This window comes from Zonotrichia leucophrys, chromosome 3 (assembly GCF_028769735.1).
Source record: "Zonotrichia leucophrys gambelii isolate GWCS_2022_RI chromosome 3, RI_Zleu_2.0, whole genome shotgun sequence".
NCBI classification, from domain to species: domain Eukaryota; kingdom Metazoa; phylum Chordata; class Aves; order Passeriformes; family Passerellidae; genus Zonotrichia; species Zonotrichia leucophrys.
The window spans coordinates 105,874,776-106,161,834 of NC_088172.1; the positions used below are offsets into that span (position 1 = coordinate 105,874,776).

General features: G+C 43.6%; 4 protein-coding genes and 1 long non-coding RNA gene across 20 annotated transcripts; 2 read left to right on the top strand and 3 right to left on the bottom strand.

The window, feature by feature from the left end:
• Positions 1 to 4,731: 4,731 nt before the first annotated feature.
• MKKS (MKKS centrosomal shuttling protein) lies at positions 4,732 to 9,602 on the bottom strand. Of its 2 annotated transcripts, XM_064709837.1 has the most exons (5): positions 8,612 to 9,602; positions 7,947 to 8,122; positions 7,206 to 7,316; positions 6,601 to 6,746; positions 4,732 to 5,377 (listed from the first exon to the last, which is right to left on the bottom strand). In XM_064709837.1, the coding sequence occupies exons 1-5, from the start codon at positions 9,600 to 9,602 to the stop codon at positions 5,281 to 5,283; spliced, it is 1,521 nt and encodes a 506-aa protein (XP_064565907.1). In that variant the 3' UTR covers positions 4,732 to 5,280. The 2 variants fall into 2 exon arrangements, with proteins under 2 accessions (XP_064565907.1, XP_064565906.1); XM_064709836.1 differs by having other exon boundaries at positions 4,732 to 6,746.
• On the bottom strand, positions 9,080 to 12,262 carry LOC135446199 (uncharacterized). Of its 7 annotated transcripts, none has more exons than XM_064709847.1 (3): positions 11,948 to 12,262; positions 10,961 to 11,190; positions 9,080 to 10,028 (listed from the first exon to the last, which is right to left on the bottom strand). In XM_064709847.1, exon 2 carries the CDS (start codon positions 11,171 to 11,173, stop codon positions 10,982 to 10,984), a length of 192 nt encoding a protein of 63 aa, XP_064565917.1. In that variant the 5' UTR covers positions 11,174 to 11,190; positions 11,948 to 12,262; the 3' UTR covers positions 9,080 to 10,028; positions 10,961 to 10,981. The 7 variants fall into 7 exon arrangements, with proteins under 7 accessions (XP_064565917.1, XP_064565911.1, XP_064565912.1 ...); XM_064709841.1 differs by having other exon boundaries at positions 9,598 to 10,028; positions 11,994 to 12,125; XM_064709842.1 differs by having other exon boundaries at positions 9,598 to 10,028; positions 10,961 to 11,186; positions 11,994 to 12,124.
• SLX4IP (SLX4 interacting protein) lies at positions 12,159 to 113,927 on the top strand. Of its 9 annotated transcripts, XR_010439695.1 has the most exons (14): positions 12,310 to 12,735; positions 13,499 to 13,633; positions 15,483 to 15,531; positions 46,082 to 46,171; positions 49,159 to 49,282; positions 63,834 to 63,911; positions 65,765 to 65,853; positions 78,274 to 78,383; positions 79,865 to 80,849; positions 82,521 to 82,659; positions 84,749 to 84,915; positions 86,181 to 86,447; positions 87,740 to 87,849; positions 96,140 to 96,548. XR_010439695.1 is itself a non-coding variant. In XM_064709840.1 (9 exons), exons 3-9 carry the CDS (start codon positions 15,505 to 15,507, stop codon positions 80,694 to 80,696), a joined length of 1,350 nt encoding a protein of 449 aa, XP_064565910.1. In that variant the 5' UTR covers positions 12,159 to 12,276; positions 13,499 to 13,633; positions 15,483 to 15,504; the 3' UTR covers positions 80,697 to 81,816. The 9 variants fall into 9 exon arrangements, 2 of the variants coding, with proteins under 2 accessions (XP_064565910.1, XP_064565909.1); XR_010439698.1 differs by lacking the exons at positions 86,181 to 86,447; positions 87,740 to 87,849; positions 96,140 to 96,548 and adding exons at positions 105,285 to 105,409; positions 112,892 to 113,927; XR_010439699.1 differs by lacking the exons at positions 87,740 to 87,849; positions 96,140 to 96,548 and having other exon boundaries at positions 12,310 to 12,556; positions 12,709 to 12,735; positions 86,181 to 87,396.
• JAG1 (jagged canonical Notch ligand 1) lies at positions 87,984 to 123,979 on the bottom strand. The gene is made up of 26 exons (XM_064709835.1): positions 123,403 to 123,979; positions 122,279 to 122,584; positions 111,608 to 111,659; positions 105,955 to 106,209; positions 104,879 to 104,939; positions 100,982 to 101,112; positions 100,577 to 100,696; positions 100,078 to 100,191; positions 99,412 to 99,525; positions 98,539 to 98,652; positions 98,095 to 98,141; positions 97,426 to 97,599; positions 96,784 to 96,934; positions 96,096 to 96,260; positions 95,477 to 95,590; positions 94,744 to 94,857; positions 94,525 to 94,638; positions 94,284 to 94,400; positions 93,746 to 93,773; positions 93,560 to 93,645; positions 92,649 to 92,762; positions 92,315 to 92,424; positions 91,999 to 92,235; positions 91,537 to 91,668; positions 90,945 to 91,095; positions 87,984 to 90,646 (listed from the first exon to the last, which is right to left on the bottom strand). Exons 1-26 carry the CDS (start codon positions 123,475 to 123,477, stop codon positions 90,189 to 90,191), a joined length of 3,654 nt encoding a protein of 1,217 aa, XP_064565905.1. The 5' UTR covers positions 123,478 to 123,979; the 3' UTR covers positions 87,984 to 90,188.
• Positions 123,980 to 216,220: 92,241 nt separating this feature from the next.
• On the top strand, positions 216,221 to 244,826 carry LOC135445061 (uncharacterized). The gene is made up of 3 exons (XR_010439454.1): positions 216,221 to 216,288; positions 243,279 to 243,430; positions 244,126 to 244,826. It is a non-coding gene; the product is annotated as an uncharacterized LOC135445061 (long non-coding RNA).
• Positions 244,827 to 287,059: the final 42,233 nt, after the last annotated feature.

The following is a 287,059-nucleotide window of genomic DNA, read 5'->3' on the forward strand; positions in this document are numbered from 1 at the left end:
CGATCCCCTTTCAGTGTGCAAACCCAACCAAAACCACATTTTTAAGATTGTGGATGTTCATGTTTCTTTTTGTGTTCAGGAAACCCATTCTACCACCCTGCCATGAGATTTTTGGCCTAACACATAGTACACATAAAAACTTAGATAGAGCATTTACAAAGTACACATAAAATATTATAGTACAGATAAAAACTTACATCGTACACTTTTGTAACACATAGTACATATAAAGTCATACAAGATGTGCCTGCTTCAATCAGCACTACTTCCAGAAACTCGAAACTTTCATTCTGGGCTCCTACATGAATTTTGGATAAATTTAGCAATTATTATGACCAAAGTATGAACACCGAAACAAAGTGCTCCTTCAGACTGTTTGCTGTAGTTTGCTTAAAATATATATAATTATAATACAATCTTAAAACTCTTAGATCAGTTCAGCCATGCAGCTGCACATTCCTCTCAGTTAACAGAGAACCCCACAGCCTTAAACACACACCATGCATAGGGTGTGTATTGATGCTCACTGCCCACAGCTCTTTACAAACTGGTTCCACCCCATGCCAACACACTCAGCTCCAAAAGGAGAGAGTCCAGAAACACAGCATTTCTCTGGTATTTACCCCAGCAATCATCAGTTAATCTCAGAAATTCTGTCATGTGTTCCATCTATTCCTCAACACATGACATTAAACCTAAGCAATAATGCCATGCATGAGTTATTCTTGCAGTGAAGCAAATCCTTCTCTGGGAGCCCAACTAAAAACTGGAGTGACATCTGCTGTTGTGCATGCAGTGGTAGAAAGATTTTTCATTTAGCAGCTATTTGGATTAAACAGACACAACAGATCTTCTTAACACCTAAAACCAGGACATGTGCACTCACAGTCCCCTCAGAATTCTGCTCTGGATTATTCAATATAGGGTTCAAGCATTCTACTTTTGTAGCATTTTGTGTTATATTCTTCTACCTAGATAATTTCAAAGGTAAGAAACAGCAAGAGCATCTTCAGCTGTCAGAGCTATTACCCAAATAACCTTGTTTCAGCTGAAAACAACTTTCAATTAGAAATGTTCCAGCTATAGAACATTAACACATCTGACTGGCCAGACCAAACAATTTACGGAACAAGACAGAATAATTTATGGACAAATTCACAATTACAAGTAAAGCATCATGACAGGACAGTTCAAAACCTGATTCAGCAAAGATATCTGGGTCAAACACAAACCATGGAAGTCAGTGCAATGCTGATCACAACTACATGACACTTCAGTGATGCAAGGACAGGCAGTTTCAGGACATGCTTCCCAGGATCACGATTTTAAATATCCAAAAAGAACTCAAGTAAAAACTGAAAATCTTTCTTTTCCTCACTTCTGCTGGCAATCCCAAAGAAGAAACACATACAGCATACCAGGGTTAAGGTATGCAAAAGCAAGTGAAGAATTTCTCCTACCTTCATTAGTTAGAGAAAAAAATATTTCCTTGCTTAAAAATGAAGCAATGGAAAGCAGAAAGAGAGGAAAAGGGCTGGCATCAACAGCCAGCCATGTCACACAACTACTTGCTTAGCAGGCACAGTGCTGGTGCAAAGAAAATGTAAATGTGAGTACATTAAAACTCACTTTTTGGAGTCACCCTGCAGACTGCAGCTCACATGATGATGGAGGGGCCGTGGGTCAATCCTGTCTCTCTCCCATGCTCGTGTCCTCAGGCACTCCTGAGGAGCCCTCATGGCTGTGGGTAGGTGCTCGTACGGTGGGAGCTCCCTCATGAAGCGCTGTTGGGCCTCTCCCCTTTTCAAAGCCACTGGGAAGCGATCTCGCCTTCCCAGAAAGTGCCCAAATCCCCAGAGCTCCCCAGTCCTTCAGCACACCATGCACCCTTGCTTCTCCACAGGTGGGATCTATCTCTGAGGGGAGCAGGGCAGTCTGTCACAGCTGCCCTGCATAACCGCCATCAGGAACCATCATCGGCTTCACACCACCCTTGGCAAAGGAGCCGGGATTTTCTTTGTCTGTACCTTTCCTGAGGTCAGCTCTCAAGGGTGCCTGTCCCTCCTGAAGCACTCACTGCACAGGGAAAAACCCCATTTTCCCAGCACCTTTCCCAGGACTGGGCTTTGTTGGCAGCCCTAGTGATTTCCAGGTTTCATTAAACGCAGCGATTTTCCGCACCCTCCAGCAGCCATCGTGAGGGCTCTCAGAATGGCGCCCGTGAGGCCCCTCAGGAGCCCTGTGGGGAGCAGGGGGCTCCAGCAGCCGCCCCGCGCCTGTGGCGGCTCTCCTCAAACACATCTAAAAAAGGGCAAAATGCCACTTGGCAGCGAGCAATTTAGGGGAAAAGAGTGGGAAACACAGCAGGAGAGCCTTATCTGGACCCAGGAGGCTTTTCATCTCATTTTCTCCCTCTGTTGAGCTGCGGCATGAGCAAGTGGCTGGGCAGGTGTGTGGCAGGTGCGTGGCAGGAGGAATATTAGTTACAAAGTAATAAATGAGGGTGAAATAGTTTTTCTTCTGGCTCTTAAATAAGTAATGAAGTCTTCCAAGAACTGAAGGTACCACAGTCGCTACAATTCCCTGAAAAAAACATTCAGCCATTGCCCCAGTGCACCATCCATCAGCAGGGCCCACACAGCCCACACGCAAATGGTGACTCAGGGTCCTTAGGAGTCATTGCCACAGATTAGGGAACTCAGTTTTCCCCACACCTCACAGTTTTTTTATCAGGGATAACATATTGTTCTACCAATGTCATAAAGCCTAGAAGAGACTAAATATAATGGTATATAAAAAGAGGGTTACCAATCAGGAATAGCTGTTGACATCGCAGTGCTGCCACACAAATGCTTAGCAGACATCATGTAATAATATTAGGAAAAAGAAAAAAAGAAAAAGGCAGCTAGTATTTAATGTGTATTTCATGTGTACCTGAAGAGAGCTGATGTTGTCCAGACAAAAAATAACAAGGACACTAGTAATCAGTTGCCAGAAGGCAGACACAAAGAGCTGGGGCCTTCGAGGCACATGATAAAAGCTTGAATAAAAGCTTTTCATGTGCAAGCAGATTTAAAAGCTCAAGTTTATAAAGATGTTTGCAGTAAGGTGTGAAAATAAAATGTGTTTAATGACTAGGTCAAGCAGCCCAATCCTGGAACCTGTTCTGCACTTAATTTTACTGGTGCCTGAAATAATGACATGGTGGCTGTACTTACAAACACTGTAACTACATTTCTGCTTCCAGCATAGAGAATAAATTTGTATATGCTTCTGAGCTTATGATGTGCAAGACTAATTTAAACCAGGCAATGCATACAGACAAAAAGCAAAGTTATTTCTTAACTGAGAATTTAAGATCACAGTGTTACTGGTCAAAAAGTTATTTATTAGTACTGTGCAACTTGTCCCTGCTGATAAACATAGAAATGACTTGTATTTACAATAATGGATAGAAGCTACTAATATTCTAGAACTACCCATTGTAATATGGCTTCTCAAAAAGTCTGGCTGACAGATTGTAAGCATGAGGGAGGCAGTCCCTTTGCAATAAAGTCAGACTGTTTCTGCATCTTCAGAACAGCAGTAAATGCAGATCCAGTTAAAGTTCTTCCTACAACATTGACTCAAAGACATTGATTTCTCTGAGATTGAAGAGTGTAATACTTACATGACTCAAATCTCATGGCACTGCTGAAAATGTGATAAATACCACATTTTGCTAACCAGCAGAGCAAAATAAGGGCAAAAGTAAAACTGAAGAGTACAGGCTTTGGGTAAGGTGTGAATTGTTTTGTAGGAGCTCTGCTGTGCCTGTGATAATCCAGGCATTATTTTCCTTACAAGCTTTGACAGCAATCAATACCCTCCTTACTGGGACAGATCTAACACTGTAGTGGCTGCTCAGCCTAAAAAGCCCCAAACACTTGAATTAAAAAAAAAAAAAAAAAAAAAAAATTAAACCAACAAACCAGTGTTATGCCACCAATATAGTAAGGTGAAGTTTCCCAAAGTCACAAACCTGTTTCTAGCCTGTCTTCAAGGATTAGCATCACACAAACATCCACTGAACAGCAGAGCACAGACTTTGAAGACATGATACAGTAAGGATTGCTGATATGTCTGACACAGCTGATCTCCAATTCCAACCAAATGCCAAGGGAATCAGGAATAAAACCAGAGTGGCTTCTCAGAGGCATTACAGCTGAGCATATTTCATTCTGTCAACTTTGAAACACACAGGGAAACCCAACAATTTTTGCACCCAAGTTTTATTAGAAAACATCAAGTTCAAAAAAGTTACCTTATGTTGCTGTTAGATTTGAGTCAAAATTCTTTTTACGTGGATTTTAAAAACTATCCAAAGCTGTACTCCTCCTATGTTACCCGTCAAAGAGGAGGCAACAATAAACACTAAAGGTTCAAGCCTACTGTAGTACAACTGAGAACTGAACCTATACTGTCCATAAACAGGAGAGCAAGCTGCTCATTCATCCTTTTTAGTTACAGTAGAAGGCAAAAATTCATTTTTATTAAAGTTATCTATATATGAAAAAATCTTTAGTTCACATATAAATGATTTTTAGCTACTTAACAAAAACTAAATTTATTTTTTTCAGTTTTTTAATCGGTGACTTTCTTTTGGGGGGAGAATAAAAACCATTGTCAGCTCTGGTTCAAGACCTGCGATTCGACCTTCAGATACCAAGACAAAAGAACACTCACAACTGCTTCTGCTTGAATATTGTTTTAATTTTCACTTCACAGCTGTAGTCACTAAACTGAACATTTTCCACACTGCATAACAAGCTGCTATTATAGGAAGTCAAATAGTATAATTCAGCACTCTGAGCTGGAGAGTCATAATTAGATGAAGTATTACCAAGATTCTTCTGTGCCTTTAGATGTGCACCATCATGTGGCTTCATTATTCCTGATGTTTTCAGATAGTTCATGGCATATGGGAGGATCAAGATATGAAAGCAGCCTTATTAGCTTTCAAACCAGCTTTCAGCAGCCTCCATTCTCAAACCTTGTAACATTCTTGCACAAGTCCCCAAAGTATGCCTTACAGCACTGAAGCAATCATTTCAGGTCATAAAAGGATAAAGAACTTTAAATAACTCTTCATTTTTTTTCCCAGGGAGAAAATGATTACTTATGTTCTCAAAATTAAAAGAACTTTGTACAGAAGGCCAGGAAAGATCAGGTTTTAATTATATATTTCAAAACTGAGTTATATATAACAATTCTACTGCTTATATGCAGTAAACAAATATATTAAAATCTTAAGAGAGCAGGAAAAAATAAGCAGACTAGACGATAACTGAGTCGGACGTTTTCTGGAAATGCACCATGCATGATTTGTCCCCTGTCACTGAAAACAAAGAGGAAGAAGAAAAGTGGCAAAGAAAATGAGCTTAAGTAAGAAAATGTAGCACCCTTTTTGATCTTGCATGCAAGCTGAGAATAAGAAAAAGTTTTGATCATTCTGTCTACAGTCTTATTTAAAGATCAAAACAAGTCTGAGCAGCTTAAAGCCTTACTTCATTAAAAGAAGCCATGCACAGTCAAAGAGTTAATTGAATGGTAAGTGGGACATTCTTGCAGCTTTGCTTGAATGATAGAAAATTCATTATAGACTGCCCTGTATTCCACAGAAGATAATCAAGGTCCACTTGACAAAAGTTTTTTCCACCCAGTCTGCCATTTATTTTCAAATCTTCTATTATCTACCTGCTACCTTAAGAGCTACAGGTTGAGTTTTTCTAACTTGCTAAATAAATTACATATATGAATTTAAATCTTTCACCATTTAGAAATAGAAACTGCATATGCATATAGTATACGGTGACAAAAACTTCAGGGCAAAATTAAAAACAAGTGGCTCAAGGTATCTGCTAAGCCTTTTTTACCTACAAAATTAAAAATACCAGTGATTCAATTCTGCTGTAATATAAAAGTCTCTTTAGATGTGTAAAGCTTTTGCTGAGACTGTATAAGTCCTAATACATAACATTTTCTCAGCAAGTGAATCCATTTTTCCCATTCCTTTGAAGATGCCACACAGCTAACCAACATCCAAAACTTTCCTTAATGCAGAGGGAACAGGTTGAACATTTGAAAATGCTTGAGAGCACAGCAGATTAACAATGAGAGGAGTATTCAATGGCCAGCTGTTGAATTTAAAATTTCTGTCTGCTGTCCACCCTCTAACCCATTCAAATATTTTAACACGTTATACATTAGCCTGCCTTCAATTCAGTGTTGTCTTGCTAAACAACACAAATCATGTTAGATCAGAGCTAATTTTGATCTTCAATTATGTACGAGAGATCCAAAATCAGGTTGGCTGTCTCCAGAGCTACTTGCAGGCCGCTGCACTTGGCAGCAAAGCAATCCAGAACGCGGAGGTCAGCAGCCTTCACTGGGGGCTCTTGAGGGCAGCCCTGTAAAACAGGAGAGCCAGACTGGCCCTGCACAAAGCTCCAGCCAAGCTCCTCTGTGCTACCACTCACCCCACAGCTGCATTTGGAAACTAAATCTGACCACCTGGAGACACAGGGAGAAGCAGGGGGAACAAACCAGCAGTGCCCATACACCGCATCTGTCAGGACTTCCTCTCCGTCGTGACTCAGAGCGCGAGCTACAGACTCGAGGGCGCGGCAAAACCCCTCAGCGACCAGGCGGTACTGTGTCTGAGAACAGCCCAGGTCTCTGAGGGTGCTGGCAGGCAGGCTGCAGCTCTGAAAAAGAAACCAGAGCCAGGAAAGCAAAGTTAGAACACTGTTTCACAGAAATAATTTTAAGCATGTATCATACTGCTGCTTTTTTCCCCCCCAAAACAGATGGTTCAGTTCTAACTAAAAAATGTTTCATTATTATCCCACGATAGGAAAGTCAAAGCAGAGTTCTGCATGATCATCTTTCAATATAAAAATTCTACATATTTTCAACACTTAAAAACATGCAGTTACTATAACAGATACTTAAAGAAAGATCAACAAGTACAAATATAGTGTTAATTTCAAAAGATATAATTAAAACTGAGTGCTTCAAATAGACCCCTTATTTTATATTAGTAGTTAGCAAAAATGCCACATTAATCTAGAAAAAGACAAGTGTTTTACTGTCACAGTAATTCTATGTAAATTCCTGTTTCTTAAATATATTAAGCATCTTTGAAACCCTTACATCTTACTTACCTTGTGTCTTAGGTATGAAGCCAGGTGAGTTTCTGTACAGCCCCCTCCTAATAATGCCAAAGGTTCCTTCACTGTTAACTGCAACACGTGTTCTGCAGTTTCACAGACACGCTGAAAATCACATTAAATTCTTGTTAAACATACCATGATTAATAGGATTTGTCCCCATTGAAAAAAACACCAGAATAAAATTTTCAGTAGTTTCTGCTACAGATTCCATAAAGTTGAATTACATGTGGATATAAAACTGCTGAGAGATTCCCAAGACCTTGTTCCCTTAATAAGAAATTGGCTTTATTTGTCCACACTATGGAAAAGCAGAAATAAAAAGCTGCATTTTAATCCTTCTTTTTTCAAAACAGGGCTATATATAAAAAGACAATCAGTATCAATGACATTTCCAGACCAAATGTTCAATGCAAAACAATGCTTGACTATCATTGTATGTGTTGCTGCTGGCTTTTCGCTAGGCAGTTTTGATTTTAATGTTCTCATAGATCAAGTAATGAAAATGAGAATGTTTATCCAGCACTGGCCTCAAGAACAGGTAAAGATGTACCTGTCCCTAAATAACTTCCTGTATTAAAACAGACGCATTAAATGAACATGAGCACTTCAAGGATTTTGAAATTTATGTACTGAAAAAACTATGCTTCTAAACTCAATGTATTTCATATTTCTCAGTATTTTTCTATTAAAAATATGACTTTCCCAGAAAATATTTGAAGAAAATTTACCTACCTTCAACTCATCCCATGCTGTTTCACTTCTGTTACAGAGTATCAGGCTGCAGATAACTGTGTCCCCAGGAATTAGATGTAGAAAATGCTTTGAAGCAAAACTCTCAACGCACAAATCTTTCAAGCTGCCATAACAGCCAGGAGGCAACGAATGTATGGAAGCTATAGGCTGTGAACCTGTCAATTAAAAAAGGAGAAAACAGTATGTGGCAGCATCAGAACAGCTAGCTGATGCATTTCATAAGGCATCACCTTTATTCCTCTTGGCTTTTTAAGTTATATACATTGTTCAATACCTGTCATTTCAATTCACACAGGAAATAACAGAAAGCAACACATTCAGAGTGCAACACTTGGTGGCAATTTGAGATTAAAAAAAGTAATTGTTTCATTTGCCTTGAATCAAGGTTTGAAAACAAACTGGAACTGGCTATCTCTCATTCCACAAGCAGTAATAACACCTGTGGTATGCCACCATCAGGGCCTGCACAGAAGACCCAGTCACCTTGGAAAATGGTTTTTGGACTAGAAAAGAGCAACTCTTGCTTGGTGGCTAAGGTAGAGGGAAATGAGAGACCTTCCTCTGCCATGACACCAGCGCAGGTGACGCTGCCCTCACAGAGACAGCTGCAGGACAATGGCTCAGGCAGAGAGCTGGCCTGTTACCTGTCACACGGCCCAGCGGCTCCATCAGGGACAGCCCGGCCCTGTCCACAGCCACCACACCCTGCTCCTCCAGGTACTGCTTCAAGGAGGGATGCATCACCTTCTGGCACACCACCAGGCCCACCTCATCCTTAACCAGCTGCCTCCCCACGTTCAGCAACTGATTCAGCTCCGACACCTGCAGAGAAACTCCGTGATGGACCGCTATAGTTCCTTCCTCAGGGCTGGAGCCGTCCCCTGACATGGACACACTGAAAAGGGCAATCTTGATCATGTTTGAACCAGTCCTTTTGACAGCAAGTGGTTTTCCCAGCTGGACTTCTGGTGCTTCTATCAGCAGTCCAGGAAGAACTGTAGAATCCACAACTCTTCCACCCTTCACAGGTATTACCACACACTTCCCTAAAACAGCATTAGTCCCAACGTGACATGGAACAGTAAATAGAAAAGCCCTTAAAACCAGTGAGGTGAGATGATCAACTTCAGTTTTATTAAGCATGCAAGCAGGTTTGCTTGTTAAAATGCTCCGAACCAAACAAACAAGGGTCTCAACACTGCTAAAATCCACAGACACCCGGCAACCACAGGCCTCAGATTTCAGGTGGTCCATGCACAGACTCAGAAGATGCTTGCTTATTTTAATGACAGTAAAAGGTGCAACATTCAGGCTCCTGAAATTTTCAATGAAGCCACAGCACAGGATGGCAGTGAACAAGCCACAGTCACTGAAACGTGACACGTGGTTCCGTACAGAGGCTGTCAGGACACGCAGCACGGGCTGGCTGAGGGAAAGGCGCCCCAGGAGGGCTGAGGACTGGGAAGTGGTACAAACACAGCCCCCCACACCATTGTGCAGCTGCTTGAGTCGACCAGCAGGACCGTAGGAAGATTTTAATATCCCACTCAGCAGAGACAGCGACTGACTCACTGCATCTCTAGTTAGTGGCTCGCTAATAAATAACGGAGGCTTTTTAGCTTCAAGGCGAGACATTCTGAAGGTAAGATTTTAATTCTAGCCAAAAACACATTGCATTTTTACTTGAATCTATAATTCATTGCACTTTTAAATTTTAGGAGTGGTACATTTTAATTCTTTGCAGGTAAGGATTATTTTCAGTGCGAAACAGTATAACATTCCTGAAACTACTCATCACAGCTCTCTTAAAACGAGCCTTAAATCATGTTGCAAAACAGAAAAATAGTGACAGCAGGAAGCTATTTCATTATGGACGATCTCTTCTGGCTTCTGAATGAGATAGAGCAGACTTTTTCGCAACAAAGTTTACAAGCACGCTTCCTATATGAACACCGATAAGTGACAGTCCTGCTACAAGCAGAAAGTTCTTTCTACTCCAGGAAGTTTTCTTCATCTTTTCTGGCAACAGGGACAGGTGAAAACCTTCAAGCTTAGTTATACCTACAATAAAAATCAGAAAGATATTAGAATAATTGTTGGAATATTAAGTCAGAGTTATAACAAATAATCTTACAAAAATATTGTATAGCTTGACCTATTTTAGTTTTCACCAGAAAAAGTCACAAAAGGACAAATACTGCATCAAAAAAATCACTTAGGTTGGAAAAAACCTTTGAAGTCTAGTCCTGCTGTAACCCCAGCAGTGCCAAGCCACCACTGAACCATGTCCCCAAATACCATATCTATGCATCCATTAAACACCTCCAGGAATGGTGACACGGCCACCTCCCTGGGCAGCCTGTGCCAGTGCTTGACAACCCTTCCTGTGAAGACAGTTTCCCTAATATCCAACCTAAACCTCCCCTGGTGCAACCTGAGGCCATTTCCTCTTGTCCTAGCACTTGTCACTCGGGAGCAGAGACTGACCCCCACCTGCCTGCAGCCTCCTTGCAGGTGTTGCAGGAAACAATAAGGCTGGTTTCTATGTGAATAAGGTTTCTATGTGAACTCTACAGTATTTACACTTGTACTTCATTTTGTTTCTCTGCTGTAATCACCATCCCTACTAACGCAAAACATGTTACTATGTACAGTCACAATTATTTCTGGCAGTTTTAAGCCTAAAAGGACACTGTTATAGATCCAGTCACATGAGCTTGATTGCTGTCCTGAAGTTACTGGAGCCTGTTTTAAAATATCTTTGAGACATATAATACCCTCACTTAATTGATCTCATGTGGGATTTAGCAGTAGTTTTTGAGACTTATGATGCACTTTTTGGGTCCACGTAGGTACAAAAAATTAACTCAGTTGCAAAGGAGGATAAAACTCCAAAATACTGAAGTTAGAGCACCAAGGCTGTATGCTTGAAAATGCCCAATTAATTCGTCTTCTCCCTCAAAGACACAGATACAACTAATTAGGCAACTTACCCAAAAATCAAAGTACTAATGCTATTTTTCTTTACTTTTGCGAGCAGTTTGCATCATGAATGCCAGAATCTCACGGTCTGGAGACAAATCCTCTGTCTTCACTTGGAAAATAGGACTGGACTTCAAGTAATACCAGCCCCAGTGCACTAGCCCCAGGCTAGCTCCCATAACAATCAGAACTTTGTTGTCCTTCCAGAAGGTTTTAAGACCCATTGCAAACTGGCATCTACCTAGGTAAAGATAATTTATTATTTTAAATATATTCTAGAAATCCTTTTTTTCTTACTCTACAGTAACAATACTGAACAGATGAAGCTGAATGTTATTACCTTTAATTGCAGTGCAGCAGATGACTAAAACACTAAACAAAAAGCCTTACTTTGTGAACCAAAAAAATAACCTCAATTCAGAAATTTTGAAATGTTAATTGCTGCCTTTGCTTCGAGCTTTGGCATGCTAAATCTTAAACACAACAAAGCTTTATCTAATTACAAGCACTACTGCCCAGATGGTAAGCATCAGAAGCCCAAAAGCAGGTTCAAAATACACCTTCCCCACTATAGTTAATAAAATTCAATGAGTAGCTGGGCTCCTACGGCAATGCAGAACTTTGAAACTGCAGGCAAAGCAAGGTCTGAAGCTTCTGACACCACTTTACCTTTGTGCAGCTTTGCCTGATCACCTTATAGTATTCAGAAGTGGTACCATTACAAAGAGAGCAATAAATGAATCCTTATGTAATGAGAAACTGGAAAAAAACTACTTTCCATGGGATTTCTCACGGACACTCGTGTTTCATACCAAAACATCTCACAGGTTTGAGCGGCTACAAAGGTGTAACTCGGAGAGGAAATGCTCCCACAGCCGGCCCAGCTCCGTGGCCCTGGCAGGTGTAACCCGCCCCACCAAGCACCCCTCCCTCCATCGCGCTACGGAGCCCCCACAGCCCACTCCTCCTCCTCCTCCTCCTTCCCCGGACGCAGCCACCTTGAGGCGCGAGCGGCTGAGGGTACAGACCGCGGGCACGGCGCACCTGAGGTGTCTCCCCGCCCCGGGAGCGAGCGAGCGAGGAAGGTACTACCGAGGATCCTTCCCGGGGAGGAGAGCACTCGCCCGGCCCCCACACGTTCAAACGCGCCCCGACAGGAAGGAGAAGCGCTGCGGGAAGCACGGCCCCGGACGTGCCGTGCCGCCCCTCGCGCCCGCCATTAGCCGCGCGCAGCGTCACTGGCGGCGCGGCCCACCTCAGCCGCCGGCGGCCATTTTGCGTGCGGGCAGCGCGGGGCGGGCGGCGGCGACGGGCGCGGCCATTTTGGGTAGGGCAGAGGAGCGGCGGGAGGCGGGCACGGCGTGGGGAGGGGTACGGCCACGGCCACGGCTACTTAATGCTGCCCGGCTCTTGTGGCTGTTCCTTGGGCTCTGGCTCTGCTCCTCTCCTCGGTTAAACCTCTGAGGGGAGGCTCGGGCACCCAGGACTCTAGCGGCGGTGCCGGCTGGCTCCCACCGAGCCTGTCTAAACTGCCGCCTCCGGCGTCGCCTCAGCCGCTCTGTCCCGTTCCTCACCCCCGCCCAGCCTGGCCAGGCAGAAAAATACGTGTATATATCTTTGATTTTTCTTCCTTGCATACCTGCTACTGTAGCCACTCCGCCTTACACCTTCGCCTAGCCGGCTTCCTGTGGGCGGGCAGAAGTGCCCCGGCCAAAACAAGTTCAAATAACTTTGTTCCCTGACCTCCGCTTTTCCTTAGCTCTTCTGCTTTTCTGTGTTCACTCTTGTAAGTACAAGAATTACTCCTGTGAATACAGTTATACTTCTCCTGTGTTCACTCTTCTCTCTACTCATGCAGTCAGTCAAGGATATCTCGTTTTATATTCATTTGTTAATGAATGGGTTTGTTTTCAATTTCGTTTATAGTTGCAGAGTTTTTGACTGTAGCCAAAAGACAAGTATTTAATGTCCGATCTTCACGCAGAAAGGAGTATAATTTTTTAATTCTGTAGTAATTTTTCAGTGTTAATTGCATTCAGCTGTTCCACAATAGTTAAAAAATATAATAGTGCCTGTTTGTGGCTCTCTGGTGCTCCTCAGAACCTCTCCTCCCTGTAGTTCTAGGCAGTTCTGTGGTGACTGGGTCATGTTTGGAAATTGACTTATTGAACCTTAAAGGTGAATGGGAGTTTGTGAATGAAGGCGTGGGAACAACAATGAGGAGAAAAGGCGCTGACTGGCTGGAAGAGTATTTTTCAAGGGCTAAGTGGAGTAATTGGCAGCAGTGGGCATAGAAATCCTGAATGGCAAATGGGAAGATTGTGGTGTGTCTTTTCAGCACTGGGGATGCTTTAGGGGATGTGTGAGTAGCTGAACATTGCACTGCTCACCCCAAGCTTGGGATCCACTCCTGGAAACTGACTAGCGCTGGACAGGAAAGGTTTTTTTATGTTGTGATAGTTCATTTCATACTACAAAAATAGTTAATATCAACTTACCCTACAGAGTTCCTTAGTGAGCGTTTGTTTGTTTGTTTCTGCCGTCCTCAGGTGCCCCCTCTCCCCAGCCGGGGATGGGCCATGGGTGAAGGTTGCTGCTGTATCTCCAAGTGTGTGCCGGGAGTTTTCAGTTCCTCCTCCCTCTGAGCTCAGCATTTGCTCACCACAGGAAGCTGCTTTGCCAAGGTAAGATGCTGTTCATCAGCTGGCAGAGGACACCTGAGCTTGCTCTCTGGGTCACTGTGTTTTCTGGCTTCTCCTGAGACCCCACTGCTCCATTTGACTCAAATTTAGGAAAGAAAGATATTCTGCCACATTATTTTTAAAGTGTGTCTCGCTCTAGCTACAGGCAACCTATGTGTTTCATTCTAAATCATGTCTTCATGCACCAGATGTATCAACATTTTAGGCCTTGGAGTACTACACAACCCACATCAGGACTTGTTTTTTGTACACATATATATATGTATATGTATATATAGTGTATATGTATATATAGTCTTGTGAGGAGTTTTTCTGCCATATTTGCTTAACTTCATATGTCCTTATGTGGCGCTTACTTTAGAGGTTTGCAACACAACAAGCATTCCATGAGGCAGAATCTTGCTGTCTAACAGTAGCAGTTGTAACAGATCTGTGTGTTTGGTGTTTTTTTTAAACACAGGAAATGGCAAAGTATTTTGGGACTAGTTGTTGTTTTTTTCTTGAACAATTGGTGAATGGTTTTCCTCATCTTCTGATGCCTTAGTATTGAGTATTTTTTCACCTGTGTCACTTCAGTGATTTCCCTGATGGTTCACACATAAAATATTTTCCTTTATGTGTTCTGTGGATTTGCTTACATTTTGTCTGTCTGCTCTATTTCCTTTGTCTTATCTGTGTGGTCAGTGCAAAGAATGGGGTAGTTGGCAAACTCCCAAAGTCAGCTTACTCCCAGGAAGAGCAAACTGAACCAAAGCTAACTTTTCTTGTGCGTCCTTTTCCTTTTTATGTTTTTCTTCTATTATTTTGTAAATTGTATTTGGAGGGGATTGCTGCCTGCCAGCAGTTCTCCCATGAGTAGTAGCAGACACGTTGCAACAGTATTATTCTGGAAAGTAAATTGCTACCAGAAAGAAATGGGTGATGCCAGGGGAAGTTCAGCTGAATTTACTACATGACTGAACTGAACTAGGATGTTTCAAGTGGTCCAGAGCTCTGTTCCTTCCACTGTGTTTCTCAAAATTGCCATCAGTAAAGTTGTCAGGATTTAATCTGATAAAATGGAGATGGTTCCAGGGTTGTTTGGTGCAAGGGAGAATGATTGCAGCATGGCACAAGGCATGATGGTATTCCAGCTTTTGTGTGCAGGACTGTTTAAGATTAAAATCACCTGTGCTACACCATGTAGTTTTAAAGTGGGTGTTTATCTTGTTTGGCACTTTTCTGAAGTCAAACAGTGATAACAACTGCATTTTGAAACATGTAAGTGTAGTGCCTGACAGAAACACATATTCCCAACCTGACTTGGGTCCTGAAATTTGATAGCTCTCTCACAGTACTTAATGATTTGAGGTATGCAATGAGAAATGTGTACACATTCCTCAGTTTTTAATGTTTTCACTTAGGATCCCAAATTAAGCGATTTAGGTCCTGTTTGGGATAAGCAAGGGAAGAGGAAGTCCAAAGTTCACTTTACTTTTGTGCAACCACCATGGGAATTGGGTTATGCTGCTTTATGTGTGTAATATAAAATTTTAAATATACATAATGTGTATGGATGGATACCAGGTGAGCCAAAAGCTATATTTTCTTACTTGAAAGAGTTCTAAGTTTGTGTTTTCTGTGTTGGATGCAAAGTGCCTCCAAAGTTACAAGGTTGAATTAAAGAAACCAACACACAGGTAGCTAAGTAATTCTTTAAACAAGAATTTTCCTTGTTTTTTTAAAATCAGAGTGTAGGGTTTGAAGAACAGTAGTCATGAAGGAATGGGCCACAGATGTGAAATTCAGTCTCAATTTCTGTAGAGATCACTTTTAATTGGTTTCTTTATAGGACCAGCTTCCACTGACCTATCATGGCATCCAACAAATTTGTCATTAAGGTAAGCAGAATGTCATAGCTTTAAAAAAAAATAATAAATCTGTAATACTGCTTAGAATGTGTCTGTTGATACTAAAAGTGCATCCTTCAGGTTTCTGGTCATGCTAGCATACCTTATATGAGCTTTTCTCTCCCTCTGGAAGCAAACTTGGCATTGCTGCTGTATCATGGCAGAGTGTGTCTGGGGTCAGCTGAGGGCTAAAAGGCTGTAACTAAAAGTGATTAGTTGTGCAGTGAGAATTGGAAACTGCATGAATTCTCAATAAAACACTATTTTGCTACCTGAAGTAAAATCTTGGGTGGATTCTTTTCTTACTGTAATCTTGTAATGCTATTTACTTCCCAGTTGTGAGGGTTCCTGGTTTAAGTTGTAGCAATGTTCCTAAAGTATTAATTTATTTGTTTCTTTTCTGCCTCTTTTTCCATTTTCAGGGATTGATTGTTTCATGTGCAATAAAATGCTATTGAAGTTCATTTTGCAAACAGTCCCAGACTTTTAGTTATGAACTGAACAGCAAAACTTTTCAAAACATTCTGTGATAAACATAACACTTCACAATTCTACTACTGTGACTATACTAGCTAATCAATAAATAAACCTAATTGTGATTAGCACAACATATTATTCTCTTGGAAGTGTTTTTCCAGGAGTTTTCAGAACACAACGGATTTTTCTTCTGTGGGTATGCTTGGAATTTTTTGGAGGGCAACTGCAAAATCCTTCCTGAGTGATCAGGCTGTGGAAGCTGTCAAAGCTTGGTTTTGTGGGTAACCAACCTGTTTAATGAGAAGACCAAGCACTTAATTTTTGTGTGCTGCATGTTCTTTTCCAAGGAAAACCACTGTCATTTAGTGGCATGTTTACTTTATATTTTTACTGTTTAACAGGACTGTAAACCTCCAGAAGGTTAACAGTATCATGTTATTCACTGCTGCTGAGTTGATAGAGGGACTTTGAGGAGAAATATATTTGATTTTGAGCAGATTTTAGCTGATACTCTGAGTCTGTGCACCACTGATGTGGATAACAGGAGCTGAGGGCTGAAGGCGTTGTTTGCTTTTCTCAGCTGAGAACTCTTGATATCATCAATATTCATGTAAGTGCCCGATAAAAAAAAGCGGTGTGAGTTGGCATGTCTTTACTCAATATAAAGGCTGCAGACTCTTGGTCTCTGATGTGCATCGTTACAGCTTCATTATTCAGCAAGGATGTGTAACTGGTATTCAGCATGGACCTTGAAGTCACTGAGTTTAGCATCCCTGACTGCCTGAGCAGGGCTAGGTTCTCATTGAGCATGTCTGTAGGTAGGAATATCACAGATAAAGCTTTGGAAAATGATAATGGAATGCAACTTTTTCTTTCTTACAGTAGGTGAGAAATGAGAGTAAGTTTTAAAGTTTTTGCATGTACCAAATGCTGAAATTTAACTTTGCCTTGACCTGATTGAAATTCACTTTGTGCACAGATTAACATTTTACTTATTAGGTCACAGGTTTTGTTTGTCAAGTTTTGCTTCTTTAAAGACATTGGATTTGTATTTCATGTGAATATTTTTTAAGACTTTTCAGCTTTCAGGTAAGTTTTGCACAGAAGATGCCCATGCAATAGATTCTCCATTAAACACTATTCCTACTTGTCACTGCAGGCAGAGTACAGAGAATACTCTAATCTTTATTTTAGATTCCCTGATGGGAGTATTTTACTGAGTCTGAAAATGTTCAGGACAGATGTGTTGGAGCAAGTCCAAGGAGGGACATGAAGAGGGAGCCCCTCTCCTGTGAGGAAAGGCTGAGAGAATTGGGGTTGTTCAGCCTGGAGAGGGCTTCAGGGTGACCTAATTGTGGCCTTCCAGTACCTGAAAGGAGCCTACAAGAAAGGTGTAAAGGGGCTATTTCCTAGAGCATGTAGTGACAGGGAAAAGGGGAATGGCTTTAAACTGAAGGAGACTGGGTTTAGATTAGATATTAGGAAGAAATTCTTCCTTGTGAGGGTGGTGACAACTGGAACAGGTAGCCCAGAGAAGTTGTGGATGCCCCATCCCTTGAAGTGTCCAAGGCCACTCAGAGCCCCATCCAGCCTGACCTGGTGTAGTGGAGGGTGTCCCTGGCCCTGGCAGGACGTTAGAACTGGAGAGGGGATGGTTTCTGAGGTCCCTTTCAACCCAAACCACCCCATTTTCCATGTTTCAGGTGCCCTACCTTGTCTTCTACATTCTCTACTTTTAATCTTTTAGATTTTGTGAACTTGTATATGTGAATCTTTCTGGTAAGAGAATGAAAAGTGCGGGTTATCAGTCTGTCAAATCTTAGCCGACTATCAAGTAATTGAGTGGAAACCCCCTCTAATTTGTTTAATTTAGCTTCTGATTGATGCGCGTTTTATCTGCGTATCTCGCACCCCGGTGCAATGGTCGGTGACTTCCAGAGGAGGGAGCAGTTGGCCTGTTTTTGAGAGGCGAGCCTAAGCTTGGCTTTACGGGGCGTTAAGAGAGATCGAAATAAACTAATTGATGCAGTAAAGTAGCTTTACACCTTAATACAGAAACTACATTAGGTCCTAAACACACATTCTTCACCCACCAAGCAGCTGGATGATATAGTCTTGTGATTTGCAATAGATAATATTTTATGCAAGTTAATTTGATCATCAGTTTTCTATTTTATATTGATATTTCATAAGCATTGAATGGTAAAATACCCCCACCATATGAATTTAATTAATCTTTCTCTGTGTGTTGCTAAAATATTTTATTGCTGTTCTGAGAAATAAATCTTAACTTTAACTGGTGAGGCTTAAAGCAAAATCTTGAACTCTATATGGATTTCAAAAATAATATCACTAGGGCCTTGTTTAAAACTTTGGACAAAGTAGAAAGAATTCCTCTTCCAGAATTGTGTAAATTGACTTTATTCATGCCAAGCTGCAGAGCTAAATATAGTAATTTTTATGGCTTCAATAGAAAAATTTCATTTACTGTTTTCTTGTTTTCTGCAATTTGTTCATTTGCCAAAGACAGAAGAGTAACTTGTTACTGCATTTCAATAGCTCAGCTCAAAGGAAAGCTTTTTTTTTTTTTTTTTTCTTTTCTTTGTTTCCTGCTTGGAGCACTGTTCTCCAAGCACTGTCTCCAATTTGTAGGCCTTAGATTAAGATCATTGTAGTTTTAGTGTTCCCTCTGGTCATCCAGCTCACTCGGCAATTGATTTTTCAGCATTGTTGCTCCTTGTTACCAATTTAAATTACTGCATGCTGGACATTTATGTGACTTTTTTGATCCTTCCTACTAATTTTTTGCTTGCTTTAAGTGGCAAGTTCATTTGAAACAGCAAGCACAGCTTTTTGTTTTATATTGGGAGTAAAGATGGAAATACTGGGTATGATTGGACAGGAAAATGACAGTGGGATCATAATGTGATCAGTTTGTATACTTTGTTTTTTTTACACTGATGTATCTTAATGTAATCATTAAGAAACTGACTTAAAACCTAAGGCATCCTAACATCTGTATTTTGAACTTAGGAGTACTCCATGAAAGAAAATGTGTGTAGCAAGAGAACACATTATAGGCTGGAAGAGCAGGTGGAAGGAAGTGGAAAGCCCTGTTCCTGTCAGACAGTGTCCCAGTATGGGCTGGCAGCCTTGGCTGGGCCATTCTGGGGTCTGCTCACACACCTGTGGCTTGGCTTGGGTGTGGAAAAACAAGATGAGACTTAATTATGATATTTGCAATGTTTTCTTTTTTAGCCACCAGCTGAAATGCAATACAGTGACAGTACATTGGCAAAGATTTCTCCACTAGTTGTGCCCATCTGGATGATTCTTGGTGACATCTCAGAGGGCTTGGCAGACTAAAGTGCACATTTCTGTGAAAATGTCCATCGAGTTAGCTGATCTATATTACCAGAAATATACCATTAAGCCAGAATATTTTTGTGAGAAATTGATGTGTTTTCTTCTTCTTGGGAGTTGTTTGGAGAGAAAACAACTCTGGAGATGAGTAGGTTTTCTTACCTGCTTTTTTATTTATCTTTTATCTGATCTAGTGAGTGATTAGGAATAACAGATATGTTTACTTCTATATTAAGTCCACAGACACATGAGTGCAGTGCTCTCAAGTGGAGAGCAAGGATAAGGAATGCTGTTTATATTTAAAGTAAATTTTTATATAATGTGACTGCTCAGAGTTATGAGACTGATTCTGCAGCTGCTTTTTTGTGTACATAGTTGTGAGCGTGTTAGCATTCTGAGTTTTGGTTTGAGAATTGGTCTTTTTTGAGAGAGTACTTAATTAAATTAACCAATAAATACAGTATCTGATGTTCATTTCTTTTCCCCTTCACTGCAAAATGAAGATATTTTTATGTGAAATTCCTGTGGTTGGAATACTCAAATGTTTCAATAGAAACATGCTAAGATTAGGTTTCTGTGATTTAAATAGAATTTTCTAAAATATTTTAAATCTAAAACTGAGGTGCTGGTGTTCTCCAAACAGATTAAGGGTTGTTGAGTTTTACAAGTATTGTGTGTTCTTATATTTGCTGTTTGGGTCTTTAAAAACTAAGAAATGGTTACGTTAACCATTAAATAATGGTTTTCTAGAGATGGAACTTTCCTGAAGTGGTATTGCTCAGAACAGCTGGAAATACAGGTGATTGAAATTGGTATTATCAAGTAGCATCACACTTCACTCACTGTCATATTTGTTTCTGTATAAACAGATAATATGGGACACTTGTCTAAAAGGGCTTAGAAGTCTTAAAGAAGATGATGAAAAAGGGGCAGGAGGGAATGTGACTTAAAATAGGAAGTGCAAACAATAATAATGGCTGGAGGGATATCTATTTAGTTCTCTTTCTTAATGCTCCAGTAAATTCCCAATTTTATGGGACCAGATATGGAACAGCTAAAGGGATGAGTAAATAAGTTCCATAAGAAACAAAAGAGGAAGTTGGGAGGTAGAAGGGGGAGGAAAATTAAGTGTACAATATAATTCTAAATCTCCTGGAGTCAATGGAAGTTTCCTCACTGACCTCAGAGGATTAATTTTCAAGCCTAGGGAAATGATGAGTGGATGAAGAGTTGAGAGATTAAAGTGTTAGCAGAAGGAGAAAGGAATAGGAAGCCAGAGGGATAAACAACAATAGTGGAAACACTGCTTTCATGGGGATCACTTCAAATAAGGAATAAAAGGATCATTCAACTTGCATTACTTCTTTTGGTAATTCAAATCTGATTAGTTTTTGAAGTACCACTTGTGCATGAAAATCAGGTTTTTTGCTAACTGTGAGCGCTGTACTGCTGGGGCAGTGATATGGGATTCTAAATACCCACCATACTAAGTAATGTGGGGTTTTTTTGTAAATCTAATTAATTCAAATATGTAAGTTCCATTATGCTTGCCATGTGCTTTATTTCTGACCAGCACTGCCACATTTTACACCTCCACTGTTGGCTTTGTGGAGATCCTGGTGGTGCTGCCTGCTTGACCCCAGAGTCCAGCCCTGAAGGAAGAAAGGATGGGAAACTTGGAAGGAGACTTGAATCTCCCTGAGTCCAGCAAAACATGAGGGCTTAGCAGCGATGCTGCGTGGGGTCACCGAGTGTCTTTAGGTCCTGGGAGAGGCTTCAGCTTACACTCTAGGTGACATTCTTCAATTCTTTCCACTGGGTTCAGATGGAGGTTAGTAGGCTGGGAGGTAGAGAGAGCCATGTTTCATGCACCACCTGGTACAAACAGTTTCGTGATGGGCAAATGCAGATTTTGTTCTTGATGGTATAATAATGAACATTTATTATAATATTTTTTGGTAATTTGTCATGTAGCCTCTCTTTCCTTTGGACAATGTAGATGGATTCTAGTATGTGGGAGCTATCTGAATATTTGGTGTAAGAGTGTATTCTGACAGGATTGTGGAGTAAATGGGAAAAGAGTGACTGACAATGCATCTTCATTCTTTCCTGATGGTTAATCTGTGTAGTTCACAACTTCCTTAAAAGGCATCTATTTTTAATAGCAAAATTATTTCTTCATTTCAATTCTCAAAGAAAAGCTTTGTTTCTGGACATTTTGTGTTCCAGTTTGGGGACGTTTTGTGCTCCCTGCAGAGCTTACTCAGCCGTGACTTTGCAGTATTTTTCTTGAGTCAGTAGCCAGACTTTTCCTTGAATAATGGTACCAGAGCACATGGCCCCTGTTTGATTGTTGTGCTGCAGTCATGGCTGCGCACGGGCACCTATGATGCTCAGCTCTTGTGAAAACCCTTTAAAGTGCTGATAAAACGGTGACTCATGGTCACCTGATGAAAACAGATTCATTACCATGACTCCAGAAAGTTCAGCTCCCATGAAGTGTTTCACTTCCCACACTAGTTCTTCCAAAAGAGATGATGCTGCAGTTATTTTCTAACAGTTGACAGCTGCCCAATTAAGTGCGACAGTGTGGTTGGAAAAAATTGGAATTCCAGACTTCTTTTAATAATAGTTTAAGAACTAAAATCTGTATGAGCTGTGAAGCAGTCACCAACATTCTTCACAGCGTTACTTGAAGTGATTTCTAATCAAATTATACATTTTGGATTTAATTTACCACTACCGAATTAAGTTCTTTTTGCAGTGGATCTGACCCAAACCTCACTGGAGTCAATGTGTTTTGGATCAGAGCCTGTAGAAGTATATTGGTAGCATGCTGTAGCTTAACTGAGGACATGCTAATTCATTCCATAAATGGTCTTTCTCAGTCCAGTTTATCTGTGTTTTTAATGTATTGTGTTTGTCTGTAATGTCAGTGTGTAAGGAAGTTAGGCTGGAAAAATATGGAAAAGGATTACAGCCAAATAATAAAATATAAATGGATTTTAATTCCAGTGTGAAACAAGGACAATTAAATCCTCTGCATTGCTGACTTGTGATTCCCCAGGGACTGTGAAAGGATGGGTGAATTAAGATAGAAATATGAAATAACCCTGTTGTATGTGGATGATTTTATAAGGCAGAAAAAGGTTCTCACCAAGGATTTGAATGTAGGGTAGTGTGGGATGTGTCACTGACTCTTAAACAATTGGGAGTTTGACTGGTGATTTTTGTCTTTACCTAGTTTCCGTCTTTTTTGACTGGAAATATTTCTGACACACAATGCTTAAGAAGGTCACCACATTAAATTATTCCTAACATGTATGATTGAAACTTGCTACAGTAATGACTAATATAAATAGATGTTGGCTAAATAATTCATGCTTTAAAATTTAACATGCAAACTCCTGTGTTTTTTTTTTTTTTCTTTATTACATCTTCACTTCTGCTTGGGCTTTTTTCCCATTTATTTTCCGACTGATTAATTTTATCTTAGATGATGAACATCATGAGTTTATTTTGTGTTAAAAACTTGCCTAGCTTGAAAAAGAATGGTCTCATTAGAATTGAAAATTAGCTTCAGATTTTTAAAAAAAGGTAGAAGTAAGATAGATTTCTTAGCTGTTTTAAAATCAGTCATACAAACTTTGTCAGCAAATTACATATGGGAAAGTCATGGCTTGTTTGCATGGTGGTGTTTGTTTTTCCCCTGCATACCTCTCCACCATTTTCATTACCACAAGCAGTGTTGTAATGGAAAGGCAGTTGCAGATCTAATAAAGAAATTAAGTAATAATGTTAAAAACCCCTTAGAAATTCAAGCCCAAAAATGCAGTGAAGAGGTCTCACAACTGACAGAGGAGAACTCTCACTGCAGAACACAATTCCTGCACAGCGTGTCCGCATCTGGGCCCTTCTGTTGTTGTGCGGTGTTGTTTTTTACAGAATCCATCTCCTGCCTTTGTGTGATGTTGCTTGGCCAAAGGACAGAAAGCATAAACACCTCTCTCAATAAGGCATGGGAGTCAGGTCAGCTGTGTGTGTTCATTTCCTCCGAGAGCGATGGCTGAGTGAAGGTGGCGCTTGCCAGGCCCTGGTGTCTGGCCCTTGCCATGTGGAGCTCCCCTGTTCTTTATTTCCCTGCTCCAGGGAGTGCAGGGCTTTGAATGAAGCCTACAGGAGAGGCAGCTCTGCCTTCTTAGTACACAGCAGTGTTTGCAACTAACTGAAAGCTTTCCATTGGGAAACTGGGAAAAAAAGAGTTTGTGATCTATATTGTGTGCTGACGTTTTGAACCAAAATCTTCACTACTGTGTTTTCCTCTTGGCTGTGTACGCTTTGCTAGGGAAGTAGGGTCCATTATGAAGCCTTAAGGGCAAGTGCCATTTTTCTTGGGTTTGTACTTTTTTGTGTTTGACCTTCACTGAGGGTTCTTTGCTGGTTTTGCTGTAGGTGTGTTTTACAGACAGATCGTCGTGCAGGAAATCCTGAATTTGGCAAAACTGAGATTTTATTCCTTTTTCTGTGTAACTTGCTGTGTAATATGAGATAGCGTTCAAGTGGAGAATCACGGTAAAACTGTTGCATCAAAACTGGTTGCAGAATAGTCAGTTGTTAGTCTCGAGGGAGAGTGGGAACAGAGATAAGGAAGAATGACACAGTGGTTTCCACCCAAGAAAATGCGTCATAGCCACAGAACATTTTCTCAGCATTTTCATATTGTTGATGACTGAGGTTTGTCAAAGTTACTTCAATAATTTTATCCTCATTTTACTCTAAAAAGTTATGTGGTAAGTAAGCCAAACAAAGCTCTGTTCTGTGTGCAAGGTCCTCTTTGCACATCCCTGCTTAGTTTCCAGGATTAGTGCAATGCCTGGCGTATCTGACACCACTCAGCTGGTGAAACAATAGTTTATGTAAGGTATAGTTAAATACAGCCTTTCAAGCTTGAGCCAGTGCTCTCCTGTTGTAAACTCTGACGAGTGTCTTTGTTCATTGAATAGCCCAGTGATTTAATAGCACTCATAATGGACCAAATATACAGGGCTGTGGTTTATCCTGCTTTGTATCATGCAGATAAAGTCTGAGAGAAGAGCAACCTATAGATCTGAACAGAAAATATTTGCTGAACTTAAGAGTTGGGAAACAGCTAACTCTTGGGCCATTAAAGAGGCTCTGTTCAATGCCAAAATCCTAGGATGTGACAGTTAGTAGGGTCATGCAGAATATAACTTTCCCTTCTTTATTTTGACATTCCTATTGCATAAAAATAGGAAGGAGAGTCATTGAGCTGGACCAGAGTGTGCTGCCCTGCCATAATAAGGTAATCTTCAGCAGTGGAAAACAAACCTACAAAGAGTTATTCATTCCCTCTGTGGTATTGTCTGCAGGTCTCTGGTTCTCATTTGCCTGGGTGTTAAACTGACACAGTCACAATCCATGGTTCAGGGAATTTACAAACAACTTGGATGATAGGATTAAGCCTGACACATCAAAAGTTGAAAATTAATCCCATAATTTAAAAAAGCAGTCAAACAACAACATATTCTCATCTCGAACAATGACTACAGAGAGTTTGAAGCATAACATAAAATAGCTGAATAGCAGAGAGCAGTGATTAAATCTTTGGCTACCATGTGTGGAATAAAAGAGCAACATTGGTTTATAGATGTCTTCAGGAAATTGATAGAATTTGTCACTAGTTTTAAATGCTTATATGTCAATTTATGTGTAGTTCGTTAAATTGAACTGAATATTTAATTTTGCTTTTATTGTTTGGTGGAAACGGGGTGGTGTGTAGAGATGACCTCAAAGGACAAAATAATGTTAAGGAAAATGTGTCTTTGTCTATATCCCTTCACCCTGATAATTGGCAGGAATTTTGATTTGTAGAATATTTGGAGGATACAACTAGGGGTAGTTTTTGATTATGAACTGGAAAGAGATTTAATTACAGATGCTCAGCATATTCTACATAGTTCAGAAAACTCTTCGCTAATTTGAAGCCATTTTCTGTAGGGTTATTAGAGATGGTTCATTTGTTGTTGCTATTTTGGAGAGGCCTACATTATTAAGCATGTAGGAACTGTTGGGGTTTAATCTGGTTTTATAAATTCCTATTTGAAATATGATATAGATTTTGGGAAGGAAAAATCCAGACATGAAGAATACAATAAAAAAATATTGTAAGTTTAGAAGTGAAATGATACTCAGGTATCATTAGAACCTGCTTTTCTTTATCTTAAGCAAGCATCAAGGAATCACAGTATTTCAAGCTGTACGCCTAGAAAGTCACTTAAAGCTCTCTTGTTGGTAGCTGTGCTGTGACAAGGGGAGGTAACTGTTTTTTTATCTATCATTATGAGGCAACATTCACACTCCAAGCAGAGAAAATGAAGCTGCCAAAAGATAATTTCCGGATTTGTAAGTAGGCTAGGGTATTTGAGCTGTTACAAAGTGGTAGGAGTACCAGTGATGATCACAGCCTCCTAAAACCTAATAGAGTACATGATGTTCACTGTGGGCTCCCGATAGAAAACTAGCTTAGAAGGAGAGAATACTTCAAGAATTTTATCCACAGAGATTCTGGTGACTTTAACTTGATGCAAGTGGTAGTTTCAGAAAAGGCAGGGTAATGGTACTTAAGAAGGTAAACTCATTCCCCAAGAGCATCTACTCTGTAGCAGTGCCCTAATCCAAATGATCTCTGCTGCTGCTGGCTGCCAACATACTGGTACTGGTTTTGAAATACCCCTTCTTTCTCTTTGGACTGCCACACAGATTTGGTGCTTAGGCCCTGATCAACAAGTGGCTTGCTCACTTCTCTCATTTGACCATCTGCAAGTCAGTTCAGTGACCCTCAAGGTGTTTGGATTAGTTCCCTTGTGTTCTCAGTAATGCTTTGGTTTTCCTCAAAGTCTCCATATGCTCCTTGTTCAAATGTTAAAGTAGTTAGACATTAGTCCAAATCTGTTAAAACAGAACTCAGTTTAAGTGCTGTGTTACCAATTACTTTACTAGTGGGGTGAAAACCAGCAAGGCTTTGTAGTTTTCTTGTGGGCTGTGTGATGGAGGTTCCTATGTGTTATGGGTGAGGATTCCGGGTTTTTCCACTAAGTGAAAACACTGTGAAAATTCCCTTCTGTGAGGGCTCATTCTCAGCAGCAAAAATCTCCCTTGTTGTTATTGTCATGTTTACAGCAGCACTGTAAAAGGGCTTAAAAATCAGGCAGACCTAGGGGAAGGTGTAAAGGGAAAAGTGGTAGGGTCATGGAACAGGCTGTGGAAGGTCTGTCCTATGGGCTGGGAGTAACTGTGGCATCAGCTGTCACCTGTGTGACTGATGGTGAATTGCAGGGGAGTCTGTATGACTTTTTAAATTACAGATAAATGCAGATCATAAGCATAAAAATGCAAAAAAATTGCCATTAAGTTCTTGAGGAACAGACTGCACATGAACAGGTGATGGGATTGGAATGAGCACTCCAGTACCTGAAGAAAAAGGCAGCCTGCCACAGAATGCTTGTGTGTTTTGGTTTCCCTCTGTGACTTCCACAGAAGATTTTGCAGTCTGGCATTGAACAAAATAAATTCTTAGGCCTTCCTTTGTTTGCAGCTGTCCTCAACCAATCTATTAATATCTGGACTAGAGCAAAAGCTGGACGTTTACAAATAATTCCACACTGAAGAAATGTGCAGCATAATGCTTTATTTACTCGAAAATACGGGTTCCAGCAGGCAGGCTCCAGGAGGCGGGCTGACAGCCCAGGAAATCCTGCAGTGCTGCTTGGCTCTCCCCCGGGACACTTGTGCCAAGGAGCCCCCTCTGAGGAGTGGCATGGGGATATGGGGAGAGTGCCCTGCCCTTCTGCCTGGTGTCAGAGCCACGCTGCTTCCTGCAGGAGGCTCAGAAGGACCCCTTGCAAGGGTCATTTACAGGTTGTGTTTGCAGGGAATTACCCTTCAGACATATTGCCTTTCTATTGGCTCCTCAATCACTTCTCTAACTGGGGAAGGGTACTTGGAAAGACTTTCGGTGACATGTTTGTTTTTCTTAAAAGCTTATGGAACAGAAACTCAGCCTCATGAGGGATGTGTGTCCCAAATGGAATTAGAATGATCCCACAGTGTTAATTCTGTTCATCAGTTATGCTCCTGATTTTTTTCTCTTCTAACATTAATCCTGAAACTGTTTTGAAGAACTTTGCTTTCTGTTCATGTATTAAATTATCAATAGGGTATGAACATGGGAAAACTTAGTAAGTTATTTCTCCTTCCCACATATGCAAATGAACAATAGGACCAGAAATCTGTCTCAGACCTTTGGACAAGTGCATTCTCAGTACAGCCGTACAACCTTGTACTTTCAATCCTTTTTTTTTTTTTTTTTTTTCCACTGAAATCTTAGGAATTTCAGCCATGGGTAGTGAGGTTCACAGATAGATGCTGGAAGGATGAGGGCCTCTGCTTTCTGTTGCTGGCTGTGGCAGGAAGTGTCAATTAGTGTGGAAAATACTGAGAGTTCTTGCATTGAGTGATTGAAGTAAATGTATTTTGTTTATTCTGCGTACTTGCCCTTTAAAGTTGCATGTGTGATTGCTAGACTTAGGGAGTGGGAAGGTGGGGCAGTTTGATGCCCTTTACCTATTAGCACTCCTTAGCTGTGTGTGAATAGTAAAGCTACTAATTGGTGTCCCTGTGGTACAGGGAGCATCTTAGTGATTTCACAGTGCTCTCTTTCCTCTGAAAGGCTTTGCTTTTTATCAAAAAGAAAAAAAAATTGTTGTAGGAGATTTTTCCAGTGATTCCTACATAAATTAGTAACAGCAATTTGTAGCAAAAATCAGCTAAGAATCAGCAGATTAGACATTTAAGACAATTAGGAACTAGAGCTGTGATATATGTATACTTGTGTACAAATTAGAGTAATTTAATACATTTCATGTGATAAAGGAATGCAAGTGAAATGACCGTAGTTTCAGAATCTCGGCTTTTAGCGAAGATGATGTTTGTTATTTTTAATTTCTTAATTTTATTTTCCTTTCTAAGCAGTGTAAAGAGAAGAAAACTTAATTTTTGTGAAATATGAGTCCTCTGTTTACTTTTAGAAAAGCTTTGTTTCTGTTTTTTTATTATATTGAAGAAGAGGAGGTAAAAACTTTGTATGTAGGTACATGTATGTTGTAATGCTCGTTTTCAGAAACTCAGATCTCAGTGCTTCTAATATTTGCAGTCTGGCATTGATTGTAAGTATAATAGGTTATTTCATGCTGTTTCTCTTTATGTTCATGGTTATGATACTGAAATGTTGAGACCACACACAGACAACAAGATCTCCAGCCACTTACGCATGTAAACAGTCTGGCTTTTTACAAAGTGGAAAAATATTTCTTGTGCAGTATTTTTAACATGATCAGCATGTTAAGGCTTAATCTGCAACTGTGTCAACATTTCTTTGGCTGTAACCATTAATTCTGTAGCCTCTTGATAATATGTAAAATGTGAGACTGGTTTGTTTACTACTGGGATTTGTCAGCAATTACTGTCTGCATTTAGCTTAGTGCTTTCAAATATATAATAGATCAAAGAGTTATTTTGCATCATCACTGTGGTTTTAGTAAAACAAAGGATGTTTTTCTCCCCAGCTGGCTTTGAGACCTTCAAAGAGCCATTGGAGCAATAATTTTCATAAATATTGTACTTATACCTGTTTGATATTGGTAGGCACAGGTGCAATACATTAATTAACCTTCTGTAGCTACTCTTTGACAGGAATTTAGCTATAGGGACAGGAATGTACATCTCTTTCAGCCTCAGTTATTGTGAGAACATGGCATGGATTCAACGTAGCTGGGAATTTTTGTTTTGCTTATTTTTGTGTAATTAATGCATGTTTTCAGCATTCTTCTTACCATCAGGAACTGCAAGTGCAGTGGTCATGTGCAGTATTATCTAAGTGCCAGATCATTTTCATCACAAAGAACTGAGCATTACACGTTCTGATAGAGAAGTTCTTCATATGGATATGTATGTGTGGAGTTAATTAAGAGTAAGATGGCATAAAAGCATTTTAATGGACAACATATCTGTTTCAAGTAACAAATATTTGGGTTTATATAGTGCCTTTATCTCTGTTCTCAGAGATAATTTATTAGCATGTTTATGAATTTAGTTTCAATGTATTTTTGTGGCTTTGCAAGTAACAAAAAGAACGATCTGCCAACCTTATCAGACAAATGTGAAGGACTTTGGTAAGAATTTTTTGTTTAGTTAGAAGTAGGCTGTGAAATCAGTTAGACTTACCACTGCTCCTCAGAAAATTGCCATTAATTAATTCTGTGATCTCAGGGGCACTTGGTTAAGATATTTCACCTCAGCTTTTTCTATGACCTTCTACAATTCTGAAGTGCTTGTTTTTCTATGAGTATTTTATTAAGAGATATAAATAATGGCACATCAATCCATAATACTGACTTTAATAAGTCTCAAAATGCAGGCACGGTAATATGGATAAGGGAAATTGTTGGGGGAGTTCAGTTTTAGGGGTAGTCACCTGACAGAATAAGATTTTATATGACACTCTTAAAAGGCAAACCTGCATTTTTAGTCACTATAATAAAGTATTTAATAAATGTGTCAATATTACTGCAGGAGATTAGGAAAGCTTTCAGTTTGTAGATCACTGTGTTTTTATTTTTAAGACTTAAACACTCTCTTAAATGCCTAAATTCTATTGCCCTTTCTCGGCACCGCTCAAACCAGATGTTTTGTTAAAATTTGAGTTAATCTTTTGCCCAGTAAACCCTAAGGTACTGTTTTCCTAAACAGCATATGAACAAAGAGAATCTGTGTCTCATCATTCTTCTGCTGTCTGGTCCAGTTTCATTTCCTTTGATGAAGAAATGATAAATAGATCTTACTAAGTGAGGCAGCAAAACTATCTCAATCAGTTAGATGCTAGTTTTGTTTTCCAAGATTTTAAGCATTTAGCTTAAATTATTAATTTCCTGCTAAGAATTTGTTTAGTAAAAAATTAGTTGAATTTTTGACTTATTTTTTCCCCTGCAAAGGTGTTATTTTGGACATATCTACCAGCTATGTATCCAAGTCTTTTGCATGGTAACAAATCCCAGGCTTTAAGAAGCAGCAGTAATTCTAAATGGAGTTTTGTGATGAGCCCTTTGCCCTTGGCTTGGATATCTCCCCACCAAGTTATACACCTCTGGGAAAATCAGTTTTTAGATTCACTTTTCATTTAGGAAAACCCTCAACTGACAGGGAATCTCCTGTGATCTTGGTGGCCCCTGCTGCACTGGTGATGAGAAGGGAGGAGATTGAGCCTGTTCAGTTGGGGAGAAAGGGTGGGATGATTTATTGAAACAAAATTAAAATTAGACAACAAAAAGCAAAAAACCTGCTGAGGATCTTTGTTATTTACGGAGCAGAGCCTGGGGGTAGGTGGCACGGGATGGGCTACAGGGATATTCAGCAGTTTGTGTGAGGAACTGGTGATAGGAGAGCAGTGGAGCAGGAGTGAGGGGAAAATGGAGGGTGGTGGTCAGTGCTGGAGCGGGGATGTGCAGGCAGGGCCAAGATGAGAACTGCACTAAAAGGTGCAGAGAAGGCTGAGAACAAGACAAGGCATGGAGCAGCAGGAGTAAAACAGGAATTCCTAGTGGCTTGATAATGAGATGAGGATTAGGAGCAGTAAAGGATACTCAAACTGGTGAAAAACCTCGGGTGGCGGGATGAAGTGGTTGAAAAGCTGTTTTCAGCCACTTGGAGCAGGGAGGAGAGCAGGAGTACCCAGATGTCGGAAGGTGTAAATTCTCAGGGATGATGGGCACAGCTGTCTGGTTTATGTTTTGTGTTCCCCTGTGCCCCCCAGAAGGAGAACTGAAGGCCCCTGAGGTGTCCCAGAGTGGCAGAATGTTTTATCCTTGCCCAGTACTAATCCAAAGGAAGGCTGATGGTTTACTGCACGGTAATTGTATTGATCCAGTCAGGGCAGATGTCTGTGGGCCTCCAGTCCTGCCCATTTCCCGGTGGGAGTCAGTGTGTCAGCAGATGGCAGATTTTCCTTAATCAGTTTTCTACCTGCCCTTCCCAAGGTTGTACTCAGAGACCGTTTAACTTCATAAATGTACTTGTAGTCATCAAGCAGCATGGGTGGTGTCCTTGGCCTTTGGCAAGTCATTCTGTAGGATATTGTCATTGTGTTCTATTATAGCACTGCTTCACTCTGCCCATTTTCATACAGTTATAGAAAATAGTTCATACAAAAAGGGTGAATTTCTCATGACACCTTTTAAACACTTGTACATTTACCTGAATTTTTGGACAAATACTTGGTTGATAAAATTGAAGTTTTGTTGTGGGTTGTTATTACTCTTCAGTATTTCTCTGAAAACCTAATGAAGGGAGGCTGAAGGGCATATTGAAAAACTTTAAAGCCAGCAAGATTTGGAGCATCTAGCACTCCTACCATGTTGTAATCATTAATAATAATGGATTTAAATGTTTACACACCCTGATCTCTATTGTTCTCTTTGATGTTAATTACATTACAGCAGATCACAAGTTCATTCTTCATATCAGGCAAATAAGGAAATATTTCCTCTTCATTTATCTGTGTCCCTTAGCAACACAGTGGGTCTTATGCATTGTTGAATAACGTGGTTTTGCTGCCTTTGCTATGTACAAATGCTTGTCTTTCCATCCTTTTAAAAAGCCCTGAGTGGAACTTGGTTACTAAATTCAAGCAAAAAATACAAAGATAAAGATATGGCCATAGGTGACTATAACAAAGCTTAATAGTGTTCTTGCACATGTTAAAGCTAAGTCTTTCTTTTTTCTTCTTTTTGTCTTGCTCTTATTAATGTGAATCAGATTAAATGGATGGTGTCATCACTTGTTCCTGTCTCTGTGGTTCCTGACATCCAGGAGCTGTAATCTGTCAGGTGCTGTCATCTCTGTTCTTTCATTCCTTTTACCAAAGACAGTTGTGCAGCTAGCATACTATCAATTTTTTAAATTAAAAAATGAGCTGTTGCTTTCCAAAGGGTAATCCCCTTTCAATCTGTGAAGTAGGTGTGTTTTTTTGGTTTGTTTTTTTTTCTCCTGTTGAAATTAATGGGAAAAAAAAATGTAGGTTTTTAAACCTAATTTATCCGGAGTACGCTTTTTTATGTGGCCCTTAAAAAGGATGCAGACTTGCAGGATGTGAAATTTCAGCCATATCTGTTCTAGCTCTGCAGATATTGTCAAAGTTCCTTAGTTGGCACAGTCCTGTCTTTGGTAGGTGATTTTTGTAGCATGTGAGGCTTCATCCTTTGGATTCGCCCTGTGGTTTTCACACTTAAAGTTGTATGACAGGGTTGGTTTTGTAACCAGTGAAATCAGATAATATTTGTAGCATCTGCTGTCATGTATTTTAGTGTGAAATTCCTGACTGCTGGTAGGCATTGCTTAGGTTCCATCAGCAGTGTAACTGCTGTGCACAAAGAGGCAGCCTGGCCTCTGGAACACAGTGCATTTCCAGTACAGGGGTACAGGTCAGCGTTGCACCAGGAAGGAAAGAAACTTTTTGTCCTGTAATATTATCTGTCAGTTGGAGAAATGCTTCACAGGTCTGTTCATCTGCTGCCTGCACAGGGCATATCCTAGTGCTGCACTGCCTTTAGAAGAGAGGGGAAGTCTATTTCCTACAAATCATCGTGAAATTCTTCATGAAATTCCTGTCTGAAATCAGCAAAATGCATGTGGAGTTTTGCTGTTGAAGCTGATTGCAAAGTTTTTAAATGTTGAGAGTTCCTCATTTTCCAGGATTATTGTAAATTTTGACTGTTTGAAAAATTTAATCAGGAATGTAAAATTCTACTGGACCTACAAGCCTAAAGATACTGAAGGATAAGTTTTGTCCACAAGTACAGCAATTGACGGTCTCTGTGTGTGTCTGTAAACTTGTTCTGCGTCTCTGCAGAGCTGTTACAATGGCAGAATCTGACCATGTCTTTTAAAAATCTGTTTTTTTCCATTGCTTCTGCTATTGGTGATATCCTTTGTTTTAGTGACATGGATTGGATCATTAATGACATTTTAAAAAATAGTTTTTCTTAAGCATCTATATCAGAAGTGCTTACAGAAATCTTTATTAACTTAAAAGGAATTCTGAAAACAAGGGAATTAAACATAATGCAGCATAATAAAGACCATAATCTTAAAATCTGCTTCTGTACTATGCCAAATGGATCTTTAGTTCTGCTGTTTCTATATGTGTGAAAGTGCTGTTGGCAGATAAGGTTTACAGCTATAGATTTATGGAGAATTTTCTTCTAAAATTCCAATTCTAACATTCTTTCTTGTAATATTGACCTGTACGGATATTTGAAGCAGTTACTACTTAATTTCCCATGCATATTGAGTGAGAGCACTGTTTGAAAAGCCCGGGAAAGCAGATCTAAATACAAATCTTGTGCCATCAAAATTTCAGTGGACTCTGGCAGGTTACATTTCTTTCATACTTCTGTGTTTCCTTTGAAAGAAAACCATTCCCAGATGGTCGTTGCAGGGTGCTGAATGAAGCCAGTAATTTTATGTAAGCATGTGAGTTCATAGCCCTGACAGAATTCCTTGTTTGGGTGCAGGATTCTTTGCCGAGGGGTTTTTTTCATTTTTATCTCTGCACTGTTAAATGAAGGCAAGTTGAGGGTAAAATTATCTGCAAGGTCACAGAGAAACTTAAGGGATGATGGGCAAAGGATCCTTACCGGGTTGGAACTAGAAATAAACACACAAAGGGAAGGATAGGGCCATACTGATAGTTATAAATTAAGTGTCAAGGTCTCAAATCTGGGAAGGGATCATCAGAATTTATAAAGTTCTATTTAAATAGTCCATTCTCCTCACTTCAGACATCTGTTACTGGTTATTGTTTGAGTGACCACCATGTACATTATACAAAAAGGAATGTGTTTTTTGTAAGATCTCTGCTAATGTGGCAGATAAAATCCCAGTGTTTGATAGCAGTGCCAAAGGGCAAAGAGGTGCTGAACAATATTCCTCATCTTTACCATAACTTTCCTTCCTGGAAAAACAGGCTTTGACAGTGGGAAAATGAAGACTGAGATAAGGAGAAGTGGAAAGAGGCTTGGGAACTGAGAGTGATATAGACCAGAACTTGAGCAAGCAGGGGAAGAAGTCTTCTCTTGGGCTGATGCACCAATTTTTTTTTTTTTTTTGGATTACAAATAGGAGTTATATCTCCATGCTATGGCAGTAAATTGAAAGGACTAGCAAGCTAAGAAGCTAAGGAACAGTTGTTTGTGTTGGCATGGAGTGTAATCTGGGCCTAGTTTTTACATCTCTAGCAACTGATTGTTGCACTGGTTTTATTAATGCAAATGCTGCATCAGTCTCAACATTTCATTTTTCAGAGGAGCAGTATTGGAACTGATGACAATGATTTGCTTACTCATGGAGGAGAGATGAAGCAGTTGACAGTGCTGGTTCTCTCATTTTTATTGATTATGGGCATTAAGTTTCAGTACAGAAAGCAGGCAAGTTTGTTGCCTTTAAACTCTATTTCTTTTACCCTTGGAGAGCTAAGCAGGTGGATACAGGTTATGGGAAATTAGGTGTGCTGCAGACATGTTAAGTGATTCAGTTTTAATTTTCCATTTTAACATCTTGCTGGGTAGACATAAACATTGCAATTAAGCAAGATTTAATTCAGCCAGTTGACATCTTAGATACCCGATAATAGATGACATAGCTGAATTTATTGAGCTGCTTTGTGCTGTCAGTTTTACTGTAGCCCTTGCCTGTTTAGAAGATGCATTAAGGAGGAATTTTGACCTTGGCAGGTGTGGAAAAAGTCAAATTTAAATTCAGGAAAATTTTCATGGAAGAATTAGGCAAACTATGAGAGTTTTGTGCAATAGGGTTACAGATGGAGCAGGGAGAAAAAGAACCTGACGAATGTACAAATATATGTAATTTTTGATAGAAAATGATAAAAATAAGAATTTTAAGGGACTGTTTTACAGAAAGTGGAATTTTTTCAGCAGTTTAGTTCATTATAGGAGGCATGTGGAAGACAAGTGAAGCCAAATTAGCCTCCTGAAGGAGAAGGCATTAGCTTAAGCATGATTCTCTGTATTTGCACACAACAGGACAGGATGCTAAGATGCATTTGTAGAATTTTGCTATTTACTTGTATGTTAAAAAGCTGACCTTTTTGAAACATATGTATTAACTTTGGAAACTAATTTTCCAGTATCATCATGTTCTCAGCTGCAAAAGAAACAACAGGTATTAATATAGTTTATAAATTTATTTAGTCTTAGTTAATTTGTACTCTGCACTGGAATAAGGACACAGAAAGCCACCTTTGAGAATACGTGTGAAGAATAAGCTTTGGCAGATATTGCTCCTGTTAAACTATCCTTGCTCCATGTATGTGAGAGTGCCTTGAGTGATAGGAATAGAAATTTGTCAGTTCAGTGTCTGACATCTGTGTTGGGCAAATTAGCACAAGCTCCAGGGGGCAGAATGAACGATATGGGAATCAGTGGAACCTGTTGGGAAAAAGTCAAAACACCCATTGTAACAGAAGCCATATGCATCACAGCTCTCTGGCATCTTTACAGGAGGGAGTGAGTGTAAGGAGAGGAAATCTGGCTGCCATAACCCTTTCAGATCCTCCAGAGGGGATGGACAAGGGCCTTCACCAAAGGCTGAGGGTGAGCTGAGGGACAAGGTCCATGCACAGACTCCCTGGCTGAAGGGTGGAGGCAGCACTGGGGCTGAGCAGGGAGCTCTGGGCAGATGCTGGGTTTGTGCTGGGGCTGAGCAGGGAGCTCTGGGCAGATGCTGGGTTTGTACCAGCCCTGAGCAGGGTGCTGAGGTATGGAAGGTTAGAATGCAGCTGTGCAGAAAGTCCCTAAGTGTTGAATGACATGATGATGATCTAGCACATGTGATTCCTAGTGCATTGTGATTGGATTTGCCACAGGATCTGAAATATTCAAGCAGCTTTATAAACCAAATCACAAATTCTGGGAGAAAACAATCACTGATGACTTCCAAATACAGATGCAGCCTATGAGATGTAAAACTCAGGCTCTCATGTTGACAAAAGTCTAATATATCTGCTGAGGAAAGTATCATTATTTGCTTATGTTTTTACCTCTTCCTGTAGGCTTCCTGTTGCTGTTAGAGCATACAAGTCAGTATGGACCCAATATAATATTTGATATATTTGTTGTCTACATTTTGTTGCATAAAATCAATGCTATTTATCATTTTCAGTGATTTTAATGTTTTCCACATGTATGAGGGTTGGTGCTAATTATCACTGGCATTTTTCTAAACATAATTGTGGGAAATATTTCCAATTACTAACGGAATCCACAGGAAACTTGGGAAAAAATAATGCAAAGACCTTGAAATGTAAAACTTAAACTTTTAAAAAAGGCATTCCCAAATAGCAGTTGAAATCCTAGGTACTGGTTGTCCTTTGTGACTGTATTAAAATTATGTCATTTTTTCTTTAAGGCAACAGCTTTTTTGATCCCAGTGAAGCAGAAAAATGGTTTTTTGAGAATAAATCAGTCCTTCTTGCCATTCCACTCCTCTCCCTCTGTAAAATGTTTCTCTGAAATCTTGGGAGCATGTTGTTTGTATTACTCTTCATACTAGGTGAAAATGAGCAATGTGTTACCCATGCTGTCTGTATACTGTGTTTCTCACAAGTGGTTTTCCTTGGGCTTTCATGATGTGATTGACCACATGTGAATATAATACCTACCTATCAGTACACTTAGTGTGAAAAAGAATTAAAGAAACCAGCAAAGCCAGTTAGAGATCACAGTCTGCTTATGTAAAGTACTGAATTTGTTTCTGTAAATGTTTGTTTTCATGTTAGAAACAATCACACTTTGTTTGGATCTTTCTTTCTGCTATTGGAATTGACTGGAGTCAATTAACTGATTTTAATAAATTTTTAGAAGAAAAATGGTCAGAACTTCCCAACCTCAGAAACTGAGTTTGTGGGAAGAGGAATATTTGCAGAAGGAGTCACTTTTATGAATTAGAAGTCTTTGTTGTGGCTGCTGGGGGCACATAAATAAATATTGATTAAGCTGTGCAATGTAGTGCTGTACTCACCTGCCCCCCTTAGAGGTCAGCGTGGGTTCCTGGGGCTCCTGAAGGGCCGTGCTTGGAGCAGAGTCAGGTGCATTTTTCAGCTGCATCTGATTAAGTGAAGGCCTTGTCATGCAGCACCTGCTTCTCATTGCCCTGCTCTCCTGGCAGGGATCACCAGTTCGGTTTGTCAGGAGAGGTATCTGAACAGGCACTCCGTGTTTATTGCTCTCACACTCGGTCGGTGCTGGGCTGCCTTTTCCAACCCGTGGTGAATCAAAACTTTGAGGCGGGGACACTTCCACTGCTCAGCTCTGGTTGGCGCTGCCCTGGGGGAGATGTGAGACCGGCAGGCAGGAGCAAGGACAGACACGTGGGGAAGGAGCTCCCTTGGCAGGTCACGTTCTAGTCCCAGGAGCCTTTCTGGTGACAAACACTCCAACAGCTACCTTCCACAGTCTATTCTTGCCTTGCACCAACTCCTCAGTGTTCAACTCTGTTCATATTTTACATATTTTTATTAATTGCTTGTTGCTCCTATTCTTTTTTTTCTTTTTATTTAAGCATAACATCTATTTATTATATACTCTGTTCAATGCCAGATTAAATGATTTTTTTTCTTGGACATTAAAAAAAATTATATCCCTTTGCTTGCCAGCTGGTAATTCCTTGAGGTTTTTGGTGATCTGTTTCCATTTTGAAATATGATGGATTCTCCATCATCTGATTCTGCTTTTTCAGCAATAAGATTTAGCACATCACTTGTTCTTTTGGAAGACTCATCTATTTCTTCCCTTGTACCTCTGTGGATAAAGCATCAAATATTTTGTTGAACTTTCCTCTTCTGCCCTGTGTTGACTTAATATGCTCCCACTTAATAGAAGGATTTTGTCCAAAGGGTGTCACTTGTGTAATATGCCTTTTTCAGCATGAGTCACTTTTTTCTTATGCTGTTTCTGAAAAAGCTTTCTTGCTGTTCTGAAACTTTCCTGGCTGGGTTTAGACAAATTAGTTAAAATAGAGAGTTAAAAGTACTTCTTTTACGTACTTGGAAAATGTAATATTTCAACCGTTTCAGTAAATTTAACAATATTAAGAAGTTTGGCTTGCTACACTTCTTTAGCAAATAAAAATACTTCTGCTTTATGTATTTGTCTTAAAATCTGATCATGTGCAATTAATTTATCTTGAATCTGTTAAATTATTTTGGCATGAAGATTGAGCATCTGCAGATATTTTAGCTTGAAGCATGGGCTGCAGATGTTGGGTTTGGTTTTGCTGCCTCCTGCTCCCCCGTTCAGTAGCTGCGTGCTGCGGTAGGTAAGGCTGTCACGAGAGGCAGCGAGGGAAGGCAATTCCAGAGCAGGTGAGGCCTCGTCTCTTAGAATAAAAAGGAATCTGAAATAATTGCAAAGTTGGACACGTGGAACAGTTTCCTGCCTGGGACCTGCCCTCACTTCCCCGTTCTGTTTTTGTGAGAGGGAAGTCAGCCCATCCCTGCAGCTGTTGGACAAATAACTCAGAAATGCATTCATGGGTGCATCATGTGCTGGAGAACTGCTGCTCCTTCACCCCAGCAATGGGCCCGTTACCTTGTGGAACAAACACTGTGGTTTGCCTCTGCTTCACCTTACAGGAAGCTTGTAAATTGTGTTTTCGTGCTATCTGACATCTGCTTTTATTTCCTCTGACAGTTTACATCAGAAGATACTGAGGGTGGTGTCTCCACCTAATTTTTATTGCACTTCATTTTCTGGTATGTGCAAAAAGTCATAAAATCAGGTGGTACATTGCTAATTTCCTCAGCCTCTTGTATGGTGGCTCTTTTCATGCTGAACAAATCCATCAGTAGCTTGCCAATACATACTTGGTGATCTTTTTTTGATGCTTTAAAGTCTGGCAGATTAATATTAAAATACAGCCTGTAAAGCATGTATGGGAAAACCTGTGAAAATCATTTAACAAGTTGAATGTCTGAAAAAGGCCCTTAAACCTTTTTATTACTGGCTCTAATTTCTTTAAAAAATAGGTATTATCATGTTACAGTTAGCCATCTTTAGGAGGTCTGGAAGCTTTAGTAGTCATTGCAGTTGTTTTGATATCTATTGCTGTAGGGCCTGATAATTACAAACCGAATAATTCAGCCACGCAGAGTGTTTTGTACAAGTTCCTTGTTCTTTCCACCTGGGGAAGAAACAAAATCCCAGCACTGGCTTTGTAGAACCTGAAAGAATGTCCCCAGCTCCAGTTTAGTACAGCAATGACAAAGCAATTCTTCTCATGGATTACCAAATCCATAAGAGCAAGTTTTTGCCATTATTATTATTGATAGCTCAGGGTAAGAGCTCGGTAAGGTAATAATATTTGTCTGCACCCACTTACCTATCATCAAGGAATACACAAGAATATGGTATCCTGTGGCACTCTGTTGGTGTGGCCAAGCCCTAGGACGTGTCTTTAAAACTTTACAATTAAGAATTAATTGTATTTGGGTAGATTGTGAACATTTTCACCTCCTCAGTTAATATGGCCACTCACCTTTCGCAGCTTGCAGTGGGATGAAAGCAGGTTGTTGCAGACATGGGTATTTCATCATCGCTTGCTCACAATGATTCAAAAAATACCATCGTTTTTAGAATAATACTTCACAACAAGAGGATGAAAGCAGCTTGTTGGAATCTCAAATTATCTTTTTATTATCTTGAGCAAATAGTGTGCTGCTATTTCTGTTTTTCTGGATCAGTCCTGACACAGGCAGGGACATGGTATATCCTTTCAAAACGATGGTGAGATTGCACTGTTACTTGGAGACTTAGCCCCAAGGAAAAACTTGCTTTTTGCAATTGTTTGAGCTCCAACTATATGACTCTGTTCAATATGTGGGCTACAAAACCTCCTACGGAATTGGGATCAGGCAGCACAGATTGACAACGTAAATTAAGCTTAATTCTCTCATGCAATTTAGGCCTTTTTCAACCTGATAGAGCAGTTCTCCAGGACCAGTTCAGATGTTTAGATTAAGTAATTACTGCTTAGCCTGGCTGTGGGTGATGAACTGGAGGCTCTGTTTGCACTGCAGCATTCTTACCTTGCTAGAAACATGCAGCTCCTTTCCCTCAGCAGGTATTGGGTTTTCTGAAGGAGTTGTCTTCATTAACTTATTTGAATCTGTGTATTTGGGTGGATTGCTCACTGTTATGTGCTTTAACAGCAGTGTGTTAGTTGTCAGTTTGAAAGTCTCCAGTATCACACACAGCTCCATCAGATCTGAAGTTCCTTAGTGTTTTTTATGTTTTCCTAAGGGTTGAATCACTCACAAGTATTTCTTGTTTTCTTTTCCCCGTCATTTCTGAAGTTTAATATCCTGTCCATCTGCATCTGTTAAGAGTCTAATGCTGCCTTGATGTTGCATCCTAGTCTCATGAGTTGTCAGGCCACATTTATGAGAGGATCGTTCTAAAGGCTTGTTCTCTGCTTACACCTCTTTGCTTGGCATGGAAACCTCTCAATGGGATATTAATGTGCCTATAGCTTATTGATTGAATTTTCAGATAACTGCTTCTTCTCTTCCACTAAAACACCAGAAAATTAAACACTCCTCCTTTCAGGAATTCCTCATACATAAACTATTCTTCTAAAAAAAGCAAGCCAACCGCTTGTGAGAGATTACTTAGATATAATTTGTATGCAGGTTGTAAAAGGGGAATTTCCTCCCTGCATTTTAGATTGTCCAATTCCTGCTGAATCTGTGTATAATTTAGTGCAGCTATCTTTGAGGATAGATCTTCTATTTAGAACCATTATAGCATTGCCCTTGATCTGCTGCTCCCTTTTTACTGTTGCAGTGACCCCATAGATCTTTGAAAGCAGGGAATTGAAAAGATATAGGTGATGTTAGCTGATGGCTATAATCCTTCTTTAATAAGAAGCATTTATTTGTTGAAACTGTTCTACAACTTCAGGATATAAATTTTTGACAAAGTACAAGCTTTGTACAATTTCCAGAACCAAGCAGCTCTTATCCAGAAAAAAGGTCAGAAGTGGAATATACCCCTTTTCCTCTCTGACATTTGCATCATATTACTTGAGCATTTTGAAGAGTGGACTTGTTACATGATTTCCTAGAGGGATTCTGCTTTTGGCTCCTTCTGGAGGCTTCTCTTCTCTCATCTGTTCTGCTCTGCTATTGTATCAGCTGTAATTGTCTGTAATTTCTGTAATTGTCAATTGCTCTTGTTAGGTGAGTTCCTGATTAACCTGGTGACAGCAAAACTATTCACTGGTGACCTGTTAGTGCCTAAATCCTCCTCCCTCTGAAACAGTTCGAGAAATATCTTGCTTTGAGCATTAACCAGGGAAACACTATTTTCATGCAACCTTCCTGCCTGGTGGGGAAAAAAAAAGGTAATATTTTTTCCCCCTTCTTCTCCCTCTGATTTGCCTTTTTTTTACCCTAGAAGTATGACACCACACCCCCTCCCCCAAAAAAATACAACAACAAAAAACCCCTTGAGATTCTCGAGAAAAATATGTGGAAAAGTCATACACATATCAAATTGTAACTTTATCTACTTAAAAGAATGAGAAATGTACAGTGTTAGCTGTCACCAAAATTCCTTTATCATCTCATAGCCATCAGCAGTGGTGGTGGCATAAATCCATATCCTAACTCCTGTATTTATACGGGTTGAGGCATTTAAGTGTTGGAACAGTGTCCCTGTGGTTTGAGAAACTGTGTATAACCTCAAATCTTGTAAATGAAAGTTAAATTAATGCTGTGTAATGACAAATATGTCTTTTGTGCTGTTTGCTCACTATGCTGCCTCTTGCTATTGCTGTGTAAGAGGAAAAAGTCAAAATATTGCAAATCCTTGGTGCTAATAGTATAAACAATAGGAAAACACTTAATTTTCTTTGGGATCACAAAGATAAAGGAGGAGAATAAACTTCTAATAAGCCTGGAAAATGTAAGTTTTTTTATAATACAGTTGGCACAGTATAGACCAATGATTAATTGGTCATAATTATACTCTATGTTGTAAATATTAGAACTCACTTGACTCAGTGCAGAACACTTAGTGATTTTCAGAAAGAATTTAGGATGGAAAATATTCAAATTTTCCTATTTATTTTAAGACAAGATATTTCGCATAAGCTTATGTGTGGTTTATTTTATTTTTTCCCCACAAAATCTCTTGGCCCTGCTTTTGCATTCTGGAGAGAGATGATATGTTCTATCAATTTTGTCACAGTGCCAGAAAGGGCTTCCAGTGACATTTTTGGAGTGGTCATTGGGATCAAGTCTATCTTTTTTTTTTTTTTAAACTGTAGATATCATCTAAGACTGGAGTAAATTTCTCTCTGTAACAACAGAGTAGCACAGTGCTCAGGGAAGAGGGAAGAGTAGAAATAAACAGTTCCTGTATGTTCATCATGGAGCAGCTTTGGAGTTTTGAGTGTGTGAGGGTTGCGGCCGAGCTCCTTCCTGCCCATGGCAAAGCGCAGCCAAACTCTGAGATGTTTCTGTTCAACTGAGCTCCAGTGAGTTCTGACCCTCCAGTCCGCATCCACCATCCCAGCAGTGGGGAGCCCTGAAATGTGTCTTGGGAGGCTGGCTCTGCACTCGGAGTGCTGGAACTGAGGACAAGCCTCACCGTGCTCATCCCCAGCATCCCAAGGACTCCCTGCTCATAAGGACTGCTTTGATGCTGCTCGTGTGATGCACTTTATAGAAACAGCAGCATCCATGTTGAAGCCCACTGATTGTAAAAATGGCTATAGCAATAAAAAGTATTGAGTTGGGTTTATTTACTCATTCTGGGTTTTGCAACAATAGTTCACCATCTAGCATGTGCTGCTTTCAAGGTTTCAGCAGGTTATGGGCAGATGACTTTGCTTGAATGACCACTTTGTGTTGGGTTTTGTTCTGTTTACGTTACATGTCTGGTTATATTTTCAATTTGTAGAGTCTATGAAGTGTTTGATGTATTTGTATAAACAATTTCATTTCTGAAAAGATGTTCTGAATTAAATGCCGATGCTGTACAACAATACACTAACAACATTCTGAGATCATTTAAAGCCCTTTGTTTAGTAACACAATGAATGTCATTAGACTGTTACAGTAAGAATGTGAACATTAAAAACAGCTTGTAAAAATGAAGAGTTTTTGAAACCTAGAATTATGGGGGATATCAACATGGAGCATCTGCTTCTGTCTTTAATTTTTGAGTGAAACATTTTCCTATTGATTCTTGACAAATGTGTTTCCCATCAAATCAGGCATTCAAGTTTCAGGTTTTACTATAACACCTCAAAAAATAATTTTCAGTGCAAATTTTGAGATGGATGTTGAAAGCGTGAAATTAAAAGTTGCCGTTCATTTTGTTTGCCTCTCAGTTGTGGTACTTAGGAGCCACGAGTTGCATCTTGCAGCTATGCTGACTGGAAACACTTAATTTCCACTAAAATAAAAGTGAGCATTTTCATGGAATTGCATGTCATCAGAATAAAAATAAAACCAGAAACTTCTGTAAGAGCATCAGATCTTCTAATATAAACTGTGTACATTTTTCCTCCACTTGCCTCTGTTCCCTGCCATTGTTTGTATTGGTATTTATTGTGTACTTGTCCTTTGCTGCTGGAGCAGCCCAGGTTGTATGGAGCTGCTCAGAGCTGTAGCCTGTGAAGGCACAGGAAGCAGAAATGCAGGGGAGCCTGCCTGGGAGCTGTCACTCAGATCAGTCCAGCACTCACCAAAAACAGGAGCTGGAGAGGCTCGGGAGGGGCTGCGCTCGTGTTCTGACTCCCCCTTCTCCTCTTCGCCTGTGCCAGTGGTGCTTCCCTGCGTCCTGTCCCAGAGCTGCTCTGACTGTGGGGCAAAGCTGTTGGCTTGTGGCTACTGAAATATTTCCAGCTGTGCTGTGTGCAAAGAAGAGTGCTCCAAAGCTCAGAGGGATAGAAAGCGTCCTTCCATTGGGAAACCTTGACTATTACAAAGATTCATGTGCTATTTATATCTGGTTTTTCTTTAAAGCACAACAAATGTTTGGTGTGTTTGTAAAATTTTCAAGATAATTTTAACTGTTCCATTGTATAGTTTTGAATGTGGTTCATTATTTTCTCTTTTTCCAATCGTTTCAAGATTGGCAACTGAGACAAACAGTGCCACTCAGAAGAAAATAATTACAAACATTGTCTCCTTGAAAAACAGGTCTATACTTTGTATCTGTATCTGTGTATAAAGTTTTGTAGTCAATAGAAAATGATACCAGTTAACATGGAGCATTTGATAATTTGAATTTTCTTGATGTATCAATTACTTGTTTGTTGTTATTAGTGCTGAACCATGAATAATTTACTGGCTTTCACTTTATAATCTGCAGCGTCTGCCAACTTTGAAGTTCAGTAGTCAATTTAAAGTTTGCTGAAGCTGACTAATGATTCACCAGAGATTTTTGTGAGATATTTTGTCATCCATTTAAAGCCTGGAAAAGTCTGCTGTGGCAGCCATCTGGCAATTCTTGGTTCTCTGGAGGAAAGAGAAGCCTTTTGATACAATAGATCAAAGCATTCTGCTCTTTCAGTGACTGATACCTATAAGTAACTTAGAAGTTTCTCAAAGTTATTTCACAATGCCTGTCTCGTTTGCCTAACTTTTGTATTGTAGCTACAATACAATATTGGCCATGAATTACATTTTAATTATATTTGAATCATTATTTAGAAACTTCTGTTTGCAGTTGATTTACAGATCCGAGTGTTTATTAACCAAGAGATTTTAAATTTAACGAATATGCTGTTATGATCAGTAAAATTAATGCTAAATCTTTTTGCTCTTAGTGCTAATGGTATAGGTAAGGGTACTCTCAGCAACTGTACTTGTGCTACAGCATAAGCCTGGATACAGGTGCACGTATCAAGGAGTTTCAGAAATAGCTGATGTGTCTTGGCATGTAGCTGTATCATCCTAATAACTGTAATAGGTGAGCCTGATTATTGAACCATTCGAAGTGCAGGTGACAGATGTGTTAAGTGCCAGATATCCACTGACAAGTCCTTCAGACTTGCTCTTCTTTACATTAGATTGCTTGGAGAAAGGAAAAGACTTCTAAGACTTCTAAGATGCTGAATTTTTAGATAATAAATTTCAAGCACCAACCAGATAATTAATGTGGTGCCAAATTTTCAGAAGTAGAACTATGTGAGTTTGGTGAAGGAATAGCTAATTTTTCGCACATTAAAATTTGCTTGAACTCAGATTTAAAAGAGGCATTTAGGTAGCAGAAGTAAATTCCACATACTTGTGCTTGTCATATGAACACTTCAGTGAGCTATCCAGGATAGGTCTGGTGCTCTTGTTCCTTGTTAAGTCCAAAAACAATGATAAATCCGTAATTCCATACTTCATAAACTTCCATGATTTAATGTTCTGCCTGCTGTAACTCTGAATCAGATACATGTGCTTACCTGATTATTTCCCTGTCTGCTCGACATGTGCTTCCTAGCAGCTACAGTTCAACATGTTTTTTCTTTTTTTTTTTTTTTTTTTTTCCAGTGTGGGAACTTTGCTGTCTTGGTGGATGTTCATATTTTGCCTCAAGGCTCCAGTAAAGACACCAGCTGGTTTTCAGATCATGAGAAAGAGGTACAACAAATATCAATTCTACTTCAAAAGTGTATGGCTGCAGGGAAAAAGTTGGATTGCCTTGAACTGTTCAGGATTTTTCAATGTTAGGAGAATATTGTTAGTTATACCTAACCATCAGCTGTTGCCATGGGACCCCTAAGTCAGCCATATGTGCTATTTGGGTCACCAATGACCACTTTAAATTTGCTTTTTAAATTTTAAACTCTGTGTGTGCACATTCATGCATGCATGTGTGCTGTGTGTATTCTTGTGACTTAACTTTTAATTTAAAAATGTTTCTCATGAATGCTTGTAAATTATCCTGAGTAATACAAACCAGATTGTGGCAGGTATCATTTTGATGGTGAAATATCTTCCTAATAATTTTTTCCTCATTCTGAGAATTGTAAATGATGTTGCATTTAGAGAGTGCAAGAAAACATAAATATGCAAGATAAACCATAGTAGAACTGTTGCCTTGTATGAAAAGAAACTTCCATTATTTTTAAGTGTCACGTGTATATCTTGATGAAATAGTGGGAAATCGGTGAGCAGCAAAAGTGCCTGCAGCTTTGATCAGGCTGCAGGGAATCACAGAGGAGCTTGTGCTGTGTCTGGCAGGAGCTGTCTCTCCTGTGTGGGAACGTGAGAAGCTCCCTGCGCCGCTGGAAGGGAGGGCAGGACGTGTTTGGGATGCCTGCGCACTTTCCCGCAAGTCTCCCTTACGGCACTTTCAGCAGATAGCTTCCCCAATAATGCCATCAGTAACTTGTCACTGCACAGCCCCAGACATCCCAGAGTCATACATTTCAATGGAACTGAAAGAAACAATGCCTTCGCATCCTGAGGGAGCAACAGCACAGTGTTTAGCAGCATGTGGTCCATCTGATTTGTGCTTTATTAAGCACAGGAATAAGAAAATAGGGAAAATCGCTCGGATTTCTTTTTTATGGCTAAATGAATGCTCATTACCTTTTCTGTTTTAAAACAAGTTTTGCTCTCCTGGTTATCTGAGTTTTAAACGTTTTCAAAATGTATTTTGTAAGACTGCCAAAACAAAAGAGATGAATTTCAGGAAATTAGCTCATGATTGATTTAATAAAGAGGCATGACAGGACAGCATTCGGTGCATTTCTATGACTGCATGTTTCGAGAGAAGTACAAAGGTTGCATATTTTCAGCAACTGAGAAGTGTGAGTCAAATAGCTTTGCAGTTCACTTCCTGAAAGTCCTGTGCAGAATCTCTGTGTAAGTGAGGGGAGAAAAGGTCCTAAAGAAAGATTAGTCCAATGTAATTTTGTGCGAGAGCTTTTACATGTTCATCCCCAGCGGTTTTCTGCATTTTTGTTGTTTCCAAACTCTGAAAAATGCTCGTGGTGGTGCGGCCCTCTCTGGGTGTCTGTGGGAAATGTGGATGCCTCTGTAACAAACAATTCCCGCTGATCCCTGCCTACCCTGGCTGGAAGTCATCAGCTTGAGCTCCGGGACCCTGGTGCTGCTGCCGCCTCGGAGCACGGGCTGTGGAGGGCAGGGTGGAGCTACCCCAGTGCCCAAAGCACGGCGCTGGAGCGAGGGAATCCAGGCGGGTGTCGGAATGGGCGCCGTGGCACACGGCTGTGGCCGGCTGCGTGGGGAGGGCTCCTGGCACTGCTGGGACTGCTGCAGCTTTCCCTCTTTCTGCCCTCCAATTCCCCTGCCCTTTCTTCCAGGCCCCTTTTCCCCTGGAATGGCCGAGTCACGGTTTTATCTTTGCTCTCTGAGGTCTGTATGGTTCTTTGTGGGGAGCCATTTAAATAACATTTCCATAAGGCTAACAAGTGAAATATGTTCCATGCAAATGAAGGAAGTGCAAGGTAATGTTTATTGCTGTGGAAGGAACCAAAGACACACCATGTTTCTGCTGCTTCTGAGACCTTCTCGTTGTAACTCCATGAAGGAATGTGTAATGGGAGCACTTTAATGAGTTAAACAGAAGGACAAGCAAATACAGAAATTTATAATTGTGCTCTACAAGCAGAAAGGAAAGTGGATTTCTTACTGTAAAGGGAAAGTACTGGTTGTAATTGACTAATGTATATGCCCTGCTTTCATTTAGATTTTTATTAAAAATTTGTTGTTCTGAGTACTTTCTACATTAATCAAAAGGAAATTTCAAGGCAAGATAGTTTAGATACTACTTACATAATTTTATCTATTACCCTAACACATTTTAGAAGTAAAATTATATTTTTGTGTGCCACAAAGTATCATTCCTGTGAGCACATAGTTATGAACAATGGAAAATGAGAATACTGAGGGAAAAGTCTCAGATGTGTGTGTGTGTATTAAGCTTAAAACTTATTCTGGTATCCAAGAGATGAATTTTTGGTTTTTACTCCAAGTGGGATTTTTTCTTCTGGTTAATTCTGGCAGAAGGTTTTGCTCTTCCTGAGTTATCTGTGGTTTTATTGTGCTTTGTTGAAGAAAGTATGAAAGATATGAACAGTTATGTTTAGGAGCAGAAAAATCTAAATTAATTAGAGCAATTAAGTTGCTGTGACCTAATTTGCTCAGTCTTATCCACTCCCCCGCCCCCCCAAAATTACTCAGAATTGGAGCAAAATATCTGTTGTTGTTTATAAGGATTCTTAAACACAAATAGTGTGGTGACAATTCCTGAGAGGATTTTTACTAAAATTTTGCTTCAATACCTAATGTTGTGATACATTTTTAACATGTATTTTTTCCTACTTTGCATGCATATGAAACTAATTTCTGGTTTTAAAAAGTTAGTATTGTAATATAATGTATTTCATCTGCCAAGTAAGAATTTCATAATCTACTTCCTCTTTTGTTCTTTAGAAAAATTGTTTGATTCCCTTCCTTGTTCCCATCCATTTCCTAATTCATGTGCTTCTCCTCAATGTTTTTCCTTTTAATGGGAGAGGGGGTAATTTTGTATTGGTTTCTGCCTGAGGGCATTTCTGTAAATTTAGATCGAACCAGGCCAGTGGTTTCTCTTTCAGGAGGTCTGCAGGCTGCTGGAAGAAGTTGTTGCGTCAAGGGTCCAACACTACTTGGAGGCACGTAAACAGCGTGGCCAGTGCAAGCCCACGGAACAGGGATCATCTGGGCCTTTGTTTCTGACTGGTAACAGAAATTATTTCACTTAGTGTGCCATAAAGTGCCGTGGAAAATGCTGGTTTTATATTTTCTGTGAGAAATTTGCCATCAGCAAGGCCTGAAATAGTTGATGTTTTGGAATGGAATTACTTCAGCTATGTTAGTGAAAAAATTAAGTGGATTTTAATTTTCTGTGTTGCTTAAAAATGAACATAATGCTGGTACTATTAGTCCAAGAGCCTATCATTAGAACTAAAAAAATTACTTATACAACCCTTGGTTCTGCAAGATTGGTTGAAGTCTTGCTGGTTAGTTAAATCTCTTTTCCACTCACCCATTTAGTGTAGAATTTTTAAATACAGAAATAATATCTTCTCCTTTTACTTTTGGCAGTCTGTTCAGTCTTAAAAAGCTGGTGTGATGTGATAAGTGACATTTGTCATTTCACCAGTGCTACTGGCAGCAGTGCCCATGACCTTGGGAGTGCAGAGATTAAGAGCCTTCACCTATTTGGAACTCACTTTTTGTGTGTGTGAGGATGATGAGGCCAGCAGGTGCCATTTCAGTACCCCCTCATTTTAAACTAAAGATCATGATCAGTGCAGCTTGGGCCTTACTGCTAGATCAGCTTTGGGGCTGAATGGATGCCAGTTCCTGTTTAACACCATTTCATTGTTAGCATAATGTGGGGTTTGCAGTTGATAGGCTCATCTGTTGGTCTTATATCATACAGCAATTTATCTTTAAATAGTTCTTAGGCAAAAAATTACTGGTGTTAGTTACTAGCCTGGAGCAGTTATAAACGTGTCTCAGAAGAGCAGGGCTGCAGCAGTAAAGCTCTGTGCTGGCCATGCTTTGTCACATCTCCTTCAATGCAGGAGAGATCTCTGCTGGAGAATGGCTTCTGCAGTGCATGGCATTACATACTCGCATTATAGCATCACTAGGCTCGTAAATTTTACAATTCAACATGTAGTGGATGAACAGTTCCAATTGGGAACAAGTTCTTTGCCTCTTAAAATGCTTTCCATTGTTGAACAAGGTGTATTCCTATAGAATGCTGATTGGTGGTTGCAGCTTTGCATGCTGTTGTCAATAATAATGATAAAACACAAGTTATATACTGTATGATTGGCTTCATATTGCAACATTTTAGGCATATATGGGAGCCAGGTTCTTCTGGCATGACAGGGGCTTTTTCCCACCCCTCAGGAACACAATACCTCATATGCAAGAGGTGCTTCAGGCCACTGAAGGATTTCCAAACCCTTTTCTTCCTTGCAAGTTGAAACTACATTTTATCCCTTTAAAATATCATTATTGTTTGTCAAGCACATGAACTTTCAGACTCTGGTACTTTTCTGATTGTGAGTGAGCATTGCAGATGGTGGGATCTGAATTTCTAAGATCTGTTGAGGTTTTTATGTGTTTTCTTTTATGAAGGGATGTTTTTTATTATTTATTTTTTGAAGTTTCCTGCCGTAGTAAAAAGTAAGTTTTGAAAAAAATGATGATTTTATAAGGTAAAACTGCCAGACATAATGGTTGTTTTTTATATATGTGGGTAGATGCAACATTAATTTAAGTGTGTTTGTTAGAATTTAGGGTCTTCTATTTTCTTTCACATCATGAGCTTTTCAGTAAAAATACTGATGTGCTGTCCCAGGGTTGGGAGCTGTTCTTCTGCTTGACTCTTCCCCTTGTTTCCTGAAAATTAAAAACTTAGGGAAATGCATTTGAGAAGGTCATCAGTAATATCAGTGACAGTGTTAGATTAAACGATATTTACTTTGGATGAGGCAGAATGACTGTTCCATCAGTTTTCTGCAGTTAATCTCACCGTCATTAATTAACAATAAAGAACTAAAGGAAGAAAACAGGCTGTGATAACGAACACTCATGTTCAGCTTCACTTCCAAAGCCAACTCTTTCTTTTTCTCTCAGCCTGCTTTGCTCAAGGCTGTAATTTGTAAGAAAGGAGTGCTTTGTTCAAGCCCAAGAATCAAGTTTCTTCAAGTTCCCTTGGAGTCTGTTCTTACCTGGGAAGGAATAACAGAGTAGGTGGGTGTTCAGTGGGGCAAGGGGCCCTGCCTGTAAGGACTGCCCGGGGGGCTGCAGCAGTGCCTCTGGTGCTGTGCCTGCTCCTGGGAGCCCAGCAGGGCTCTGCCTGCGGCCTGCAGGGAGGAGGCTCTGCGTTGTCACACAGCTGAGGTGCACACTGCAGCACAGAGGTGGCTCTGTGTTGGCAGTGCCACCCAGGGCAGTGCTCCACGGGGGTGCTGCTGGGAAAAGGCTGCGGCTGCAGCTCCCATTGCCTCTGGAGCTCTGGAGGAGTTTCTGAGCTCTTCAAGCTCTGTGTGGTTTCTGCTGCTCCCAGTGATTCAAGTGTGCCTGGAGTTGCACTGCTGTGAGCCCCCTGCTCCTGTAAAGAGGTGTGTATCTATAGAGGGATCCTGCACATGGTTATTAACTGCTCGCTTACTCTTTCCAGTGTCCCACGTCAGCATTCCACCCCTGCCTGCAGATGCATCTTTTCAAGTCAATTTTAACTATTTGCTGTTCACACTGAAGGATGTATTCAACACTTCTTGAAAAGAGACTTATTAGACCTGTACTAATAAGATTTTAGACTACCTTTAATGGCAAGGCATGATGCATTAGGTTTCATTTCAGAACTAGAGGCCAAGCTACCTTAAGACTTGTTAAGTCCTCTACTTCCTCGCTACTATAACATTTTTGAAGAGAAAATTTTCACCTATCACAGCTTCTTTTTAGTATTAACATTATATTATGTTTAATATTAGTATTACTTGACACTACCTTTCAATTTTTGTAACACTTAATGTAAATATCCATGCGAGTTACTTGTTAATTTACATTTCATTTTCATTTGAGTTACACCCACACTGCAGTGTGTGGTGGGTCGCATACCAGCTCATTAGGAAATCTGTGGGTGTTACACACAGGAGAAGAAAGAAAGAAGGAAAGAATGGAAAATGAGAGAAAGTAGCCAAGACAAGCAAGTTCTTCCTATTCTTCCTTCTGTCTGAACAATTTCCACACCCTTCCCAAATGGCCAGTACAAACAATTTGCCAAAGAAAGCTTTAATTTAGTATTTGGACATAGGCTTCAGTATAAATTCTCTGATTCTTATGTTTAATTAATGTCCAAATGTGTTTGACTTTGGTTTATTTTATTTTTTTTAAAGAGAAATTTAAAATGGGGTGGATTTTCAAAGGTGAATTTTGCCTGCACGCAATCTGCATGGCCAAAATCATGCAAAAGGGCATCAGCCAGGTATGGCTTGTGATTGCATTATCTGAAGGTTCACATTCCACAGAAAGTGTCTGGTTTTGATCAAAAGCAGTGAGAATTAGGAGGAGACTACAGAGGTCTGAGTAGAGGAATTAAATACAGGAGAAATGGCAAAGGGAGAACTGAAAACAATAAGGAAGAAGGTGAGGTTTACATGGGCACAGAGGAAACAATAAGGAGAAGTGAAAAAAAATGTGGCTGATGAAAATGTCAGTGTTAGAAATGGAAGGAAGGAAGAAGGTATATTGTAAACTGACCTTCTTCCCCCTCTTGAGGGAGGAAAAAGTTAACTATGTTTTTCCTACAAGTAATATTCAGACCTACTCTCATTCCTTCCCTAGCATCCTTGCTGTTTTTCTTGGCTTGAGGGTGGGACATTTTTGCTCTGATTTCAGATCTTTTTATTGTACAGTCTCTTCTACAGTGAAAATAATTAGAGAGCATGCTGTCACATGGCACAGTGAGCTCCCAGCTTGATTTTATCTGCTTTCCCTGGGACTCTGTGTACTTTTTTATATATTTTTAACTTTCTTCTCTCATGAAATGGGGCTTGCTGTGATCATGTTTCCTGAGTCCATCTTTTGACCCAGTTGCTTTTTACAAATGTGACTGTACTTTATTAACAGGTAGACATCTCAGACTTGAAATTCTCAGACATTAAGTTGTGACAAGCTTACTAAAATGAGAAACTGGAAGAGGGACAATAGCTGTTATGAGTAGTTCAGCCTTACAAAGATCTGGAGTCAAAGTTCATGTCTTATTTAGTATAAAGAAAAACGCATAAGATGCAATTTCATAAGAAAATACATTTCTCTTGCTTATGAAACAATTTTTTTGGCTCCTGCAAGCACACAAAAAATATACAATAAATCATGATGGCAAATATTCCAAACTCTTTTGGCCTTGCATTTTAATTTGAACATTATGATGTTTTTAAGGGAAACACCCTTTTCAGACTGCCCCAGTTTGCTTTAGGAGTGTTCACTATTGCTGTAGGACATGAATTGTGGGAAATGCTCATAGGGTATGTCCCACGTTGTAATCCTGTAACAGCAAAACTGATTTATTCCCACTCTCCCAGCTGTTAACTCACACTCCTCTGCTGTGAAACTGTTTGGTTGGGTCTGAATTAAAATCTTTTCACTGGCCCTTGCTTGAACAGCAGCTTTACAGCATTTCGATGGGTGCTGCCATAGGGGTCTGGGGAGGAGTCTTTGCTATGAACTTTGAGATTTGGAGTTGCACATTGTAATATCTGTCTCTCAAAAGAATTACATTGCAGCTTCTCTGCAATGGACTCATTTATGATTTGTGGCCAAGTCCTGCAGATCTGTGTGAACTTTAAACTTACATTCATCTGTCTGTGACAACAGAGCTCCCTGAAGTATGCAGTAACTTATGCAATAACTTATGAAAAATGTTTTGATTAGTATCTTGTACCTAATATTTCCTGGTTTTGCTTTAGATTACTCCCTCACCCCCACCCCCCATTTTTTACAGCTAGATAATGGGGAATAAGGGTATCTGCTTTTCACTAAAGCATTCTTCTTCTAGAAGGTCAAAGTTATATATCTGAACTCTTGTTTTTTGTCATTTTGTCCTTTCCTCAGGGTAATGGGCATTTGACAAGAACTAAAGAAATGTCCATACTCACACGCTCTTTGAGTGTTTTCTTTTTTTGTGATTTTTTTTTCCTATCTTACCTTAGATTGTAGTAAAATTGGGAAAAATGCCAAGAAGGGCAACAGAGATGATTGAGGATGGGGAAATGCAATACAGGGAACAGTTACATGTGCCTGGACTCTTCAGCCTGGAAAATATATCAATTATGGGGAATACAACCAAAATTTATGAAATAATTTCTTGTCTCATTCCCTTCCAGTTTGAGAGCAAGGGCGTATCAAATGAATGGAAATGCTGTGGTAGTTAGGAGGGCTGGGGAGCTCTTTGCCAAAGGATAACAGATATGATAAAGGCTTGCACTGCATCCACAGCAACATGGGAGGGTGTTGCAGGGAGGGGATGGAATCTCCTGTGGTGCACTGAAGGCCTGAGCTCAGAGGCCTTGGAGCCTGGCAGGGTGTCAGGGAGGTGACCACGTGCACTTGGCCCCTGTGTTTTAGGGTCCCCTTGTAGGTGTTTGGCTGCAGTGGCCTTTGCTCTCCCCTGCGTGGCCTTCCTCGCCATTGTGCCCCTCTGCAGCTGAGCCCCACCCAGGCAGAGGCTGGAGGAGCGCCTGGACTCGGGCCTGTGCCTTTGGAAGGCTCTCCTGGGGTGACACTGAGACTGGCAGAGGCCTCAGCAGGGCCTGGCCCTGCTTCACGGGGGATATTTGCAGCCGCAGCACCAGCTGGCTTCAATGTGTTCTCCATATTTTGCTTCTTCCCCGGTGGCAGCTCCTCATGAAATGTCACACTTATTTAAAGATGTCCTTAATAAAGTGGTTTGTATCGGTAGTATTGGATTGAAAAAAGCAACAGGACACTTGTTTAATTCGGTGTATTCTTGTGAAAAAGAAGAATTTGGTGTTGGTTTTGAAAACAGTCTTGATCTCTAGCCTTAAAATACTCTCTGCCTTAATGCATTGTATCACTTTCTCTTGCTTTCATCTCATTTCCATTTGTCTCTTCTTCCCATATGATTTTTTTCATTTTATGAGAAGAAAAAATAGTATGAAAATAAGTCCTAGTTATGTGTGTGTGCAAAAAAAAAAAAAAACATGCACAAACAATTACTCTCTTACATATCTATATGAGCTATAAAGGTCTTCATCATCCAAATATTTCTGCAGAGGGATTTTGCTGCTAGGACTACAGTTTATGCAATGACACAGATATTTATGCAAATTTAAAGTTTATCTTTGGAGTTTTCTTTCTATAGTTAGGCAAAAAATCAGCATCCATTAATCATGTGCCTTTACAAAGTGGAGTGGTGTGTCTCAGTTTCTCAGAGTTGGCTGGAAGTTAATAGGTAATTTATCTCTATCAGTTAAAAATGAAGTTTAGGGTACTAGTTTGATGCAGGTGTTTCAAGTTAGGCAAGATGAACCCCACCTTTAATTTCTGATTTGATACTCACCTGAGAATATCAAAGTGACTCTCATCTAGGCCAGGGAACATACCCTTGGAAAGAGCCCTTGGCATGCTTGTTCCAAGTGGGAATTCAGCATTTTTGGAGGGCACATGAAGCCAATTTGAAAATGTGTCCCTGAGCACTGTTTGTGACTCGACTGCCTTACTCCTCTCTGCCACATGGCTCCCTCTCGGAGGTGCTCTTTGTGTGTGCTTTCTGCAGGGTCCAAGCTGCTCCCGTCCCTTGGCCTCAGGAATGCGCAGGGTGGATTCTCGGGGTGCAGCTCAGGGACCTGCTTTAGCACCAAGCACTAGCGCTACATAGGTCTGGGGTTTTTGGAGTGCTCGCTGTTTTGGTTGACATGTTGTGATTCTAAAAATTAACTAGGTTTAATAGTCTTTTGCCTTTAATTCAACTGTACATTAAATGAGGTGACAAGAAAGGGATTAATTCTTACCTTGAAATTAACTATTGGGTTCCTTTTGAAAAAAAGTGCTCTTTATTAAATGCTTCTAAAGAGAGCAATATTGTTTTGGTTAAAATGTAAGCAAGAAAGAATAGAGATTTGAAATAAAACCTGAAAGAAATGTGAATTCCCTAGAAACAGTCAGAGGAATTTACTTAATTGCAACCAGAAGTTTGACCTGGAAGTGTAATGCTTTGACCTTTTAGCTGTCTGGCTTCCTAAATGTGTTGTTTTGCTCTCTCTAAACTGTGAGAAAATCTCTTTTATACATCTTTAACCCTTACCCTACCTAAGAGTCTCATTGAAAGTCTGCAAGCAATCAACAGCACAAGAAAAATCATCATGATATTTTAAGAAAAAAAAATGGTTGCAGGCATGTATTGAGCATTGAAGTCCTTTTTATTTTCATTTTAACTGGAAGTAATCGGAGGTATAATTTCACTGTTAAATATGAGTAGGAATTTCTTTTAAACTTTCCATGCTACCATATTACACAATAATACTCTCCTTTGTTCTTAAGTTTCATTATCATATGACCAAGGTAGAAATTACAGCTTTTAAAATTGCAAACATTTTTGTGGGTTTATTCATATTTGGAAAATTTTTATAAGTCTTTAAGGGAATCTGTCCAGCTAGAGTTGGAGGGAAAAATCCTGAGAAAAATTATGGCTCTATTCTCTGTGTTAGTAGTTTGGTGAGAGCAATTCTGGGTGTTTGATTCACCACTGAGTACCAGGTATGTTGTGGTTACTAAACACAAAGTGTTTCTGTGGACTGCAAAGGCACAGTGGCAGACCATAAACAAAACTAACCCCACAAAGCTTTGCAGGGCCCATGCCTAATTTATTTAAAAAAGGAGATAGTTAAATAAAAATTTAGTAGTGGAGCAAATAATAAAGACTTCTCCTTGAAAATGTGAGGAAAAAAGTTCAATGTAATCGAGACTGGGTTGTGGGATTAGAACTTGGTGCATCCATCAGTTTCAGACAGATCAGAGATGATCTAATGCACGGCAAATTACACATATTCAGGGAGAAACATTCCATATTCACTGTACAAACTCATGTTTAAATGCCAAAAGTTACTTTACAGAGAATATTAGATGAAATTCTGTATTTGTTTATGGAGTATCTTTCTCTTATTCCTTTAATTAAGATACTTAGTTTTGTGGGGGTTTAATATGTGCACATATATGGGTCATAGGGTATGGGCAATGCCTGTCTTTTGTCTGCAGTTTTCTTGCCAATGCAAAAGAGAGGATTGTGGAGTTTGTCTTTTGCATAAAAGACCTTAAATTTGCTATTTAGTTTTGAGGAAGAGGATGCTCTGTGTACTTCTGTTCTTTGCGCCTGGCATCTGTTAAGGTGATGTCAGAAATGGAGGCTGCTGAGCTGTGCCATTCAGGTGGTCCCCTATAACACCATGCTCTTGGGTGAGCCAAAATGAGTGGTTTAGTACAAACCATTTGCAATCAGTCTCCAGCTCTCTCTCGCACCAGAACCAGAGCTGAGCTGATGGCAGCGGGCAGATGCTCCCAATCATGGCTGCTCTTGGTCTCTTTTAGTGGTATCCTCTTTGCATCAAAGCTTGTGAGAGCCAAAGGACATGCAGATTTTTTTGGAAATAGAGCCTTTCAGCAGCTGACTTAGTTAGGGTCTGTTTGCCAGCATTTAAAAAGACAAAATACAGAAGGCTCTATTGTGGTACTTTCACCTATTTGCTACGCCCCAGAATTTCCTTCTGTTCTGAGTCGTTGCAAATCTAACAAGAGTCTGTTGTGTGAAAAGACAAAAACCTGTGAACCTCTGGCACAGCTTGCTTTATTCAGACAACAGCATGAAACTGCAGGTTCAAGTCCACACATGTCTCTTAGAAGTCATGTTCTTTTGAAGTGTCCTCTAGATGTTAGGCTAGGAAAGGAGTTATGACCATCAACATCTACCTCTTAGCTCCACTGGGATATCCTAACAGGAATCCCAAAAATAAAAATAAAAAAGTGTAGCTATATATCAAGGCCTTTGAAGAAACAATGTTTTCATGTTTAAGCTACTGCTTTAAAGTTCTGCTGAATATACCTGCTCCAGGTTGGTCTTTCCCTCTCATTCTCTCCCATCGTGTCTCCGGTGGTGGTGTTGGGCTTTTTCACCAAGCCCAGAGGTGCTGTAGCCCTGTGATAGAATATACTCCTGACATTTCCAGTGACCCTTGCCTAGAGACCTTGTTATTGGTGGAAGATGAAAGTCTTGGCAGCTGTGGGAGCTTTAGGGTTAAAACCCTTTCCTCTTGGGGGTAAAAGTTTTGCAGAAGTTATTTCCTCTTGCCAGGGGAAAAAATGGTACCTGGAGACCTGTGAAAGGTTTGATTGACTGTATTTGAAAATCCTTCAGCATCCTAATATTGGTACCAGTGATTTTGCTTTTCTCATGACCACTAAGGGGAACCAGTCATGTCTGATAAATTCCAAGAGGCTCATTTCCACATTTTGGTTGAGTTTTTGTGCTTGAAAAGACCTTGTTTTGTAGAGATTCCTCACCCTTAAAATACAAAATCCTCCATTTCAAGTAGTTCATGGCATCAAAAAGCTTCCTGCAGCTCATGGATTTCTTCAAGGAAAAACCACAGAGCCAGGCTGAAAGGACATACTTTGTGCTGTATTATGCATTCCCTAGCGTGCTGTGAGTCAAACTGGGGTCCATCACAGTGTCTGTGTCTCATTTGAGCCAGAGCCTGCCTCCTTTTCTCACTGTGAGGAGTTCAGTGATGGGAGGGGTTGGGCCATTTGGGTAGAGCTGTGTCTGGCCAGTGTGTGGGACAGACTCCTCCTGATGTGCAGAGGTGGCACCAGCCCGTGGAACTGAACCCCATCGCAGTCCAGGCACTCGGAGGGGACTTGGGCTTCTCCTGGGCTGCGGACTGCTCAGACAGTGCTTACCACAGCTTTGTGTTCCAGCTCCCTCTGCCTTTTGGCTGGTAACAACAGATGCCTTTCTCAGCCTTTCTCTTGGTTGTTGTGCTCATTCCAGTGGTTAAAGAAGTCCAGGCACGTGGCTTTTTCTGGAATACAGTTTAGATGTTCAAAACAGCGAGCATTCCTAAATAGCTTTCAGTTTGTGCCCATCATGTGCAATTAATAATGTGGTTATTGAGTCTGAGATCAACAAAAGGGCTAAGTGAAATCTTGTGTCCTGTTAGAAAACGGTTGCTGTGGCAAAGGTGCACTGACCATTGAATCAATGGCTCTGCATCTCTCTGCTTGAATGCCTTGGCAGGTGCTGCTGGCTGTTACTGCTCATACATTATGGATGGCTATGGATTTTCCAGGAATGGATCAGCCTTCCTCTCCATCTCTAAGTATTAGTGAGGGGAAGATGGTCTTTTTCCTTCAGAGCTGGTGTGTTCCCAGGACCTCCATCAGAGGCATTACTCATCTTGCAGCCAGATGGTCTCAGATGTGCTTTTCCTTATTCTTTCCTCCAGAACTGCACTGACAGCCAGCCTGAGAAATGCCTTGTCCTGGATCCAGTTTGGCCAGGATAGTTCTGATTTTGCAGTGAATTCCACACCTCTCCTGCTAGAGGAGACCCCTACAACCCTGCTATAGGATTTCTCAAAACTACTCGGGCCGGTTTTGCAGTTTGTGGCTCATACTCTGAATGGTTTAGACAGTGGGTTGTGTCTAGGCTATCCAGGTTCTGATAGCAGGAAGGATTCTTCCATCTTCTTTGAGCAGGCTGTATGGAAAGAATGGATGTCATCCTGACATGTTTCAGTTGTTTTGAAGACTATTCTTTGCTGTATAAAACTTTGAACTTGGAGAAGATGCTACTTGTTTAAAGAATATCAAGTGGATTCCAGAAAAGGCTTTGGAAATCTCAGCAGCTTTTTGTATGTGATGTCATGCATCTGCTGCCCGTCTTAGACTTGCCTTTAAACTTCAATGCCAATATTTCATTTGAATCTCTGCTAAATTAGAAATGGCGGCCTACTCTGCAGCACATGGTATGGAGTTGGACATTTTTGGGAAGGAAAGCTTCTCAATTAACAGTAGGTTTAGAATGAAATGTTCCTTTTTTTGTTTTGTTTACAAACAATCAGGACTTTTGATTCTGTGGTGAATAATTTTAAGTGGAGAAATATGAGTGCTAAAAGGCAGTGTAATAATATGTCTGTAGAGCACTTTGAAGATGAAAAGCTCTATATACTGTAAACATCATTACTGGTATAGCCTAATCTGTGTGGAAAAATTAATCAAGCATCAATTGAATGTAGATTTTTTCTTTTAATGTGCAGTTAGTGTTTTAGAAAGTCTAATGCACCCATGTATTTGCTTTCACATTGTAACACTAGAAATTTATCCTTTTATATTTTTAATATGTGTGTTGTATGTTGTAATGATTTACTTTGTTGTTACTTTCCAAAGCAGAGTCAGTCCTAATCCACAACAACCTTTCAAAAATGGGAAGTGTCTAGGCTGGGAGAGAAAATAGGTATGATATAAAAATAGTGTGTGATGAGAAATGGGTGCGTGTCAGCCGGGGAAGCGTTTTGGGGCAGTTGGCCTTAGGCTTTGGCCAAGCCTGGAGTGGAGCAGGGAGCCAGACAGGTGCCAGGTGGTGCAGATAACTCCCAGCTCCGAGGCATTTTCCCAGGCTCCCTCCCAGGGAAGGTGCAGCAGAGCCTGGCAGGGCCTCCCAGCGCTGCACGGGCACACAGCCCTCGGGCAGCCTGCGGGGGCTCCCTGCAAAGCGGGCGCTGCGGGCACTCCTGGGCAGGGCTGGCTCTGGTGCTCCCTCGCTGCCGTGGCACTCTGCAGTACAGCACGCAGGGCAAAGTCCTGTGCCCTGCAAAGGCAGTGCTCACTGCTGCCTGTTTCAGCTGCAACCACTTCATGCAGTCTCCTTTTGTGGTTCAGGGTCTCTTTATTTCCTTGGGGTTGGTTTCTTTGGTTGGTTTTGTTTTTCTGTTTTGTTTTTGACCCTGGATCTGATGATTTAGAGTGCCCAGTTTTGAAACAAAAACAAAACTTTGAGACACTAAATACAATTCTATTCCTGCCTGTGTGCTGGTAATCCACAAAGGGAGCCTTGTGTTGAATGGTGAAGAGGAAATTGAAGATGGGATCAGCTAGGTGCAGTTGCTGAGCCCAGGATGTGTGAACTTTCTACATTACTGGAAGAAGAATTGTAGCTTGAGGTTCAGACTTGTGTGTTGTGCTCAAAAGAAGTTAGTGATGGAGCATTTGGTATGTATCAGTTGGTCTGTTCTTCCATGAGATTACAAACAGATGTAAACTCATGCTGGGTAACTGTGTAGAAACCTTGAAAAGCTGCGAGCCTATGGACTTCTTGGAGAAGAAGGTTTTCTTGTGGGTCTTAATTTTAAGTTTCTTTCTTCATGAAGCAGAATAGTTAATTGGATAGTATATTTCCCCAGAGGGAAGCTGAAAGAGGACATAACCATTTTTATAGTTCTGCAGTAACTCTGACAGCTTTAGGACTGGGGGAGTTTTCAAACTCCAGCTGACTACAGAGTAGATCATATGTCATGTGCAAGAGGGTTTCAGAACATTTAATGAGCGTAGCTGTGTGATACTTTCAAAGTGCTGGTATCTTAAATGTAGTGCATCTTAATATTTTCTCAGGCTTAGCAACAAGTAACAGCAAATATCTGTTCAGGCCTTTTCAGCAAAGTATTAAATAATCATGGAAACTAAAATGATTTTTTAGTGTTAGTCCCTCTGGGCTGAGCTTATCAGCTCAGGTGCAATTCCCTGTGAAGGCTTTATAAGACTTTCAGACTTGAGCTGATGCTGCAAAAATAGTTTGTAGAGGTGTCTTGATCTCTTACATAATTATTTATTTTGTCAGATCTGAGGTAGGTGTTCTCTTCCACATAACAGTAGCTGGCTGAATCAAGGACCTCTAAGGAGAACTTGAAACTTTGTTCAGTCAAGTACATGTGATTAAACACTTAGCCTCTCAGAGAATACCAGGACAGCAAGCAAAATAAACAGATATAGATGTCACTGATCTATAAAAGAATTTCAAGAAAGAAGCATCCAGCTTTTCCTGTGAAAAACAAAGATTCACACTTTTTTCACTTTAGATGCCTTTCACAAAAAACCCAAAACATGTGGATTATTGCCAACAAATGGAGGTGGAAAGAAAAACTTTTAATATTTACTGTCTGAAGATTTGTTTTCCAAGCTGTACTTTTAGGAATGCTACTTTCTCAGCTTTCCAAGGTCACAATGGCATATGTTGTTATCACACTAATAACTTATTTATATACAGGGCAGATTCTTTGATTTGACTAAGCCTACTAGCAGTGATAAAGAATTGTGGATGCCAAACTGGAGTAATTTTCCTTAATTGTTCTTTTAAGTAAACAGTTAATAAAGGTGGTGGATTGCATCCAAATTTTTCTCTGGTGCTCATCATTTTTAAGGGATGGTTCAACTTGTTGCATCTTGACTCGATCTCTAAAAGGAAGTCAAATTTTGGGTGTCTTCCTGAGGGGAGGGAAAAAAGATGGCTGATAAATTTCAAAGGGATTGATTGTGATTGATAACTGTAGTTGTTAATGAGAGCTGAGGCTCAAGGGCACTCCATGGTGAGCTCCAGAAGATCTTGTAGAAGAGAGGGGAGCCCTACAGGAGGGCGTGCATTTATACTTAGAAATAAGGCATGCCTTGGCACTTGCTCTGTAGGGATTGAGACTGGAACAAGCAAGCTTTCCTTCTTTTTAAATGGTTAGATTATAAAAACAGCAGTAGCACTTCAAATTCTAACTTATCTGTGCTAATTGCACCTAGGGTGCCTGACTGTCTTCAAAGCATCAATAATTTAAGTGTTGCAGACCCCATCCAAGTGAGGGGAAGTATCACCATCCCTCTTTCACGGTTTGATTTCAGTGAGGTGCACGGGGAGACTGGGGAGGATGAGTCACAGATGTCAGGTTTTGCACTTTCGGTGGGAGTCAGGCTGCTAAATACCTTCATGAATGAAGTGCTAACTGATTTACCAGGGTCATTTGGGAATTTAAGTAGAACAAAAGTAAAAGCTGATGTCCTAATAGTCTCTCAGCCATAGCAGAGTCTGTTCTGTCCATTTCCTACACCGCTGATGCACAAGGATTTCTGTCATTCTTGGGAGTAGAAAGTGAAAAAGCCTCGGGAGGTTACAGGTACGGCTGAGTCAGCCAGGCCAGCTCGGGCTGCTGTACGTACTGAAGAGTTCAAATGTGGCCATTTCTCACCTCATTCAGTGGAACTGTGGAATTGAGCCCTTTGATGCTTGGGTTTCTTTGTAGTTACCTTTTTTTATTTTCCCTACCTGGTCTGTCACCTTCCCCTAGACGGTGCTTAAGTGAATGGATATCTGCAGTGTTCCTGCAGAATGTAGCTGAAAGCATGACACCGCACTATTAAGTGACCATGACACCACACTATTAATCAAATGACACCTCTGATCAATTAATTAATTTCTGAGGTTGGGTTCCACTACTTGGTGGTTGTTAATTTGTCTAGATTTTTGCCCTGTTTCAGGCAATAATTTCTTGAGATTTCAGTATGGAGTTCAGCAGTTTATTTTGAAAAATATTCCATTAAAGTTACTTTTTCCTTTGTATCATTGAGCTGCTTTCTCTCAGATGTGCAACACTTTGAGACCAGAATGCCCGAGATACCCTTACACTTACTATTATCCCTTTGTTTTATGTTGCAGCCAACAGTTTGCACATTACTGCCTACTTTATGAAGAGATGGGTTAATCTCCGTTGTGCTCTAGGGAAACGTTATCGAGGTAAGAAATCAGTTTCTTACAGACTTACTTAGAGGAGAAAGAATGGAAGCATAACTAAGACACTGTCAGATTTTCATCTACTTAAATCAAAATTGTTTTCAGAGCTTGGGTTTTTTGGTGGGGTTTTTTTGGTGGGCATTTTAAAAAGATGATTTCCTGAAAACATGAAAAAAAATAAAAAGAGAAGTGTTTCTTGAGATAAGAGGTTTTTTTTTTTTAAACTTAATTTTAAATTTGTGCATGCCTTGCCCCAGGGTAATCAGCTAAGGCTCACCAAATTCTGTGAGTATGACGGGACTCAGCATTTTCCCGAGTCGGTGCAGGGTGAATCAAGCAGAGGCTGCAGCATGAATCACTCCGTTCTTGCTGGAGTGCCCTGTGACATCAGCAGGCAGTACAAGTGCATGCAGGAGCGGCTGGCCTTGCCCACGCACCCGGACAGCCCTGAGGAGCCTGAGCTCTGCGGGCTCTCTCCAGCCGGGATGCTCTGGGAGGGGGGAGATCAGTGCTCTCCTGCCAGCACCAACGCAGAGCAGCTGCAGTGATCACTGCCCTCTGCTCTGTCCTCTTGGCATTAAACAAAAACACCCAAGTCCTTAACAGTACTGAATAATTGAATGGATATTTGAAAATTGTTTATTGTTTTTATAGGGATTCATGGTATTCATAAATCTTTAAATCTGTCTTCAAATGCCAGCTGGTTATATTCTAAGTCTATATTGGCTGAAGAGATCACTGTTGACTTTAAATATTTCATCAAACTTGTCTTATTAGATTAGAATTTCAGAGTTTCTGCATTGGAATCTCAACATCGTTTGCTGTCTGTTAAATCTGAACTGTTCTAAAGCATCAATGAATACCTAAAGATACCTGCATTTTGCTAACCAGCAGATGAGATTGTTATAAAATGTAGCAATAAAAGCATTTTACTGGAAGCAACTTGGCCTACTCTTCAATTCTACAATTCTTCACATCTGTGAGATCAATCTCATAAGTTTATTTCTGCAAGCCTTGTCTCTTTCTTGTCCCACAAAAACAGAGTGTAATGGCTCCATTCTGAAATACAACAAACTTTAAAATATTTTAATTCTGTTTTTATAAAAACAAAACCTAGCAACCACAACAACAAAAAAAAAACTGAGCTGAAAATACGAGGATACTAATCTGGAAATAATTCCATATGTAAACAAGAAAATATCCAGCTGTGCTCTTCCCATAGCATTGCCAGGTACAGGAATAAAGCTTTGTCTCATCTGTTCTAATCTGAGAACCTTCAATTTTTAATCCTTTGTAAACAGAAACTTTGTTGTGTTCATAACAACCCATGTGATTGTGAGTAAAATGTGTAATTCAGTAGTAGTTAACCACCTTGTTTAATGACTTCAGAAATGCCTGTAGGCAGAGTGTGAAGCTCTGTGCCCTGGCCTTACGCTGAGGTTCGGTGCCAAGCCCTGGCTGAATGCTGTTGTGGGCTGCAAACCTAGTGTACAGCTTTTGTGATGGAAGACTCATCACAGAGCAGCACAGAAGGAATCCTTGTTAAGTGGTTTGTCTGTTGGGTCTGTCTGGGCTTCCTGTCCAGGGGTGCAGGTGACTGATGTGCAGCCGTGACCGTCCTCTTGAGAACTCCATGTATTCCACTTATTGATTTTTTGGAATGCTTTATAAAAACAAAGCAAAAGGAGGGGTGCCATGTAGAAGAGAGTAGGTGAGAAGCTAGAGAGGTGCATTGAATTAGTGTGCAATTAAAAAAGCAAGTAATTTTGTGTACTAGAAGAACATGTGTGTTGTTGCGAGTGGGTTTGAAAGTGGTTATGACTTTTGTAATCCTCTTTTCAATTATTTTTGTGTAGAGCTCCGTGTGTTTCCAGAGAAATTTATCGTTTGTGTCAGTAAACTTGACTTTGATCCAAGTGCTTGGACATGTGACAATGGTGGATTGGTAGGTACAAAACTGTTCTATAAATTTTGGGGTTTTTAACAGAAATTAAGCAAATATTTATATATATAGATAGATGTAGTTATGCAAGTATTTGTTACTATCATCTTGGCACTAGAAAGTCGCATGAACAGTTGAGCCAAAGTATTCAAAAGGGCATTCTGAAATGAGCCTAAATGCAGGCAAAAATGGAAATTTTGAAAGCTCAGCATTTTCTGAGCCTTATAAGTCTTGGAGACTATGTGTTTAGAAAGCTGGATATGATTTTAGCACCTTGATTTAAGGATCTTTTTCCCTTTATATTTTGTCCTTGTAACATTTTACTTTCCAAAATTCTGACGTAGCTGTTAGTAATGTCCACGGGTTCTTGTATGTTTTCTTAGCACTTGTTCTGCACAGCAACTCAAGCGGATCAGTGCTGGCCCTGCTGGGAAAAAAATCCCCAAACAGTTATGGAGGAAAAGGCACTGGTGTGTGGTTAAATACCATAAGCAATTCTCCTTAAATATTTCATCCTGAAGGCTTCATCAGGGTCAAAGGCTTCTGGATTTCATCCTGCAGTTAAGTGCTGCTGTCTCAGGAGTGCTCACACGGGCCCAGGTGCCGCTCTGTGCCCCTCGCTGAGGGTCACAGTTACACCCCAAGGTCTGGGTGGGTTTTAGGAGTTGATCTTACATGTATTAATGTGTATTTGACCCTTGGAAAAACGTGTTTTCTTTTACTCATTCAACTCATTTTTTTTTCCAATACCAGCCAGGGTGTTCATATTTGTAATGCTAAATGCAGATTTTCTTGTTTCGATTCCTAGCTTGGTACATAGCCTTAAGTGTCAAAGAATCAAGCAAATGTTTTTGGCACTCTCAGAAAAAAGATCTCCCTGCTCTAGAAGTACTTTGCTCTTTGGAAAATTATTACTTTTTCAGTATTGTCTTGAAAACTACTTAATGCTTGAAGTAGAAAATGCTATCTCTGCATTTTGACTGAGTAATAATTATGGGGTTTCTTATTGCTTAAGTAACTCTTACGAAATATCCAATTCCCTCATTTGGTATTTTTCATCTTTCCGTAAAATAAGAGTTGAGAAGTTTTCTTTAGTTTTTCAAGTGATTTTGTGTGGGAACGAGAAGGCAAATTTAAAAATTCAGTGTTATGGACTTGAGCTTTACTATTTCAAAATTGGATCTTGAACTGTGGAAACTGCTTTTTGTTTAAAAGGCAAGTTTAAACACTTTTATATTTTAAAAGAAAACAAATATCTCTTAGTGAGCTGATAGCCTAATCAACAATAAAGTCTTGGGAGTTTGCTTTGCTTACAGATGCAGTGCGTGTGCACAGCCCTGGCTGGGATGGGCAGTGCAGCGTGCTGGTAGGAGGGAGTAAAAGAAAGTTAGCCCTAAGCATCTTGCCTGGTTTGAAGAACTTGGCAAGATGGGAGCAGACCCTCAGCAAATATTTTGGAGCATCTGTTTAATTCTTACCACTCTCACTTAAAGGGTCCACTCCAGAGTGTTTTGTTGTTCCAGGGTTCCTAATGTACATTAGGACCAGATTTGTCATATACTCCAGCTGAGTACTTTGCCAAACTGGGGGAGTGTTTGATTGCCACTGAGAGTTTTTCAAGTTTTTGGCACTGCAAAAGAAAGGCAGAGAATCTGCACTTTGTGTGTGTCTGCTTTTCTCCATGCAGTTGAGCCATGAGTAGGCTGGAATTCTAAACTCTGCCCTACAAAAGACCACCCAGAAGACCTTTCTGTTGATACACTCTGCAGAGTCTGTCATGGGCTGAAAATGAGGCTGTGTTTTGTTTTCTTCTCCATGTTGTTTGGGTTTGAATAATGCCACAGTGTTGGATGCAAGTTCTTTTAAACCTTTAATCAGCTGGCACCCTTGGAATTGAGGGCCTGTTTGTGTTTTACAAATGCAGTTAAGTATACATTAATGGAGACTTTGACACTTTCCTTTGTTGCTGTGACTGTGATTGACCTAGTCAAGACTTAGTGATTATGTGGTTTTTTTAACTTTTTATGCTGGTTTATGGTCTGGGTCAAGCTTTCATTCCTGAGCTCTGTCAGGGCAAATCAGGCTAAGTGTTCCCCTTTCCCATTACTGGGCACCAGTTTTATGTCAGCCTGGTGCACGTTTCCTTCGCTGACCAGAGCTCTGCTCCTTCACCTGTCTTCAGCCCTTCATTCTTTGCCTCTTCCCTGCCTTTTAGGCTGTTCTGTGTACCTCCGAAATAGGCTGTGCTTAAACAACGAGTTTCAGGGGATGTAGCCAGCTGTGAAATGAAATCTTTGTCCTGAACCTCAGGAAAGATCATAATTAGATTGCTTTTGAGATATTCACAAGCACAAACCTCAGCATCAGTTGCTGGGAGAACCAATTTTAATCCTTCTGTGATGCCTCATGTAAGACTAAGGTTAGGGTGGATTAGACAGTCTCTGTCAAATTAGCTTTAAGCATAAACTAATAAAATATTTGAGAGCACCTCTAAGGAGCAGGGATGAAATAAAACAGAAGAAAATCTATCGATATGTAATTTTCTAGGGTGTATTTATAAACGGGTGTGTCTGTGGTTAAGTTTAAGACACAGGCTGCAGGCAGTAATAGCGTTTTGGAGGAAGGGAAATCTCTAGTAAAGAAACAATATAGCAAGTTATTGAAATTACATAAGCAAATTGGAAGTCTTGAGGAAAAGATGGAAGAATAGGCTGAGTGATTAATGCTAAGTTTAAACATAAAACCATTGTTTCCTGTTTTACCAAACTATGTTTGTTATCTTGAATAGTTTTATCTTGAAAAAGAAGACAGTTTTGGGAACATGGCAAAAGAGGAAACCCAAGGAAATATATAAGAGCTCTGGAGAGATTAGCCATCTTTGTCAGTGACGACATTTTCTTGATTATTATTATGTAGGGAGCTATAATGGAAAATTTGAAATGGGTTATCTGGGGAAACAGTGGGAATGGAAATGGGTGGAAGGCTTGTGGGCATTTGAAAATGTGCAAACAATGGAGTATTCATTGATAACCACATCGGCTTTATACCAGAATCTATGAGAGGAAGCACTTCTAGGGAAAGCATGAAGGAGGTTAAGCTAAAGATGGTATTAAAGTGGAAATTTGAAATTACTGTTTCAGTAAAATCAGAAAAGAAAGTGAGGAGTAGAAGATTGTCTTTATGAAAAAGGTCTCAGGTTTTCCACTGAGCTTGTTAAGTTACAGAGAATATTAGACAAAAATAACAATTCTATTCCAGCAGAATATTGCACTTTAAAAACCAAACTAGCCAAAAAAACCCCTTCACAGGTACACATGGAGAAAAAAGTGCTAAAGATGTGCCCAGTGCTTTTTTAAATCCCCAACAGGGAAAAAGCCTATTTCATCTTCTTCATGCATATATATATGACTTATAGATTGTGTCATTGTAATACTTTTCAGAAGCATTAGAGAATTCTCATTGTTAAAACTCCTGAGAGCCTTAGCCAAGGGTTTGCTTGGGTTTTGATTGTACTGGGAAGAGGCTTCTGGTTCTTTCATGCAAACATGAAACTTATGTGTAATTAACAGATCTGTCCCACTGGAGTGTATGCTGGAATAGTGTGTCTATTGGAATGCAGAATGAAAACTTCAGATAGCAGCAATTTGTAAAGATTAGTATAGGACTTTATGTGGAATTTAGTTATCTTTAAAGCATTTAAGATTTATTTTTAAGTGATATCAGATTGGGTAGGGGAAGAAGGAAATGCTGTGAAATAGAATTGCACAGTTCACACTGTAAGTATAAATCTTGGAGTGTGTGTGTATCTATATGTGTGTATAAAATATTACAGTGAAGCTGCTGTGCTGGTGGGCTGCTACTGAAAAGGTCACTCTACATCCCCTCTACATCCAGCCACATATTCCTTTCCTTTCTGGGTACAATGGACCGAGTGATTCTTCAGCTGAGAATGAATTAGTTCATTGACTTGACCTAGCAGAAAACGATTTATTTGTGAAGTTTCTCTGTTTTTTGTTGGAGGATTAGTTTTCCATCATGTCAGTTCATTGAACCAACTCATCCTGTACCCACACACTTGCCAATTGTGATGCAAAAAAATGTTGCAGGAGCATGCAGCCAGGATTTGGATGAATGGAGCTGAAGCCACCTTTAGGTAGCAGCTAGAGTTACCTGAGTTTGAAAGTAACATCCACAACATGTTAATGTTACATTTCTTGTAATATTTGTCTTGTTGCTGGCTTTTTAATGTCACTGTCCTTTTTGAAAATTAAAAAATCTAGTTTTCTGTGATTTTAGATAATGTGCTGAATCATTTTCAGTTACTATAGTAAACAGGAGAAAAACATTAAGCTGTAGTTGGTAAATATGAACAGGGTTCACTACTGCTTTCAAAAAGGTAGAGAGGGGAAACTGCAGACTAATGAACTTTAGCCAAATTCCATATTAGTAGAACAGGCAAAGAATTGCTTGGGTGAGTTTTCACTTTTGACACCTCAAGCTCCTGTCACTTTTTTTTTTACTCATCCTTCCTGTTCTGTGCTCCTCCTACCTTCGCTTCCCTGGGCATTCTTGTCTTCAGTGCTGAACAGTGCTGGGGTCATCCAGGGACCCCTCTGTAAACAAGGGGTGGTTTTGGTTTGGGTTTTTGTTGTTTGTGTGGTTCGCTTTCAATCAGATCCCTTGGGGGTTGATCCTTGGCAGGACCACGTGTTGGGTGAGGGTGAGACCTCCCTTTCACTGTTGGTGTAACTTCCAATTAGCTTCAGTCATTAGGCTGCTGTCCCTGAGAAAGTGCATCTCAGGAATGCTCCTGAAGTCTTTGACTCAGTCATAAAAAAGCTGCAGCAGCTTTCCAGTGTTCCCTTTTGTGCCGGCTGTCTGCCTCTTCTCCTTGCAGATGGCACTCCTGAGCAGCGCTGCCAGAGGGCTGCGTTCCTGCCCCTCACCTTCCTGGGCACCGCAGTCCCGGGGCTGGAGCAGCTGGGCTCCGTGTGTGTGTGTGTGTGTGTGTGTGTGTGTGTGTGTGTGCTCCCTGCTGCCAGCGCTGAGCGGGGCAGGAGCTCCTGCAGGAGGCCGGCGAGGAGACCTGAGAGCGCTGGTGCTGGGAATTGCCTCCGTGAGATTTGTCTGAACTTGTCGCAGTTTCTTCTCTTAGCTTCCAAACTGATTTATTTTCTGCATGGCGAACGTCTCGCAGCTGTCTGCTGCATTAACTATCCAGAGAAGTGGACAAATGATGAAATGAAAACTGACACAATTATTTCAATTAGTCAGGATCAGAGAAGGCTTTGGAGAATTTCAGAGAAACCTCCCAGAGCTGGATAGAGAGGCACTAGGGCTGCAAATGAAAATCATCTGTTGATAAATGCACAGTATTTTCACTGAAAAGAGCAATTGCTGTGCTCATGCAAACTGCTGAGTGCATTAACTGTGTGACGGCTGGAAAAAGGCCAAGATATTGCTGCAAGGAATTGATTGGAAAACTTTGTTCTGTGGCATTATTTATCTGAAAAGCAAACAGAATATTAGAGTATGTATGGAATGAAATAAAAAGTAATGTTTTTTGCCTTAGATCCAAAAAGTAAGTGGAATACATCCTCAATAAATCAGTACCTCATTATGCAAAATCAGGTGAAGCAGAGCAGGAATATGGATGGTCCTGTAGCAGCAGTATAAATGATTAAGGTTGTAAAAAATTATTTCCATATGAAGCAATCCTCAAAAAGTAGGGACAAATTGAGTAATCTTTTACTCATTTTGGTAGTTGCTTTTTATGAGTCCTCCAGTTGATTTAAATCTCACTACTTAGCAGCGTTCACAAGATCCCATTTGTCAAAGCCTTGTGGTTATTTAAGATATTATCATCTGTCATCATCCTTTCACCTCCCTCATTTTCCTCTCCCCTCTCACTGCTGCTGTCCCAGCTTATGCTGGTGCTTCAAGTGGATTTGACTTGATTCTCTGCTCCTTCCTCTCTGCAGGCTTGGAGAGGACGGGCCCCCCTGGCAGAGGGGCAGGGGAAGGCTGGCAGGACTCACCTTAAACTGCAGGGAGCTCAAGGTTTTATTTGTCTGTGGTACATCTGTGAGATTTTGGTGGCTCTAGGATTTGAAAAGGATTAACTTACTTAAGGTTTTGATAGTAATTCTTGATATTCCTGTTGGGCAAAAAATATTTTACAGGATTTTAAAAAATTGTTTCAAGGAGCAATCTGTTCCTCAGTCTTCAGCAGAAATCTCTTAGAACTAATAGGAAGTTCATAACTTGACTGAAGAGGGAAGTGAAATAGATGATGGTAAAGTTCATGGCAGGATTTTTGAACAATTTGTAGTTATTTGAAATTATTTGGAGGGACAGATCCCCAGTGTGGGCTCAGAAGTCTTGGGGGTTTTCGGGGTGGTGGTACTGGTGTTGGTTTTGGAAACCAATCTAAAACATTACACTGTTGAACAGTAATTATTTCCTGAGCTGTGCTATTCTTGTTTTACATATTTTGGGTTTGTGTAATCAGTGCAATCAAGAGTATTAGATATTCTTTACAACATCTCCTCTGGGTGTTACTGCATATTGTAATTGCATAAAAACAACAGAAGAGCATAAAATTGATGTATTTTTGTTTCCAGATTTTTTCCTGTAAGTATCCAGGTGTTGGGCATCTGAATCACACTGTACACATCATGTGCTCCAAGGAGTATTCTCTTATGTCATATAACCCATGCTATGCCTGGGCAGATGCACAGTTTGCTTCAGTGTTGCTGGTGGGTGATGCTGAGGGACATCTGCACTGGCTGACCCATACCCAGTGAGGTTTGGGTGGCACACAGAGGATCCTCATGCCAGCCTGTGAAAAGCTGCAGTACAGGATTACAGGAGGGCCTGCCTCAGGTATTCTCTCTTGATTTGTGAGCAGGAGAAAGGAGTCAAGCGCCACAGCAAATTGCTATTCCCTTATTTTATAAAAATCCCTTTCAAGTATGAAATGTGTGTCTCGCATGCATATCCTCTTTCATAATTACTGGAGTCAGGAACCTAAAAATTGATGGAAATGGCTGGCTGAAGATACATGATTATAAAACAGTGGTTTCCTTTAAAATTCATTGTCACTGTGCTTCAGATTTTTCTTTAGTGTCATTGAGAGAAGTTAATTGGGTTGAAAAGCTGTTGTCTATTCCTCCATTTCTTATCAGTGGACACTTTCTCTGAAGATAGAATCTGAGTCTTGTAGCATCAGTCTATAAAATCAGAATGATTAATAGCTCAATTACTTAACATTAATTTTAGCTGTTCTTGCCTTCAAGCAAATGCACACAGTCTGTGTCACGTGCTGCTCAGTATGTAAATAAATCAGTTATTTTGGGAGCACTTCTGTGCCTTTAGAAAGTGTGATGGGGTATTTGCTCTCTGTGTTACACATAGGTCTGATTTATAAAAAGGCCCCCCTGCAGCTCTAAGTTTTAGAAAGAATTACATTTCATTTGTTCTCTGCCATTTACAGCAGGAATTCTTCTATTTTCTCTTCTTTAGTGGGTGTTCAAATGCCAATTTAGAGAGCTCTGAATTTCCAACACTCAGAACAGTCTGGGATTCCTCCTATATGTGAAATACAGTTAAAATCTGGACGAAATACTTCAAAAGGAAGAGGGCATTTTCCTCATAGAAGTCATGTGCTTTAAACTAATCTGGTGATGCCTGGGGGACCTTTGGAATGTTTGCAATTGCCAGATTGAGTGAGAAACTTGGGTTCACACCTTGTGCTTTGAGAAAGGGGAATGTGTATCACAGGGGCTTGTAACAGACTGGGCCAATGCTTGGACTAAATAATGCAGACCATAGGGTCTCCTGAGCATCAGGACTGAAAATCTGTGGTGTCACGTTCAAGGGAATTTTGGTAGTAGATGATGAAGACTGTGCTGATCTAGGAGTTTGATTTTGTCTTCTTTGCTAGGTCGTGGGAAGGTTGAACAGTTCTGCTCCTCCTGGACAGATGCAGTTTGCTCTGGTTGTTACATTCTTTCAAGATTGAAATTGGAGTTTTTTGAAAACCTCCAGCATTCCTTAAAAATACTTATTTCAAAGGCAATACCAGTATTCCAGTGTAACCTTAATGGTTTTTACTGGAATTTACTGACTTTTACAGCAAGACAGTCTTTAAAATGTAGATCAATATTGTACAAATCTGATCAAGGAACTGTACTTCAGGTTGAGATTAATATCCATTTCTGTACTTGGAAAACTTCTACAAGTGTTTTATGATGTGGTTGGAGTTCATATGTAGAACTGCCAGGACTGATGCATCACTACATTGGAAATGCAAAAAAATTTGCATCTTGAAACTGTGGGAAGCTTTTCCTTCATGTGGGTTGGGAGAGGGCAGGAGGCGAGACCCAAAGTCCTGTCTCTGTCACTTTTTTATCAGTTAGATTGTAATGTCTGATCCATCCTTCCCTCAGAAGCCTCCTCACTTGCTTTAAGGAGCCCTTTTTGCTTATCAGATTGGAAGGAGTCCTGTCTGACCTCTCTGATCTGCCCATCATCTATCAGGACACCTCTGAAACCTAAAGGTTATCTTTGATGGTTGAGCTCATGATGCAGCTTAGAATGACGCTGAGAGAAATCATCCAATTGCCACCTTACTTAAAGGTCCTCTCAGTAAGGGTTTCTGTCTTATTCATTTCACTAATTTTTATTTTATTGTATGGACCTGGGATAATATGTTAGTTCATAGCTTTGCCTATTTTATTTTTATAGCCCCCTCCCATTTGCCACCATGATATAAAAATTGATTTCTTGAACCCACTGGTGTATTCTATTAAGTATTTTTGATGAGCCACATTGATAAATGCATTTTAAAAACTGTGTTTTGTATGATGGGGTTGGGAACCAGACATGAAATTTAATTATCTCTTAGTCTTACTTTATAAGCTTGTGACACTGAGAAGAGTGAGAGACAGCAAGCAAGCATGACACCAGAGAGGCAGGAAAGGGGGGCAGCAGTGTTCACTTTGAAGATTTTCTTTCAACCCAGTATTAGACTGGAAGAAAAAAAAAGAAAAGAGTATTTGTATGACTATATTGTCATGCTGGAAAGGCCAGAGCTTCCACTCTGCTTCAGGGTAATGAGTTCCTCTTCAGGGTAAGGGTCCCTCACAAGTGCCCATCCATGGGTAGCTCTTCAACAGATATCTAGTGCTGTACTGCTGAATTCAGGAGAGAGATGGAGACAGCAGTGAATGCCCCTTCTACACTTCTGAGGGTTTCTTTTTCAGCTTGAGTGTGTAGTAAGTGGAGTAAGATAGCTGAAAAAAAAGGGAATCTTCAATTTGATAAACCTTGCAGGAAGCATGTTCTGTACCTAGCAGTGTGCCTGATATTTCTCTGTAGGCTTTGATAGATATTTTTCTTCCCCCAAACATCTCTTTGGATAAGTGTTTAGGACCTTGAATTCAGGTTTGGGGAGGCCAGTGTCATGAGCAGGTAGGCTGGTAAGACTTTGCAAGCTTCACTTCTGCGGGCCCTTCTGTGCAGTTTTAGTGACAAAGAGGACTGAGCTTACCCTGGGATTTTAAGAGCACATATTTTTAATAGATCTTGGCAGTTCAAGGGCTAGAGAAGCATTTTAATCTTTTGTGCCCACCCAGTCTCTATACAAATGTAAATATGTCTGTCTTTAACAATTTGCCAAGAAATGTGGTTTTAATTTGTTAGCAGCGATCCCACTCCCTGCAGCTCTCAGAGTCGAATCGCAAGTCTGGCGGTGCTTTGACATTTTTCTCTGTCATGGTGTCATTGTTTATATGATGTCTGCTTCTGCTGTCCTCCCTTTTATGCCTGGAATATTTTTCTTTAATTATTTCATTGCCTAAAAGGAATCTGGGATTACTAGACAGGATGAGAGCAGATTAACTTTTTTTCTTTCTTTAGCAAGTCCTGAAGTTCCCATAGGAAATAAATAGTATTCTCAAAACAGACGGTGTGTTTTATTTTTTTTTTAATTAACTAAAATTATTAAGCCTAATAAAGAAAATAAAGGAAGTATCACCAATAATGGCTGTGTGTCTTAGTAGTATATGGAGTGCCCACTGTTGTTATTTATGACTCCCTCTGCCTTCTATTGTGGACTTATTCCAGCCTTAGGGAGTTTACATCACTAGTAATAGCAAAAGGCTCTCTGGTTCCCACAGTGTCTTTCAGAGCCTGACTCATATGCCTTATGTTAATTGTTCAGCTCTCAAAATACAGCACTTACAGGGTGTGGTTCCGAGGGGAAAATCTACTGTACTTAGAGGGCATGTTCAGAAGTGTTTCACATATAAATCATTTTGGTTTTTACTTTTTTGATGCCTTAACCCTTTCTGTCACTGCTTTATGTGATAAGTTATGTGAAAGCAAAACAAAAGGTCGATGACAGCGCAGTGAAGGGAATGTGTTAGCCCTGCAACTTGGGGCCATTAGCTCCAGCCTGACTCAACTCCAAAGTGCTGCGATTTTGATCCTGGCCTCTCTGCAGGGTCTGCTCCTCTCAGCCTGGCAGGACCATCCCAGTCCTGCAGGGTCCGGAGTCAGAGGCAGGTCAGTGCTGGGGCTTATTCCTTATCTGCAGTAGAGAGTATGTGGGGACAGGCGCTAACCCCAGGCCTCCCCTGGATCTTGTACTAAGGGCTCCTTTGCAGGCCTTGCTTGCCACAGTGCCAAGAGTTGCCTCTCAGAGTGGGCTGCTGATCCTGGCCTGGTCAGCACGCTGGGGGCTGGAGAACAGTTAACAGAATTAACCTGACCCGTTTCCACCCAGCAGGAGCTCAGATGGGCTCCGGCTCTCTGGCCAAGTATGAGTGCTCTCCAGCTGCTTTGATGCAGGGTGATTGTGCAAGACCCTTCAGCCTCCAAGTTGTGTGACTGTTACTGGAAATCAAAATTTGCAGTCTCTGCCTTCTCTTAAAATTAGCATAGGGCTCCAGTATCTTAGTAGTATTTCTTTCTTTAATAGCTTACAAAGTATGAAAATATATTTAGTCAAATTAGGGGAATCTACCTCCAGCAAGAATAGAAGCAGCAATTAATCCCTCAGATTAAACTAGTTAAGCTTGATTTCTGAGGCTGGGATCACATTGCATGTATGCTGTTTTCTGCCTGCTGTAAACACACTCGTTGCACCACGAGTGGACAGAACTTCATACGTGGCTCAATGTGCACATTTGTGTAACTTGTCTCTGAAAGGAAGGCTCAGAACAGCTGTAGCTTTTTTAAGTGCCACAATGGCTTTACTTCTTTGCCTGACTACCCTCCATCTGCTTGCAAAGTAGGAAGCTGTTTCCACTGGCTATTTCTTCTGGAAGGAGCATGGGGGTACCCCTGCCCTCTCCTCTAAAACAGATATGAAAATGGGCAGGGCTTGATCTCCCCTAAGTGACAGGTTCCCGAGGGGTGTTCCAGGCAGGGGTCATGCACAGGCTGTGGCCTTGTGCCTCTGCTGGCTGTCTCTGTGTCCCTCAGTTGTTCCGCACCGCCTGGCTCCAGTGCCTCACCAAGGAATGGGCTGGAGCTCCCCTGCGCTTGGGGAGCCCTGTCACACGCTGCATCGTGGGGGCTGAGGGAGAAAAGTGCTCTCAAAGACAAGGAGATGCACAAAGCCTCTTCTGCCCTTGACTTCACCACTTCTTTTTCCTCTCCGGCCTCAGAGATAATGCTGTTTTGGAGTGTGTGGTAGTTAATAGTGAAATCGGCAAACGGCCCTTCTCTGGTTGAGATTGTTTCATTGCGAAGGGAAGTGCTCACAGCTTGAAGAAAAAGAGCATTTTCCTTCCCTCCCGCTCGCCCCAACCTCATATTATATAAAAGGATGGTGCTGCTGTTAGCTGAGACCAGAAAGAATTCCCCTGGTGTCCTGTAGTAGCCAACCACTACAAGCTGCAAGCGTTTAAATGTTAGAATTAAAAGTTTTAACCCTTGCCTTGTTCAGTGAGCAAATAACGCTGTGTATGGTTTTTTGTAAGTGTGGAAAATGATGGGAATTCCTCTGAGAATAAGTGTATAGACCACTGCGCCAGTCAGTCTCTTCAGAAAAAACTGACAAGCGTGCTCCTGTCTGCAAGAGAGATTCCTGGTATTTGTCACAGTTTGAGCCACAAAGATGTCAAGTATTTGCCAACAGTTTCCTCAGATGGTTTGGAAAGCTACGTCCTTTACATTGCAGCCTTGTTTGTTTGCGGTGTATTTTAGCATACAAAATATGTTGCTTGAGAGTCAAGGGGAGGGAACTGACTAGACTCCTAAATATTAAAAGATTAAAATAATTGTTTCTTTTAGATTGCTTAGATCAAAATAATAAAGAACAGCTGTAAATCTTAGTATTAGAAATGGAGCTTTCTGTTGAATAATCACAGTTTGATGTGTCATGCTTTAAACCTGTATTTTTTTTTGGAGCAGAAAGAAGAACTTTCCAATGGGACGTCTAAATATTTTACTGAATCTGCTGAGAACAAGAAGCTTAAGATTAGTCTGAGTGAACAAATAAAGCAAGACATCCTGAGAAAAATGTATGCCACTATTCTTTATAAGCTTTTGAATTTATAATTGGTAAACTTTTATTTGGTAGAATCTAGCTCATGAAATAAAATTTTAAATAATACAAAATTTGAAATAATATAAACTACTTTACAAAAGATTGTTTTAAATTACTGAAAGATTACTGCTGTAGTGTGGATAAGCACATAAAATGATTGATGTTTTTTACAGCATGGAGAAAGCTATTACAACCCACACAGATGTAACACATAGCACTAGGCAGAGTCAAAACAGGCTGTTTTTCCTTGAATGAAGCTCTGAGCCAAAATAAATATGTGATGCTTGAATCGGGTGAAAAACACTTCACAAATGTTTTTTGTTGTTCATTTTGAGACTCTGGCTCAATAGTCACAATTAGAGAGTATCCCTGATTGAGTGGATGAGGAGGATGAGCTGATCAGCTGAACTTGTCAGTGCTCCATGTGGTAGCAGGACCCCATCCCAAGCTGTGGGAGATGCCAGCAGCCCCAAATCACCTGTGAAATCAGGGATTTGCTGTGAACCCTGGCAACTTTTCTTTTTACCACAGTTGTCTCATGTGTTGCCTTTAGCAATGAGATTAGCTTTGGAGGCATGCCAGTTCTACCTGGTTTGGGTGAGCCCTCTTTGAGGGGAGTTAGATGCTCTGTCCTGGGACCTGCTGGGCAGCAGAACATGGTCTCAGCGTGGGGCCGTCTCTAGCAGCTGTGTGTTTAGACTCCAAATGCAGCTTCAGGACTTGGGCATAAAGTTCATCTTAAGGGCTGTGAAATCCAGATCCATAGGTAGCGTGCTGCTGAGGAGTGTTTATGTACTGCTGCTCCGTCAGCTCCCTTGTGATCCCATTTTCCTGTGTAATTCCTTTCAGAATATCATCTACTTGCATTACCCAAGTCCTTGCCAGATGAATGGGCTTGATACTAGATGAGTAGTGGTTAACTTTGAAGCAATGCTTTGAAATGTCCTGGGAAAAATTCCAGAGGAACATTCTAAAATAGAGATTAGGAGCTCTCACACAGAGGCGCACTCACTGCCTCCCGCCTGCCCCCTCTGTCCCATAGATATGCATTATGCATGTGGGTATATGGGAATGGTTTGCAAGCATTTAGGCACTTAGGAAATGCTATTTTATCTAGCCAGTTCAGAAAGGAATTCAATATACTTCTGCTCTGTTGACCTTTAACATCGGTAATGAATTCAGTTCTGCCTCTTGGAAGAGAGTGTGAACTCACTCTTTCGGAGCTTAGTCATTAATAAATAGGGCTCTCCCCTACAACAGTGGAAAATCAGATGGATAATGCTTGATATTATCCACACTAGACAAACATTGCTGCTTGTCAAGATGATACACAGGGATTTTTTCCACGTTCAGAAAGAGGGTGGCCCAAGTGGTGTTTCAGAGTTGGAAAAACAGTAAATGGAGTCAGTAAAGATTCTTTTTTAATTTAAAAAACAAAATTCATTTTTATTGCAGTGTGAAGAGGACAAAACCAAGGAGAAGTAGTGCAAGCAAACCTCAAATCAGCAAGGACTCCAAGAAAGTGTATCTTGGCTGGGCAGACTCGCAGACAGAGAACAGAAACAGTGACTGTGAGGCTTCTCTGAGTGCTCGCTGTGCTGTGAAGCGCAGGAGCCCTGGCCTGCTGAAGGACTGCACAAACACAGCTGAGGGCAGCCTGGGCCTCCCTGAGCCAGAGCAGAGAAAGGATGTTCATCAGGGACAGCCAGAGGGGGTTCACAGCCAGCACAAACCTCGCTCTCTGCAGCGGCCAGAGGCGAGGCTGCTCGGTGAGAGCCCTCCGTGCAGCTCTGAGTCAGCGCCGCCGGCTCCTGAACAAAGCCAGAGAGTGACCAGAGCACAGGCTCAGCTCGAGACCTGTGGCTCACAGCGAAAGCTGGAGCACCTCACAAAAGTGTCCTCTGAAGGGACTCCTTTAACTGACATCAATACGGAAATGAGTGAGTGTGACGATAATTGTTTGGGTCCATTCCTGGAGGAGACAACACCTCTTCATTCCAAGTTGTTTTCAAAGCAAGATGTGACAGAGACTGTGGTTGACAAGGAGTCATTGACTTTGAGAAAAAACCCCTCCTGGTCTCTTTCTGTGAGCAGCAGTGGAGTGCAGAGCCAAAAGGAGCCAAGCACAGCCCCTGAAGAACTGCCTGCAGTGCCAACACCATGTCTAGAGCTGCGCCCCGTGTCTTCAGAGAAGCTTTCCCAAAAAAGAAAAAAAGATGTGGAAAATGGTCTCGGGAAGTTAAAACTGCGAAGGCTTAAGAAGTCAAAATCTGAAATACTGCCTTGATAGCATGGGTGGTCAGCCAAGGTTGTGCCTAAGCAAAGTGCAGGAAGCAGTTCAAAATGATGGAAAACAATAGAAATACAAAATCAAAATTAGAGAACACAATAAGAAAATTTAGTTAACTAAGGATCTTAGTCATTTGGCACTGTAATACAGGTAATCCTTTTAAGTCTTTAGGAATTAGTCATGATTATTACACAAGTCAGCATCAGATTTATAGAAAGAAAAATCTCTTATAAAATACTATTTACTAAGCACAATTTTAGATTTATACATATTTAGTGCTATTAAAAGGTCAAATCAGCTGCTGACAGCGAAAGTTAAAACTCCTTGTGTGATCTGTTAGCAGCTGCAGTTATTTGCTATCTTGCTTGTTTCTGAGCATGTAGTTTATTTTAGTAAAAAATTAACCCTTTCTCTATATTAGAAAGTTATCTTGAGATCACATGATCTTTACAGCAATAAAGCAAATTAAGTTTATTTTAGATAACTCTTTAACCAGGATTAATAGCTGATGATTTGAGGCCCACTTTTTCAGAGAAGTTTCAAAATAACTATACTTTCTGCTTGTGTAGTTTTGATATGAACATTTAATTCTAGCCCATGTGGATACAAGTCATCATGCATTCAGTCTTGGGGAAGAATGAAGATTTCTTTTATATATTTAGATTTATATGTTTACACCTGGATTGCAAACATTGTTCTTGGGTGAAGTTCATATATAAACATATAAGCATATCTTCATGGATACATGTTTCAAAATGAGGCCTTGCTTGTGTGCAAGGGCAACACACTGGTTTTCATGTGCAAGTAACACTAGAGTTAAATCTCATTTTAAGATAAATTTTAATTTCACAGTGCTTGTTCATACTGCTTCTTGAATTTAAATGCTAATGAGCTAAGGAAATGTACCTTTTTATTTCATGCTTATCTTTTAAAATGTGTAGAATAAATGTGTAAGCCATTTTCTTTGCTCATTCTCAAGCTCAGTGTGACACAGCCGCTGAGGCAGCAGGAGCGCAGCCGTGTCCGTGGCATGCAGCAGGCCCAGGAGGGACTGCCCACTCTGCCCTGGCCTCCAGGGCTGGGCACAGCTTGGGCACTGGAGCGTAACAAGGATAGAGAGGTGTTTGAGAGCTTCCAGAGGAGGGCATGAGCATGGGGGAGCCCTGTGAGGAGCAGCACTGGGTCTGCTCAGCCTGGAGGAGACTGAGGGGACGCCTCACTGCAGCCGCAGCCTCCTGGTGAGGGCAACAGGAGGGGCAGGCACTGATCTCCTCTGTGTGGGGACCGTGACAGCGCCTGGGAATGGCCTGAAGCTGTGTCAGGGCAGGTTTAGCGTGGATATCAGGAAGAGCTTTTCCACCCAGAACCTGGCTGGGCACTGAGCAGGCTCCCCAGAGAAGTGGTCACTGCACCAAGCCTGGCAGAGCTCAGGAAGCGTTTGAACAGTGCTCCCCTGCACGGGTGGGATTGTTGGGGTGTCCTGTGCAGGGCCAGGAGCTGGACTCTGATGGTCCTTGTGAGTCCCTTCCAGCTCAGCATATTCTGTGCTCTGCGATTTTGTGTGAAGTAATTTAGAAAAATCTCAGTGACATTTACTTACGACTGTGGATCTCCTCATTGAGGTTAAGGAGGTGATTCACATCCAGGAGCATTAGAGTTGGTGGTGTAACCCAGGTCCTGATGAGAGTTAGCTGCTCTGCAGCTGACAGCAGGACTCTGCTGATTGTGCAACTTCCTCCTGCTGCAAGTGATTTCTGCTCTTGCTGCAAATGAAGAAGATTCTGCATGTGTCTGGAAGACATGTTCTCTTTTTTCTTTCAGCTCTTTGGGTGATGTTTCTCAGTGCTTTGCAGTCAGGTTGCAAATCCTTACCCAGCTCCAGGCTCTGCTAAAAGCTCTTTCCCAGTACCAGCAAAACCAAGGCTGCAAAGAACCTGGTTTGGAGGAAGAAGAGCCTGAGGTATGTTTGCTGTTGGCTTTTTTATGCACTGGAGATACTGGGCCAGGAAGGGAATAAAAAGCACCTTTTTTGATGGACTTGAAAGAGGAACAGGGATAGTACATTAAGCATTTATCAGAAAAATGAGAGTAGTTAGAATAATTTGATAGTTTATATTAGTCTTAGCATAGACAATTCAAGTATCAGAAACCAGAGGGCAACCACATCTAGTTTTTATCACACCAGTTTTCATCATTTCATCACCACTGTTATTATGTGTGTGTGTGTGTATATATATATATATAAATATATACATATATATACATATATATGTATATATATGTGTTAACCTTATAATTAAAGTTTAGTTTTAATCTTGACTGAAGAACATACCTGCCTGCACCCTTTCAAATGAAGGTCGTGCTTTTAAAGGGGGCTTAGGTAGGTTAAACTGTTGTCTGTGTAGGTAAGAACACTTGATTTTTCCTTTAGGATATTTTGTTATGTTACTTAAAATGCTGGTTTTATCTCTTTTCTGCTGCCTGGGAACATCTCCCTTTCAAAGCAGTGGTCATGCAACAGTGAGAGATGAAAGGTGATGGAGGGTGTTAGAGGCTGGGGAGTCAGAACAAAGCTGGGCTTTCTCACAGGTCCACGGTGGTGTTATTCCATTTGTCCTTACTTGATAAGTTGTAGGCTCTGTGCAGCTGTGTATTTTTGAGCTTCATTGCTATCAAAAGTTGTGTCTTGGATCCTCCCAGAAATGCAGCTATTTAGGGAAAAGACTTTGAATTCACAGTCATTTCTGGGTTTCAGAAGGTGTTGCTGCTCAGACCTGTGCTTTCTTTTGTCTGTGCAGCAGGACTTTTATACCAGCTGGTCTTTTGCAAACCTGGTGGTGCTTTGGCGGTGCTGGGACACAGAGGCTGTGTCTGTGTCTCTCTCCTCTCTCTGCTTCAAGCCCAGGGTCATCTTCTTAGACTTTGCTTTTTTCTTCAACACCCATCCACCTGCACCCAGAGGACTGGCAAAGGTGTGGTCTGACATGCTCCAGAACCACAAATTTGATTTCCTAAATCAGGTTTAGAGGGAAAAAAGGGAACTGGAAACTGAGCTGGAGTAAAATTAGCAGTTTGCAAGTCTTGGCTTTCTATTATCAAATTGCTTCCGAGCAGCACTAGCATACCTTTCTCTAAAAGTAGGGAATACCGAATATCTGTTCTCTTCTGAAGCTGCCATTGAAGCACAGAAACAATATCTTTGGTTCTTTTTTTTATCCTAAACCAGCCAGCTTTGGTGGGTTATTATTTTTAATGAATCATCTGGTTCATTTGGTCTATGCTTTTGCTGATAATGAAACAGTTGTTTCCTAGTGAAACACTCTCTAATGTGTACAGATTGTTGTTTCCATTATTCTTTACATCAAAGCAGTTAAAAATATTTGTTTAGTGGACTTCTGTGGTTAAACACATATCAAAAGCTAGACCAGCCTTTTACATAGTCATTTATAAAGAGGAATCAGCTCATGTGAAATCTCCCTTGCCCAGTGCTGGTTGGTAGGAAGGTTTTAAGTATCCCAAGATCTTGTGGGTGCTAAGCTTTGTGCAGGTTCTGGTGTTACCTGCCAGGTAAGCACCCAGACCTCCCTTGCTACAGAAGGCTTTGACCAGGTGAGGTGTTAAGTAGCTTCTGAAGGCATTTCTTTGGTCAGTGTGAAATTCCTTCCCTCTCACTGCTCAGCATGTGGATTGCATTGGATGAGTTGTAATTGGCATTTACATCATCATCTCATTGGCTATTGACTAGAAAATGGTTTCTTCCTAAAGAAAAAAAAAGGAGGGAAATATTTTTCTGTTTGGAATAAGAAAGATGTGAAGTATAGACTCTCCCAGATTGCATGCTAGAAGTAGGTATCTCTGTGGCTTTATCAGTACCCAGGGAAAGGTTCTCTATTCAAACAGGCTGCATCAAACAGAGGTAATAACTCTGAGCCTTTTTGCCAGCAGTGGGAAGTGTGGGTTGGCCTCAGAAATTAGCTTTAATAAAGGGCACTCCTCACTTCTTTGCTTTGTGCTTTTTTCTCCTTTAATAAACATAAACTCGCTGGCAGTAACCTGGGTGCAGGAGAAGATGAGGGCTGAGGGAACGGCCGCGCACGGAGCCTTTCATCACAGGATATCAAAGCGCTCCACTGAACCTGGAGGGAGCTGGCGGTGCTGCTTCTGACGGCTGGGGCAGCACTGAGGGAAGAGCTGCTCCCAGGGGAAAGCAAACTGGGTAAGGAGCAGCAAATTCTTTCACCAACTCACACGAGTCCTTTCGTCCACCTGTTTCCCCCAGATAGTTAAAGTCGAGCCTGGTAGTGCATGACCTCATCCTTTACACAGTGGCAGTATGGTGACATTTTTAGGTAGGGACTTTTTGGTTCTTTAGTGTTGCCTTATGCTGGGAAACCCTAATAGTTGTGGAAGTGATGGAGTGTCACAAGGCATTTCAGCCATAACCTGGAATTTGTTCAGGAAATTAGCCACAACTCTCCTACCTTCTTTACTATCCATTTAAATTATTCCAGAGCTGGAAATCTGCTCCTGTGAGAGCTGACAGTGCATCTTTTGTAAAGGAAAATTTCAGTTTGCTCCCATTCTGTCCGAGTTAAATCTTTTAGTACAGCAGTAGGAATTGGTACTCTAGCTCCATAACTGCCTTATTTGCTGGCATAATAATTATCTTTTTTATTTATGCATCAGATCTTTAAAGAAGACTATCTGGAGCGCTAATTCTAGAGCTGGGCATGCCCCTTTTTAATATTAATATGATCTCATAGTGCTAGAATGAAAGGAATAGGGATTTATTTCTCCACCCTGTAGGGAAACTGGTTGAAACAATTTGCACATCACAGAAGGCGCTGGCTGGCAGATCTGGGCTGGGACTCCAGCCTGACGCCGTCGGATCCCGCGTGGCCCTGCTGCTGCCCCAGTGCCAGGGAAGCACTGCTGAGCCATCCAGAGCCTGCACCCCTCTCCTCCTCCTCTTCCTCTGCCCCAGAAACTGCAGTTCAGTTTGCACAGCTTTTTCACTGGGTCTTCCCTCTACTGGGAGAAATCAGCGATCTTGGCAAGCAAGCTCAGTGGGCACTGGCAAACAGTAACCACCACGGCCATTGCTGTCAATGCTTAAAAAAGAGGAAGCCAAAAAATTCTTAAATAGACTCAAATATTCTTGCTTCCGTTAGAGGGGGACGGGGAGGTTACGCAATCACTTCCATCTTCTGGGGAGGCAAAGGCTGAATTGGGTACTTCCCTTGTCAGAACTTCTCATCTTGGCAGGCGCTCCTAAAAACCATGAAAGCTCTGCCTTGTGACTCTGCAGATGGTAGGGCAGCACCCTGGACCTGGGATTGCTGGGAGGCAGGGCTGGATCCAGCCTGGGGCTGGCAGATAAGGAGCAGAAGCAGGCAGTCTTCAAGGAGCAGCAGGGAGCATAACCCAGTACATCTCAGCTTGGCAGGGAGCTGATTAATACCATTACCTCTTGCTGTGCAGGTGTCGGCTGGTGTGAGAACAGGAGGTGTGTCTGTGAAAGGCAGAACGGTTTCACAGGCACGGCTGGAGATGCAGTCCCACCTTTGGGCCCCAGCCTGGGTCACGTTCCCCTGGCCTGAGGGCCTTCGGGTCCCAGCGCTCCCAGCTGCCCTTGGCTCCTGCCGGCACTGCAGGGGGAGCCCTTCCCGAGGCTGGCATTCCCTTCCCGGTGCCATGAATGGATTTTGAGAAGGCTGATGTAACCTGCTCCCTCAGCACCTTTCCCAGGTACCTGTGCGCAAGATGGGCCCTTTCCATGCAGAGGTGCAGGGCTTTGATGTGGCCGTGTTCAGCCAGGCTCAACCAAACCCACATTCAGCAGGTTCATTTAGCTGTAGGTACAGCAAAGCTCAGAGTGCTAAGGGGAACCATTTCATTTCATTTCTATTTCATTTCATTTCTTGTATGCTTAAATGGCAGCTCAGGAAGCACACATTTTTCAGTGTTTAGATGAAGAAGGATCCAAAGAACAAACTTACACTACCAGTGGAAACTTCTCCTGACTAAACAGAATGTATCTTCCCTTAGTAGTAGAAGTGTGACCTGGCAAAGTATGATTTCCACAAAAATCAATGTGCCTTGGTATTCTAAGAGGGAAGCCCTAAAGTTCACGTTTCTATTTATTTTCATGGCAACGGAAACCACTTCATGGACCAGCCCCCAGCCTGGTGGTGGATCTGGGCTTTGGGGGCCTGTTCTTGTATTACAGTCACCAGTGTAAGTTGTGGAGCTACCACTGAGATAGGATGATTAATTAAATATACCATAATGGCAATTGTGTAGAATTTTCTGACTGCCCCCTGTTCAACTTGCATGATTCTAATTTTCCAACACCATGGGATAGTGATGAAGTGAGGAAAATCCATGGGGAAAAGCAGGGTGTGTCTGGAGGAGCTCTGCAGTAGCAAAACCTCTGCACGGAGCACAGGAAAGGCTGGAAGTAAATAAAGGAACCCTGATCTCAGGGCTTTGACATGTTTTGAAGCTTGAGGAACCCAGGTTTTGCTTTCACTGAATCTTCAGAGACCTAAACACTTTGTCACTACATGTACATATTGTTAAATGAGTAAGTCTGTAACTAGAAATGGCCTCAGTAGGTTTTCAAGAAGCCTGAAAACTATTGTTCTCAGAAATAGCAAATGCCCTATTTTAATTATTTTTTGGTTAATAGAAGGCAGACTCTTAGAAATCTCTATAAATTTAAGTATGTTTGAGCCCTTTGGAAGAGGGGCTCAGCTTCCTGTATCCTTGAATTTGAGACCCATGTGAACAGTAGACCGCAGGAAGATGGTTAATTCAACATTAAAAGTATGGGACAGCAGTCAGGGAATAGCCCAGCTTTGCCCTTTGGAGGCAGGTGGAAGATTCCATTATCTTTAAGTAGCTTTTTTGGACATGACGTGTTTGCTTTATTGCAGAGAAGTCAGGGAACAAAGGGAAGTAAAATACTCGTGGGATTTGTTTGATGAGGAATTATTGAAGTGGTCAGCTGAAGCTAATGGTGTTAAATTCTCCTCCAGGAGCCAGTAAACTAAACAGGCTCCAGTACCTGCCCTGTGAGGTGTGTGAGTGTGAAGAGTAAAAGCAGCACCCAGCCAAAGTAGAGTAGCCACGATGGAAATCTTCTAAAGTGAGTTCAAAATAAAAAGTAACACTAATTAGATTTTATCAATTTTTTTTTGACAGCTGTAAAAAAAGTACAGAAGAAAGTATTTCTCACTCTCAGGTTTTGTTAGCGTTCAGTGCATTCATATCGCAGCAATCTGTATATAAAATACCTGTTTATTATTACAAACAAATACAGATGCAAAGGCCTAGCCTTGCAGCAGGTTGGTTCAACTATTTTTCAATGAACTTGTTACACAGTTAATTGTTCCTTCAGCTTTGCAGTAGCCCCTTAGCAGAACAGTTTTGCAGCTTCATCAGAACATGGTAAAACCAGAGCAGACCCTGAGCCAGCCAGCCCCTGCCCAGAGGTGGGAGGGGCAGCATTAGTTCAGCATTCAAAGCCATCATGTTGAATACTTTCAGAGTTTATTTTATGCTTTACAAAGCACTTTTTGCCCATTAGAAATCAGCATCATCTATGGATCCCTTCCCATCCAGGTCAGCACTTTGGATCTTGCCTAGCTACTTAGATTTGGTTCCTATCTGGGGGCAGCTCATTGGCCCGTGCAGGGTAAACTCGTTGCACAGGTGCAGCCACAGCACCCTCGGCGCACCGAGGGCCATCGGCCAAGAGGCAGTGAGAACAAGGGACATGCTGCTTTCAGACCTCCTCGGTGCCACGGCAGCCAGAGGGGAACGTGGCATCAGCTACCAAAAACTGACTCCACCAAAGGCAGGGGCAGGGCCTGGAAAGCTCCAGCAGCACCTGCCCCTGCTTTTGCACAACTGACTGGCCGGGAGCGCCTCCAAGCTCAATAATCTCCACGCTCTTTTATGTTTTCATACAAAAAATTTAATAAATATTACTTTTCAAGATTTATTGCCAGGAACAACACATCAAAGATGCATTTTCATATAACACTAATATCACAATACAAGGTATCTTCATGATCTCAATGGTTAACCACTGAGATGACTATGTTTATAAGCCTTTTGATCTTAAACATCGTAATAGCACTTTGATTTCCTCACTTGTTAAGGCGGGCAGTGTAATCTATGGCAAACCTACACAGTGATCTTACTGGACATTCTACTGTTCAAGTATTCAACAACTAGCTTATTAGAATACTCCCTAAATGCAGTAGATTACAAAAAAAGTCAAATCTACAAGTGGTTCAGTATTACATATTCATGGTGAGAAAAAAATAATTAGAATTTACAAAATAAGATTGCTGTGTTTCCAACTTCACACGCTAATTTGATATTTTTAATTACATGCAACCACTCACATTTCATCTACATAAAGTAATAGCTCAGTTTTGTTCCCTTAAACTGCTTCTTAGCAGATTATCTGCCTGTCACTCGGTTTTCAAGTCTAAAGCAGCAAAAAAAATTTTCTAGTCTAATTCTCTAAACTGCCTCAGTCAGTACTTACAAATAGTCTTAAAGTGATACTATGGAAGGTGTTTCAAACGTTTGACATTGTACAAAAACCAGCATCAAGGCATGAAAGCCCATCCTATTAAAAATAAACTATTTTAGAACACCTTAGTTTTGGCATATAGGCAACATGTAACAAGAAAATAAATTCAAAATAGAGAAGCCACGAGCTTACAATGCTATCAAAAACCTTCAACTCTAAACACATACATATAAATAAAAAGGAATGATATTTTAAGGCTCTTGATTATTAAGTTAATAAATCAAATATACACAGTGATTAATAAAAAAAGAATTATTTACATATCTATACAAACTTCTATTTTTGACACATTTTCCTCTTTAAATTCTTCATTTACCAGCAACTGCTGACAAGTTCCCCCCACCCACCCCCAACAAAAATACAATAAAAAAATAAATAATAAACTTATTTTTGATAGTTGCTGTGGTTCCGAGCTGCAAAGGCACTTTCAAATACAGAACTAGTTGTACGTCACCATAAAACCAATATACAAAAAACTCAAATTCAATAAATATAAATAAAATGTATTATTCTAAAGAAACTGTATAAATTGGAACATCTGGCAGAAAAAAAAAAATGAACACTAAGGAAGAGTAATAAGGCTATGTAATAAAACCTTATGGAACGTTTCTGTGATGGATCAGCTGCAGCTGAATTTACAGGAGGGCACTTTTGACTAGTTTTGCATAGATGTGAAATGCAGCACTTGGTATTCCAGCCAACCACAGCAACTATCATTGCCAGTGTAAGCCAGCTTGTCCAAACTTAAATTAACACAGGGATTCTAAGTAAATAATAGCCTTAGACTCAAATATTACACAACAGTTTAAGAACTACAAGCTCTTGAGTGCCTTTCTATTGATACTCAAAGGCCCTGCATGGCAGCACCCCACCGTCTGCTATACGATGTACTCCATCCGATTTAGGCTTTGTGCACTTTCCAAGTCTCTGTTGTCCTGTTTATTTGTCCAGTTTGGGTGTTTTGTAGGGGTGCTGTTGGGGGGCTTTTCATCTCTGTCTACCAAAGTGTAGGCTGGCTGCTTGGCAAATCGGGCCTTCTGCTGGTGCTTGTCCATGTCATCCTCCTCCACCTCAGAGTTGTGTGTCCTTATTTTGGCGATTTTAGAGTTTTTGTTTTCGTAGTCTTTAATGGGGACAGTATTTGCTCCGTGTTTCTCAATGGGGTTTTTGATCTGGTTCAGCTGCTCCCTGACGTTGTTGGTGGTGTTGTCGTCAGAGGCCGTGTGGGTGTGGCTGCTCTGCTTCCGGCGCTTTCGGATGCACCAGTAAAACACGGTGACCAGGCAACAGATCCAGGCTACTGTCAGCACCGAGCTCAGCAAGGGCACCAGGAAATCTGCAAGAGACAGGAGACAGTTAGTCCTGCTGCAGACCACGGGGGACACTTGGGGATGTCTCACAGAAAACAAATCTCACTTCTTATGCCTTGTTACTTCCCGCATTTCTCCATGAGGAGCATGGAAGGGCAGCAGCCCTTTTGCCAGTTTTAGCAAACTTGTGGCAAGTTTCTTTAGGGTTTTTAGCAATGAATAGCCCTTGTGTGCAAAGCCTCCCCATTGTCCCTGATGATCAGGGAGTCGCTAGGAGTGTCCAAAGGGAGGACAGGCTCTGCCCTGGCCCGAGGAGCAGCTCACCTGTTCTGCTCTTGGCCGGCCGCCGCTGCACCCTGACCTCGGCGACGGCAGCGATCAGCGTGTTGTTCCCGTCGCGCTTACTGACCAGGTCAATGATCTTATCTGTGATGTCTTTGATGGGGTTTTCATCCTCCCCAATGTCCTCTGCAGACTGCAGGAGGAGGCACACAGTTAACACCACAGCAGATGCACAGGGGAACCTGCTATTTATAAACCTTCACAGGCAGTGAAGGCTCTTGCTACTGTTCATCTATAACAAACAGAATCAAAGCAAAATGGCCTGCTGTGGGCAGAAACTAACAACTCTGAATTCTTGTCCTCATCCTTAAGAAGACCAAAAACCCCCCGAAAGCAAGAGTATAACAGAGAAGTATTTTACTCCCCCTATTACGGTTGCTCCCAGACGGCAGCTTTCAGGTACACAGATGTACCCAGAATTCCTTTCCTGGTCTTAAAGGGCATCAGGATGGAAACTAAACCACAGGAAGTGCTAACGAAGCCAGGAATTAATATTTTTATGAAATCCACGTGTTGCACACATATCTGAGCAATTAACTACTAAGACATTTAAAAATATTCCAGTAATACTTACAATAGCAACATGGATTTCATTATTTGCCAAGTGGGAAGGCTCACAGGTAATATAGATGGAATATTCAACAGAAACATTCTTCAGAATATTCAGATTCCTCAATTCACTGCAAACATGCTCTGTGGTAAGGCCCTGGAGGATACAAAAAAGATGTTGGCTTTTTTAAATACATATGCACACGAACAGACAGATGTAAGATTTGTTTGACTTTTTTTTTTTTGCCCTGAAGTAAGAGTTCTCAGGGGAAAAGGAGGTGGAATTCCCTCCAACCTAGCTTTTTTTTCTTCTGTAGTCACAAAAGCATTTAGGCTGCAAGGCTATATTAATCCTTCTCCTCTTTTTGTTTTCTTTGCTAATGAGGCAGAGTCAGCTTTTGCAGCAGTTTTCCCCATGGAAAACATCTCTCCATGCTCTGGGAATGAGACTGTGTGTGCCACAGCCCAGCGAGCTGCTGTTACTCACCGGGGCCATCATTTCTTTGTTGAAGGTGAAGGTGATGTTGGCACAGTTGTCCTGGTAGTAGGAGTCGGAGTTGCACTTGGTCCTGACAGGCTGCTGGTTGGAGGGCCAGCACTCCCCCACGGCGGCACACGGGCGGGTGAAGCAGTGGTCGTCCCGCACAGGGACACAGGCGTGGCCGGATGGGCACTCGCCGGGGCCCTTGCCGTGCAGCACACAGGGCCGAGGGCCACACCAAACCTAGGCAGGATGAATACTGTGAGAATCCGCTGCCTAGGGCACAGAGGGTGCTGTAAGCCAAACCACAGCACAGCTGTACCTTAGAACAGGTGACCTTTCCATTCACACACTGACAGGTATTGCAGTCGTCATCCCACTTAGTCCCATCTGGCATGACTCGAGCACTGGTAATGCAAGGCCTTCCTGTAACTGAGGAGAGAGCGAACAGAATTATAAGCTAAAAACAGGAAACAAACACCTTTTCAAAGTTCATCTAAACTTCCCACTGAGTTTCTTCTTCAATAAGGATACTTGCTTTAAAAAACAACAGATAGTGTCCCCCAAAACCAACCCCATACAACCACAAACCCACCAATGTGCAATTATACAGCTTTTGCTACAAGTGCTAGGCTCAGCTCTGGCATCTGGAATACCTTCTTGGCATGCTGCACCACTGCGACCCGGGGGGCAAATGCAACGGTACCCGTTAATTTCATCCACACACGTGGCTCCAAAGGCACAGGGCGAGGACTGGCATTCGTTGATGTCTGTGATGGGAAGGAGAGGAAACAGAACAGTTACTCCACAGCATCCTTTTGTTTGTCAGGAAAAAAGCAAACATGGGATAGGAATTGCCTACTGAAGCTTTATGTTCATTTTCTAGTGTCTACTGGGACATGGATTCCTGCTTGCAGCACCAGTATAACCTCAGAAAAGTCCTTTGACGTTTCTGCTGTGTGGCACTAACAAAGATCAAAACCTGACCCCTGTGGCTACTCGAGCTTTCCAGGGCAAGGACATATTCCTTCCTACACAGACACACTTCCTCTCCTCTCCTCTGATGTGTTCCAATTTTGTCCCCCACTAGATTCTTCAACTGATGGCAATGTTAAACCCTTCCCGGCTCTATTGCTGCTGTGAGACTTCCATGGCTGTTATTAAAAAAAGTGTCCTCCTACCTGTAATTATTATTAAATTACAGGGAAGCGCATACATCACCTCAGGGCTTGGAGGTGGATTATTAATTGACAAGGTTTTTGGCTGGCACACTTTCATCTCAAGCAGAAGTCTGGGCCACACAAACACAAGGGAAGGCTGTCCCAAAGGGCATTTTGCCCACTCGGATGAACCAAAAGGTTTCAGCTGCAGCTGAAAGACTTTAAATTTCATTCATTTTCAGTGTGATTCCTGCCTTCTCCAAATCTGCTACAGATCCAGGTACAGATAGGGACGACACGACATCTATCACTCATCTGATCTACTACTTAACTCAATTAAGATGATTGTCTTGCAACAAGATTCAAGTGAGACAAGAAGTGAGGCAGAGAGCCATGGGAACACTCACTGATCCTGCAGTCAGGCCCGGCGAAGCCTGGAGCACACTCACAGCGGTACCAGTTCTCTCCATCCACGCAAGTGCCACTGTTGTAACTGTGGACAATTATCACAGACATTAAAAACTGCCACAGATAAAAGGGACCCAGAATTCTAAAGCAACAAAAAGAGCATAGGATAAACATAACAAACTTACCAAGGATGAGGACTGCAGTCGTTTGTGTCTGCAAAGCAAAGACAGACAGCATTAAACATGTAGACTTTGGCTAATACGGCTCTACTGGCAGTAAAGAATGATCAAACTTCCCCTAATGCCCAAGTTATACTTAGCTCAACTTTTACGAAAATATGCTGAAATTCTCTACTAAATTGATTCCAGGCTTGTACCACAAAATTTGTTAACTACATTGTGGAACACATGTATGCAGGAAGAGATCCTTGTAAAGAATCTAACAGGGGGGGAAAAAAGTGGAAGCAGAAAGAGCTGCTCGTAGAAAAAGAATGCAGGAGAAAACAAGACAACATCTGTCTCCACTTAGCTCATTTGCAACTTTCTCATGCCCAGGTCAGGGCTGTATCACATAAAGTCATTAAAAACAAAGATTCAGGTGATGCTAAAGCCTACATCAAACAAGCTTTCCCTTCTGGATTCAATCTTGACTCCAAGAGCGACAGGATGAGCTCATGTTCTCATCATGCAACACTCTGGAAGAGTTCAAGCAGAGCTGACTTACTCTGGGTGCACGTGGGTCCTTCCCAGCCCTCCTTGCAGACACAAGTGAAGGAGTCCCCGCTGACCACACAGGTACCACCGTTGTGACAGGGGTTTGGCAGGCAGCTGCTGTTCCTCGCTGTAACACAAACAACATTTGCCGCTCAGTTGTTAGAAAGCCCTCAAGCCTGAGCCAAGAGGAACAGCTGAGGTCAGAGCTGCAGCGCTGCATCTGCTTCCTGGCGATTGTGCAGGCTATTTACCTATGTTACAAGTGGCTCCTTCCCATCCTGCAGGACACATGCACTTGAAAGTGTCCCCCTCGTCGTAGCACGTCCCCCCGTTGTTGCACGTCGCCTCATCGCACTGGCTGTCACCTGTGGAAAACCCAAACTGTCCTTAATGCTGGTGCTCCCTTAGGGCAATGAGTTCATGCAGCCTATCAGAGCACGTCTGGTATGTTTTGGAAATGCTGAACTTACGGGAGTGGCAAGTTTTTCCTTTCCACCCATTTTTACATTCACAGAAGAAGTCGTTGACCAAGTCTCGGCAAGTTCCTCCATTGTGGCAAGGGTTTTTACTGCAGTCATTAATATCTGGATATGTTAAGGAGAGAAAACAGGCTCAGTAGTGTTTACAGAACTGACAAACACAATGCTTGAAAGGATCCTAACCCACCCCTAATTTTGGCCTGTGTTTCAATTGTGGATTAAATGCCTAAGTCAGTATTTTAAAGTTTTAAGCACTGTCACATAGATGAAGAGTGTTTCACCCCAGTCCTCCAGTTTGTTTTCATTTTGTTTGTAATCTTGTTTCAGTGAAAAGGTCTATTACATAAACTACCCTGTTAGTCAGGCAAAGGGAGCAGAGCGCTCAACTCCTCTCCTGTTCCTGAGACTGACAAAATGCAAGTATGATACGCAGACAGGCCATAAAGTGGCATCTACTAATGCAAAGGGTTTCTTCCTGGAAGTTATCCAAAGGACAGAGCAGGAAACTCAATAGTGAGAGAGCCAGGCCCTAATCCCAGTCCAGCTTTGTAACTTGGGCTTAGTTCCAATACAAAAGACTGGACTTGGTGGGAGGACCTAGTCCTCTGTGGCCTTTGAAGCAGAGTTTATTGACATAGGTCACTGTCATCTTGACAGTCCCAGCCATTCCTTCCCAATGTTTTCCCAAGAGATTCTTCTGTGTGCTGGAGCATGGATAACTTACTCGTTTCACAATATGTTCCTTCCCATCCATCGCTACAAATACATTTGTAGGAGTTGATGCCATCAATGCAAGTGCCACCATTTTTACAGGGGTTGCTTTCACAGTCATTGATATCTGCAACAATTGGGAAGAAAGAAGAGGATTAAAAAAAGAGGGGAAAAAAAGGTCAGACTAGAAGTACAGTTACTAGGAGTCATTATCTTACTGCAGACTGTTTGGTAGTACTTCCATTTCTCATAATACCCTTTGGAAAGGAAGGGTTATAAGCAAGATGACAAATGAGTAAAAAACTGCACAAGGTGATGAACCTGTCACTATTAAAAACAAAAAATTCAGGAGTCCTTAAGATCCACGTTAAACCCCACTACTAACTCCCTCAGATCTTGTATACATGAGGTTTTCAACAACATACAATTCAAGGCCAGAGGGGTCAGGGCTCTGAACCTTCCCCAAGGCCTAGCAAATTCCACTCTGCCTCGCCCAAGAGGGATATGAAAACTTACAGCAGTTCCAAGGTTCACTGAGTTACAATGAAGAAAAGGGGTCTGGGAGGGAAGGATGGAATCTTTGCCCAGTAAGAGTGGGGGACAGTAAAACAGATTCTCTATTTTGCTCTTACTCTCATGACAGTAGGTGCCGGTGAATCCTTTGTTGCATTCACAGGTGAATTTTCCACCCGCCTGGCTCTTGCACTTCCCGTGAGGACCACAAACGTTGGAAGAGATGTAGCGAACCCCTTCGGGTGTGCTGTTGGAAGCCACTGCCACAGTGCAGCTGTCAATTACTGCAGGAAAGCAGAGACCCACATGAGAATTACCCATGCAACCCAATTCCTCAAGAGCAACATTTTCACTTCCAGCCACGGACATTTAGAAGACACTTGTGCCATTGAGTCATTTAGGTTGGAAAAGACTTTTAAGATCATCGAGTGAAACCATAAACATATGACTACAAATATGTTTGCTGCTTTAAAATAACATTGGACTCTGCCAACCGTGCATAAAATAATCATAGCATCTTATTTGATGATTGCTGGAACACATCCACGGCCTGGAATAAATGCATCAGGCTATTTGCTACCTGTGCTTTCTGTCCACATGGACATAATGCTGTCTTTAATAGCTGATACTTACAAATATCACTTATCTTTTCACACAGGGAGAGGCCTAAGGCAGAGGGCAAAATTCAGCCTCCTTATAGCAGAGCTACTGCAGTGACTCCCCTGCTGGAGCTGAATTAGGGCCCCAGTGAGGGCAGGGTAGGAACCACTGGCAGCCACAGCCCTTCACCCCCAAAGCAACACGAACCTTCACACGGAGTGGTGCGGCAGTGATCCTTCAGGTGGGAGCAGTTCTTCCCTTCGTAATCCTCGGGGCAGTTACAGAAATAGTCCATGGCAAGATTGAAGCACTGGGCGCCGTTCTGGCACGGATTTGGCTCGCAATAGTCTATGTCCAGCTGTAAGCAGTGCACAGAGAGGGAAGGGAAATGGGAAGGGGGGGGGAAGGGAGCGAGGGAAAGCTGAGTGAAAGAGGTTTATCATGGCTTTCCCTCACCACGACAGGCTGACATTGTGGAATCTGACCTTTTTATCTGCGGCCTCAAAGAATCATTCATAGCACACAGAGTTCAGTCCCGCTCGCCACTATTGCGGCAGACAACTCTCGATATTAAACTGCCAAAGTTAATAGTGAGAGCTCCACAAAGCCTGACGTGCAAACTCTGTCGTCTGCTTAACAAAGAGAATCCTCCACAGCCTGTCAGGGGTTTGTTGGTTTCTTCCCCCGCCCCAATATATATTAATCAAGCAGTTTCTTGGCAGACTGACAGCGATATCAAGTACAACTTTATACTATGCTTCACTGGATGCAAGGCATTCCGTGCTCAGATCCGGAGCGTCGGAACAAACGGCACTGGCTGAGGGCCTGCCTTTCACCCGGCCTTCTTACCTGACAGAGGTTTCCTGAGAAACCAGCGGGACACAGACATTGGAATCCATTGATTTCATCCTGGCAGTGACCCCCATTCATGCAAGGGTTACTTGCACATTCATTGATGTCTTTCTCACAGTGATCTCCTGCATAGCCAGGTGAACAGATACACCGATAACCATTAACCAAGTCCTGGGAAAGAACATAAAAAAGTTTCAGAGTTAATGTTGTTCCTCCTTTGATATATTCTTATTAAGAAAAATAATTTTTTAAAAGTTTAAAAAAAAATCATCTCAATGTCCAAAATATTTAGAGGGGGAGAAAACCAAACACACACACAGACCACCCAGTCCCAGTTCACATTCTGAATTTCCAGGCAGAATACATTAATTGACAGGTTGAAGGGAAGCGCCTGCATTTCCAGCAGGTAGTTTGCACAACCACCAGCTCGTTCACTGGTGACATTGGCAGTGAAAATGAGTCATTTATTGAAGTTATATTTTTTTTCCCTTACTGTTCTACAGACATATCTCAACATGCTGTAGCATGACATAGGCCCTCCCCCAAGGGGACATGACCATTTGCACCAGCTATTTGCTATTTTCCAAACTTTTTGTGCTTAGGTTCAAATGTTTTAGTTACCGTTGCAAGCCTTGGAGAAACCAAGGTAAAACAAGAACAGCTTACCCGACAGGATCCTCCATTCTGACATTGTCCACGACAGTCGTTAATATCTGCAATAAAATTAGCACAGTTAGAAGGCAAAAATATATTTACGCTAGATAGAGAGTTCAGGTCTCTCTAAAACTGCAGCTAGATAAACTTTTTGTCAAGTTTCCTGCATGCCTTCCTTGAGATAAGGTTATTATAATGGGTGGGAAACCTTTCGCGATTCTTCTAGGAGAGGCAGTAAAACTTCACATCATTGTTTTAGTCCCTTTATCAGAATATAGCTATGGTACAGGCTAATGACTTTGATAAAATTGTGTATTTTCATTCGGCACCAACTACTCCCTTTCTAAAAACATCAACTGCTGGGGCTCTGCCCAGTGTTTAAATTGAGCTCAGAACTCAGGGGCACATATGCCCAAAGAGCTGGCTGTTGACAAACCCAAGGGTATGGACACTTACTTATATCACAGTTGTGGCCAGACCAGCCAGTAATGCAGTCACAGTAGTAGCTGCCAATCAGGTTCCTGCAGGAGTTGGCATTGACACAGGGCTTGCCCTCACATTCATTGGCATCTGGAAAACCAAGGGGAACGTTCAGGAGGGAAGGGAGAAGCCCACACCCCAGCAATAACCAGCAGTTCCTCCAGAGCTAAGAGGAACTTGCAGCATACAGCCGGGATTAGCGTGACTTGAAGGAACAAAAGTCAATCATCATCGGCCTCTGAAGGCTCTTTCAGTTTCTCTGCAATTAGAACATACAGGCTACGCTAATTATTTCACAATTACCCAGGCACTCATTAAGAGCAACTTGCCCCCACACACGCATCTCAGCTGAGCATTCTGAAGGAGGAATGCTGCAGCCTGGTCACTGGGATGAGTGTGTTGTGTAAAGAATGCAGCCAGCTCACTCTCCGTGAGATCATCCCCATTTTGGAACCCAGCTGGGAGCTCCTGGGTCTGGAGGAGTTGACATGGTTGAGGAGATACAGCAACTTTCTCACAGGGCTAAGGGAGAGAAGCACGTGTGGGGGCGGGACTGGGAGGCACAACATGCAGCCTCCCCACTTCAGGGCAGTTCTGGTTTGAAGGATGTCTCTGTTAACTATTTCCTTCAAGTGCCAGCATGCAGAAGCAAGGTGATGGAAGCCACACTGCTCTTGGACGCTGACCTAGACCTCAGTCCTGCAAACAGACACTGAAGGTCTTCAATGTGCCGAAATACATCCACAGGCTTCAGAAACATGACCATGAGTAATGCAGGACTACGATCCCTTTTGTATTTATCTTTTCCAGCTCTGGAACAACACTGGATGAAGAGAAAGCAGTTCTTACCTAGCTGGCATGTTTTGCCAGTCCACTGAGGTGGGCAGATACACTTAAATCCATCAACTAGATCTTGGCAAGTTCCTCCATGACCACAGGGATTTGGAGAACAATCATCAATATCTGTAATGCAGAATAAGGAGAGGCTTAGCTCCACTACCAGACTGACAATGGCAATAACTGACAAGTCTGACAAATGGTTGCTGCTACTCAGGTTTTCCCTGAGGAACAGAAGAACAACAGGACTTCTACTTGGAATTTACAGGTTATCTTTGATTTCAGCAAAAGCCTCACTTAAAGAGAGGAGTAATGTGAAAAGGGGATTCAATGCACAGGGGGAAAAGTTTACCCCTGTGGCCTTTTTGCAAACGGAAGTCCTATTTGGATCCAGCAAGATCCTCAGAGCAGCATTTTTAACAACCTGCTAGAATGCTACAAAAATCCAGCATTCCACTTCTTTCAGGAGGCTTTGGGCTATTCCTTCCCCAGTAAGCTGACAAAACCCCTGGCACAAGCAAGGGGGAAGAGAGTGCACAGGGGTGTAAATGGCTGCTGAAAGCAATGCCCAGGCTGGGAAAGGTTAAGTAGTCTGCCCTGTAAGGTGATGAGGGATTAGAAGGACTGATCAAAACCAGCAAACTGACACATTTTGGATTAACACTGCAAAGGACTCACTGTCAGTGCAGGTCGGTCCAGCCCAGCCAGGAGCACACACACATTCAAATCCCGTGGATGTCTCGAGGCAGCTTCCCCCGTTGTGACAAGGGTCGGAGAGGCAGGCGTGCTCCGCTGCACGGGGACACAAGGACATCAGGCAGAGGCCACAGCAGTGCCACCACAAGCCACCCCTGCTCCTGCAAGAGCCAGGAGTTTCCAGGCTGGCAGAAAGTCTCGCCCCAGCTAAGCTCACCAGCACACCGACTGGCACCTGCTGGGGCCACGGCCACACAGTGACTGCCCCAGTGAGCAGAAGGCTGATGTCCAGAGACACCACACAGTCATGACAGAGCATGAGAACAGGAAAGGCTGCATCTTTGTACCCAGCCCTGGCTGGGTATGCTACAAACTGAGTTTTTCTCCATCTCATACAGCGCATCCAAAACCAGGCACCAAAAGCTGGCAAGAATTAACTGTCAGGTGGTGCTTAATCTCAGCAGCTCCAGCCAACACTTACCAATTTCACAGTTCTGTCCTGAGTAGCCCTCAGGGCAGGAACATTGGTATTTGTCAGGGCCAGTGTTGCTGCAGGTACCACCGTTCAAGCAGGGCGGGTGGGTTCCACAGTAGTTCAGATCTGCAGGAGGGGAGGATGTTAAAGCCAGGCCGGAAGGTTGCAGGAATACCCCACATGCTTTGTTGTGCTTTCCCAGAGCCTTTACAGAATGCATGCCCACAGAGGAGCGGGACAGGACGGGGACATGCTAAGGACAGATGCTAACCATGCTGAAGAGCAGCGGGCCGAGGGCAGGAGCTGAGGGCCAGCGCGCTGCCAGCACGTTTCAGCAGCTCACTGAGCCCCACGAGCACAGTCTGCCAGCGCTGACACCCCGTGGGACACGGCCCTCTGGCGTTAGCATACCTTTGTCACAGAGCTGGCCACCCCAGTTGGTTTCACAGAGGCACTGCCATGGTTCAATGCAAGTGCCATGGACACATCCCGGGTGTGGAATGCACTTATCACAGTACTGGCCTTGCCATCCATACTGACACCTTCAGTAAAAGAGCAAAAAAAAGGGAAAAAAAAATCAGAACAGGGAAAGAAACCCAAACTCATCGTAACTGCTGTGTGTAGATGTGAGTGTGCAACTCCAAAGCTTGAAGAAAGGCTGGGAAGTGGGGGAAAAGGGCAGGATGAGGGGAGGGGAGTAGCTATTCAAGGATTGTTTGATGGTTTCTTGTAAACAAACATTTTGGTAGTTTTGCCAAGGTCTCTGTTGCCGGCCTCCTGACAAAAGAATAACTGTTCTGAGAAAACCAGCATGAGGCCATTCAGCACAATAACACTCTTTTGGGGCCTCATATAAATGTGGCAGAGAGGGTGGGTGTGCACTACAAATCAATCTCTGGACTTTGACAGGGTGCTTTATAAATTGAGGGGGGGAAGAAAAAGTCAGTGGAAACAATAGTTCTGCAGAGATCCTCATGAATACAAGGTTCCAGGCGATTCAGCCACGCTGGGTTTGCAGGAAGACAAACAAAACCATAAGCAGCAACTCTGAGCCCTTGGCAAGGCAGCAGCAAAACACGAGGAGTTCCCTGCTCTATCAGAAGGCAGCCTTATTCTGAATGCAGACACACACAGGGCCAGCATGGACCGGGCCACAGTCGGCGATGAAGAGAGCACGGCAGGGCTTTACACGTGCTCAGAGATCAGCTGTCAGTGTGCTTCTGGGTTTGATTTCTGCTAATAACCTCTTTGCTGGGAACAACTAAATCATGTCCAATTCTGAGAAACACTCACGTCTGGAGAATTTACTACTATTTGAATTCTTTACTGTCACCAGCAATGAGCTACCTGAATTCTCTACTTAAAAGGAAGATAGATGTTCTTTCGAAGTAAAGCCTCCTTCAGGGAAAGCTTATTTTTGCTTTCATTTAGTTCTCACTAGCAAGACCAAGGATCCATCATATTAAAGTGAATCTATAGATAGGAACAAGCAAAACAAGTTGAAAATGAAAAGCAAGGGCTTTTTGAGGTACTGTATTTCATTAACAGGTCCTGAGAGTAATTGATCAGCAGCAATTATGCACTAAGCTGTCACTAAATTATGAAAACAAACCTCAGCTCTACAGAAGTCAGCTAAGCTTTCTATTTGTAAAACCCCCCACCATTCTTCTGCTGGCAATTTCTTCTCATGGGAAAAAGCCAGAAGGATCTATCCAATGGATAATCACACACAGCCAGTGGTAAGTCTGACTTCCCTTCTAAAAATCTCAGGTGACAAACTGCATCCTAATTAACTTTTTTTCTTTAATAGCTATCACAATAGCAGCCTTTTCAAAGTCAAGGGGAAATTCTTATTAGCGTGTGTGTTAAAAAAAGCCAGTCAGTGCAAAGAACATGAAAAAACCCAGATAAGGCAAAACAGCCCCCCTCAAGTACCTCTTGGGAAATCCTTCTGTACAGGGCATGTACTGAGAATGCACAAAGATCAAAATTTAGGACCAGACCCTTTTAATTTGTGTTGCATACAAAGCAACTTGCCTGTGAGCTTGCACACAAGTTGAACTAAGGGACCTCACCTGCAAAAGCAGGTATCCAAATTGAGGATTGATTTTACCCCCATCAAATCAAAGTGGTAGTGGGTTTTGTTTTCTTTAGAACAAGTGTAAAAATAGCAAAATAATTTAAAATCCCCACACCACACAGGAAAAAAAAAATAATGAACTTTAGAGCCAAAGGTACTACTTCAAACATCAGCTTCAAAACATAACAAACAAAATTGGATAAGGCTATGGGCATGTAGGGGAAAAAAAAAGGGGCATATCAATTCCAGAAAAAGATTCACAGTACTAACTGAGGTTTAATAATATGTATGCAGCAGTTTCTCATGAGAAATTTAAAGTTAACTTTCCTTGTATAGTGATTCATGAGTAAAAAATGGTTTAGTTGGCCGGCCTGCATTGAAGAAAGTGACTGGCAGGGAAAGGGAAAAGGATATTTTAAGAACATTTGCAAGTTGTCTGTTGTACCAGAACACAGAGCAGTTTCTGCTCGGATGTTATTTTTAAACCCTGTTGCATTTGTAGCATACAGGCTATATGACTCATCAAAACTTAAAAGAAAATAAAATCTTGTTTCTGTGTTCACTTTAAAGATAGTGGTCTAACTTGGCAAGCAGAAGTTATCTGAAAGCACCAGAAGGACAGCATTGTTTCAAGACTATGCAAATCAAGTGTGGGAAAGTTGCACCTTAAGTAAATAAGAGCACTAGTGCATGTCTGGGCAGTGAGTGGGAGGCAACAGACTTAGAAAGAGAAAGGGAAGAAAAAAAAATCTGGAAACAAAGCCTGTTGTTCTGACTAGGAGACAGCAACCCCTACAAGGCATGTTTATTCTGATGACAGCAGCACAAATCACTGTTAGCCCTGACTGATATGCTCCTCTCACCATCTGCCCCCCCCCCCCACTTCCTACTACTTGTTAGGCTTTTTTTAATTAAAAAAGATTTAGATTTGGTGCTCTGGGGGTTAACCAGCTTATATCAGTGCTGCTGAACATTAAAATCACGGTTCAACTGACAACAGTTCATCCCCTGGCTGGACTTTCACTTTGCCACAGCTCTGTGAGGATGAGAGGTTACTTTCCACCTCACTTTCAGATGGTTCCCTGGTAATTTCTTTTTTGTTTTGTTTTGAAGCATGAATTACAGAAGCAGAGAAAATGAATGAGCCACTACAGCTGTTTAGGCTGAATTCTTATAGAATAATCTGCCAGACACTCCAGATCCAGTTCCTGTAGGAACTCTAGTCCACTTCATGCAAAGGTTTCCAGCAACACAGGATCCACCAATATGCCTGTTAGGCAGAAAAATTACTTTCTATTCCTTCAAACGTCTGAGTCTTATTTAGAAGTACCCAAACTTCATTTTTAACCCTTCCTACACAGGATCATTATGAATATTTTTGTAACCTCAGAAGCTCTCAGTTGTAAACAGAAATGATAAAGGGTTACATGCAGCAACTTGGAACCTGCCCGTTGATAAAGAATGCCCACATTTAATATTCACTGCCCCTCTAAGGGTAAGGGACAAGACTTCCCTGTGCTGTAAATATGTGCTGCATACTTTAAGGCATTCCAGTTATTTAATTGTTGGGTTATGGATAAAATCTGCTTTCCATTGTCTCCTTGCCAGGACAGAAGGGACTTCAAAGCACGGCAACAAAATTCGGCATTCATCAGAGCCCACTGACAAGATTTCATCCCAGCCATTAACCTCTCAGCACTCGGAGCCAGGCTCACAATGGGAAAGGAACCCAGAGATTTAACTAATCCCATTCTAAAGAATGCTTGACTTTTGCCTACTGATGGAAGAAACCAGGGGGTGGGAGGGAAGGAGGGGGAAACACTGAAAGGGAGATGAAGAGAGAAAAGCCACACTGTACTTCAGGCTTGGAATTGAAAAAAAACTATTAATCAGGCTGTTGGAAAAAACATAGCCACCAAACATTTGCACTATTTATGCAGAAACAATTAGTTAGTGCTCATTAGGCAGCATTCACACGATTTATCCCATAGCCCCCTCTCCCTCAGTGCCACCACTTCACAAACCAAAAGCTTCTTAAAATTATCAGTGCATTAAAAGCCTGCTCCCCCCCCCCCTTATTCTGGGCAAGTCAGCATGAATAATGTGTCTTGCTCAAAACCACAACTTCCAAAACGCCCTCCCTCCCCAGTCCTATTGTGCTTAGCATCACTTGTTTAATTAGTTGGGGAGGGGTGGGGGGAAAGCAAGGAGGGATAGGAAGCATTTACCTGCACTCTCCTGGAATTGTGCAAGAACCATGCTTGGGGCTACATCCCTGACGACAAATAGCTGTTAAAACAACAAAAAAGGAGAGTATCAGCACACTGCCCGCTTCCGGCGCCTCCACACTCGTGGGAAAGTTTTAATCTCTAGCAGCGCTGTAATCCTGCTGAATCCAAGCTTTTAACCAGTATCTCCTATCAAGTCTACCGGAAGGAAAACCAAGGAAGGTGTCTCCCTGGGATAGGAAATCCATCAGCTTTTCCTTTCTGTAGGAAATCTGTTCCTCTGACTTTGCAGAGGGATCACTCCTAGTACTGTTCAAAGAGCTGTTTTCACGTGGCAGAAACCATCATGCCTTGCAGAGCTCAGGTCACTTGGAGTCTACAGGTTTTTCTTCTCTCTCTTTTGCAGGTGATCTGGACCACTTTCCCTGGCTTTACACCTAATTCAAAGCAGCTTTTAACTACTCTGGATTTAGTTCTGGCTGTATCTCTGAACAGATGGGATAGCAAGATGAGCAGTAATTCAAATTGCAGGTAAACTCAGTCATTAAGAGAAGCTGATCGTCTGTTCCTAAGTCGTGCTTTCTCCTTCCCCAATTACCCAGGTAGCAGCCATTCCCTAGTAAACATGTTGAACATGATCTCAGGTGGAACAAACAAGCCTGAGACTTTTCAAACACCAAAGCTTTACACTTGCCAGGTCAGCTCTAAAACAAGTCTCTCCTTCCTGCTTGTCTTGAAGTTCTGCACCAAAGGGGAAATCCTTTTTGAAGTCAGCAGCAGAACTCCCATTGAAGTCAGTGGGCTGGGTTTTCTTCCCAAGGGCAAAGATGCGGATAATCAGAGAAAGAATACATCTGCTAAGTGCCCAGGCCTCTCTCCAAGACTTCTCTGAGACTTCAGGGCATGGCAGAAACTGCTCTTCTCCTGCCCCCAGCTCTCTGTGGAAAGAGCTGATCACTGTCCCATCAGTCCGTAGCCCCCTGTCTGCACAATCTACCACCCAATGCAACCTGGACAGGCCGCCCTCAAATCCCTCCCAGTGCCCCCGGTCTGCAGGCCGAGCATTTGTCACAAACCTTTGTTGCACTCAGGTCCCATCCAGCCTTCGAGGCAGGTCTTGTTGCCGTTCTGGTCACAGGTGTGGTGGGTGAAGAAGTCGTCCCTGGGCCGGCAGAACTTGTTGCAGCCGAAGCCGTAGTAGTGCTCGGCGCAGGTGACGCGGATCTGGTACTCGAAGTGCGCGGCGCCCGCGTTGTGCTTGAGCGTCTGCCACTGCCGGCTGGGGTTGATCATGCCCGAGTGCGACGCCTTCTCAATGATGCGGTCGGGGTCTGCGGGCACGGACACGGCAGCATTACCCTCCCTGCAGCTCTGCCCACTGACCCCACAGCACAGCTCTCCCGCTTTGCAGGGCGGCCAGCTGGTTTTATTAACTCTGCTTCAGACACTCAGATAAGGCTGCCCCGGAGCTACAGACCATTAACTGAAACACACATGCAGCATTATCAAACTGAGCCAAGCTCGAAATCAAAAGGCACTGTTCAGTTACTGCCAATCGCTTACCCCTTCTGCAGCGTAAGGGCATCCACTAAGAATTCATACAGTTCACGACTAAAGAAAATTCAGCTCCAACACACTGGTACAAAATGTGTTTTCCCCTGCTCCTCCATTAATGGCACTAGTTTTGTTTTCAACTGGAGCATTTACAAAAACAACATACTACAATAGCCTAACAAAGCCACATCCACAGGCTGAACACCGGCACTGCCAAAGGTTTGCAGCCTTTTCCTTATGTGCAAACACTGAATTGAAAACTATCAATTTCAGCATTCAGATGACATGGGCAATCTCACCAGATTTTGGCTGACAAATACCATGCTGTCTTCAGACAGCACCTGAGAGTACAAAGTCAAGATGACCAGAGCTCAAAGCAGAAGACTCAAACTACTGCATATATGTGCTATGGATCCCCTTCAAATCTACAGAGCATTTTACAGTTTAGATTTGCACTTGACATTTAGTTCTGGCAAAAGTCTTCTGGCTTTCAGAGCCATACAACTGTCTGAATTATGGCTTGAAATAACAATATTTCACATTTGCTTGGAACATTGTATATATCTGTGGTATTTCACTTTGTAGTCCAGGTCTTGTGACTTAAACGATCTGACGCTGCCTTGCGACCTGCTGCTACCCAGCACTTGACTGCTGAGTGAAAGTTTATCGTACAACAGCCAAAATATCCTCACAGACTGAGCTCAAAACCAACAGTGAGTACATGGGAGCATAATCCAGCGACAGGAGAATTTGAGGTAGGAAGGCAGTTTGCCAGTGATGTGTTAGCAGCGTGTGAAGTACTGGCACCTCTGAGTGTTAAGAATTCAAATGTACTGATGTGCTGCTTGTTGTTCCAACAACTACAAAGAACCTTCTGGGATTTTACATAAGGCAGAGCTGAAGACTAATGAAGTCTCTACTAAAGCCATAAGATGACACATGGGCAGTTTTTAATCTAAGATACTTTTAAATTTATTGCTAAGGACCTTTGATTTGCAGCTTTCAATAAAAAAAAGAACTTCCTGACAGACTTCTCAAGCCTCAGATACCATTATGGATCCACCACTGGGTCCTGCCTGCTTGCCTGCAGTCCTGCAGTTTGGAATGAAGTCAAAGCTCTTAACAAAAGAGTGTCAAGACTCAGATGTCGTGAGCATCTGCCTATTTTTGGGGGCATTTGTGACTTGAGACTACAGCATTCCTTAGGTGTTTACAGTGCGAAATTAAGGGCAACAACTTCTTGTTCACCTTCTGGTATTTCTGGTTCTATAATATTTTTCCATTTAAATCAGTTTTTATTATTCATTGGCACTAAGCCCCCAACTCCACAACTATGTGTCAGACTTTCAAATGCAGGCAGGCCTTTATTAATTTAAATCCCATTCACAGGTAATGTGGATGCCTGAGGACCTTTCCATACTGGTACATCCAGAGCAACATCACTGCTCTGTGCTGTGCAGGTGTAAGGCTCTTAGATCTCATCAGCAAGATTATTGACTAATTCTGAGAGGTACTTAAGCAGATGCATATCTGCTCGGCTTGAATGGGGCTAGTCTGGCAATTACAGTTCCACTCATGCGTGCTGGAGATGGCTCTGCTGCACTTGCCAAGATTACACTCCATGCACAGCACAGCTGGAAAGCAAAGGCACTTCCCCAAACACCGAGTGTGCATAAGACATCCTGCTCCTTGTGAGTAGAACAACTTTATCCTCTCCCGCAAGTGGCAGAAGAAAAGGAGAACGACACTCAATGTAGTTTTGCAAACCAGCCCCCCCACCTCCACCCCCACACTCATTCTTGCTTTTCCAGTCTTTTCCTGTTCCCCCTTGGGAACATACCACTAACAACTATTTCAGTCCTTGGCATCAGAAAGGGAGTTGCCTTGAAAAAGTGATCTTTCCTTCTGCCTCTGCTCTTCCATTCTTCTCCTATCTGCCAGCTCATCAGGAAGCCTGTCCTTGCTGTAGGTCTGTGACCTCTCACTCCAGCCATCAGCTCTTCAGAGACCTTAACCACAGCCTGAACTCAAATGGAAACACCCTTTTAAGCCCACTGGACTTTCATTTTTTTTTTTGCAGGTGCTCAGATGAAACCCAGCTGCAGGTTCCCTCTGGATTGGGGATAAAATGCCTCCCATTGGATACACGTTTTAAAGCTACCCCCATCCAGCTGAATTCAAACACAGCCTCACAGGTTTAAGCTCCCTTTCCATTAGCCAGCACCCACAGTTTTCACAATGAAGCACTGGCATGTTCCTTCTTGCACTGGAGCTCCTCCACCCTTGCCTATTCCCACCTGTCAGAGTGCACTTACACAAGGGTGCTGACCCAGACTCCAGGGGAGGCATTGCAACAACCCTGCCATTCCTAGCCTGCACCAGCCACACTTTCAGCTTCATAGGAAGCACTCCCAACACTGCAGAATGGTTAAGTAAATAAAAAGCAGCAGTCAGCCAGGCTTGAGACAAAGGGATCTTCTGAACTCCACTGCCTTCATCTGACTCAGAACCCCATGCTTTGATAGAAAGGTTAGAGGAAGCATTAACCCATTAGAAATTGATGAAGTGGAAGAGAGAGGCTTTCTGTACATCTCGGGCTTCCGCTCCACACTCCACTGTCAGAGACTCTGTTGGGTTTATTCACTTCTTGTGGCTGCACTTCAAAGCCATAAATCCCTCTTTTTATTCAGTGGGCAACTGTATCAAAGGTTTTAGACACAAGGAAATGAGCTATTTTGACTGCCCACCTTTGCCTTTCAGTGCTCCAATGTCTGGCAATTATAACTATGCAGCATCAGGAAGCAAAAAACAACAACAGAAAGAGCCCAGACTTCTCCGAGCAGTTTGGGTGGCCAAGGACAGCACAGTTATTTTTGAAAGTCTTTGTTTCAGACAACTTCCAGCCACGGCTTGGTTTACATTGTGAAGTCTCTTATGCCCGCCTGGAATTCACATGCAACTGATACCAGTAATTTACAATAGCTCTTTGACACAGTTTGAGATGCAATGTCAGCCCATTAGCTTTATGTATGAAGCAACAGTAGCAAGATGGCAACCAGACAAGAACCAGAGTAAGAAAACCATTTGAGTTGAATCTTGGCTCCAACAAAGCACAATTCTCATCAACTTCAACAGGGCCAGAATTTAACTGCAAGCCACTCTTGGAAGTGAGACAAGAGAGAGTATGTGGTAAAGGAACGTAGGAGGAGTGGAATGTAAGGGGGGAAGGAAGCATCCACTCGAGGATTTTCTAACAACTCCATTGATCAGAGGATGCTTTCAGAGCTAATGAAAAGTCACACAAGGCCTACTAAACCCACTTTTATTGTTGAGAGCTCTCATGGGGTCTTTACGATTCAGTGGCAATTAGGGCAAAAGAAAGTCCTGGACATCAAAAAACCCCACTCGTCTCATTATATGATGACAATTGTTTTGTTGTAATCGTTTTCTTCACTGGTTCTACAAGCCTTACTCCGCAGCTCTGGGAAAGCTGACTAAGTCAAGCCGTGCAGCACAAAGGAGAAGTTTTGTGCAGTGCAGTGACTGGAGTGACCTACAGATGGGTAAGTGACAGCAAAGCTGGAGCAGGAATGCAGATCAGGAACATATGCAAGAGCATGTCTGCACTTGGTCTAATGCACTGCTGAGAAATGAGGCAATTTTGTCTGAAGACAATTGTACTTCCAGAACATGAAAGCAAAGAAAGGGTTCATTGTGTAGCTTTGGAAATGAAGTTGTTTCATGAAAAAAGATGAGCTCTAATAATAGTAAAAGTGGCAGAGACCCAGTCTGAAACAACTCCCAGATCCTACTATAAACAAGACTTTCATTTTGAATTCAGGCATCTTCCATTTTTAATATTTCACTGCTGCTGCATCATCTACTTTCTTCTCCATATAACTCTATATCCAGGAAATCCCCCAGCCACTGCTCCATGGCTGTGCTGGGGTAGAGTCTGAAATCACAGGTATGGCAACAGTGCTGAATGGGGCTGGTTGTGGCTACCCCTGACAGGCCATGAGATTTGTCTCAAGCAACAACTGCTTTTCTGGAATTAAAAATTAGCAGGACACCCCATGTCCATCTAAAAAAATGTAAGGAGCACAGAGTAGTTCCCAAGCTATGCTCCCCTCACCAATTAAAACATAAAAGCACACCACTGCGCACACTTGTCCAAGGCCTCCCTCTCACAAGGCATGAAGCCCGTTTCATTCCCGCACGGCTGCCACCTCAGCACTCCAAAGCAGACTGCAGGAAGCTCTGTAGGATTTCTGGAAGATGGAGCACAGTGCTGCTGCCTGCCTGCTGAAGGAAAAGGCCTGTTGTGTCAACAAAAGCTTTATGAGTTGAGATTCACACTCTCTCCTGTGGCTTTTACCACACACACACTGTTAAAGCCCTAGGTTGAAATAGAGCTGATTTTGCCCACCTCCTTGAGTAACAGCAGGCAAAAAGCAGAACAGCTCATGTACCAAGAGACCCTGTGCAGCTTCCTCTAGCCACGGGAAAAGCTGAGCAGAACGGTTCTGAAACCAACCAGAGACATTCCAGGGGAAAGATCCCCACCCTTGATTTTCAGCCAGCCCTACCAGGTGGTATCTGGTAAATGTTTTTTCAGCCCCTGCATACAAACCCCCAGACATCCAACTCCCAACGAAGAGCTTGTAGTAACTCCTCTTTCTCATCCAGTCATTAGATGGATGTGGGTATCAAATCTTACACAGATTTTAAGTTGTTTTCTTTTTTTAAAGCAGTACATTCAGTTTTGAGATGTGCTTATAGAGTTTATAGAGAGGTCTCAGGCGAACAAGACTTAGGCTTCTGAATATTGGTCCTAATTAAAAAGAACAAAACAAGACCAAAGAACCAAACAAAGAAACCTGAAGAAATCCCTTGGCTTTTACTCTCCCAGAGGAGAAAGAAGGAATTAACAGCATCTATTTTTAGGCATCACCCTGCTGGTGCCTAGGTGAGCCAGCTACTCACCCTCTGCAGGCAGTGTGAGTGAGACAGGCTGCTGCAGAGCCTGAGGAACTGCTCCGAGCTCTTTGGGGGAGAGCTTTTCCCTCTCCTTGTGCTCTAGCTCACAGCAGCCTGGGGAGGCTCCCAGAGGCCTCCCAGTGCCCGGGACACACAGGTGTCAGAACTAAATAAGCCAGAGGAAGGAATACTTACTTGTGGAGTTATCATTGTAATCCCACGCCTCGACAAGCAGTGTATAGGATCTCTGCAAAAGAGAAATAAGAGTTAGTTTCAAAGCCACACATGACTAAGGGAAAGAAAAAAAACCTGTCAACAATTTTAATTAAAAAGAAAAATTCCGGTCTCTACCCCAAAGCAGATACTTGAACACAGAAATAGGTAAAAGATTATGCTTGAGACAAACATGATCTTCTTGAAACCCAGTAAGCTACCTTATCCAGTCTGACTTAGAAGACCTTTCACCTTGGATAGCTCATCTTTGTCATCATTAAAGCATCTTATGTACTTAACCAGGAAGCGCAGCCTTTGACACTGCACTGCAGCCAAAATACAGCATGTGGGACAACTGCACATGGAGGACAGGAAGCACCAGGATTGCACAGCAGCATCAAAACCCCCAAACCAAACCCCCACTCTCCAAAACTGCTTCAAAAGAATTCTAGTGACAGAAAAATAGTCTGGATGTCCCTTCCCCCAGCCATCCTGAAAGCAAGGAGTGTTGCTGAGATTACTGTGCCCTGCCTTGACAGCACAATCTCCAGGGACTTTGCTTTTCAGCACCCCCTTTGAAAGCTCTGTGTGCACGAGGGCCATCGCAGCTCCCACAAGTATCAGGTAACGAGGGAAGCACTGATGGACATGGAAGGGGGTGGGGTGAGAGAGAAGCACTGTAAAACAAAGGCTGAGAAAGCCTCCTCGGAGGAGCCGGGAAAGGGAAGCCCGCTCGCCACCCGTGTCCCTTCTACAGATGCTCCAAGCTGCCAATGAGCTCTGGAGCACTCCAGCAATAATAATCATAAGCACAAACTGACTGAAGTGACTCCATGGGCTGGAAAGATGCCAGCTATTACATCTAAGCCACCTTTATCTTCAATCCTAACTTGAGAACAAGACCCATTAAAACATCTCCTCCTCCAGCTCTACCCCGAGATATTATTATCCAGGCTGTATCTTTCAAAGTTGCCATTGAGCCAGCCAAACTTACACAATGATTAAAAACCAAAACAAAACACCTCCTCTCCAGAAAGAACGAGGTGGGGGGGGGGGGAGAGAGCTGAGGAAAAATAAGCAAAAAATATGACTTGAAAAGTAAAAAAAAAAAAAAAAACAAACTACAGATAAGGCAATAAATGTAACATCTTTCTGGAGAGCAGAACAATAACACTAGAAATAAAAATTCCGTGAAGAGTTCTGATGCTTTGCCATAGAAACTGTGCATTGCAAGGTTTATTTCTCCTTAACTGTGTCCATGTTCAGTCACAGGCTGTTCATCTGTGGTCTGCAGTGCCTCTCTGTAACAGAGACCAAAATACAGTTCCCAGAGTGAGATGCGACGAGGTGCACGGGGGGAAGGTAGAACTCAAGACTTCTGAAGAGGAGGGGAAACAAGAAAGGAGGGAAAAAAAGAAAAAAGAGAACAAGAGTTGGAGCAGACTGCTTTCTCACGACTGGACACAGCATGAGGCTCTGAATGAAAACCCAGTTTGTGATGGGCACCGGCTCGCTGTATAGCCTAAATATGTTTCATATTCAAACCAGGATTCCATTCCGTTCCTAATAACTGTGGGAAAATGCTTCCAAAAGTAAGCAAAGCTGGGCAAGCCAAGACATGCACCCAAACTTCTATGCAGAGGCTCCATTGGCCTGAACCATTTTTGGTTAATATTTCATGAAAAGTTATATGTTACTTGTTTCTATTCTAGACCAAGTCTGACAACCTGAGAGAAACTCTGAAAATCAAATAAATCAAAATGAAATGCAACTCGATCATCTAACACCACTTAAAACAGATTTAAGAAGTCCTTGCACAAGTCAGTGGTGAAAAAAAAAAGAAAGAACCAAAACAAACAAACAAAACCAGAATAGAACTCCCGAGCCATATTACAGATGCAGATTGCACTATCTTGGGTGCTTCCTCAGTGGTTTAATTACCAACATTAAGCAGCACAAGCTCAACATGTTACTGCAAGCTTGACAAAAAATATTATGATATAGAGAATGAATTATGACAACTAGCACTACTTCCAATAAAGTTAAGGATGTTTTCCTTTCGGCCTTGCATAATTGTTTTGGAAGATATTTTGTCTAAACTCATAGCAACAGTTCCCTGCTGGTTCTCAGGACTGTTTACCAACACACCTAGCCCTTAAGGAAAGGAAAGGCTGAATCCTAGCTGTGAGTGCTACTGTTGCTAGATACTTGTGTGACCACTTTCCACTACCACACAGGAGTTTGGTTAAAACAGAGGAGATGCTTCAGCTGACCTGGATGGAAACACAATGCAGGGGGAACAGACCTACCCTGGCAATTCCCTCGTTTCTAACTGCCCCCTCTCATTTTGTCTGAATGTATTAAATGAAGAGTGCCTGTCCTGAAAAGGGGTGATACAAAGAATGGCATTTGATCCCTTGGCTCTGTCCCTCTCAGCATGGGGAAAAGACCAAAAAAACCCAAGACTTTGTGTTCAGAATGGGACACTTTGAAACAAAAGCCACACTGACACCCAGAGCCTCACAGCAGTAGCAAACCCCCTTCAACGATCCAACTATCACATACCTCTAGCTAATTCCCTCAGCCCTCCCAGAAAAACAGCTCTGAGCAAAGCTGCACTGTTGAGATTTTTTAGAAGCGCATATCATCCCCACTCTATAGATCAAGGATTCAGATATCTCAGGAATGACTGCTTACAGTGTGGAGGTTTAAGTTTTCCCATGCCCATAGATGACCTCTGCCCATCTTTGAATAAATATATATATCCAGACACAAGAATTCCACATCATGCACCTTATTCCATCAAAGCTATGTCTAGGCAACAAGGCAGCAGTGAACTCTCCAGAGTCACACCCAATTAGCCACTGTAAACCTGAGCTTGACCAGAAGGCAGGGATTCTGGCTCGAGAGGAAAGGCAGCTTGAAAGGAACAGCAAATCCTTAAACTTTGCAGATGGTCATGAGGGCTTTGAAAGGCAGCATGGCCAAATTTAAGCAGAATTTCTGTGAGTGGAGCTAGGAGACGATGGAAATGGTCAAGTTCTCCAAGAAACAAAGCAAGCATCAGTGTGCAAGAGCTGTTTTCCTCAATGACAAGACACTGACACTGTGTCTTGATCCCCTGATAATACAGCTCAAGAGACTGTGCAGACCTGAAACCCATCAGAAATTGTTCCTTTTAAGGATCTCAAAGAGCAGTGCAATCTCCTTTCTGGTTATTTAAGTGAATCCTGGCAGCTGCAAGTAAACAGGTGTTTAAAGCTCTCTGCTTGATTGCCCTCTTCCCTGCCTTCACCCAGACATCCACCCAAAGGAGGTGCCTTTGTGCTCTGCCTTCTGAAGGCACTCTGCGAGTCAGTGGGCCAGAGCAAGTTAAAACACCCGGCTCCTCGCTGCAGCGCTGCTCTGCTTTCAAAGGGCTCACAACTCGTCCAACTCCTTTCCCTCCTAGCCCTGTGGTTAGAGCGTGCAAGAGCTTTGCTGAGCATGTGAAACCATGACTAGACAAATGCAGTGGGAAGTTTTGCATTCAGAGCGCTGCTCCTCCTCTGCCAAACAAGGAGAGCAGGTTAAGCCCAGCCGCCCTCTCCTGACGCCCTGCACAGCTGTGAGCAGCAGCCTGAGAACGGCGCTAACACACACCCTGTCTGCACCCAGGGCGCACGCCGGGGACACCGGCATGGCAGGCCAGAGGTGTCCAGCTGTGACACCTGCACGAGGGAAACTGAGGCACCTTTCAGCGTGCCCAGGGGCCAGGGAGGAGGGCGTCTGAGCAGGGTTAAAGCTAGCCACAAACCCGCTTCCTCTGACCAGCACCAGCACTGTCACTGCACGATGACACTGCGCAGACACATCACCACACTGTGCCACAGACGGTCCACTTGGACAACTGAACATCCTTCAAAGGAGTTAAAGGCAACTGGCTCCTCACCCAGAGGACATGCAAGTGTACTCCAGAAAAGGAGCAAAGCCACCTAACCCTCTTAACCTTTTGTGAAATGGAACATCATCAGGAAGCTCCTCTTTGGGACAGCCTACGTAAAGGACAAGGCAACACCCTACAAAGCTCATACTCCCTCAACCCAGTGAATACAAACACAGCCCAAGCCGTGGCAATCTCTCTCATGCCTCAATGCCTATGGCCAAGAGCTCAGCTGAACCCCAGCAGGGAGCCCAGCCAAGAGCCTCATCAGAATATGCCCACACCAAAACACAGCACGCTGCTCCTTTAGGCTTCATCCTGAGCAGCTCCTTTGCTGCTCTAAGTGCCAGTAAACCCCGCAGTGCCACAGAAAGGAGACATGGAAACCAACCGAACCATGTCAGCAGCTCCAGGAGAGACCTGCCCCCCCGTCCTGCCTTGGCAAGGGAAGGCAGCAGCCCAAGTCAAGACCTTGGTGCATGGCCACCCTCCTGCCAAAGGATGGAGGACACAAAAGTACCGCTATCCAAACTATGCATACGCTTAAGCATCCAGTAAACCAGGCTGATCTCTGATCTGGCAAGCCTGCTGGAATAATGAGTATCCTGTGAATACATAATGTGCTGAAGTTGTCATTGTGTGAAGTAAGTCCATGGTTTGTCTGGGAGCCGAGCAATGCTGAGTCTACTGCTGCTTCCTGTTGCTTGTCCTGTATTAGCATTATTTTTGGATAGGCCCCATTATGTTCTGTAATCCTCACTGCAGTCAGTATGGCCACACTATTGTTCTTGGTTAATATTAGCAGTCAATGCCTCTGTCTGGGTGGCCGGACTACAATGTATTCCAATCATAAAACTAGCATGCATTAACGGGACAATGTACTGGGCTCAGGGGGGAGACTTGGGGTCTTCCCTCCACCCCTTCTTTAAAAAAAAGAAAAAAAAAGGTACAAAAAAGTATAGTAGCTTCTTTTCTCCCCCTTCCCCCTCCCTCTTTTTTAGCTAATGATTTCAAGTGATCTCAGCCAGCAGGGTGCTTCATACAACAGCAGCATTTTAATCAGCACCTTATCTAGTTACGGAGTTATTTTCTCACGGAGCCCCACTTGTCAAAGAGCAGCAGATAGGCCAAAATGTCAATGGTTGCTTTCAACCTTCCCCAACAAGCAGATTACCTGCCCTTATCAGTCCCCCTACCTGTTTAAAGCATCCCACTGATAATTAAATGCACCAGTTACAAAAGGGTGGCAAGGTTAATAGACAGAATACCTAGTAGCCAGCCAAGCAAAACAGTCAGGTTCACATGGAGCAAGCCTGAACAAGAAGCCTTTCTACTTATTTACCTAAGTGCCTAAGAACTGGGTTGAGCTGGTAAAGGACTCTGGATGTTTGACTATTTACAAACCACTTTAACCACTTCTATCCACTTTTTGCAGTTTCTTCTGAACACTACAAGAATAATGAGTGTAATTTATGCTGCAGAATAGTGACCACAGAACCATGAGCTCCACAGACTAACAAGAAACAAATGCAACAGCTACTAGTTTTGACATCTTTCCTTGTGTTAAGACACAGGGGTTATGAGTTAAATTATTAGAACTGAGTCAATTAACATATTAAACTTCTGTCCCTCTAGAGAAATTCTAAGGCAAGCTTAGCTTCAGTTTTCAAAACCAATCCTGTCATTTGTGTTATCTACAGAGATACCTCTCCTTATCTACAGAGAAGTACTTTTAAGAACTGTAGCTTAAGGCTTTTGCTTTGCAGGGCATCCCAACTGCATTAGGAGTGAAGCTGGAACAAACAGCTCAGAGCCAATTCCCCAGCTCTAGAGCCAGCTGACTCCTACTCCAGCCTCCAGCCCGCTGGGAAGCAGTGTTTCCTTGAGGGAACTGCAACTTTCAGTATAAAGCATCGATTTTATGCAATTCCTTTTCAGCCATGCTGACTTCCAGCTGCATAAACAAGCTGACAGCGCTGGATGTGTGTAGCCTGAGAAAGTTTAGGAATAAGCTTCAGTGTCAAGCCCAATCCAGCTGCCACTGAAGTTAAACTGGAGCAGGCCTTTATTATAACAAGAACAAAAATTCTAGGAGCAGGCAAGATGAGGATTTATTTTTAGACATATTATGTTAATATAGTCAAATGATTTTACCATGAAGGTGAAGCTCTGAACTGGCTGGAACATTAAAAAACTCTTTAAACATGTAAGAAGTCCAAAACCTCTGAATGGCTGCATCACTTCTCTCTAGTCCTGGGAAAAAAACAGCCCTGTGATGCTAATTATGCTTCAGATGTCACTTAATACTCCCAGCTCTGTTTTGAATAGTAATCCTAAGCAAAACATTACACTTTGAGTGCTAAGATTTATTCTTATATTATTAATCAACAATAAATGACAGAGTATGGATTTAATTAATATGCATCTTGCTATTATAAAAATTTCTTCTGATCTGCCCATGCTCCAAGATGACTTTTTGTTCAAGAAAATCTTGAACTATAATCTAGCATTTGCTTCTATAAGTTTTCAAGAAGTTAACTGGAAGGAGAGAAGAAACAAAATCAAAAGCCAAATTTTAGTCTTATGACTGTGACATACTGGGCTTAAAAGAAAAAAAAAGCAGATGAGCGTACTGATATTTTTTCTCAGATTCAAAAGGCTGTTATTTTAAATATCAGCTGCAGATTAGTATTTTGGACGCCTTGTATCGAGAGAGGGAATAAGTTCACAAAGCTTAAAAAACACTAAAGCTCTTTTACTATGTCTCTGCAGCCACAGAAAGCAATGCCTACCCAGAAAACATATTTTACATTTTCAGGAATCAGGATCACTAAGATTTTACATTAAAAAGGGGCTATTTTATTTTTTTAAGGTTGACTATTTTTATCTTAAAGTTGAAATAAGATGTTCAAAACTCTTTTAAATTGTATTTTATGCTAAACTCACTGAGATGCTGGAGGGTTTTTTTCCACCTCAGTAGTTTCCTGGTGTGTTGGTGCAATTGGCCCCAATATTAAATAATTACAAGGAGCATAATTTTGGGATAAACAAGCTGTTTGAAATTGGAGCTATGCATACCAAAGGAATTGCTAAGTTTGACCTTCTTACTCAGTCTCGCCAAACCCCCAAAAGATCTTTCTTTATATAAAAGCAAAGTGTAGTGTTAAGTTTTGCTTGGCTAATTGATGCTCAGCTCCCTCAAGGTGCAGCACCCATCACACTTGGGCTTCTTTAAGAAAGGCCAGAGGTTTGATTCATGTGAGAGAAGAGCATGTGTGTGCCTTGGAACCAGACTTGTTCAGACAGAGCACCTGGACAAGTGGAACATGGAAACGCTTTTGTTCCGGACCTTTTTATACGGCTTCATAAAGCCAAGCTTGCCTGTCAAGAAAGTCAGTGAAGTCTCAAAATGAATGTAAGAAGCAAGCCCTGGTGCATTTTAGTTTTTTTAATCATCATCACTATTGTTTCAATGCACTGAAGAATTACCAGCTACTGCAGGGGCAGCTTTCTGATCCACTCCAGTTCCTTTATGCTGGGCTGCTGCCCTGTTTCCTAGCAACTTACTCAAACCTCCCATCACTTAAATTAATTTATGGCCCACCGTCTCCACACCCATTACTCACAGGGGAACGTATCAAAACTGACAAGAGCAAACCCCATAAGTTATTAATAAGACTCTGACACTTCGAATCTACATTACAACTGCAAGCTCCCTCTAACAATACTTTTAAAGCACCCCATTCTCTGCCCTTCCTCTCCTGCATGATGAATAAAGGCCTCTAATGCAATGCAACTATTTTTCACAAATGGCATAAGGGGGCAGCTTGACATGGGAAGAGGCTTTTTCTTTTTAATTTTTTTTAAGTAGTCAAGGCAACAAGACTTCTGAATGTTACTACTGACTCAAGCTGGAACATCCAAGAAAAGGCTCCCTCAGAGTAGAACACAATCCAGAGAAGGACATGAATTTTCAAGTGCAGTATGATTAACATTTTGGTCTGGCTCTTATTACCTCTACTATAATTTTCAGCTGAATGTATTCAAAGATACCCTCTCGTGATCAGCCACATGAGTAAATGCAATGCTAATCTCAAGCTCTTACTGAAGTCAACAGTATTCAGCCACCTAAAGAGTTTTTTAAGTTCTGAAATTTCAGTGTCAGATTAGAGCTGACTAAATTAAGTTTACTACTTTATCCGTAGAGCTTTGAAAATGCCTGAAATGATTTGTGTACACAATTTTAGTACAAATAAGAGCTTTGCCACATTAGATATTCTTTTGTTCAAATGCCATTTGGAAGTCACAATGGCTAGCATAAAAGCTGTGTCCTGTGGACGCTAAAGCTGGGAAGCAGGCTTGATAATTGCACAGGGACTATCATCAGCATCTCAAAAAGTGCATTTCTGCCTGGGAAAATGCAAGAGCTTATTCCAAAATTCCAGGCTTCTGAACCAAGCGTCTCAAGTTGTTGAGTTTTACCCATTTCAAAGGTTGCACTGGAGTTTTGCTGCTGCTGCTCCAGGATTCCAATGCTGAATGAGATTCAGCAGGACAATAGAAGCATTTCTTTTACTAAGATGCAGGCAAGCTTAAGAGACTTCTCCCAGGGTCCCCAACCCCCAAACCCACCCTCTACACACAGATTTCCCTTCCCAACCCTATGAAGAGAGAGGCTGCTAGAAGGAACGTGTTTAGTTTTCACACCATTTTTATATGCATACCTATAGATTCAAGACAGTCAGATTACTGGGAGCTAGTTAAAAAAAAAAATCCTTGATGTACCTGACTTCTCTGACAAAAGTCAAAATCTGCAACACAAGCACTGCAGCCATTGGCAGAGCTTCAAATACCTCAGATTTTTACAAAGCCCTTTATCCCTTTGATGGCATATTTGATAACAGTTTTATCTCATTTCATGTTAGGGGAAAAAAAAAGAAGAGAAAGAAAAGGGAAAGAAATAAAGGACAGACTTGTACTTCCAACAGAGAATACTTTTGTTAACTCTGCTATTGTACTCTGTAATCCTATCTCCTTAAAAACGGAGAGTTGATTTGTGCCCTGTGCCTCTGAGCCCTCGCTGTTCCCCAGTCCCGGCTGAGAGCAGAGGCAGGTAGGAGGCAGCACAGGACGCCTCAAGAGCGCTCTGCTGCCTGCAGCCCTTGGCGGCGGGACCACAAATGGGTGTCTGCACAAGGAATGCTTTGGGGCGGGCTTGCCTCCCCCCAGAAACGGCCCAGGCCCTCCCAGCAACCAGCCCTTATCCGACCATGGAGGGCCAAGCTTCGGAGGGTCCAGGCACGCTTCCACCTCGCCAGCAGCGATAGTGGCATAGGAAATGAGATTCACCCCTCCCCTGCATGCACATTCAGCGCCCTCCTCCCCTCCCAAAAATGACCTTAGGCATCTAGGTTAGGATGACTGGATTTACAAAACTGCTGAGCATCAACATACCCCAAGGCAGTTGGTAGGAAATTGTCTGCTCAGCGCCTTTGGAGAAGGGGTGTGTGTGGCAGGGGGAAACAGTTTTGTTTCCTAGGTGATCTCAAAATACAAGTTTTAGGAGCAGAAATTTGGGAGCGCTCGAGAGCCAGACAGGAGCCCCCCAGTGCACGCAGCGCTGCCAGGCACAAAAGCCACGCACCTCGTGCCACCCGAGGCCAGGCACTGTCCATGTCACACATCCCGGGCCCTGAGCCTGCCTCGCTGGGGCTGGCCTGCACGATGGGCCTTTGGGAAAGATGCTCCTCGCTTTCTCTGCAGGGAGCTGAGGGCTCCTCTGCACAGCTGGCCTTCAAAGCCTCAGCCCTCCTGAGCACCCCACAAGAAACAAGCAGCAGCGATGTCTCAGTGCTTTTTACAGCCAACAACAAAGCAGGATCACCGACGAAGGAAGGGGTCCTCTATCCTCCATCTCTGCTCTGAGGGGCTGACCAGTATTTACTAGAGTGGACAAGGTGGAAAAGTGCCTGGCAAAAAGCTCCACCTCCTTGAGCCACCGAGTTTTGCACACAACTAGAGAGAAGCCACAATCTCTGGACCACAAGGGGCAGGTAGGCAGGAAAAGGTGTGCTTTGGGGAGGAGTGGGTGAAGTGCACCAAAAGCTAAAGCTTTTCTCAGTCTTCAGCCTCTGGAGTCCACGAGCACCTCCAAACACAGCCAGCTTCCCAGGGAAGCTGGCAACTACTGCACCCAGAAGAGCAACAGCAGCTCCCATCCACAGCAAGCAGTGCAGTGAGATTTCCCCCTGGGAGAAGCAGGAAGCCTTCCCAAACACGCTCCGGGGAAGGAGGCCAGCTATGACACACACTTTTCACACGGGATCCCTCTACAGCCCCTAACCCACTGCTCTTCTGGCTTAAGCCCAAGACTTCACTGGTTAAGAGAAAAATAAAGAAAAAAATGAACTTCTGACCTTCTAAGTCTCAAGAGACTTATTCATGCTGTAAAGTGCAGAGATACTGGGTTTGCTTCCCTGACCCATTTAGATCCCCCTCACTGCACATCTGACTTTCAAATTTAACAGGCTGTGCATTGTGAGCCCCAGGGAACAAAAACAAAAACACCACTACATTTTACTCATTTCTGTGCTGCGGATTCCCGACGCTCTTGCCAAGATGCCTGCTCCCTCTCAAATCCCTCTTCCCCTGGCACAAGAAGTTAGAGCTCAGCTCACTAAGGACCATCTCAAGCATCATCCAACAGAGCCAGAGCAGTTCAAGCAACTCACCGGCCAGGCGAAGCTGAAGGGGATAACGATCCGGTTCTTTTCATTATTCCGGTTGTACTTTAAATTGAAGGTATTTCCTCCGATGACAGGAGTGGATTTGGATCCGAAGCTGCAAGGACCGCCAGCAGTGACCCGCGATTGATACTCCTTCAGACAAACTTTAAAATAGGTGTCACACTCGTCTCTGGTGCATTTTTTATCTCCTGGGTTTCGGGTGCCATCGCAGCAATTTCCATTTTGCAGTTCACCATTCACATTTTGCATGGATAAGATCTCCAACTCGAACTGTCCCGACGCTAAAGTCACCTGTTAATCCCAAGAAAGAACCGAGGGAAAAAAACCAAAACAAACAAACAAAAAAAAAAAAAAAAAAAGAAAAGAAAAGAAACAAGAGACAGACAGTTACCTAACTTTTTTTCCCCCAAACACAATGTACAACAACTCTGAAGACAGGAAAAACCAATTTTAAGTGTGCTTTCAAGAAGCACATGCATAATGTTAAAAATAAAGCTAACCACTCCAAGCTTTCCCGTATCAGACATCCATGAGAAGGGCTCATAAATCAGCCCAACTAAATAACGCCATTAATGCCAAAAAACAACCTTAAGTGCCAGCTCCGAAAAAACAGCGCGAGGAAGGCTTCCAAGCGGTTAGGAAATAAAACTAAACTAAACCAAGAGTGCAATACGCGAGGAGCAAACCCAGCAAAACGATGTAGTTTATACTGCAGTGCCTGCAAAGGCACCCAGCCACCCCTGTGCCTCCTCCGGGGTGCAGCTGAGCCGGGCACGGCCGGAGCTGCCCAGCTGAGACTCAGACCCCGCTCATTAATCACCCCAGCAGCGCTGCTAATAAGTTGATTAAAGAAAAATAGGTATTTAAAAAAAGAAAAATAAAAGGGGAAAAAAGTGATTTTTGGGGGAAAATTAAAGCGGTTTGCAGTAATCGCGTTTCTCGTTCCCAGGAATTAAGCCTCGCTGCAAGGCGCACTCCCGCGTTTGCCACCTCCAGAGAGAGGCGAGGGCAGCAGCTCCGCTCCGGCCGGAGGAGCCGTGCAGAGGCGCCCTGCGGGATCTCTCAGAGCCCTGTCCCCAGGCCCCGCGGAGGCCGTGCCCGGTACGTACCTGGGCCCGCAGCGCCAGGAGCAGGGTGAGGAGGATGGAGCACGCCGCCGCGGCTGCCCGCCGGGGCGCACGCATGCCGCCGCCGCCGCGCTGCCCGCCCGCCCGCCTGCAGCGCCGCCGCCGCCGCCGCTCGCTCCGGGTCGGGACGGGACGGGGAGGGCCAGGAGGGAGGAGGAGGAGGAGAAGAAGGAGGCGGAGGAGCTGGTGGAGGAGGAGGAGGCGCCGCTGCTGCTGCCGCCGCTGCCGCCGCCCCGCTCTAATATACCGCGGCGCACCCGCGCCGGACAACGCCGCTTTTCAAGCGCGTTCAATAGCACCCCGCTCTTCAATGCAAAGCAGCCCGGCCTCCTTTTATCCGCCTTATTCTCTCGCCTCCCCTCTTTTCTTTCCCTTTCTTTTCTCTCTCTCTCCTTTTTTTTTTTTCTTTTTGTTTTATTATGGCGATTATTATCCCACTCCTTTTATTTCTTGCGGCGGAGCCCCTGGCCCCCCCGAGACACACGCACGCACGCACACTCACTCACTCACTCACATTCACATTCAGACACACACGCACATGCAGCACACGCACCGCCCCGCAGCCGCCCGCCCGTCTGGGAGCGCCGCCGCCGCTCCGCTTCATCTAGCCCAGGGCGGCAGGCGCATGCGCCTATCCATATGCATGAGGGGGCAGCAGGAGGAGGGCGCGGAGGAGGGGAATGGCACGGGCCGGCAGGTACCGGCGGGAGGAGGCGGCGGCGGCGGGCATGGAGGGAGCGGAGGCTCGCCGGCTCCCCCGCCCGAGGGAGGTGGCGCGCCCCGGCCGCCCCGAGGGTCTGTCCCTCGGGAAGCGCCGCTTCGCAGGTGCTTCCAGCACGACCTGGAGCAGGGGGAGCCGCGCTGCGGCGGCCTCGGCGATCCCTCAGCGGCGCTCGCGGCTGAGGGCTTTTCCCGCCCCGCCGCTCGCTGAGGGGACGCGCGGGTCCTGCCCGCCCGGGAGCCGCAGCCCGTTCCTCATCGCCTCCTCGGTGCCGGTGGAAGGAAAAACAAAACACGAAGCATTTTGGGGGACACTTTTTGCGGTGTGAAATCTTTGCCCTGGCACTGGCCGGCGGCGGCCGCCCGCCCTTCCCGGCCCTCGGCAGCTGAGGCGGGGCGGGCCGCGGGCGCTGCCGGAGCTGCCAGGCGCGCCCTGAGGGGACGGGAAGCGCGGCCGGCCCGCAACTCTCAGGTAGCCCCGGCCGGCCGCTGTCCTGAGGGAAGCGGAGGTGGCAGTCGCCACCGTGCGACTCGTGCCCGCCTCGACACGAGGTCGCGGCGCCGAGGGCCTCCCGCGCTCCAAGTGGGAGGAAAGATCCCTCAGCTGATCAGTGCCGGTAGCACAGTGCTGGCAGAGTGCCGAGACCATCAGGGACCCTGTGCCCGCGCTGCAGAGGCTCATTCCAGTTTTCAGGTGGGTGCTGGTGTTGTTTTGCCACACATCCTTTGAGGAGCAAGGTCCAGAGCCACACAGCCAGGTAATTTACTTAAGGGACTCCCTGACACAGGTTACTGAGAAGCCCAAAAGTTTGCACAGTAGCAAAAAGAGTTCAGACTGGTTCCCAGAGGAAGAGGCACACATCAAAGGGCATTGAACAAAAAAAGAAAACCCAAAAAAACCCCACCCCTAACTTTGTCTCTGGTTTGGGAAGTCCCTGGGCTGCGGGTCTAGAAGTTGGGTGACTGTGCTGGGAACTCACTGCATCACTGTCCCTTTCTTCCTGAGGCACTGGCGACAGGAACTTGGCCTACATGACGTTCGGTCTGACCCAGAACAGCTATTCTTATGTCCCGATCTATTCCACCCTGATCTAACACAGTAGATGTGTGAATGTCTGTTTTATACACCAGAGTCAGTGGTACAGAGGAAAACAAGATTTCTGACCTAATTTTATATCCTTTGTTTTCATTTCCTATGGCAAAAGCAAGTGCCTGTTGTTGGCTGTGGTGAGGTCTGTCCCGTTATAGGGTGCCCCAGGCTGGAAAGCTGATGGTATTTGTGCCCCTCACCTTAGAACTGTGCTCAGATTTCACCTGACTCCTGCAGATCCTGTTCCCATCAGTGAGTTCACGGCTTGGATCACACTCTGGTGATTTTGGCATGCCTGTGAGGTGCGCAGGTGCCGGATACTCCTTCCAGCCTTGCTCTGTCCGTTTTATCTCGGCTGTTTGAGGGGCCTGGAAAGGCCCGTGGTGGCCTTGGGGCAGCCCGCGTGTCGAAGGACGAGAAGAGGCTTCAGTTCTTCTTTCTGGTTTTATGTTTATTAATTGTTTATCTAAAAGATGTTCTTTCAGCCAACAGAGATCTGCTCAGCAGTCAGCCATGGGCACACTGTGGCTCGTCCCACGGACCGCCACGTATCTTTATACCCCTAGTTACGTATACAATATTTATCATTTTTCCCCAATACCATCTATTCTTATAACTCGGTGTACTCTTAGTAATAACCAATAGAAAGGTGCCACCGTGGCCAAAGAAGATGGAGGAGAGGAGGAAGAAGGAGGAGGACAGGACACACCCCAATTCCTCCATCTTACTCCTCTAAACCCCCCTGTACATAAATCTTAAACCTTGTGTCTCACTCTCTAATTAACTAATCTTTTCACCATTCACCCGGTGAAGCCCTCATCCTTGTCATCTCCTGTGTAGGGTTAAAGTCCAGCTACCAGACACTTCTGGCAACATTCCAGGACTCCCGAGCCCCTAAGCTGGTCTCGGAGGCTCAGCATCTCAGGACTGAGATCTTGAGATCCGACAGCTCAGCCCCCAGGTTCCAGCAGTGTTGGTTGTACCTCACTGGATTCATTAACTTTTCAAAGGCTGGTAAACCATCATGGTGTTTAATCTGCAACATGGCTGCAGTTTGGTGATACCAGTGCCTCTCTTCTTTTTTCCCAGTGCGCGTTGGTTAGATTCCACAGCCTGGTTAAATGTTATTCATTCCCAAGTGCCACACATCTGCTCCTCTGGGCCTTTAAACACCCTGCTGCAGCTGGTATGCTCCATACCTTTAGGGCAGGTCTGGAGTTGGCCTTTCTGTAAAAGGTTACTCCACCTGTTTGACTCCAGTGCTTAGGAAATCCAGAGGTCTCTTTCCCACAGTGCTTGTGACTCAGCAGTGTCGCTGCCCTCAAACAGAATTACTTGTCCAACAACTTAAAATGCTTTGCAAGCATTAATGAATTAAGTCTCCCAGTGTCTTGAGATGGAGAGTATTAGTGATAGGTAAAGCAAGGCAGAGCATGAGTCATGTGCAGAAGCGCATTGCAAACCTTCTCACTTGCAGCCCTGAAAGAAATGTTGACCTCATGGAAGTCAGCAGTAAAACCCCCCTAAACTTATTTAATCTAGAATTTTCCCCATGGAGTCCCACCTCTTGGTTTTTTTTTCCTCCAGACTGTCAAGAGCCCAGAGACCCAGTGGCCCCCTTGAGCACTGCACAGCACAGCGTGCAGCCACTGCACAGGTGCCTGCAGCCCGAGCATCTTTTCAGGATGCTCCCTTCAGTAGGAATGTGCAAACAGCTGCGTGTGCACAGGCCCTGCACTGCAGTTGCTTGGAGCAGCCCGGGACCGGTGCACATCCAATCCCTGCTGCAAGGCTCTGCCTGCACGTCTCACGAGGTGTGGAGCCGACGTGCCTTCCTCTGTGGCTGCTGAAGAACTTTTCAGCGTCTGGCACTGGCTTTTTACATTGCGTAAAGTTACTTCCTGCTAATCTTCCTATTCCGACATAATTAGATCACATCCACATTAGAAGCCCTTACAGACATGGAGTGTGCCAAAGCCCAGCGTTACAGGCAGTGCTTCAATTCAGGCTTTGGGCCTGGATCAGCTCCCTAATACAGAGCTGTTCATTGAGGCCACTGGGAGATTGCCCAGGACTTCGGTGGGAGCAGGATCACAGCCTTTAGAGGGAGTGTCTGGCTTACGAGGGTCAGGTGTCGTGAAGTCAATTCTTTGTGTGAGGAAAGTTGTAATTTCCTTTTAAAGCTCAGTGACTCATGGAGCCATGGCTGTGAACAATCCCACAGGATTTCCTTAGATTTGTGATACCTGAAGGTAAGCTTGGAATGGCTGGCGCCCCTGGAAAAGTTCTTCGTTCAGGGACCAGATACATCTCATTTTTGAGCCAGTGACTAAACTTTTGTTCACTACTGTAATGCAGATCAAGACAGTTGCATAATCATAGGGCACTGACACTGCATCAGCCTTCAATAAACTAGTTAAAGGACTACCAGAAAAGAATCTGTTGACATGTGGAATCTGTGGTCATAAAGAATTCATAAAGCTCAATGACCTCTTTTCACAGCAAATGAAGAGGCTAAAGGAGCCCTTTGTTCCTTCAGATTTTTATAAAAGTAGTTTTGCTCCTTGAAATTAGCCAATAAAATAAATTTGCTGCAGTGTTAGATGTAAGCTTGGACAAGCTGAGTGGAAGAGTGAAATTTCATCCACTCGGCTAATCCTTTATCTAGGAGTTAAGCTTCCCTGTTGCAAGGAGAGGGATGTATCGGCACAGTCAATCACGGATGAGTGAGCTTTTAGATAAGGCCTTTCCTATAATACACCCACAACACTTGATTTTCCTCTGGCCGTGGTGGCAGTGACCTGCCCACTTGGGCGAGTGTCGCGGAGCAGAGATAGGGACCGCGCCGCGCCGCTCGGCTGACACGCATTTCGGAGCAACACATTCCAGCAGATGAACCCATCTGCACAGTTGAGTGATCTAAACTTAGAAAGCTAATTTCTCTAATTACAAAGTGAGACTGAACTCCTGTAAAGCTTTTCATCACCTGAGTGGAATGGGAATTGCGCTTCCATAATCATTTAATGCTTAGAAACTAATTAGGAAGCATTTTGTGGGGAAGCCACACCCGGTGTTAGACTATTTCACAAATGGAGCAGGGGAGAGAACTACCACTGATGAGAAAGTTGAGCAAGTGGCAGAGGTTAGAGAAAGAGCACAGTCTACCCAGAGCTGAAGAGTGCATTCCCACTTCCATGAAAGATTCAGTTCTCCCCAGTCAGGCAATTTCTTAAAGCTGTGTCTTCAGACAAGCTTTCCAAATGTGACAAAAGATTTTGGAGAAGGAGATGCTCTGGTAACCAGAGCCCCAAATCCAGTTTGCTGCCACAAGACCTCACTTTCCCCTTTGCCTGGAGTGCTGCTTAAGACAACTAAAATTTAGAAGCTGCGCTGTGTTAATTGTGCATGTGCATTTTGTCAGTGTGGAATTCCCACCTTAGTTTTTTCTGTATGTTAGAAGTGTTTCATTCCCCAGAATGAAAGTGAGGCACGAAATCTATTTCAGAGGATACTCCGAGAACAATTTAATTAAAAAAAAAAAAAAGATTCTGGGGTACTCAGAAATTACTGCAGTGAGAACCAGTAAAGTCCCTGAAAGAGTTAAAGCTGTTGTACCAAAAAATACATCTGTTATAGAGCCTTTATGTTTTATCCAGCTGTAATTAAGTGAATCCATAACATTATTGCTTTCTGTCACAGCTTAAAATTGAGACCTTACTCCATTCCAGAGAATATTGCTGTTTTTCCTTCAGTTTCCTTTATTTATATGCACATAAAACCTGCTCTGTGGCTGTTTCTCTGTTAACCCTTCAAGGATCAGATGCCTCCACATTAACCTGTGGATCCAACTGCTTTGTCCTTCACTTATCCTCCCCAGGGGTGGGATTCCTGTGCAGCAGTGATGTGATCTCAAATCCCCACTTTCTAAAAGCAGGGAAGAGCTGAGACTACGGTTTTAGATCAGGGTAGGGGTACAGCTTATCAAGGTGGAGTAGCTCGCAGTAGGTGCAAAGACTGTGACACTGAGCAGTGCTGGCACGTCTGTCACAGACAAGATCACACTTTCATTTGATAAGCAGCAACTCGGCTATTCTTGTCAAAGAGGCTGCGCTGAAGCCTGGGCTGAGCCCCATCTCCAGTGAACAATGGGATGCTTTTAAAGAGCTCCAAGTTTCAAGTAGTGTTTTCCTCACAGCTTTCTGCAAAGGTGCTTCTTTGAGCCAATTTTGTTGAGGAAGTGCTCAGACCAAGTTTCATTTTCTTGTTATGACAGCATCAAAATGCCCGAACTTCTCTTCTCATGCAGATTGTTTTCATTGTTAATTGCACGTGAAAGTATGTGTTCAATATGTTCTCAATCACAGATTAGCCTGCAGGTGCAAGACTGAAGTACACGGGGGTGTCATTTAGCTAAGGAAATGTCTGAAGAGAAGAGAGCTGTGATTAGCAGATTTAAATTTGCGTGTACAGTAAATGACTTCTTGCCTTTGCCTGCCATCATTTCCTGGCTGATCTAATATTCTGGGCCTTGACTTTACTGATTCCTGTGTGGGGGATATAAAGGGAGTTGCTTCATTTGGCCTGAAGGAACTTTTAAAGACGTTAAGATTTCTAGAATCCAATTTTAGCCCAAAATAGAGATGTGCCTAAATCAAGAAACGAAAAGCTTTAGGTAAGGGATGTGTTTAAGTAACTTGCTGGAGTTGCCAGTGGGTTGGGCCACAAAGTTGAGTGCATGGGAGTGGTGCTGCTGATCTGCAGGGGAAACCCTTTATTCAGGGAGCTGGGGATGTGCACAGTGGCCTGTTTTTACCTGGTCCCTTGGCACTGCTGCCTCCCTGGTGGAAGGAACCTTTTTGCATCAGCTAAATGTTTTTAGATAAAGCACAGGCCACAGCAGGTGGCTGGTGTCCTTGGTAGTACAGATAAAGACAAAGCCCTAAAGGGGAGAAAAAATGTTTTTCTCTGTGTTGATCCTTTACACAAGAATGAAAAAAGCCTCCTGGCCATTCTGCATGGCACAACAGTGCTACTACCTGCAGATGTGAATTGAGGACTTTTCTGTCACTGGTCATGCAGTGAGAGATCTGACAGGACTGGGTGTTAGAGCTAGCAGCATTTGGAACAATCAATGTCTGCACTGATTTGGGAATTTTGGTGTTGAAAACTCTGTATTTTGGACAAGATTTGTATCAACACATTTTATCACTTGAGACTCTTCCAGTCCCACTCTGGATTTAGCTGTGGTCAAAATGCCTGCAGCTTCCAGCAGGATAGCGGAAAATAGAGAAGGACTGGAATAAGAACAGTCTAGGGGTGTCAGGGAGAGGTGGCAAAGAAAGGGACTTATTCTTGGGAGTCTGAGCAAGTACAGCTCCCAGTCACCCTGCCTGTCTGGGTAAAGGTTTGTCTTTGCCACAATACCTGGAAGGTTTTCCATTCCTGCCTCCCTGACAGCTGTTTTGTCTCACAAGGTCTTCAAGCATAGGGGAGATGGTTTTTCTCTTCAGTTGCTCCTGATCTCAACCCTGAGGCTGGACCACGCCAGGTGGGGTGAAGGTCATCCCTTATTTGTGGCACTGTAGCAGCAGGACAGCTTGGTGAAAGAAAAAGAGGCTGGCTGTAGAATTGGACCCTTAAAACCAATTAACTTCTTTGAAGTGTGCTCCAACTTTCTGTCTGAAAGGGGCCACAGACTCTTGTAGGTCCACAATCTGTGTGTTGCCCTGAATTGTGGGGATTTTTCCTATATATAATGATGATTTTTATTTACTGTGGCAGAGAGGAACGAATGAGGATCTGCCCCAACTTGAATAGCAGCAATTCCACACCTGTCCCTTTAACTGCCCATTTGTGGCTGGCTGCCTTTTATTGTCCTCCCTGCTGCGGGGCTGCAGGGCAGCGTGTGTGTGGAAGGGTTTCCCAGCCTGGTGGGTGACCCCTCATCTCCGAGCAGTGCCTTCCGTCCCCTCCTTTCTCTCCAATATTTATTGGAAGCACGTGCTAAGGAATCTGTGGGCCCGCAATGCTAATGAGTGCGTGGCACGGAGCGGGGCAGCAGATGCACGGGGACAGCACGTTTCCTAATGAGGGAGTCTCGAGACCCATCTGTTGAGTCTCGTGGGCCCTCAATGCAGTTTGCTGCCCGAGGTTGCCAGTGGAGGTTTTTTTCCTCTGATGCTTTCAGTTCTCAACAAGTGCAATCCTGTATAGAGCAGCATGTCATGGGGTTAGGTTTTGTTGTTACTAGCAGATAATGTGACTTTGAAAGGAACGCCCCTGCCCCAGCTGAAAGGAGGATAACCCTCCTCTACCCCCTTCCTTCCCATCCTTCTTGCTTGGATCAATAACAGGTCCCTAGGCACAAAGCCTGCATTCTTTTATTCTCAAATTAGAGCAGCTGCAGCAGCAACACCACAGCTCATTGGAAACCTATTAGCTTTTGAAAGACTTAATCCAGTTTGAAAATAACTAGTGTTTCTCAATCCTTCACGCACTCACTCCCGTAAGAGTTCTTAGGCTGCATTGACAGCGGACTGGGCTTATTATTATAATAACCTGCATCTCGCCGTGTCCCAAAGGGGCAACAAAGAAGGCAAAATGTCACTTTCCCAGCTTCACAGGGCCTAAGAACATTGGATTTACTCTGCCATATCACACCCTATCTCTGAGCTCTGCCGCCTACCATCCTGCCTTCAATGGTGACTGATGTCTTGTGATTCACTCTCCAACTTCATCGTTTTTAAGGCCAGAGGGGCTGTTATAATAATCTGTTTGACCTCCTGCACAACACATTAGAATTTCATCCTAGGTGGGATAAAAGCTGGGAGCAGCTGGATTCTTTGATGTGGCTCTGCTGGGCAGCAGTGGAAATTTGGGGTTTTCTGGGGGTACTCTTTGCTGTAAGGGAAATTTGGTTTTTTTCCTTCTTGAAGCACAGAGTTTTGTGAACGGGTGCATATGCAGCAAATGCCTTGCTTTGGAGGTAGGGGAGCTGATTTTACTTGGAAAGGGTTTGCTCCCCTGTCTTGGTTTCTTGTTTAGCTTCTGTATCCCCCCATTACTCAGGATCTTCCTGCAGAAGCACTTTAAAGTGCTTCTTTTAAAGGTGGGGGTCTGAGCTTCAGAGATGTTTAGGCATTAAATGCCTTGTGAAGACCATTGCAGTGAGGAAATAGAGTTTTCTGGAACAGGATCCTCAATTTCATGCCCCAAGTCACACTGGAAATCTGTAGAAGATGAGGGATCTCGTTTTCTCATTTTTCTTGAGTCACAGGCTAGTGTGCTTGCAGGGACATCTTTCTCTGCTCAGACTTTTCCTGTGCTGTGCCAGCCCTCAACCATTCCTGTAAGTGCTGCCAACTGTTATCATTAGTGTTGGTACAGGTATTTTGCCAGAGGTGGCTGGGGTGGGACCACCAGCTGATTCCCGAAGGCCACTGAGCAGCAGCAGCTTTTGATTTCTACTGACCTGGACCAGATTCAGTGTGGTGACCTAGAGCTCAGGGGCTCAGTATCTCATTACTAATCCCTTGAGCTAGCCAATTCCTTCCACCAAGTCAATGTTTTCTAAAGTGTTAAAAGACTTTTCCTGCCTGCCTGCCCATTAAATCCTGCTCTTCTGTCCGTGTCCTTGGATCAGCCTAATCACTGAAGTGGATCGGTTTCAAGTCTTAATGATGCAAGCTGAGGTCCTGACAATGCAGAAGATGGCAGGCGGCACAGCTGGGGCAGGCTCTGCTCTGCTCTGGGGCTCGGCTTTGGGGTAACCCTGATGTGCTGCTTTTGTAGTGCACTGCCAGCTGGGATGCAGGGGCTTTCCTGCCCTTAGCTTATTTATCTGACATTTACCATTTAGGTGTGCTTCCAGGCACTTTTAATTTAAAAAGAAAAGAAGCCATGTGTTTTCCTGGATTGTCCGTTGGCATTGCTTTTTGGGTGCAAGTAATAATTTCCTTCTGTGATATTTTAATCCTCTCACTTTCCTAGATGGGGAAAGAACTACGTGGAACACCATCACTGTGTTTAATGTATCTTTATTATTAAAGTCATATCTTAGAGTTGCAGAGAAATGTGTTTCAAGAGAGGGTGTACAGAAAACCACTTTAGAAACAGCAATAGCCTCATCCACATACACCTAGAAGGAAACAGCTTCCATTTGCTTAATTTTAGATTGAACACAGAGCAGTTTACAAGTCCCATATATGTCTCCTCTTCCAGCAAAGCTTCCTCATAATTTTTGTAGAATTTTTATTGAGACTTCATAATTAATGTAATTCATATGATTGATATTCATAATTCATATGATGGTGGACATACACATTGCTCCATGTGTGTGCATTTTTCTCCTTTTATTTATATATCTGCATGAAAAAGAGAAGTTATTCTCAGATATTTCAGTTACTTATCCCTGGTAACAGTTTTCTTAGTATTTACTCTGTTAAAATGAGCATGGCTGTGTTTTTATGAGGAATCTTTTTCTTCTTGCAAAGTAGGAACACTTTCCCCCACTGCTTACGTGCACACAGGCACTGGAGTATGAATTTCCCTCCCCATTTTTTTTCTTAAAAGAAAAATTATTCATAGAGGGCAACTCTGCCTTTGGCTGGCTATAACAGACCAGGCTGCAGATGAGAAGAGCATGAAGTTTGCTCCTAGGTCCTGCACTTGCTCTTCTGGAAGGAGCTCAGTATCCCCTGATTGATACTAAGCACATTTTACTTACTTACTTCTAGTCAGTGGATCAGGATACTCTAATTCTAGGCTATCTCATTAAGAATCTTCCCAAAATAGTTAATTAATCTCCAGAATCTTAGGGGGTTGCTCCTTTCTAGTACTGGTGATGTCAATTAATGCTGTGTTACCATTTGAAACAAGTTCTTGATGTGGAGTTTGACATGAAGGCCCGTGTCTAGCAAAGACGCAGAGGCAGAATCTGACAGTGCCCTTCCTCTTGCTAGCACTTTGTTTATGTGAATTGTTTCCCAAGTTAACTCCTGTGGCCTAACCCCAAAGAAGAGAAGATCTAATCTCTAATTGTCTTCTGGGACCATCCCTGCAAGGTCCTTGAAGAATGTATCCTGTTTCCCAGTCAAAGAGTCAATCCAAGGATGTGTCCTGGCCTCTCTTCTCATTGAAGATTGTTTACCTGTTATTTGTGAACTGTGTTTTGTCTGTGGACTATTCCTAGTGCAGTCGCATTGTGATGCTTGCTAGAGAAGGAGGAAGGATTAAAATGGCACAAACTTTACATTCAATACCACATATTCCATGCAGAAGGATTTACAGCCGTCCTGCAATTGCACCAAAGTCCAGTCAGCCCTTGGGGGCTGCAGGAACTTTGCCATTGGTGGAAGACAGATTGAGCCTGTAATAAAGAAATGTTGGGAGAATTCCTAATTACCTGCTCTGAAAATGTTTTAGAGCAGCGTGGTATGTGTTAGTGGGTGTCAGATGTGACACAAAACACTGAACATTTCAGGATGATGCTAGAAGGAAAGCAATTCAAGGATCAAATTATGTATGAGTGTCAATATTCAAACCCAGCTGTAGCAAACAGAATGCCCTCATTTATGCCAGCTGGGACTACAGTTTGGACATTTTATTAGAGTATGAAGTGGTCACTTATTGTTCAAAGAGATTTTTCCTGAAAGGAAGGCAGCCAGGGCTGAAGAGCTGAAAGCACTGAGTTGTGTTCATTTGGATTAAAAATGTGTATTTGAGGCCAGCGAAGCTTCAAAATAAGCTTCAAAATAAGCTTCAAAATTCTCAAACCAAACAGTTTTCCTTTTGGTAGCCGAAAAGGAAACTGCACATCCAGGAGGAATGTAGATCAAAGCAAACTCTGCAAATGATGCAGAAACACATAAAATAACAAACAAGGCTGGTGGGAAGAGGGAAGCTTTTGTAAGTAGATAGGTCTGTTCATGTTACACTGAAACCAAAGGCAAGATTGCTAAAGAAGATACTGGAGAGAGGTATATAGGGGTATAGGTTTTTCTCCTCAGAGGAATTTTCCAGCCTGTTTTTGCATCTCCATTGTATTTGCAAAGTAACAAATAAGGGGCATACTCAGCAGCAGATCTCACTGATACCAACTTTTGCCTTTCACCACCCTGTCTTATCTCTTACTTTCCTTCTTTCTTGAGTTTTCCCTGAGCCTCCCTCTGCCAAAGTCTGTGGCAAAACATGTTTGTTTCACTGCTCACTCACTATTCTCTTAAAGCACATAATTGGGTCAATAAACTTGGAATATTTAGGTAGTTTAGCTTTCATACTTGCAGAACAGAACAATTCTGAATGTACCTACTATTAGCTGTTTACATTGGAATGCATTTGTTTAGTATTTTATGTATGAGACTACAAATCTACCTCAGAGCTGTTTTTAATAGAAAAAATAATCTTGCTAAATAGTTTTAAACTCCTTGTTTCACTTATGTGTAAGTGACTGTGTTGCTGCAATAACCAATTTTAAAAACAGAATTGATAGGGATGTGGCAGTTGTTGCAATGAAGTCATTCTTCAGCTGAGTGACTCGACCAGTCCTTTCTTGGATGCATCTTCATGAAGTGATGGGCGTGTAATTGCTGAACTCCTCAGGGTTTTGTTCCACAGAATTCTCCACACAAGAGGAAGGACCTTGCAGAAGGGAGAAGGGTGTTTTGTCCAACAGCCAAGAGGAGCTGGGGTTTGGGGGATAGCTGTGCTCCCTCCTGTGGATCCTGCGGACGTCTCCGTTTCCCTTTAGTGTTGGCAGCTCTTCCACGTGCCTCTCCAGCTGAGGAAGCTGCAAGGGTGGCACCTGCCTCTCCCTTGGTAGAGAGCAGCTCTTTCCTTGTGTGGGAGGTCATTTATTTCATTTAGGGCAGAAAGTGGAAAGGCAGCATTTCTTCATCAGCCTCATTTCTTTGCACAGAGAATGTCTCTTCCTCTCATCCCCCCTCTCTTTCCTCGGCAGCCACACACATTTTGAAAGCACCCTGGTCCATATTGGTGGGGTAGGATGGGTTCCCAGGGCTCTATAGATTCAAGTACAGGGCATAAGCTGGATTTACACTGCCTGGTAGTTGGAAAGATTTGATTCCCTTTTTTTTTAGATAGACAGCCCCTTTTCTCTCTGCTTTGCGGAGCAGCCTTTCATCAGGAAGGGCAGGCCCCACTGCACCCATCCTGTGCACATCACTGGAGCCACATTTCACCCTCCCATCTTCCCCTGGGCGGTGCACAGACGATGCCTGCTCCTTGTGGAGAGGGCCGGGGGCTGGAGGAATGCTGCTCTTCTCTTGACTCTCACTGGGATAGCTTAGGGCTGGGTGGAAAACAATGATTTCCCACTGTACCTATTGAGGCTTGTTTGCACCAGAGATTTCCTCTAGCAATGTTTTATTTCTCCAGACCTCTGGAATTGTTTGCCCGTTCTTTGAACTTTTTTTTTCAAGTGGCCACTTTTAGCCTGGATGGAGACCAGTGAAAGTTTGAGCTCTGTATCCAGGGAAGCTCCTCGCTGCGTGAGCACTGGCCCAGTCAATAGGCTCCAAGCCTAGGAGTGCCAGACAAAGGGACAGCCTGCAGCAAAAGGGATGTTTGTACTGTGGCCAGAGTAGGCTTCCTTAAAAATAATAGCCAAGGTAAACACTATCAATTCACAAGTCAGATGCTTGTGAAAAACCACCAGCCCATTTGCTAACCCATTAAGAAGGGAAATAAGACTTGACAGTTTGCTGTGCTGTGATTCTAAGCATGATGTTTCCCTGAGAAAGAGTGCCTGTGCTGCTGAGAGCGCTCTGCAGCCACTGATGGCAAGGGACTGGGAAGATTTGTTGCTGCCCAGAAGTTTGTATGTACGTTTGTTTTAGGTTGTTTAAACCTATCCACATCAAGTGACAAAATGCAAAGCCGTCAGACCTGACTTTGCAAAATGGAGCTGGCATTCCAAAAAGAGTATGTCCATTCTGTGACTTCTGTTTTTCTACTCAAATGGGGTCTTCATGTTTGTGACTTCAGGTAACAAAAAGTGTGGGATGTTTTGTTGAAAGAGGATTAAGCCCAAGCCCAAGTTAGCTTTGCCAGATTTATTCCCAAGGAGATGCCTTCCAAATACGGAATAAATTCCCATGTGTGACCCACCTCATTCTTGGTAGATGAAAGGGCAGCAGATCTGAAATGTGGTCAGAACTCTGCATCCATTTCATAACTGATCCTGGTCACCAGAGGAGGAAATGCTGGCCTTGCCCAATTTTGAGAGGAAGTTCATGGGTGGGAGAAAGTTGAAGAGACTTGATGAAAGGAATGGGGTAGACCAGCTCAAAAGCAGACAGGACAGTTTCTGAGTAATTTTGTACAGAGTATTTCAAAGTTCCTAGGAAATCTCTCACTGAGTCCAAGAGGTTTTGTACGTCCCAGTGTTTAGCTGGCCTCAGATATATGGGAAGTCCCCTTAGAATTTTTTTAAGGACAGCAAACAAACAGCTTCCAGTACAATTATGATGGTTGTGTTTTGCACTGATAACTGGGATCAGAAATCAACTACATTAATCAGGAGATAATACTTAGTCCATAAAACTGAATTTAAGCGGGTGAGGCAGAAATGTGGCATAGAGAGATAAAGTAAATCAAAGTGAGTAAGAAAACCTGCTTAGGAGTAAGCACTTAGCCTGGAACTTACACAAAAACAATCCAGGCAGGAAATGAAATATACACTTCAACATGAAACTGAAGACATCAATTGTCTGAGGTTCTTTTGCTGAAATACCTTGCTGTGTGCAAGGCTTTCAAGGCTGGTCTTTCATTCTGGTGACTCAAACATTGTTGATAAACATAGCTTGAAAACTGATCCAAATGGACCTGTGGGGTCTTTATTTTGCACACTTTTCATCAGAACCCAGCTTTCTAAAACACATGATTAAATATTTGATAACTTTCACCACAATTAATATGATTAGTCTTTAATTCAAGATTTTTATAAAGTAAGTAAACAATTTCCCCCAAACTTCCAGAGACTCAGAAGTGCATAAAGAATCTCTAAGAATTAGGAACAGCTGCTTTTACATAAGTGTTAATATAGCTATTGCTTTTATTACAGTGTGGTTCCTTCACAGTGTCTCTTATGCTTACATATGTTAGCACAAGAGTCATATTCTCACTCAAAATAGTCATTGGTGTTTTGGCAACAAAAAGCTATAATCATAAAAAAATTTTGTAGAAGCAGCATTTTCACAATTCAAGTCCTGCTTTTGAGAGATTTCTGATAACTCTTAGCTTGAAAGGAACAGTTTTTAAACAAGGAAAATGCTGTTAATATCACCATTCTGTAGAGAAATCAGTGACATAAGGAGGAAAGCAATAGGGAAACACAAACAGTGCCCTACCAGATAAGATATCCAGTGTGATAACATTTGTTGGTATTGGTCAGTATAAGGAAAAAGAAATTAGAATGCAATTAATTATTTTCCTAAATTAAAAAAGGATGCCAAGGCTTTTGTTATTCATTTGGATGAGAATCACAGGACTTGATAACCCTGTGGTTGTACCTTGTCATAAGTAACACTAATTTGTTGTGAAGTCAGCATTTGTGGTTTCCCGGTTGTTTTTCTGGTGGAGAGTTCCATGGATTATTTATTCATATCAAGACTTTTCTTAAATCACTTAAAAACATAATCTTTCTGCTCCATTGACAGAACCTTTGTCTTTTGTTAGGAGAGAAGGCTGAAAGGACACAGCTCTCCGTATGCTTGATCTGTTGTGTAACTCTCACATAATTTTCTTTAATAATCATGATTCCGGTGTTCTCAGCCTTTTTTTTCCCAGACATTTCTTTAAGCTTCCTGGGCACATCCCTTGCCAATCTCTGGACTCATCTTGTTCCTGCCCTTGTCCCTTTCCTGTGGATTCAGGATTTCAGACAAGGAACTTATATATGGATATTACTCTCCTAGAAGAGTAATAAAATGTATACTAAATGCCCACATATTATAAACAACTGTTTAGGCAAGACTTTACAAAACTTATCTTATGACTCTTATTTTTTAGATTTTAGACTTTGAAAGAACAGCTATAGTGAATTCTGTTGCAAAGAAAGTGATGACTTGGCTGAGTCAGGTAGGTGTTTTATGCTTCTACTACTTAATAATTATGTCTGAGTGAAAAATAAAGGTATTGAAATGACAGAAGAGCTGCAGCACTGAGCGTGACTTTTCAGCCTGAGTACGATCTTTCATACTGCTGCTGGAGGTGAATTCACAATGAGTCATAGCATGGTGGTACTGAAAATCTGTTGGTTCAGGCCTGTGGTCTTCTGCAGGATGATCACATTACAATGTAAAAGTTTCCTGTACGTTTGGGTATCTTTAATTCTGGAGTACGTGTTTCAGGAAGGCTTTCACTCTCCATATTTCAGCGTGTCTTGCTGCTGACACTGAGCACTGAGCAGTGTGAATGGCTCATGTCAGGGGATCTTGGTCTGTGGTGAAAGAACAGGAACAAGGCCAGTACACGCAGAACAACTGGCCTTTGTTTACTGAGTCAAAGCTGCAAAACCGTAAAGGGACCAAAAGCTGAAATCAAGGGACACAGAAATAATGGAGTGGGAAGGGAAAGGAGAATCAACATTTGAGGGTTCTTCTGGTATGAAGGAGAGATCTGGGTTCCAGAGATGGGGGAAGCTGCAAATCATTCTTCCAAAACTTTGATGCAAGGACTCCTTGTTTTGAGTTTGGATTTGAGGCTCTTGGAGTGGAAAAGCTTATTCATCAGCAAGTATTCCTAAACACCTTCCCTCCCTCTCAACTTTCAGCCTGGTTCATCAAAGCCAAAAAATGGCTTTACATGATTATAAGTTTTCTCTCAGACTGCCAGCTGAAGCCAGGGTCCTCTGTTGTAAGAGGGAAAAGCTTCTTTGCAGGAAGAGCTTTCTTAGATTTTATTCTTAAAAAAAAAAATGCACTCAACAGTCCTGGTGGAGACTTCCAACTTCTTGGAAGCTACTGCTTTATTAAAAACCGTTGGTCTTTTAGAGCATTTTTAAACATACTCGTAGGAAATGCTGTATTGCTGTGGGGCATCTGGCTTGTAATCAGTCAGTGCTTTCAGTCTAACTCTTCTGTCGTGACACCGACCCAGAGCATGCCTGGTGTGGTCCTGGGGAGCCATGTGCCTTATATGTCCATTGCAACTTGCAGGAGGTCAAGTAGGGGGAAGCCAAAGGATTTGTGCAAATGGTGGAGCCAAGCAGAAGGTCAGGGATGGCATTTTGTGGCCATGGGAAAGAGACAGCTCTTTCTCCTGGGTCGGGATGAGTCTCCGTCCGTGCTGAGTCCCAGAGACTCACGGGGCTTCCATGGCTGGCACCCAGAGTTCCTAATTTTGTGGTGCATAAGAGCCCTGAAAGCACATCATTTAATCTGCCTGAAGATAATTGTTGAAATAAATCATTCTCTTGTTTAAAGAATAAATCTTCAGCAAGTTTCAAGAGAGCCTACAGCACTGCTGATTTTAATCATTACTCTGGACAGGGAAGTGTCTATACTGCTTCGTGTTTCCAAACCAGCAGTGCTGCTGTTAAAAAGCCAGGCTTGGATTTGGAAGCTGTCACAACTGAAACAAAGCTTTTTTGGGATTCGTGGATTCCCAGCTGAAAGAGAAGAGGCCTGGTGAGCAGAGACCCCACTGCCCTCTGTGGATTTACCTCACCAGTGAGCTGCGCTGCCGCTTGGTGCCTCAGTTAGCGTGTCCGAAGGCTGGCCGTGCAGTGCTCTGGCATTCTGGAGGGGAGGAGTGCTCCAGGAAAGATGGGTATTTGGGGTTTTCTGGTGTTGCTGGGATGTTGCTGGAATACAGGCTGTGTGTGACAGGAAATGTGCTGTGGTGTGTCAGGCTGTGCCACAGACAGCGATTCCAGTCAGCGGTGGGTGATTTTTATCACACCGCCCTGTGGTCACCCCGTGGGCTCCCCAGGGCTCTGCTGGGCAGCTGCTCCTCTATAGCATGCACTGCTTTGGTTGAAGTTTTTCAGGGTTTGGCTGGTCCACAGGGGATTTTTTTTTGAGGGTGTGAAAAGGATTGGTTTGGGTGAGACGCATTCTAGCAAAGCAGGAATTACCCTGGTCAGCTGAGGTCTGCAGACTCTTGCTTCTCTGAACCTCCCTGTCCTCATGTGGGAGCTGTGCTGGGGCAGAGGTGGTGCCCTGCAGAGGCAGGATGTGGGCTGGAATGGCCAGCTAAGGTGTTCCAGCCACGGGTGAGGTAGGATTTGGATACACTACAGCTTCTTTTGAGGCTTGAGGGTTCAATTCGCTCTTGGCAATTTAGTGTCTCCTATGACTGCACTCTCCATTCCCTGGCTGCCTAGTTAAAAGGTGTCCTGCTAATTTATGATACTTAAGTTAAATAACAGAGAATTTGAGCCATTTGTGCATTAATCCATTATGGATTGCAGGCAGGTTCCTGCTACTTAACCATTTTTTCCCTGTCCAGTAGTTGAATGCCAGAGAATGTTGGTGATCCTGATATTCTCCCATATTTCTGTTGGGTTTTTTTTTTCCATTTTCTTGGAGTTCACTTGAAAATTTTGTCTCTGGGAGAAAATCTAGGAGGAATGGACACTGCTCTGGTCTTTTCCATTGCAAATAATCCAATTTCTCCCTGTATTCCAAACTGGGAAGTACTTACTGCTCTTTTAAAGCTGATTGTAGTGCTAAGAAAGAAATTCATGCAGCATTTGGCACAGCAGCATTTGAATGGTTTTAAATGCTTGGAAATTAATTTGCTGTGCCATTTTAGCTACTTTGAAGAAGAGCGCTAGTTGCATTTTATTTTGGTTGTATGTTGTATGAAATGTGTGTCTTATTGGAACCAGGTATATTAGTTTTGTGCTAGGCTGATGTACACCAGTTAAAAATGTTCCCCCTGGCACATGGAGGTGAAAGCTGAGGGTTTTCTCAGGCACGAAGCAAGGTTCCACCAAGCCCCCTCAATTCAAGGTACTCCAGCTGCTGGGTTTGGCAGTGTGTGTAAGAGATATGGAAACACTGGGTCCCAGTGCCATTCCTGTCAAGTCATCAAGCCTTAGAGCTTGCTTTTGTCTGCAGCAAAGGATTTGTTAGATGTTATCAGACAGGACCTTACTGTGGGGTAAATCAGGGTTTGTTAAATTGTTCAGTATCATAGAATGATTTGGGTGAGGGGGAATCGTAAAGGCCACACAGTCAAACCCCCTTGCAAGGAGCAGGGACATCTTCAACCAGATCAGGTTGCTCAAAGCCCCCTCCAGCCTCACCTTGAATGTTCCCAGGGAGGGCCAAGCACAGCTCCTCAGGACAAAATGTGCCAGTATTTTACCACCCTCACTGTAAAAAATGTCTTCTTTTCATCCAGTCTAAATCTACCCTCTTTTACTTTATAGGGGAGCGTGGGATATGTTCAGCTCCAGAAGTGTTGAGGCTGTAGACAGTACGTCATGAATTGTTCTACTGTGTCTGCTGTGTTTCTTGCACAAATCACACAAGTGTTGCGTGTCACAAGCACAAGGTTTCATAGGAAAAACATTCTTAGAAATTTTCATTTGCAGAAAATCTTGGGAGCCTTTGTCTTTGCTCAAAGTTAAAAAAAAAAAACCCAAAGTAATCAACTTAGGGCACTTGTAAATCAGCCTCCAAAGAATAAATAGTAAAAGAAACAGCATGACATTTCCAGCTGTCTTTAGAGGGAGGTCTGTTCAACAATACATTTCAGGTGACAAAACACAAATATGATGCACGGTGCCAAATGGAAGGGAAGAATAGACCCTCTGCTGCTGGGAATAGAAGAAGACTGTAGTAATGTGATTATGGTAATGGTCAACAAGTCATAGTCTTGTGCTTTTGTTCACTATAATTAACTTCTTGGAATGGCACAGTCGCTTTCTCTGTGCGCATCAGATGGCCCTGCCTTTGTGTCCCCAGTCTGTTATTTCTCCTGCAGGGACTGCAAGCCTCCAAGTGCATTACTAAATGAATTCATTGCTGGAACAAAGATTCAGTAGCAGAATAGAGATTGATATCTTTTGTTGTCAGACATTCAATACCATATAGCAATCCAATTACTTAAGCTGTTTCTATCAGTCTTATTACGGCTCACTATTGAGGCATGCTTTAAAGCTGGATAATTCTGTCTTGCAAGAATGTAGTGGAACAGATTAGAGCTTTAATGAGAAGGCTTTCTGTGAGCCAGGGCACTTCCATTGTATGTGTTGGGATTGAGGAATCATACCTAGGCAAGGGCCTGCAGTCATTGTTGCAAAGAGTGATCAAAGGGAAGCCTGCAATGTGTACAATTGCTTTAAGAAATTCTACGGGTTATAAAAAAATAAAATAAAAACGGGCAAAGTTTCTGCCTGCTGTTCCCTATCTATTGAGAATCTGTGCTACACTGGGAAAAGGAAATTACTTATTGGGATTCAGACTGTGGAGGGGATATGTCATTTTGTGTTTGAACTTTTCCTCCACTGTGGTAGACGTTGAATTCGGTGCTTAGCTGTAGCATTTTAGGAATGCTGGCAGCGTGGATTCAGCACAAGGTTTATTTGCATACAACTTCCCAGGGTGGATGTTTGGAGAGGAGGGGTTTCTAGTGCACAAAGACATAGAAGGCTTTGATAACTGCAGGTAGAGGAAGAAGGATTAGACCAGCAAGTCACCCTAGCCAGGTTTGCATCCTCACTCTGCTCTGTGCAGCACAAAGCAGGTATGGATTGAGCCCCAAGGCAGCAGAAAGCTGGAGCTGGAGTGTCAGTAAGACCTCAAAACTGAGCCTGGATGGTAGAAGTGAAGAAAAGTTAGTTTACCATGAGAAAAAAGCAATGAATAAATCTATCTACTTAGCAAATATATATTTTTTTGAGATTGCATATGTAAATCACACCTAAGTTTGTTGTGTGAAACACAAGTAGTAGAAGCCTGGGAGATGCCAGACTGAATTAGTATGTCCAGCAAGTCAATTTGGCTGCTACTTGAATGTAGGATTTCTGATGGACTTTTAAAAGGTGACAAAACTCTTCAGCTCTGTCAGGCCTCAGCAGAAACACCTGTGCTTTAAGTCAGCACAGTGTGACCAGAAGAACCTCAGAGCTGCTGAGGTTGAAGTAAACTGGAAACACAGATTAGAGTGCTTCTGTGTGCAATGCACACAGCTGGGGGTCATTCATGAACACAAGTATTTCTAAACTTGTCTGAGATCCCGCCTGCCTAGGTCACTCTCCCGAAATAACTGAGGTATGGTTTATTTCTTGGTGTGATAAATGCACCAAAGCAAACACTCACTTGGAGTGAATAGCAAAGCGATGTAATTTCCACAGGACAACACTGGTGATGTCCAACAGTCTGAGGATACAGCCTGTTTTTCCTGGATGCAAAAACTTGTATGATTTATAATTTCATTATAATACAGCTGATTTTCCATTTCTCAGGGTGGTTTTACACTACCAACAGCTAAATATTTCCTCCTTGGGGACAAAGTTACAAAGTGTTGCCAATGCACACATGTTGTCTGCCTGCAACATTTCCAAAGTATTATTTGGAAGAACAGCAATTATAAAGACATTTTCCAAAGGAAATTATATTTGAGTTAGGATAAGGACGTGGGGGTGTGAACATAAGTCTGAGGAACACCTGGAAGTTTATCTGTGCATTTATGTTTGTTTTCAGAAAGTGTTTGCGTTCCTGTCTGTAGAACACGAACACTGATTTTCTTCAGCAATAAAGGTATGAGCCAGTTCTGCACTGAAGCTAAACTTTATTTTGTAGCCTCAGTTGCCTGATGGGGATGAAAGTTAATGTTTTATGAGGCAAAGGAGAGCACCTGTTCATTCCAGGAACAGTTACTGCTAAGATATTTGTTTAGGGTGAGAGTTAAGGTGATTTTGTGCTGAATTATCAGTTTCTCTCTCACTCAGTGGTGTAAGGAGCAATTAAAGATTTCGGGTGGCCTGACCTTTATTCTGCTCATTGTTGACTTGTTACTAGTGATGTCTACAGTAACTGCTTTCTTGTAATTTATTTACTCTATTTGGGGATGAGGCGTTTGGACTTGGGATCTACCAAGGGGAGCTTTTAATGTGCATTTTTATTTATTTTATCTAAATTCATGGAAACCTCCAGGACAGATACTCAGCTGGTGTAAATCAGCTTAGTTCCATTGACGTCAGTGGAGCAGCGCCAGCAGCAGACCTGACCCACTTCTTTAATCTGATCCCTTGTCCATCCCATTTATTTCAGATTACATCAGAGTGAGCAGAGCCTTACCTCATCCACCGTGAACTTGAGATAGATACAACCTTGCAAGTTTTGGCAGAGGAATATCATCCCAGAGAAACATGTAAAAGCAAAGGTGCCTCCAGTCTTCTGCCATGCAGAAACTGCGATTTTCTCAGGCACCAGTGGGTCCTCAGCAGCATTCTCACGTCCTATGATCTCTCCAGCCTTGTTGTGCAGTGGCCATTGACTTTGTACTGGGCTTTCTCCAGTACCTCCCTTCAAGAGCTTGCAAATGCCAAAATGATGTGAGCCTTTGCAGTTCTGGTATCTTTTCCCAAATACCAGATGTTGTCTTGGCTTCTCTTGTTCCCAAACTGTGTCTTGTTTTCACTGACTCTGATGTTCTTGTTGCTGGTCTCTCTTTATCAGTATGTTGTCTCTTATATCTGTCAGAACTGTCCCTGCGCCCGAAGTTTCCCTTTGGATAAAGTGGTTTCCTTTTCTTGGCAAGTCCTAGTTGGGTTATTCCTAAATCTTCTAATAGTATTTCTTTGTCTCTTCCTCCACCCCTACAGTACAGTATCAGCTTAACCCTCATACCAGCTTGGGTTTTCAGCTGCCAATCAATAACAGAATATTTCCATCTTTTTTTCTCTGTCCTGGTTCAACATAGTACTCCTGCACATTTAATAGTCTGCCTCCCCTGCCTTGGTTAACCAAACTATACAAATCATCTTTGGCTTCAGAATCAGACATTCCCTGGAAGGAGAACATGATCCTGTTAGCTGGGAAGGAGAATTGCTGCTTTAGCTTATCACTCCTTTGTCTCTCTGAAGGGCTTTGACTTTGGTGGGATTTTTAACTCCTCCTTTCTTCCCCCAGAATATTGTCTTTGTTAGCATTGTGGCTGCCCCCTCCCTGGATGTGTTTGAGGCCAGGCTGGATGGGGCTTTGAGCAGCCTGCCCTCCTGGAAGGTCTCCCTGCCCATGGCAAGGGGGTTCAAGCTGGGTCATCTTTAAGGTCCTCCAACCAAATTGTTCTATGATTCTGCTGCTCTCTTACTCTTCTCATTGAAGAAGAATCACAAAACCCTGCTCATCTCCCTTACATCTCTCCCAGCAAGCTTTTCTCTCCCTGCATTCACTGGTGCAGTTTTCTCTCTACCCAGAGAAGCCAAGCTGAAGGGTAGGATTGCTCTTAGAGGTGGTTTCATTGCAAGTGTAGAAGAGGAAATCCATTTTACCAAAAAACCCTACATGTACTGGGAAACCTCAGGGAGTGCACAGAAAGCAAGACAAAAAAATCATAGTTGTGAAGGTCAGGTTCAAGGTGTTCTGTTCTTACAAAAGTTGTGGTCATGTGTGGAATATATGCTTAGAAACTTTGTTGGATGAGGGCCTGGTTAAATTTGATTAAACCAAATACATAAAACAAGTACAAAATAACCAGTTTTTATAATATGCTTGAGAGAAAAGCAAGCAAACAGCTTTTTTACTACTGCTAAGAAAAAAAAAAACAAGTCAGAAAAAAATGAAGTGAGTATCTCAGCTCCTGGGAGCAGGTAGCAAAGCAGACCCAAAATTCAGAGGATTTTTGTTCTGGGCTTTGTCTACTGCACTGACATTTAACTTTTTTAATGTTTTTCATAAGACAAATAGTACTTATTTTATTAATTTCTGTGGTTGCTTTCCTAAATGGAAATGAGTAAATCACAGCAAAGTTAGTCTAAAGTTGGGACAGTATTGAGTTCAAGAGGTACAGCAGAAATTTAGTGAAGATGCAAATGGATCTGGGTCCTATCAAAAGTTGCTCCTTCACTTACCAAGGAAACTTCACTGAATTAATGGAATTTAGAGGAGAGGGAGACTTAAGACTATCTATTATGACCATATGTATTTTGCATGCCATAGAATTGCACTCATTTATCTCTGCAGAACTATTTCCTGCCAGATAGCTGGCCAGATCTCACCACCTCTGCCAGCTTTAACCACTGCAGTGTCCAAGCACTCTCCAGAGATGCTCTCTGAGTGGGCTGTTGCAGCTTTGCTGAGGAAAGGCCTAATGGCTCCCAAGTCCATGAAACATGAAATGAGGGCTCTGTGTGTGTGCTCCTTCTGTAATCCCACAGCCCGAGGGACTGCTCAAGACAGGAGTGAAACAAAGCAAGGGAAAATCAATGTTTAACTTGGAAATATTTGTCAGTTAACAAGTCACAAGGAAGTGAATACCTCTAGCACCTAGTAGAAGCTTATTTTATGCTTAACTAATACTCTTTTTTTGAGTGGGGAGTGTATTTTAAAAAAGTGAACACCAACAAAAAAAATCTTTCTTTTGAGCTTTGTTTCCATTGGAATTCCTAAATTCAAGAATAGTCTCTAAATGTACTTGGACGCATTTATTTTGTAGAAGGCTGACTGTCTAGACTCTGACCACAGGTTAACACATACTGAAATTTGTCCTTTTTATGGACAATGTGCAACTGTGTGCATAAACTCCTGTTCTCTTTAGGGATGCTTTCCTGAACTGGGAATACAGCTTGTGTGCTTCAGTTGTTTTAAGGGATTTCTTTTCTGGCATCTTGTTTGTTTTCTCCTTTTTCCCCTTCAAAAGCACTTCTCTTGAGTTTAAGAGTATATTCCTTTACAGTCTCACAAGCTCTCAGTTTGTGAGGCCTGGAATTCCTTATTCAAGAAAATCTGCTGGAAATCCATAAAAATCCTGTGTACAATAAACAGGAGACCAACTTCACCCTCAAGTTCTGGATCTCAGACCTTTGTCATCGTGAAGAATGGCTTAATCCCTCCGAGGGAGGAGTCTCCCAGGTATTTCTATGTGGATCAGTCCCTAAAGCCTTGATCTGTGTCTCAGAGCCACATCGATCTGTCCTGTCTGCAGTGGCTGAAAGGACTTCATGCATTGAATTTTCTCAGAAGTGCTATGAAATAACACGTCTTGGCCAGTGAAGCCAGCCTGTTAATGTATGGATTTTCTGTCTTGAGTGATTTTCTAAAATCAATACCTCATTAAAAGGAAAAAAGCTCAATTCTCACAATTCATAGCCATGCAAATAAACAGGCTGACTGCAGCAGCAGCGCCCAGCTGAGTTAGAATAGTGGGTTTGGAGGACGTTGTGTTGTTTGCTCAGTTGCCCTGACTGCAGTTTTAGTATTGCTGGATCCTTCTTGAAAAATATCAAGATATCAAGATACCAAAATATCTTGTTAAAATATCAACAGTATTCATTCATTAATTCTTAAGAATAATGCTCTGTTGGCAGAATGGTTAACTAGTTGCTAAAAATAAGGTCTGCTGGTGAATCCTTCAAAAATAGGACTACGTCCCCAGGAAATAACTCTCTTTCAGCAAAGAATGAAAGTGTAAATCTTTTTCAAAATCACAGTGTCTAGAAATGCTTTATGCACATAATAATTCCCCCCAAAAAATGTCAGATAACTTGGCAGGGGAGGAAGCTTTCTATCCCAAGTGTGTAAAGCATTGCAGTCATTAATTTATTGACTGAATTGATCTGACTTTTAAAAGACTCCCTGCCTTGGCATGAGTATTCTGTTTATCTCACAAGCAATGAATCTCCTCTTCCTCCCTGTGTGTAAATACTTAATAGCTGTTTACTTAAAAGGTCAGACCTTGCTGGATCCATAAGTATTGTACTTCAGTACATTTGGATTGAAGTTTTCTTTTTTTTTCTGCTCAGATCTCTGGTTGCTGCACTACCGGCTCCACTTGACATGCTCAGTGGCTTGGAAACCATGTCAAATGTTTTTCAGAGAGCTAGTTCTTTTTTTCAGGGTGATTTTTCTTGCACCCAGATGTATTGTTTTAAAATACTTAGGGTTTGGGGTTTTTCCCCCCCAAAGTACAGTGACAGGATTTAGAATGCTCCACAGGATGCTGAAGTCAGACATTTTCAGGAAGATTTTCCATATGATGCATGTCGGCAGCACAGCTTCAAGGAATGTGTTCTCATGCTGCCTTCCACTTATCATGACTTTAACAGGTGTCTCAGAATGCCTCTGAGCTGGGCAGGATTAGTGTCTGTGATCTGGCAACAGAAAGAAAAGGTGCTGGGGGGTGGGGGCAAGGAAGGGAACTGTGGAGGATGAACTGGTTCCAAAGGACACCCTCAAGCAAAGAATCACATGAGGTAGAATGAACTTCAGTGTGAGAAAGAGCAAACCTTGCATGTCAGCAGGGACTCCTGTGGTTTAATACATTACTGGAAGGTTAGGACAGTGAGACATGGCCTCTCTAGAAGAGTCTCTAGAAGGTCTGAGGGGATCCTGAGCCCAGTAAAACATTTCTCCATCTCAGATAAACAATGTAGCCACTAGTACGACCAAGTGTTCTTGAGTGCCTGTGTGCTGGATTCCTGCCCTTTGAGGCCACTGGAAGAACGAACAGAGCAGAAATTGCCCAGCCAAAGAATTAAAATCCAAAACTATTGTGTTCATTTTGTGGGAAAATTGTAAGGGCTGTTCCAGGAGTAATCAAAATTGAGTTTGCTATGGAACCACGTCCTGGGTCTCCATGCACCTTGCAGGGTCCTTCAGGAGACCCCAGATCCCAGGACCACTCACGAGCAGAAGGGCAAAATGCAGCTCCTGCTGCATCTGCTGTGGAGCCCCGTGCAGGCAGATTGGGAGGCTGGAAATAAGCTGTTTGTACTGACTGGACAAGGAACCATTGATCCCACTCCTTCAAGGAGGTTCTCCTCAGCTGGGGGCACTAATTTAGGTCTCTTTCCTCTGTGCAATGACAAGAGCTGGGGGAACATAATTATCTCCAAATCTTTTACTTCTCCCCTGACAACTTGCAGTGACATGTGGCAGTGGGTTTGAATGTTATTAGGGGCAGACATGAACAGACAGAAGGCATGACTGCATAAGCCTCATTTCCTTAGGAAATCAAGTGGAAATGTTTGTATAGTTTATAAACAGCACAATATGGTTTGTGTCTGTCATATTACCTTGAAGGTTGCTGGTGCAATCATATGTTCCATTGTTGTGCTTCATCTCATTTAGAGTTTGTAAAAATACTGCTCTGGACCTTTGTGATTTGTTTTCCAGCATCTCATAGGAAGCCAGGACTGGAAGGGGCGTCCTGGGTCAGCATGCCCAGGCTCCTGCCGAGGTATATGGACTGTAAAAGTTAAAAGAGAAAAATACTCACTAATAAACCTCTGATTGGTACAGTGGGAAAGTTAATGAGACAAATGAAACCTTCCGTGTGGCCTTTGCAAAGCTGAAAGTCACAGCATGGGGCAGTCCCCTTGCAAATCTTGGGTCATTAGCTTATCTTCTGCAGTGACTGCCATGCACCAGTGTCAGAGGATGAAGGAATTTTCCTCTTTACAGCACTGGACTAATCACATGTTCGTCAGAAAATCCTGGGGAAAAGATTGCCAGACTTTTTCTTGTGCAACAGGAGTGTTAAAATGTTAAATATATTTACATGGGAGAAATTATTTGATCCAGAGAGAGGAGAGACATCCCTTAGCTTTGAAATGTGCCTGAATGACAGTCAGGCATGCCCAGCATTCTGTAGCATTTTCCTAAAGGAAACAGGAGCCCAGAACACCCTCCATGAAATAAGACAATAGACAAGACAAGGACAGCAGCTTCTTATATACAGGTCACAGGGAAACAACAGTGTCAGATTATTTCTGGAGCTGTATTATACTGCTCAAAAGAGAACCTGATGATGTAAGAGTAAAAACCAGAAGTGCCCATGTTTCAGAATTTCTGATGCTTGCCTTTAGCTGTGCACTGATTGTCAGTATTAAATGTGCTTCTCTGCTATGTATGAATACTTGCAGATTGTTAAGGAGACTTCTAGAGCATTTATATTCCAGAATATCTCAATTGTTTAAAATCTCAGTGATAAAATTCCCTATACATAGAATTATGTATGTGCAGCTGTTCAGAGAAAGATACAGCCTGAGAAAAGGAGAAGGACAATAGTTTATTTGACAGGTCCCAGAAATTGAACAGAAAATGAAATAGTACTTTGAAAAATCTCAGTTTTGCACTATTTAAACTTGTTCAAAAATAGAAAGATATTTTTCATATTGTTTCAGACCATTTGCCTTTTTCATAGTAGAGTCTATAAAAAGCATTGAAATTTTTAATGTTTTGTATGGAATATCTCTGGGAAGTTCACTGACTGCCTTCAGCGTTGCCTTTGGCTTAATTCTGTAGTTTTATGTCTTTGTCTTTACACCGGGAAACCAGGGAGTACTTCAGGCTCTTCCATCTACATGCTTGCGGCCGTGGGTATTTTTAAGCATCCAAAGAGTCTCTTTGGCTTTGTTTTCAGGGTTTGAATCTCAGAACATGAAGTGTGCACTGAAACACTTGACTGGGCTGTGCTGTGCTCCCCGCCCGAGCTCTGAGCGCAGCTGGGACTGGCGGTGGCAAACTGGGCTCCATCAGCCTCCTGCCTGTTCCAGACACCCAGAACGGGGATCTGCACTGAGCTCATCCTCTGAGCAGCTCATGAAATCACGATGGGAAAGAGGAAATCTGCAGCTTCATTTCAGAAAAGTCCATTTGCCATAAAAAAATTACATGCTTTAGAAGAATTAGGCAGTTTAAAAGAGCCGTTCTGGAGTCCACATCATTAAACTTTGGACCTTTAAAGGTATTTAACTGTTGAACTCCTGACTCGATGGAGACCAATTTCTGGAATGTTGTAGTCACTTCTGTTATAAGGTGTTCAGAATGAGCTAGACTTTTAAACACTTGCAGCAGGTTAATTTTTAACAAAGAAGTTTTCTTCACGAAAAGTATGTTTTCTGTCTGACAGAATCTGATAGTGCTTTCCACCCAGATTTTGAAGCCTGCTAAGTTTGCCATTGCTGCTAGGTTTGCTCAGTCAGGCTCAGCCTGTAGAAAAAAGGCTGTTAAAACTCTATCACCCAAAGGAGGAATCCTGACTGCTTTCCATTACAGGGCTGCCCCTCATGGCCCTGTTGCAATGGCTTTAAGCAGGTGTGACTCATTTGTATGACTTTGGCTCTCACGCTGCTTTGGGGAACCAGCTGCCTTGGAGCTTAGTGCTCAGCTTGGGCCTCTCCAGGACCTGTTTCTAAACCCACCTCACCCTTTACTCATCTCATCTCCAATTGCCTCCATTACAGCACGGTCACCATGCAGTGAGGGATGATCCCAGCCCGTCACTGCTCCTCTTGTCCAGCCACCAGCAGCTCAGTCCCTTTCCCCTGGAGCCTGTGCGGTGCTAGGGCTTGGCCATCGTTGTGAGCAGATGTGTGTGACTGCCTGACCAGTGAGTTTGTCTCCCACTCTTCATTTGGGTAAGTACATTGTCTCCCATACTTCTCTTGCATCAAGCTGAACATCTTGGCAAAAAATAAAGCCCGCTCCTGCCAACTTCAATCACTCCAGTGTAGAATTGAGTCGACTTGGTAGAACAAGTAAAAAGACTGAAGCCAGTTGGCCAAATCCCGTTTCCAGCCACCATTACATAAATTACACTGACTCCACTGAAGTCAACAGAGAAAACCCACAATGAATCGTTTATATTGACTTCTGGGATAAGTGCAAAAGCTATTAAAAATTCTTTTTATCATTAGTTATTATAATGCCATATAAAAACACTTACATTAGGCATCATCAGCTTTTGAAGAAACCAAATGTTCAAAGTGTGTCCATGCTCCTGCAACATGTCAAAGTGTCATGGTTTGACCAGGAAGGAGTGGGAATTCTGGGAAGCTGTGGTCAAACCAATGAAGGTTTTGGGTTTCATACTGACACCTGGTGTAGCCAGTGGGGTTTGGACACACCTCCGAGAATACACAGGGGTTAAAAGCAAGGCACTGCCCTGGCACTTCCTCTTTTGGACATCGTCGGGCGAAGAGGTCAGATCTCTTCCCCGCCCGGCCCGCTGCTGCTGGGCGGGGGAGGGGCCAGCCATGCGGTAAAGCCTGGGGCCTGGACAGAGGTGGGGTTGAGGGGGCTTTCAAGGATGGAAGGGTGGGGGAGCCCCAAGAGACATCGAGACATCGGGCAGCCAGCCCCCCCCCTCCCCCCAGGAGAGCAGCCAGCCAGGAGGAGAAGGAGGGAGACTGCCCGGCCGGAACGGCAGCGTGTGGGCAGCGTGCGTGGGAGTCGCTCCGGGACCGACAGCAGAGACTGAAAACTTTTAACCCTTTCTTGCATGATTGGGGCCTTACAAAAATGCTAATCCTCCTCGAAGCTGAATAAGAAGGGAGATGAGAGATGAGATGACTTGGCCCGGAGATTGTGGAGATGATTGGATGGGGAGAGATGATTTGGAGTGGCCTTTTGGCTGGACTTTTTCTTGTAGCCATGGACTCAGTTGTTCCTGTGACACAGACTGCATTTAGGGGGAGGCAGTGCCTCAAAACCAGGAGGGTTCATTCGTGAGGACCCCCCGGCCCCAGGGGTTGGAAAAATATGGGGGGGACAGTTGTCCCAAAAGCAGAGACTGTGCCTTTTTGGAGTGAGACAAGGCATCCTTGAAAGACAACCCTAAAAGCAGCTCTGATCCATGCACGGTGGTGAGAGCACTGGGCATGGAAGGAACATGTCACAAGCGGCAAAAGGACTTTTTTTTCCCCCGGGCGGTGCCGAAGTGACAAGGCAGCATCCGAGGTTTCAGTGTGTTTCCAGAAGCCTATGGAACAAGAAGGACTCCTTTCCTCTTCATGAACTGCAGTTTGAGTATACTAAAGTGTCGTGCCGGGCTGGGCAGTTGGTGTTTTTGAGAGAATGTATTGGATTGGGAAAGTCAGGGAGTGGGGAGGAGGAAAAGTGGTTTTTGTAAGGTTTTCAATTTTTTTCTTTTCCTTATAGTCTTTCCCTATTTTCCTGTAGTTTAAGTAATAAAGTGGTCTTTATGTTTAAGTTAGAGCCTGTTTTGCTTATTCCTGGTCACATCTCACAGCAGACACCAGGGTGAGGCATTTTCATGGGGGGCACTGGCTCTGTGCCAGGCTCAAACCATGACACAAAGCTACAGCTGAAAATTCCTCTTTCCTTAAAGGTGCATTTACCTACTGGATTCTATTGCTTTGTGAGGGAAATACTTGCATAAAGAAGGAAAAATTAATTATCTATATCCATCACAAAGCAGGAAAAATTTCTATTGAAGTTTTGCCACCTATGTTCAAGAAACTTTAAAATTATTTCAGTTAGCAAGAGAGCATCACCTTCAAGTTTTATCCTTATGTTAATAATTGACAGCACTATCCCCCCCACAGTGTTTAATATAAGCAATACATTGAGGGGAAAAAATATATTCACTTGAAATTCGTTACTGTATTTACAATGCTGCTTTCCCATGCTTATTTTAGGGTCATTTGGGAAAAAAGCTGTAACTCCAAAAAAAAATGAATGCATTGCTATTCTGGGAATTAGACTGTCACTTAATAAATATACTTCTGATAATAAAAATTGGTGTCATTTTCCTTGCAGGGACTTATTCGGAAGAAAGTTAATAAAAACTGCATGGAAAAACCAGCATCACAGTTGGTTGGGGGGTTTTTCTGTGGGTTTTTTTTTGGGTGCTGGTTTTTTTATTTTTGGTTCATAATTTCTACAGGAAAGTTAGCCTAATGCAAAAAGTATCAAGAAGCAGAGGAACATTCCATGGTCCTTAAAACCCAAAGGTAAGATTCTTTTCCTAAATATACAATTAAGCAAGGTAGCTCTGATGAACCTTTTAAATACCTTTTAAGGACAAAGCCTTAACTGGCCCTGCTGATGGGAAAGTCATAATGTGGCTTTTTTCCTGATGGCTTTCTATTCTTTGTATGTGTGACAGATGTCAATGAAGTTGAAAAGTGTCCATTTCCCAGCAGGGTGCTGGCTGTTCCCCAAAATGCCTGGGCAGTTTATAGAGGCCCTACCATCTCCTGATGGTGAGGGAAGGATTTGTAGGGAAAGCTTCCTGCCGGGCAGAGGCCTGCTGCCTTTGAATAGAAGGCAGCCAGCAGCTCTACGGGCCTCAGCAAGAGATGCCACTGCACCATCAGGAAACTTTGATTTATTATCTGAGAAATTCACCATCCATCTGCATGAAGAGGTCACAGAAGCAACTTTCCTAATGGGAATCTGAGACCCCCATTATTTCCCACTTATTGCTACAAGCATGAAAAATTGCTCCAACTGAGAAAGCTGGGCCTTCAGGACTTGTTGCCATGGCTGAATTTATAGGAATATTCGGGAGCAATGCTTAGTGGGGCTTTTTTGAACCTATAAACTCCAACAATTTTCACAGGTTTTTGCTAATTAATGCCACCACAGTGGAAATGGAAGCAGTTCTGCAAACAAGCTGGGACAAATGGGATTTTTCCTGCCAGTGGAAAAGCCCAGGGAATAATTAGCGGGTCCATAGAGATCTCTTGATTACAGACATCTGCACTGGTAATGTCCAGACACAAAGATCACCCAGGGAAATGTTTCGGGATTTTCACCTTAGGGCACGTTTATGTTGTCAGCTACGCCCTTCAAAACGCACTCGGACATTTGTGGGAAAATATTTAGTGAAATGTTAGACCAAGGAACCTGGTGTTGACTAATCTGGGCTAGGGAAACCAGCTTTGCTTTCCAAAGCACTGTCCGGCCGCCAAGACTTGCAGATGTGAGATTTTGATATCTCATTAAAGCTGATTTCACAGAGATATTTCTCAGTGCTGCATCCGAGCTGCTGTCACTAGCCTGAGATGCTTTTGCAGTTATCACTGCCTGTTGAATAGGATGAAGAGGAAACAACGAGACTGATTATTAAAAAACCACATGACTCCTTGAAAATGAAGCGCTGAAAAAAGAACTCATGTCAATGCAGGATTTATTAGTTCAGGTTGAAGAGTAACCTGATTTGGGATTTTCCTCTTGTCAAAGAGATTCACAATATAAATTAGGAATCTCCTTATAGAAGTGGTAGAGGTTTTGCCTTGTTTGAAAAGGCATGCTTTTAAACGGGCCAATAAAATAATTATTTCAGGCCTACGAACCAGAACTTTAAGCTAAGGGTTTTTTTAAAACCACAATTATTTTCATTCAAATATCATTAGAGCACAGTTACGCCAGTTCTAGACTTGTTCATGTTGTATTAAATGCCAGTAAGTGCCAAACAAAAGTCATCCCTTCCCTGAAAAATTTATAGCATAGAGGTTAGTTGTGTTTACCAGTTGAGCTTGGTTACAGGATATAGGATAGAAAATAAATTAAGTTTATAATGCCTGTGATTTTAAAACATTGGTGACACAGTGTTGGTCTGTCTTCCTTAGAATCTCTCTTTGATGGGATCTTCAATCCCACAAGCCTTGAAGCAGAAAATGCCCTTAAATTTGTATTTAAACCCATCCTTTTCCAGTACAACCATTAAGAAAATGATTCATTTTAAGATACATTTCAGTCCCAGTGGCATCATTTATCCTACTCACTGGTCAGGCAGTCACTTACAACAAAGTTAAGTACTGAGCAGACCTAATTCTGAATCCAGGCTGTCCTTCAAGATGTCATGAGAAGCAAGAATAATTAATTCTCCTGGCTTTTAAGTCACTATATGCATGACACATAGCTTCACCCACTAATGCACCAACATATCAGCTGTTTCCAGAGATCTCTATTTCCTTAGCTTTTCTGGTCTCTCTGTGGTGAGGGGCAGGGGTAGAAGGAGTGAAGGGTTAGGAAAGAGGGAGAATTCAGAGTTGCTGAGGCTACTTTTGGTCTCAGATAACTGGAACTTGTATGACAAGTACATGTATATTCACGGGCACCGAGTACTAGAATCCACGCTTCAATCCAAGTCTGACCCAGGATATTTACGGAGATGTGAGGCAATTTCAGGATGGGGTTTGTAATAACCTCATTCTGAGTCCTTAGGAAGTCTTTCCAGAAGTCCCCAGAGATGCCTGTGATCACATGTGTCTCATTGTCACCGCCTTGGACAGGTGGGCAAGTCCCTGGAGAGACCGCTTCAGAGTGGTGTTTGCTGATCACTGATCAGGATGTAGGCTGCAATGGCACTGCTTTTGGGGAGCACCTGCACTGGCTTTGGGGTGCAGGGGAAAGGACTGTCTCTTACACTGTCCTGCAGACAGGGCTTCCATTCATTCTGGGCTGTCTTTCAAGGTACAGGCTAGTTACACGTACAGTCCAGGTGACTTTGAGCTCCAGCTTGGTGCATTTGTCAGCTGCACTGAAGGAGGTGGTTTACAGTGGTTAAGGGTACGAGTACGTGGCACTGTATACCTGCTTTCAGAAATCCGATATGGATTCCTGTAAATAAGGCATTTAAGCATAAATGTGTTTGACTGTTTTCTAATGAGCCTTGTTCACAGGCCCTGCAGGGTTAATTAGGTTTCTAGATCTTATCTTTACTCTATTACACTAAAGGCAAAAACCTCTACAGGAACTGAATCCACTAAGAAAGAGCAAATAAACTAGCTCTAAATGATCACAAACTGACCAAGCTTTTCTGCTTCAGCTCCCTGTGTGCCTTCAGGCAACCGGGATTTAAAAGCACTGAGATTACAGGACCATAAAATACACATTTACATTTATGTGTGGTCACATGCAAAATTTAAGATTTAGAGAAAGCCACAAAGGGAATGTTTAACACTAGTAGCCAGGCACAAGCTGAATTAATGACACAGCAGCCCCAGCAGAAACACAAGAAAAACATGTAAACCTTCATCTATTATTAGTTGCTGTAGCCCACACTCCAGAGCACAAGGACGCATGGTCATTAGAGGTTGTGCTTTTCCAAGAGGCCTTTTAGCTGCCTCATGAATGGGAGCTGGGCAAGTCCTGAAATGTAGGGAATTCACGTGAGGGTCCTTGTTTTGAATTTTCTTTCTTTGTCGGGTGATTAAATCACGGAACAGAGTACATGAACAGGGTAGCCAGAAGCCTCTCGCCACGCCTGCCCAGGTGGGGACGCTCTGCAGGAGCGCTCCCAGCCTGCCCGTGTTGGACACCCTGCGCTGGGAGAAGGCTGCAGGTGGTGCTCCCACGATGGGCACCAGCTCCTCCAGCACAGGAAGGGTTTGCATTGCTGCAGCCCCTGGCAGGCCTGCCACAGGCAATCAACAGCCTGTAGCAAGTACAAGAGCCTGTGGTGACAGGACAAGGGGCAATGGCTTCAAACTGACACAGGGTAGGTTTGGATTAGATATTAGAAAGAAATTCTTCTCTGTGAGGGTGCTGAGGCCCTGGCACAGGTGTTGGCCACAGCAGCTGTGGCTGCCCCATCCCTGGAGGTGTCCAAGGCCAGGCTGGATGGAGCTCAGAGCCAAGTGGGAGGTGTCCATGGCAGTGGGGCTGGAACCAGATGATCTTTAAAGTGCCTTCCAAGCCACTCAGTGACTCTATGATTCTGTGAATTCCTTTGCTTAAAAGTCCTGTGCTGCAATGTAATGCAGACACATGGTGATGGAGAGCTCCAGGAGTAGATTCTGTTTGGTTTTCCATGTGTTGGTATCACACCTATCAGAGTGGCTTTTAGGCCTGACATGTTAAGCTTCCCAATGTTTAAAGTAAATACTAGATATGAAGAGAAACACATATTCTTTCTAGTTTTTGCTTGCCTTTGTAGAAATATGGGGGTTTTTTTACACAAGAGTGACCTGTCAGGGCATAAAAAACTAGACCAGTTCATTTAAACAAGTCTGAGTTCTTGTTGTGTAATTATGGATCTGCTCACATGAACATGCACCAAAAAAAAAAAAAAAAAAAGTGGAGGAGTTCCCAGGGGAAAAGTAATGGAGTCTGTCTTGCAAAAGCTATGTTATATTATAATACAGCAAATGATAGCATGAGATCTTCTCAGGTAGGACATTCTTCAGGAATAAAATTCAACCAACAGATGAGTTTCAGAAGCCAGTTGTCCTGTTGCTAATTGCCCCTGCACCCCTGCAGCAGTTTGTTTAGCTCCTTTGCAAATTGCAAACTCCTCAGCACCTCAGGCAGGGTCTGCTCCTCAGCTGGCCAGGCTCAGCACAGTAATGGGATCAATAGTGGAGCTACTCAATGGCAGCCCTGAATTTAGAATGCTAATTGTTTAACCTTGCCAAGTGGAACAATTGCATTTTTGATACCACAGTGGTGGGGAGCTCAAATAAGCAAAGGGGAAAAGAACATTCTCTTATGCATGCACTTTTTTTTTCTTTTTTTTTTTTTACCTAATGAGGCTAAAACATGTGGGCCTAATGATGTACAGAATATTAAGCATTTGCAAAACTCCTTACAGGTTGGGGAAATAAAAGCATGGATTGTAAGACTGAGAAAAGAAGAAAAACCAGAAGGTCATGTTGTTTTATCTCTCACTGGAGTTTTCTCCTAGGATTTGTTATGATTTACTGTCATTACATATTATGTAAACAGTCACTGTTTCCATGAAGTGGGAGGTCCTGTTAATCTTCTGTAGCTATTCAGCATTGTTTGTGAGTTTAGCTGGAAATGTACCTCCTTACTGTAGGGGAATGATCAGGAATCTGTACCCTATAGCCTCGGGTTATGGCTCTGACCCCATTAAATGTGTAGGTGGGGTCTCCCTGGTAAGTCAGTAAAGCCAAGGACAGCCTGAGATGATTTCCATGCTTCCTGCTCTTGTTTCCTCCTTAGTGGATGCTCTTGTCTCATCCAGATTAGCAACTGCCTGGCCCCAGGGCCCATGAAAATACTCTGGAAGGATACTTTCTGTTTGAGCTTTAGGGAATGACTGCATGGCAGGTGGTTAAAAAAAAAAAAAAAGGCAAACAGAGAAAGAAGCCTCCTTTTATTCCCTTCTTTCTAAATTCATTACTGAACTACATCTTTACTTTGTCCCCTACCAGCAGAACCTGTATTACATGCAGGCTGTCCACACTTTCTTCAACAACAAAGGCAAATCAGTTCTAGCAAATATATTGCTCACAGTCTCGTGCTCCTTTTGCTGAAAAGCCCTGCCATTCAGTGTTGTTTTACCCACAGCCTATACCCAACGTTTCACTGACAGCAGTGGGAGCCTTCCTGGGATGTCTGGGAGTAATTTATTCATTCCCCTTTCCAGGAGTGATTCCTTCAGTGCTGCCACACCAGTGGAGACTGCAGCAGGGTCTCCTTCACAGCAGTGCCTACACTGGAGCAGCTCCTCTGGCACTGCTTCCTGTCCCTGGGAGTTGTCCTGGCTGGATGGCTGCGAGGAGCTGGGAAGAAATGCACAGCACTCCTGTGCTCATTCACTTGGCTGCCGAACATGCACATCTCACTGCTTTCTTGAGAGCGCTTTCCTGCTGTGGAAATGTGATATGCCTGACTAGGTAGGCCAACAGCTGTGTGATTGTCCATCTGCTGCCTCTCCAGATTAAATATTAGCCCAAGTGTCTCCTCCAAAGCCATGAATTTCCTCCAAGTGCAGTTCTCAAAGAAGAGCTTTTCTTGCTTCTCTTCTGCACCAGATATTCTGTGAGATAAGCGATACTGATGGGCAGCAGGGGAATTCAAAGCACACAACTGCCAAAAAGCAGGGCCTATTATTTGTGTTGATTTTTAAATGCAATTGCTCTTCGGTGGTGAATGAAACAAAGCACACAGGCACAGCGAGATCACTGCACCGTGCTAGTGAGGGAATCCTGTCACATCTGCAGGGTGAAGGCAGCTTGGCTCTTGGCTGGCCAGATCTCCCCAGGAGACAAATGCTTCACAGAGAACTTCTTCCATGAGGAACATTTCAGCTCCTCAGGCCTTTGTTGCTGCTTCTGCTCTACCCTCACCATGTACAGTTGTTTATCAGTGTTGCTAGAATTTTTTAGTTTCTATAGATGCGGATGTTTGAGCTGTTTGTTGTTTTTTTCCAGCTGACATAGAGAGAAATATTTAAGATAGATTTCAGAAGTAGACAAAGTCATTCTTAATTTGTTTCTTTAGAGCTTCATTTTCCTCATGCAAGTTATTAGTAACTCCCACTGAAGCCAATAAATTCCTAGTCCTTCACGGCAGGAAAGGCACTAAAGTCAATGGGAATTATTTGTATCCTGCAGTGGGGGGGAATAAGCCTCCTGGGAAACTGTGGATCTCCTATTTGCCATAAGCCATCCATTACTTCCCTGCCAGTAGCAAGTCATTCCAGGATTTGTAGGAATCTCTATTGTTTTTTGAGTGTATCTGTGCTTTAATTCTCACTTCTTATATAAAAGTAACTGATGCAAGTTATGAAATTGCGTTAATATATGGATTTCTGCTGACTCTTTGTTCATGGCTTTTCTTTCATTGCCTCTATTATAGCACTTGTTGTCCTGGGATTCAGAGTTATGTCCAGGCTTGCTGCAGATCTCCTCTCCTCAGAATTTCACCCGTTGCTCGTGAGAATTTCAACTTCTGGATAAATAAATATTTTGGGTCAGGTCTTAAAAACACAGAAGTCTTTATTCGAATGTTATTTTTGGAACATGCCCATGTCTTAGTGGAACTCTCATACCACAATAGCTGATGGAAGAAATAGAGAAATGTAACTTCATGTCTTGGATCTGAGGGTCAGAGGGAAGGAAGGAGATAGGAGTAGACAGATATGGTGCCTGAGCTTTTCCCGCAGAAGAATAAAAAGGGTTTAGTAGTGACAGTAAGCAGAACAAGCACAGTGTCAAATGCATCTTCCAAAGAGAGCTAAAAATCATATCAGGCTGAAACAAACTTGTGTGGCAGCTCAGGGGGAGCGGCAGCAACAAGCTGGACTCGCCCCATCCTGTCCCTCTTGGCCTTTTGTCCTAGGAACAGATGTCCCTTCTCCCCAACTGTCTTCTAGTTTCAGGATTAAGAACTTGGGCTCTGAACTTTTAATTCATTATTGCCTTCATAAGCTTCTCTATCCCTGCACTGTGAGAGTAAGTTCATTGTTTTTCTTCTAATTATCAGTCTCTTCCTGTATTGCCCATGTAAAATTAAAAAAAAAAAGAAAGAAAGACTGGGCTCTGCTGACTTCCTGGGCCTGTGCTGGACAATCCTTCCTACCCAGATATTTAACCCTTTTCAATTTCCAACAAGACATAAGCTGGAGAAGTTTCTGGAGAGGAATATTTCCCATTTTGGGAAGAAAAATTAGGTGGTACTTTACAGACAGAAACAGTTTGAAACCATGCTCAAATAGTAGAATTGTAAATTGATCCAGAAAAAAAAAAAAAAAGAAGAAACCGGAGAAAACCTTTGGGATAAAATGCTTAGTGTTTCATGCCATCAGGAGAGATAAAGTTTTGTTAGGTATATTCCTTTTAACAGGTGGTTTTGACAGTGCCAAAGATATTTTCCACACTCATGTTAGTGAATTATGTCTCTGTTATTCTTAATTCTCTTCCAGACCTCCTAAAGTAAGGAGATACAGACTAACTGTTCAGACACCCAGAACAGGCTTGTGGGGTTTGGAAAATGAGTGGGGAAAATCAGTTGTGATTGGTGGGCAAGCAGAGGGTGTCTATACAGATCTGTGGCCACTGGGGGCTCGGGTTTGGCACTTCCAGCCCATGAGGAGCTGCCTTGGTGAAGCCCCAGTGGAGAGAGCAGCATAAGTTTGTAATCATGGATGGGACAGGCTCTTCAAGGTGGAGGCTGTCTGGCTTATCAGCAGAGCATCACAGAATTCCAAGGAAGGCAGGCAGAAAACTTTAAATAAGAGAAATTCTTAGAACCTTCCCATTGCAAAGGCAGACAATTAGGCAAACATTGCCAGTTGATTTTCCTGGCAACTGAATAAAAAATGATTGTTAAACAGTCAGATTGAGGTCACATAATAAACCTACAATTTATTAAGAGAGCCTACACCTATCAAACACCCTGCAGTGACTGTAATGATAGGATTTATCCACCGTCTAAATGTTTTGCATCTTTTAAAAATACCAAATGAGACTCAGACATATTGTGATCATGTCCTAATGTGATATAAACAACCATAAAGAGATTGAAGAGATTCATTGGGGTTCTTTGCCTCTCTCATCTTCCAAACAGCCACACCCCATGTGATCAGATGCTCCATTTCATAGACCAGTGTGATTCCTCAGCCCATATTTTGTGCAATTATTTTATTACCTTTCTTCAGCCAGCCTTCCAAATATTTGCAGGAGGGGTTTGTAGCAGTGTGAAATGTGGCAGTGACCCAGAGATTCCACACCTGCTGCTTCCACTGTGTTGTCTTCTGTGAAACACTAACTTGTTCATGGGGATGCTGTAGAATATTGATCAGAGCACAGAATCATTAACACAAAGTAGTTTTCCACATCCTGTCTCATGGCCGCTCACACAGTTGATGTTCAACTTCGGCAGTGCTGTGTTTGGGATGTGGAAGTCCCTTTTAATCAAATATTACAAAACAAGACCCAAATCTCCAGCTCCTGCAAATGCCTTGGCACTTGCCAATTTCCGCTGGGCCGCATTGATTTTTCACTCTCTGAAGAACCTTGTCCCTGAAGCTTCTAAATTGAGATAAATGCTGTCTTACTGCAGAGCTTTCCAGTGATCAGCTGGAGGCCTGGGGTCCCCTGGCTCTGTCTGGGTAATAGAGTGCAGATGCTGGATGCCTCTCTCCACCTGATGAGCTGTCAATGTGCTGGATGGATGAGCTGTCGGGAAACGAAAGAGGTTTCAAGTTGAAACATTTCTTAGTTTTTTCTTTCTTAAAGAAACAAGAAGTAAAAATAATTCTGTGGAATGCCTTGATTTCACCAAATCAGCATTTTTTTCCCAATGAGTATTGGTTCTAAGAGAAGCCAGACGAGTTCAGCTGAGTTTTAGAACTCTGCTACTGTCCTGCTTTGGAGCGAGGAGGGTTTGGGGAGCTGGAGATCGGCGCCTTGCATTGCACAGGCAGCGTGGCTCTGCGGTGAGTCACGGGGCAGCAGGGAACCAGGGCAGAGTTCAGCGCTCAGGGTAGGGGAAGGGCCTGCAGGACAGAGAGGCAGTGCGAGCAGGGGCTCCCTGCAGCAGCCCCACAGCACTGGGCACTGCAGCGTTAGGGCACGTGGCCCCAAGGTGGCTGTTAGGTGGGAATCAGCCAGGGCGGGCATGGCGTGAGCGCAGAATGCCGAGGCAAACGGTGGGTACGGGTTTTGGAGCTTCCATGGCAGTGGAAAATGTGACACAGACTAATCACTGTGCTAGAGGTAATCATTTCAAACACTTTGCTCCACTTTGATTCTATCTGCTGCTGCCTTGTTCAGTTAGGAGCATTCCTGTGAAGATCCTTGAGCAGATGGAACTGGATCCTGCCTCTCTAGCACACAGTGGGAGCTACGCTGTTTATTTCATTAAGACACAGGGCCTTTAGGGAGAGAGAGTGTAATTACTACTCAAACAGAATGGGTCCAGCCCACAGATTCTTTCCTCAGCTTTGAAAATCTCTCCAGTAAAGGCAAAGATGTTTTTAAACAGCACAAAGCATCCACAAAGAGCTTAAAAAGCTTCATCTCTAAACCGCTCCTTCAAGCACGAAGGTGGCCCGAGCAGATCCATTTAATAGTGAGCAGCCAGGACATGGACAGTCTCACAGCCCTGCTTTTGGGCCACTTGACAGCAGAGGAGAGTTCCCGTGTGAATGCTGAGTGCTCCAGCTCACTCTGCCGAGCCAATCCATTTCTTCAAAGACTAGACAGTGCTGAACTTAGTAACATGAAAAATGTGACTTTTTAAATTTCTATTTTAAGTTCACAGCTGGATTTTTAGTCAATTAGGATGTTTCTTTTCTTGTGGTTTCTGGTGAAAATATTACCTTAAGTCAACCAACTAATGTTTTAGTCTGCCATTAAAAGACGCAAAGTCAAGACTGCACTTTTTAAAATTTTCAAGACAAAATTTTTCTGTGTGATATTTAACATGGCTTCTGCAAATGTACACCCATTTAAAATGGTCCTGACCTAAAAAAAAATATTAGCATTATGAGAGAGCTCAAAAAAGCTTTTGAGGTCAGAATTAGCCTCTGGAAGTATATTTTGATTTTCTATACAGGGCACAGAGTGTTGGTCTGGTTTTCCCAGGGTTTCAGTGAGACTGTTAGCCAGCAGGCAGTTTGAGTTAGACCACACTGCAAATCAGTGCATTACCTTATAAAGCACTGAGCACAATTTTTTACCTTCTGCTGCAAAATGTTATGTCCTAACCATTTTCTAACATCATTTCCTCTGCCCCTGAGTGAAAATTAGGGGGGGAAATGAAGGTAACGCTGGTTTAATGTCCAAGTGAGGTGGTCGAAGTTCCTTAGGCAGGCCAAGATCCTCACACGCCTCACCTGAACAGCTGTAGGACTAAACTTAAAAATCCACCTTCTTCACTTCTGAAGCACTCACTGCCCTGCCACTGCCTTCCTTTTCCACTGTTGACTGGGATTTTATTTGATATACCTGTGGTGTTCTCTCCAGGTCTAGGACTCGCTGGTTTGACTGACATTAGTTATCTCTTTGATCAGTCAGAGACTCTGGTGCTCCAGATGATTGTGCTTGGACAGCCTGTTTGCACATCATGCCTGGGGCAGTTCTGTGGCTGATGGCTGAGTGGCAGATGGAAACATTGCACAGCCTTGAACTTGAACTATTTGGGGTTTGGTCTACAGAGATTTGACACACATTCTGTTGCAGGGTTACAGAAAGGGAACTGTGTTCTGTGGCACTCTGAAATGAGAGTTTGGCGTATTGAGAATGATGCTTTGCTTTGTTTTCTCTTTCTGTCCACATGCCTAGAAATCACACAGTACCATGTTTTACCAGAGGCATGAAAGCTCATCTATTTAACAGGTATTTCTATAACCAGTTGCTTTTTTGACTCAAAAAAGCAAGACACAAAGAGATAAAGGGAAACAAAAAAAAGAATGTGCCAAAGAGTGGTATGGGAGAGGAGGAGAGGTAGAGAAGCCAAGCTGTTCCATGTTAATTTAGCATTGGAGTATTTGATTTCTGGTAATGTTCATTGTCTCAGACATGCACCATCTTTGGAAAGAGAAATGTCTTTGAAGATAAGTCCAGCTCAGAGGTTTGTGTGTGCTTGTGTGTAACAGGAGCATTCTAAATGACCTTTAAGGCAAGGGCAATAGCTACCTCTACTTTGTCATTTCCTCAGCTGTGCAGTGGAGAAACTTTAAAGCACGAAGAGAGTATTATCCCAGATAATTGATGGAGATAGAAAAGGTGAGCATGGGTCTCCTATCCTGTCACATCCCTGCAGGCAGGGTACCCCACAGTAGAAAGCAGCAGGGAAAGCTGAGTACAGAGCATTTCCTGTCATGTTTCAGAGGAATAATGCTGAAATCGTGTATTTTGCACACTGTGAAACACTGAGCTGATTTACAACAAGGCTGCAGCTGTTAGCACGAGTCAGGGCCATGAGCCACAGGGCCTGTTTCTCCCAGGACTATTCTGCAATGCCAGTCAGAGCCTCTCTTTGTGGCCATGGGAGCCATGGCCACTGATGACTCCATGCCACCCACTTTGGTTATCCCTCCTGGAACAGAGCAGGGATATGCTCACCCTAGTCTGGGCAGGGATGTTGAGGGAAACAGCCAGCGCCTGCATGTTCCATGGTAACAAGTGAAGCAGCATGGAGCTTTCTACCAGGGCTTCTCTGCAGCTTCTGTACTTTTTCTGCCTCTTTTCTGTATGTATAGGACAGATCACAAGCATGGAAGGATTCACAGGGGCAAACACTGATCTCTGCTCTGTGATAAGCAGTGACAGGACCTGTGGGGCTGGCCTGAAGGTGTGCCAGGGGAGGTTGAGGATGAATGTCAGGGAAAGATTCTTCACCCAGAGGGTGGCTGGGCATTGGAACAGTCTCTCCAGGGAAATGGTCACAGGACCAGCCTGAGAGAGGTCAAGAAGCATTTGAAAAATGCTCTCAGGCACATGGTGAGGCTCTTAGGGTGTCCTGCACAGGGCTGAGAGTTGGACTCAATGATCCTTGTGGGTCCTGCAGCTCAGCCCAGCTGGGGCTGTCACTTGTTGCCCCCATGACACCATAGGATGCTGCTTCTCAGTTTTGTCACAGCCGTGCCCTCGCTGGCATTGCTGTGCCAGGCCTTACCTGCAGTCTGCTGGCCTGGGCTGGCCTCAGCTCTCTGTGTGCTTGGCTGGTGGGCTCAGGGCTGACTCTGGAGTGTCACCCTGGATCTGCCCTGCTCAGCTCTCTGGCCCATCCCTGGCTGTGTCACCACGCTCAGTCCCTGAGGGAGCAACTGGCCCTTGCTGCACTCTGACATTACACTCTCCCTCCCTGCTTCTCAGGGCTGGGCTGGATTGTTCACTCTCGATCCAAGGCCAGTGCTCCAAAATAGTTAAGCTGTTAAGTGCCTCCTCTCTGGGTAAAAGGCATTTCTCCTTTTGCTGAAGGTGGTGAGGTGTCTTCATAGTCTGTATGTGCAATCCGTGACAAGTATCTAACCTCCTCCTTTGTGAGTCACCTTCCAGGAAAACTGCATCAGGAATTCCAGGTGTCATCTGGACACAATTCAAGGGAAGGTGTATTTGTTACCTCTTCAGTGTGTTCATCAGAAAACTTCTCAGAAAATGCCTTTGCTGTTGCAGCTTTGTTAATTTTCCCAATTATTAAACCATCAGTGTTTGTAGTGCTGCGAGCTGCCAAACAGTGAACAAGCTCTTGGCCTGGCCTCACGTCGTTTTTTACTTTACACTGGCAAGTATTTAATTGTTTGGGAGTCAGTCCAACGTACACTGCCCTTCCCATTATTGATTGCTGCAGCAGCCAGCATGTTTTCTAACTGCCTTCTTTAGAGACCGACAACTGCATTTGAAGTGTATAGTCTGTATTTTGTCAGCTGTGGCAGGGAAACATCTTTGGAACTGGATCACATAATGCACAGACCTGATAGATGGACTCAATTAAATCAACAATAATATAGTAGTTGGCACACTCAGTGTAGCTACTCTGATCCTGCTCTATCATTTTTCCAAATCCTTTTTATTCTTCAAGCCTCTGATCAAAACTTTAGGCCCTTTATAACCCTAATTCAAACATCACTTCAGAGGTTAACACATTTGAACTCCCAAAGCAATGCTTTTAACTTCTATCTTGTGGTCAATAAGAGGCTAAGTCTATCTATAAACAGTGTCAGATGGTGTCTCACACGTTGCACTTAAGAAACCTTACTCCTGATAGTTCCTTGACCTTGGTGGCCTTGCAGATTGGGCAGTTTAAATGACACTGAGCAGGGTACCCACCGAGAGATCACACTCCTGATACTGTAAAGCTGACAGCAAACTGACAGCGCTCGGGGTGTGAGGAAGGAGGCAGGAGAGCATCCGAGAGAAGTGAGCACTGAAGTCTGCCCCAAAGCAGCAGCTTGAGATTTTTATATGATTTATTTATGGCCATATCCCTGGTTGGGTTTTTTTGGTTTTTTTGTTGTTTTTTTTTCTGTTGACCGTATGTTAACTACATGCACACATTCTAGAGAATCACAAAAGACTATTTACTCCTGGTGGTTACCCTCCTTTTTGTGCCTGGTAGTGTGGTGAATAACCATAATGTTGGGAATTACTTGGACCAGAAACAGTGTTACTGTAGAGCAACGCCCACACTGGCAAAAAAAATCCTGGATCTTCAGCTGGCTCAGGTATGGGAATATTTTGTGACAGGGGTGTTGAGTTAGTTTGTGTTAGCTGGGGATCTGGTCCAAAGAAGCAGGAGGAATTTAGCATTCAGGTGCTACTGCAAATCCTCTAAAGGATGAGTGACTACTGGTGTGATAAAGGTGAAATTGTATGAGAGGAAGCAAGTTTGTTATTGTTATATGAGAGACTTGTTTACTAAACAAAGCTGTTTTCAAAGTAGTGTGAAACCTATCAGTATCCAAGGCTGAAAGGAGAAGGTTTTTCATTGTGGTTGCTTTGATGAGGATGACAGCAGAAAATCTGGGGCAAAGTAGAAGTCAAGCCCTTTTCATTCTTCATAGAGTAGTGCCTTAGAGAGTAATGGAAGTAATCCCTGCACATCCAGGCTCTGTCCCTAGATCTCATGCCAGATTTGTGCTGGGTGATTTCTCTCGTTGCAAGTACTGTATGCTGTACAGCTGATGTGTTCCTGCTGCAGCTGCACCCTGTTAGCAGAGATGGTCATAGATCCTTTTGTCAGGAGCTGAACCAGAGCACCAACGGGCTGCTGATACAAATAAGGCTCTAGAGGCAGCTCCTGAATGCCATCTGTGTCCACCAGGATCGTTTCTCCTTGTGCATCTGACGATCCAGCTCTGCTGGCATGAGTCTGTAATACATGTGCAGCCTACATGCCATTTCTAAGCTCCTGAGCACATAAAATATTTATTCCACATGCCTCTGTTCCGCAGCAGCATACATTTCTACAGTTCTGTATTGTGGGAACAACTTGAACATGCCCTGCCTAAAACTTTACATATGCTGAGCTGGTGGGAAGGATGAGAGTAGGGGGGAGATACAATTCTGCCATGTTGACATATTTCAAAGGCTCCCATTTCTTACTGTTCACAACTGCAAATTGTTTGATCATGGAGTTGTTAGAGCTCAGCTTTGCAGAGAATGGTACATTGAATATGATTGATTTTTTTTTTTGTGTGTGTTCTTCACTTGCTTGGTTGATGTGAGGCCTATGAGCTTTTCAGATTTAGTTTATGGAAATTAATCAAAGAATCCAGGGACAATACATGACAGAAATAGGGATTTGTTTCCAAGCTGCAAATTTTCTTCAGATTGCATGTAACATCTGTCTATTTGTGGGTGAAGGGAATGAATGTGGAAAATCAGACACCCATGTTTCAGAAATGAATGAACAGAGATTAGGTGGCTAAAGACAGTAGCATTTTGAATCATAGGCTTATGATGGCTACTACTGGGCAAGTTTAAAGTGACAAGCAGGAGAAGAGTATGGCGATTATCATCATTTTCAAGTATAAAATGGGATGAAGCTCAGTCAAGATGGACTTTTTAAAGTAATTTTCCATTGTACTTGCTTCATCACATTTATTGTACATTGAGATACAATGATTACCATGACTTGGGCTATTCCTCCTGTGAATATAGTTGCCCAGAAATTCTTTCTACAGTTGATGCTGTCAGAGGCAGGTAAACTGTTTATACAGCTGATTCCTGTTTAATAGGTATAAAGTTACTGTTAGTTATTTTGTAGAAAAACAGCAAAGTTTTTGTTTAACTCCAAGTTTATTTTCTTAGGGAGCAGCTAAAAAGTTTAAATAATAGTAAATCTTTGGGTATGCTTTTTCCCCAGTTATTTTACCTTCAGAAAATCTCATTTCCCAATAACTTTAGAGATGTTTGTATTTGAGAAATTTTCAAAGCTGTAACAATTGACTTTTCTGATGCACAGGTTTGTCAAAGTCTTTTTGAAGTATCTTCATTTTGTTCCTCAAATGGAGAAATAGCAATATTTTCATCGCCTGATTACTTTTTTCCATGTTACTCATGACCAAATGACAGGTTCATTGATCAGACCTTTTGTCTATAAACACAGTTTAAACATCACTTTTAAATGGAAAAGATAGACCAAACAATCTGATAAGGATTCCTGATTGTGTACACTGCTTGTCTCCTTGTAATTGCATAGCTCTGGGCTCACTGCTTGCAGTACCTTTATTATTAATAACATAATACCCTCTCCATTCTGTGTTTCTGTCATTTCTCTGCGGGACTGACTTCAGCAAGCAATTTTGTTGGTCATTGACTATAACCTGTACCTAGATCATTTCTTCTCCACCTCCAAATTCACCCCCTTGTGCTGGAAGGTTGCACAGAGCCTGGGGGTGTGTTCCATTCCTTCTCATCTGGGTGTGTTCTGCCATGCTCAAATAAAAGGTGTATCCCAGCACAGAGATCTCTCAGAAGATGGGAGGGCTGTTGTGCAAGCTACTTGCTGATCAAATAAAAGCCATCTGCCTCTAAACACAGACAGTCAAAGCAAAGAATGGGAGAAAAGTGTTACCAACTCTCATTTATGCTTAAAATGGCGCAGTAAGGGAGCTTACAGCTCCACCTGCCCATGCATACAAAGCAGTCTTATGTCAGTCAGTGTTTGAAATTAAACCGTGGTTGGGCTAATCACTTAATTACAGGGTCACCTTTTCCCCTTTTGAATATATTTTTCTCACTTCTTCCAGTTTGAGATTACCTCGTTCAGGGCTGAAATCAGTACATCAGGAACTCGAGATGCAGAGCTCTGTACTTTTCTTGGAGCTGAGCTTATGAGTTTTGAGCTCATCTCTCATGAGCACCATGTCCTAGGGGGAGAAAAGAGTGTGATGTTACCTTACCCTTGTGGAAGTTAGAGCCTGGCCTGGGATAACTGACTGCAGTTTTGTGTTCACTGGGGATGGGCCAAGTCAAGTATCAGCAGCTGCACGAGTGGCAGAGATAGCCTGAGTTCCCCAGGAGGGCAGGGAGGCTTCAACCTCACGGGACAAGTGTAAAATGTTTTTCTCACCAGGGAACTCAAAATAAACACTATGACAGTCCGGATCCCACATTACCTTGCTGCCTGAGAAAATGTAAAGTAAGTACCATCTCTAAGCTGGCCTGGAATTCCCCACTTGATGCTTTAAGCATCTCCTTGATGAGTGGAGGAGAGATTTGGCTGTCTCTATCTTTGAAAGGTGATAGAAATACTCCAGAAAAGCATGTGCCAATTACATGCATTAATGTCTCCAGCAAAACCCAATTCTCAGCTGAGGATATTGTGCAGACGGCACCTCCCGTCAAAGCACGGAGCACAAAACAGGATTGTGGGGTCTGACAGGGACGAGTGATAGCTGGGGGGAGAGATTCCTGCAGGGTGCTGTGAGCTTCCCAGGCTGTCACCGACAGGCAAAGGCTGTTCAGGGCATGGAGCTGGTGCCTTTGAATCCCTGACCTCAACAGATTTTGCCTTTGTTACATAAGAGTGAGAGTGCTGCCTCTAAAATAAGAAAGGGGAAGTTTCTGAGTTTACTTCTACCAGCTACATGCAGGAGTTACACAGGGACATTTGACTTCCAGTTTAGAGGAATGAGGGCTACACCTTACATATTGGGCCTTTGGAGGGTACCCAAAATTGCATTTGCATGTGAAAATTGGTGTTTATATGCTTGGTAAAGCATAAGGAGAGTATAATTAGGTTATGTATAGATATATGGAGTGACTAGCATTTCTTATCTGGCTTTCTACATAATAATAAGAATGACCAGAAATACCTAGGGAAGATGTGGCTATCCTACCCCTTTTTTTCTAGTCTGTTAGACAGTTGCACATTACCAAAAGGGAAAGTCCTGGGATCTGGCCCTTTGTTGACATAATTCCCTACAGACGGTGAATGCACGTCTGTTGTCTTCTGATCTGTTCTGTGCATCAGATCTTTTCTGCCAGGAGAAGGGGCTCATGTCCACCAAGGGTCTCTAACCCTGCAAAATACTGGCAAATACCAACAAATTGCTGTTGGGGCAAGAAAGCTGTTGCAAACTGTGAACAGCAGCAGCAGCAGCTCTGAGTGTGTGCAGCTTCAGAGATGAAACTCTTCCCTGTGTTCACATCTCTCAGGCAGTGTCAGAAGAAAGCAGTCTTGTTCCAAGGTGCTTTGCTGCTGTCCCGTGTGACATTCCAGAGGGGTGGCTGTCTAAGCCAGGACATGGGCATGGCTTGTTGGGACAGGCTCTCCTCTTCTGGGATGTACCTCTGCCTTTCCCATGGGGATTTCTGGAGAAGGGGAATGGCTGTGAGAGGCATCCAGCCAACCTGTTCTACCTGTTCCATCCCTGGGTCTAGCTCCACTTGCGGGGAGTGCTCCATCCTCCCTTTGAGGTGCAGAGATCGGATCAGTCTCAGAGGAAGATTCAATGGGCAGTGAAACACAAACACATCTGCCCTCAGCTCGTGTGACTTGACAAAGCCAAACTGCCTCCAGTGGAGCTCTGTGGGTTTGTAGCAGCTGAAGAGCTGGCCCAATAGGGCACCAAGAGCTTCCGACTGCCCGTGAAGCAATTCACTTCTATTATTAGCAGTTGGAGGCTCTTTGAATCAGGAAGAATGGCAAACTTTACTTCCTTTTTGTTGGGCTCCAAAGTAAAAAATGGGGTGTTGTCATCTGCAGTGTTGAAAAACACCTCCTGATTTTGAGAAAATATCCTGTTCCTGAATTGTATTAATTATTTACCAGCATATTAAGCAGCAGTTACAGATGTTGGGGATATGTGGAACGTTAATAGACATTAGGATGAGAGATTAATTTAGGGAAATTACAACACGTTTCTGAAAATTGCATTAAAAGTTTGGAGTGCCCTGAACAGCAATATGACACAAACTGGGACCAAGAGCCTGAGAATCTGAATTCAATTTGTGACTGTCAGTGACACCCCATGTGACCTCAGGGAACTTATATAAGCTCTGTGTGCACTATTTGCCTTTTGTTAAAGGAGAAGGAAAGAAAAAACTGTTTCTCATGTTTGCCTGCTTAGAGTTGAGGCCAGAGGTTCTTTCTGTAGAGCACTGAAAAGAATGAGACCCAAGTTCCTTTGTGAGGGGCCCTGGGCTTTACCACAGAAGTAATTTGAAAAGGAATAAATTCAGTAATATCTGAATACTGAATCCCAAAACAAAATTAGAACAGGGCAGCTCTGGGCTTGTACTCACAATGCTGTTTTTTAATTACTACTTCAATCATTCATTATTTTTAAAAGTAAATACACTGATGTTTACGAAATAAATAACTACATATTTTATTGTCACCAGCAAAGTGCTAAAAGGAGAAGAAAGAAAATCCTGTGGAGACCTTCTCCAGTGGGAGAGCCATTCTGGAGGGAGCAGAATTAGGTCCAGCATTTATTTACCCAGTCCTGATCAGTTTAAAGCACAAATGCTCCAAGTTCTCATGGTTGTAGGACCCAGTGCTGCCTTGTTCCAAAAGTACAAGGGTGCAGTTCTTAATCTTCTGTGCTTCCATGGATGTGGGGGGATAGAATGTAGGAAAATAAAGACAGTGCAGAAGGCAATCTCACAGCTGAGGAGTTGCAGCTGTACCAACCCCCAAACTCAGGAACAGGCCTGCCCTTAGCAGGCCACAGCTGTGCCCAAGAAGAAGAAGAGTGCTACAAAAGAGTGGGTGAGCTGGCTGAGGAGAGGGCTGCAGTTTGGTGGTTGTGCTGTGAGGAAGGAGTCAGTGCTGCAAGGAGATGCCTGTGAGACATCACCAAGAAGCCATGGGAACTTTGTGATAAGATGGCAGCACGTGGAGTGCTGGAAGCTCTCTCTCACTGTTTCCTTGGTCTGTGCCCCCAGGCCCAGCATCCCTGCTGGGCTTGGGAGTCACAGCTCCGTGTTCCTTGAACCTGCACTGCCTGTGATCCAGCAGGTTGTACGTGTTGCTCTGGGGCCTGGGTGTTTAAGGAACACATCCCTTCAGGGATGCAAAGCAGCTGAATGGGGTCACCTAGAGCAGAGTATCGTGAGATTCCCTTGGATTCGCAGTCACCGTCTGCCCTGGATACAGATGGTGAGGGATGGGGTAAATCCCCGAGGGGACAGACCCATATGCCCGTGTGTGTTTGCCAGTTGTGCAGAGGGTCACCCGCTGCAGTTCCTCTTTAAGAACTTATCATGAAGCCCGTCTCCTTTGTGAACATGCTCATTACCATCTCATTGTGCTGCCTGGCGCAATGAATATTGACTTCATGCTTGCTTTTCTAATTGAATTACAGGGGAGCAGGCTGAGCCACTGAAGTTTCCAGCCTGCACTCCTGCTTCCCTGGCAGCCAACTGAATAGAGGCTGAAAGAAAAGCTGTTTGCTTGGGCATTATGGATAACAGAGACCTGTCACAAAGCTGCTACAATGATTTATTAAAAGACAGAAGAAAAAGAGAGAGAAAGAGACTTGCTCACTTTCAGCACCAGCTGCTTGCTTTGCTTATCTTCTTTCCTTTTTCTTTTGTCCTTTTTTGTCTTTCTTTTTCTCTTTAGCACTTGCTTGCTTTCTCGTTCATCCTCCCTTTCTTTCTTCCCCTCCCTCCTCTTCTCTCATTCTCTCTCTCCTCTTCTTGATCTTGTCTTACCAAAAATAGAAAGAAAAATCAAAGAAAAACATATAATTTGAACAAATGCTTCAAGAAAAAAGTATCATTCTCCAGTCCTTAAATAACAGTCCCTGCCTAAGACAGATGTGTTTATCATTATGGACAAATCATGAAAAAGTTTGTCACTGTAGCTGCTCTAGCAAACAACATCCCATACACGCCCCTACAGTGTTAGCCAGACTTATTTAGGAAATCCTATTGAAAAAAAACTACAAGACTTTGTCATTTACCTTTTCTACTATTGAATTTAATTGTCAAACTCTTACTGATGTAATAGGAGTGGAGTAAAGCCAAGTCTCAGTGGCTTTGCAAACACCATGCTGTATTATGTAGCTCACCAGCAATTCAATTTACAGTGGTGCAGCAGAGTGAGAAAGATCCCAGGGCTGCTCATGGAACTGCTTTTACCAAAAATACCCAGAGCTCAGCTCATGGACCTTGATCAACTTAGAGATCACTTGTGTTAGGCTATTTTTCCCTCGTTCTTTAGTTTGTGTTTGCTTTTTTTTAAGCTTTAAAAGTTTTGATTCTGATCAAATAAGATGAAAAAGCATAATTGTGTTAGGTTACTTATGTAGCATGTTTGCTCAAGGCTGTTGGACTGGGGCAACAGTTGTTTTAGTTTTTCCTTAAAGTCTGTGCTAGCTTATATTCCATATAATTTATTTAAGGAGGCATTTCTGAAGTTTGAGTAGGCAGAGAAGGAAACTTCACACCCAGCTCTGGTAAGGGCTAGCCCAAGTCAAAAACATCCAGGCTTTTGCCTACTAAGAATTTGGGCATTCCCATGAGAATTTGGGGAAAAGGTGTTTCTTCTTGAAACATCTGCTTCCTTGGGGGCATTTTCATACCCTGAAACCACAAGATCTTAGCCCAGAGAAAGCTGTGTGCTCTCAACTCTCCAACTGGACAGCTGGCAGTTTGATATACTGTTGGTTTTTAAAAAACCCTACAGGAAAGTAGTGTTCATCTCTATTCAACAAACTTACTCAGACCTGACCTTTTTTCCCCATCCCCAGGTTATCACCTAAATGTATACTTTGCTTGATTAAGTCATTATTGTTATCTTTCCTGGTACCCTGTCTCTCTTGTTCTTTATTCTTTTCTTTCTCCAGTTTTATAGCCTTTCACTTTATTTTTCAGATATTAAAATCCTCTTTTGTTCAATTCTAGTTAGCTCCAGCACAGAAGTTTGCAATAATTTACTACAGAATAATCTGACTTTTCACTGCCTGGCACTCTCCTTAGATTTAACTCTTCTCAGTGATTAATCAGGATTTAATCTTTGTTTGGAGTAAGTTAATTGGTGAGTGCTCTTTGGTAGCCATTAAGCTGTTTGCAAATAGAAGGGAGGTTTTTGGTGACCTCACTGAAGATAGGGCGACAGGTGGATTTATTCTCAGGTTTACATCACTTGAAAGGGTAAACATGAAGCTGCAGCCATGCTTTGCATTGTAAAGAACACTTCCACAGGGCACATGTGTGTGCTTGGCAGGTACACCCCGTGCTGAAATGGAATGGCTATTGACAGAATCTGAAGGGCCTTGTAACTTAATTGATGACTTTCTGGCATTTGAATTATTAATACTTTATATCTTGTATAAAATAGCAGTGTGAGCACATCTGTCACTAGACACAGGCATGTGCACGTACACAGCAACAGCCACATCTGGGGCTCTGTAGGGCTGCAGGCTTAGGTAGCCTCTCCTAAATAAAACCCTCAGAGATTGTACCTGACAGGAATTTACAGTCATGAAACAGAAAACTCCCTGATGCTAATAAAAGAATTCCTTTCCTCTCCTCGGTGGGGGCTGGAGTTGGTACCTGTGCTGGTACTGGAATGGGTACTGTTCCCACAGGGGATTGGCTGCCCTGCTGGACACTGGCTGGAAAACCTCCTGGTGGCTTCACTGGAACCAGGATATTGTCCACTTGTTTTGTAACTCCTGTGAAGAAACATACCTGGGTAACAGGTTATCTGCCAGTGAAATTAGAACCTGGGATTTATAAACTGTGGCATGGGAACCATAAGTAACCAATGCACTGAAAAGTGGCATTAAAACTTCAGCAGAGGAAGGACTTGCGAATCACAGTCTTACACCACGTTTAGCTATGTCAGAGACTGAGGAATGGAATATAGTTGTTTCCATGGCTAACTGGCTGGCCTGAGTAACAATTGAGCCTTTGAAGGAACACAAGGGATCCTGACCATTTTCTTGGATGTGGGGTCAGTGTGGAAAGGAAGTTTTATAAGCCACCTACGCACTGTTTCCGCCAGGAATCAGAGAGAGAATCTTTCTGGATTACAGGCGTTTCAAACCCATGAACCGGTTCAGCTCTACAATTCATTCCACGCAGCTCAAGACAGGAACTGCTTTGTGTGGTGCTCTGCCATCAGGACTGGTGGCCATAAATCACCATGAATGTCTTTCTGAATGCCCTGCTGCAGCTCAGCCCCAGGAGCTGGGCTGCGGGCAGCGACCGCTCAGGGAAGTGCTTGGGCCTATGGAATTCGGAAGGTCAGGCTGGGGACCACGGTGCTTCCTCAGAAGGCTGTGAATCTGCACATTGTATATTATTCTGGGTTATAGAAGTGTGCAAGAAGTAGAAGATTATTAATTGCTAATAATTTATTCTCAGCAACAGAGATCGCTGTGATGGCCCAGAGTTTGGTATGTTTTCCGAAGGAGACAGAAGGAAAGAAAATCCTTCCACTTTGAAAAGCACAATGCTTTGGCCAGCTCTTTATGTTGGCAGGGATCCTGTGCTAGAGTGAGTTCCCTGAAAGGTGACCAAATTGCCCACCACAGACATCGTAGTTGATGAACAACACTCACTCTCTTTGCAAAAGGACTGCTTACAGCTCCCCATCCAATCCCAGCACCCCGTAACATGCGGTGCACTGGAGTTTATTTGGCTTTTACAAGCTATTATTGCCACTCAGCAAAACTAATCCTTGAGAGCAAGGGGTGTTTTGTCAAGTGAAGGCTTCAGCTGCCAGAGTACAAGTCTGCTTTGCTCATTCTGGCAGCAGTGGTGAGCAACACACACCTTGGATAAAGCACTGTTGTGAACAGAGCAGGGAACCAGGCTGGCAGGTGCTGCTCTGAGCTTGGTACCAGCCTGCTGGCTGATTCTAGATGTGTAACCTCATCTATTAGTTTCTCCCGTCCCTTCCTTCCTTAAGTCCTCTTTGCCCACGCTGTCCCATCCCTGAAGCAGAGTTTTCTCTATCTATTCTTACTGTACTTCAGAGAAGAGTCCTGCTTCATGTCACAGATTTAGAATAGCTGCAGAGACAATGTTCAAGACGTGCTGGCCAAAGCAGTGGCCTCCAGAGCACATCCAGCCCTGCCTGCAGGTGCCTGCTGTGTCAGTGCACGTGGCCCCAGAGCCTGGACCTCTTAGCCCAGCTGGTAAATGGCATGGGCCACCAGAGATGGGGCTCCCACTGCCCCTTGCTGCCCCAGTGAGCTCTGTGCTGCTGCCCCATGGAAACAGCCCCTCCTGGGTGTCATGGCTGTTACCTCTGGTGGCAGCCAAGCTGGTCCAGCACTTCCAGAGCTGTTTGCTGCTTCTTCTGAAAATACAGTGGCTGGTAAATCTTTGTGTTGCTTCCTGAAGACAGGGTGCCCAACTTTGTCAGACCTCTGGCATGCAGGACTGCCTGGAGGATTATTAGTCTGACGTCATTCAGCAGGAAACAACCTAAGAGGCTCTGCTCAACTACAGCAACCTCTCACTTTCTAAAAATTAAAATTGTATACAGTGGCTTCTGAATACAAGTATAGGAATATTTATCAATCCATTTAATTAAATAAGTCTTTCTTAATTTAACAAGCTCTGCTCAGCAGGGTAGTGATAAATGCATACAATTTCACACTCCTGACAGGCATGTTTAAAAAGGAGGAAGGGAGGGAAGGGGGAAAAAATGCAACAGAGCTCCCTAAATGGTAATTCAACTTTAATTTTTTAACAAGACTGTTTTGGCTTCAGAGTGATTCCATGACCTACAGCAGTGATCAAAGTGGTGCCGCAGCGGTGAGTCTCCTACAGCCAGAGCGTTGCTGAGTGTGCTGCAGCAGGCCCTGCCATGCTTACACCAGGTTGCATCTCTCAACCAGGTGCTTCACTCTCCTGCATCAGAGCTCCTGAGCTGACTGCATGCTCAGCTCCCTCAGCACTGAAGCCCACAGCTTAATCAGGACCTTGAGAGGTCCAGAGAAGGGGTGGCAGGACAGAAAGATAAGGTTTGTAGGTGTATGAAGGATTGCCTGGATGTACCTTTCTGGGCCATCAGTTAAATATTTATAGCTGCCCTGGGTGCCTCCATATTGTTTAGATCTTTTTCAGCCTAATGACCTTGGGTTAATACTAGCAGGAACCATGTCTTGTAAGCAGCAAAGCTATTGCATTTCAGTCTGAAGAGAAGAGCAGCCAGCTGCAGGACACTGTGTGCCATCACCACCTTGCTGTGCATTGCCAGCAGTGCCCAGGGTGGTGTTTATGTGCTGTGAGCTCTGCACCCGCTCCTCAGGGGGATGTTCCAAGGCACAAAGACTGGAGCATTTTAGAGAACTTGGTGCATTTCTCAATGTACATGAGAACTGTTCAATACTGGCAGAGAATTGCTCTGTGCTTAGGCCATTTATTAAAGTCTAGACGCAACATAAAAGCACGTAAATTGGTTCCAGTCGCTGCTAGTAAAAACTTCAGCTCGAGCTGGGAATTGATTGGTGAATCTCATAGCGTAATTAAAATTGACTGTTAAAGTTTGTCCCGCTTAATTGGTAACACTTTCTTTGGAAGTCAGCGAGTTGGGATTCTTGCTGGATCATTTAAAGGAGTTCCTGTGTATATGATCAGAACTCAAATGCAGTTTTATGGAGAGGTTTACAGTTATGTTCCACCCTGGTGGTCTTTCATCCTGTATCTTTCCTATTTAAGATTTATGCTGTCATTCACCACAGCCTAATTGTGTTTTGATAAAAATGAAACGATTGCTGACGCATTTCAGGCTGAAAGCCGATGACATTTTGAAGCTTTCGGTAAGATGATCTGAAATACTGTGCTGCTCAAAGCCCCTGTCTCCCTGCAAGCCTGCGTTTTTAATTCCAGCATTTGTTAGTCGGTTTTATAGGGATTCTAATAGGCACCTATAACTCCTCTCTGAGTGTCTCCTGCCAGCATTGTGTTATTCAGTTTGCCTAATAGCTCATACAGACTTTTTCATTCTTTCTTTAGCAGGAGGGAATGTGTGCAGTGTAGCCTCTTTGTATTTTTTTTTAATATAAATTTAAAGTTACATCTTGTGATAAAGCACAGCTTGTCCTTTGAGTACCAGACAGCTGGGTTTTGGTGTTGTTTAGCTCCTTAAGGATATCCTTCCACAGTCTTGGTACAGTCCCAGTTCTGGAAGTTGGTGTTATAGGATGGTACTACCGGACATACTTAGCTCTCTTTAACATAAGCTGTCTTGTCCTGACTAGCCATGGACTTAATCACAGCATTAACTGCTCTCCTGAATCAGGCACTAGAGATACACTTAATTCTCTCCACAGTCATGGTATTTTTAGCACATGGCACCCAGAGCTTATCATTAGCAAAATGTAAATGTGTCAGGGGATCGTGGATGGGCACTACAGAAGCATTGTCACCCGCTAGACTCAAGATGAGGAGCTTTCATAGCTGTGATTAATGTCCTACAGAAAAGGCAGGAAGACACTCAGGTTACTTGGCTGGAAGTGATGCCCTCCCACAGCTGGAAATTGCTTTGGAAGACACAGTTAGGTACTTGCCAACATGTGGTGTTGCATGAAGAACCCACTGAGCACAGAGAGAATTCAGGGAACCTCGTTAACTTGCCATCAGAGCCGTGAAAACTGGGGCCGGCTGGGCCCTCACATGCCCTGGTACCCTGCTAACGGTGCACGTGGGCAGAAATACCTACCTGAGACACTTCCTGTGCCACCAGCGTGGGCTCAGCAGTGCTGGGAGCAGGAGATCGAGGTCAGTGCTCCGTGCAGCTCTTCAGAAGGAGGTGTCACCTGGACTGCTGCCAGGGCATCCTGAGGTCAAGCCCTGCAGGTTAAAGAGGTGTTCATGAATAATGTGTGGGTCTGATCCCAAGCCGCTGGAATCACTGGGGATATTTTGTTGGTACCAGTGGATGGCAGACAAGCAGTGTGGGGCTGTCAGTCTTGGTGTGTCACTGGCCTGTGTTTTAGCTGCTTCTAACAAAAGAATTTTACAGGGATGTTGGTAGTAAATGAATGCTCAAACGCTCCTGCAGGTCATTCTGGCACCCTGACTAGGGGCCTCTGGTAACAGAATTTCAGAGCTGCACAAATTATATCTGGACTTCAGAAGTGGATAGCTAAGGTTAAGCTGCCTCAATAGTCCTTGCTGGAGCAGCTACATGCTGCAAATACTTGTATCCCATAACAGTTATGTTCTGTACAATACTGTGCTCCTTTCAAAGCCACAGAGCCAAATCCCAGCCTCAGCTTCAAGCCATTGAACTGCAAACAAGTAAGGACTCAAACTGGCAAGTATTATATTTTGTGGTGCATGTGCCATTTATACAGACACAGTTGTCTTTCATTATTTCATCAACTTTAAAAGAAACAAAGATTTCTTTAGTAAGTTTCAATGCCATCTTTATACCTCTCTGTTAAAGTGATGGTAAGAAAGGTAATCCAGGTGTTACTATCAATTGAATCTCAAGCCGTGACTTTTGACAGTCCTGTAAAATATGTTAGGAGGAATTTCTGAATGACACTTGTGTCTTCTCTTGGTCTTGCCACAACAGGGTCATTCCCAGTGGCTGCCTCATGTCTGTCCTTTTTAGTATGCACATTTATATATATTTATATCTAGAAGTGGGCTTGGAAGGTACCTTTAAAGATTGTCTAGTGCAGTCATGAAGATCAGAGTCCAACCCATGTACACACACTCACACAACACACCCAGAGACCGTCTCGCGCACTCCAATGGCCACAGCACTGAGCTGATAAAGTGTATTCAGGATGAAGAGTTATTTCAGCTCAGCAGAGGGTGTAACACAAAGGATGTCCCACAATATGTGGGCCCTGCCATCCTTGACAATGACCCCTTGGTTACTCAGTGTGTGAGCAAAATCTCTTTGGCTTTAAAATCTGTCCCTAGTATATGAAAAGATGAGCTCTCCTTGATTTGGCCATTTTCTCTGCTTTTGATAGAGGATCAGTGGGAGCAAGTAGTGATGAGCACGCCCAAAGAGATTGCTTTAAGCATATTTGATTTTCTTTTCATGTATGCAGTATGTTCCAATTCCTTTTAAGCAGCAAGGTCATTTAAGAGTGCCATGCCAAAGGTTTTTCCTTTTCCCCTCATTTAGTTCCTTAAATCTTATTGTCAGCCATGTTCCTTTTGAGTAGGAGAGCAGCTGCTTGGGGTCTGCTTGTGTGGTTATAATCCCATTAAAAAGCCCTCCATTATGTTGCTAATATATTTATAAAGGAGCTGTTCACCTGGGATTAGTGGTTGATTCTTCTCCCTGGACATACTGTACTGAAACAGAATTATTCCCGATCCCCCAGCTTGTTAGATACTACCAGTTGCATTTGTCATGGTGCCAAATTGGCTGACATAGAGCAGCAATTAATGCAGAACATGCTTTCCTGTGTTTGTAAAGTCCTTGTAATCATCCCTGACAATCACCTTCTCATCAGCTCTTTCCTGACAGCAATGGGATGGCAGATAGGCTGGAGCTCTGGAACTTAGGGTCTTTCACAGGAAATATGAAAGGCATTGGAAGAACATCCTGACAGAGAAGGTGAGGAGTCTGACAAAAAGGAACCCTGAAAAGCCATTACTGTATCTCAGCTGAAATCATACCTCTCTCTTTGCCTCCATTTCATTGGTTCATTCTGCTCCTGGCTCCTCTCTGTATTTATAGCATTTGTGTTGTGAAGTGTTTCCAGATCCAGGCCTGGGCAAGTTTATTTGAAGTGATGTTGGAGGATGAGCACAATGGCATGGGCCCCTGGCCTAACTAATGCTGGTTTGTTTCTGCCTACTCCTCTCAAGGAGAGAGGGACCAGGGAATGGCTATGTCTGCTCTGGGAAGCTGAGCAGCCCAGCCCAAGGAAGGATCAGCCTGAGATGGGGTACCTTAGGTGGCCAAGGCTGTGCCCACAAAAGCAACTCCACTCCCCAAGTATCTGAGCTGTATAGGGGCCAGTACAGCTCTGCCATGTGGAAGTCCATCTCTCTTGAATATCTGGTTTGATTCCTGCTAACCTTGATTTTCCCCATACACTTCCTTTATTGTACTCATAGCTGGGCTGTGTCCTTCTGAAATGCAGAGCCTGAGCCAGCTAGTCTACAGGAGAAGAACATAACTTAAATACCTCTTTTGTATTTTAAGCCCTGTTGTGGTGTGGAAATTTGTGATAGAAAAGTACAATTTGGAGGATTAAACTAAAAGCACTGTCTACAGCTGGAGCAATGAATAATGGGGACACAGTGGGTGCAGAAGGAGAACAAAGCTCTGCAAAAAGTAGCTGTTCCAAAGTGCAGTCTAGCTGCTTTAACCAAAATGTCTAATGTATGGCTTGCCAGTGCCTTCAGCTCTCTTCTCATTTCCTCTTAGGGAAAACGGTTCCCTGGAACTGTTGTGGTCTCCTTGCATTGCTAAGCTGGCAGTGCATCCCAAGGAGCCTCTTGCCAAAGGTGTCAGGCAAGAGCTGCTCATGGCAGTGAGGTCCCTGAGTACAGCACAGCTGCAGGCCTTCAGCTATCTCCAGCTCTCAGGAAGTCCCCAGGAGCTCCCCTGGGTCAGGGACACCATTCTGAGTAGACTTTAGGCAGTTCTTAATTGCACTGGGAGGTCAAACCATTCCTGCTGGCCACCAGGACCTGAGGCTGAAAACTGTCTTTTACCCAAGCCAGACACTCTTCAGTCATGGGTTGAATGCAGCTTGGTGGAAGCGAGGGATCCAGCCCAAAGGTCTGTTCAAATGTTTCCATTTCATGTGGCTTGGTATTGTAACATTCTCCCCTGGTTCTAACAAGTTGTGCAGAATTGTGAAGCCAAAGCAGCATTCTTCCTTTAAAGTTTCAAAATTAAGAGAAATGGTTGTGAGGTTGGAAACTTGGGAGAGATGTGCTGTGGTTATCTACTGGTCCAAGAATAAAATTCCTATGGCTCTGTACAAAAGCACGGAGTAGTTGCCGATTAAAAAACAAAATTTAAAAAAAATAATTGCAAGTCAGGGTACCTTTTTAGTGGCAGCTGGACAGTGTTTAGAGAGGATTTGAGAGGCCACACATTTCCGTCTCGTGTACCTCTGAGATTCCCGTAAGTGCAAGTAGTGCAAGTGAGATTCCCTGCCAGGGAGCTGGGCTGACAGGAGGAGCACCGAGGCTGGGCTGGGCTTGGGAAGGAAGCACTCCTCGGACATGGGAGTGCCTGAGTGCAGCTGTGCTGCCTGCAGGGCCAGCACACATCACATGGGCACCTCTGCAGCCAGAGTACATCAAGGCAGCATCCTCGAGGGCACCCCGGCTGGGCAGGCTGTAAGCTCAGTGCTGGGCTGGCAGGACGTGGGCAGGCTGTACCCTCAGTGCTGGGCTGGCTGTAAGCTCAGTGCTGGGCAGGCCGGACATGGGCAGGCTGTACCCTCAGTGCTGGGCTGGCAGGACATGGGCAGGCTGTGCCCTCAGTGCTGGGCTGGCTGTAAGCTCAGTGCTGGGCAGGCCGGACATGGGCAGGCTGTACCCTCAGTGCTGGGCTGGCAGGACATGGGCAGGCTGTGCCCTCAGTGCTGGGCTGGCTGTAAGCTCAGTGCTGGGCAGGCCGGACATGGGCAGGCTGTACCCTCAGTGCTGGGCAGGCTGTGCCCTCAGTGCTGGGCTGGCAGGACATGCCCTACAAGTGGTCATGTCTGGAGCAGGAAGGATTCAGTGGCCTGTAGTTGCTTTACCCAGAAGGAAGAGGCCAGACTCTTATCTTTGTGGAATAAAGGAGGTAACACATCAGCTACCCATAAAGAGGGTGATCCATTCATATAGGGGGAATCCAGGCTCTCTGTGGGATTGATAAATGGCTCTGAGAATGAGTAAAAATAGCTGGAAAAAGCTTTTAAGTTTTGTTTAAATTTAACCATCAAAAATCAAAACATTAGAGGGTGTTTAGAGAAGTGCCTGAAACTTGGAGACCCTGAGAAGAACCAGAGAAGGAATCAAAGAGCCTGGAAAAAAAAAAAAAAAGGAAAAAAGAAAAAAATAAAGTGAGAGAAAGAGAGTGAGAAATGAAGATTAAACAAACCCGTCTGGATATAAAGCTAATCAGCTGAGATCCTGCTCCATTGACATCAACTGGATGAGTATTAGGGCCTCAAGATGTTACTGGGAAGGAGCCCAAAAAATCAGTGTGTTTTGGGCTGGCTGGAGAGGCCTCAGCCAGATTGGGTGATGTGGCAGAGCCTGCTCTGGATGAAGAGGTAAAGTAGTGCTGCCTGTGGAGGAAGGGAGAAATTATAAAGGCCCCAACCATCTATGTGTGGTAAAACTGAATAATGGAGTGGCCAAAGGGAAAGGAGTTCCTGGCAAAGTCTGGAGTATTTATGAGAATCCAAGTAGGAGTTTGGAGCATTAATATTTATTGCAGGGCTGTCAGTTGTCAGTGCTGAGAAATCTTCACTTATGCCATGACAACCTGTTTTTGTTCCAGTGGCCGTAATTCAACCTGCTGTGAGGCTCCCCTGCCTGCCTGGTTCCCAAGTCACACATGGTGGCTGGTTAAGTGGCTCAGCACTGGCTGCTCAGCTTCAGTCTCGCAGCTGATTTGGGTGCAGAACAGATTTTGGCTGCTACAGAGCCTCTTGCTGAGACAGAGTTTCTCCTTCCTCATAGCTCCCACTAAGAGATTCCCAGCGGTGCCAAAGAAAATAGTGATAATGCTAAGGAACAAGGACAGTTTGGCTGTTAGGAGATTTACTACGCTCACTTTCTTTTTTGTGTGAAATTATGAAAAACGAACACAAGGTTGTTTTGTTTAGCTTTTTCCCTTCTTTTCTAATTTTAGTGTGATTCCTTCTGTTATCACTGCTAACACCGACCACTGGAACCTTTGGGCAGGCACTGCTTCTTTCCTGCAAGGTCCTGGGCTAGATTTCCTTGACTCCAAGATCAAACCCTGAGGCTGAGCAGTGAGGAATTCCTGCAAAGATTTGCATGTGCTTCATCTTACATGCTGGGCCCAGCTGTTGAGCCTGGTGATGGCAAGGAGCCCTCTCCCTCTCTCTCTCTCTCAGCCCTGCATGGGCCTTGCCGGCTGCCAGAGGCTGCACAAGGGAAGAGCAGATGTGGCCGGCCTGTTCTCCCCTTCGCTGGCGGAGCGGGAGGGAGGGCGGCTGCAGCTCCACCCTCCACAGCATGCCAGCACTGCCGGGCCCGCCAGGGCGGCGGCGAGCTCTGGGCTAGGAAAGCAGCTCCGAGCCAGTGCACACCATTTCACCGTGAAGGACCTGTCCCTTTCCACCCCGTCCTGCTTGCCTGCCTCGTGTCTTGGTGCGGCGCCCTGCGCGTGGGCTCGCTCGTGGAGCGCCTGTTCCGTCCTCGGTTGGAGTGGGGACTGCTCCGGGTGGTGTGTGATGCTCCAGATGTGTGCCCACCTTCCCAGGGCTGGCAGCTGGGTTTGTGCAGGGCTGTAACACACCGCAGGGCTCTGCTGTGCTCTGCTCCATCCTCGGTTGGACTGGGAACTGCTCCGGGTGGTGTGTGATGCTCCAGATGTGTGCCCACCTTCCCAGGGCCGGCAGCTGGGTCTCTGCAGGGCTGTTACACACCGCTCTGCTCTGCTCTACAAGCACAATTCATCCCTGAGAGCTGAAGAGGTGCCAAGAGGACAACAGATAATCTGAAATGGATCTACCTTTATGAGAAGAGCAGTGAAGGATATGCAGAGGAAAGGACTCCAAAAGTAATTCCTCATTTCTCATCCAACAGCTTTAATTAACCTGAGCAGTTGTGCTCTGGAGCAGTGCGCACTTCAGGGACCAGCTCGATGGCACCCTTGCTGCTGCCAGGAGAGTGGGAGCATGACAGTTCAGTTATTGCTGTGCATTGTTAATGTGGTTGATCTTGGTCCTGCTCCAAGAGAACCACTAAGCAATCATGGAAAATGAAGGGTAACACATTTTTAGAAGGATTCTGGATAATTTTGGCTATAAAACAGGCTGCATAATCTTGGCAAAAAGTGGATGAATTCATTATCTGCAAATAGTGGAAAATATTATAAATGGCAGTAAATGAAATAAATGGGTGTTTCCACTGTAATATGCTATTCTCTGAGCCACCCAGAAAGAATACAGCTTGGTTTGCTGGGTGGGTAGTCCTAGATGAAGTGAAAGATCATGTTCGTACGCTCAAATACTTGTTTGGGAGTGAAATATTTTATGCCTTTGTTGCAGAGGGAAATCTTTACATTTAAGAGGCTGTATTTTATGGCCACATATGGATGCTGGAGTGAAGTTAAAGTTCTAGATGTGCTGTATATCTGTTTGCATTCCTCAGCTAACCACATTTTTATTTGCATTTGCTCTACTACACCTTCAGGGTTTGGAGACCTCAGTGACTCCTCTTATGGAAAGTCACCGACCTTCTTGTATGAAAAAATTGATCTTCTGTATGTTTTGAATTTGTTTATGGGCCAGCACTCTTGCTGTGAACACATGGAATTAAAGTCCTGGCAACTTTTAGCAGAAAAACAATTGATGTCCACCTATGAATAGGATCTGGCTGGATGCTCTTCATTCCTGCTTGTTTGGTCTCAGGATATATCCTTCTTTTTGAGACTCCCTTCATGACAAAGCCCATGTGTATCTTTGAGCCTGTGAGTGGTCCCAGCATCACTTGTAGGCCTGGGGTTAGTCCTTGTCTGAGGGTGCTTTGCTGGATAAGAAGCTCATCGGTCTCGTTTATGGAATTTGCCTTTGGCAGCAATGGTGAGGGCAGCAGCCGTGGGGTGAAAGCCCTGGGCCGTGTTCAGGGAAAGCAATCCCACACTGTGTGTTCTCCTCAGCTAGGTCAGGGTCTATCTGCTCCCCTCAAAATGCCCCCAGTGGCTTTAGGGAGAGCCAGCACCAAGAGTGTGTGGGCTGGCTGTGCCATGCTTTGGTTATTAACACCCAGAGCCTTTGTCAGACAGCCCTTGGTTCTGTCCTTTGGCCTTGCAGTCAGCTACAACGACTGGGTGACCACCCCTGCTGATTCAAGGGTTGTTTTGTTATACCATTTGTAGGTTGTTATTTTTACTTCTTAATCAGATGGTTACCATTCCATCTGATACTTCTGCTTCCTCCTGTGCTGCTTAAAGAAGAGTTCCTCCATGGTGCCTGGATTATCCCTGCTAAGGAAGGCGTTTCCTCAGACACTTGGATAAGATCGTGGATGTGGCCACAGCAGATGAGCCACCCCTTTTCCCAGGAGCAAACACTATTACAATTTGCTGTTTTGCAAAAAAAAAGTTGCAAACAAAAACAAACAACTGTCTGCACCCATGTTCACATCTGGCTCTTTATAGACAGGCATATACATTTATATGTGCATATGTATGTGTGCATATATATGTTACAATTTTGTGCACATGTATATTTGAGTGTGTGTATCTCAGTGATTTTAATTAGGTAAGCTTAAGAGGCTCTCACTGGCTTCAGAGTTATTACTAGCTCTACTGGTATTTTCACTTCAAGGATGGTTTAAATGCATGGCCACTGCTTGTATACATTTATGTACTGTGCTCTGCATGGACTGATCTCTGTTCTCATGCCATGTCTGCTTTTGCAACCTTGGTTCTGCATTTATAAACAGCTGCACTCATAATCCTGCAAGTACAAATAATTGCAACTAAAGAGGTGAACATTTATAGCTGGCCTTTTCAAAGGAGTCAAAGGGAGTTAAGTACCCAAATCTCATTGAATTTGGTTACCTAATTCCTGTGGCTTCTTTGAAAACTCCAGCTTTAATTAACTAATTCAATCAACTATCTGTGAACCAAGTGGAGACATAACATGCTAAATCCAGTCAGTTTGGGTTGCACAGGAGCTACCTGAACACTTTTCAACTGAAACTTGAAAGGTTTCATTGTTGGCAAACATGATCCAGTAATTTCAGTGAAACAAACTGCAAAGTGTAACTTCAACGTGGCTATCCATCCTCTTTTCAGTGTGGTTCTCAGGGTCCTTAGGCTGACTGCTTTGTGTTTAGATTTGCTAGCAAGGGTGGACAGTAACTTCACAAGCTTTCTTCAGGCATCATCTCCACCTTTAGATGCTCCAGGGAATTCTTCCTGAGACTACAAGAATGATAGCTCCTGAGACAGTTCCCACGCTGGACAAACACTGAGCTCTATCAGTGGCACTTTGTGGTCTGTGCCTTGGTGACACCTTCATCCATGTGCATGTGCAGATTGGTGTTCAAGGAAAAAGCAAACAGCAAACAAAGAAAAAAAACACGGAATGAAAAGCTTCTGAGTCTGCACGTTACCCTGGCCAATACTTACTTCTATTCCATAATAGCTTTGCCTTCTTGCATCTTTTTTTTTATTTTTTCAATCCACGTTTCAAAAATCTTTGATGTGGGTTTGTTTTTTTTTTAATTTTCTTCTTTGAAAGTCTATTCTGCTAAGTATGGAAAGCCACAATTTTAACAGTTCCCCTGTTTGTTCAGAAATAGTATCATTCATATTTGACATCAGAAGGAAGACTACACTGAAGCCCAAATTTACTACTATTAAATTAAACCTAATTGAAAAGAGGCAAAGACATTCATTAACTAGTTAAACAAACGGTATTAAATCTACTTTTTTATTTAAGAGAAGAAAGAAGACATCTTTAACTGAAGAAACATAAGTGGAAGAGTAGCTATTAAAACTTGTGATGGAAGAAGTACATGTTGCTGAAAACTTAAGAAGAAACCACAGACATGTATAACAATAAAAGAAATGTACCTTTCTGGCCATTTCTCCTCTCTGTTATTGTGTCAGATGTTTCTGATTTGAATAAGAGCTTTCCTTCATGTCCCTGAGCTTCTCCTTCCATTTGACTCTACGTTGAAGTCATAAACCTGTTGTCATAGGAACGACTGTGACATCACAGATGGAGCATTAACTTCACCACAGGGCAAAATAAATGAATGTGATGGCCTGTGAAGAGAGAGAACCTTTGTTTGAGCCAAAGCCAAGCTTATGCAGAGCTGGCCCGGAGCCCGGTACCCCAGAGCCCTCGGGGGATCCCAGCCCTGCGCTGCAGGCACGGAACTGACGGCCCCTCGCAGCAGGGACCCTCTCTGGGGGCTGAGGGAGGGTCTCTGGGGACAGGACACAGCAAGCATTATCAGCTGGGCTTCAAGGCTGGAAAACCAAGGAAGAGAGAGAATAAGCACCTTTACCTCAGGGGGCAGGGAGGATTTGAGGCAGAGCCCTGAACTGTGCTCCGATAACTCAGCAAGAGCTGCTGGAGATGCTGAAATGCAGGAGTCAGAGCCTGTTCCTGCAGATCAGTTCCTGGAAGTCTTCCCCAAGCTCTCTTCAAAACTGACAAAACATGCAAAAGGCAATAGAGCTTGGGACAAGTTGAAACATTGCTGCAAGCCTTTTAAATGGTTCAAAATTTCTTTGCCCTCTAGGAAAATTTGTTTTAGGAATCTTCTCCACCACATGTGGGGTAAAGTCTTCCATGGCAGCATTCCCATGCTCTTCCCTAGGCCCAGGATTCTGTCTGTGGTTTTTAAGGAGCAACAACCCAACACCTTGAGTTGCACTCAAATGTAAAGAAGGAGCAGATCTGTTGCAGAGCATAAATACAGAAGCTGTTGCAGCCAAGCTGGCCAACTAAATGGTGGTCTCAGCAATTCCTGCGTTTTGCTGGCACTCTGCTAATGACCTCAAGAAGTTCATCTGAATCTTTGCTGCTGCTGCTATAAGGGGGTGACATTGATCCCTCACAGGTGTCACGTGTCACAGGTGGCCTGTGTTGAGGATAGGCACAAGCACTGGAATACTCAGAAGTAGCACAAACTCTGCTCGCTCTGTATTTTCAGTCAGAAATCACTGGATGTTGGCCCACCAGCTTGTCCAGCTTCTGGGCTGTAGCTGGCCGAGGTTTCTGGTCAGATGCTCCACTGAAGTCAGCGTAAAGGCAGTGACCCCTCTAGATCAGGGGTTTTTGCCCCCCATCCTGCCCCCACAGGCACACGAAGCCTGCAGCTTTGCAGGAATTAGGTGGAAGGGTGCCACGCCACACCCGTGGAGCTGAACCTCTGTTGATTTAATGAGAGCTGTGTGGCTAAGGCCCACGCAGCTCTCAAACTGGAGGGGTTAAATCCATTTTGCTTTTTGCCTGTTAGTCTGTGGTTGAGAAAAACAAAACTACCATGTGTTTTAAATTGTTTTAACTGATAAGTCTGGCCAGCAATTGAGAGTAAATCACAGTATCAGCGCACACCCACAACCTATTTGATATACGTCTACATTTTGAAGTGACTTCAGTGAGTCATGAGAACTGTTTTAATTAAAAGGATTGGAAGTGTCAGAAATTTCTTAAATCTTTTATAAAAGAAAGATCCCTCTGCTACACTTCTGTGGGTAATAAACAACTGTGATTTGTGTCGTGGAATCTGAAGGAGACTTTATCTTCTGCAGTGTAATTTCTGCTTTAAATACTCAAGTTTTATTAACATACAGAAAATTTAAACCTGGCATTCGTATGGCAGTAATTGTCTTATCGTCTCAAGTTATCAATCTTTGTGACTGCCGGAGCCCTTTTATTAGAAGAGGCTTGTGCAACACTTGACAGAAAGCTAAAGGCATGTCAAAAAACAATCAGAGTATCACAGTACTTCAGGCCAAACCACGTGTTCATTAATCTGGCTGAAGTCTTTGGGAAGGTGTGTACAGCACTGAATTGGTGAAAGCTAGAAATTCGCGTTAATTCTAAATTAAACAACATGGTGGCTGGAATAAAATCCTATTGTTCAAGCTCTGAATTCTCAGTGGGGCCACCCTGTCAAAATATGGTAGTCAGATTTGCCATGACATGTCAAACAGTGAAAAGTATCAATCAGAAAGCCCAATAAATGCAGTAGCAACATGGTGTTATTAGACAATGAGTAGAAAAGGGAAAGAAATTTATTGAAAACTAGTTTGCATGTGCAAAACTGAGTTTGAGTTGAGTTGCATCCACAATTCATTTCTATTTGGGTTCTGCAATATTTAGTGCCCAGTGTTTGCCAGGGAAAATATTTATCAGAAGGAAATAAAACTAAAAATTTAATTTTTAAAATAAATTTTTAAACTAAAAAATCTAAACCAAAATCCAACCAGCAGATCTATTTTATTTTAATATTTCATACATGGAGTTTTCAACTTACATGCATATTGCTTACCTATATGGACAAAAGGGATCTCTAGAATTGGAATGGATCAGGACAACATTAGAGAAGGAAGACTGAACTTCCAGGCTTAACAGGAAATATCTGACTGTAGAGACCAGGATGAGCCCTCTGTGGCAATTGATCTGCTTCATGTTGCAGCAACTGAGGCCTTATCAGTTCCTCAGGAAGATCTGATGCTGACCCCATCTCAGAGACACCATGAGATGCCAAGCAGGTTGGGTCAAATCCTATGGGCCAGCTGAACTGTTCTTAAACAATTCCCTCTGGGAACAAACACTGCCCCAGGTAATTCTGGTCATTGCCAGCTACTGCTGAAGTGAGGTGAGGTACTGCAAAGAAGTGTTTGTCAGAGAAACTTGGAAATTTCCACATGCTAATGAGAACGATGCATTAAAACTGGAAACAAACACCATGTGAAAGTTTAAAGGGAGAGACACTATTATGAGTTTATTTGCTCGTCTCTAATTAAGACTTACTTTTTCCTGCAGCGATGATTCTTTCTTTAACATGCATAATCATTGTACTGTGTAATGCATTTTCTAGGGTGTGGTGATATTCCTTGTCAGCCACAAGAGCAGTGCCAGCATGAGCAGCCACCTAACACTGTTGGAACTAGTAAGGAGCTGTATTTTCTCCACTCCTTATATGACCTGCAAAACTGTGTGAAAGATCAGCATAAAGGAGTTCTGAACCAGTTCAAAGGGAAAATCTGGTTTGGTTGTGTTGGCTTTTGGGAAATGTAGCTTTTTTTCCTGGAAAGCTGGTCTGATTATACACCCACATCTCTGTAGCCAGCCCTTCAGACCAAACATTTCTCTATGTGCCTGTCCCCAAAGTATGTTAATTTTATTACTAAAGTTAACCAGATATGTCTCAAGTTAAGGGATTTTGCAATCAGTTCCTATAGAAGCATCTGTGGACTGGACATAAATGAGAACATTGCCAGTTGGACAGAGGAGAGAAGAGTGGGGAAATATTTCTGCTGTGTTAAGAGCAGCTCTCCTCTGCTCAATTTCCTTTCCTAGTCTTTACAGAGGAACTAGAGGAGTCTCTGTATTTCATCATTAATGTGTACTGGAGAAAAGGATTCTCCAGAAATTGAACATTTTTGCTAAAACACTTTTATGGCTTGGAGCATCTAATGGCAATATTCATGAGAGCCAAATCATGGTGGAAGACAAAACAGAGACCTGTCAAAAGCAGGAAACTCATCTCTTATATGCAAGTGATTGTGCTGACAGGTATGATGTCCGTGATATCCAACCAAAGGTTATGATTTCTGTAGGAAAAGCAGTGTATTTCCATTGCAGCCATGACTGTGCTGCCTAAGGACCTTAGCATGTAGGACTCTTCGGTCACAGCAGCTGACCCAGCTTCAGATCTTGGATTTGCACATAGCCAGAAGAAAACCAGTTTTATTTTTGTTTGCCATTTTCTGAAATGGAAGCAAGTATTGCATTCCCAGCTGCTTGCTGGTGCCACAGATTTATCTTGGTTCATCCTGGGGTTATAAGGCCCCACCTAAGAAGTCTGGCCTATAGCCAGTGCTAGAGGAGAGCTGTAGAGGAAATCTCAGGAGCTTTCTTGAGGTGCTTTTTTTTCCTTTGCAGGCAGAGGGTCAAAGAAATAAATACACAGGATCCCAAAGAATGTGCTGCAGGCTGGTTTGGGGCACTAAAAATTACCTGATGGCTCAAAGGCAGCAATTTTCAAAGTACAGATCCTGAGAGGAAATCCTGGGGTTTAAGTCCCATGCTGAAAGGTGATCTGGTAAATGACACTTGGAGAGAAGACTGAACAGAACATTTTGAAAAGCCATACTGGAAGTCTTGGCTTTCAGGGAGAAACTTTAGGTCCTGGGAATAAGCCTGGCTGACTTTAACAGTTTTGCTAAATAAGAGAACTAAACAGAGGGACTAAAATTCTTTGGCTTTCAGACTGGCATATAATTTAAGAGTAATTTGGCTCTGTCTTGTTTTACAAGCAAAAGAGTGGCTGTTGTCACATTCAAATGCTATTTTTAAGGAACATGGAATAACTCAATTTATCTCCTTTTCATTGCTTTTTTAACAAAACCAGTTTCATAGGGCTTCTGTAATGAATGAGCTGGAGTGAGCCAGTAAAGACTGGCCGTGTTTTGACTGCCACAGACTGTACTGACACTCTGCACTGTGGAGAGCCTGGGTAGTTAAGGTTTAAACACTTGTGGAACCTTTCAAGGTAAGAAAGGCTGTAGTTTGGAAGTTTTACTGCTTTTGACTGACGTCCAGTTCTAATACAAAATCAAAGTACCTGTAAGTGGTTTTGTTCACCAATGTGTGTTTAAAATTCACTCCACCTTTCCTATGAAATAGTTTGTATGTGTAGAAAGTCCCTAAAAGGCTGAGAGTCAAAAAACCCAAACAAACACCCTGAAAGGTTTATTTCCTTAGAAGGAAGGAATTAGCTAAACACATAATGAAAGACGTAGAAGTAAACTCCACAACACTCAGGCTTTATACCCAAATAGCAACAAAAACAGTGAGGCCCACAGTAAGGACTGATCAGTTATCATCTCTGGTGTATTCTTTTGACAAATGCACAGTTCAGGGATGGATGTCTGTTGCTCCAGGAACAATTACCTGTGCAGGCATGGGAAACTCTTCTTCTTGGAAGTCAGATAATCATTTCAGTTTTCCCATGAAGAGGAAGCCTTTGCTGCATATTCTCAGAACTGGGATGGGGAGGATCAGGTGACAGTTCTCTCTGTTGACAGAGATCCTTGGACATGTCATTTAAGGGCTGTCTGGAAACTGCTTTGCATGAATGTAAATCAGGAATTGCCTCCAATGAAACACAGGAAACAAGTGTTGTATAAACAGCCTGTCTTTTTCCCCTACATCGATTTTCTGTCTGTAAACTGGGGGGTATTCAAGTTTCTTTTCTTCAATGGCTTCTTGATTGCTTGTGCAGAAGGGAAATGCTATGGTGATAATCTTCAAAACAAAGCCTACAGCCATTTCCACTTTTTTTGTTATCATGCTAATGGACTTATTTCATTACTTTGTGTAATGAGAAGTTTCCCCTGGCTGTTTTAGCCATAATTAATCACAGCATTTCTGGCTTATAAACCACTTCCTTCATATGTTTAGCTGTTCATTATTGCCCTTTAGTCAGTTCCATACAAGCTTTAAATTCTGGGTAAGTCAATGATTTTTTTGTTTAGCTAAAGGTATGCTTAGACCAACGCCCTGAACTCCACAGAGACACCATCCCAAATTAATTCTCCAGGTTGCAGCTGCATGATCTTGCTAAAGAAGTGAGTAATATTTTGACATTTAATATTAAATGAGTTATCTTTGAAAAATGCTTCCCTGCCCCTGGTGTACCTCAGGCAAATGGAAACATGCTTAACGTGCATAATGAAACCTTGGTAATGGAAAAAGTGGGGAGCTGAGATGATCTATCAGCATCTAGAATCTGCAGGACATAAAAACTGATGGCAAAATGATGGTGAGGTTAAAACATAAACTAATCAAATTGATTGCACTTAAGTGGAGCCCCTTAACAATAGAGCTGTAATTATTCTTAAAGCCCTGCAAGCCTATAAAAAATTTGGCAACAGTTTGATTTTTCAGCTTTAAAAATTAGTTTGTGATAATTTCAGTGGTACTGAGCATGTTAGATTTTCCAGCAAGTGACTTTGAAGAGAATTTTGCACTCTTCAATTCCTTTTCTTCTAAAGAGCACTTCCTATTCCTGGGATGATCTCTTCCTATGCTGGCCACCAAATTGTACCCTTAATTCCAAAATTTGCTCTTAATTAAAAAAAAACATAAAATAAGCAATTTGCTGGTGTTGTTAGAGGATTTTTCTGGAATTACAAACCCTGAGATTATGGTGGGAAGAGTTTGAACGTCACTGCTTGTCCGCCAAGTGTTTGGCATAAAAGGCAGAGGTGAGGGGAAGTGCACAGGTCTGAAGTAAGCATATGAAAAATTTTTCTGAAGCACAGAACATCATCACTCCTTGAGGACGTTTTGCATAACTCACTAGCTGTGAGCAATTTGGCTTTCCCAGGCTGTTGCCAGCCAAGCCTTTGTGCTACCCCATGCCAGCATTTGTCTGCATCTCTCCCGGCGGTGCCGCGCTTCCGGCAGAGAGCGATGGATACGGCGTGTGCTCGTGCCTGGCTCAGGCACCTGGGGTCTCAGAGCCACCAGAGCCACTGGCCCATTCTCTCACAGATCTGTCTGTCAGAATCGCTGAAATGGGCACGGGTACCTGTGATCTCAGAGCCACCAGAGCCACTGGCCCATCCTCTCACAGATCTGTCTGTCAGAATTGCTGAAATGGGCACAGGTACCTGGGGTCTCAGAGCCACCAGCAGCTCCCCAGCAGCACCACTGACCCATCCTCTCACAAATGTCTCTGTCAGAATCATGGAAATGGGCACAGGCACTTTGAACACATCTGGGGCCTGGCTCTTTCCATCAGCTTTACCAGACAGAGCAGGTCCAACTCCCATGGTTTTCCCGAGTGGTTGTGATATATTGTTGACTGCTGAACCACTTGGGGCCATCAGGGAGTTCAGCTCTTCCTCTTCAGCTACTCTGTGCTGGATCATTTTCCCTCAGGTAAATTGATTGCCAATCAATTTGAGGTAACTCAGGCAGCTGTAGTGCCTACTCCCTGGATGCTTGTTCAAAGCTGCAGATGTTTACTGTGTGCCCTGACTGTCCAAAAGACAAGCAGCTAGTGTAAGAGGGAAACAGCACCACGTAGGCAGCCTGCCAAGTAAATGATGCTTTCAGCAGGGAGGAAGAATAGATGGTGCAAAATACCATAGATCATGAAAAGGATAGTCACCACCAGGAATCTGCTTAGTCTGTTGCATTTTTGAAGTGTAATGATTTTTAGCAAGCACATCAATTTGAGAAGTATGAAGGATTTTGTTAAGTATTTTGATATTGATACATGGGTATATTATTACATGGCTTAGTCACTTTTTTAGCCCAACAGAGAGAAAATCCTCCAGCCCTCATTGTATCTTCATTTAAGAAATGGGGATAAGGTCAATGATGGAGGTGGCAGTGGTGACACGAAACAAGCACGGACTGTCACAGATAGAAACAAGCAGTGATTTACTTATTTCAGCTCCACAGCAGAGAGAACACACTTCCAGTGAGAGCTGTCAGATCATGTCTGTCGTGTGCAGCTCCCTCATGGCTCCAGCAGTCATAGGGCTGCTGCTTCAGGCCAGCACTTTCTGAGGACATAAATCTCTTTTTTTAGAGGTGAAGGAATGGATGCCTCGCTGCTTCGTGTTTTGCTAGCTGAACCAAACTATTAGCAAATAATTTGATTGAGCAGGAACTGAAGCAGACATTTTCCATGTCTTTCAAGAATATGTGAACCTCCCAAATTGCATCCATATTTTGGCATGAAGTGGAATATATATTTTGGATTAAAGTATGACTTTACCCTGCACATTCTTTTTGTTCTAAGAATATTTTGAAACAAAAGGTAGTGTTTTGAAATGAAAATACATTGAAATTTCATTACTTTGTGTTTTCATAAGTATGGCTAAATGAAATATTTTGGCATTTCTGGACTAGATCTTCTAATCTTCTAATTTTGAAAATATTTTCAATATTTTCAATCCAATAAGTATTCTGAAATAAACCATTTTGGATAGTTCTATCCCTTCCATTAATCTCTATTCAAAATCATGCAGTCAAAATTTTAAACATTTGCAAACTATTCTGAGTCACTGAAGTATGACAATGGAGTAGTAGTTTTATACTCAATCATTCAAAAAGAAAATAATATGTAGGGTCATTAAAAATGTGTAATAGGAAAAATGGAAAATTAGAAGTATCTGAGAAAAAAACGGGATTTTTTCCTGACTGAAATCCATAGTTTTCCCCTGGTCTGCACACTGATCCTGACCCATCAGATGGGTGGAACCTGGCCCATCTTCTTTTGAAGGACTTATTTCAAAGTCCTGGCTGAGGACTGACATAATTTCAGGAAGCTGTTGGCTACGCTCTTGTATTTTAGCTGTGTTTTGGGGCCTGGGTAGATGTGAGCATTGCTCATCACATGTCTTTGATGTGCTTGCTCCCATATTTGTTCTGCAGGGTAAAGTTCTGTAGTTAATGCCCGTTCTGCAAAAGCTGGGGTACAAAGAGGTGGTGGGAGATGGTGCAGGAGCAGGGGTTTGCACCCAAACCTTGTGAGCTCCCCAGCCTTTGTAGCGCCAGGAGCTGTTCCTCAGACAAAGCACCAGGATTTGTCAATAGGCACAGATTCATGGAATGGTTTGGGATGGACCCTAAAGATCATCCTGTTCCAACCCCCTGCCATGGACAGGGACACCTTCTGCTAGACCTGGTTGCTCAGAGCTCCATCCAACCTGGCCTTGGACGCTGCCAGGGATCCAGAGGTATCCACAGCTGCTCTGGGCAACCTGTGCCAGGGCCTCAGCACCCTCACAGGCAAGAATTTCTTCCTAACATCTCATCTAAATCCCTACACTTTCAGTTTAATATTGTCCCTCCTTTTCCTATCAGTATTTGCAATGGAAACAGTTGCTCTCCCTGTGTTCCTTAACTTCAGTTAAGTGTCTGTTTGTTAACTTTAGTGTCCTCCTTTAGTACTGGGAGGTGCTCTGGGGTGTCCCCAGAGCCTTCCCCTCTCCGGGCTGAGCCAGGCCAGCCCTCTCTCCGTGTCTCCAGAGGGGTTACTGGCAGAGCTGAGGGAGCCTGGGCTGAGGCAGGGCTCCGGGAGCTCACCCCAGCCCTACTGTTGCCTGGCAAGGCCAGAGGAGTGGGTGTGGGAAGGATGCTCTGAGGAATTGCTGTGGGTGCTCAGGGTGCGGGGCTGCCAGGGGCTGCCAGGGAGCCCTGCACGGCCAGGGCAGCACAGGGGGAAGCAGGGCAGCAAGGCTGAGACGTGTGGCCCTGGCACTCCTGACAGGCAGCAGCCTGGAGAGGAGTGAGAGGGAAGAGTTAAGATCGAGCAGCCCTGGCAGGAAATTCACCCCGAGGGCCAAATGTGGCGCTGGGGGTGGCACAGACATGTTTATCTCTACCTTCACTCCCACCCCATACACTCACTGCATGGTACAAGGTGTAAACAAACCTATTTAGACTGAAATAGATCTTTTTCCCCTTATCCTGAGATGAGGATGGGTTAGGTTAATTTTTTAAAATGGTAACAAGGAAGAAGTCACATACAGGGACACATGACCCACTCTGATTTTTTTTTTTTTAAACTCCTTTTTCTGGTGGAAAACTCCTCCAAACTAATAAAGGCCATGACCTCTTCAAGGGACTATCATTAACACCTTTTTACCTTTACTGCACTGGTTTATAATATCTCTCCTCAAAATTTTCAGGATGATTTAGGGTCCTGACCCAAAGCCAGTGGGAAGAGTCATATCAGCTCCAGTGAATTAGGTCCTTAGAGTCCTTTGCACAGCTGCCAACTCACTAAACAGGGTGTAACACGCATGCTAATAAGCTACTTAAAAAAACATGATGTGAGCACAATTCTCCACTTCTTTACATTGGTTTTACACGCCACTGAAGCCAACAGAGTTCCACTGGTATTAAAGCAGGGTCCTGGATGGAGGCTCACCCCCGTCAAAGCTTTCTAGAACTGGTTTCAGAGATCAGAGGCAGTCAGTCCCATCATATACTCGAGCTGGGCCTGATCCAAAGCTGCTTGTGCTGCCCTGGAGTTGTTCCATCGGGCCCTGGGGATATGTGTGTCTGTGTGCACAGATGTGTGCACGTCTCTGTGTCAATCTCTGTGCTGTTTATCTCTTTTCACCCTGCTCCTCACTGCTGTGACTAAGGGCCCGGGTGACTGAGGTTAAGCAATATGTAAAGTCCCCAAAGCCTTGATCTAATGTATACTTGCTGATCCTGTAATGTAAAAATAAATGTAGGTTAGCCTATGATCCGTGGGACATATACATTCAAGCATGCAGAACACACAGAGAAAGAGCAGGGCTGTTTTCCATCCAGTTGGACAGGTTGTGCCATTGGCAGGACACAGGAAACTGCTGCCAAACAGGCATCACCCGTTTTTTCATTCTCAGGCTCTGTTTTTATACACTGCTGATGGATATTGGATGAATTGCTCATTGTAAATCAATAATACTTCATCTTCGGATTAATGAGGAACTAAAACTGTTTCCAATAAATGTTTAAATGCTTAGCATTTTTTAGAAACCAATCCTTTTATGAGGAATCCTTTTTTTTTTTTTCTTTTAGGCCAGAATGGTACAAAAACATTTAGGGATAACCTTGTGAATTGATGAAAAGGGAGAGAGCAAATGGACAAGCATGTATTCTAGCTCTTTGCTCTATAATTTCATCTGTGCAGAACCATGTTGTGCACAGAGAATCATAACAGTATATAAGATGCACTATCTGGGTGAAAATCAATGCTCTTCAGAAGGGCAATTAAATAATAGTGCTGTACTATAGCTGTGGTTTTATTCCTCTGCTACAGACTGTGTACTGGAAAAATCTGTGGAAACTGCAAGGAGGAGAAAGGTTTTCATAATTTGCCTCCTAGTAGTTTCTGAGCCTGAAGTTTTGCTCACATTTTTAAAAAAGGCAACTTATGGGGGTTTTTTCCTTAGTTTTGCATTCAGGAATTCTCTCTATGAAGTAATGAAAGATGAGGGTGAGAGATGGACTTGAAGTGAATGGGGCAGAAACAACTGATTTTTGCAAAGAACAAATGTTTTCTCCTCCTGAGGATCCACGTGAAGTGAAATTGTGTGTCAAAAGCAGCAAAGCAATACAGTGGTCAGCAAACTGCAAATCTTTGCTGTTCATCAAACAAAGAAAAGTAATGAAACGTTCTTAGAATTTCCTCTTTACTGTGTGAGGAATGAAAATAGCCCAAAATAATGTGGTGGGTGAACTGTATACACCAGGCAATAAACTAAACTTCCTGTCTCTAACAAAAGGCTTCTCTTTATAAAGTGCCAGCACTTTTAACTGCAAAACATTGGTATCCAATTCTCCTTTAGCTCTTTAAGAATGCCTTTTGAGAAGTTTGCAATTTGGCATTTAAATTTTTGGATATTTTTTTTAGAAACATAAGCTGCTGATAGATGAAGAACATAAGCTGCACTGCTTGGAGCCCTGGATTCCAAACGTTTTGGAGAGCAAACCACTGTCAACCTTTGATCCATCCTGCAGACCCCCTGCACAACTGCACAGAAATGAATTTATAGATTTTGTTCTTTCATGCGTTTTTGTGGGCTGCTTATGGACCTACTCGAGCACTCACATTCCATAGTTTGAGCTATGTGAGCTTGGAGGTTTCCCCTCTCCCTGATGGCACAAACAATTCATCTCTTTCTGTCAATCATGCAGACAAGCACATTTAGCTGCTAGTGGGTTCTGATGTCTCTAGTAAAAAAAAACCAACCCTGTGATCTCTTCCATCGATGCCTCTCAGCATTGCTTTACTTTAATGATAGAATGACCTTTCTTCCTGAAGAAAACCAGGATTTAGTCCCATTTAGTAGTCTTCAGCCTGGTAGTTTGTTGCACAACTAAGTTTTTTGAGGATGTGAGGGTACAGTTTCCATGGCTGGAATAGATGGGACATGTCTTGCAGTTTCACTGACCTGTGAGGAAGAGAAGCTGACAGCCTGTATGTGTTTGGAATTGCTGAGGATCAGTTCTTTTGTGGTTTTGTGTGTTGTGTGTTTGTTTGTTTGTTTGTTTTTCCTGGTGTGGTTTACACTGCAGCTGTGGGTTCTGTGCTGGCTGACGGGCTCAGCTGCAAAGAGGCAGACTGGGGCTGTGGGCAGGCTTGGTCTGGAACTGCCAGGAGCTGGTCTGCAACACCTTCCCCAAAGCTTGGGATGCTGCCAGGAGAGGTGCTGGCCCTGTGAGGGGTGTGCCTGGCTCCTGAGGGGGATCAGGTGGGCACAGGAGCAGGTGTGCCCAGGCTCCATGCCCAGCCTGGGAGGTGGCAGCGCTGCTGCCAGGCTGTGCGCGGGGACTCCAGGCACACAGCCTGACAGGAGCTCTGCACTCAGCAAGGGCTCTGCTTTCTGCAGAGGGACTGCTGGGGGCTCCTTGCACACAGGGACAGCAGCTGCCTCTGGGGTGCTGAATTCCCAGGCACTGCAGGACAGAAACAGCTTTAGGAGGAGCGTGCTGCTCTGCTGGGTTGATCTACCTTGCCCATCTTTGCTTCTTCTCCATTCTTCTCCTTTCTATTATTCCTCTGTAACTGCTGTGAGAAGGGGAAATTCCTCCCCCATCTGTGTCTGTGATGGACTTCGAGGTGTTAGAACAAGGGATTATCACCATTTTAGGGGTCAGGGAAGTCTCAAAGTTTCCTTCCCATATTAGAGACTAAGTATGAAGGAAGAAACCCAGTGGGAGCTGCCCCCCTTTCAGAGGTAAGAACATGCCAAGGTGGCATTTCTGCAAGACACAGCAGATCCCACTGTGTTTGGAGCTGCTGGGAGGGGGAGCATTGTCCTGACCCACTAATTCCTCCCTGGTATCCTTGGGCCAGCAAATAGTGGTGTCTGTTGGGGCCCTTGTGTCCCAGGCTGCTGATCCTGCCCCACGGGAGGCAAGGCTTGTTGCAAACTGGCCCAGACAATGCTTTAGGTGAGGCAAGGCCTAAATGAGCATCCTGAAGGCTTCTCACTGGCTTTGAGTTTGGATATTTCATTTGTGTGCTGTGGATGGAGTCCCTTTTTGATCTCCCAAACACCTGAGTTAGTTGGTACTGGAGGGAGTTCCTCTTTACTCACACACACCAGACCATGTTCAGTTGCATCTCTTGGTTTAACAGCAAAAAAAAAAGCCTATCCAGCAGCATTCCTGCTGGGCAGAAATGTTCAGAGATTCATGTGTTTGGCTCAGCAGGGTCTGCCATTAATCTGCTGTTGGAATATCTTTGGGAAAGAGCAGCCAAGCGACTGAAGAGGAGAAGAAATCCTAGTTTGTCTGGCACAGACTGGCCTGCCACCATAAAAGATGAAAACACAGAGAGGGGAGGGAGGAGGAGCCCGCTCAGCTGTTTCAATTTTCAGTTTGCAGTCTGGGCTGGCTTCCTTTGCTTATCAGGGACGCTAAGAAAAGTAAAACAGTGTTGCTACTCTGTGGAACAAACTCTTTAAAACAAGTTAGGTCAACCAGTGAACTTAGGGACGCTTGTGAGGGGAGTTGAAGTGTGTAATAATGATAAAGAGATAGCATTAATATAGTTTTAAAGTGTTTCATATTTAAATGTGGCTCCAAGTTGGTTGTGTGTAACAGGACAAATATAACTGAGGTGGGGCTGAGCACAAGAGCTGGATTCCAGCCCACTTTAGAAAGCCAAAATAAACACTCAAACGACTACAACATTTCACATGGACTTTTGGGCTAATTATCTGCAGTTTCTGATGCTGGTTTGTACAAGGGTGGGGGGAAGACACTGACATATCCAGAAGGCTGCTGGAAATAGTGCAGACTTTGTGCTGATCAGCAGTGTAAATCATGTCCGACTCCTCAGAAGTTCAGGATGAGGGCTGCCTGGCCTCTCTCCCCAGGCTGCATTAGGCTAGACTTGGATTTTTACAGAGTGGGATGCCAGAATTGATGGGTGGATGCTGAAGTGAGGATCTGGATGTCAGGCTTTCTCCCTGCGAGCTGCTCTGTGTGGCTCAGAGCAAGGCTCTGTGCCTCTGTTTCCCATTTGCTCTCTGGCCTGGGACTGGCAGCTCAGTGCTATTTATTGTTCTTGTGTTTTATCCCTCCCTCTCTGTGACTTGACTTGTCTTTCCCAGCTCTGCATACCCTGCTCTTGCATCACGAGTTGAGCCTGTTTGCCTGTGCTTGGCTTTCTTGTTGGCCTGGGCTGTAAAACCCTTGGAGCAGATTGCTTTGCCCACAGCCATTGTTTTATCCTTTGTAATAAACATTATTGCTAATATCTGAGGTAACAATAACCCCATATTACCTTAAACAGCTTTTATTCTTTTTACCCCATACTTTCCTGTAGCTGATGACAACACTAAAGGTTTAGGATCTGCATCTTTGAAGCTTTTATAATGCTTTGTGCATTATGAAAGGGTTGTGGTCTCTTTTTGGAGTCTCAAGGTGCTGCTGTCATACTACTAACAAAGTGCTCGTAAAACAAAATTATTTAAAGCTACTTTATGTTCCTGGTGTGTTGTCTCCTAAAAAAATCCCAACCACCCTCTCTGTTTCTGCCTGGTTTTGTGGCAGTAAAAGCTCACTGATGTGTGGTAAGCTCTGCAGAGACACTTTGGTTTCTGTACATCTGAGTGGCTCTCACATTAGGAGTTAAAGATCTCTATTTCAAGGAAAGAGGGATTTTTATGTTTCTAATATAAACGAGTAGGCTTCAGCCTTTTTACCAAATTCAAACTGCATGGAAGGGTATTTTATAATAGACTAAGAAGGCAACATGAAATTAAGTAAAGCTGGGTCTGGTGCCTAAAAATATTTGGCAGAATTCCCTGGAAAGCCACATTTGAACATTTTTAATATATATTACAAGGCAGACAAGAATAATTATCTTCTCTTGAAGTTCCCCAAGTGAGAGAATTGTATTGTAATGCCCTTTGAAAGAAAATAATGTAAGTTACCAAATGATTATGTTGTGGAATTCTTCCCCACCCCCTGTCTCTTTCACCCATCTGATTGTATGCAAAGAGAGAAAGAACATGGTACAAATGGAGCAGCTGTTCTTGCATTCCTTTTTAAAATACAAAACTTAGCACCTCTAAGTGGGTGTACCTGCCAATATACAGAGGAGTCCTTGTAAAAAATAATTGAGGCAAATATTTTTAAATTACTAAAGCACAGCATTGCTAGAGATGAGACAACCCTCTTACAATTCTATATTGTGAATTCTTTGGGAAATTTCAGTAATTTTGTTTGTTTGTTTGTTTTTATTTGCCCCTTTTTAGCTAGTATTAAAATGAGCACCAGAGCCTTAGCAGTGGGAGCTCAGACAAAACAGGATTAAGTGAACCTGCAGCAACTACTGGGATTTTAAGAGGTAAATGCCCAGCTACCTCAAAAATTAAGTGGTATGGTCATGCCATTAAGGTAGATAAGTGGAAGAATGTATCTTTAGATGAGACAGAACTTTCCTAAAAGGTGTGGATCCTTCTAGAGCCAATAGAAAGACACTTACTGACAGATATTAGAGCTTTTGTTTTCTTTCCAGTCTCCCTGGGCCTGGCAAGGGCTCCAAAAAAGGACAGTGGTACCAGCTTCCTGTGGAGTTTGTCTTGTCCATCATATAGGCTGATGAGCAGAGTTAGGGCAGCCAGGATTTAAAAACTAAAACCAAACAAAACCTAAAATGTGACTCTTGGAAGCTGATTAGAGTCAGATTTCACAGTTATTTTCAGTGTGTTTGGGGTCTGTGGTGAATAAAGAAAATCTGAGTCCTGATACTGAATTCCTAGAGGGAAAGAGAGGCATGGGCTCACAAAATGAACGTGGGGCTAGAGGGGCTGGGGGAGAGGCCAAATTCTCTGCTGTTGTAGGCTGCGGTTGCTGTTACTTGGATAAAAAAAGTTCCCTCTGATTCAGGCCAGCCAAGAAAGGTCCTGCAGGGTCTTGAGAGAGCTGCAGATATGTGATCCTGTGAGTGAAGAAAGCGAGCTAGGCATGTATGGAGGGCAGTGAGAGATGTTTTGGCAGCAGGATTTGAAGTTAGAAACGGTGGGAGGCAGAGCTGGGATGGGAGCACTGAGCAATCCCACCCTGGGAAATCTGTCTGACTGCAGGGCTGAGAGCTGCTTTCTTATTTATTTATTTATTTGTTCAGACCAGAGCATGTGAAATTAGACTGCCTCATTTCAAGGGGGAGGAGGGAAAGCTGAAGAATAACAGTGTCCATTTGCTCTAGTGGAATCTTTCCTATGAAATATATGTGCACGTGGTTTGTGTCCAGCCATTTCAGGGAAGACCATTCCATCAATTGGGTGTCCAGGAGAGGAAGTTCGGGTCTCCTGGGAGAGGCTGGATCAGTGTCCTTGTGCCTGGGCTGCTGCTCAGAGATAGGCACCTCTGCAAAGCTGACTTTTAGAAACGCTCTGGTGTAATCTGGACGGGAGCAGCAAAACTGTGCCCTGGTTTTATGGGCAACAAAGGGATCCCCGGGATGCCCCTGTGCCACAGTCAGTGTGGTGCTGCCAGTGTGCACCCCCATCCCCTCTGGCACTGGTGGCAGTGCTCCTGGGCCCAGCCTGAGCCGCCTGCATTGCCCCATGTCCCCCCTGTCCCCCACCTGAGCCCCCCGCACTGTCCCCGCGTCCCCCCTGTCCCCCACCTGAGCCCCCTGCATTGCCCCATGTCCCCCCTGTCCCCCACCTGAGCCCCCTGCATTGCCCCATGTCCCCCCTGTCCCCCACCTGAGCCCCCCGCACTGTCCCCATGTCCCCTCTGTCCCCCACCTGAGCCCCCGCACTGTCCCCATGTCCCCCCCATCCCCCACCTGAGCCCCCTGCATTGCCCCATGTCCCCCCTGTCCCCCACCTGAGCCCCCCGCACTGTCCCCATGTCCCCCCTGTCCCCCACCTGAGCCCCCTGCATTGCCCCATGTCCCCCCTGTCCCCCACCTGAGCCTCCCGCACTGTCCCCATGTCCCCCCTGTCCCCCACCTGAGCCCCCCGCACTGTCCCCATGTCCCCCTGTCCCCCACCTGAGCCCCCGCACTGTCCCCACGTCCCCCCTGTCCCCCACCTGAGCCCCCGCACTGTCCCCATGTCCCCCCGTACCCCGCCCGCTCCCACCCTGTGCTGCCCTTAGGAGCCCGTTGTTCAGCCAGCTGGGAGGGCAGCAGCTCAGCTGCCACAGCTCAGTGCACGCTTCTGAGGTCTTGTCTTTTTAATGTAGCAGATCAGAGCCTGCAGGCCAGGACATCTTGGAACTCAAACTAGATGAAAACAAGCTAAGTGAAAGTGAAAAAAGCATATCGTTTTACTACCAATTAACACTGGGACCAGATGAAGCCTCTGAAGCCCTGGGCATTTCATTTACTGGAGTCATTCACTTCTGTGTGAAACCAGCATTGGGCTGTGCTCTCTGCACATAAGTGATATCTTTGTTTGTTTGTATTTGACTTAATTGGTTGAAGAAAATAATGAGGTGGATTGTTTTGGTTTTCTTGTTTGCATAAATTTTCTGTGGAGGTGATTTACTTTGCCAGCCACTCTGCCAGGGTGTCTGCAGTTGATGTGCTCAGAAGCCCTGCAGAGCAAAGCCATGGGATGGGAGCTGCTCTGGATCTGCAGGAGCTTTCTCAATAAACAGGTTCCTGCAGCCTGCCAAAGGCTGGGCTTCCCTTGTTGTTGTCCTCCCTTCATTTGCATACATATGAGTTTTTATCAGCCAGAAAGAGAGGCTGCTCTGCAATCTCACCTGCTTGTTCTGCTTCTGTGAAGTGAACACACCTTTTCCTGGGGACTCCTCGCCCAGGGCTCTCATTGTGTGGGACACACTGACCTTCTCTGTTTGTGGTCATGGATATAAAAATACCTGAGTTAGTTCCCTTGTCAGGCTCGCAGGGCCTTCACACAGCCAAATATCAATGCTTGAACACTCATTTCTGTCTGAACTGGTTGTACAGGTATCAAACTGAGCCATTTCTTTTTGCACTGCCTGTTTTCAGATTTGTTTCTGCATAGACAATTTGGCCTGTAGCCTAGATACCAGTAATTTAAGAGAATCAATCATGGTCACAAATAAGGTAACAAGAGAAACTCCCTCCATAATTTGTAGTATTTTATAGGGAATGTGTTTTGAAGCGAGATTTTGGTGGTGGTTTTTTAGGAAAGTTAGGGTCACAAGCCATTTTAGAAACATGCCTTCAAACAGCCCTCATGAGGATTTTATACACTTGAAGATAAACAAACAAACAAACAAATAAACAAACAACTCTCACAGTTCTAATGAGTAACAAGAAATGGAAGCACAGGTATCCCTACCTGTGGAAGTGTGATTTTCATAGCATGGGTAATATGAACTTTAAAAAGAAAACTTTCTTTCTCCAAATGAATATTTTTTAACTCTTGCTACATATATGTCAGTAAAAATGTTGATTCAGGAGTGCCAAAGCTCTTTATTGCATAAAGTAATAGAGCAATTTTGCTTTGTTTAGTGCAGCTAACAGCCAAAGCCTGCATTTGCTTGGATTTATTGAAAGAATATCTTGAAATGGGAAGTCAGGTGGATACAGCTGAAATGAAACAATTAAGGATTTTGTTATTAAATACTGTCAGAAAGGGTACTTCCCACCCTGAGAGAGGAGAGCTCATTGTTCCAGGGAGATATTTCTTCCTAAGATGCTGGATGAGATTTAACAGGAGATGTTCAGCCTTATCCTGGTGTGCTGCCAGGTTTTGCCAGCTTGGGTGCCACAAAGAGCTGTGGTGGGGTTCCTCAGCCTTAGGAGCTGGGTGCTGCTCAGGCTTTTGGCACTGAGGAGCTTGTGTGAGGAGGAAAAGCTGTTAACAGAGCAAACCGGGGGATATTTATGGTATTTAGGAGAGCCCGTGCGAGCGAGCCTCTGCACCACTGGAGAAGCACAAGATGAGTGTTTGCCCAGAGCCAGTGCAGTCACTGGGAGCCCTGGGAGCCCTGCCCGTGCTTGGCCATGAGGTGCCGGTTGGACAGAGCCTGGGCTGAGCAGGAGCTGCCCAGCAATAGCTCTGTGTGTGCAGCAGGTGGGCAGCAGCTCTGTGGAGCTCTCCAAGGCTGCAGGCAGCTGGGTGTTCCTGTGCTGAGCCCCTGGCACCCACCAGGGCTGCAGCTGTCCCCACAGCACGAGGAGGAGGAGGAGGAGGAGGCTGATCCCACCTGTGGTGTCCCGGCCAGAGAGGCGCAGGGAGAACTCCTCGATCTTCCTCTGGCATTTGTTCCCAACTGTTTCTGCTCAAGCTGAGTGGGAGCAGAATGGCACTCACAGGACAAAATCAAGGCCACTCAGAGTGTTGGTGTGTGCAGAACACTCCTAAATGGGAAAGGCTGAGAACTGTTTTCTTTTGACTTTGTTCTGGGTAAGTTCAATGTGGTCCTCTGTAAAGAAAACAAGAGACTGGGAACCCAAATCTCCAGGAGACTCTGGTCTATTAGATAATGTGAAAATCTTTAATGATCACACACATAGATCTGAGAGTGGAGGCATGCAGCTGGAGTTTCTGAGCACGGGCTGTATTTGCCATCTGTCTCTAAGCAAGCAGAGTTTGGCTGGGGGCTCTGCTTCGTGCAACTGCCTGTTACTCATTTTGCTCCCTGTCACCTCTGGACTGGGCTCTCCACAAAGATTAATGGGACATGAGGGAAAACTCCTTCCCTGGCCTGAGAGAAAGCAGCACAATGCCGTGCCAGTTGTGTTAGATCAGCTTGGTGGCATGCTCTAATATCTGGGGCTTCTCTCCTGGGTGGGAACCCAGCCTGGAAATGCAGAGGTGACTCTCCTGCTCAGCAGGGTTAGCATTGCTCATGGGTCTGCTTTTACCTCAGACCTTTACAAACTCCTCACAGTAAACAGGCCCAAAGAGCACCCCAGAGTCTGGGGGCTGCCGTGGCACTCCTCTAATCCCATTAAACTGCTGGAGAAGGAATTGATTCATCACTGTGAATGTCTCCCCAGTCTGTTACTTGCCACTGCCTTAAAGGAATGTCTCTTGCTTTGGGCAATGGAAGAAACTTTTGGTTTTCATTAGAGCCTGTGGAAAGCTTGGACCGAAAGCCTCAGGGGTGCTGTTGTGTCCTGCTGCACATAGGTACTGTACCTGGGGATTTTTGAAATAGAGATTTTTCTGTCTCTGTTTCTAGGATTCAGTGAGATCACGGATTACTGGGCAGCAATATACCCTCCCTTCTCCTTGGCTGAAGTGTGAGCATGGAGTTTGCTGAGATCTTTTAATTTTTGTTTTCTTCAGTTGTCCTCTGCCTTCTTCATTACTGTGGCATCAGTAGAAAATCAGAATTTCTCCTCATCCTGCTTTTTGTGGGACTAGCTGTTATTTAAGAGGCTGATATTGACAAACTGCTGCTAGGGAATTTTTGAGGCCATTATTAACGAATAATTTATTTCATTTTGGTTTTGGGTTTTTTTCAGAATTTGGGTCAATTACATGGGGAAAAGATGTGTGTGGGGATCTGGTGCATATTGACAGGTTTTGAACCAGCTGACACTTTATAAGGAGTGATAGTTCCTCTGTTTCTCCTGTGAGTGTAGGTGACAACCGTTCCTCCTGTAAGAGGGTCATTTTCTTAGGCTGCATTGCCAGTAAGTTGGAACAAAAACTTGAAATGTTAGTAAAGCCATAATTCAAGCTGCCTGACATTAGATCTAGGTAAAATGAAAAATCTGTGTTTCAGTGTTCATCTTCTGACTTCAAACTCTTTGTGACTTCAGTGGTTCTTTTATTTTTGAAGAAAAAAATACAAAAATAATTGAAATTTGTGTTTTTGGAGGAAACATCCATTTAGAACCTGTTTTTCAGAGGGAGAATTAGGTTCTGTTTTATGACCAGAACTCTGCTGTTGCCCAAAGACCACCTCTTGGTGAAAACTATTTTCATAGTTGTTCAGGCAAGACTTAAGTGCTGTGATTTGGATTTTACATTTTCAGTTTACACATATTGCCATTCTTCTCTGACCACAGGAATTGTTCTGTAGTTTGCTTTTCACTTTTATCTCTTTGCTCGTGGTGATTATTTCTTATTAAAACGCTCCCATCCACGGGGCAATTAATTCTCAGCAATTCCCAGGCTGTGTTGACTTTGTTGGTGGTTGATGTGGTGCAGGCTCAGAGGATCAGAGCAGGGTCCCTGTAGCTGTGTGTGCTGCAGGGGAGCTGTGCTCTGCACTGCCTGTGCTCCAAACCTGGGAGAGAAGTGCCACACTAAACCAAGCCTGGCTGGGATCCAAGCCACAGGATCAGCTAGGCTGGGAAAGAACCTGAGATAACAAGTGCAGCCTTGTGTGACCTTGCAGCTCCTTATCATCCATGGGGACAGCTGGGTCTGCTTCATGGCTTCCGAGCTCCATTTGTGTGCTCTGAGCACCAGTGCTGGCATGGTTCACCATGCAACGTCTGGCTCTCAGCAGAGCAGCCTGTGCCTCGTGGTGTTTGCCATGGCCTGTGCTCTCTAAGAGCCAGACTAGGCTAACCTTGGCTGTACTGGAGTGTGTGCTGTAGAAGGACATCCCATCCCTGCCTGCCTGTCAGACACAGGGAGCTCTGTCAAACAGCTGGCTGGCCATGGCACTGCAGGTGGTACCTGAAGGTTGGCTGGATGCCTCTGAATGGGGATCCTGGGCCACGTTTCCAGTTAGCTGGGAGACAGCCAGGCCAGCCATTTCCTGAGGTTTGTAGAACCCTGTAGTGGTGATTCCTGGGTGCCACAGCTGCTGGGTTCCCTGTACAGACACCCAGGTGTCTCCTGGGAGCCAGCACTCGGGTCTGTGTGTGCCAGCAGGGAGTGCTGCCTCGGCAGAGCCTGGGAGCTGCTCTCTGTGCCTGGGGACATCTGACCCCTGGGCTCTCCCCTGCCACCCCAGGGCAAACATCCTTCTTGTGTGGGGGGCTTAGGAAACACAGCCTGGCAAGTTTTCAGTGACTCTTCTCCTCCCATCCTGCCTGCTCTTGTGCTGACTCTTTAACATGTGTTTAGGGATTAAATGACCCTCTAGCTACAAAAGCTGTTATGGGCCTAAAAAGCTTCCAGACTTGTATTATAAACTTTTCATCTGAATGGTAACAGGGTTCAAACTCCAGTGTGGTGGCTGTCCACAGCTGAGTGGGAAATGAAGACAGATGTGGTTGCTGTCCTCTCCTCAAGGCATTTATAGTTTAAACCAGAGAAGGAAGAGGGTTGGGCTGACTTGCACAAAAGCAGTGCAAGGCATCATCTGCCCAGTTGCACTTAAACCCTTCATTCTCTGTCTCTGAGCCGCACTGCCTGTCTTCATGTTGGCCTATGCTGTTCTCCTTTCTGTAAAACCATCAGGACTGGCCTTTTGCAGTGCTTCTTTAGACTGCCCCCTTTCCTCCTGTGCCTGCAGCAGCCAGTGTTGATCAGGGAACTCTCAGGGACCGTCCTTCCCTGGGATTTTCCAGTGTCCTTTGCCAGCTCTGTCTCCTCGAGCCTCAGGAGCAGGACGAGAGCACTCATTCACACACTGCTCCCTTCTCTGCTGGATGGATCCAAGAGCTGCAGGCTGATTTGGACCCTTCTGCCCCTCTGGAGTCTTGGGCTCCCCTGGGTGACCACCATCCCTGCCCGCAGCCCTGACCCACAGAGCTGTGCTGCAGCCCCGAGATGGGGCTGTGTGTGCAGAGGAGGGAGCAGGCTGCAGTGGGAAGTGGGGATTTGGGCCCTCCCTGCAGCAGCCTTCCTGGGTGGCCTTGAGCATATCCCTTACATCTTTCCTGCCCCTCCTTTGCTTCCTCGGCCTTCAGCCTCCCACCTGTAAAATCAGGATGGTCAGGCTTCCTGCTGCCCTTCCTCAGGCTTGGCTGGCCAGGGGCTCAGCTCTCCGCAGCTGATGTTCCCTGTGCAGCATTGGAGCTGTTCATGAGCTAAAGGGTTAAAGATGTGCATGGAATGGAAGTGTTCAGAAGCCACAATTTACTGTAGGTTTCTAGGTGGGGTTTTCCAAGTTCCTGAAGGCCATTGTCTGTGTATGGGAGGAACAAGAGACTGATCACTTAGGCAGCCTAGGAAATTCAAATTTTAAATCCACATTCAGGCCCCTGAATCAGTGGCTTGAGTTCAGAAGTGCTCACCTCACAGCAGTCTGCTGTGAATGTGGCAGATGTGAACTTGGGGGCTTTAATATTTTGGCAGATGTCCCAGATTTAGGTGGATTGGGAGCCTTGCTGTAGATGCTTGAGGCTGTGGGGTGGCAGTGGCTCTGTGTGCCTGTGGGTTTTCCTTTCCCCTTAAACCACTGCTTCAGTTCAGAGCCCTAACTCATTCCCAAGGCCAGAGCACACGCTCTGAGTGCCTTGGTTCATCAGCAGATTCCAGACTGCCAAATGCATTTGGTGGTCCTGGGTGTTTTCCAAGTGAGAGAGTCACAGAGACCTGACAGTGAGCACATGTTATTTTCACACAGGGATCTTCTGGCTTTCAGCTCACTGGCTGTGCTCACTCGGTAGAAACAGGAGTGAGGGGGTGGTCCCAACAGGTCAAAGTTCAGTCCAGTGGTAGGGCAGGGTGGGGAAGCTTGGGTTGCAGCTGCCTACACAAAATTTGACCTCAGATTAACCAGACAGCTTCAGTTTCCACTGCCGCTGTCCCAAAGCCTCCACGAGCAAAAATAACCAAAGCACAAGAAAAGGAAAATAGATCTTTGGAGTCTATACCAAATGAAGAAAAACTTCTTTATTGTTCTTTGCAGTTTATGGATTGTCTTTGTCTCTGAGTAGCCCCTGCTGAGAGCAAACCTGTGATGTTCTGGGGCCAGCAGCACAGGGGTGCCCGGGTTTGTGGGTGCTCAACAGGCTGGGCCAGATCCTGAGCTGATGTTCATCTGCAGGGCCCTGCTGAAGCTCTGCCACTTTGCACCAGTTAAGGATATAATTCCTGAATGTAATAATTTACCTCATTATCCCCTTTAATGTTTAAATTCCTCTTCTTTATCTTCTACCTCTGAAAGCAGAGCTGTTTTTTATTAGCTAATGGGTTCATAGGAACGGGGTGTTTTTATTAAATATTAAAAATCCAGCATTTACCTTGACTGAAAGGCTGATCTGCCTTTAGTCCTGGTTGAGGCTGACAGTGAGGAATGTAGGCTGCCCTTGCCAGGTCCTGATACGGCCCAGCAGCAGAGTTCTGTGAGTGGGGATGAGTCTCCCTCCTCAGAACTGATCTTACTGACTTTCCATAACCCAGGACAGACTTTCAGAAAGGCTCAGGCTGGCTTGTTTTTGAGAAACTGCTGAGTATTGAGCGCTCATCTTCCTTTGAGAAACTTATGCTCAGTTTTATGCCAGAAGCTTCTGAGTGCCAGGCACACTTAAAAGGCAGTCTGTGAGTGTCATTTGAACCATGTTCCCACATAACACATTTTACACATTTTCAGGCAATCTGATTTTTTTTTTTTAACAACACTATTGTTAAGTGAAGGGTGGCAATGGTGTGAATAGCCTTAAGGAAAATCAGAATTGTCCTAAAACTTAATTCATGTCTTGCAGTGAACTTATCTGAACTCTTGGAATATTTTGAAGATCTGAGAAGAAAGCAGCTCTGTTTCATGCCTTCATACACCTGTGTGCTCGGTCAGGTTAAAATTGGTGCAAAAACATTTTGCTGAAGAACTTTAATTTCTGGCCTCATCAGAAGGAAGATGAACCATGTAACTTGCCCGACCAATCCAAATGCTGCTATATTTAAGCCCAGAAGTCTTAAATTTTTTACATGGGAATTTGTGAAGCTTTCAAAGCTCCTTTAGTAAAGTTGGACATTGTTCCCATAGACTGTGCGTTTCAGCTCTGCTGATTTTGTCCATAAGAAATTAAAATAATATTTTGGAAAGGCATGAAATTGTCCCTGTCCCACAATGTATCAGACCTGACCTCTCATCATGGCCTGCTATATTTAAGAGCACTCCAGGAGGTGGTCAAGCTTCTGCACCTTCTGAAAAATGTGACACAAATTTAAATTGGGGAATTTTTTTTGTGCATTAGAATTTCATTATTTGACAAAAAAAAAAAAAAAAACCAAAAAAAAACCCCAACAAAAAACATAGTCAAACAAATTCTTCCTTGGGCTTTCATAAATAGCTGTTGTTCAAGTGGTGCTGTGGACTGAAGCATCCTCAAATTTATGCAAACAGGCTTTTTATTGCATAAGATATTTGTACACAGTAGATACAATGAATTGTAAGAAATGTCTGATAAAAGTTGTCAGTACTCAAAACATGAAATATCACTGAGCTCTGATCTGTATCTTTAGGTACAATCCAAACAGGGAATTCTGCTTTCTCTAAATTGGCGATAAAACTTGCATCTACTTCAGTACACAAAGTAATTTTAAAAATTAGATTTTTTTTTCTGTCATTTTCAAGTCAACCCCTCCTGTTTAATATTCAGTGCAGGCACAGAGTTAGAGAGTCAGTGGTGATTGGGGTGGGGCTGTGCCCAATCATCCCTAACGGGGCACAGGTGAGCAGCGTTGGAGGGAACGAGGGCACACAGGTGCAGGGCATCAGCATCAGGGGGTGAAAGGGTGGGTACAGAGCCAGCAGGGCAGACACTGCAGCCTCCTGAGGGGATGTGCTGTGACTGTGTGGGCAGACTGCTGAAGCCTTCTGAAGAGGTAAGGCGTTCTTCTCTTTGGGTTGGAGCTTTCTGATATTGTATGGTGATGTTCTGTGTGTTGTGGCCAGCTGTGGCCTGTGCTGTGACAATTCAGTGTGGTGCAGAGATATTCTATTAGAAAGCTTCAAGGTGGAGCTCTGAGTTTGGTTTCTGGGAATGTATTTTCTCATTGGTATGGTTGCAGGCTTTTCCAAATTTCAAGGTTACCTTTGGAAGTCATTAAGGTGAATAAGAGAGGAATAACTGCGCTGGTGGATGGTATTTGAGGGGAGAGCTTCCTATTCCCACAAAGGAAGGATTGAGGTACCTTTTCCTGGGAGGTCTGGCCCATTTCAGTGATTAATGTGGACAAATGTGGTTGGACAGGCAATGGCTCCATCCTTCACTCCTCTCCTTCCATGCTGCCAGGAATAATCAATGCCAGAATGTTCTTAAGGTATGGCTTTGTAGCTCTTGTGGTGCTTGGACCCACAGCCATGCTGAACAGGCTGAGTCACCAGTGCTGTGTTGTTAGGGAGATGGATTTTGGAGTTGGGTTTGAATGGATTTCCCTGACTTACTGAATATTGCTGAAATACAGGTCTAGAAACAGGTTTTCAAAGCCAGCTTGCATCCAGTTGTGGCTCAGTGAAGACCATGCTAAAGCTCCTTCATGCTCATTTCAGCTGAGTACTTTTTCCATGTTTTCTAATTGGCTTTTGTTGCTTATATTTGCCCTGAATGGTATCACTGCCAGTTGGGGTCAATCCTCCTGTGTCTTAGCTATTTGTAGGTGGAAGAACTGATTTCTGCTCCGCTGTGCTTCCTCATCTCTTAGTCCGTCTCCATTTGTGATTGTGTGCAGCCATCATTTGGGGCGATGAAAGGGCAAAGGTGATGTCCATTTACTTTCCTGCAGATGGCAGATCATTTATAAGAGCTCTGCTGCCTGGTGCGTTCCCACTTTCTCACAGCCATGTCAGTGTGCAAAGGTGCCTTCCAGCTGCAGATGTTAAGCAAGGAAGGGCAATAAACAATGAGTTTTGGCTGACATGTAGAAAAGTATTAGTTTTTAGAATAATAAAGATGTTTCTTAATATAGAAAATCACCGTATTTTTGAAAAATGATGTTGAAATACAATTTTTTGTACTGACTGAGACAAAGTTAGAAAATATCTGGGTGGGAAATCCATGCTCTGACTGGATTGCTCATCCCTACATTTCAATGTGATGACATAACCTTACAGAGTATCTTAAAGGATTTTGCTGCTTTCTCCTTTGTTGCCTTTTAACTCAGTGACATCTTCCTTCCTGTGACTTGTTCCATTATCCTCAGCATGGCAAGTTTAGCATGAATGTACTCCCTTCAACATGAGTGAAATGATTAAATCTGCTCTAATTAATTGTTTCAGTATGTTGGAAGAGAGATCGATCTTCTCCTCTCCTTTCCCATGTGTTTTTCTGGCAGTTTCTGTAGTGGGCTGGGCTCTGTAAAGCATCCCAAAGCACACCTGGAGCCAGGTGTTGGGGATTACCTTGGCTGTGCCTTCCTCTCTCAGCACCTCCCTGCATCCCTCACTGTGCCCTGGGACTCCCTCCTGCAGCCCGCTTTGGGGCACTTCATTTTGTCCCCTTGGGGGACAGCAGTGAGGTGAGAACAGGCAATTCCCTGTTCAGGGCCCCACCCCAGCCCAGCTAGTGCAGCTCTGTGGGGCTGTGGAAGCTGCCACAAGTGAAATATCCACAGGGTATGGCACTGCTTGTCCTGGCAGACCTGTGCCTGACCTTCTGCCCTGGAAGCGGCAGCACAAGGCAAGAGTCTGGCAGGCTCCCTCAGGATTTTAATGGCTTTAAAATCTTAATTTACTGCCTCTGTGTATGGGTACAGGAAGTAAAGGTTTTGAGACAGTCCTGTGGCAACCTATAAAATTCCTCCTGTTCATGTTTCTGCCTCAGATTGATCCACTTTTTGTCTTCCAGTGCAAAGTGCACCTAAGCTTCTGAAACTGGAGTTTTAGTGGAATTGTGATTTCAGACAGACATTGCTCCTCTGGAAAGGCAGAATCAGTTTTATTAATAAGCTTTCACTATTGTTTTTCTGTCTCTGTTTAATGTGCTTGAATGTTGAATTATGCTAAATTATGTACATGTGAAGCGATAAACTATGTAATGCTCCAATGGGGTGGGAATTAATAGTGGAACTTCCTTAGTTTTCTTTTTTTTTTTTTTTTTTTTTTTTTTTTTTTTTTTTTTTTTTTGCAATAAACCCCATTAAATGTCTGTTATGTAGATGGCTTTGTCAAACGATTCATAAGAAAGGAGGATGGGAAGAGGGGAGGAAAACCCCGAAGCAGAGCCTGGGTCCCTTTGGACAGATGGTGAGGGCTGGGCCTGTGTGGATTTGTTATTGCCCTAACTGAAATCCCATCGGTGTGTTGTTCCCAGGCCGTGCAGGGATGCTCCCGGGATGGGGAGAGGAGTGCCCTGCAGAAATGCAGAGCTGTGCAAAGGCTCCAGGGGGCTGCCGGGATTCCCTGAGCCGGGGCAGGCACTCCCAGCTGCGTCCCTGCGCCTTCCTTCTCCCCTGGAAATCACTGCGGGGAATGCATGGCCCAGGCAGCGTGGCTGGAGCCTGGGAAAGCGCTGCTGCTCTGGGGGAGCTGGCTGAAATAGGGTAAATCAGGGGCAGGTCCTGCAGCCACAGAACCAGCAAATGAAGTACATCAGGGCTCAGTTTGTGCAGCGCTGCAGTTTATCACCAGCTGATGAATTATGAAAAGATGAGTGCTGGGTGGGACAAGGAACAGCTTTGGTTCCTGGGGCGAGCTGTGGAGGTGATGCTGCAGGATGTTCTCCTGGTGGCACATCTGGGAATGATGTGGAGCTGTGCTTTAATCCTGAGTGTTGGCACAATTCCCAGCAGCAGAGCAGGAGCAAGTGCATGCATCCATGCTTGGATGTCAGAGCAACAGTTTTACACACAAAACACAGGATATTTTTAATTTTAGCTAATTCTGTTTGTCCTCAATACCTGTGAATTTTGGCCTTGGCCTCAAGTGCCCTCTCAAGAATGTCAGTGTTGAGTACATGATTCCATCCTGACTCTGGTGTGCATTTGAAGCCAGAGATGAGGTCCAGGTCATTGTCACAGCCCTGTGCAATCCAGAGTTCAGTGGCTTGAGCTGACTTCCTTTTTCCTCCAGCATGTCAGGAGAAGTTACTCTGTAAGTCCATACAGTTTAGACTTTGCACTTTAATGTTTTTCTTTAGCTAACTTTCTTTTGATCATTAATCATCAGGAATGGGCTATCTTATGTTCCTGCCAGAAAAAAAAAAAAAGTGAGTTTAGCCTTAAAAACTATTAGAGGTTCTGGTGTCTCTGATTTCAAAACTCCCTGCATTGCTCAGCCCTGTGGAGGGCAGGTCTGAGGAAAGAGCAGAGAAAACAAATTGCCCTTTTATCTCAGGGATGAAGAATGCTCTCACTGACACTTTCCATTTTTCATACAGAGCTGATGTGTTTTAGGGGCAATCTTCCTGTCCTCTTGCATTTTCAGAATTGGTAGAAACCAAGAGCACACGTTACAAAGGGCTCAGTGCCCATGTGGCAGATGTACTTTCATCCTGAGAAGATGCCTTTTATTACAGCATGTATTTTTTTTGTATGTGGATGATTTTATGTCAATACCTAAACAGTTGTTGAGCCTTTGATGGATTGCATTGTAACAAGCATAGGAATACCAATAGGGCAAGTTCAGACTAGAAAAGTTCTCAAAATTAAGAGATGTCAGAGTACTTTTCCTTTTTAAAGCAGCTTGGGAAAGACTTTCTTACACCTGGAAAAACAGCTGACAGAACTTCCAAGTCCTGATTTCAAATTTTGTTCCCTTCCTCACTTTTTTTTTCTTTCGTTCTCCTTTCCATTTTTTATTCTTGTCACACTTTATCCTTTTCTACTCAGTCCCATCCTGCAGACAGAAAGAAAGAATAAAAGGCCCTTTCAAAGTTTGGAACTTTAGCTTCCCACTTCCATGGGAGAAAATAAAAGCTTTCCAAAGTTGGATACAAAGTTTTTCCATGCTCTTGGTGGCATGAGCAGCTGTATGTATGTACATATTCATAAAGCTCTGATGGCAGAGTGGAAATTTTCTCTGCAGTAGAACAATATAGTTATTTCAGTTTGCTTTCCTTAACAAAAACCCCAAGCTGGCCCTGCCAAAATCCAGAATAAACCCAAAAAATCAGGAATGCCAATGATGGAACAGGCATCTAATTTCCAAGTTTAATGAAGAAGTGGATAGACTTATCATCCATTGTCGTTCAAACTCAGCCATCTCCTATGCATGGCAATATGCAGGTTGAGAATAAAACCCCATCTGTTGTGTAGGACAAAGTTGAGATTATTCATTAGTGGAAGCGCTTCTTTCAGGACTATTTTGAGCATCAGATAGCCTGCTGAATAAGGTACATCCATTGACTCTGTCTTTTGTGGGACTGACCTCTTGGTGGCTTTTTGACTCTGGTTTATTGTAGTCTCCATAGGTGTATAATCCATCCAGTCACTCTGTAATGTCATGGTGCATTACTCTTGAGGCAGAACTATGACGCCTTTTCCTTACACGTGTGCCAGAAGATGCCAAAAAGCTCCAACTTTTTAGGCTGTGCCTCTGTTTGAAAATGACAAGGAAATGCCGTGGTGTGGGAAGCTGACACTTCCAAGGCGATGCAGTGTAAGTCACTTATTCCCTGCTGCAGCCCTGCAGTTTGCTTTGGGCCCTCAGCCTTTGTGCCTGAGCACTGGTGACCCTTGAGGGCTCCATGCAGTCCCTGTGGAGCCTTGGGGTGCTCCACACCATCCCACAAGCGAGGCTCCAGTAAAATGCCTTTCCTGTAGGCAATCCCCTCTCCTCTCAGGGCTCTGCCAGCTTCCCTTTGTGCTTTCTGCCTGCTGTCTGGCAATTTCAGCTGGACCCATCCTGCCCTCTGGGATCTTCAGACTGACTCTATGCTGTTGCTCTCAGGAGAGGCACAGTATTTCCTGTGCCCTGTAGGACCCCACAGCCCAGCAAGGAGCAAGATGAGCACATGCTTTGACTCCCATTTCTTATTTTAGCAGCAAATGTAATTCATAGCACCAATACAGCAAACTGGGGACAAATTAAGTGGTTTTTCCCTCTCTGAAAACCTCTCAGGCAGCAGATGAGGCTTTGCATTTGGCTGGTGATGGGGTGAGGGGGGTGGTCAGTTGACCCAAAGGACATGAATAGGTGCAAGGATGTGAGGATATGGGGCTGGGGCAGCCAGACCCCGAGTGCTGCTTTGTCCAGGAAGCCTTGCAGGAGGGCTCCTGGGCTGGGAAAGCTGCTCTGGGAGCTGAGGTGGCTGCTGACAGAACACACGGCCCACTCAGCAGCAGGGTAAAGGGGTGTCTGTGAGCCAGCCTCAGGCTCTGACTGCTGTCCTGAGTTTCCTGACAGCTCCTCCAGAGCCAGAGATATGAGGGAGGATACCTGGGGAGGTGGCTCACTGAGCTGACACAGGCGCTTATTTTGAAATTATTATGAAAAACATGAAGCTGAGCTTATCGTGCTGACTGTCGCAGCCAGCAGCACAGGGGAGCTCTGGAATTCACTTTTTTAAAATGTAAATTCCAGTTTTTCTGCAAGTTTATTTTTAGGACTACAGTAGATCAATAGATATCTTTTCCTCCATGTCGTCTCTCCTCTCTACCTGGAGTGGGCCATGTCCTGTTCTGTTACCTATTTGAATGTTAATCTGTATTGAGGGTGCAGGACAGTTTCTGCTCACAGCAAGTGGAATTGGTGTTGTGATGCAGGTGTGTGTTTGTGTGTTCTGAGTGGTGCTTGCTCATATTCCACAAAATTCCTGAGTCGTCTCTCAGGGCCTCTGTAGGGTGTCCCTGTGCCCGTTCCCTGCTGAGCAAGAACTCTGCAAATAGCGGGAACAGAGAAACCTTCCTTGCTGCTCACAAGGCCTTTCCCATTGGAAGTCTCTTAAAGACAATATCAGTGCAGGGTTTGTAAAGGTTTAGAACGCTGCTCGCTGCTGGGGCTTGTGAGATGTTTCTAACAGCTCCATCCAGTGGCTTTGGCCATAATGTAATGAGGGGCTTGCCTCACAGGGCTTCAGGACCTTTGGGACTGGAAAATGCAGCTCTGAGACAGATGATTTGGCACTCTGCACCTTGCAGAAGGCAGTGTAATGGATTTAAAATGAGAGATGTGGTGTTTATGTTTTGCAATTACCTGTGAGGAGTTTTTATTCTCCTTGTAATCAAATGGCTTCCACCTCTTGGTGTGCAAGGGGAGACCGTCCCTCTTCAGTGGCTGGAACATAAATTATGCCTGTTAGGAAGATGAATTGAGTCCCTGTGTACATGGAGTTTCTATTTTTAAAGAGAAAAATATCCCAGGTGAACTCACTCATGCAGGAAAGACCTGCTCTACAGTTCAGGAGAGGCTGCTGGAATTGTTCAACAAGTTTGTGATGTCTCATTTTTGTTGAAAAAATGCCAATTTCTTAATACAAAGACTGATTTTGAAAATGATATTTTGTTCATTTTCAAAATCAGTCTTTGTATTAAGAAATTAACAAAAAATATTCTGTTTTGAACAAAATATTTTAATCAGGTTTTTATTTTAAATCTTGTATCTTTTGTGGGAGCGATGCAAGTAGATATTCAGGCTGCAAAAATTTGAGATTTCAATATTTTTGTCATGGTCAGGATGGGAAAAACTTTCAAAATCTCAAAAATTCTCATGGGTCAGGGGAAAGAAAAGGTTTCCCACAGAGCTGTAGCGAATGGGAGTGTTACCATGAACTTCCCTGTGCCTTGGATCAGGCCCTGAGAGCGTATCGGAGATTTTGTCAGCCTCATTGATTGCACAAACCAGCCTTGTTATGAGGAAACATTCCTGGGCCAGACAGAATTCTGACATTTGTCTGTAGCCTTCGCATTGAGGAGAGATTATTGTCTCTAGAGGGCCATTTTTAATGATTTAAATCTGAGGTAGATGGTTTTTTCTGGCAGTGTGTGTGCAATCTAATCCATATATTGTTGGGAATAATTGGTGTGAGCACAGAGCTGCTCTGTGGCTGTGGTCAGTCAGCACTGGCTGCCTTGAAACTTGCTGAGTAGGTGGGATAAACTACAAGAGGACCTGGAAAACCAAAGCAAAAAAAAAAAAGAAAAATAGTCAAGGAGATAGTCAAAGTAGGGAAATGTGGAAGTAGGAATGCTTCCCAGTGGGATCCCTTTGGAAGCCAACAGGCTCAGCTTTAGAGCGTTTCCTCTTGGTAATTACAAGTTGGATAACATCACACAGGCCTATGACCAAGCACATGTAAAACCCGTGTTTGTTTCCTTCCCAAGGAGCTGGATGGGGACTCGAGGCCCATCCTCTGAGCAAGGGCTGCTGTGTAAACTGTACCACCCAAGGAGCAGCCCTGGGAGGCAGTGACTCACTGCCACGCTGCTCAGGCTCAGATCCCTCCCTGCTTTCCCTCCTCGGGCTGTGAAACAGAGAGCTTCTGCTCTTGGCTTTGCGCTTTTTCTCTGTTTTGTCTCCCCCAAGACCAAGTGACTGCAGTGCCACAGCTATCCCGGTTAGTGGCTGGTATTGGAAGAACAGTGCTTGGAAGGGATGGGGCAGCACAGCTGCCCTGAAGTACCCTTTGCTGTCTCACCACACTGAGGCAAACATTTCTTCCTGATACCCAATCTAAACCCACCCTCTGTCAGTTTACAGCCATCATCCCTTGTCCTTGTAAATAGTCCCTCTCCATCTTTCTTGTAGGCTCCCTCAGGTACTGGAGAGTTGCAATTCCTCCACCCCAAAGCCTTCTCTTTTCCAGACTTCCCAGCATTCCAGTTCTCTCAGCCTTCCCTCATCCTCTGGGGGCAGGGATCTGTGGACAACTCCAGCTTGTATCACACCCCAGTATCAGAGTAACCTATGGAAGTGAGTTATTTCTCAAGCCCAGCTTAGCAAAGCATTTCAACACACTCTCTAATGCTTTTAAATGTTGATTGGATTTAAATGTGTGCTCAAAAGCAAGTGCTCTAGTGCTTCACCAGAGAAAAATGTTGTTGTGAGATGATATTCCCCTGCAAACGTGTCTGCTCCACGCTGCAGTTCTGCGCATTGCTCCCACCTCCTCTGCATTCCTGCCCTGTCCTGTGCTGAAAGGACTTCTTGCTGACTTCAGTTTTGGACACCTCACTGCTTGCTAACTAGAAAAACATTTTAGACATTGTTTGTCAGGGCTTGGCACCATCTGTTAGCGTTGCTGCTGTGTACTAATGATCTGTTTGGATCACAAGCAGAAAAAGGCTGGGGTGCATGGAATATTCTTGGTAGCACCCTACAGAACAAGACATCCACAGCAGTGCTTCCCCCCGAGGTGCAAGGTCCAGTGTGGGACACATCTAGCATGTTGAACTGATTAGAAAGGTATTTCAATAGGAAAAAAGATTTAAGCCAACAGGTTGAATTTTATTTCAGCCCCAAGAGTTAATTTTGCAAAAGAAATCAGGCCTCCCATTTCCCATCCCTTGGCACTCATGCTTCCTCCTTTTCTTTCTATGATTGCATTAATTGTCAACTAAAAGAGACATTCAATCCATAGGTTAATTTCTTCAACATGAGTAGTTTTAGGGGTACTGCTCCTAAACATTCATCATACTGGTAATTTATCATAAACCTGTACAAAACACAGCTTCAGGAGGCTCTGTTGAAACTGCAGTTATAAATATTTCACTCAAATTATTAGATCAATGCTGAAGACAACCCCTTATGTTTGTTAAATATGTAATCATTTTTATTGACTTTGATTTTTAATGAACATTAGTGAGCTGAAAGAAACCATATCCTGCAGTTTGTGTGGTGGGTTTGTTTTGTTTTGATTTTAACCTTCCACCTATTGAACCTGTTGGTTGTTGAGCATGTCAGTGATGGAACATTTGGGTAAGAAGTGTCAGGATCTGAGAGAGGGCAGTTTGGAGCACACAGCACTGCTGTCCCTTACCTAGGGACAGAACTCACGTTCCTGGCAGGGCAAACTCTGGCTGTGCCAAGGATTTGAACATCCTGGGAGACTTTGAGACCATTGCAGTACTTCTTTCCCTGGGGAGCAAGGCTGTAGCTGTGCTCTTGGCCTCCCTGCGGAGTGGTGTGTGGATCTGCTTGGGCAGAGCATGAAGGAAATCCTGGGTTGGACTCAGCTTTTCTCCACTGTGGTCCCTGTCCTTGAGAGTGCCGTGGCTGCCCCTTTCCGCACTCGGTAGTGTTCAGTCCTGAGACTGAATGCTGTGCTTCCCTAATTACACCTACCTGCATGCTGCTGAGGGATTGCCACCAACTGATGCTAACCAGTCCTTCATTGGAAAAGAATATTTCCTACTCGTCTCACAGAGCAGCTTCCATGGTAAAATAACTGATAAAATAAAGGCTTGGCTTCGCACGATAAAAAGCTGTGTTTGCTCTGGGAGGTAGAGGGGAATTCTGGAGCTTCTGATGCTCTTGCAGGAGAAAGCCTCATTTGTTTACTGGAAATAATTCCGGTTTCCCTGCCTAACATAGGTGACTACTTAGCTAATGCATTCCACCTGCCAGAGTCACCAGAAGAACTCCAGAGACAAGCTTCAAGCTGCTCCTAAAGGCTTCTAGTTACATATCTGTTGAATTGATAAACAGCACAAGTATGTGCTGGATTAGTGATTTTATTGATTTTCTTTTTGTAAGGTCAGTTTAGAAAAGAGAAGCTGTGCTCATTGCCAGTTGAGTGTTTCTCATTTTTGGGTATCATACTGGCAGTAGATGTCAATATTTGAATTTCCATTAACATAACTTTTGGGGCCAGGTAAAGTACAAAATCTTGCACTTGTATATTTAAAGGAAACTTCAGCTACCTCCCTCTCCCCACATCTCACTGGTTTGAATATGTCCCTCTGTGCATGTAGGGCCTTTCAGAGATGCTGGATGGATGTTACAAACTGAGCAGTGAGTGTCTCATACTTGCACATCTTGTGCACGAATGAGCTCTTCTCCTTCCCACCTTTTAGAGTTTTCCTCCTGGTGTGCAGCTCTGCCCTGCACCCGTCAGTGCTGGGTACACCCAGCTGAAATCAGGGCTGCAGAGCTCAGCTGTCACAAAAGTGATGAGGCTGCTGTAAGGAAGAGGAATGGAAAGAATTAAGCTTGTGCTGGCTGCCTTGTGGGTATCTCTTAGTGAGAGGTAGCAGTGGAGAACAATGTTTATTCATTAAGAGATAATTGCTTGGAGCTGGATGCATTTCTGCCTTCCATGCTGGTTTGCTTTGAGTGCCTTGTGTTTGGGTTTTTCTTTCTCCTCGCTGTAATTTGCTATGCACTGGTGGGGATAAATGTCATCAAAGGTCTGAAGCTTTTGATGTTTCTCATATAAGATGCAAATGTTGAACAGATGAAAATTATTTGCTAATAGGTAAATAAATATCAAAAGCAGCAGTAGAAATAAAACCTCCTTGTGTAATAGTGTGTAAAAATTCAAGTGACTTTTTTAAACACTGGTCAGGCCCTTCTTTGTGATGTATGTGAATATTTTCAGGCAGAGGCATCCTCATATTGTTAGAGCTCATTTTCTTTTAGACCACACTTGAAGCACTCTGGGGAAGTGTAGAACCACTGAATCTTTCTGGAAATATTGGAGCTGAGGGACAGAGGCAGGATGGAGCCTTTCAAATGACAGTGGTTCCCATCCACTTGCCTGCTCAGCTTGGAAGACTCTTCCTGTCTGTCCAATCTGGCAGAAGTCTCTGTGTGCTCTGTACAGACTCCTATGAGCTTCTTGTACTCAGTATTGAGTTTATGGGGTCCTCATGCATGTCTGAAGCTTCTGCAGGCTGCTGTAATCAATAATAGGCCGCTGAAAACCGTCTAAAATCAGGATTTCAGATTGAAAGGTGAACTTGTCTTGCCTAAGTCACTGGAAGAGCTATTTTGCTGCTAATCATTGCAGCCCACTCAGAGCAAGCCAGAAGAGCTGCTTGGCCATTTTTTATTGTGACAGCCTGAATCTTTGTATTACTGGAGCTGAAATCTGGGAAAGGATGTTGAGCTGGACATGCTGTGTCGTGACTGGTTTTTGGCTGATTGCTGTTTAGGGGTCAAGGTGCTTTGCCCTTTGGGTTTATTCACTTGCAGCTTGGAATGGCTGAAGTATTAAAACCCTTAAGTGCATTTCTTGTCAAGGACCTCTTAAATCAAACGCAGCTTAAACGAGTCACTGAAAAGAAGCAGTTTCCATTTCTCCCTTAATCTGTCTCCCATGCCCAGTAATTGATGTTTGGTTTCATGAGTCACATTGGCTCCCCTCAGGTTAAATCCTGCAGCCTAATCCTGCACATCCTTCTGTGGTCTGTGTCTGGGCTGGGACATGGGGAAGGCTCTGCGAGGCTGGGGACTGCCAGAGGGATTTCTGCAGGAGCCTGTGGTGTTTTTACCTAGAGGGGAAAGAGACTTCAGGGGAAAAACAGCATCTTTGTCTCTTGGTGACCGGGGAGGTGTTCTGGGTTGGTCTGGGGGCTCCCATGGCATGAGGGGCTCTGTTGTGTGAGCATGCAAGGTGTGGAAGGGTTTGGGACCTGGTGTTACAGCACCTGGGAGGCAGCCATAAACACATCTGAGGAGGGCATTGTAGGTATCTCAAGCCAAGGTTTCAGCAGGGCTGGGGGTTAAAGCAGGCGTGGCAGCCAGGATGTGCTGATTCCTGCAAGTGTGGCCTTCCCCACCTAGGAGGAGGGAGTTGGGAATGTGTGAGCTGTGGTACTTTGGTCCCTGTCACTTCTGCAGAGAAGCTCTTCTGAGCTGGCCAAGACATGGTTAGAATTTTTCAAAACACTGAACAGCCATTCTCTTGCCTGATTTCTTCTGATCTAGTCTCCTGTTACAGAAAAGGGAGAAAAAGCATCTAGTACTGGGAATTGGGAGTTCTGTCTGATGTGAAAGAAAATGTGACTGTAGTGCCCATTTTTGTTACAAAGCAAACTTTCAACAGCAGAAATTTGTCATATCATGTTGTTGTCATTAATGTTGTTGCTGAAGAAACAAAATATATTGGAAGACAAAAGAGCATCAACATTTTCCTGGCTGCTGCCAATCACTTTAATTAACAAGGAGGAAGGAAGTTGTGTTCTTGTCTTCACTTGGTTTGCTGCCCCAGTGCTATACATAGTAGAGAATCTGTGTCTCGCCCCTTTTGTTTGTTTTATTTTTTCCTGTTGTCCCTATGATTTGTTTACTTTCATAATCAGGCCAATTAACATGCTGACAGAAGAACCACTTGTGGAATTTTATTTTTTCCCCTCCGAGTGCAGAGCAAAGTTGAGCAGCTGGATAGCCTGGTCTGTGGTGCAGGAGGGGAAGCTGCAGCGGGGGTTCAGCAGACACGCGCCATCGGCGGCTCCCCAGCCCTGCAGGGGTGGCATCAGTCAGGCTGCGTGCCCTGCTCCGGGCTGTGCCACCACCTGCACAGGGTGGCCCCTGCGTGCAGGGTCACTGCCTGGCCCTGGCTCTGCAGGGCAGCTTCGCTTCGCTTCCTGAGCCATTCCTGCCAGCACCTGCGGGGCACTGCTTCCCACAGCCGGTGAGCACCCCGCCGCGGGCCCTCTGCAGGGCTGCCCATGGTCCTACCAGAGCCTTCGCGCTTGGCCTGCTCTCTGAGAGTTTTGAAAGACTCTCATAATGGGGCAAGCAAATATCAGTCTGGGACTTGGTCCGCAGGTCTGCCATGCCTTAGCAAGGCTTGGAAAAGAAAGAGCTTTTAAAAGGTTTTGCAGTGCTTGGATGTAAATAAATTTCTCCCTGTTACATCACCTGAGGCATCAGGGCTGGGAACAGGCAAATATTTACAGCCCCCCTTTTCCAGCAGCCATGTGGAATATAAGTTGTAGGGTAGAAAAGTAATAAATTATTTGCATTCTCTCTCTTCCTCCCATATCTGATTGTGCAGTGCTCTTTTGAGTTTGGCTGCTTAATTGGTGAGGATTTTAAATGTTTTAAATCTACCACCTGCATGTCAGACATGTCACATACTCCTTGTGTGCAGGGTGACACAGAGGGTCCATCCTTGGACCATGATTCCCATCAGTTCTCCCCAGTGAGATCCTTCTGGGAGTCATGTGCACCCAGCCCCAGACTGCACAGTACAGAAAAAGCCATCTCTGAGGTGGTTATCTGTGTTTTAATTCAATAAAATGGCTTGCTGCGCTTCTTCCCCTGGGAAAATATCCAGTGATACAGACGTGGTTCCAGTCAAACCTTGCAGTGTCAGTATCTACAGAGACAGACCTAGTTTCCTTCAGGCTTAGGAGTCGAACTACTTGGGAACTGTTTCCCTCCTCCCTCCCCCCCAGAGATGCTGCTTGCTAGACGGGCTTTCCCAAATTCTCACAGCTCTAATCTGGATCCCATGCAGTGTGACAGGCTCCTGCCCGGGTTCCCACAGCTGGGGAGTGTTTTGAATTCCAGCCTCGTGAACTCATATCAGGCTGCATGGGCTAATGCTCCCAGCACAACCTAGAACAGCTCTCTGCTGACAGAGTGATGGGGAGCTGGGGCTCTGCTCTGTTAGTGATGCACACTCGCTTGGGCTGCTCTTCCCCTGCTCTGCACAGAAGCTGGCTGCGCTGCCTCACAGAGGCATTTCCCTGGAATGGAGGTGGAAGGAAAATCACTCAGGTGTGCTGCTTGCAGTAACCAACCTGCTGCAGTGGGAAAGTTTATCAGATCCCAAGGGTCACAAATATGGCTAACAATACCACTCACATAATTACTGTCACGTCCAGCTGAATCCTTCGAAAGGAAAGCCCTAGCAAAATATGTCCCATTTTGTCTCATGACATTCCTGCTCCACCTTGCTAAGCAGTGTTTCAAATAGCAGGGAACAAGGTGTCAGAGTGCAATGGGCACAGCACCCTCTGTCCACGCCTGGTGTGGACATTGCCATTGGATTCAGTGCCTTGGACCAGTTCAGGGCTGCTTTCAGAGGCAGCCTCTAGTTCAGGGGTTTGCTGCTCACTTTTGGGTGCCTCCAGCACGTGGTTGGATTTGGGGGGGATTTGGACCCTCTTTGGGAATGTTATTTCTGAGGTACAACTGAGGAGAGATGTAGAAGAGGAAATTCCATGGAGCTGATAATTCTTCACATCACCCACAGCAGTTTGACAGTCTGTGCCAGGGCAAGATCTAATATATGTTGTCCACACTTTGAGTCTTCAGGTTTTTTTCTTTAAATTCCAAAACAACAACAAAATAAACCTCTCATTTGGAATGAAAAGCAACTGTGCATCAAAATGGAAATGATTGGTGGCACGTGTTGAGAGCATGGGAAGCAGTGGGTGGAAGTCAAGCATTTTGCCTGCAATTACACAGTTCAGAATGCTATTAGGGAGCTGTTTTACTTAAATTTGTGGGGGTGAAGCTGCACTAGAGGCATGTGAGAAACAGGACTTCACTCTGAAGCATTTTCAAAACACTTGAATGTTTGTTTTTCCTTTGATGTTTACACAACTGCATCTTATGTCTTGCTTGTCTTTATCCGATGAGCACCAGTCAGGAATCTGAGTGCTGTGTGGATGGGAAGGAGCTTTCTTCCATGGAGACGATGTAAAGAAAACAATTTACTGGGAATCTGTGAGTGGATGTCTGTTTACCAGACAAGCCCGCTCTGGGAGGAGGTCAGATACCCAGAATGTTGTTCAGTTTGTGGCCAGCTCCTGCCCTGGATCTTTGCTGGGCAGAAAGGCAGCCAGGATGATGTGGGCCAATTAAAAATATTGTGTTAGTCAGAACTCCAGAGCCTGACCAGGTGTAATAAACCCTCCAGAGTGAGCAAGTAGGCCTTTGTGCCTTAAAACAAAATGTGCCTCTTTTGCTGTGTTCTTGTAGGTCAGTAGAGGCTTTTCCATATAGGCTTTTTTTCACACCCTCTTGTGTAATCAGGTGGTTCTCCTTGAGTGATTTTGCATGTGAGAAATGACTTCTGTATGGTTGAAGGCAGGACTAGAAGGGATTTGCCCACCAAAAACAAACCTCTCTGTAAGTGACCTGCTCTACAATCCCATTTGTACATCTATTGGGCTGTGTAAATTTAGATGTTTGCCATCTGTTGAGGGGCAGTTTCAGATCTTTGCTCCTCGGATACTTCAAAAATCTCATTTCCCCTCTAAATGTGGTAGCACTCAACCCTTTCCAGGTGGCAAGATCATCCTGTGCAGACAGGGCTGTTTAACCTGGCCATCCTCTAAAACGTGATACATCTCCTCAGCACTTGCGGCAGAGAGGAGGAAGGCAGCCAGTCCCAGTGCTGAATTCCACCCAGGAATCGCTCAGGCCTTGAGGAAACACGGGAGAGCAAATGTTTACTGACCGTGTAATTAGCACGAGGACTTGCTCTGTCTGCTGGCCCTTAGCACCGTATTTCCTGTCTGAGCAGGGGAAAGCAGAAATATTAGTTGCTGTTTTACTAGAGGAACAAGTGTCTTCCAAATGAACAAATGATCTATTGCCAGGCCTGCAGACTCTTCCCATGGGAATAGGCATTTTGCTGCTTTTTCTACCAGCTCATGTCTTTCCTACAGCAGGTTCCCAGACACATCAAATGCCTCGCATGTTGAGCTGTTGGTTAAGATTTATGGTCTCTGTGTTATCAGAGTGAATTAAACTGTGCCTGGCAGTCAGCTTCTTCTCATGGGCTCCTGTAAAAATGTAAGCATAAATTAATAAATTAGGGTTTGATATTTAATGTCTTTCTCAAACACAAGACGTTCCAAAGACCATTCTTCAGAAGCTTCTTGCATTGCTGGGCAGCCAATAACCAGTCAATACTAATCCTTTGCTCGTTGAAAGAATAACACATAGGCACAGCTTTGGTGGCTCTTCTGGAGCCAGATGAAAGCTGGTGGAGTTTGGAGTGGAATTCAGTGGCTGTACATTGCTTTGGTGTTAACAGAGCTCAGCTGGAGTCTTGAGAGGAAAACACAGACTTAGCAGTTTGAAGAAGAAACACTTTGTACAAGAGTTTTTTAGTCTAGGTCTTCATTACACAGTGGCAGGGTTGGAAGGATGTGAGTGCTTTAATATTAAACTAGGTCATATGAGCCTTCATCCAGTGCTTTTCATTTCTACTTGTCTGTCATGGAAACTTCTTTGTGGTAGCATAGAGATTAAAAGCAAAATTTGCTGTTTGAAAAGTGAAATAATTTTTTTTTTTGAAAGGTCAAATGAGCTCTTTTAATGTTTCTGGGAAATTTTTTTTAAACTGATTTGCTAATTTATGTTTAATTTTATGGGACAGCTTGGGGTTGAATGGAATGTCACTTCTGAATGTGAGGCTCAGGAACTGCATGTGGAGGTGTAAGCAAATTGTTAGTTTGGGGGGAAATGGAGAGTGGAATCTCTGAGACTTTGCATTTCCTCAAGCTCTGCAGCTTTTTACTAACTGTGTGATGAAACAAACTTCTTTGAAGTAAGGGAAGCTAAGCCTGCACTTTTTCCTTTTCTGTCCTTCATCATTATCTGCTCTGAATATTGATTTCTTTAACCTTAGTGGGACCATTTGCCATCTGCCTTGCGCCTGCTCACCTTGTTCTGGATTGCTGCCCCTTCATTTGAGCTCTTGGTGGGACAAAGCATTACAGCACCTGTGAGCTGGGGTAGTCCAGGGGCTGTGCTGAAGGCCAGGCTGTCACCAGTGATGTGACAGCTGATGTGGTGCTGTGGTTTTTGGTTTTTTCTTTTTGTTAGAGACTGCCTGCATTCTAATCTTTCTGCTTCCCTGACCCTTCGAGTAATAAGGAGAAGCCCCTTTGTCCTGTCAGGCAGCTTCTCCAGCACATTCTGGAGTGGGATCCTTCCCTCCAGCAAACACACACATGACGTGCCAGGCCCTTCCCGGAGGGGGAACCTCTGTGCCCCGCTCCTGTTTGGTTCCCAAAGCAGTCAGACACCCCTGAGCCCTGACACATGGAGTTAGTTGGTGGTCTGCCTCGCACATGGGGCTCTTCCCAGGCGGTGCCACATGTGGTTTCCATCCCAAAGCTGCAGAGCCCCAGCAGCCCCTCTGAACGCTTGGGAAGGGGCAGCCTCTTTCTCTCAGGTGCTGGGCCTTTGGCAGCCTCCCCTTACCTGGCTGCACCCTGCCAGGGATGTTCACAAAGGGCTGTAGGGCATTTGATTCTCCCTTTGCATGCTGCTCTCAGCTGTGGCTGCTGAGCAGTGTCAATCTGCAGCATCTGGTCTGCAGTCTCCTGAGAGTGCTCTTGCACTGCCAGGCTCTTCTGACATCCCTTTAACATCTCTATTGCTGAGCCTCCCTTTTTTCTTTGTTTCCTCTCTGAGGTGATGTGGTTCATTGGACAAGGGTTTTGCCCTATAGGTAACTTGAGAATATCACTCACTTTTTTTTGTCCCTGCCTCCTTCCCTTCTGTGTGTGGGTAGGATAAACCCATGCTTAACCCAATGTGAACAAAATAGTCACTAAATAGTAATTGATTAGGAGGTACCTTCCATCCTCCCATTATGTGGCAAGATGTCAGATAAATGTTTTTAAATCAGATTCAGTCCTGGACTGGCCCTTGACAGAGGATGGCAGACCCCAGGACAGAGGCTCTGCTTTGCAGAACTTCTGCTCTCAGTTCTTGGCTCATTTTAGTTCATTGTCTGCCTGGTTCTGCTGGAGAATCTCCGCTCTCACTGCTCCTCTGTGGACATGAATAATAGTTTTTCTTCTCTCCCTCTGTGGCTGCTCAAGTCTGCCTTGACCTGCTGCTTGTTTATTGTGCAATGCCAATCGCTGCCTGGCCCTCGCTGCATGTAATCGAGGTAATTGTTCCTATAAAAATTATCTTTATCTTCTCCATGCAAGACATTTCAGCCCTGAGAAAAGGTTAGGCTTTCAGAATCAGACCTTGGAAAGCCTTGATGTGTAGCCTGGGTAATACAAATTTTTGTGGTCTTAGTCAAGACGTCTTGGAGCTTTTGCCACGCTCTGAAACTGCAATTTTATTTTCCTGTCCTTCCCTTCAGTCTTGCAGCTTCATCATGTTGATTCTCGCTGGTTTTATGAATGGAATGTCATGATCTGCATCTGCATAAAGGTCCTTTCATTAGATGCTCCCTCTGCTCTTAAGACGTTTATGGAGGTTAATTTGGGGAAAAAATTCTGTGATATGTGACATTTTCCTTCCATTGTACTTCAGCTGTCCCAGATCTATGTGAAAAGCTTGCACAAAACATCTTATTTATAAGAATATGTACACTCATCATTCACACAGACAAAACTATTACAATGTATTCTTTCTGCAGGGGAAGAGCTCTGGCCAGCCAGCCCAAATTACATCATGGGACTAAACATTTTGTATCAGAATCCGGAATTGACACAACTCATTTGCAACACTTCTTATGTGCTTTCCCAATCAACCTTCTCAAAAAACCAGATGCACGGCTCAAATAATTGCTGACTTTGCCACTGTCTTTTGCCTTCACCTTAGGGGTTTTGGTAACACAAACATTTTCTGCCCAAACCTAGAAAGTCTTGTGGGAAATCAAACCAACTTTTTATTTTGGTTTTTCAGCAGCAGTTTGCTCATCCTTTTTTTTTATTTTTTCTCTGTTCCCAACATGCTAACAGATGTAAATATGAATCATATTTCATTCTCAGACTCCTTATAAAAATACACTCAGAACCAAAGTTTCTGAGTAATAAAAAATTCTGGATGCATCTCCAAACCACAATGAAACACCCTCTCCCCAAACGAGTCGAGGCTTGGCTTGCACACCTCTGTCTGAAAAGGAGGGGAGAAACCTTTCCAGTAGCATTGCTGTTTATTTTGCTTTACAGACAAGCAGCACTGACAAACTGGAGCATGTGTGCAGCTTCGTGCTCCTGTGTGTGTTGAGGTGTGTGGTTTCCTGCCCTCCTTATCTCCCTGTCTGTCCTGGATGACTGATCAGCACTGTAGACATTTTTGTGGTTTTGATGGCTAAAATGAACTGATGTTCCTTGTGCTCAGCCAGCCTCCTTCCCCTTTCTCTTCCATGCACTTCAAGTGAGGTTCAGAATCAGGCTTTCTGAGCTTCTACACCAGGAAAATCAGGATATGTTAGTGCTCTGGGATTGCGTTTGGGCTGCAGAGTCTGAGTTAGCACATCACCCATTGTGCAGGGCCTGGTGCTGGCAGCTAGGTGTGAGTCTTGTTTGAATTAGTGGGAGGAATCTTGCTGGCTTTGGGCTCTCTGTAATGACCTCTAAGGCAAAACCCTTCCTTCAAGCTCAGAAGAAACTCTTTGGTTAATGATCTGGGGATGGATGGGCTGCACACTATCCCAATAAACTGACAAAGGCTGGGGTGTGAGTCTGTCTGGGCTTCTCTTGGCTGCTCAGAGTGTTTAATTGTTCTACAGCTGAGCAGAACTCCTGGCACACTTGTAATGTTCAGCAAGTATCACCCAGGTGGCCTCTGGGCATCTTTTGGGAGTAGGGAGTTGCCAGGGCCTGGTCCCAGTGGTGATAGGAAGGAGCCCCCCTTGTGGGGAGGACAAGGGCATCCAGCTGACATGGGTGTGAGCTGTGCTGAGCATTCCTTCAGCCTGAGCAGAGCAGGCCCAGCCCGCTGTGTGGTGGCACAGGCACAGCTACTGCTGTTCTCAGCTGAGCCTTTGTGTCCTGAATACTCTGTTCTGGGCTCTGCACCCCTTTCCATGGCAGCAGCGGACACCCACGTTTAAGGGTTGGGGTTTGACACTCTGAGCTGGCAAGCTTCAGTCTCACCTGCTGAAAGGATCAGCTGCTTTGAACAGAAAACTCTTAGAGTGGGCTTAATTAAGCATGGGCTGTTTGACTTAACTGGGTTTTGACTGTAATGGGTTATTTTTTCTGGCAAGGAGCCAGTGTGACAGAGGTTGTTCTTAAGTGTAAGTGTTCACTTTCATCCTCCCTCCCCAGTTCACAGCATCTCACTATTGTGTGTGACCCTACAGCACTGAGAGGCTCCTGCTTTCTCTGTGGGCTTTGCACAGGCTGAGTGTGTGCCTGGTGTCCCCAGAGCTCCAGGAATCCGGGTCAATAGTGGGAACAAACCACAGCCATGGGGGCCTGGGCTGTGCAGAAGCTCTTCTGAGGTGAGGAACAGGCTATTCCTCCATGGAAACATAACCTAAGCCTCCAGCCTTTGTTTAGAACCGAACCTTTAATTGCAGTGGGATTCAATGAAAACTCTTCCAGGAAGAAAAGGCTATTGCTATCACTTGGCTGTAAATGCTCTTGAGGGGTTTCTAGTACATATATCTTAACCAAGAAAATACCCACCCTGCTTCACAACGCAGCTCCCTCCCCCAAACCAAAAAACCTCTGCAACTCCCTCCCCTGAGTTTGCACAGTCAGGAACAATGAAAAATGTTTTCTGCTTCATTATGCTCTTTGCATGGGCCAAGTAAATGCATAGATGCTGTCTCTATCCATGAGATAAAGTTGTTTTTTTATAAAGCAAGAGACAGGGCAATCGGCAATTAATCACTTCTGTAGGAAATGTGCTCTTTTGCTGATTTAGGGATTTAATGTAACTTTGGAATATGTATATCTGCAGAAAAAATAAGGTGATAGAGAGATTTTAGTCCTAAAAACCTGGTTTTCTGGATGTGGGGGCCAGATGTGAGGTGTAGCCGTGTCTGCTGGCAAAACAAACTGGAATAGAGCAAATGTGTCCTGCTGATTTTCTTTTCATATCAAATCAGTGTTCTGGGAATGCCCAGGATATCCCAGGCTCTGTGTAATGACTGAGTCACTTGAGGATTTTGCTGCTGTAACTGTAGAACACTCATACAGAAAGGCCTCTCGAAAGTGTTTGTTTTGTGCTTAAGTGAGCAAACAAGGCAGAGGAGTATGTGGTCAGCATGGTGAGGAGGATTTGCAGAGAAAAGCCAAAATGAGTGTAGGCATGATCAAAGCTTTAGGCTAAACATGCTCCCTGACAGCACTTTCCCAGTGTTGATGGGAAGCGCATTCAGGAGCTGTGTTAACGGGAAGAGTGTGCAGAGCCAGGTTAAATCTGTCCTGAAGCTAAATGAGAATCTGGGAGGGAGCCCACCAGGACTCCTTTGCTTTTCTGAATTCATTTCTGAGTGCCTGTCACCGCACAATTGTAGTTTTCTAGCTATGGGCTTCATTTTTGGTTGTTTTTTGGTTTTCATGTGTCTCTCTATTAGTGCCTGGGGATTGAGCAAGAAGGAAAGCATTTGGAGGTTCCCTCTGAAGGCAGAGCCTGGCTGAACTGCCTGGGCTCGGAAGCTGTCACAAGTAGCTTTACAGGGAAACAGCAATTATTTATTTCACTGTGAACTGGAAGAAACAGCACCTCAGCAATGTGATTCTTAGTCATCATGTTTTGTAAGAGCATTTTTATAGCGCTTTTGTAACAACTGTCTGTATCCAAAACTCAAATCTAATGTTACTCTCGTTTTTGCTGGCGAGTCAGTCGATGTGGGCATGAGTTGACTTTTCTCCTCCAAGGAAATTATTTCTCTTTTAGTTTTTTTCCCCCCCTCACTTGCTGACTTTAAAACAATATTCTTCCTATCTCTATTGGGCAGACAGGGTGTCAGAATTAGGGCTGAACACTTTCCTCTCAGCACCACCCAACGTCTGAGCACAGAGCTCTTTGATATGAACAAGGTTTCAGCGTTTCCAGAGCAGAGTCATGGCTGCTTTTGCAATGAGGCAGAGCTTCCTCTGGGGCTGGATTTCTCCAGGGCAATGAACCTCTGGAAAGCATCTTCATTAATGATGCAGTCAGGAGGATTTCATGTCAACCCTCTTCACCAGCTCCCAAGATCTTCAGCAGATCACTTCATGTACTGGAGGCAAACGGGGTCAGGGAGAGATTGCAGCCTTGGGAAAAAACCTGAGTGCAGCAGCCAGGCCATTGGTTTTTCCCCTTTCCACCTCCTGAGATGCTGAATGGTTTTAAAGCAGCTGTGAGCAGCTTGGAGCCTCGTGTCTGGGAGAACTGGAGCTCTGTGCTGCTGGCCTGGGCCTGTGCAGGAGGGGGAGAGAGAAGATGGGGTGACATGTTCCTGTCTTGTCTTCCTGCTGCTCCACCAGCAGAACTCGTGGAGTAAAAAGTATCCCACAAATTCTACTTCTCATTTATTGAATATAAATAATTTATAACATATTCCACCATTTAACCTGTCAGAATATACCACCTTGGGAGCAGCAGGGTTTTTTCTCTCCTCAGAAACATTTATAAGATCGTTGTTTGTTGTATTGGGGATCTTTTGCTATTACAGAAAACAACATTGGGGTGATGCAACAGAGTTCAGCATTCACTGTGCTCATGAAACTCTGCAGCCCCGTGTGGCAGAGGGCTCTCATGAGGGCACCCTCCCCTCTAGAGCTGGAACCTGCTGTGGCTCTGCTTTGCTTGGTCCCGGACGGCAGCAGAGCAGCTGCTGTGCCTCAGCCCTGCCTGTCCCGTGTGCCGGTGACACCTCCCAGTGTCTGAGGTGTGGCACCCGGAGCACTTCCCTGTGCTGAGGCTGCCCGGGGCCCTCTGGCTGCACCGGAGCTTCCAGGGGTTTCCCTGTCTCACACAGCTGGGGCAGCCCTGAGGTGCTCTGCAGCATCCCAGGAAATGCACTGCTGGGAAGGCTCTGCCTGGCCCACAAGGCCTTTCCATCCCCAATTACTGCAGTTCTGGTAATTGCATGCTTTAAATTAAACAGCCTGGGCGAGGTTGTGCAAAAACCCCTTTGCATTCTCTGGGACTGCCAGTTAAGGCATCCGTCCTCTTCATCATGAAGCTGCATGGCAGATATTAATGGGGGAAAAATACTGCATGGGCAGAAAAATATACCCTCACTACAGTTATGTATGCTTTTCCACCAATTCCTTTTGCACTTAGAAATGCAAATTTAGGCCAATCAAAACTTTGGACTCGTTCTAAATTCCCTACATTGTTCCACATAAACAGAAAATAAAGTATTAAGAGAATATTTCTTTTTTAATGCCAAAAATATCTCAGGCAGCTTTTTTCTCTGGCAATATTCAATAGCTAAAGTTGCACTGTATGGCAGTGTCCCTTTTTTGTGGCAGTAATCTTCTAGGAAATTCTGTGTAAGCAAAACTTTAGTCATTGTAAGATTATGACCCAGCTGCTGTTTTCAGCAAAGTATTGTGACATAAAAATACAAATCTGTCTCTTCTGCAATTATGAAAAATCTTTGTATGTGCAAAATAATGGCACAAAATCATTCTGCCCGAGGTGTGTGATAAACACACCAACCTCTTTGTCCCAGAGGGGAATGCACAAATAGCCATAAACAGAGAGTCTTTCTTTGAACCTGAGTCAGAAGTCTGAAAATACAGTCAATAATTCAGATAGAGCCAAATATTCACAGGGAAGATAAAAAATAGCTAAGCACTGGGAATCTCTCTTGATGGTAGGCAAGGCTTTCAATGGGAATAGAAGCTCTTAAAATAAATGCCTCTCCTTTAACCAAAAACACTCTGAACCCACATGTGTGGGTACAGACATTATCTAATTTCCATCATTATGTGGAACAAATGAGACAAATACGTGTTTCTTGTCAGGCAGAGGGAGCAGAATCACAGGGAACAATTGTGAGGAAAGAAGAATTGAGGAAGTTTTGTTGAGCATGGACAGATCCCACTGAAGCTGTGGAGTGCAGCATCAGAGTGCTGCTGTGCCAGGTGAAATGTTCAGTGTGATGCAGCAAACCCTCAGCAGGTGTGAGAGTGAGAACTCTGCAGGCTGATGCCCCCTGCACCTGAGCACCTGACTTGTTGATTTCATTGATCAAGCTGTGATCATGTATTTATAATTTGCTCCCTGGGACATTATCAAAGCTGCTTAATTCTGCACCTGCTCTGTGAGAGCTCCCCAGACAGTGGCTGGCTCATTTTAACACTGCTTGCCAGGTCAGGGTTTGCAGGCTTTGTCAAAATACAGAAAAAAGGACACTGGCAGGGTCTGCTTCTGTTCATTTGTGCCTTCTGTGGTGTGATGGACAAAGGGAGACAGGGCTGGGCCATGGTCCCATCCAAAGGATGAGCAAATCCTATGGAAATTGGGGGTTTCTGCTTTGAATTGTTTATCAGAATGGTAAAGAGCGGGTTGAGATCAGAGACTTTTTTTTTTTTTCCCTATAACCCATGGCTGGCTTAACTTTCTTTTCCTTGGCCCTAAAAGTGATTGAACTCCAAAACAAAGATGTGCTTTTCCTGTACACTGAGTTAGGGTTAGAAAGGTCTCTACAAGGGTAGGTTGAGAGTGTGCCTATACATCTGTGGCCACCTAGCTATCCATGTTTTCTTTCCACTGAATTTGTCTTTCTGTGCCCATCTCCTATAGTTATTCTTTCCTGCCTCTCTTCCCACTCAATCCTGTTTTTAATTAACTGATATGTGGCTTAGACCATGAGGTGTAGTACAAAATCAGTGAAACAAAGAGGATTTCCCCTTACTATTTTATAGTGAGCCTTAGTTGTGCTGCAGTTACTATTTTTTTTTTCATTTTGAGGAGCAGTTCTTCATGAAGACTTTCCTTTTTATTTTGTGTGTATGTGTGAAATGGATGAGTGTTATTTTCCTGAAAAGACTCATAGGAGAAACTCACATGGAAAATCTAAGGAAATTATAATTCCAAGTTCATCCATATTGATACTTGGATTTTTTTAATAAAGAGAGCTTTAATACATTAGAAAGCAAAGCTTTGCATGATTTGTTAGGTGGGAATTTAGATGTTGTACAGCTCCATTGCTAGAAAAAACTCTTTAGCTTGAACTCATAACATCTGAATTTTTACTGTGGTCTTTTTTTACCTCCTCAAATTCCCTTCTTAGGGAAAATTCCCATTCTTCAACAGTATCAGCTCTTTTAAATTAATTTTGCTCCTTATTTATTTGATAGTTTGATGGTCCTTAGAGGAATGTCTGATATGTTTACATTTCTAATATTGCCTGTGATTTTTTCAAAGCCACTTCATTTTTCTGAAAAAGTGACGGTTTTTAAGTGATTGTATGGGAAATTTCTCTGTGGAATGAGTTTTTTCTAAGATGTTACAGAAGTACAGAAGTGCGGAAGCTGTACTTTATATCATTCCTAATTGGCTTTTGAGACTGTTAATTCAGAATTTTGGAAGGAGTGGAGGCTGATGCTCTGGGAATCTCGAGGTGGCCTCTTTGCTTCTTGTTGCTGTAAGGTTTTCATTTTGGTGCCCTCTGCCTTGGGACAGTTGCTGCCCAGGTTGTCTGAGGCATGTGGCTGCCTGTGGCGCTGCTCCTTTCCCACGAGCCGGGCAGTGTTTGCGTGGCGTGCTGCTGAAACCCTTCAGGCGCGATTGCCGCTCTGTGCTTGGCCGTGAATGCGTCTGTGTTCTTTATCAGCCAGCCAGAGTGGGGTTGTGTTCCCAGCCTCTCCTGCTGCAGGGCCAGGGCCTGGCTGGGAGGAGGCCAGGGAACACTTGTGCTCTGCAGGGCAGGAGCAGGGCCCGGGTGTGCCAGCTCAGCCCCTGCAGGTGGGACCAGGGAGGGGTGGTCCCCCTCTGTTCATGGGGCACTCTGACATCTGGGACAGGACGAAATACAAGGTGGAAGTGTAAGAGAAATGCTCATCACCATACTGGGCACTCCTTTATCATCAGTGATGTTTGCCTTCTATTGAAAGCTCTGCTTTCCCAGGGGCTGGAAAACAATTCCAGATTTGACTACTTACCTACACTACAAGTACATTAATCTGAATTTGAAGCCTTGAAGTCATTGCAGCTGAAATGCAGAACGTCTGGCTGATCTTCAGCTTCTTGCTATGAGATTTGGACTAATTTGTGTGCTAAACACAGTTTAGCTCACAGCAGTTGATTCCTAGTGCTGGTATCTGTAATCCCACTGATTTGCTTCCTGATGTTGGTATTGGCTGTCAAAATTTAATGCTTTGGTTGTTACCTGCTGCTCTAAGAATGTCTTTTCTATTCTGGCTGGATTTGGAAAAAAAAAAAACCTGGGTAAAATATTTTATTTACCCATTGAGAAGTTAGTAACAACTGCACTGCCAGATTACTTTTGGTAATTCTCACCTGCTTTTAAAAAAGTGTTTGTTTCTCAGCCTCTCTTTGACTGTTAGGAAAGACAACTTCTGACTTGATAACATTACAATGTTCAGCTGGAAAAGAGCCTTGGGTCCTCACTGATGTTTCTGCACTACGTTGGATGACATTCCATTTATCTTCTCCCCCACCCTCCAAAGATATTTGAAGGTCCAGAGGCTCCTTTGGCATGGGCCCTGCTGAGAGAATCCACACAGAAAGCTTTCTTGCCTCGTGATCTGGCCACAGAGGCTGCAGGCTCTCCAGCCTCCTCTGCTTCCAGCTACATTCTGGCACTATATCCTGGTAATCACTGACACAATACTGTGTTTTCCAGGATTTGTAGCACTGGTTGGGCTGTCAGAACCTCCTGGCTGCCAATCAACAGAGCCAGCAATGGTATCAGGTGAGCAGGGACAGCGCAGAGCCTTCTGTTTGAGAAGGCTCTTTAGGAGCCTGAAAGGTGCCAGAGATTGCTGTAGTCAGAAGAGGTCTCTCTTGAATTCCAGAGGGTTTAACTAGGATATAGCTGAAGGAAGAAGAGACCCCTGAAGGAATTTGGTTTCAGGGCCCTATGTGCTCATTATGCAATTTCATCTTGGTTTTTGATCCTGAGGGTGCCTTCAGCTAGATCAGGTTCTCAGAACTCCACCCAACCCTTGTTTCCAGGGCTGGGACATCTTCAGCTCCTCTGGGCAGACTCTTCCAGTCTCACCATCCTCAGAGTAAAGAATTTCCTCCTAATATCTCATCTAAACCCCACTGCTGTCAGTCTGCAGCCATTCCCCCTGTCCCATCACCCCGTGCCCTTGTAGCAAGTCCCTTTCTGTGTTTCTTGATGCCCTTTTAGGTACTGGAAGGTGCTCCAATGTCTCCCCAGAGCCTTTCCTTCTCCAGGCTGAACATCTGCAGCTCTCTCAGGCTGTCCTTGTAGGAGAGGTCTTCAGCCTCCTGAAGGTCTCAGGTGAAAATAAAGTCTTCAAGTAGGAGTACCTGGAGCAGGTATCTGTGCACCCCCATTCTGTGGTTAGGGAGCATAAGACAAGTGTGAAAGTGTTTATGGTTTCCCTATCTCTGAAGAGGTTCTAGTGAACTTGGGGGTGTCAGAAGTGCTAGGGGCTCTCACCTCAGCTGTCATCAGGCTGACAGCAACCTAGGTTAGAACCATGTCCTGATGCTCAGGTAAAGCAGAATCCTTGGTGCAGGAGATGACCACAAACTGACTTGCAAGTCTGCTAGCAAAGCAAATCCATTTTTTTCTACCTTTTCCCCACTCCTCTGCCCATACCCGCATCACTCAAACTGGGAGGAGCTTTGGCTGTGGATCTCCTCGCAGCAGTCCCTCCCATGGCAGGAGAGCTCCCTGGGGACAAGCTCGCTCAGGCAGGATTTCCATCAGCTCTCCTGGCTGGTTGGGCCTTGCCAGCCTTTAGCTGCTTGGATGGGCAGACAGATCCTCAGCTGACAGGGACGAGCCAATCCCCAGATCAATTGCTCCACTTGGGTTTCTCCCTGGTTTTATTGAGTACAGTGTTCTTCTGAAGCATCTTAAACTTTTGGGTAGTGGATGTTTCTGCTGCCAAATAGATACCACATTTCAGAACTGAATGCTTGCCAGGTTAACAGGTTTCTGGCAGATGTTATAAAGGTCTCCTTAACTCTTGCTGATGAGTTCAAAAAAAGATTGTGATTAACAGGAAAGGAGCACCCATGCTTAGTACAGGCGGTGACCTTGAGATGCTTTTTGAGATACTTCACATGACATTAAACATCTGAAACATCTGGAGATGCGTCTGACCTTGGCCCTGCTGAAAGCCCAAGAGGAAAAACCCCACCAAAGTGAGAGATTTGACTGCCTGGACCTTACAACAGGTACCAAGCTTTGCCCCACAATCCCTGAGCTGTATCTGCTTGAAGAGCTTTTTGTTTTATCTGCTCTGGTCACCAACAAGCCACCCTAAATAGGACTGGGTTGTTGTTTCACATTCTTGGTGATAATTCCTAGTACAACATGTCCCAAAATACTTTCTGTAGCTTGGAAGCTCTGCTCTTAGGGTCTGATCCAATACTCACTGAAGTCAATAAGTCTCCCTATTGATTTCAGTTGTCTTTGGATTAGATCCTTGTTTAGGGGCTATAAATATATCACTGGAGGGGAAAAACTCATCCCAGACTTCGCGATAGATTTTTTTTTCCCCTCAAGTTTTCTTCTTTCTCATTCTCTTGTGTTTTGGTCAAACGCAGTCTGTCAAGCTCTGTTGCATTTCCTAATCTTCACTGTTGTGACAGACTTCAGGCCAGCAGAAAGACAAGCCTAAAATTATGGAAATTAGGTGTAATTTTTTATGATGCTGTCTAAGACATTTTCAATAAAGCAGAGTGAGAGATCGCTTTGCCAGATTGGTGTCATGGTGTTCCAAAAGTTTTGGCTAGTTAGCAGACTTCCAGTAAAAATGCATGTTGCTCTTCAGACCTCTTGTGGGTGATCCACACCTCTCTTGGAGCCTCCTTTTATTGTCTTGTGGCTTCAAATGGAAGAGAGCCTGAATTATTTTGGACCTGTGCAGAGAGTTCTCAGTATTATTAATAGCATGCTGAGTGAGCTTGCTGTGTAAAAGGCTCCGATTGCCCCTCCTGCCTTTCACAGAGCAGGCACTTAAAAACAGACTGTACTGGGGAGGTCATGGCGTGATGAACCAGCCTCACACAGAGCCAGGAGCTAGGTGAGTGTCTGGGAAAGTGTTTGTGTGAGGGATAAAGAGCCCGTGCTGCTCCCGAGCCGTGGCAATCAGGCTGACATCCAACGTGCATTGCCATTAGATTGGTGCTGCACAGTCCTATCCACAGGGCTCCTCCTCTCCTTTCTTGGAGTAAGGGACTTCTCTGTGTTGTTTTGATTTTGACTTCCCCAAGATGTGTTGTTTTGGGTTCTACCCATTCCATTTTCATGTTTTTATGACATAGAAATCAATCATCAGAAGCTTTGCAACCAGGGAATTACTTCTATCAGTTTTTGGTGCTATTCTAGAAGTAATAGGCCAAAATACCTGCTAGACAGGTATTTTAAGCATTCATAACGCACGTGCTAATTGTGTCTGTATTTAGTTCTTCTGATAAACATTATTATCAGTATGTCTGAAACATCTGGGATTTTATGCATGCCACCCATAATCATGTGATTTTTGATACACGGTTTAAAAAGAGGAAGGTGAAAGCAAAGGAATGTAGCAGTTGGAATTAAGAAGGAGCACAAAGCAAAAGCACGGACATTCCTCTGTCTAACTGCTGTGTTGGATGGATTTAAAACAGAATTTTCTACCATCATCCAGGGAAAAAGATCTGAAATGCAATAATATTTCTGGCACCACCTTTCACAAATAAGGCAACTGCATTTGCTTTGTAGGCATTAAAAACTCTGCAATAAGATACTTGTGGCACACTTCAGAGACTGCAGCTGACCTGGGAGACATCCTCACGGGGTCTGGGAAGCAGCCAGGATCACTGGAAAACATTGAGGAGGAAAGCAGTGTTAGTATGGCTTGTTAAAAAGCCTGGACAGCCAGAACAAAGCGCTTAGCCCAGTGCTGCTCAGCCCAGTGCTGCTCCCTGTCCGTGCCCAGAGGTTTGGCCGGGTCCTGGGGAGGTTTTGGGGCATCCACCTGGGGCCAGGGCCCTCAGCACAAGCTCAGCCCCTTCCTGTGGGCGCTGGAGCTGGTTTTGGGCAGTGTTTGTGGCCGTTGGGGTCAGTGATAGTGTGGTGGAAGGAAAGGTGATTGTGTGTGTGTTGCTGCACCCCTGGGCTCCCGGAGTCATCCCTGTGCAGGTGAGGGACAGACTCAGAGCGCAGTTTAACTGGGGGGGCCTGGATACACTGACACTTAAGGGACTGTCAAAAATCCCTTTCTGCACAATTCTCAAGTTAAAGAATCATAGAATGGTTTGAAAGGTAACCTGAGGACCGTCTCATTTGAGCCCCCACTGCCTTGGACAGGGACACCTTGCACTGGGCCAGTTCAGAGCTCCATCCAGCCCAGCCTTGGACACTTCCAGGGATGGGGCAGCCTCAGCTGCTGTGGCCAACACCTGTGCCGGGGCCTCAGCACCCTACTGGGGCGAATTTCTTCCTAATATCTCATCTACATGCACTCTGTGTCAGTCTGAAGCCACTGCCCTTGTCCTTCATTGCAGATCCTGGTGAAGGGTCCCTCTCCAGCTCCCTGGCAGGACCCCGTGAGGTCCTGGAAGGTGCTGTGAGGTTTGCACACAACCTTCTCTTCCCCAGGCTGAGCAGCCCAGCTCCCTCAGCCTGTGTTCTGGTAACTAGGCTTGAGGAAAGTGAGGGTTAATTGCAGTTTTAGATCTAGAGATATTCTCTATCAAAAGCTGGGGAGCACAAAGGCGCATTGACACCCAGGGGCTCGGTGACATCCCAGCCGCTGTGACATCAGCAGGCCCCCAGAGTGAATCGGCACCTTTGTGTGCATGGCAGCAGCCGTGCCCTGAGTGCAGGGCTCTGTGGAGAGGGCTCTGTGGCACTGCAGCCCTGCCCTGCAGGAGGGGCTCGGCCTGGCCTGGCAGTGCTCGCTCTGCTGGGTTCGGGTTGGGCACCGGGCCTGGGGAAGGTGCGGGTGGTGCTGTGTTGGCTTCAAGGGACATTGGGGGGTCTGTGCCTCAAATGTCCTTCTCAGCACTACTGGAGTTCAGTTGTACTGCTGCACAGAAGTACTGAGTTACTCACTACCTCCTAATGATTAATTTTTGATAAATATGTGAAATGGATGTCAAGAGACCGCATTAATTGTTCATGAGGGAGGCAAAAGAGAATCCTTTGAGGTGGAGTATTCCAAGAGAAGCAAAACAACTTCTAGTCATCATCAATCACCCTGTAATCTGCCCAGCACTCAGAAAACAGCAAGTGCATAGCAGAGGAGAAATATTTTAGCACTTCAGGAAATCTGGAATGCATTCAAAACATGGGAGAAAATGATGGCAGTGCTAACAGAACACAAATAGGGTTTTGAATAACTTCTTGCTGCTTCTTTGTGGACACCTTCAAGGGTCTCCCTCTCACTAGAACTGTTTTCTTTTCCTGCAAGGCTCATGTTTGATATTTTTCAAACAAGTTCAGTGTATTGTGATTCCAGGAAATTCTGAGTAATGAATGTGCTCACAAATATTCAACCCCTCAAGTAGAAAATGTTAACCCCTCCTAAAAGAATTGATCGTTAAGTAGGAGCTAATGTGAAACTATGTAGTTACCAAACATCAAACATTTAAATATTAAGGTCTTTATTTGCAGATTAATCAGAAGCCACATCAAAATAATGATGCTGTTACCACAACTACTGCTACTAATTGATGCATAGATCACATTGCACATCTCAAGGTGCTTTGAAATGCAGCTGTAAAAATGACCCAAAGCCACAAAGGCATAATGAAATGCAATTAGGACAAACAGTAAGTCTGAGATTTGTTAGGACAGTTCCATGGAAAATAACTGTTGTTTTGGGAATTACCTTCTGTCAGGGATGGGGCAGTGGGAGCTGAATTTGCTCCAGCTCTCTTCTTTATTTCTGCTGCTGACTGGCAACATTAGTCCTGGAGTCTTCCTGTCAGAAAGCTGAAAAGGACCAGAATCAAAGCCTCTCAGATTCATTCCTGTGCATTTTCACATTTCACAGTTGGTTTTCAACAGCCCCTTCCCTGAAATTAGGTAACTAATTTCCCTTGCTCGAGGCCACAGAAGGTGTATCCTATACCTTGGGATTAGTATGCAATATCAGCTCTTATGTTTGATGCCTCTGTTTTCTAAACATGGGATCTATTTCTCCTTTCTTTTCTGATGTTTGTTTCCTGTTGTGACAGGAACTAGAGTGGAATTTTTTCTCTTAATTGTCTATGAAGGTATTGGGTACTTAGACTTTTCTTGTTTCATCAGAAGTTCATTTTTGTTTATTAGAACTTCCCAACTGTCTTTTACTACTGAAAGTAAAAGTGCTTTAATTTGGCACTTGTTGGTTCTTTGGTTTTCTCCTTCTGAAGAGCACCACAGGAGTGTGGTGAGGTTTGCAGCAATAACAGAGCTCCTCAATACCTTTCTGTTTTGCACCTGCATATTGTATCTTTCTCACAGGGCCTTGCTCTTGCCCTGGCTGTTCTGAGATTGTTCTGGTCCCTGTGAGCGTGTCAGCACTGAGGTGGTGTTCCTGTGGTTCAGCTCTGGCTGGAGCTGGGGTGTCTGCAGGCTGCTTTGGGCAGCCCTGCTCACTCTGCACAGCCCTGTGCCAGCTCTTGGCACGGCTGTGCTCTGCCCTGCCCTGCCCGGCTGGGGAGCATCCTGTGCTGGAGCCCCTGGGGAGGAAAAGGGCTGAGCAGAGGCTGGCTGGAGGGAAGAGCCGGGGCTCTGAGCTTGCAGATGCATTTCTGGGGTTTGGGTTGCTGGTTCAGTATTTTCCCACCTTTCTGTTTAATGAATCTGATAATTCTAGTCTTGGCTGTTGAATCTGAATGTTTCCAGTGGAATAGGAGAAGAATTAGGGTTCAGGCTCATCTGTGCTGTCAAAGTAGTGAGCTGGCAAAGCCAAACTTTAAACACACTGAAATTCTGTCGTGAGCTTTCCTGGACCCAAGTCCAGAGCTGGAATTTGCATGCAGACTTGCAACAAGAGAAGAATAATGTGTACCAGTGGTTGAAATGGAGAAAACACATCAAAGCAAAAATAATACATATTCTGCAATAGCTCTTGCTTCATCTGAGCATCCCTATCTTTGAACTGGCAGTGCACCTCAGGAATGGAATGAAATTCTTCAGTAACTAAAAACTATGGTAAACTTCTTTCTGGTACAAATGCAAAACTTTTTTTAAATTTTTTTTTCTTTAATCTCTGTAGTCAGTTACATGCACTTAAAATTTAAATAACTGGGACAGTAGTGTATGGAAGTAATTCATCAGACACACAACTGTTCCCATAAATAATAAATTTTCTTTAGTCTATAAAAATCAGTGTATGCACTCAAAGTTCAAGTAAAACTGGGACAGAGTAGTGTGGTGGAGTAGCTCATCAGGCCCATAGCTATCCCTATAAATAAAAAAAACAAAGCATGAATGATGGAATTTGAGATATTCTTTTCAGACAATGTCACTTCATGCATTTTGGGAAGGGCCATAGCCATGGTAAAAGCCAAAATAAAATGTAAGAATCTTTTTAAAATGCTGATTTAGCAATGAATTGACTTCTTTAAAATGGAAAAGAAATCAAAATTTAAAAAAGAACATTAATTCCAAGTACTGTATAAAGGCAAAACCGATTCTTGGATTTGCTCTGCAGCTGCTAATGCCATGTAAATTTTTAACTGTGTTTGAGAAAGTGCAGACACTGCAAAATCCAGGGAAGGTTATCATCTCATGCACTGCATTCTTCCAAGCTGGTGAAAAAACTGCTGGGCTAGAAAAGGTTTATGATTCAAGCCAGAGAGAGGACAGCAAATGTGTGATTGCAAAATGCCCCTGCTTAGGGCTGTGCCGGTTCCCTATGAGCACTCAGTATATCTGCCGTGGGTGTCTGCCCAGGCAGCCCTGCCCAGGACAGGTCTGGAACACTTGGGAATCCATGGAAACATTCCAGTCTGCTCTCCTGAGTCCCAGCCCAGCTTCATCTGGATTTTATGGGCTGCTTTTGCTGCCCCTGAGGAAGGGCTGCAGTTAGAGGCTCAAATGAGCTCACCAAATAAATGCCAGTGATGGTCACAGAATCACAAAATCAGCTAGGCTGGAAAAGCTCCTTTTGTGGGAGTGGCCCCTGGGCCCCCATGTGAGCTTCTGCTCTTTTGGTGGTGGGGATGAGGACAGGCCTTGATGCCATCCAGGTATGAGTCTGGATGTTCTTTGTGTGCCAGAAGATAACCTTGAAACGAGGGTTTGGATTGTATTAGGAATTGTCTCCTCCTTTTATGATGGCTGGGCTTTATTTTATTCAAGAATTAATTTTTCTATAGAGGTCAAATAAACCTTTCACTGTCATTGAAGAAGTAAATCCCTCTGGCAAAGGCAGAATGGTTTAAAAACTCAGAACAACCTCAAAAGAAACAATCCTGACCAGCTGTTGGCATGGAGGTGTGATGTCCAAGGGCTGGGGAGGAGATTCAGACTCCTCTACCATCATGCCATAGCTGCGAAAATACAGTGATGCTCCATGGCAAAAGCATTCCTTGGGGTCAGGGAGGCAGATAAAGACAGCTGCTGGAGGGAGGGGAGTGCCAGGCTGCCTTTCCTGGGGGGCTGTGGGGAAAGGAGAGAGGGCTGCAACACTGCCTTGGCTGAACTGTGTCACAGCGTGGGCAAGAGCTTCAGTTCTGGGCTCATACTTAACATTTCATGTCTTCTGCCTTACAGTCTTTGATCTGTGCAGGGTTTTGTGTGTTGGGATTCTTATTTTTATTTTTTAATGTTCTGTAAAACATCAAGCGAAAAATCTGCTGATTGATTAAAACTAAACCTATTTGCCTTTAGGCCTTTGCTGAAGGGTTTGAGATCATTCATGTAGCAGAAGGGTAATTTTTAAACATAAATGTAGAGCTGACCATAAAGAGACATACCAGAGTTTCTGGAAGAAAGTGAGACTTCAGTAAAATCACTTTTCTACTGGGAATGCAGTGATTTTGAGAGATACTCTGACAAGAATCTGTCAAGGCAAACACAGCATTGTTGTTTAACTCTGTAACATTTTCCATTATAAAAATAAATTGAGACTAAATTAATTCTGACATGTATAGATTTTTTTTGTCAGCGTGTAAAAGCAATGTTTTCTACTGTTTTGTGTATTTAATTTAGTTTTTGGATTTTCTTGTAGAAATTTAAATGCTACCATAGTACCTCTGCATTATCCTGTCATTTTCCTGGTCAATTCTATTCCCTTGTTTCTCTTATTTAACATTAGGGACTCTGAGATATTCTGATGTCAAACAACTGATAGAACACATTGGAATTATTGGCTCTAGACTGGTATTTTCTAGGACTGTGCAGGAAGATGTTTAATCTTCATATTTTGGGGATAACTCCCATTTTTCAACCCCAAAACCTTAAATCCTCATCATTCTCCAATCACTGCATTTCCTCTTAGCTGTAAAGAGAACACATGTCTGAATTTCTCTTGGTGTAATTGTGTGTCTAGAACTAGAATCAGATGCTGTGCTCTCACTCCAAACTCATGCAGAGTACCCGTACAACCTAATACTGCACCCCTTTTACGTCAAGTTGTCAGGTCTCTCTCTATTTTTACTTTCAGCTATATGAAAATGTCATCAGGGCTAAACTGAGCTGGTTTTCACACCCCGTGCCCTGTAAAGCACAGAAACATTGCACTCATTAAACTTTACAGGAGGAATTCTCCCTCCTTGTTCCACGGCCAGGAAGGTTTTGTGGGGTGGTTTTGGTGGCCGAAGGGCAGCAGCAGTTTGAGCACTGACTCCCCCTCCTTGCCTCACTAAATCGGGGATATTCCTCTGGCTTTGGGTTACAGCTTTGTCCTGCACTTCAGGAGGCCTTGGGGAATACTTGACTGGGGGAACACAGAGAATAGATGTTCAAGTATATAGCATTGAGAGATAAATCGTGTGGGTCACAATGAAATTAGAAGTTTTACTGCATAAATACCAGAAAATTCAAATAATCAAGATTGAATGAGATTGAATGAGATAGAAAAAATACTCAATATACTTTGTGAAGAAAGCAAAGGAACATCACTGCAATGCTACGAGTCTTCATTGGAATGCAGTTATGTCAGCTTTTTGTGATGTGGAGTAGCAGGAAAGTTTGAATAGTTATTGCTTGCATGTTTCTGAACAACCATATTTTATAGTTGTAATATAAAAATACCTGGTGATGTAAATATAATATCCATTTTAGGATAAAACATAGTGAAAATTATTCCTCATTCTGAATGTTTCACTTATTCTGATGCCATGTTTGACAAATGCAATCAATGCTATGGCCTGATCTCCGTAGGCATTTTGGGAATAGCAGGCAAGGAAGGCAGCTCTGTGCAGTGTGTTCTTTCCCACTGGAGGATAAGGAAGAGCAGCATTATCCTGCACCCCAAATCATCCACTGTGCTCCCACAGCTTTCCCTCACTTCTAAGACTTTTAGAAGTTGCTATTAGTACCTGATTCTTTAAAATTAGCTCAGTGATGAGGGCATTTCTAAGAGTCACTAGGATCTATTGTACACAGAATCTGTTTGCTATTTTGGAACACTGTAAATTGCATATTTCTGACCTGGGGGACTCTACTGGGCGCCACTGTAATGTTTCACATTACCTCATCAACCTTGTTTTACACAGTTAAAATGTTATTTGCTCACAGCTGAATGCCAGGAGCTTGCTGATGTGGCAACTGGACAATATTCCCCTCTGTAAGGAGCAGAAGGAATTGTTGGCTTCCCCAGGCATCACTGGCAGGGATGTTACTGCTAGAGGAGTCAGAGGGTCAGTGGGACTGGCTTGGGCAAGCCTGGGCTCCATCCAGGGCTGGGCATTGATGTGCTCCTGCTGTCCAAAGGGTCTGTCTGGGTGCTTGTGAGTGCCTGGATGTAGGCACTGGAAGATAAAACATGTGGGTCATAATGAAATTAGAATTTTTATTTTTAAGAATAATAAGAAATAAATAGAACCCACAATCAGGGTGCAGCCATTGCTGCCACACCGGGGTGAGACCCTGAACTCCATGAGGGAATGGGGTTAGTCAGAAAACATTGTGCAGCCCCTCATAATCTCTGCTTTCATGATGCAAGGAGATACATCCTCAGACCATGCACACTTTGAACATACACCTGCTGCTTTGAAGGGCGTCCCAGTGTTTTCTGAAACTGACTGGGAACACTGTTTTAAAATCAAAATGCTGTGTTGCAATTTCTAGAGATCACTGTGTGTGAAAGCAGAAACACAGCCTGGAGAAATGTCAGCATGGAGAAATTACATGCCTGTGTTTTGTGCGTGTGTTGAGTTCTGCAGATGGGTTTGGCTGGTGAGGGTGACAGAGGTGCAGAAGGTGAAGGCCCTGTCAGTGTCAGTAGGAGCACCAGCAGCTCATTGCCCTCCTGGGCCTGCCAGACCCAGCCTGTGTAACTTTGCTGTGTCTGTGCTCCCTGAGCCTGGTCAGAGATTTACTGAGACTCCCTCTGCTCACTCCAGGGATCCTTGCATCACTGCAGCTCCACATCATGCCAACGTATGCAGTGAGAGCAAGATTTGTGTTATAAACTACTGTTATAACATTCAATTGTTGGGTTTGATGTCATTTACTGACTTATTTATGCAAAATTCCAGACTGTCTGATAACAATATTTTTTGGACCTGAAACTCTGAGAAGAAAGAGGGATGCAGAGGGTACCAAGGCTTCGTTTCTTGCAGCAAAGGTATTCTAAAGCAAATAAGAGCACTCCTGCTTTGTAACTTGGTGAATGATTCTATTGTAAGTTCAGCTTTTGGATATTTATTTTAAAGGCTTCTGCTGCTTAAATGATTTTCAGTCTGTGCTGATGCATTGTTGCTTTATCTCCATAGTTTATACAGCTGTCAGATACCTGTGGAGGGTCCCTTATAAATCAATTCCCCAGCAGTAATGTGCAATTGGCCTGAAGGGAGGCTCAGGTCACTTAATCTTAGAGGTGCAAAGAGGCATCTTATGTATTGTTTGGTTTTATTTATTTTTGTAAGACTTAAGGCTACTTGAAGCTTTTGTGGAGTAAAAAGGGAGGTTTTGGCCTGAAGGAAATACTATGAACTGTCACTAAATCATTTTGCATTTTCTCAAAACATACCTTTCTTTATTTTGAAGTTCTCCACTCTTACTCTGGTCACATGTCTGTCTCTACCAGCTGCTGCAGCTGGGTCTGGGAAAAGGATCTGGATCCTGCCTGGGATTGTCTCAGGAAAGCACCATGCTTAAGGAAGCACATGCAGAAAATCCTGCAGCAGCATAATTTTATAAGTGTCTGGGAAAAGGAGATTTGACCTCTTTATTTCCTAAATAACTTACTTTGCAATGTGTCTGTCTGTGCATGCACTCAAGTACAAGTTAAAGGAATTGAAAGGAGAAGAGGTAGAAAGAACCACTGGAAGATTAAGCGCTGACTTTCCAGCAGTTGTTTTCCTTTTTATGATAGCATACTTTGTTTTATTTTGTTTGGCACGGTATTTGCTTGAGAGCTGCTGGTCAGAGACAGCATTTGGATTTTAGTGGTGGTGTTTGTGTGTGTGTGACCATTGCACAGATGGAAAAATGGAGGCACAGGAAGATAAGGGACCAGCACAGACTTCTGTGGGAAACCACTGGCTCAGCCAAAATTGGAGTTTTCCTTCTTACTCTTAATACTGCTTAGATCCACTGCATCCCCTCCTCTCTAAGTCAGCAAGTTCTCAAACTGAGGAGGGACAGCCCAGGTTTGAAGAATGCAACCAGGCTTTGGTGTCGCTTCTGGCTGGACTTGTCAGGAGTGTTGTGGTTGCATACTCACGCAAACTGTGAGTGTGTAACACAGCCTGGATGTGCTGCAGAGCTGCAGCCCTGCTCACTGAGCCACTGGGAATCTTCTCAGGCACTTGCTGGGACTTGGAGCAGACCTCAGTCATACACAAAAACTATTTCAGAGGGAGATCTGTGGTATAAACACAAATCATTTCACATCTATGTGTCACAGGAACCTTAATGTGCTATGAAATTGAATATCTATTGTTCAAACCTCTGAGTGTTTTCCCTTTGTTTCTCTGGGTATTGTTTGTACTTTGGAGACCCTATGTGTGGCTGAAGCATCACCAGGGAAGTGTGCCTTTTAGGAACTGAATCCCGTCAGAAGGCCACAACTTGTGTTAATTTGGCCTCATAAATGTCACTTTGATACATTAAAAAGACTGTAGAAATAGGAAAACATATGTAGTAAACATTAGCATTAATTGACATACAAATACTAGAATCCATTCCCACACACTGTATGGAAGATTTTATTGTTATCACAGTTTTCTTTTAGGAGTACTAAATCCAGTGGTGATGAAAATCAGTTCCAAATTCTGTGTTATAAATGAATTCCCATCCCCTGGCAGAATAAGTTTCTGCCTTGTGGCTGTAGAGGGTTTAGCCCTTGATGACAAGGTCCAATTGCCCTTTTGATCTTTCAAATGTGAGCAGGTCTTACCTGTGATGTTGACAGAGGAGAGAAAACTGGGCTGGCCAGGGGCAGGTAGGGGTGAGAAGAGAAATAAATGACACTTTGTCTTTCAGCATGTTGCAAATACACACTATTAATGACCTTTGTTCTTTGAGAAATTCTGTAGATTTAGATTATGACACACATTTAAATACATGAGCATGTTTTAATAGGCACTAAATAACATGTGGTATTAGTTCTGCAATTTTTATTGTATGAATTGATCTAGCAAAATATCTGAATTGAGCTCTGAGTATGTGAAGTCAATTAAGCTGCACACAGACTGGTGCTTGAGAGCACACATGCTCTGGTAAATTAGAAACACAATTTGAGGCAAGAAGGCAGATCTGGAGTCTGAAGAAACTTTTTTTCTGACTAGTGTTGCAAAACATCCATTTTTTGGGGGGTTTTTTCCCCTTTCTCTCTTGAGGTGCTCTTGTACTTACTGCTGTCCTGAATTATTTTCCTGGGTCCAGATAAGGCTCTCCTGCTGTGTTTCCCACCCTTTTCCCCTAAATTGCTCGCTGCCAAGTGGCATTTTGCCCTTTTTTAGATGTGTTTGAGGAGAGCCGCCACAGGCGCGGGGTGGCTGCTGGAGCCCCCTGCTCCCCACAGGGCTCCTGAGGGGCCTCACGGGCGCCATTCTGAGAGCCCTCACGATGGCTGCTGGAGGGTGCGGAAAATCGCTGCGTTTAATGAAACCTGGAAATCGCTAGGGCTGCCAACAAAGCCCAGTCCTGGGAAAGGTGCTGGGAAAATGGGGTTTTTCCCTGTGCAGTGAGTGCTTCAGGAGGGACAGGCACCCTTGAGAGCTGACCTCAGAAAAGGTACAAAGAAAATCCCGGCTCCTCTTTGCCAAGGGTGGTGTGAAGCCGATGATGGTTCCTGATGGCGGTTATGCAGGGCAGCTGTGACAGACTGCCCTGCTCCCCTCAGAGATAGATCCCACCTGTGGAGAAGCAAGGGTGCATGGTGTGCTGAAGGACTGGGGAGCTCTGGGGATTTGGGCACTTTCTGGGAAGGCGAGATCGCTTCCCAGTGGCTTTGAAAAGGGGAGAGGCCCAACAGCGCTTCATGAGGGAGCTCCCACCGTACAAGCACCTACCCACAGCCATGAGGGCTCCTCAGGAGTGCCTGAGGACACGAGCATAGGAGAGAGAAAGGATTGACCCACGGCCCCTCCATCATCATGTGAGCTGCAGTCTGCAGGGTGACTCCAAAAAGTGAGTTTTAATGTACTCACATTTACATTTTCTTTGCACCAGCACTGTGCCTGCTAAGCAAGTAGTTGTGTGACATGGCTGGCTGTTGATGCCAGCCCTTTTCCTCTCTTTCTGCTTTCCATTGCTCTTGTACTTACTGCTGTCCTGAATTAATTTTTTTAGCAAATTCTCAGGCACAAAGAAAGGTCAGTGTGGGAGGGTACCTGCCTTGTAGGCCTGAGTAGGTGAAGTCAGCAGGATTCAGTGGAGGTGCTGGAGTTGGACTTTTTGCTGTTATTGTGCAGATGCAGAGTGAAGATATATTCAAATAATAGCTTCATAGAAAAAACAAATGAGGAAATTCAGAGCTGCTCATAAGAGCCTGTTTTGGTCCCTGCTAAAAGCATTTCCAAACTTTCCCAGTCAAGGTCTGTGTTTTTCAGCTGATTTGGTTTCTAGGTATTTCAAATGCTCCAAAAATATTACAGCAAACTAATTCTTTCTGACCTCTGGGGGAGGAGTAGGGATGATTAATTCCACAATGCCCTTTGGTAGTGAGTCAGCAGGTTTCTTACTCACTTGGTTTTCATACATGTTTTTTTTTTTTTGAGAATGGGAATTTCCTCTTTTCTCCCTTCTCACACCTAGTGAGCAACCCCACAGCTGGGCAGGATTCTCTAAATACCTTGGCCAGCCCTAAAACCCTCATATCACATTCATCTGTTCCTAGCTGAATTGCCTGGTCCTAAGCAATACATCAGAATGTCCCAGCTCCAAGGAAGTGCTCATGTGTTGAGGCCATTGCTCTCCTCATTTTTACTTCATCATCCCTTGAACTCAGAGGTCAGCCAAGGAAAAAAGTCAATATTCTCTGTGTGTGTTTAGTTTTTCCCTGCAGTAACAGTTTTGCTGTGGGCAGTTATTTCCATTCTCACTTTCTAGGCTCCAGGTCTTGATACCTCCCTGTCTATTATTTTCCTGAAGGGAATTAATAATGCTCTGTAATGCTCTTTACTGAGGTCATTGCTGCTTTGAAACAATTAATGTGGAGAGTGAACAGCCTTCATGTGTGCTCTGAAAGAAGCACTGACTGCAGGAAATGTGGTGGTAGTTGCACTCACCTTCACAAATTAAATTTTCTGGCACTTGATAAATCATGGCTGACATGTCTGACAATGTTAAAAATGAAAATACTGTGTTTTCACGAAAACTGTGCAAAGAAATGTAGGCGCTGGAATGTGCTCGCTAGAATTCCTTTGTAAATGTGGGTTCATGCTCTTAATTTCTGTAAAGCAAAATGGCAAATGACACTAAAGATTGGGTTAGAAATTTGCTGCTTTTCAGATTTATTTTCAATGTGGTGATGTAAATTCTTATTTTGTCCAAGGAGATGTTTGAATACACATTTGATAGGAGCAGTTATTTATGTGATTGATGCCTTTATTAAGCCATGTAACAGCTTTTTTATGTGAACTATCATTTACCCCCCTTTCTGTATGTATTTTAGCACAGGGTTCTCATCGTTGTTTTTACCCAAGTTAAATGGTGTAAGGTTTTGTTAGTAAATGGCTTTTTTTTTTCCCTCTGGTCACTTGGACCCATTCCACAGTGCAAATGATGATGACAATTGTTATCATTATTGCTTGATAATGAGCTGCACACAACCTAATTCTGGGAGAAATTCCACCTCACCTGAAATCTCTTCAGGTTGTCTTTCCCATGGAGCAGGGTTTCTATATGTCCTAGATGATTTGTAGATTTGTTTGGGGCTTGAGCTTTCCATCAGAATTTGGGATCCCTTCTGCATTCACTGTTAAAGGTTCCTCCACATAATTTTGAGCTGAGAAAGGAGAAATAAAGCCCCTCTGTTTTGAGCTTGGCTGTTACATTATAAGTATAAATATTGAGATTAACAATGACTTGCTTCTATGCCCATCACCCTCCCGGACTGCTGTTTGGGAAGATGTTCTGCTCAATCTGTTAGTCACAGCTCAAAGTGTGAGAAGGGGATTGCTACAGGAATGGCGAAGTGGTGCAGTTTATTAACACCTTTTGAATTAGAATGGGGAAAGGGAGCAATGGTAAAATGCTGGATTCCAGGGAAGGGAGATTTCTCTAGTGGTAGACAAAATCAGTAAGTTTCTTTAAGAGAAGAAAGAAGCCCAGAGGACACACATGCCTGATGCCAGAGGACAGCCAGTGTGCCTGGCACACTGGAGAAACTGTTCCAGAACAATCCACCCAGGGGAAATATGATCCTCATGGTGCTACCCCGGTCACTGAAAAATACAGGGGTTTGCTCAGGTTCACTGGGGTGGGATGCTGTCCCAGGACCTGCTCCATATGAGACTCCCAGAATTAAAAATACAGGAGTGAATTTATAATTCACAGATTTTCTCTTTGCTCTCTCTTGCAAAATCCTGCTGAGTATCTACCGGAAAAAATAAATCCAGCGGGAAGAAGGAATTGTTATGCATGTACTGAATAAAAACAACACCGGGGAGTTATCCCCTCAGTAGATTTTAAATTAATCTCATATTAATTAAAACTCTTGTAAATTTGCCTTGAAGTTTGGCTGAAGCAAAATCTAGAATTAGAATACATCATGAAATCATTTCAGGCAATGAAAGGAAAATCTTAACTCTTATAGAAGAGGAAGGATATTTCGATGGAAAACCTCATGATGGGAAGTCTGTTAGATTAGAAAATTTACATAAATGCACTTTTGCATGCAGTATAGAGGATGCAGCTTAGCAGAAAAAAAATAAACCAAGCCCTTGCAGAGTGTACTGTAGTGAAGTGGGATCTGTAAGGATTTTTGTCCTCGTGGTTTCTAAGATTTGGTGCAAATTTGCTTTGTGACTCTTTGCTGTGACCTGCAGCCAGCACAGACCTATCAGAACTTTAGAGAAGAACACATCTATAACATAGAGGAAACCCAGAATTCCATGGCAAAAGCAAGCAAGCCAAAGCAAAAGAAAAGGAATTAAAAACCTCAGCATCTGCAAAAAGCAGGATTCCACTCAGGGGAACTGTGTGAAAAGTGCATTATTATATCTTGTGAAAGTTGCCACGGGGATGGCTACACTGAATAATTAAAGCCTTGCAGTTTTAATCAACTTTAATAATTAAATATCTCTAGCTGCCTGTAATTCACTGTAAACCCAGTAAGCGTTTGGGTGTGTTTAGTCTATTCTGGTGCTTTGGTCAAGAGATAAAGGTGGTCATCAGCTGCAGGTGTACAGAGTTGGATTTTTGGGGGTGCCTGTGTGGTTTGTCCCAGCTCTGGAGTAGACAAGTTTAGATTGCCCTGAGGCTGTTACTCAGGTGCTGTGATGAGCATCCCGGCTTGCCCCTCAGTGGAGGTGTGCTGGCACCACAATGAGGATTTACAGCCGGGCTGAGGGTGGCAGAGCCCAGCCCAGCAGGGACAGGTGGGAATTTGGGAAGCCCTTCCCTTCCCAGCGAGCCGTGGTGGTAGCAGGGCAGTGTGGGGCAGTGAGCACCTCCAGGGGTTCCCATTAAATCAACACCCTGTCCATGTGTAAGTGTGGGAAGGAGGGCTGGGCTCGGCCTTGTCATGGCTGGGGCTGTGGGAATGGCACCCTCACACTCAGCGGGGAAATCACATGTGCCTGTAAAGGTTTTTCCAGGAGTTGGCCTGTAATTAGATTAATGAGTATTTTAGCATGTGCTTTGCAACTGTTTGAGTAGAAAGCACCTGCCCAGGTATTCAAATCCCAAGGAAATTTGAGTATTTTCTTCTCTTTTGAGTAGCGCTGCTATAAATATGAAATGCCTGCTCATTTCAATGAAGGGTGTTTTGTGTTTAAATTAAAACTGTACCAAAAATCTGGCCTATACTCCTCCACTTCTTATTTTTTAAGGAAGTTCCTTCTCAAAAAATAAAAAAAAAAAAAGGACTTTTTGGAGTGGTGAAAACACAAGCTTCAGTTATTTTCCTTCAGGAGGTGGGTGCAGTCACTGCCCATCAACCCTCTGTTATCACCAAGACCCACTGCTACATTCTTTTCAGTCACTTCCACTTTTACAGAAGTTTCCTTGCTCTGCTTTATCAGGAAAAGGTCTTGGCTTCAAACCAAGAGGGCCATTTGGATTTAAATTTTGACAGGTTTAAAAAAAAAAATCATTTTGAAATACATAAAGCCATAAATAAAAGATGAAGTTGTATTTTGAATAGCAATTTTCCCGTAGCTGAGGTAGAGGAGCTGGAGCAGTGCTCTGCGGCTTCAGGAGTGGGAATCACAGAATGTCCTGGAAGAGCTGAGCAGTGGCATTGAAATGGAAAGGACTGGGAGGTGCTTGTGCCCCACTGGACCAAGAGCTGCTGAGAAATGCCATGAGAAAGCTGCTGAGTTATCTTGCCTTTTAGAAAGGCCTTTGTGAGACACGGGTATCAGCCCCTGATAAGGTATCACGAGACATAGCCATCCCCACCCTTTGCAGCAGCAGCTCTGGCCCAGTGGCCTGAGGGGGCAGCAAGGGGAGGCTGCAGGGCTGAGAGGGAAAGGTGAGGCACAGGCAGCATGGAATTGGGTGAAGGAGGGGAGGGAAACTCATGTGAGCATTTTGTTGTGGCCTCTGGATGCCAGGGCTCACAGAACTGAGGTGTGTGAAGGCTCCCACGAGGAAATGAGTGTTTACACCTCCCTGGGCTCAGAAAAGCGCACGGATAAGATGCCTTCCTTTTGACGGGAAAAAGGCTGAAAAGGGAGTTGCTATTTTGGACAATGAGCAGCTGCTCTACAGCCCAAAAAGGGCGGGGAAGAAAACACCAAGTCGTAGGATGTGTTGTAGTTCCCCTCCAGGTCGTCTTCATGAATCACATAACATTTTCTCCTGGTTTTTTACCAAGGAAGATGAAGGACTATAACACCAACCCGAGCAGCTTAACTGACACATGCATTTAATCATTTGGAGAGTTTCTTTTCCATCATTCTGTATGCGAACAGGTTGGCATTGTTTTAGTGCTAAGTGTTTTCTTTGCTGATCCGGGTGAGATTGATGCATGAAATGCAGAGCTTTCTAGCCAAGTGCTCTCAAAGGAAACAACCATGGTCCATGAATAATAAATTTTAGGCAAGACTAAAGATATAAGATGCTGTTCAAACCCAGGCCAAATGGTTTCCACACTCTGAACAACAGCTGTAAGCATAGTGTGGCTTCCCTCGCAGATTCAGGAGATTTAAATTACACAATTTATGCCTGGGAATTTTGGAGCCATGGCATTTATATCTACCTTTCCCTCCTCCTCAGCAAAATCCTACCTTTTATCTTTGGAATTTTAAAATTATGACTTCCTAATAATGCATAGAATTCAAAGAACTAAATCTTGGCCTTGCAGAGCAGTTGTCTCGAAAATAAATAGGAGGACTGTGTCAAGTAACTGGTCTGTGAATGCACAGCCCTGTGCTCGTTTTTCCCACTGTCATACCAGGAATTTGGTTGGAAATCTTCTCATTTAGCTCGTGCCTGGCTCAGCCAGAGCCCTGTGTCTGCATGGGCTGCAGCCTGAGTGCCCAAGGCACTGGTAGCAATAATTGCCCAGCCTTTTCTACTGGTTAAACAGAACACACTTTGGTAGGTTTTCTAATGCTGTCCCATCAGAGCTACTGGGTGCTGCATTCTCCCTTTGGTGCTGGTTTTGGATCCAGACAGAAATTCCATCCTGTTGGCATTTGCTCACCAAAAGAGTTTATTTGCGTATTCTGTGCTCTGTTCCGCTTTCTATTTGTGTTGGGAATTTTTGAATAATCAAATTTAATATCCAATTAAAGGGCATTTTGTGGCCCTTTTAAAGTTTCTCCTAGGGTGCCCACTAGAAAAGGTATCATTGGCTTTTCTAAATTGTTGAAATAAGGAATTCTAAATCCTTTCTATTACAGTTTATTAGGGTCTCTGTGGTTTTGGTTAATTGTCAGTCTCGTTTACTGTAGGTGGAGGAATTTTAATGTATAGAGCAAGATGGTTTATTAAATCAAAAATATTTTATGGGAAGTTGCTATAAGCTGAAGGAAGTAGTGTAAAACGCACTCTTGGGGGCCCAGCTTTTTTAGTCTCATGTAAGAAACAAAGAAAGAGCATCTGTAACCTAAGAGTGGAAAACTCTGGATCACAAACCAGGACTTCCCCTTCTCTTTTGGGTTGCTCATGTGCCAAAACTCCTAATTTTTCATCATTGCCTCCAATACTGAGCTGCAGCTGATCATCCTAGTGTGGTGCCTGCCCAATGGGGAATTGCCCTGTCTAACCCAAGGGCAGAATTCAACCCCAGTCAGCCAGGAAACAACCAAGTTTTGGTGAATCAGGCCTGGAGGGTGGTGGTGAATTCCCAGTGCCTGGGAGAGGGTTCTGGGGTGCCCTTGGATTCCCCAGCAGGACCTGGCCATGAACACCTTGGCTGCCGTTTGCCAGTCCAGGTTTCCAAAGCAGCTGCTGCTGGTAGGAAGTGGTTTATTGTATCTGGATTTTGGAGGGCAGCGGGGAAGGAAGGAAGGAACAATTTACTTTTGGGTTTTCTGCTTAAATTAAGGCTGTCAGGTGGCTTTAACTGAGTGGGGAAATCCCCACTGTGGTGCACGTGCTGCCACTTGACCCATTTTTCCTAATGCACTTGGAAGGGAGTTATGTTTGTTTTTAATGCATCCCTTCAGAATAAAGGAGAACTGAGGGGGGTTTGTGACAGCCTGATAATTGAAGTGCACTCTCCTACAGCAGTGGCTTTTCAGGGGGAGTGCAGGTGGGCCCTGCATCTCCAGGCAGAGCAATCTGTCCTTTCTTTAATTTCTAAAGGAGTAATTATTCCTGACTGCTTGTGTTTTCCTACATCTTTCCCTCACGTGGTTTTTGGTTTGCAACTCTGTAGGTGTTCACAGAGCCCTCGCTGCTGTCCTCTGTGAGCACCTCTGAGTGAGCCTTGAGTTTTATCCCACACACTTCCTCTGGGGTAATGAAAAACTACAAGATTACAAAAATTACAAGAGATATGATTTCTTTAGGGCTGTTTGGGCAATCTATGTCCAACCTTGGAAGCAAGCGCTGGTCTCTGGTCCCAGGCTAGAGCCTGCTGCAGTGAAGTATCTTTCTGTCCCACAGTGTATCATTTCTGCTTGATATTTTTCTGCTTGGTAGCTGATGTCATCTGCTTTTTTCCTCCTCAATTATGCTTCTAGCGTAGAAAATAATTGCAGGGAGCAAGAGATAAAAAGCTTCTGAGAATTCCCATGGCTTCTCTTCTGCTTCAGACAAGTAAAGATCCCTCTGGCATCATTGGAATTTTCTTGCCTGCTGGTATTGAGAAGTCCTGAGGACTGTGTACAGAGAAATAGAAAGGCTGCATTTTAGTGGTGGGAATTTTCACAGTGCAGTCTGACTGGAGTCAGAGACACTATCTCATCTGGGGCCCAATCCTGTCAGTACAACCCAGAGGGATAAGATCAAGCCCTGGGCTGGTGGTGCAGTGACAACAGCCCTCACACAGAACCTTTTGAAGGGACTCTTTGTGTGCAGTGGGCCCTGGCAATTGGAGCCCCAGTTGTGAGCACAGAGAAGGCAGAGCTGCTGAGGCTGCTAGGGTCTGTGATTAACCCAAGGGCAGAATGCAGCTAGCTTTGCAGAAATCTCTGAGGTGCAGTAAAAAGGGAAGGAAAAGGGTATAAGTATGTTGGAGATGATGTCTCAGGGGCACACTGTGTCCCTGCCAAGGCACCTGGAAGGCTTGGTCCCAAAGCTCCCTGGGATCTGCCTGTGGGAGCAGCCAAGGTGGCATCTTTGAACCTGCTCTGGGTGGGACTCTGCTGCAGGGGAGCAGGACCACACAGCCTCCCAGCAGGATGGGCTGAGGGGGAAACTGAGCACAACTCAGGGGGGTTACTCACCTTACTTGGGTTTGAAGCTGGAACCCATCACCTTCTTTTTTCATTTCTGAATTTGTGTGTAGGTAGCTTCAAATGTCTCGTCCCTATAGAGTAAATCAGACCTTCAGCCTGCTGTAATGAAAACCCTGAAATCTTTTCATGCACCTTGCAGCAAAAAATGTCCCGTTCACAAGTTGGCTGCTTTGTGCTAGAAGGCCACACATAAAATATTAACCCCCTCACGTTTATTGTCACCTGGGCTTTGCATTTTGCTTCCCTGTCCTCTTGCCAACTTCACTGATAAATTGCTGTAGCAAGAACAGGGAGCATAGCCCCACATAACTCTAAAAAACACCAAACAAAAACACTGAGGCAATTCAAATATGCAAATGAATCTCTAATTACTTTGTTTGCAGACAGTTAGAATGGAGTAGTAATATCCATTAAATAGGTTTGGGAATGTTGGCCCTGTACAATGTACAGACACTTAAGGGCCAGGACTTGGGCTGAAATCAGTCACACTGCAGACACAGCAGGCAGGGCTCCATCCATCTTCTGGAAATCCTGATCCTCTGTGCTGAGTTTTTATGTAAATTTTGCTTGAATTGTTAATCAAATAAGATACTCACCAGCTGCTGCTCTTCATGGTATAATCAGCAGCCTTTAAAGGGAATTCCATAAAAGAGAAAGGCCAAAAACTGTAATTATCTCATAGAAGCAGAATTTTTCTCTCATGAGAACAGATTTTTTTTTTCCATTGAAAGTGAACCCATTTGCAAACGTAGTGATTGTAATTCACATGAAGAAATTAATTTGCAGTTACATCCTCAGCTGTACCTGTCACTGCCCTTTAATTCTGTTCCCCGGTCTCTAATGAGTCTGGTGATATATTTGAAGTGAAAAAAAGCTTCTCAGAAGAGATGGAAAATTTAAAATCAACTCCAAGAGCTGGACATCAAAAACCTAGTTGGAGTTCCACTGAAGCTTCCTCTGATTCTTAGAAATGAGCAATTTACAATTGTAATGAAAATCCTAGGTGACATTACGGAACAGAGGAGTGGCAGGGAGTTTTTAGAAGGAACGAGATTTTTCTCTGTTATTTTGAGCTCTGTGTGTCCATAAGTGCACACTTCATATATAATATTGTGCCTACATGTCATACACCATGATCACATAGACAGTAATTGCTTACTTCTGATTTGATCGTGTGTAGGGGGATAGTTGGGAACTGAAAACATAGATCAAGGTGAATTTTGTTATCAGTTCCTCCTGTGTGTGCCAGACCCTACCTATCCATTACTTAATAAAGATAAAATTAATATATTGGTGCACAGCTCAGGTTTCTGTGCAGCTGCTATGTAAAGCACAAACCTGGTGAGAGAGAGCAAAATGCCAATGGAGGTGAAACCAACTATAACTTGTCTGCAGAGGTTTTTTTCAAATTCAGTGTTCCTAGACAGGTTCTTTAGGTCAGCAATACTCTTCAGGTCCTTCTCTAGATTGGTTTAACCCACATGCAAATGGCAGAGCCCAGCTCTGGGTTCAGTGGGCTCTGCCCTGAGTCACCTCTCTCATAGTAACGCTGCCCATCTGTCACCCTGGGGAGATACTGGGGAAATTGGCATGTCCTTCATCTTCAGCTTCATCCTTTGCTGGTGCTTTGAAGGTTTTTGGGGTTTTTCCCCTTTGAAGTCAGCTGTTCTGTGCCTCATGTCTGGTTTCCACCATTTGACCCCTGTACCATTCCCAAGGGAAAGGGACACACTGGTGGGACGCATCTGCACCCCACCTGCCCCTTCCATGCCTTATCTCTCTTACTCCTGGTGGAAATAACTCAGGTGGCTCAGGTCGGAGGGGACCTTGGGGGTCACCCAGTGCCACCTCCCCTGGCGTGGGCAGGCACAGCTCCCATGGAGCTGGAGCCAGCCCTGGGAGCCCATCCAGGCTGGCTGGAGCCCTTCCAGCGATGGGCCAGGCTGTCACCCAGGGCTGGGGGAGGCTTCCGCTTGCTGCAGAGACAGAAATAATTTGGGTTTGTTTTTGTTTTACGGCTTTATTTCACAATTGGAATTTGTCTTTTCCTGGAAGATAATGAGGTATTGAGCAATGATTATCTCAGTCTTTGGTCAGGACTCTTGCACATTCTGATAATTAGTGAGAATAATTTCTTTTTACTTGCTGGAAAATTCCTTTTCAGTTTTTAAAAAACTAAAATCTGAAAAAGAAGCAAAGCAAACAACATACCCCTCACTCACAAACCCCCAAATCTCTCCATGTAGTAAGTTTTGTTTTCATGGACTGTTTGTTTTGCAAATTTGTTTTCAAAATATGAATTATTGCTCAGGCTAAAAAAACCACATATTTTTAATTTGCATTACTGAAAAATGTTCTTTTCATCATAATTCTTGTCTTAGTGAGATGAAAAGTGGTAGTTCTCAATGTAAACATTTTGAGAAATAATTTTTAATAAGGAAGTATTTATCCCCAGTCATCTATAGGTTTTTCTGGAGCACAGATGTATTTTGATGTAGTGTGCGATGAATGACTGAATGTGAAAAACCAGAATTGTGTGCTATTTTCTTGGGGGGAAAAAAAACCCCAACATCTAGCAGTGCAGCAATAATGGTATACTGTAAAAACATCTTGAAAATGAGTCATGTGTACTCTTTTTTTTTTTAAGAAAATATTTCTTGTTTTATAAATTCTGTGAAGCTTTTCATAGTTGTGACATAGTCTACAAGCCACTTACGCCAAATTTCGTGTCTTTGCCCTATTAGACTTTAACCAGAGAGAGAGATGGGTTTTACATGATTTTTCAAAAGACCCGGAGAGGTGTCATTGGAGGATGATAGAAATTACAGTTTGTTACTGCAAGGATATGGCTAATTCTCTGAATAAACGATCTTGGGAAATCTGTGCTGATAAATGTGAATGAAACTTGCTGGCAAAGAGTGTTTGCAGGCAAATTTTTCAGCACTGTTTTGTGGAAAAATTAATCTTTCTTAGAATTGTTAGCAGTAGTGGTAGTTTAATCCAGCTTTCCTGCAAGTTTTTTAGATATACATTTCTGTGAGCCAGTCCTATCCATAAGCATTTTCTCCTCAATTGATGAAGGAATGTGTTTTAAAAATGCTAAGAGCAATTAAAGCAGGAGGAATTTTTTTCTTCATTCTTGGAACCCCCTTATTGGTAATGTCAAAAGAGGTTTATTTTTCCTGAATCTAATGATTAACAATAAAGCATAGAAACAGCAAGTCCTACCTAAGGGGTCAGCAATTAGTGAGCTGCACATAGGTTTGGACAGATGGAAGCAGTTACAGCTCAACCATGGGGCAGGAGAAACTGAACTGCACTTCCAACGTGACTGCGAGACATAAAATACTCCACCTATAAAATATGTGATAAAATATTTACAGAATTCCACAAGATCATTCAAATCTCAATATAAAAAGGAAACAAAAAAGGGTGTGGGAGGGGAAATAAAACCTGCCTCTTGCAAAACCTGCTGCTGATAGCATGGAAGAGAGAGCTCCATTTTCCTTTGCATTTCCAGGAGGGAATGTGCTCTGAGTCACAGAGTGCTACAGGGCAAACGTCCCCGTGGAACAAAGAGTGCTCCTGACACAAGTGAGAGCAGTTGCCAAGGGAAAAAGGCTGCACAAAGACTCACCTGGTTCCATTGTGTAGGAGAGTGTTGAAGCAATCTTTATGTATTAACATGCTATCAAAAAAATATGAAGTCTAAAAAAGATTGTCTTAAAGCCTGTGGAAGCATAACCAGTGAGCTAACACTGAGTAATCCTCCTGCCTCTGCCAAGCTAAGCATTTCCTATCTGATAGATTAAATTCTAAAGATAAATGCTAAACATCAAGTGCAGCAGCCTAAAAATATCAGGCACTGATTTGAACAAAATGCTCAGTTGTTTGTTCATACCTTCAAAGGGGTGTTTTCCAAAGTGTTCAGGAACACCAGTCCCTTCCCAAACACTGGAATCCATAATGATAAATTCTCTTCCCCCTGCAGACACCCAATGAGCTTTAACTCTGTTCATGGTACACATGCATGCTGTGCAGGTCGTGCTGAAGGTGTTCTCCAGAGCAGCACCCACGAGCCATGTGCTGGTGTGAGCTGGGCTGTCAGGAGGAAAAGCCTGCAGGGTTGGGATGCCTGGGGAAGAAATCAGCCAGGGACTGTCCTGCAGGTTCCTGAGAAATTCAACATCACTCTTAACCAAGAGCATTAGTAGGAGGAACAGAGCTGAGTGTGAAGGAGTGGCCCACAGGAATTGCTCCTTGCAGGCTGTGGCATGATCCTCCTCGGTGTTAACCCTTTCTGTGTCCACGTGTTTTCAGGGTGGGGTGATCTGTAGGGAATGACCACTGCAGTACCATCCCAGGGAAATGCTTCTGCACCTCCCTCGAGACTTGTGAGGAGATTTAAGCTTAGCTTCCTCCTTCTTTTGGGGAAGAGAAGGTTGTGTAGAGGGCTCATAGTGGCCTTGCAGTGCCTGAGGGGATGCTGTGAGGAAGCTGGAGAAGGACTCTCCATTCATTCAGGCACTGGAGTGACAGGACAGGTGGGCAGCCCTGGCCACGGCACAGTCTGAGAGCAGGGTTAGTGCAGATGTGAGGGACAAAAGATTGGCTCTGAGGGGAGTGAAGCCCTGGCACGGGGTGCCCAGACAATCTGTGGCTGCCCCGTCCCTGGCAGTGCTCAAGGGTCAGGCAGAGCAGCCATTGCTTGGTCCAGTGGAGGGTGTCCCTGCCCGCAGCAGAGGGATTGCAACCAGAGGATCTTAAGGTCCCTTCCAGCCAAACCATTCTATGATCCTAAATTTAACAACAATTGAAATTGAATCTTGACAGCCAAATGAAACTATCAGCAGAATTGCCTTCTTAATTCTGGGGCTTTGCCTTGATTTTCAAATGCATTAGTGTTTGGATGCCTACTTCTGCTTTAAACAAAGAGGAGTGAACCTAACCTTGAGAATCTTGTTCTGGATGTGCTGTGTCAGGGAATCCATGGAAAAGCTATGGATTGCCTTCAGCTCAGTGATGCCTTTCTGTCAGAAGAGGCAACTGGAATGAACAATAACTGAAACAATGGTTCCATGAGGTGTTCAGCTCTGTGTGAAGCCTAGTTCTGTTTCTAAGGCGTTGTGCAGGCTGTGACAGGGAATTGCCACTGTTTCTCTGGACAGATGGGTGACAGCTCCCACCAAGCTCATGGTCTGGTTTCAGGGTGTCACAGGCACCAGCCCGTGCCCCAAGTGCCTGAGCTGAGCCCAGCCAGCCCCAAGGCCCAGGCCCACACTCAATGGGAGTCTTGTCTGTCGAAGGACTGCAGAATCTGGCCTGCCTCCAAGTTTTTACAGGTCAAATAACATAAGGGAATATTTTAGTCTGAACCACTTCCTGAATTCCCGATGAAGAATGTAGAGTCAAAATATAATGAATGGTGGCTGCATTCTACTCTAAACAATAGCTGCTATTTACCAAACAGTGGACAGTGTGTAAATTAAATGTGAGATTTCCCCCCCCCGCTCTTTTGACTTCTTAGAAACTTTTCCTTCTTAACACTTGGGATTTGGACTGACTGCAGAATTTCCTAGAGATGTACATGGATACAGTAGTGAAGGATTTCAGGGATGTTAGCCTTCCTTGCAATGCAGATTTCTGCATTATATGAATACCACACATACAGAGCCTACACGGATATAACCTGTTCTCTTTTGCTCAAAACTAGTCTTCTAAATTAAAACAAACACTCCATCACACTTTGTTGCGTTTGTGTGCACACCCTGACAATCACTTCTTCCCCAGTGTCTTTTTTCCTCAGTGAGAAAACAAATGGCCTGGAGGGACAGCACTTTGATTTGTGTGCCAGTCCATTACACCTCCATGGAGCTCCTGTTTGCAGCTTGAGTTACAGCACTGTAAACTCTGATACCCACTTCATGGAGGTAATGAGGGAGTGCCATAAGCACCTGACAAAGATTTGTGTGACCTCCTTCACTTCAAGAGGGTATCAAGACTAGAGATGCTCTATGGACTCTGAGATTTAGGTTAAACTATGTCTGATTAGTTTTCTGCAGGATTTTTAACTGTTATAATCTTGCAGGTTGTATGAAAACAGGCAATATATTTTTAGATTTAACAGTGCATCACTTCACACTGGTACAAATTTAGGAATTAGTGGAAATGACTACCCAAACCTTTCACAGAGTGAACAGGCAGAGCTTCAGGCCAGCTTTGCATGACTTACCAAAAAAAAGTCTAATTGCTTATTTACTGAATGTGTGTTTCAAAATATGACACAAAAGCATGTAAGTGCCAGGCTAGCAGTTGCTTCAGTTCATGAAATGAATAATGATTGCATTAATGAGGGACTCATGCACTTGAAGGTGAGCATGTGTTAAAGTACCTTGCCAAATCAGAAACAGTCATTAATTTTAGCTGCCAAACTCTTTTTGCGGTTTTGGACTGCAAATTGGAATACCCAAGGAGATCAGATATCAGTATCCCATGGGAACAAATGAATACATAGGAATATCAATGTCTTCTTGGACCTAACACATGGGAAAAATATGGGCTGTGGATCCAACATCTTAGGTCACTGTAAAGGCTTTGGAATAAAAAAACATGCAGGAGACATGCCTTGCCTGTAATGGTGTGAAGCTGACACCATCCTTAACACTTCTGCAACCAATCCAGTCCAATGAGTGTGAACTAATGTGGGATTTTAATATGGGGCTTGTCCCTGGAAGTGTCCAAGGCCAGCTTGGAGGGGGCATTGAGCAGCCTGGTGTGGTGGGAGGTGTCCCTGCCCATGGCAGGTGGGATGGAACGGGATGAGCTTTAAGGTCCCTTCTGGCCCAAAACACTCGCTGAGTCTGAGGTGACTCAGTTAACATTCATTTTCCTCCTGATGCATTTTCGTAGTAGTGATTGAGTCATTTGATAAAGCCTTCAGGATTGACCATCAGGTCAGGAGGGACAGGCTTTTGCTAGAGAGGACTGGAGTGTCCAGTTTGTGTAATTGCCTCCTGGCAGTCCATGGACTGCAGTGCCCACAGCCATTATTCACCTAGCCAGCCCCAATGAATTCAGTGAATTTCCTGATGGTGAGAAATGCTCTGCACCCTCTGGAAATGTCCTGTGGCTGTGTGGGTGTGGATCGTTGGGTGCTCCTTCAGAAGCACCAGGTCAGTGATGCAGCTGACTCCCTGTGGCTGACACTTGTGTCCCTGAGAAGCCATTCTTTGGACTTTAACACCAATATTTGTATCCAAAGTGTGCAATTTCATGTATAAACTTAGTTTCTAAGTGTGTGGTGCCACTTCCAGACTGCAGCACAAGTTTATTCAGTGTAGCTTGGCTTTGAGCAGTAATTTGATTTTTGTAAGGGTGGTTTCCAGTTGCAGTGTACGGCATTAAAGGACCACAGCATTATTCCTGAGCTACTCAGGAACTATTTTAATATCTGCATTAGGAGGTAAAATAGCAATGTAAAGGACAATTTTAATTGTAAAGTCAAAACTCATGGATGTTTCTCCAGTTTGCAGTAAGTAAATGCATTTTGGGGTGAGAAATGCAAAAACCTGTAAAAGTTTGGAGGAAAAACACTTGAAGCAAAAAAGAGAAACATAACAATAGCAAACACTTTTAAACAAAATATTAATGATTTGTTTGGGAGACAATCAGTCTCTTTCTGCAATGCACAGCAAAAGAAAGAATAAAAATACCAGTTTGAAAGCCCAATTTTCTGGCACATGGAAGTTTAGTTTTTCTAAGCAGCTGAGCAACAACTGCAAGCGCTGCTAACGCCCAGACCCTCCCAAGGCAGTTTGGGCTGCATGGCAAGTGGAGTAATTAAGGAGCAGCTACATGGGCATCCCAGCTTTGTGCAGCTGCCAAAGTGCATTGGCAGGGAGGCAAACCCCTCTCCCACCCTGTTTGTGATCTCTCATCCCTTTTCCTCAGTGATGGAAAGGTAGGGCCTGAACATCTTCCTCAATCTTCTGTTTCAGGCCTTTTCCACCAAATCAGGCTTTTATTAGCACTTACCATGGTAGGAGAGGAGTGGTTTACCCCTAAAATGGTACCCAGGAAGGTCCTGTGCTTCTTTCTGACAGCTTTGCTGAAAGTACAATCATAATGATGGTAAATTCTATTGAAAATCTAGCATTTTGATGGCAAATCAGTGTTTCCTGCAAGATTGCTTCTGCTTTACAGAGCATAATGGAGTTTATGGGCTTGGAGTGGGATTCTCAAGGTTGTTTCTCAGTACTCCTGGTGAAACTGGTTTGTAGGTAGATCTCATGTAGAATACCTTAGGGTCAGATGGCAGCTTTCCCCTGGAGCGGTGTGATAGAGTGCTGAGCAAACCCAGCACCGGGCAGGGGCGCACAGGGCCCCCCCTGCTGCCTCCCTGGTGATCCACCCCAGCCAGGGGATGTGGAGAGGGCTCTGCCAGTGTTTCCCTGCAGGTCTGGGTGTGGGCACCCAGAGAAGTGGCAGGGAGCTGTGAGGGACCGCACTGATGCCCACCCATGGACAGGCACAGATCTGTGCGCTTTGTCTGACGCAGGGACGAGGTGGAGCATTTGTCTGACGTAGCTGAGTTATAAGGAACACGTGAATGTAAACAGGAACATTATTCTTCTTTCATGCCATTATTTTAATGTATAGCCAGCTAAATATGTAATAGAATACCCAACTTTGAAAGCTGTTTGTTTTCCTTTCCCCCTCATTTTTGGCTTCATCTGCTTGTGCAGCTAATTCTTTGGGAAGGATTCTCCCCCACAATAAATTTTATAGGTCATTTGATGCAGACTTGCTACATCAGAGACACATAATAACGTGAAAAAACTTGGTGTTTTTAAACTGTTTTCTTATTTAGAGATTTTTTTTTTGCTTTGTTCTCATGCAGCAGATTACAAACAGAGGTTTTATTCCTTTATATTCCAAACAGTGGCAGATCTATATTGGCATGGTCTCCATACCAATTTTCTGTCTGCTGAGCTCATCTAACTTTTCTAAATTGCCCATCAAACAATTTATCCCAAGACCAGAATATTCAATATATGCAACATTGCTTAAGATCTTTGATGCCTAATCAGCACAAGTAGCTCTAAACCATTTCTCTGATATTGCCCCCTAAGCTCCTGGTTGCAGCAATGGTTCCAATTAATCTGCAGTTATCCATTAACATGTCATGTGTCTCTGATTAAATGTGGGCTTGGCTTTTTTCCCTGAGGACTGCAGTTCATTGTCCCCTCGATACCCTTGGTGTCATGTGGGCTGTGCAGGGGGAGCAGGAGTTGGAATGGGCTGCATTACCAGAACCTGCCCTGGAATTCAGGGCATCAGATCAGCATTTGGTTGGGTTTTCCCCATCTCATGGACACCCAGAATCAGTGCTGGTGCCAGCTGCTGGCACAGCTGGGAGCAGAGGGACTGTCACCTGTGTCCTGCTGTCCCTCTGCTCTGTGGCACTGGTGCAAGCCACAGCACTCAGGGGCTGGAGGTGCTCCCTGGCTTCCCTCAGCCCCACTCTGCAGCAATAAATGAGGACCAGCCTTCCCTCAGCCACTGGGGAGGAAAAATCCTCACACCAGGTCAGCCCACTGCTCCACACGAGTCATGGCAGTGTGGATTTCCACGTGCCTTCAGCTGCTGGGACTTGGGAGTGTTCCTTTTGCAGCAAAGGCATCTGTAATTATTTCAGATTTCCTGTCTGAGCCCTTTTCAAATACTTGGAAACAACCTTGGAATGAAACAGCAAAGTTTCTCACATCTCTACTGAACCTGCAGGTGACATGTTTGGAAACTCATGTGGCTTTTTGGTATAACATTTCAAGTGTACTGCTCTGGATTCAGGTTTCCTGAGGAGTTCCATTAATGGTTTTCAGGCACTTTTTTTAGGATGTATTACACAGATTCATGCTTTTCCACAGAAGCACAGAGGTACTTTAATAATTAGAGTAATAATAGCACTGTATTTCCTCCTTGCACAGAATGCCATTCAATAAAGGAAATGGCTCTCTTGCTCTGCTGGCATCAGGACTGGTCCTTTCCTCTCTCTTTTACTCCAGAACATCACTATTTTTACACAAGACTTATTCTGTTGGAGCCTGATCTAAAACCCGTTACTGAACAGTGATATCTCTTTGGACAGAGGGGTTTCCAGAGAGATGGACATTATTTGAATATTTATATTAAATGCCAGCTCCATTGCACATTACTAGATTTAGGAAAAAGGAATTCCCTTGATTCAAGCGATTCTTGGGGATTGCCCTGTAACCTTTGTGCTCCAGGCTGCTGTGATCACTGCTTTGTACTGCTCTGCCCCTGCAGCCTCTTGGGAATGCTTCAATCCATCTTGTCTCAGCTGGGTCACCCCCAAAACATCCCAGCCACCAAACTCCCCTTCCTGCAATCCCTATAGCTTTCCCTGTTCTGTGTTGTCAGGATCTTTGCGCTTCACACTTGGCATGCTGCTCTGTAGATCTGACATAATCTCAGTTTACATCCCAGCCATTGCCGGTTGGACAGGTGTCATGATGGGGGCAGTTCTTCCTAGCAAGGGCACAGAGAGCAGGAGCGTGCCTCTGTGGGTGCCTGCGCTAGAGCAAAGAGGGTCTGGAGACTGAAAAGCCACAGGACACTCGCAGGAGGGATGTCCAGTCAATCATCAAATCACGTCCTGCTCCTCACACCAGGGATAATTCCTGTCTCACACCAGTGGGAATTGGAGAAGATTGAATGAGCCTTCCCAAACCATTCTGGACGCAGGCATCACACTGAATGTTCTGCTTTAAGGGTACAAAGTTCTGCCAGAGGACCAAACTTTGGAGGTTTGCCCTGATTTATTCCACTTCTCCTGCTATCCACTTTGCTGTAGTCAGTGCCAGGCTTTAGATTCATTAAGTCTCTCCCATACCAATGGTGGCCAACACCAAGAGAGCTCAGGTCCTTTGGATGAATAGTCTACCTAAAATAAAATTCAGATTTAATTCTCTAATAAGTGGCATCCACTCTCAGAACAGTAGCTGGACCAAGAAACAGAGAATTATGATTTTGAGTTGCTGTCTGCTTTCCAGGATCTTGCTTCATAAAAGAGGCAACAAATGGGTTTCAATAAATGGAGGTGAGACATAAATTTCTAAACATGATCTTCAGGGTAGCCATGTGTGTTTTATGTGAAACACAAGAAGTGTTGTGGTAGAAAGTCCCAATGGACAGGCCATACACATAATATCCATTTGGAAGGGCATGCCTGGGAACAGCACCTTGATGTGTACCCTGCTGCACAGCAGCTGATTTTTGTTTGAAGGTGACCTTTTATACTGACTGGGGGTCTTCAACTGCCTGGAAGTGTAAAACTGGTTCTTGGCTAGTTGTTTTGACATGTGGCAAAAAGGAAGACTAATGCTTTATATTCTCCCTGGAATTTGAAATCTGGTTAACTGGAAGCCCTAAGTGTTTTCAGGTCCTTGGATGGCAGCCACTGCAGTTACATAAATGCAAAATATTATTGGAATAGGTAGTAGGTGTCCTTCCTTCCTTAGGAATTGCCCCACTTAAAACCTCAGTTCCTGTCCAGTCCCAAAAGTTCTTTTTAATCTTGTTTTTTTAAGCTATGACTCAGTTCCCCTGCCTTCTCCTCTTCTAGGTTGAACCCAAGGTTGTCCAATTCTTTTCCCTACATGGTCTGGAGCGGTGGATATGATGTATTCTTGTTTACAGTATGCTAAAGCAGAGTATTTCTGAGATGTTTACAGGTCCTTCCTGCCCCAGAGGAAGAATATAGGATTTCCATCCTCCCCAGCAGCAGTGCCTTGGCCTTACTGGAGCCAAGGAACTCAAGCTGTGTGATCTCTCCCTTCCTGTTTCTCTGACTTGACGCAAGGTGGTGGAGTTGTTTGATGTCTAGAGTGAAGGATACAGAAACTCCAGCCTGCTACACTCACCACTTATTTCCTTTATGATGTTCCCTTCTAGGAAGCTGTGAGGATTAACCTTTTTTCTTTGCAACTTAAGTGAGGTCCAAGATACACTTGAGATACTTAGCAGCTTTTCTCTTTCCTATCAGGAAAGCTGGACTCTTAAGGCTGCCTGTCTTCACTTTAGGCAAGTTTAGGGGGTAGCTAAACATTTTCAAACAATTTTGAGTATCTTCCTTCAGGGGATTTTTCTTTTTAACTCTCACAGGAGACTTGTAGGTGGAGATGGCAGCCTAAATACTTCAATACTCAGTTTGGAATTTCACCTCATATTTGTTTTATGCTTAACTTCTTTGCAGAAGGAGGTTTCTGTGTCCATTATTTGTAGGAAGCTTTTTGGGCCCTTCTCAGGCTCTAAATTATTCTGTCTACTGTTGCTGTGTGGTGCTCTGGGTCCCTCTCTCTCTGTAGAGTTCCCCATGCTGGTAGATGTGGCATTTGAGTGATCCTGCCCCACCCATCAAATCCTGCCTCTCAGCCAAAGAGCCCAAGGATGCAAACAGCAGGATGTGGCTGTCTAAATACTGAGACTCTGTGTCAAATTGTTCCATGCCAATGGCAAATATTTTCATTATCGCTGCTGTAATCACTTGCCACCTGTGGCCATCGTCATCCTTGTGGCAGCCCTGCAGCACTCCTGCCTTAAAAGGAAGGTTCAGCCTTCAGCTCTGAGCAAGAGGGTGGGCATATGGAACTGAGCAGTCAGTGTAGGAGTTGGCTTTTGCATTTTTAATCCCATCCTGCAGCAGTGAAGGGATCAGTCCCTGAAGTCCAAACCCATTGTTCTCCTGGTGTTTGGCATTCCTGTGCAGGTTACAGAGACCAGCACAAAGCTCCAGATTTACCCCCACGCTCCTCCCTTGGAGCTGCAGTGCTGCTGCCTTCAGGGGCAGTACAGGGCTAATTCCTGATACAGGGGAGCATCCTGAGCAGCACCCTATTGAACCTGGCAGTACCAAATGGATCCCTGCCCCAGCCAGGTCTTGGTTTGTGGTTTTGTATCCATTCCTACATCAGCTTTAGGAATGGGATGCCTGGACCAGCACTGCCACGACAAATACTGCAGCTCCATGGGTTGTGGCTGTGTGGTACAGAAACAGTGCATGTAACTCCGCTCTCTGGAGGAAGGGCTGGTTTGCTGCCCCCCTGCAAGGTGGTGCTTGCATGACACATCAACTTTTTATTGCAAGAATAATACATTAAACTGACTTGTTCCTTTGAGTGACTGCCTTAGCCATGTGGTGAATTTGGGTCAAACCTTTGATAGTGTTTCCATTGTCGTTAAGGAGTCCAAATAGGGCCTGAAACCTTGTTTTGCTTGTTTTCTGATTGTTTTTTCTTATCTCAAGTGTAAAATAGATTGCTTTGACATTTCCAGAAAATCTTTCTAAAGCCAGACAGAAAAATAATAGAGAATATTTGATTCTGTTTTTTTGGACAGAGATCTAAATGTGTGAGCTTCAATACTTATATGGGTGTGATTTTGGTTCAGATTCTTTTGGCACTTATGCTGAAATATTTGGATTGTTCTACTTAGAACATTCTAAAGGATGCATCCTTTTCTTAAAGTCTGAGTGCCTAATGCCTTGTTTTGTTTTCACGGATCTGGCCTTCTATCCAAGCTAGCTCATGTTCCTTCTGGATACTGAAGGAGGCATTTGAGCACATTTGGAGGCTACTAGGAAGCACTTGATGGAGATTCTATCTGATGTAAAGAAAATAGCAAGGCCTTTAGCTTGCTGCCTGTAACCCTGTATTGGTTTTCCTTTACTGCATTGCTCTGGACTCCATACTGTAGGTTGTTCAACCTGCTCCCAGATTTTATTTCCTTCAACTTTCCCAATGGCTTGCATGGTGTTTGCATAGGGGTGTCAGGATGATGGATAACTTGGAACTAATTTGGAAGCTTTTTTTTCTGACTGAGCCTTAAATCAGGAGGTAACAAAACATCCTGGTAGGCACAGGCTGAGGTCCTGAGAGTTTGCTGCTGTTGGAGAAGGGTCTGTCAGCAAACTCCTCAGTGCTTCAGTTGGTAGAATTCAGCTGAATTGTGCAACAGCACTTCCGTGAATCCTGGTGTTCTGTTTGGACTTACCTGTGACACGTTTTTCATTCTGGAAACCTAGAGGAAAATACACTATTGACAGAGTAGAAGCCTTGGCGTGGGTCATGCATTGTAAGAGGGGAAGGATCCAAAGGAAATCCCACTTGAGGGGGCTTTCCAATGTGAAAGGAAAAGGAAGGTCCATTTCAGGGTCTAAGGGGAGCTGCAGGATCCTTTCGGAGTGTTTCAGTGTAGTGTAGGTGGGATGGCCCTCAGAGCAGCATGGTGTCTTGTACAAATACACAGAGAGCTTCAAATGCTCCTAAATCTGCTGGGTCTGTGCTGAGGGCCTGCGGGCAAGAATTTTGGTGTTTCTGCTGAAAACAGTGTCACCACAGCTTAGGTGAAGAGTCATAGCCACAATGAGAGAGTTTTACGTGTTAGCAGAAAATGCTGGCTTTTCTGGCTTTGTTCCTCATCACCACTGGGATGGTTTGGCTCAGGGACACTCAGCACCACTGCAGCAGAGCTGGGCCATGGCTGGAGATGATGTCTGAGACAGCAGAGGAGGAGGAGGCGGCAGTGCAAACAGCCTCTGTGCAGGGGGGCTTGGGACGCAATGAGACAGGACAGGTTTCTGTAATAGGCACGTTAAACGTGTTCTAAATAACCAAATGCCTGCAATAGTGTTTGCTTGATACAACAGCAACAAATGTATTATCTCCCTTATCTGGTAGATATTATCTCTGTTTTCACATCCTTTGTGGCTAGAAAGCACTTCAGGATGGCTTCTGTGGCAAGATTTTGTTGCTGCAGCAATGGCCAAAAAATTAGCTTTCCATCACTTAATTGCAAAATACATCACAAAAATCTTTAGTTCTTCAATTAAAATTGGAAACTTTTTATGCTGTTGTTCCCATTAGTTCCCTGCAAAGGGGGTGAGGTCTTGGCAATGTAATTCTCCATCTGTTTCTTACATGTGAATGCAGTGGTTTCAACATCCATAATGTGTGGGACCTGCTTTACATTCTGCTCACAAATGCCTGAGTAATGCTATAAAAATGATGTGGAAAAAACAAGCTTCTTTTCATGCTGATGCACCATAAGTCAAACATTTGGATAGATTCTGAGGTCAGAAAGGATCATTATGGTTATGCTGCCAGACCTACAGGCCGCAGCATTTCACCTAGTGATTTCCATATGGAGCCAAAGAACTAGGAAATACTTATTTAAAGGAAAATCCACCCCAGTCCTGAGATGTACCAATGCAGTTCCTCTCAGAGGGATTTCTTGAGTGTGTTTTTATAAAAAATGTACAAACTGTAAGCTTTTCATGTGAATCTAACAATATCAAATTTAATAAATCACTGTTAGGGGTATTTTGTGCTATGTAATAAGATGGTGACAAAAAAACAGGACAGGAAAAAAAAAAAAGCTTTAAAATCAGAAAGCTCCAAGCATCAAAATATTGATATAAATCCACATCACAACCAACTTGAAATAAGGATGAAGGGTGACTGGGAGTGATCAGCACTTCCTTTGTCAAGGTAGAAATGGCTCTGAGGTAATGAGAGAGCTGACATAGGATTAAAAATTGAGAGAGATTCAACCCCTTTTAAAGCAACATAATCAGGATTCAGATGGGTGTATATTTTCAGAAACGTTATCTCCTGTCCAGTGTCAATACTCTCAAGTGTGATCAGTGATTTTCAAGCATGATTTTTCAAGACTTTCAGATTCTACGTCTCATAAATGTACAGATGACTTCCCAATCTCTTAAAATTCACCAGCAGCTTTGTCCTGAAGTGAGGCTCTTATCACAGTTAGCTGTATTTGAAGACTAAGGCTCAAATTTTGTACTGCCTAGAGGGATTTCTCTGGTTCCCTGGCTTGATGGCTGATACTGAACATGGAAAGACACAAATGCAGTTGCAATGTGTCACAGATGTCCAGATTTTTTTTCACATGTTTGAGTCCTTGAATAATAGGTCTATCATTTACAATTTATTTAATTAACAAAGAGTGGATTGGAAATTAGTGTTAGTAGAAGCTCAGAGCAAGAGGTATATTCTAATCCAAAATGCAAATGATGATAAAGCTCCATGTTTCCTACAAAATTCAGCTGAAGAGGTGACAAAGTACAAATTGCTTCCTAAAAACACCCAGCTTTTCTCCCTTGGATGATGTACACATTTCAGAAGAAACTTGGGCAGTGTTTGACTTTGTACAATCTCTCCTGATCCATGAAAGTGCAATGAGGCTTTTGGATGGAGGAGCACTCCAACTTCTGTTTGGATTTCTGTGTGGCAGATGATGTTGTCTCCACTGAAGTGACTCCAGAGTTACTCTGCAAGCACTTTACCTGGAAGTTCTATGGCCAAATGTACCCAGGTTCTTCCTTTCTGCAATTTGGCACTCCTGGGAAAGCTCGGAGAGCCCAGGTGGGATAACTCCTGCTGCCTTGGGCAGAGCAATCTGAGTGCAGGTCATGGCTCTGGGCTCTGCTCTGTTTATTCCATCCTCACCCATCTGGGACAAAAGCAGGGACTGGCCTTTCCCTGGGATATTTCTGACTAACAGAACTTCTGAAAGAGGTGCCAGGAGACTGCACCATGCCAGTGATTATATTGGTGTGCAGTAACTGGGAGCGACTTTTTGGGCTGTTCTCACTCAGCCACACAGGGCTGGTCACTGCACAGGGTGACACTGAATGAGTCCTGCAGGAACTTTGCATCTTCTCTGGCTTCTGCCAAACAAATTGTCCCTCTTCTGCCCTGGAGGACATGGCCCTCTCTGTGGGGACAGCTATGAATCTTATTAAGCTCATTGCTGTAACCATTTCTGGTGGAGCCCACAGGCTAAATATAAGTTGCCTGAATATATGTTGTGTAATTACACCTTGTGATAAGAAAGACAGAAAGGAATAAGACTTGTTTTCTCCCCTTCCTGTTTTAAATGCTTAAACGTGAAATGTTGTGATGTCTCTTTGGATTTCCTAAGAATTTGTTGGATTGGGGTTTTTTCCCCTCTTTGCTTAGAGAGCTCCCTTATGTCCTAGGGCAGGTTTTGGAGTCTAGATGTCTTTTTATTAATAAAGAGGCTTCCCCCTCTTAGGCTTCCTGGGAATTGCAAGGCATTTTCTCATGAATTTTTGTGCCATGACATCTGACAACATTTTAAAAAATATGCATATATATAAAAAACAGCTATGTGTTCCTTGGCTTCACCCACCATGGCTGGTTGCCATATTTGTTTGTTGGCCTGAAGAGCTGATTGAAGAACATGACAAGATCATAGAAATCCCTTTTCTGTCATGCTTCCTCTGGGAACAAGTTCTTTCCAGGCTAAACCCCTCAGAATAATCCAGGAGGAATAATAAATAATAATTAATTAGAATTAATTATGATAATAACAATTAATAATAATTCCAGAGGAATTCTTTTAGAGATCTACCCTTTTAATGGAGCTCACCGTCTTTTCTTGGGAAGGACAAGTGACAGTCCCCCACTATCTCCATCATTGCCAACACATGTGACACAAGCCTTTTCTCATAGCTGGACTAGCCCTGTCACTGCCTTATACTCTCCTTCCTCTAATTGCCAGGAACCCTTTCACAGCTCTGCTCGAGTCAAGCACTGGGGTTTTCCCAGGCAGAGCTGTGCCAAGACATTCAGACCCTGATTCCCCCCACGTTATGCAAGTGTTAATTGGGAAAGATCAGCAGCAGGCAGCTCGCTGTGGGACATTCAATCCCCACTTGTAGCAGCATGTGTAAGCTTGGGGAGATGGTTCAGGGGCTCTCTGCTCACGAGGCTTGGCAGCTGCTGGGCTGGGAAGAAGTCTTGCTGATTGTCAACCTCAAGGGTTTAAGCAAATATGCCTGAAACATCTATTTGTGGAAAGAAAAACTCCCGGCATTCCTGCAGCACCCAGTCCTGGGAACGAGCAGGGGTTCAGAGATCTCTACCAGCAGGACCTTGTGCATCACAGGGTGTTTGTGCAGCTTGTGTCAGGCAGAAACACTGAATCTGTGGCTTTTGTGTACTACAGGCACCAAAATGTCCTTGTGGGGGTGACTGTGACTGTAAGAGTGAAAGAACTAGAAGGATAATCTGAGAGAAACAGAGCTGAGAGGGGATCTCCTCAGTGCCTGTCAGTGTCTGCAGGGAGGGCCAGGGGATGGAGCCAGGCTCTGTCCCGAGCTGCCAGGCTGCAGGACAAGGGCAGCGGGCCCAAACTGAGGCACAGGGGGGGAAAACTGCTTTAGTGTGCAGAGACACATCACCCACAGTGCAGGGGAGTCAGGGACAATCACCCAGAGTGCAGGGGACTCCCCTCCCTGGGGACATTCCTGAGCCCTCTGCACACCCATGTGCCCTGGCATGACCCAGCTTGAGCAGGGGGCTGAGACCAGAGCACCCACCCTGTGATTCCCTCCAAACTGACCCTCTCTGTGCCAGAGAATTCCTGACTGGAAGCTGCAGGGACAGCAGGTTATGCTAGTGCTGCAGATGTAGGGGAAAAGGAAACAGAATGAGTCCAACAAAGCCAATGTTCCCAGTGAATTAGGTTTGATAGGTCACTGTTTGACCTAGGCTAGTGTAAAATGAAGCTTGGTCATTCTGCAGCTAAGTGACCCCACAGTGTCCTCAGATAGATCCTGGCTCCAGGTGTCCCTCTGTGACTCAGAGTAATCTTCAGCTTTGTGGATGGCTGGATCAGTAGGTTACTGGAATCATGAGGAATGTGTAAAATGATAAATCTTCCAGAAAATGTGCATGTGTTTGGGGATGAATTCTCTCCCAGTTTTGCTTCAACTCTTCAGGTTTACAGGTCCATCAGCATCCATTCCTACATTCCCTTCTGTGACCGTCATTTCAGAGTTTTTGCAGTATTGCTTTCAGAGTTTGTGCAGTACTGTCACAGCAGCTGGTAGTAATAGTAGTGTGAAACCTCCTCAGAGCAACCCCTGCACAGCCCTCATGCTCCCGTTCTCACTGTGGGGATCATCTACATGATTCCATCCATGGCAGAGTGGAACCAGGCTCCTTAATGTGCATGCAGTCCTAAATATCTTTATTTTGCTTTCCCCTTATTTACCAGTGATGTAAAATATAAATGGGAATCAGGTCTGTGGTAACCACCTGAAAGTTAGGAAAAAAGTTATTTTTCTGAATTGTGGTCTTATGTCTTGCTGCAAAAGGAAGTCTTTGAGGGCTGGTTAACTTCTATTTAATTACTTGCCTCTAAGATTCAAATAACTAAGTGGAGTCAACCAAAAAAAGAAGGAAAATTAATAATAATAATAAAAAAAAATCCATGTCTTGCTAACTGAAAAGAAAAAAAAGCCCCAAGGAGTGGTGGCCTGAGGGATTCAGCTCCAAAACCAGTTTCTGATGTGACACAATCCTTCCTAAGCACATTTAGCTCTGCTGCTGCTAATAGCATCAAAACCATTAGAATGGATGTCAGGGCATAAACTGTTGTTGCTACAGAAATAGCAGTAAGCAAGTAATTAAAATGCACAACTTTCTTAGGGGAATGGAAAGCATTGCAAGGTACAGATGTAAGTCATTCTTTCTAAGTGCAATAGTCCGTGTTTAAAACAGATTTTGGACTTAAAATTCATCAATCTTCTGTAATAAAATGAGAGTGAGCTTTGGTACTGAGAGCCTGAGCTATTCTTTAGGCTTCACTGACAGAAACCAAATGAAAAGCAGGCACAAACTCCTCGCTGAAAGTGAGTCCATCTGGGGCTGGGAGGTAACAGGAACAGTCCCCATCGTGGGGAAAGCTGAAGGGCAGCCAGGACACCAACAGGTAGATCATGTTTCCACAGCCGGTTTGGAGTCATCAAACCCTTTCTTCTCCCAGGGGGAGGATTGGACAGCAGCATGGCCACTTGCTGCTCTTTGGAATTGTGGCCATGAGCCCTGGGGACTGACAGATCTGAAGGACAGGAGGGAAGTCTGTGCATATCAGCATCAGCCTGCTTCCACCTCATTATTGCCTCAGAATGGCTGTTTCCAGCCAGGCATTCCTTGAGATCTTCTGGCTGAAATGTGGGCACACAGGTCTTTCCTCCCAAGCTTACATTACATTTCCAGGGCACTCTTTATAACCATTGTCTGGAATTTGTTATTGATATATTGATATGTTGATATTGATATTTGATATTGATAAAATTGTGCAAAACTGAGGATTTTTAAACGTTGACCTGGATCTTTTTTCTCTCTGTTACCCTTGATTGCCTGTTGGTTGTCTTCCATTATTCTTGTTGAAATGACAGAAGAAGAGGGAGCAGCTATTAACATTGATGTGTGAAGCGAGGGTCAGGTTGCAGAGGAGGTGGGGGGAGGCAATGGTGTTGGGAGGCAGCAAAAATCACATTATTTTGGTACAGTCCATAATCCATTTGTGCCTCTGGTCTCCCTCAGACTTATGAGGCCTGAAATTTGTTAGGACTCCATTTCTAAGGCTAATGAGATTGTTCACAACTGAAAGCTCAGGAATGAAAGAAAATCATGTTTATAAAGGCAGGGTGGAAGCCAAATGGTTTTTGGGGCAGCATAGAGTGGAATGTGGCTCCCTCTCAGCATTTTTTCAGTTTTTCTCCCTCCTCTGGAATATCTTGCACCTTCCTCTGAAGAGCTTGTGTTGGTTGTGGTGTGATGGTGCCAGACACATCACTGGTCCAGTCTGGGTTCCTGTAACTGTCTATTTATTTAGGGCTTGGTTTCAGTTGCACTGATTTGGACCAGAGCTGTTATTTTGGTTTCAGAATTAAAGATTCTGAATAAATTAATTTGATCTGTCTGCTTGACTTAATCTGTTGGACTGCCCATAACCAGGCAGTCTGGAGAGCAGAGAAATGGCAATACCCATGCTGCTCCCTTCCCACTGGGAACCTCACACCAGGGAGGCCAATTGATCAAGGAAAAGAGAGGATTCTGGTTCTCTGTCACACACAGAGCTCACTTTACTGCATGCACAGCCTACACCCTTCCAGGAAACCATTGTGGAACCTGGAACTGTCCTAAGCAAACCAGGAGACCTGGTCACATTGGACTCTAATACTGAATTTTTCCACTGTAACTCAATTCCACTCTGACTTGCCAAAAGTTTCAATCACTGGTTTCTTGTTTTCATGCTTTTATTCTGTGGCGCTCTTGACTGTAGTAAAGAGTAATTTAAAAAAATATTAATATTAAAGAGCAGAGGATTATAAAGCAGGGTAATATTTGTTCAAAATTGCATAATATGTCGAGGGATTTGAAACCATTTTGCAGCCATTAGTGAACTCTGCCTGACAATGAATTGATAGGGTGGGAAATCATTATTTTGAAGATCTACTGCAGTGGTTAGCTGCTGGGTGAAAATGAATAGCCCTTCATTTCTTGGTAAAGGCAGATGAATAAATCTATTACATGTGTGGGGTATGTTAAAATCTCCCTGCCTGGTAGCCGGTGAGAGGTCACAATCAGGTTTCCTATCTGCTAGTGCTTGGTCAGAGAAGTGCACAGGGTGTTAATTTAGCTCAAAGATGTCTGGGTAAATCTGTAGGAAGGAAGTTTGCAGACAGGAAGGAGGGGTGTGGATGGGAAAGGCTTGCCCTGTGCTGGGCTGCATTGAATGCAGTCTCAAATCACAGCACATGGATAAGAAAGAATTTAGAAATTAATGTGCAATCTTAAGAATTAAATTCTCTATCGAGCGACCTTAGAGTCTGGCAGCTGTTGTGGAGCTGATAAGGAGGGGACTGGCTGGAAGGTTCCCATGGAAGGCTCTGGTCCCTGGCTGGCATTGCAGAGCATGAATCAGAGTCTAATTCTGTCAGCAGTGATAGGGCTGCGAGGTGCTGGCCTGTGCCTCAGCTGCACAGTGTGCTCCTTGACTTATGGGAATCACAAAGTCCCTTCTGCCTTTTTCCTATTTTTTTTCCCTTTTCCCCCTGCTTCAGGCTGTTTTTCCCACACTGTCACTGCAGAGCATGTGGAGTACGAGTGTCTGTGTGCATTAGGTGATGTGTGTGGTGTATCGAGGTGCATTGGCTGGTGTGTGTGGTGTAACGGGGCATTGGCTGGTGTGTGTGGTGTATCAGGGGGCATTGGCTGGTGTGTGTGGTACATCAGGGTGCTTTTGGCCGTGGCTGAGCACAGCCCTGGTGTGGCTCCCCTGGGTGGGAGCAGCCCCGTGTCACAGCACACACTGACTGCTCCTGGCAGCCAGGGCAACAGCACCACATGTCCTGCTTTGGGCTGGGCAAACTTTCAAAAACCCCCTTTGCACAGGCAGTGAGTT

Bases quoted from the DNA above. Each gene is read 5' to 3' on its own strand.
- MKKS (XM_064709836.1), bottom strand. From the start codon at position 9,602: ATGTCTCGCCTTGAAGCTAAAAAGCCTCCGTTATTTATTAGCGAGCCA. The intron at 8,123-8,611 runs GTAACAGGCCAG...TTTAATTGACAG, and splicing joins GCCGCTGGGCCGTGTGACAG to GTTCACAGCCTATAGCTTCC. The intron at 6,747-7,205 runs GTAAGTAAGATG...TTTCTTTTTCAG, and splicing joins CTTCATACCTAAGACACAAG to AGCTGCAGCCTGCCTGCCAG.
- LOC135446199 (XM_064709847.1), bottom strand. From the start codon at position 11,173: ATGGGTCTTAAAACCTTCTGGAAGGACAACAAAGTTCTGATTGTTATG.
- SLX4IP (XM_064709840.1), top strand. From the start codon at position 15,505: ATGGCATCCAACAAATTTGTCATTAAG. The intron at 49,283-63,833 runs GTAACAGAAATT...TTTATGTTGCAG, and splicing joins TGGGCCTTTGTTTCTGACTG to CCAACAGTTTGCACATTACT. The intron at 65,854-78,273 runs GTAGGTACAAAA...TTTTTGGAGCAG, and splicing joins CATGTGACAATGGTGGATTG to AAAGAAGAACTTTCCAATGG.
- JAG1 (XM_064709835.1), bottom strand. From the start codon at position 123,477: ATGCGTGCGCCCCGGCGGGCAGCCGCGGCGGCGTGCTCCATCCTCCTC. The intron at 98,142-98,538 runs GTAAGTGTCCAT...ATTTTATTGCAG, and splicing joins TGGCCACAACTGTGATATAA to ATATTAACGACTGTCGTGGA. The intron at 96,935-97,425 runs GTAAGAAGGCCG...CACTGCTTACAG, and splicing joins TCTCAGGAAACCTCTGTCAG to CTGGACATAGACTATTGCGA.